The following is a 271,480-nucleotide window of genomic DNA, read 5'->3' on the forward strand; positions in this document are numbered from 1 at the left end:
GGTACAGTGTATGGGGTGGTACTTGTGGGAGGGGGTAGGGAGAATGCAGTAGATTAAAGTGAGGGTATATGTTAGATGGACTTCATATACTTATGTGAAATAGAACAAAGAAACCTCTTCAATTGGTTTAAGTGGAGAGGGGAGAGGGTCGAGGGGAAGAGACAGTGGGGAGGATCTAGCTAATGTACAATATAAGCCAATTTGGAATTTTCACAGTGAATCCCCCCTATGCAATGAATATATCCTAAAAATTAAATAAAAAAAGAAGAAATGAAGAATGTGAGGTCCAGTGTCCCCTCATGAAGAGGTCTAGGGTTACTAATGGTGAATTAGATCTGACGAACATAGCCAACTGTCAAAGGACTGGAAGTGACCAGAGGAGATGGTGTGTAGAAAAACAATAAATTATAAATAAAAATAAAAATCTTTCCCTTTACTACTAAGAATGATTTTTATCCTCATGATTGCTTTGTATTAATATTTTTGGCATTTAATTCCTTTTATTCTTACTTAAACTTTTACTTGTGCATGTCAGGTTTAAATCATACCCTTTAACTCTACCCTATTACCTAAATGACGTTCAGTGTTCCTTTTTTAATCTCCCCTTTTCCCTTCCTTCTCTCATTTTTAATTACATTTTTCTATATTATCAAAACAAAGTTCTTTTGCCCATGTTTTATATGATCCTTCTACCAATATTTCCATCATTATTTCATCTGAGCTCTGAGATTAAATTTGTGAAGTGCTCGCTGTTAATCCTTTTACAAATTTCCTCAGTTATCTGTTGGCTGCAAGAAATTCATGCTCTAGTAGATTGTTCAGAAAGGCTTATCTAACACAGTATTCTCACTTCTTGTATGTTCAGTGTTATTTGCCTGAAGTCTTGGTGTTTAAAAGATACCTTGATGGTTTATAATACCCTTTTTCACATTCACCTTCCTCAAAATGTTATTTGAAAGTTTTACTTTACCATTGTCTTACTTTGTATCTTTTTTCTTGAGAAATCTGTTTTTTGACTAGTAGTCTTGAAAACTTTCTTTAATTTTAGAATCTAATAGTTTTATTAGAAGGCTATGTATCAAGGTAGATTATTCCAGGTCAGTTTTTCTTGTGTCTGATGAACGCTTTCTGTGTGGATTGAGATTTATTTCTGCAGAGTTTTTCAAGATTACAATTGTAATTATTAGTTCTTTTCTGGGGCATCAATTAAAAATATGTTGGACCCTCTTTGCCTGTCTTCAATTTCAATCTCTTTCTGAACTTTTTTGCTTCTTGCTTTATTTCATTTTTATTCTCTTGGTTGTTTTCCTATACTTCTTCAAGACCCTTGGTTAAATTTTAATCCAAATGAATCTACTCTCTTTGGACACTTTGTAATTTAATCTGTTTTTCTGATGTAATTTTACATTTTCTATATCTTTCCTTCACTGTCAGCTCCCATTTTGTTTCTTCCTGTTTTGTGCATTTTTCTTCTTAATTATACTTCTGATTCAATCTAATTTTCCATATACTGTATACTTAGTTGAAGATACTTTAGTTGGAATGTGTTGGTTCAGTTTTCTTTAGCTCCTTGTTCTCTTTTGGATGAGCAAAGATTTTCATCAGAAGGTAATTGTGTTGATGATGTTAGGGTGAGAGAAGGGTCAGCACTGATTCATTTCTTTGTAATTTTTCCTTATATCATCTTTTACTTGTTCATGCTCCTCTTGAAGCAGTGTTTCACCTGTTCTGCATAGGTGGTGCTGTGATCTATCTTCAGTGTTTTGGCCTTTAATTTTGCATTTTCTAGGCAGAACTTTACTTTTTCTTTGTCTAAGTTCTCTGCTTCCTGGAACTGCTTTTCCCAGACTCTCCTAAGTCTCCCTGAGCTCTTTCCATACTCACAGGTTGTAGCAGCCAGAGAGCTGTGGGACATCTCTGTTTACGGTTGATGTGAAGGGTGCAGTGTTTTTCTGCCTACTAGTAATACTGATGGCATGGGTCTGCTCTCTGTTAATGTATCATTTTATTTAGGAAGATGAGAGGAAAAGAATCAGACAGCCACTGTTGATCTCCAAACCTGGAAGTTCCTTTCTTAATTTTTAAGTAATTTTGCAGGGTTGTGAAATCCACATTTCCTGAAAAATATACATGGTAGGGTTCTTGTTAGGGTTCTCTTTTTGAGTTGAAGACAATTATCTTCCCACTATATGATAGAGATATGGAGAAAAAGAGATAGAATGTGTTTTAGTCAGCTTTATGTTACTGTAACAAATACCTGAGATAATCATTTTATAGAGAAAAGGTTTATTTTTGGCTCACAGTCTCAGAGATTTTAATTCATGGCAGTTTGGCTGTGTTGGTTTGGATCTGTAGTGACACATCACAGCAGGAGCACATGGTAAAACAAAGCCATTCATCTCACTCATGACTGGAAGTAAAAAAAGGAAGAGACTAAGGTCCCATGATCCCATGACTCCATTCAAGAGCATAGCTGCACCAACCTAAAGACCTTCCACGGGACCTGTCTTTTTCAAAAAGTTTCCCTTACCTCCCAATAGTGACACCCTGGGGTCACTCCCAATGGGCCTTGAGAGACATTTCAGATCCAAAGTAGAACAATGAGAGAGAGAGAGAGAGAGAGAGAGAGAGAGAGGGAGAGGAGAGAGAGAGGAGAGAGAAGGAAAGGGAAAGGAGAGGGGTTAGGAGACAGGAACTCTGATTTCTTGTCTTATAAAGGTATTACTAATCATTAATTCCATCATGAAGGCCCCACCTTCATGACCTCATATAAACCTAATATTATCTCCTTAAAGTCATACCTCCTCCATCTATTATATTTGAGGTTTGGACTTCAATATAGGAAGTGATGACACAATTCAGTTCATAACACCTCTGAAGATAGTGCCTTCCTGGAATATGGAATTCAGGATTCTTACAGAGAAAGTAGAATGTGGTATCAATGGATGAAAAAGACTACTATTCTTGAAAACAAAAATAACTACACTTTTGATAATGCTAGGTAATTATCATGTGATCAAATGAAAACTAATTCACAAAAAATTGAGTCGGAGAGCACAATAGGTACCAGCCAAAAGAAGTGACAAGGAGAGCATATTAATGACATGTTCTAGAACATGGATAAGACCACAAAAACTATGACAAAAAAAGTGGAAGATTGAAACTCACATGCTAACATTATAGTTAATCTTGAAAAAAAATTCCAAGGGAAAAGAAAATAGTGATACATATCTTAATGATATCATTAATATATGGGGTCTTCATTTTCCAGAATGCCATACCTTCCCAAGGACTATTCGTAAATGGAAGTCACATTGTAAATTTCCCTACAGCCTATCTGTGGGTGGGATAACTTCTGCCTCTTACCAACTGTATTCTGTTATACAAATCATAACTTTCTGAGCTTCAGTTTCCTTGTCTATAAAACTTGGGGGCAGACCTTCACCCAAAAATATTAGTCCTTCCTATTCCTTCCACTCTCTCAAGGACACTACCCTCACTGTATTTTGTCTTTCAATCTCTCTATACATTTTCCCCTCCAATAAAAGGTGGAATGGAGGATGGTCAGTGGAACTGTCAAGTCTGAAGTTGTTCCATTTCAAAGCCATCAAGAAGAAAGCATTCTTCTTTAGTCAGGAAACAGTCAACCTTTGTGTTCAACTCAATCCTTGAACTAACTGGATGAGGTGCACCTTCATGATGGAGACAAGTTGCTTTAATCAGACTATTGATTTAAATATTGATCTCGTCCAAAAACCTTCTGACAGAAACATTCAGAGTAATGTTGTTAGGAGTTAACTTGGTATTTAGGTAGTTGGGGTAGGGGCCAGTCACTTCGACCTACCAGAAACTTTCCAAGTCCCACCTTCCCTCAAAAGCTGCATAAATACCCCGACCTGGTAGCCGGCTGTGGCTTGAACTGCTTTCCTTCAGCCCCTCCCACACGGGAGCCTCTGCTCTTTCTCCTCTTTGCTTTCCTTTCCTAATAATTCTGTGACTTTGCATCTCATCCTTGGGACCGAGCTTGTCATTGTTTGCCGACCTTCAGACAAGAACCTGGGTAATCCCCTGCTCTGCATCATTATTATGGGCACCAATTTTCTGGGCACCTAATCCAGTGAACACATAAATCAAGTCATAGACCATAAGGAGGGAGTCTTTATCTATTAGTGAAATTTGTTGTAGTGGGAAAGAGACAATAGAACAGCCTAAAACAGATCAGTTTAAAAAATTCTGGTTGGCAGCATGACTCAAGTGGTAGGATGCTTGCCTTCCAAGCACAAGGACCCTATCACATTAAAAAAAAAAATTCTGAATTTCAAAATGTGATTCTGGTTCAGAATATAAAATGACCTTAATCTTAAAATTTGACACATCAATGATATAGTGCGGTCCTGTCCTCAGCCCCTCACCTTGAGATCCAAGCACTATAGCTTACCAACAAGTAGACCTAATGAAAATATAATTCATTTTAGACAGAAAATAAATCAGACTAGTAAATGACATCTATTAAATTATTTTATCAACATAACAATATTACAGAATACTATTCTCTTCCTAAAACATACAAAGAAAGACGTTCAGAGTCCTGAAGAAGAAAGGCAGCATGTTATCTGGTCAAGCATCCAGCACAGGGCTTACCAATTAGTAGGCATTTCATGAATTTTAAAGGAATGATCCATCAGACTTCTTTTGTTTCAGTAAAATCAAATGTGATTATCTGCAGAAAACTGGAAGTAGAGATTGAGAGGTGATTGAAGGTCCTAAATGAAGATAGATGGCTTTTTTTGTTTCTTTTTAGTTTTTTTTTTTTTTTTTGTAGCACCAGAGAAAAGAATAATCAGAAAGGAGAATGCTAGGGAAACTGATGAATCCTAAAATATTTTAGGGAAGACCATAAGATAGGTGGTTTTGCTTGCCGATGTTAGTTAATACTAACCAAAAGGGGGAAGCCCATTGGGGGACAGAACACAGAATGCAAAGATGAATTTGTTTACTGTCCTGCTCATCTTATGAAAAGAAGAAACTAGGGGGGAAAAGGAAAATATCTTGGAAAACTATTTTGATAATATTAACTTGTTAATGTACAGGAATGTTTCATTTGCCATAAAATAATTAGCATATTTGGATTTTTTAAACAATGGTAAATAGGAGCAAACAGCCCTTCTGAAATATTGCTTTTCATCTAGGCACACTGACTAGAAAGCTATGCACTGTCAATAGGACATTATTGTAAATGAACTTTTAAAAAGAACATTTCATCCAACCTCTACACAATATACATTCTTCTCAGCAGCCCATGGAACCTTCTCCAAAATAGATCATATCCTAGGGCACAAAGCAAGCCTCAGCAAATATAAGAAAATAGAAATAATACCATGCATACTATCTGACCACAATGCAGTAAAAGTAGAACTCAACAACAAAAGTAAAGACAAAAAACATGCAAACAGCTGGAAACTAAATAACTCATTACTTAATGAAGAATGGATCATCGATGCAATAAAAGAGGAAATTAAAAAGTTCCTAGAAGTCAATGAAAATGAAAACACAACCTACTGGAATCTATGGGACACAGCTAAGGCAGTCTTGAGAGGAAAGTTTATAGCCATGAGTGCATATATTAAAAAGATTGAAAGATCCCAAATCAATGACCTAATGATACATCTCAAACTCCTAGAAAAACAAGAACAAGCAAATCCCAAAACAAATAGAAGGAGAGAAATAATAAAAATAAGAGCTGAAATCAACGAAATAGAAACCAAAAAAACCATACAAAGAATTAATGAAACAAAAAGTTGGTTCTTTGAAAAAATAAACAAGATCGATAGACCCCTGGCAAACCTGACTAAAATGAGGAGAGAAAAAACCCAAATTAGTAGAATCAGGAATGCAAAAGGGGAGATAACAACAAACACCATGGAAGTCCAGGAAATCATCAGAGACTACTTTGAGAACCTATATTCAAATAAATTTGAAAATCTAAAAGAAATGGACAGATTTCTAGATACATATGATCATCCAAAACTGAACCAAGAGGAAATTAATCACCTGAATAGACCTATAACACAAAATGAAATTGAAGCAGCAATCAAGAGTCTCCCCAAAAAGAAAAGTCCAGGACCTGATGGATTCTCTGCTGAATTCTATCAGACCTTTAAAGAAGAACTGATACCAACCCTCCTTAAACTGTTCCATGAAATAGAAAGGGAAGGAAAACTGCCAAACACATTTTATGAAGCCACTATTACACTTATCCCAAAACCAGGCAAAGACACCTCCAAAAAGGAGAACTATAGGCCAATCTCCTTAATGAACATTGATGCAAAAATCCTCAACAAAATAATGGCAAACCGAATTCAGCAACACATCAAAAAGATTATTCACCACGACCAGGTAGGCTTCATCCCAGGGATGCAGGGGTGGTTCAACATACGAAAATCAATAAACGTAATAAACCACATTAACAGAAGCAAAGACAAAAACCACTTGATCATCTCAATAGATGCAGAAAAAGCCTTTGATAAGATCCAACATCATTTCATGATAAAAGCTCGAAGAAAACTAGGAATAGAAGGAAAGTTCCTCAACATTATAAAAGCTATATATGACAAACCTACAGCCAGTATTATACTTAACGGAGAAAAATTAAAACCATTCCCTCTAAAATCAGGAACCAGACAAGGATGCCCACTATCTCCACTCTTATTCAACATAGTACTGGGATTCCTAGCCAGAGCAATTAGGCAAGAAGAAGGAATAAAAGGAATACAAATAGGTAAAGAAACTGTCAAAATATCCCTATTTGCAGACGACATGATCCTATACCTTAAAGACCCAAAAAACTCTACTCAGAAGCTTCTAGACATCATCAATAGCTATAGCAAGGTAGCAGGATATAAAATCAACATAGAAAAATCATTAGCATTTCTATACACTAACAATGAGCAAACAGAAAAAGAATGTATGAAAACAATTCCATTTACAATAGCCTCAAAAAAAAAATCAAATACCTAGGTGTAAGCCTAACAAAAGATGTGAAAGACCTCTACAAGGAAAACTATACACTTCTGAAGAAAGAGATTGAGGAAGACTATAGAAAGTGGAGAGATCTCCCATGCTCATGGATTGGTAGAATCAACATAGTAAAAATGTCGATACTCCCCAAAGTAATCTACATGTTTAATGCAATTCCCATCAAAATTCCAATGACATTCATTAAAGAGATTGAAAAATCTACTGTGAAATTTATATGGAAACACAAGAGGCCACGAATAGCCAAGGCAATACTCAGTCAAAAGAACAATGCAGGAGGTATCACAATACCTGACTTCAAACTATATTACAAAGCAATAACAATAAAAACAGCATGGTACTGGCACAAAAACAGACATGAAGACCAGTGGAACAGAATAGAGGACCCAGATATGAAGCCACACAACTATAATCAACTTATCTTTGACAAAGGAGCTAAAAATATACAATGGAGAAATAGCAGCCTCTTCAACAAAAACTGTTGGGAAAACTGGTTAGCAGTCTGCAAAAAACTGAAACTAGATCCATGTATATCACCCTATACCAAGATTAACTCAAAATGGATCAAGGATCTTAATATCAGACCCCAAACTCTTAAGTTGATACAAGAAAGAGTAGGAAATACTCTGGAGTTAGTAGGTATAGGTAAGAACTTTCTCAATGAAACCCCAGCAGCACAGCAACTAAGAGATAGCATAGATAAATGGGACCTCATAAAACTAAAAAGCTTCTGTTCATCAAAAGAAATGGTCTCTAAACTGAAGAGAACACCCACAGAGTGGGAGAAAATATTTGCCAGCTACACATCAGACAAAGGACTGATAACCAGAATATATAGGGAACTTAAAAAACTAAATTCTCCCAAAACTAATGAACCAATAAAGAAATGGGCAAGTGAACTAAACAGAACTTTCTCAAAAGAAGAAATTCAAATGGCCAAAAAACACATGAAAAAATGCTCACCATCTCTAGCAATAAAGGAAATGCAAATTAAAACCACACTAAGATTCCACCTCACCCCTGTTAGAATAGCCATCATCAGCAACACCACCAATAACAGATGTTGGCGAGGATGCGGGGAAAAAGGAACCCTCTTAAACTGTTGGTGGGAATGTAGACTAGTACAACCACTCTGGAAAAAAATTTGGAGGCTACTTAAAAAGCTAGACATCGATCTACCATTTGATCCAGTAATACCACTCTTGGGGATATACCCAAAAGACTGTTACTCCAGAGGCACCTGCACACCCATGTTTATTGCAGCACTATTCACAATAGCCAAGTTATGGAAACAGCCAAGATGCCCCACCACTGATGAATGGATTAAGAAAATGTGGTATCTATACACAATGGAATTCTATGCAGCCATGAAGAAGAACGAAATGTTATCATTCGCTGGTAAATGGATGGAATTGGAGAACATCATTCTGAGTGAGGTTAGCCTGGCCCAAAAGACCAAAAATCATATGTTCTCCCTCATATGTGGACATTAGATCAAGGGTAAACACAACAAGGGGATTGGACTATGAGCACATGATAAAAGCGAGAGCACACAAGGGAGGGGTGAGGATAGGTAAGACACCTAAAAAACTAGCTAGCATTTGTTGCCCTCAACGCAGAGAAACTAAAGCAGATACCTTAAAAGCAACTGAGGCCAATAGGAAAAGGGGAACAGGTACTAGAAAAAAGGTTAGTTCAAGAGGAATTAACCTAGAAGGTAACACCCACGCACAGGAAATCAATGTGAGTCAATGCTCTGTATAGCTATCCTTATCTCAACCAGCAAAAACCCTTGTTCCTTCCTATTATTGCTTATACTCTCTCTACAACAAAATTAGAAATAAGGGCAAAATAGTTTCTGCTGGGTATTGAGGGGGGAGAGGGAGGGGTCAGAGTGGGTGGTAAGGGAGGGGGTGGGGGCAGGGGGGAGAAATGAACCAAGCCTTGTATGCACATATGAATAATAAAAGAAAAAGGAAAAAAAATAGGACATTATTGTAAATGAACTTTTAAAAAGAAGAAATTACACAGACTAAATTCCAATTGGAGTTAAAATTGTTGTGGGGAAAAAATTGCTGAATTCTGATCTATTTGAGCCACTTTTTTATTTGCATTAGTATTTGACCTCTTTATCATGTTTATACATTCCTGTTTCTATTAAGCTTTTACCAAAAATTACTTAAGAGTGTTTTTATGATTTTGGCAGTTTGACAGTTATGGTCAAAGCAAAAGTGCTAAGCTATTCCCAGATGTGTTACTAATTTCTTGAAGAATATAAACCCAGTCATCTGATGCCAACTCAAGGAAAAAAGAGTCATCTTTCTAAATCAAGTCAGCAATTCAAAAACTGATTTAATATCTATATTTTTATAATTATCCTGACTGATGTTTTAAGTGTGAGTAGGAAGTAATTCTGCACATACCAGTACACTCACTAACACACTTCTTAGCTTTGGTTTTTTGGTGGTATTCACAAGTGCCCAATGAATTACCTTGGTTTCCTCTAAACTCTGTTAATGAAGGAAGCTGCCCCATTCATGGTTACTACCCCATCCCTTGCTGAAGGAGAGGGATTTTGGCCATTCCTATGTGACTCTTCTCAACTACAATGCAAGGACAGAATCCTTATCCAAGGGCTGACTCATAGCCTTTAAGGTTGATCTCTGTTCAACCATGATGAGCTGAGTCAACTTCACATTCTTGCTCCACATTCTAAACTGGGTAATTCTAAGAACTGTCTGTAGTGGGAGAGGAAGTGAAAGAATACAATGCGTTTTAAAGCAACAGGTGGCACACATGAGCCAACACTGAGAGGAAACCAAAATCCCAGGATGAGGTCAAGAAAATTAATCAGAGGCTAAGTGGTCAGTTGATAGTGGAATGGTGACATCTGAGACATCAAAAGAAACAGCTGAAGTGTTACTTACATTACATTTAGGTGAAAATTCATTCGATTGATAGCTGACATAAAAAAATCCAAACCTTCAGTGTGTTATAATCTCTTATTGAGTTCTCTCTCTCTCCTTCTCCTACTTTTTCAACCCCACCTTGCTTCTATTCTTACTTTCTCTTGTTAATAATTGTTAATAATAATATGACCATTATATAACAAATCCCCTTTACTTGGCTACTTGAGTGAACCTCCTCTTTATAACCAAATTAGCCTGATCTACACTGCCAAAGTGGTGGTGCTTGGGGAACTGAGATTTCTGGTGTTTAGATACTCATATTTGTTTTCCTGATGCTAAAAACTTCAGTTTTTCTTAGCTTCTTCATTTTCCTCATTCCAGTAATACCACTCCTGAGTATATACCCAAGGGATATAAGCCAGGGTACAACAGATCCACTTCGTACCCATGTTTATTATAGCATTGTTCACAATAACTAAGGTTTAGAAATAGCCCAGATGCTCTAAACTGATGAATGAATTTAGAAAATAAGGTATATATACACAATAGAGAATCATTCAGTCATAAAAAAGAATGAAATTATGTTGTTTGTAGATAAATGGATGGAACTGGAGATCAGCATGTAAAGCAAACTGAGCCAGGCTCAGAAGGACAAAGGTCACATATTTCCCTCATATGTGTAAACTAAACCTATACTATAAATATATACATAAATATATATACACAAATACACATATCTATACATTATATATACATAGAGAGAATAAGAACATGATTGTATTAGTGGATCTGTCTGAAGGGACAATGGGGAGGTGGGAGAAGGAAAGAATGTTAGAGAGTGAAAAATACTGAAACATTGTGTCTGTGTGTAAAGATAATACAATGCAGTACACCATAAACTATTGAATAATAGAAGAACAGTATAATAGAGAAAAAGTAAACAATAGGGGAGTTAATCTGATTAAAGTATAATATATACATGTCTGAAATACCAAGGCAAAACCATCTTGATCAATATACACTTAAAAAAATGAAGATCAGGAAGGTAAGACAGGTCCTGTTCAGGTACCAGTGAGAGAAGTAGGGCATAAGGAGAGTGTGAAAGGAGGTGAATATTGTTGATGTACTTTGTACATGTTTATGAAAATAGAACAATGAAACTTGTTGAAACTGTTATAAGAAGGGGGGAGGGAGGATGAGGGAGAACAATGGAGGTGGACATGTGTAAATGTCACAATGTATCCTCTCTGTACAGCTATTATATACTAGTAAAAAAGAAACAAATACTGTTAAATCACTGTTAATGTTAAAAATACACCTTTAGTGGAAGCATCTCTTTTAATGTTTATTTTCCCTTTAAATAAACTAAGATGTTGGGGGCCAGGGTAATTTGACCCTTAACTGACAGCTTTAGTTAGCAAACTCTAGATGACCCCACAGTCATTTTTATCCAGGTTAGAGTGTATGCCCTTCCCTTGGTGGCACAGAAGAAGTCCTGTGATTGGTGCAAATAGAGGTCATTTACATGAAAATCTGGTATGGTTTGCTTGAGGCACTATTTTGTGATTGGTGCAAACACAGCTCTTCATTGGCATGAAGGTCTGGCCCAGTGGTGTAAAGATTCTTACTCCCTTTCTGACTATATAAGCAGTCTGTTAAGCTCACTTTTTGGAACAGTCAGGACATACCTTCCTGGACTGTGGTCTGGTATTGCAACATTAAGCCCAATAAAAGGCTTTTCTCCAGTGGTCTTTCCTTGCCTACTTTCGATCTTTATCATTAGTAGAGTGGGCTGAGCTGGTAACACAAAGAGGACCTTGGAAGCAGTAGCAGTGGCAAAGACAGCAGCAATGCCAGAGTGGGCAGCAGCAACAGTGGCTGTCTTGATGAGAAAGAAGCAGAAGAATTTCAGAGAGTAGCTGGGGCAAAAATGACAGACAACAGAATCAACAAAGACAATGAGAACTATGAAGACCTAAAGATGAGATACTGTGGGCTCTGGTAACTGGAAGAATTCCAGAGAGGTGTCAAACCTTGAGGGCAAAGGGTCTCAGACACCCTGAGCCTGAGAGCTGTAACACTAGTCACTGGCAAAGGCTGGGGATTGGACACCCCAGAGCAGAGAGATGTAACCCTCATTACAGTAGGGTGGTGGGTCCCAGCACCTTAGGGCTGTATAAGACCTGTAACTCGAGAAGGTGCTGGCTGCTGTTGCTTGCTGGCACTGCCCACTGCTGCTGGAAGCCAGGGATTATAATAGCTACCAGGTGTTGGAACCACTGGTGGTTAAAGCCCAGAGTGCTAGGCCTCTGACCCAAGTGCCTATAGCCCTGTTTCTGGTTTCTAAAGTAAGGAACACTAGATCCAAATAGCTCTCAGGGTTTGAAGCTGAAAGCCCCTGGGTCTGCCAGTCCAGCCTCTAGGCTTTGAGCCTGGGATTGCTTGTGGTAGAAGAGCTTCTCCTTCTCTACCCAAAATTCCTATCTGGTTAGAGCATAAGGATCCCAGGCAGCTGACTGGTAACATTTTGACTTTGTAGAATCACTTTTAGCACATTGACTCCAAGGAATCAAAAGGAGTTCACATGTACTGGACCTAAGGAAATGAGAATTGGACTACAATGGTTCAAGCACCTGTACTTCACCATTGAAAATGTTCCTGGAGAAATTAATAACCGGTATTAATGAGATGCAGGGTGTGCTGGAGAATGGGCTCTAATCACGGACACCTGGACTGAGCAGAGGTGATATGTGACTTCTAGGTATAAAACCCAAATTGAGTCCAGAGATTCCTGAGTGAGGTTGCCCTCACACACTCAGCTGGAAATCTGTCAGTGCTACAATTGCTTAGGCCCAAATCCTGAAATTTGCCCCCTTTTATTTTTTCTAACTTTAAGCTTTGAAAAAACTTAGAAGAACTGTAAGAATAGTGTAATATATGTATATATATATGCATATATATCAATGCTATGTAATAATGTTATTGTTGAGTCAGTGCAAACATTTTAATCATGACACTTTATACTAAATACCACAGATGTCTTATGAACAAATATGTTCTCTTACATACCACAGGGCAATGAGAAATGCAGAAAATTTAATATTTATTCAAAACTATTATCAGTCCATATTCAAATTTTCTCTACTTTCCCAATTCTGTTTCCTTTCTCCCATTCCCAATTCAGTTGCCAATCCAGGATCAGGAAATGCATTTAGTTACTATTTATCTCAATTTTCTTGGTGTTTTTGTAACATTGATACTTTTTCTAAAGATGACAGTTGGCTATTTTATGGTTTTCTATCAAGTTTGTCTGATTATTAGCTCATAATAGGTTCAGTATGAATTTTGCAGGAATACTGCAAGTATATTGGGTTCTTTTAAGTAACTCACATCAGAACATACATCTTAGTTTGTCCTGTTAATAGTAATATTAATTATAGCAACTTGCTCTACTGCAAAGTACCTCTTTCCTTATATAATTATAAGAAATCTACTGAGAAGATTTCAAGATTATACAAATATTTTATTTCCGTTGGTGAATCCATTGGTGATCCATTCCTGAATCAATTATTACTAGAATTGGTTGTAAAATAATGATTTTCTAACTCTATCAACATTTCCCTCTCAACAAATCCCCAAATTCATCCCGATAATTATAAAATAAAATAAGACTAATCTAATGAATGTAATCTGAGTACTTTGAAAGAAAACAACTAAAAAATATACTTTGTAGATTCTAGCAAAGTGACAATGACATGAAAAATGGTATCACTTGGGGCATAGCTCAATGTTAAAGCCCTTGCCTACCCTGCTCAAGACTCTTGGTTCAATCATTCCTAGTGAAACACACACACACACACACACACACACACACACACACACTCCTTTCCTCTATTCTTTCTTTCCTTCCTTTTTTTCTGTCTTCTTTATAAAATACTTTTTAGTATCATTATAGAGTTCTTTCCATCTAGTAAACTGAACTTTGACTGTACAATGGAAACATTCGAGGTGCTTTAAAAATACTGTTTGTTTTTTTTCAGTATTTTTACTAAAATTTTCTGGATTTCACTTCCAGAGATTTTAAGTAATTGTTCTGAAGTGGGGCTGGGCATTGGATTTTTAAAAAAAAATTTTTTTACTGGTACTAGAGCTTCAACTCAGAGCCTCAGGATTGCAAGGCAGGAGCTCTGCCACTTAAGTCATGCCCCCAGTCCTTAGGTCTTGGATTTTTTTTTTAACTTCCTAGATCATTTATAATACCATGCAGGTGAGAAACAGTGGGAATCAATGATGGATTTAATTTTTTCCAAATGCACATCTCGTCATGTTATACCCACAGCTTAAACATTTCCAGAGCCCCCCAGATACCTCAGCATTGGCACCTAGCGCCTCAGCATGACTATTTTGAACTATTCCAGCTTAGCTCCATCTCAGTTCTTCTTCTGTGTGACATCTACTTTTATCCCCAGGAATCCACCATGAATGGCGTTACCTCCAGACCTTGCACATAGTTTCCGCTACTTAATCCCTCTTCTTCCCATTTTTTCCTGGGCAGTTCCTAATTATCATTTGGTTGCTATCATAGACATGACTTCCCTCAATGTATCTTCTCTTCCTAATCTTGCAATTCTGGATTAGGAGGCCCTGTATGTTCTTGCTTGGACACCCTTCATCATTGTTCTTATAACAACGTGTAGGAATCTTGTGCTTACCCTTTTTTGTTTGGTTGATGGTACTGGGGTTTAAACTCAAGACGTTACACTTGCTAGACAGGCTCCCTATGACCGTTTTTTGCTTTAGTTATTTTTCAAGTAGTCTTGCATTTCTGCCCAGGGCTGGTTTTGTACTGTGATGCTCCTACATCACTAGTGTAATCCTAGCTTTCTAAATTGCTAGGATTACAGACATTTGTCACCACACCCAGCTTGTTGGTAGAGAAAGGATCTCAATAACTTTTTTTCCCAGGCAGGTGGGATGGCCTCAAAGCACAATGCTCCCCATGTCTGCATCATGAGTGGCTTGGGACTACAAGCCTGAGCCGCCACACCCAGCCTCCTGAGTTTATTTTACCTACTGGAGTATAAACTTTATGAAAGCAGAAGCTGGCCTGTCTTGTTGCTTTATATGACCAGGGCTTAACACCATGTTTGGCCATAGTAACTGCTCAATCAACCATATGGGGAAATAAATTAATATACAAATAAATGTAAATTACATTCTTTTGAGAGAATCTATTTTCCATTAGCAAGTGCTAAAATCCTCAGTGATAATCTGATAAAAGAAGCGGTGGAGGAGGGCTGACTTGTGGCCACAGTGCAAATGCTTGAATCATCATTCAAGCTTGAATTCATGCATTCACTGTTCATGTGATGATCTCATCCATTGACACTGCAGTGTGTACAATGTTCACAGTCACGTTCTCCATATTTTCATCATAAATGTAAATACATTACCAGAGGCACAATATCTTTTCCTTGCTTGCAGAGCTCATATACTTCTTTTGGCTTTTTCCTTCCCCCTTTTAACTTCAGTACTGGAAGGAAACGTAAAGATCCTGTCGTTTAATCCTTTAATGTTAAGACCAATATGCTGAAACCAGAGAAGTTAAATAACTTCCCTAAGGTTGTACAGTTGATTCTTGCCACAGATCGTATCATATCTCTTAATTTAAAGTTTGACTCACTTCCCTAAATTTAGTAATGCTGAATTTAACCATCCAGCTCTAATGTGCACCATTATGGCTGCCATATTTTTCAACTAGGTAGAGGAGCTCTTTCTCCTGAGCTATTCCTCTTCTCACCTGCAGTGGACAGGAACACAATAATTAGCCCTCCTGTCATCTGATTCGAATATGCATGGCTCCCTAATTCAAGAGTGCATTTTAAAGCTTGTAGTTAAAGAAACTCACATTTCTTCAGACAGTGGCAAGAGTTAATTTTGAAAATTACAAAACCAAAATGTGTTGAGTAAATTGAGATCCATTTTCTCTGACAGCATTTGGCCTAGGCAATGATTGCAAGTGCCCCATCTGCATTTTGTAAGATGACTTCTCTATGAGTGCACTTGCAACTTGATTTAGGAGTCTATTTCCGATATTAATTTGACAATTGCTGCTCCTGCTGCAGAGCAATAGCAGGCCTTGCTCTTCAGGGCATTTAATCAGAGGCATGGTATTCGGGAGCCCTATGTTCTGGGAGAAATATTTATTGTGGCAGTGTTGTCCCTTGGGACTACAGCTTTCAATCTTTGAAATGCAGTTTGTTTCAGAACTTTGATTTTTACAGGTTTTGAATTCCTTTTTATTGCCTTTCCCCCCTTTTATTTCTTTGCTTTCCTACACAGAATTTCTTAGAGTAAACAAAGGTGAAGTGGCAGTATTTTTCACAGGAATCTGGACTGTTTTGACTTTTTTCTTGTAGGTAGAGGATTGGCCCAGAAAAAGAAAATAAATATGAAACAAAAATGAATGAAATAGATTGTTAAAAATATATTTTATGACTAATCATAACTCTTTCTGTTATCTGTTTTATCACTAAAATAATCTTTTAATAAATATTTATTTGATGCCTACAATGTGCCATTCATGGCACTATGTGCTTAATATTATATTATTGCATTATAATGATTGTATGTATTTATATTGTATGTAAGTTTAAAAACAATAAACATTAACAGAATACATTTTTGTCTACAAACCGTCTTTCCTGTGTTTTCACGCAGCCCAACTGAATCAATTTCCAAGGGTGACAATAGCAATGTCCTGCAAAACCAGTGGCTTAAGGATAGAAATTTATTGTCTTATAGTTCTGGAGGTGGAAGTCTGGCATCAAGGCATTGGCAGGGCTGTACTCTCTGTAAGGCGTGTCTTTTTTATGGCTTTCCCTGTGTGTGATTCATAGCTGAACATTCTTTTTTTATAAGGACACTAGTCAAATTGGATTAGGGGCCCACCTTACTACAATGTGAGTTCATTAACCTAATTGTGTCTTCAATTACCTTGTTTCCAATGGTCACATTCTGAGATACGGAGGTTAGGACTTCAATATTTGCATTTTGAGGACACGTTTCCAGCCTAAGACCAACTCTGATGTCATCTCCTCCAAAGGGATCTTTGCTCCATTTACCATGCTGCATCAACTGTATTTAAGCAATCTTAACTGAACTCACATAGAATTTCATTGATAAAATTTTTACTTATATAATTCATGTATATGGATAAGGCCGATACTAATAACTACTCGTATTACCTGTGTGAAGCCCTCCACATATTAAGTCATATAAAAATATTATAAAATGAATGAACTAACAAATAAATGTTTACATAACCTTTTATGGTTAGCATATATTTTCCACATATATGATTTCATTTAGCCTCAAAGTAATTATTTGAAGTATGTATGTTGGAATTATTTCCAGGTATGACTGAAAACTGAGTTCCAAAGAGAATAATCATCCAGAATAATATAACATTGTGGAGACTGTACAAAAAAATCCAGGTCTCCTGACTCTGAAGTTAAAGCTCCTATCCCACTGTATTTTAATCTTCTCAGAGAAATTTTAATCTTCATTTTACCCCTTTTTCCCTCCAGTTAGTGAAGCACTATAACTTTCACTATTCTCCCTTCACTTTCTCTCTCTCCTGTCTCTCTCTTCATCTCTTTCTTTTTCACTCCAGGTGTGTGTGCATGTATTTAACATGTGATGTATGTATGTGAGTGTCTTCTCTTAGTACTAAGCCATTCAGTGAGTCCACATTGAATTAAAATCTACTAGAATAAAATAAATAAATAAAAAATAAATAAAATCTACTAGAATCATCTAGAAAAAGATTTTAATGCTAAATGAACAAAATATCTGATTCTAGAGATCCATGCATCTTAATATTCTAAAAGGTTCACCTCATAAACAGTACTTGTTGTGCTTAGAACATCATTTTTATTGTTATTATAAACAGATGATGCAGATGGTAAGCAGACTAGCTCTTATTAGGGAAGACTTCTCTATTGTCATTAGCTCTAACTAATCCTTAAGCAGAAAATGTTTTTTTCAAAGTGATAACACCCCCTCACACTAGCACACACAATCATAATTATTTTAATGACTAACCTTGAAACATTGATAGAGCATTGCTCCCTGGGATAGATTTAGACATAAGACCTTCCTAGAAGCAATGAAAATGATTATAGTCTCTCAGCCTTGATGTAAAATGCCATGATGAGAATAAATTTGTTTAATTCTGTTTACAATTACAATATTCCAGCTCCTTTGTGAAGTCCTACCTGATCATCCTGAGGTTTTAGGGAAGTTGCCTTTCTCTGTGTACTAAAATTGATGCTAACTCATGTGCATAATGTTTTTACAATTTACATAGAGTTTTCACCATATTTTCCATTTGACTCTTAAAACTATTCTGTGAGATAAACAGTATTACTATCTTCATTTTGAGACATGACTCCACCTTCCAAAAATTATACCACTGAAAATGAGGGAAGAAAGACTTGAACCTGGTATTTTGATTCCCAATTCTAACCCCCTTTGTCTTTATTACCTGATATGTGCTTCTTTGCTTCCTTATTATCTTACTTTTTGCACATCTTAGCTTCCCAAACTGTATTAGAATTTACTGTGGTGTTTGCACTATGGTGTACAGAGAAAAGTCTGGGGTTTAAATGTTAGCTTGGCTACTTCTTTACTGGGTGAGCCCAGGCAAGTTTTTAAATCTGTCTAAGCCTCAGTTTCTTCATTTAAAAATGGTGACAATAATAGTGCCCATAGCTTAGGGCTTTCAGGAAAATTGCATGAAATAAATCTACATAAAGATCTTAGCAGAAATACTAGCATCATTCACCTGGCATTCTTATGTTATACAATTTGCAAAAAAATTGGAGCAAATACTTAATTTTACTTTAGTTTTCTCATCATTTTTAAAAAGGGGAAATGTTAAATGTCTTGCAGGATATCATGAGGTTTAAATAAAATAATATTTGTGAAAGTGCTTTACACAGTATTTGGCATATGTGAGGAATTCAATAATTCATTCCAACAACATATAATTCATATGTTCATATAATTCATATAATTCAATATAATTCATATAATTCATATAATTCAATATAATTCATATAATTCATATAATTCAATAATTCATTTCCAACAACCTTCCTTCTGTCTTTCTTCAAGGAGGCAATCAATAAGTGCTTACTGGATTCTCAGTGACTCCTTTCATGCAATGATTTTATGACTGTATTTTAGTGGTTCTATATGTGGACGCAAGTATTCAGTATCAAGGTGCCTTTGACAAACTGTTCTAAAGCTCAAGTAGAAAAGAATGCAGTGTTCTCTCAGAGAGGCAACATAAAGGAGTTTGGTTGCCTAGTTCAGAGTAAGTTCCAGGAAGCTCCAGTAAGCGGCTCCCTAGTGAACACCCTGCTGATGACAAGACCTACGTGGGCCTGACAATTAAGGACACAGGATTTCAAATGTGAAAGCAAAGAAGGCCCCAAAGTGATTTGCTTTTGGGCAGGCCCAGCAGCATTTGCATGAATAGATTAAAACTGAGAGTATTTTAAAGCACCAGTTGTCAATATTAAACTGTCAGTTTTGTATTTGGTGGTTCACAAATGCCTACTGAGAAAATTACAGTGGCCTTTTTTCAAATAAGGAAGAATAGTGAAGTTAATAATTGCAATTTTCTCTCTGTTTTGCATTCTACATATAGCTATAAATTATATACATATGTATATATGTATACATATATAACTATATATACTTTTTATACATATTTAATTTAGCTACCACTACTTGTTTAGACTAGAATTTAACATATGATGATCTATAATGTATTATAAAATGATAGTTCTTTTAGGCTATCAACATTTCATGAATTCTGTGTTCAAATATTTGAAAAATTCAAGGAATGCTGTTATGAAAATATAATTTTGTTACCTTGAACATTGTGTAGGATATCAAAAAAGCTCACACTATGTTGCCTATAGTTTAACAAGGAAGCTCTTTTGTTTGAAGATAGAATTAATCTAGTTACTGTTACATGAGCAAAGGTGAGCACAGGAGAATCTTTGCTTTTCTGGCATCGAGAGCAACAATTGCAGAGCAAAAGCATCAGTATATGTTTGTATATTACATTGTACATACGTACAATGTATGGAATGTACATTAAAAGGAAATGCTCTTGTTCAAAAATGCTTGAATAGTTTATGTGGCTTAAAGATACAATCTCAAATTCTAATTCTCTCATTAATTTTCTACTTTTACTGAATTGTGTCTCTCTTTCTGACTTAGTGCCATCTACTTCCAGGCTCCCTCACTGATAGATAGCTTATAGATGAATATCATTTCCCCCATGCTATTTTACAAGGGAGCATACTTCATTATGATGTTGTGTAGTTTTTGCAAAGCTCTGTGTTGGGCAATGTAAGGCTATAGGCATTAAGGAGGTATCATTCCTGTTCTTAGGGAGTTAACTTAGTGGGAGAGATACACAGGTAGTCAATTATATTATGAAGCTGAAAGAAAAGGTGCTGTGATTGACATATAAAAAAGGCTGTGGTTGCAGAGTGAAAGGAGTAATTATTCTAACTGAGAAGATCAGGAACAAGGAAGAACAGAAACTAATGTTTATTGAGGGCTTAAAGTGTGCCAAAGTGTGCTGGAGTGTTGCTCTAGGTTCTGGGAGGAGGTTGCCTTTACACTGGGGTGTTTAAACTCTGGGACCATGCTGGGACAGCATGAGTTAAAGACACAAGAAGACAGTGAGGAGCTATTCCTCTTGGGGCCCAAAGAGATAAAGACTAGAACAAGACTGAACTTGAGACAATTTGATGGGAAATGGGATCAGTAAAGGAAAACTGGTTTAAATTCCAATACAGAGGTGGAGGGAGAATTCTAAGTGAAGAGGAAGAATATTAGTAAGAACAGGCTCCTTCCTTAGTGCAGAGGAAACAAAGGGACAGGAATTAGAGGAAAGGGGGGTCTGTATTTGCATTGGTGGGGATCAATTGTGAGACAAGAAAAGAGCAAGGATCTGGGTGGGACTGGAGGGTTGGAATAAGGACACAGATGGGGTGTCTGCTCTATGAGAAGAGTTCAAAGTAAGCAAGACCTGCAGCTCTGTGCTTGACTAGGCTAGTGGTTGGCATGTCCCTACAGGATGATGGAGCCAGTGTAAATTTGTTAGCCTTATCCCTCAGCTAAACTGTAAAAACTGAGAGCACAGACTGTCTTCATCCTGCAAGATTCTCCGTAGAGCATCTTATTAGACTGGACATGTAGCAGATTTTCACAAAATCATAATTGATTCATGGCAAGCCAGGAGGTAGATTTCAGCAGTCAAGTGGATAGTTATGGATTTCACAGTGCTGCAGACATTTAACCTGAAAATTAGTCACACAACTACGAAGAAGGTGAGAACCACTGAAGACTTTTCCATCAGTAATTATTCCTAATCATAATTTTCCAGAAAGAAAACTGTGTCAATTGATTAACTTCTACTATAATTTATTAGCTGCTTAGTATACTTTGTCTTGACTAATGAAAATGTGTAGAGATGCATTTTTATGGAAACAAAGTATTGGCAGCTTGATAGCCTTGAGATAAATAAAGACTTTTGCATTATCAGCCAGGGGGATTCCTATCTCTCCTGGTGCAGCTTCGCAGTATATACTTTAAAATTTTTCTTCTTCTTTCCCTTATTAGTATCTGTTACTGAACTAAACTCAGTGTTGCTAAATATCACTATAAAATATTTTACAAACATTTATGGGGCTGATCCAGCAGATCTAAATTATCATTAATTTACTCACTATATGGAAAGACAAATTTTGTTTCTGTGTAAAATAACTTAGGAGAAGTTATGATATAGATATTAAAAATGTTTTCCTAATTTATAGGAAAGACAAATTTATAGCAAGTATGCCTCACCCTGTGCCCCTCTGTGTCTGCAATACATATCTATAAATTATAATGCCACCCTTTTCTGCAAGCCTGTGACTTCAGAATCCTTCCCAACACAACACTATAGATAGCAAGAAGGTGAGGTTGGGTTGCTCACCATGGTCTGTAACCTCCCCCATCCCAAGGGCAGGCACCTGAATTTTTGGAAAAATGATAGATAGATATATTAGATGAATTAATGGGTGCATGAGTGAAATTTAATTTTTTTTCCTGGCATTAGTACAGAAATGGTGACAGAGCCAGCATGAGTGTCACCATGTACCATGAACACCAACTCATAGACCCCTAGAGCCTGGTGAGAACTCACTGAGTGTCTCCTATCAACTTTCCCATTTCCAAACCTGAAAGCATGGTGCAAAGAGGGCATCCAACTCTAAAGCAGGCTCTGAAGCTTGGGAGTCATTCTGCCACATTCCACATCTTACTAACTTCTTTCTCTGTGTGGCCTTTAGCATTTCTTTGCCATTTCCTTCATAAAATAGAGATAATGATTCTATCTGCTTTGTAGAATTTTATGAAGCTTGAGTAAGATAAGGAAAATTAAATTGCTTAGTATAATGCCTAGAGTTTGGTAAGCAATCAAAAAAAGTTAACTTCTCTCCTCCTTTTCATTTATATTAGCTGAACCAGTGATGATATTATAGGCAAATGTAGTAATGTAGTAAAGACATCATTGTTTATCATATTTCATCATGCTTTGTTTTCCACATTTTCAATGAGTTGAAAGTTTTTCTGAGTCATCTTTATTTTATGTTTATGGAAACAAAGAGAATATAAAGAGGTTTTTGCTTTCTGGCTGCCATGAGGTGAGCAGCTTTTCTCTGCCATGCCCTTCTCCAAGGTGTTTCTGCCTTGCAGTGACCTAAAAGCAGGGAAATGAGCTGACATGGATCAAAACCTTTGAAACCAGTGCAGAGATGGAGACAAAGGAAGAGTGGGAGAAGAGAAACTAAAAAAGAGAAGAATGTGAAAGAGTTGTGAAATCTGCCACTCCAAGCTCCACTATATCTGAGAAGTTCATCCATTAGCTATTTGGTAATGGATTTACCATAGTCTACCTTGACACACTCAGAATGTGTACACAATCACAAGAGCAAAATTTATCTACGGAGTGCTCGGGATAAACCTAAGACCCAAGTTAGGCAAGTATTCTTCTACCATTGAGCTACATTCCCAACCTTGTTTTTGGCATCCCTAAGGGGTCTTTCCATTTGGTGGTTCAGAGTTCACTTTGGAAATGAGAATAGTCCAAAGTACTCTGCTCTGATGGGATTGTAGGTAGAAGCCATTATTGTGGAGCAATAAAATACTTTTATTCAAAATACTTAAATAGAATGGAGTGATAAGAAGGGAAAAGGAAAGGAGAATATCCACATGTCCATGGCAGGTTTCTTTATGAAATCAAAGCTGTTCATCCATAGAGGCGTGAGGTTTGACTGTTAGCTCTCTTGCACTTCACTTTGATTGCTTGACTGAAGCTTCCCCAGCATCCCCATTACAGGTTTGATCAGAGAGTTCTAGGATAATCCAGAACAGTCATTTTTAAATAAAAGGAAAAGGGTTTCATTCTTGCAGTGTATCCCTTCCAAAGATGTAAATCTTCCGTGGTGTGATCAAGCTCTGTGAAGCAGCCTCAAATTCATTCCATAGATGGAAAATACTCCTTAAATGCATCACAAAATAAAAGTGCCACTCACCAACTGAACACCAGTTGGTTGTCACAACATCTTGTGGTGGTAGGTCCACTGCCCAGGAAAACCCCTCCGTGAGATTGGCAAATGACTTCACCATCTGGCTTTCCTATTAAGCAGCCTGGATCCATATACCTCCTGGCAAATATGTCTGTTATGTGGGGATAAAGGACCAAGCCACTTCTTGACAAGACCCTGCTGAGAGAATGAGGGCACAGGTTCCTGAGAGGACTCAATGTCCAACTCTAATAAGGCACTGGGGAACCAGAGGCTCTCTGAGGAACACTGACTCAGGCAATCGCTCAAGGAAATATAGACTGACATAAATGCTCCCGATGCTGTACTTGCAGAATGATGCTAATGCCTCTGTGGAGGGCCGAGTGACTTGTGGCATAACACCATCAGAAGGAGGAGAAACACAGACAAAATAATGATGCTAGCAACAGGAAAATCAAGCATCACTGCCAGAGAAACTTGCTATCTACAGGTCATGCTGTGCATCCTTGAAGCAAATCATTATCAGTTTTGTGGCTGTATAAATGTACCTTCAATGTGAGAACTCAGTTTTATGATACTTTGAATAAAAATAAAAAGCAGCAGTTAAAAAAAAAGAGAAATTATAGGAAATAGATTCTACTAAATAAGAATATTTTCTGTGTGGAAAACATAAAATCCCAGAATACCATGTACTTTTCTTTGATTAATCATATTGTATCATAATATATAGCCTGCTTTGTAGAAAATATATTCTTAAAAGTTGTCTTTAAATAGTACAGGATGTTGTAATTTGAGTAGACTGCACTATTCTTTCAAAAAATAACTCAAATTTACATTACACATTTAAACCTTCAGTTCAGTCATTATTTGGGGACAGGGAGGGAAAGGGAAAGTTTTAGTTGGCTTTATGTTGTTGCCAGGAAACACACAAAGGCATCAGAAACAGATGAAACAAACAACTCCACATTGCTGGGAAGGTGGCCTTAAAGGGCAGGCACTTAATTGGTAGAAGAACGTTTACAACTGTGTCAACTAAAGACCCTAGATGAGAAAATGGAGCTGGAAAACACAGCATGTTAATGTAAACGAGGTTAGTAAAGAGATTTTGAGAAGTTGCTTTTCTAATGCATTTAAATGAGAATCAGAAGGGGTGTCAATGTCAATTGTTATAAACATAGGGAAACTTAAGACATTTTTAATCAAATCACGTAAGCAGAGTAAAAGGAGGGATACTGTGGGTTTTTAATATAAACCATGGAATCAAGTAAGTGGGTGGCTTGGTGCTTTCATTTCCTACCTTGGCTTGAACATTTTGCCTCCGAATTGGATCCCTTGAAAGGTTTGTACATTCGTTTTGAAATTCTATTGCTAAGTTGGATTTCTTTTCAAAGGTACCTGTTGAGGGGGAAAGAAACACATAGCGTTGAAGTGCGCTGAGCAGAGGCGAAACTATTATGAGTCACCAGAGTGTCGCACTTAACTTAAACACGAGATCACAGCATGGGCCAAAAAGCCCTGGCAGGACAGAAGGTGAAACTGGGGATGGAGACTACGGCACAGACCTGCTTGAAAATGAGCTCAGCGTAGGCGACTTTGTGAAAATACAGAGGGCCTTTGAGGTAAGTGGAAAGCTTGTTGACCAGAGAGTGTAAGCTGTCATAAAGGACACTCAGGATAAAGTAGAGATTTCTCTTAAAAAATATTCAGCTGTTAGTCTTTAATGGCTAAAGCAAGGAGCAGAAAAGAGTCAGGCCTGGATTCAACACCACAGATCTATTAACTTTATCCTTCAGTTCTTTGGAACAAATAATATTTAGTTTAATATTGCTGCACATGTAGATAGCATTACCATCAAGGAAGGACAATTTATTCTTGGATAAAATTTTTCTTAGAGTTCAACATATTTGGAGGAAAGCAAAAAATTATGGTTGTGAATAAGAAAAGCCAATTGTTATAGTTAGAATATGAAAGTCCCCCACATGCTCATGTTTTGAATGCTTGGTCCCCAGCTGGTAATGCTATTTTGGGAAGTTCTGGAAACTTTAGAAGGTAGGGCTAGTTGGAGGACGTAGGTCACTGGAGGTAGGTTCTTGGGTGTATCTTGTACCTGGTCCCTTTACCCATCTCTTTCTTTGCTTCCTGTGCACTATGAGGTGAACAGCTCTCATCTGCCACATGCTTCTGCCGCCATGTCATTCTTCCCAAGTGTGTGGAGGACTGACACTCAAACCATAAGCCAAAACAGATGTTTCCTTCTCTAATACCAACAAGGAAAGTCACTAATATACCAAGTGCCTAAAGGAACCCCCAGTAACAACTGTCCTTGCATCTGATATGGACACAGAGCTAGGTAAATTCAAATATAACCATATGGTTAATGAAAATTCTCTCCTACCTCACCCTGAGTGTCATAGCTCCTTTTCAAAGCTGATTTTCATACTTTGTTGCCCCAAGACAAAGTGCGGGATCTACCTCCCTCATTTTTTGTAAATCCTGGAGCAGTGTCAATGAAAACAAAATTGAAAGTTTTCATTTAATTCTACATAGAAAATAAACCATTGGAATTTAACTACAAATGAACAATTTCTTTCTTTTTACCTTAGTTAACTTGGAATTCTGCAACTATGCATAATGAACAGTGTATGTCAAAGTGATTTTTTAGTTTCAAATGTGTATGAAAAGAAGTGTTCTTCCATTCTGTAGAATTTGGATAGACATGAGCTTCCATCCTTTCTGTTTCATTATGTTCGCTAAAATATTATCTCAGGACTTCAAAAGGTCCCCCAGGGGTTGCTTGAAATATCCATAATAATATGAAGCAGACATGCAATATTTTTATTGCAACCTTGAAATTAATAAAACATGAACTCTAACTAATGGCCTATAATTGGTGCACACATTTTAACTTGTAACTATCCAAAAAAGAGGTTGTTAATCACTGAAACCCTGCTAAACACTGTTTTGTATAACAATTTAGATTCTACCTGTATTGATAAATTGACATTCCAGTAATTTCAGTTATTTTCTATAATAGAATCTGTCATATTTAGTAGTAAAGACATGTTCTTATAAGTTTCTCATTTTAATCTTCATGTATTTGCTATTCATTTAACTCTATTTGTCTGAAAGATTTCAGCGCCACTCATGCCCAGGGCCACAAAGGAATATGGCATATTTTGATAGACATGGCAAACATTTTGACAGCATGAGGACAATCAGAAAAACATAACAGCAGATTATGACAGATTTGACTCTAGAATGAACAGAAATGTGGCAGTTTGGTTCTGAAAACAAAGAATTTGAATGCTAGGATCTATTAAGAAAGTTAACATTATAAAGTTGATGTGTTAGTGACACTACTACGAAGGTTGTCTTTCAAACTACAAATTAGTCTTGAGTGAGCTCAAATGAAGCAGAAAAATTCAATCTCAATGGTTTTTGTTGTTGTCATTTGTTTGTTTTATATTAAACCTTTCAAAATTGGACCACTTATTTTGAAATAACCTGCTGGAAAAGCAGGTACTGATGGACCAAAATGGAGAAGGGAAAGCAATTCAGAGTTTATATATACAAGAGAATATATGTGATAGTTTTCTTTCCAAATGAAGTTTGCAGGAAGACTTTCAACAAAAAATGAAGTCCATCCATTCTTAACACACTCAACAGGCACAGAATAGAACAATACAATGACAAATGTGGAGCCAAAGTTAGACCCTGACCAACATGATTTCCAAACACAGCATGACTATGTAGAGAAGATGATGTGCTGAATGACTCAAGGGGAATCCAGTGCATCTGTCATGTGCTCCAAGTCCACAAGCCACAGGAGAAGATGGTTGTAGAGGGAAAACATGCTCCGGGTGATTGACCTTTAACACAGAGCTCCAAAGGCTGTGGTGTGTGGGCCAGTCACTAAAGGCATGTTTTTGGAAATGCCAAGATTCTGCAACAAGATTTCTTTATCTTTTATTTTGTTTTGTTTTATACAGATTTTTATTTGGGATTGAAGAGTTGTCAGATATTACCCAAAATCCATCTCCTTAAATAGCACAGGCAATGCCTAAGTGAAAAATAGGAGGTTTGATCTTTGAATTGGCAGTGAATGTTTATGAATATTTCCAAGTAAAATATCCAATACCATATAAATCTTAGTGGTAACATTTGGGAATAAAGCAGTAATTATGCCCATTAAACAACGGCATAAAGAAATCGTAATCACTTAGTGATTAAGCACTAGGAGTCAGATTTTCCAGATTTGAAAACCACCTTTGCCACTTACAATGTGACTTGGTGCAAATCAACATCTTTGGGCCTCAGTTTCCTTCATTTCTACCATGGGGAATAATAGAGCTTTTGTAAGAATTTAGTAAGGTATTATTTGTAACACACTTGGAGGAGTGTTCAATTAACATTGGGTATTATATATTTAGTCAGTAGAGGTTGAATCACATGATCTCTAACATTGTCTTGATACTAATTTGTATATTTCCTAAAGGATATCAGACTTCCATTGACATGTGTTATTGTTTTCCTACATTCTTTTCAGTTGCTGTAGGAAATGGTAGCAACAAGAGTTGCAAAGGCAAATATTCACATAGAAGAGGATTTTTTTCCATCTCTTATTTCACATTTTATTAGCAGATAAAATATTTTAATTGATGTCTTGATTCTCTTGTTTGGAATAAAGAATTTAAGTGGGTAGAATACCATACAAGTTACTTGTGGATTTCATTTTCTTCCAAGTGATGGTGTCAAAGGCCATATATCAGCGTGAGGGGAGTGAAACTGGTATTATTCATAGAATTGTAAAATAGTTCTCACTCAGACTTTCCTGTAGAACTTGCAATGCTTAAAGAAATGACTTGGTCTCTGGATATTCATATTATTTTGATGTCAGCCATATTTTACATTTTCTTAGATGCTTTTAGAGCCGGCGATTGCGTGAGAAAGAGTGGCTGTGGTTGCTGATTTTATAGGAATGGTGAGAAGAAAAAAAATTATGGTCTAAGGGAAATGAGATTTTTGGCAATCCCTATTGGAGCATGATATATATTAAGCTTCTCTGCAAGTCTGGTTATGTAGGTATCTGAGCATTTCCTTCCTTATATTCTCTGCTGTTGATCTCTGTGTGGCCTTTGAGGTTGGATGGTTTGTTGCCTGTTTAATATGGGATCACAGTTTGCACTATACTTCTGGCTCTCTGGATTGGGTCCTGAACTGCCTCTCTCAGCAACTGTGCCTGTTTCATTTCTTGGCATATTCTATTCTGGTCCATGTTGTGGGTTCAGAACTTGGCGCTGGCCCGACCTTATCTACCATTTGCCTAAGCCCTGCTAAATATTTATTTTTATATCACTAGAAATGAAAACTCCTAAGCCACATGTAACATGTGAGGTTATTTATGCCCAAAGTAGAAAGGGTAAAAATAGTCCACTGTGAGAAAGGGCATGGAAAATTCCTAGTAGAAAGTGCCCATAGACTTCTCGTGAGAATTCTGGCATCACTTCACTTGGGATGAATGGACTCTAGACAGAATGCCCTTGTGCTGCTTTCATCTCAAAAACTGGAAAAGTTCCGGAGGCAATTCTGCAAGCCCTAAAATTGTACCTGAGGAGTAATGAAATAATTACAGAATTTATGGTGCCCTCATCTTGGTTTATTTTCATACAATTCCCAAGATGCCTGTGGACAGATTTTTTTTGACAGGACCCATGAACTATGCTTTTATAATTTATCAGGGCAAGGCTGGGGATTGACACCCTGCCAGACAGAGTAGGCTTTAAGGGGATACAGGAAGTCAGATTTGGCTCTTTCCTGCCTTTCCATTATTTGAGTTTCTTTCTAAACAATTAATGAAGAACCCAGTATTTTCTGAACTTCCTGATTGCCCATTGCAACTTCACTATTAAGGTGTCCAATGAACAGGCCCTGCTGACATGTCTCATGTTCTATAGCTATCTTTGTCTTTGCTTTTTTCCTTTCCCCCAGCTCCATTATTTTTAACAAATAAGTAAAATTACTTATCATTCTTTTGTTCCCTTACTTCCGAACATTTAGATTTTGCTTGTTTCTGATAAAATATGAGAAAATCCATGAAGATTATTTATTTATTTACTTTTTACAGTGTCTTTTTATTTTATTTTATTTTTTTCATTTTTCTTTTATTATTCATATGTGCATACAAGGCTTGGTTCATTTCTCCCCACTGCCCCCACCCCCTCCCTTACCACCCACTCCGCCCCCTCCCTCTCCTCCCCACCCCCTCAATACCCAGCAGAAACTATTTTGCCCTTATTTCTAATTTTGTTGTAGAGAGAGTATAAGCAATAATAGGAAGGAACAAGGGGTTTTGCTGGTTGAGGTAAGGATAGCTATACAGGGCATTGACTCACATTGATTTCCTGTGCGTGGGTGTTACCTTCTAGGTTAATTCTTTTTGATCTAACCTTTTCTCTAGTTCCTGGTCCCCTTTTCCTATTGGCCTCAGTTGCTTTAAGGTATCTGCTTTGGTTTCTCTGCATTAAGGGCAACAAATGCTAGCTAGTTTTTTAGGTGTCTTACCTATCCTCACCCCTCCCTTGTGTGCTCTCGCTTTTATCATGTGCTCATAGTCCAATCCCCTTGTTGTGTTTGCCCTTGATCTAATGTCCACATATTAGGGAGAACATACGATTTTTGGCTAACCTCACTCAGAATGATGTTCTCCAATTCCATCCATTTACCAGCGAATGATAACATTTCGTTCTTCTTCATGGCTGCATAAAATTCCATTGTGTATAGATACCACATTTTCTTAATCCATTCGTCAGTGCTGGGGCACATGAAGATTATTTAAATATTTTTTTTACATAAGACTGATTAAAACATAAAATATTATGTTATCCAATAAGGTTCCAAATTAGAAAATCTTTGGTCTTTCTAGTTTGTGCAAAAATTGTGTAAAATATAGTTCAGTATCACTTAATGATGGGACATATTCCAACAAATGTGTTGTTTGTTAGTGATTATATCCTTGTGTGAATATCATCAAGTGTGCTTGTACAGGCTAAGATGGTTGTGAAATTACTAAGTGATATAATTTTATGAGACCACCATCATATATGTGGCACATTGTTAATCAAAATGTCACTATGCAGTGCATGGATGTTGCTATAGCTTTAATATGAATAATGTCCTTCAAAGGTCTGTGAGTTAAACTCTTGATTTCCAGAGAGCAGTAGTGACTGATGCTGTGGGCCTTTAAGAGTTGTGACCTAAAGAGATCTCCTTATGTCAGCAAGGGTATGCCCACAAAGGGGATGGTGTGAATCCACCAGTCTCCCTTGTTCTTGGCTTAAGATGTGGACAGTTTGCTCTGCTACTCACTTCCACCATGATATGCCTCCATCATCAGAGGCCCATACCAATGGGGCCACTCAATGTTGGACTGGAATCTCTAGAACTGTGAGTCACAAAAATCTGTTTTTACTTCATAAGTAACAGGTCTCAAGTATTTCATTATAGGGATGCAAAGTTGACTCAGACAACTATAAATACCAGCTTAAACACAATAGACGTTTGTTTCTTGCTCACATAAAATAGAGAGCAGATATTTCTAATTAGTGAGTAGCTCCAAGTAGGGATTGAGGACTCCAGTCTTTTGTCTTCTGCCTTCCAAACTTGCCATGCATCAGGCTGAAAGACCAAGGAGGAACATGGTGAGATTTTTGAGGGCCAAGCTCACATCTCACTGGCTAGAACTCAAGGGATGTATAGACATGTGTGTGCTCAGAAAACAAGTCTTATGCATGGTCCCCATAGAGTTTAGTGGCATGAAAATTTTTATCTCTCTTAATGAGCTGGCATACTTCATTTTGTGGTTTTAGGAGAGCCATGTGCCTAGTATGCTTTGTGTTTTGCCTAAGTTCCATGCTAGCTTTAATCTTCCATTGATAAAATTAACTTAGATTTTCTGGAACAATTATCTACTCTTTTCATTATTTAACTCTCGCTTTTATCTATGCCCTATCAGTTCTACCACCTATGTATCTTCTGTTCTAACTGAACTAAAACTCTTTCTATCAGTGGAAGCATAAATGATGAATAAAAATTTAATACCTTTCAAGTGTGGGAATATCTTATAAAGTATTTCTGAAAGCATGATGTTATTTGATCCTCTCAGTGTAGACAGAACAGATATTTTTTATTTCCTGGTTGCTCATCAGGAGATAGACTCAAAAATATTTAATTAAATTCCCTCATGGGGTAGAGCCAGTACTCAGAAATAGATTATCAACTTTTCAGCCATGGCATGATGTGACTCCAAGTGTCCACAAGAAAACCTTCCTTTGGGATGTTACTCTACAGAATGAGAATCAAATATGATAAAGACTTCATTAACAAAACAAGCATGATAAGTTAAGAGTAATTCATATTCAGCAAATAATCAAGAACTCCTATAATAAAACTGATGTAGAGAGAGGATTAAAGAATAAAAAGACAAGAATAGCTCGTTGCTTTTTTAAAATTATTTTTTTCCTTTCCAAAGACATCTCAATGGAGACCTGTGAGAAAGTAAACAGGTTAAACTTACTTTGTAACTCTCTAATGTAGTACAAAGTACATTCAGTATCCTCAGTCAATTCATCACCTCCTGAGCAAAGGCAGCAGCTGAGAGCTTTCTTCACCCCAGCTCCCTTAGTGGAATCAAATACCTATTTTGATGGCAGCAGAAAAATCAGTGCAGCTCTGCAGGTCCTCATCCTCAGCATTAAGGTAATAGAGAAAGGACAAACTCAATAGCTCTGCAGCCGGCCCAACTTGAAATCTCAGAGAAATTCTTTAGTGATTTTGTTTGACTTATTAAAATTCATGGGAGATGACATCAAACAGTGATGATTGCCAATACTCAAGGAAATGAAGTTGTGTGCCAATAACATGAAAAATTGTGCTGAATTTTGTGACAAGTTCTAACAGATTCATGCCATTTCCAATTTTTCTGTGTACTTTTGTAACAGATGCTTAAGACAATTAGTTTGGATGAGAGGAGGTAATGAGAAGTACTTTTGGTAAGCAAATGCTTTAACCTTGAGCTTTAGCCAGTACTGGAGCAGAGAAGGCAATGAAGAAGCTTGTTATAAAGGAGGGAGACAGAAGCCAAAGATGTCCATTGCTATTCATTTCTAATGCAACTTAGCCAGACCCATAGACCACCAGTATAGCTACTTTTTCAAGTTTCCTGAGAGTTAAACAACTAAAATGAAGAAAATGGGCAATGAAACACCTGTGATTCATACCATTTTGACTTCACATTTGTCATGTCCTACCAAGTATAGAATACCAGTAATGACACAAGACACCAGTAGAAGTAGAAAGCTTCCAAATGGTCCCATGTGATTTCTGACTGACCCAAGGCTCTGAGTCACATTTGCTCAGACTCAATACCTGGGGTATTTTCTCCTTTCATCATGTATCACCACCATTTTATGGGTATGACTAATGAAATCCTGATTCTCCAGGCCCTGACAGGCTCTGCTGAGAACTACTGGGGCCACTTTTTTTCTTTTTTTTTTTTTTATACTCCTATACCTTCCATGTGTTCATTCTCTCAACAAACCTGAGATCAGTTTGTCATTCTAGTCTTGTTGCATGCTAGTTTATAACTACAAGTTATATGTGGCTATATAAATTAAATAAAATAAAAACTTAATGAAAAAATTCAGCTCCTCATTTTTCAAGTATTCAGTAACCACGTGTGGCTAGTGGTTGCTGTATTGGACTGTAGAGAATATATAACATTATCATCATTTTTGAATGTTCTATTAGGCAATGCTGCTTCTGATCCTTCTTTCTCATACCTTGTTCTGTTTCCTCACTTCTTGCTACATTTATGCAAGTAAGGGCCACTCTTGGCCCTTTAATCCCCCATGGAAATGCACCAGACCATTCATGCCTTAGTGTTTATAGGACAAAATGATTCTTGACCCTAGAGACAGCAGAAAGTATTTTCTTTTATTCTAATCTAAGAACTACTTTTCCACATTCCTGTCCTAGGACTGTGAAGAATGGGAATATCCATTCCTTTTAGGGAAAATCCTTCATTATTAGTCCATACCCCTTCCAACTCCCAATAGGCAATGCCCAGAGGTATTCAGTCTGGATTTATGGTTCCAAGAATTCATTCACAAAGTCATCTGACACTGGAGCATTACCCTAAAGTGTGATCATATTTCATTTATTTGAACAAATTCTGTTTGAGGGCTTACATAATGCTGGTATCTCAGTTTGGAATATTCCTCTCCCATGTACCAGTTACTCCTACCCATAATTCATGTTTAAATACCTCTGAATCAGGAATATTTTCTCTCACCACTCAGACTAGATTAGTAGCTTGGCACAGTTCTGTTTTCTCATAACAATCTGTGTGTTCCTTTTATTGCTCTTATCACAGATACTATGATTAAGTACAATGTCATTATTTGTTTAAAGTTAAGCAGAAGGGTAAAATAAGCAATGAGAGGTAAATCAGTGTGAGAGAATTTTTTTTATTTTTATTATTTTATTATTCATATGTGCATACAAAGCTTGGGTCATTTCTCCCCCCTGCCCCCACCCCCTCCCTTACCACCCACTCTGCCCCCTCCCTCTCCCCTCAACCCCCTCAATACCCAGCAGAAACTATTTTGTCCTTATTTCTAATTTTGTTGTAGAGAGAGTATAAGCAATAATAGGAAGGAACAAGGGGTTTTGCTGGTTGAGGTAAGGATAGCTATACAGGGAGTTGATTCACATTAATTTCCTATGCGTGTGTGTTACCTTCTAGGTTAATTCTTTTTGGTCTACCCTTTTCTCTAGTTCCTGGTCTCCTTTTCCTATTGGCTTCAGTTGCTTTTAAGGTATCTGCTTTAGTTTCTCTGCATTAAGGGCAACAAATGCTAACTAATTTTTTAGGTGACTTACCTATCCTCACCCCTCCCTTGTGTGCTCTTGCTTTTATCATGTGCTCAAAGTCCAATCCCATTGTTGTGTTTGCCCTTGATCTAATGTCCACATATGAGGGAGAACATACGATTTTTGGTCTTTTGGGCCAGGCTAACCTCACTCAGAATGATGTTCTCCAATTCCATCCATTTACCAGCGAATGATAACTTTTCGTTCTTCTTCATGGCTGCATAAAATTCCATTGTGTATAGATACCACATTTTCTTAATCCATTCGTCAGTGGTGGGGCATCTTGGCTGTTTCCATAACTTGGCTATTGTGAATAGTGCCGCAATAAACATGGGTGTGCAGGTGCCTCTGGAGTAACCTGTGTCACAGTCTTTTGGGTATATCCCCAAGAGTGGTATTGCTGGATCAAATGGTAGATCAATGTTTAGCTTTTTAAGTAGCCTCCAAATTTTTTTCCAGAGTGGTTGTACTAGTTTATATTCCCACAAACAGTGTAAGAGGGTTCCTTTTTCCCCGCATCTTCGCCAACACCTGTTGTTGGTGGTGTTGCTGATGATGGCTATTTTAACAGGGGTGAGGTGGAATCTTAGTGTGGTTTTAATTTGCATTTCCTTTATTGCTAGAGATGGTGAGCATTTTTTCATGTGTTTTTGGGCCATTTAAATTTCTTCTTTTGAGAAAGTTCTGTTTAGTTCACTTGCCCATTTCTTTATGGTTCATTAGTTTTGGGAGAATTTAGTTTTTTAAGTTCCCTATATATTCTGGTTATCAGTCCTTTGTCTGATGTGTAGCTGGCAAATATTTTCTCCCACTCTGTGGGTGAGAATCTTTTTTTTTAAAACCAGCTTAACGTTTTATTAAGTCAAGTTAACAAACACATATGAAAAACCTGGGTTGGGGGAGAGAGAGAGAGAGAGAAAGAGAGAGAGAGAGAAGAAAGAAGAAAAGTGTTGAAAATGGAGACAATATATTCTTCCAATGCACATCATTAAAAAAATCATATATAAAGATTTAAATTTAAAATAAGACTATTGCACAAAAATGTGACTATGCAATTTTAGTATCTTTAAAAAATTTTACAAAATTTGAAGACAGTTTATGTAATTAAACATTCCTAATATTATTTTTTTTGAGAAAAAGTATTCATTCATGTATTTATTTATTTGTTTGTTCATTTATTCACATGTGCATATATTGTTTGGGTCATTCTCCACCCTGCCCCCCTATCTCCCCTTCCCCCACCCAGTTCTAGGCAGGTCCTGTTCTGCCCTTATCACTGATTTTGTTGAAGAAAAGATGCATAATAAGGAAGACAAACCATTTTTGCTAGTTGAGTTAAGGATAGCTATACAGAGAGATTCCTACTATTGCTTTCGTGTACCCATGTGTTATGACCCATATTGATTCAACTCTAACTGATCTTTACATTAGTTCCTGATCCCCTGTTCATGACAACCTGTCATTTTAAGGTTTCTGTATTAGTTCCTCTGGAGTGGGGACATCAAACATTTTCATGTTTTGGGTTTCTACCTATTCCTTTATCTCCCTTATGTGCTCTCCCCTTGTCTTGTGATCCAAGTCCAACCACATTGCTGCATTTGCCCTTAATCTAATGTTTGCATATGAGGGCAAACATAGGATTTTTGGTCTTCTGAGCCTGGCTGACCTCGCTCAGAATGATGTTCTCCAGTTCCATCCATTTACCTGCAAATGATAATATTTCAATTTTCTTCATGGCTGAGTAAAATTCCATTGTGTACAAGTATGACATTTCTTGATCCATTCATCAGTATTGGGGCATCTTGGTTGTTTCCATAACTTGGCTATTGTGAATAGTGCTGCAATAAACATGGGTTTGCAGTTGCCTCTGGAGTAACCTGTGCTGCATTCCTTTGGGTATATCTCCAGGAGTAGGATTGCTGGATCATATGGCAGGTCTATGTTTAGATTTTTAAGAAGTCTCCATATTTTTTTCCAGAGTGGTTGTACCAGCTTGCATTCCCACCAGCAGTGGATTAGGGTTCCTTTTTTCCCACATCCTTGCCAACACATGCTGTTAGTGGTGTTTTTGATGATGGCTATTCTAACAAGGGTGAGGTGGAATCTTAGTGTGGTTTTGATTTGCATTTCCTTTATGGCCAGAGATGGTGAACATTTTTTCATGTGTCTTTTTGGCCATTTGAATTTCTTCTTTTGAGAAAGTTCTGTTTAGTTCAGTTGACCATTTCTTAATTGGTTCATTGATTTTAGGAGAGTTTAGTTTCTTAAGTTCCCTATATGTTCTGGTTATCAGTCCCTTGTCTGATGTATAACTGGCAAATATTTTCTCCCAGTGTGAGCGAATCTTAACCTGGATGTTGAATGGGGAGATAACGGGTATAGATGAGATGCGTGATCTGGAGGAAAGGATAAATGAAATGTCTAAGACTGTACCCTAAGGAAATCTTTAAAGGTCATAGGAAAAAAACCAGTGCTGTTATAATAAATAAAGAAGTGGGTTATTTTCTAGAAGTAGAAGGAGAAGTGACAAAAAAGAGTGGCTATCGTATAAAATTTCATCATTTTTTATGTTTCCTATTTAAACATCTTTTATTATTAAAATATTAGAAGCAATACATTATTGCCATTATGAGAAACTCAAATTAAAATGAAATTCCCTCTTACCATGGCAAACTCTTGTCCACTACATTTCTCCTCATGCGTGTTCTTAATATTGCATCATTTCGATATTATATGTACATGTGCATATCACATGTACTCTATTTTATAAACGATCTATTTACATATAATCTATTTTATGCATCAAAGGAAGTGTGCCACACAAGTCACTGCTAATCAAATGAAAAGACAGTGAATATGATTAGGAATCCAATTTGAAACTCTAATAAAGAAAAAAGAAACCCTTCTTTCAATCAGCATATTGGCTAAGATTAAAAGGATCAATAATATTTACTGTTGGCAAAGAATCTGGAAGATTGGCACTATGGCTAAGATTTTAAGTTGGCATAGCTTTTTTGGAAGACAATTTACCAATAGATATCAAATGTAAAATGTATCATGTGTATATGTTTTGAACCTGCAATTTCATTTTTTATGATTTGCCTTAAATAAATTCTGTATGTACAGAGAAAAGTACATGCACAAGGATATTGTTGTACTACTATTTATAAAATGGATTATTTATAACAATGCAAACATTTAATGGATGAATGGATAAATAAATTATGGTATACTTATACAATTCAGTTATTAGAAAGAATAAGGAAGACTTATATAAGGTTGCAACATTTACTGTTCAGTGAAAACAAGAAAATTGCAGAATAGCATATAATCATACACTAAAATAAAAAATGTGTATTTTTTTTGTATGTGTAGGTCTCAACTATGGAAAAATACAACTGTATTTTTAGTTGGATAAGTTGTAGTAAATGGTCTTGTTGACACTTTATACCATAATTCAATGAAAAGATAAATGTTACTAAAATCTCAATGCATCTTAATAACAGAAATCTGAGGTTATAATTTCTAAATGCACATCTAACTTAAAACAGTACTGAACTTCAAAACAACACTTTTTTTTTCTTTTATTATTCATATATGCATACAAGGCTTGGTTCATTTCTCCCCCCTGCCCCCACCCCCTCCCTTACCACCCACTCCACCCCCTCCCGCTCCCCCCCTCAATACCCAGCAGAAACTATTTTGCCCTTATCTCTAATTTTGTTGTAGAGAGAGTACAAGCAATAATAGGAAGGAACAAGGGGTTTTGCTGGTTGAGATAAGGATAGCTATACAGGGCATTGACTCACATTGATTTCCTGTGCGTGGGTGTTATAGACACTTTGTCCTTCTACTAAGTGCTGTTTCTTCATCAGTTTTCTTTCTTTGATTTCCAGCATTAAAAGAGAGACCATAGAATGCTTTTTAGTGCCTTCATTTTATAGGTGAGGAAACAAAAATCCAAAGAAACAGATTTGTGCTTGTTCATTTGAGGTTTTGGCAGAGCAGAACATTGCTAAACATAGTCTAATAACCACTTTTTTCTCTTTTAGTGAATAACTCTGAACTTATTTTTATTCAAACATATCTAATTTTCCATATTTACTTTATACATTATTATTCTGTACTCTTGGCCATTCTTCCCTACTCTGATCTCTTCCCCAAACTTTTTGTTATCTATAAAATAAACACCTTCTCTACAATACAGAAGAGAATATTTACAATTTATTTAATCATTTACTCACTCATACAATAGACATTGTTGAATGTCCACCTTGTGACAATTGAAGAACACTCATGGAGGGTTATATTGAAAGTAAACTCATAATGACTTTGTAATTACTCAGTGCTTTGAGAGGAAGAGAACAGTATGGAGGGATGTGTTTGTCACTTTTTGTTACTATGACAAAAAACCTGAGAAAAGAGGAGGAAGGATATATTTAGGTTCACTGTTTCAGAGGTTTCAGCCGATGGTCAGTTGCATCCATATTTTTTTGGGCCTGTGGTGAGGCAGAACACCATGGCAGAAGGGCATTGGGCATTGGGGAGAGCTGCTCATCCCATGGCAGCCAGAAGCAGAGTTTATAAAAGGAGCCAGGATGAAATACACCACTGACCTTCCTTCAATTAGTCCCCACCTCCTAGTATCTACCATCTCCCAAAAATGCCATCAAATTATGAATCCATTGATTGATTAACCCACAGATAAAGTTGGGCTCCTGTGATCCAATCTCTTCCCCGAGCCATAGAAGGAAGAGTTTAGAGAGTCAGGTTAAAGAGACTGACATTAATTTTGAAGGCTGTGTGGAGCCATTGACATGTTTTGATTTTGAAAATGACATGACAAAAATAGTGTTTTGGAAATGATCTTTAAATGTGTGTTTTTTGAGAATGATTTGGAGGTAGTAGTGAGTGAAATTGGGAGCAGGAATAGATGGGGAAGAGAGGGCAACTAGACATCTTCGTGCAGTGAGTCTCATTGCAGAAGAGATGGGTGAGAGATTAAAAATGATGTTCAGTAGCTACAATGCACAGAACCTGTTGATTAATTGGGTTTATTGGGTAAGGTGCTAACACATTCAGACTTAGGGAATACAGGAGTAATTGGTAATTGTGCCCTCTAAGTTAAAACAATAAAACAAATAGAAGATATGAAAGTAGAAAAACAAATATAGCAAACTCATCTTTCATCTAGATTCAACAATTAATTTTTTTTATGTATTTTATCTTTCTCTTCATATATATTATATACAAGGTTTTGTATCAATTATTTAAAAGTGAATTTAAGGCATCATAATAGTTTGGCCCTAATTAGCTCAACATATACCTTCTAGGAACAAGAACATTCTTTCACAAAACTATAATGCCATTATTGCACTGAGAAAGTTTAACTTCATATACTACCCAATAGAAAGGTCCATATTAAAGTACCCCTGTTTCTCAGTAATATCTTCTCTAGTTTGTTTGTAAACCGCATATCCAGTCCAAGAACTGGACTGGACATTTGCTTTAGTTGACATGTCTCTCTAAGTTCCTTTAATCTTTAGGAATTTTTCTTTTTTCTCTCATATTTCATTACATGGACATTTTGATGAGTTCATGGCAATTCTTTAGAGTATCCCACAATCTGGATTTCCATATTGCTTCTTCACTATTGGATTCAGGCTCACAAATTTTTGGCAAGGGTACAGCATAGAAGATGTTACATGTGCCTCGTCCATGACAAGCAGGAGTTACATCATGGCATTTGACACAGTATTGGTGATACTATGCATTGGATCCCTTGATTGAACTGGGCCCATTAGAGTTATCCATTGTAAAGGTATCCATTGGGTGACACTCTGATATCATATTAGGAGTGTTCTTCAACAAAATTTTACCCATTAGCTTGACTATTGATTGATGATCTTTGCAGAAAACAGTGTCTATATCAATGATTGGAAAACGGTGCTTTTTAAATTTGCTTTGATTCTTATTATTTTCAATTTGGCATTCACCTGTAGGAGAGTCCTCTTCTGTTGGCTCACAGTTGCAATTTTAGCTATGCAGGAGGTGGAGATTAGGAGGATTATTGTTTTAAGCCAGTCCTGGCAAAAAGTTAGTAAGACACCATCTCAATCAATGAGCCAGATGTGGTGGTATAACCCTGCAATCTCAGCTATGAGGGAAGCTGTAGGGAGGAGGATCACAGTCTGAGGTCAGTCCTAGGAAAAATCATGAGACCCTTCCTGAAAAATAACTACAGAAAAAAAAAAAAGGCTAGGGTTATGGGTCAAGTGATCAAGTGCCTGTCTGGTAAATGTAAGGTCCTGAATTCAAAGTCTAGTAGAGCAGAGACATCTTTCTCTCTCTCTTTTATTTCTCCATCTCCTTTTCTTTTCTCTCCATTTTGAGTGTTGCCACAAATTCACGGATTCATTTATTCTATGCAATATGTTATTAGTAGGCTGGAAGAATGGTTCACATGGAAGAGCACCTGCCTAGTAACCATGAGACCCTGAGTTCAAAATCCAGAGCCACCAGAAAATATATGTTATTTGCTATTGCCATCATTACTCTTCCTGATATTAAAATCGCTCCAAATTCAGCTAGTGTGAGGCCCTTCAAGTCAGTTCATGCATCTTTTTAAAATCTTTCTACCAATCTTTTATCATTTCTTTATTTTCTGGCAAAAGGTGATGTCACTGCCCTGAATCAGTCACTTCTCTAGGGTCTCCAGTTACTGGAGCAAAATAGGATCTACTGAGAATGTAGTTCAGTGGCATAGCACTCACTGAACATGGTTAATGCCCTGGGTTCTATCCCCAGGGCAAGGATAGAAAGAGAGAGAGAAAGAAAGAGAGAGAGAAAGGAAGAAAGGATGAAGGAAGGAAGAAAGGAAGGAAGGAGAAAAAAAATAGGGCAACAGTGTATTCATTGCTATCATTGTTTCTAAGCCCTTTCTTTTGACAGAGCTAGGATATATTTATACTTAACTGTGTATCAATTTTGTGAAAAAATGAAACTATATTAATCTCCAACTGAATTTCAGTACACAGTGTTTTTTCTGCATTCTATACTCACATCATTTTTATTTCCACTCTTTCATATTAACTTTTTTTCCAATAGCATCAATGTTTACTCATATGCTCTGTTCAATAACACATTAAACCTACATCAGTATTACCCTAAAGAAAAAAGTCAAATTCAATATTTATTAACAGGTTTTGTCCTTACATTATACATTAAGAGTACAAGGGTCAGAGAACTGGGCTTATCGATTACTAAAATTAATTTCTTTTAGTGTTTGTGTTGTTGACTTGTTACATCATTAGGTTGGTATATATTAAATTTTAAAATTAAAAAAATCCTTATTTTGATTTTATTTTGTACTACATAAATTATTTTTGTAATTTAAAATTCAAAGCTATATAAATAAGAATGCTTAGAGAAAAATTTTATTTTCTTCCCTATGCTTTTCTCCTCATCCTCCTATTCTGCACTGGTAACCATTTTTATTAACTACTAAATTATTTTTCCCATAGTTTAATTTTTTTAATTACATAGCACATGGGTTTCTATATGTATATAAATCTTTTCAACTTCTCTTCTTTCTCACATAAAAGATTGCATACAAGCTATCCTTATCTCAACCAGCAAAAACCCTCGTTCCTTCCTATTATGGCTTATACTCTCTCTACAACAAAATTAGAAATAAGGGCAAAATAGTTTCTGCTGGGTATTGAGGGGGTGGGAGGGAGAGGGAGGGGGCGGAGTGGGTGGTAAGGGAGGGGGTGGGGGCAGGGGGGAGAAATGACCCAAGCCTTGTATGCACATATGAATAATAAAATAAAAAAAAATAAAAATTAAAAAACAAAGATTGCATACATTTTTTTCTGTATTACTTTTTCATCTTATTTACTTAACAGTATACTTCCATATCAGTTCACGGAGATCATCTTCATTTGTTTAACAGATAATCATGGTTTAATCACGCTTCCTTGTTAATTGTACCATGTTCAACTACTGTCCTATGAATGGACCTGTAGACCATCTTCCTTTCAATTTTTAATTTTGAAAATACTCAAATCGAAAGAAAATTTGAAGAGAGATTATTTTCAAGAGAAGGTAAATTGATATTTAGATATGTAGATTTGAGTCACCCATATAGGACGTCCAAGATTGGATATCTAGTAGATAATTGGATTTAGAGGTTTAGAAGTTTAGCACTCAGAAGAAAAGTTTAGCTAAAAAAATCCATTTGGGCCTTATCTGCAATTAGATCATTGTTTAAGCCATAAATCAGATAGGGTATGTGAAGTGAGAAAAGGTATTGGGAGAAAGGTAAAGTATACGAACCTCTAAGGGATGCCTGGGAAAAGTGGTATCCACAAAGGAGTCTGAGATGGAGTCATCAGAAAAATCAGAAGGGGAGGGGAATTAAAGGAAAATGATGGAGGGGTGAACTCAGCTATGATTCATTGCAAGAACTTTTGTAAATGTCATGCATATACCCCCAGTACAACAATAATAAAAAGTATAAAATAAAATTAAATAGAAAAACAAAAATCAAAAGAAAACCAGATGCATATTTGGAATGTAAACCAAGAAAAGCAGGTGTTTTTAGAAACAGAGAAGTTGACAAAGGCAAATTCTGCAGAAGCATTTATTAAGAACAGAGACCTCATGGGTGGGAACTTTCCAAACTTGACATTGGCTCATATCCCTGTGCCACAATTCTGGAAACTAAAAGCTCTTCTCAAATTTCTGCAAATTGAAAGTTACCTCTGCCATCCTCCATTGCAGTTGTTACCTTTCTTCTCTATCTGATTAACACATGCTGAGACTCAGCCTTTTACATGTTTTTCCAGGACTTTCCCTTTAGAAAGCATTCATAAGTTTAGCAGATGTAATTGAAGATTTGGGGGAAGTAAGTGTGGGACAGGTAGGATGATAATATGAGAAAGGTTTACATCTCCAAAGATCATAGACACTTACATTATTGGAAGTCACTTCAGCAATATTGTCTACAGGTTTTTCTCAATTACTGTTTATTCATATGCCACCCTTTCAATGTTGTCATCTCCCATTCTCTCCAACTCCCCTTCTGTGACTAGTCTTCTCTCTCTCCCTCTGTCTGATCAAGGAAGAAAGCCATTTCAATACAACACATATCAAACTCTTTTTTCCTTCAGAGAAGCTTGACACTCCCCACTTTCCCACTTTCCTTTTCTTTTCTTTTTTTTTGGTGGTACTGGGTTCAAATGTAGGGCTAGGCAGGTGCTCTACTGCTTGAGCCATGCCTCCAGCGCTTCTTTATTTTTCTTAATTGATGTTTCTTGCACATATCTCAGAGTTTTATTTTCCCACAAACTCAAGTTCTTTCCCCAAACAAGATATTCTGGCACCAAAAACATTAACTTGGTACATTCTTTCCCTTATCAGGTAAGAACTGGAAAGACCCACTGAAAGATTTAGCCACAAGAATTTTAGTCTTTACTAAAACACAGCTTCAAAGAAGGGGGAAAAAAAGAGAAGCCTGGATTACAACAGGCTGATAAAGTTGGAGGCAAGGAAATTGAGATACTATACGAACATTATTTCGTCAAGTGGAATGTTTGAAATGAGAAAGATGAAACAGTAATGAAAAGCAGATGGGAATGTCAAGAGAATATTTTTAATGATTCCAGTTCTTTGATCATGTTTAATGCTTATGAAAAGGTATCCACAGAGAACAAGAGAATGATGGAAGAGATTCTTTTTTTTTCTTTGCTTTGTGGTACTGGAGTTTGAACTCGGAGCCTCATGTTTACTAGGCAGGCACTCTACCACTTGAGCCACTTCACCAGCCCTTTTGTGTATTGGATTTTTTGAGATAGGGTCTCAAAAACAATTTTGCCTGGTGCTTACTTCAAACCATTATCCTCCTGATCTCTGCTTTCTGGGTAGCTAGGATTACAAGCATGATCCATGATGTCTGGCTGGAAGAGACTCTTTAAGGTGATAGGAGAAGGGCATATCCAGAATACAAGAGAAGAAGATGGCTGCAGATGCAGGGCACGCTATATGAGAAGTTCAAAAACAGAGGGAGCTCCCATCTGACTGATTCTTCCTCCTCATTCCTCTCTCCTACTTGTCTTCCTTCTTTACATTCTCTTTCTTCTCCTTTATTCCTATGAACTAGGAGTCAGACTTCTCTATTGGGAATGGAGAAGGAAATTATAAAGTAGGAATTTAGAGAATTCCTAAAATTTCAGCTAGGAAACATGGAAGGATTCTTAGTATTATAGAGAGAACTTTGAGGGTAAAGATCATGTATTTTATTACAATGAATCATTCACCTTTAGGGTGAACTTTATTCATCATTATTCAGCAGCCTGGGTGTAGGACAAAAGAAGATGCTTTTCCAGGGCATCTGCTGGGTGGCAGATCACAGAGAACAATGGCCAGAGATTGGTTAAAGAGTTGGGAAGGTAGCAAGAGCAGCAAAAAGCTGAAAATTTCTTAGAAAGTTTTTTCTTAGAATCTAGATTAGAATTTCTCTGACGTTTTAGTCGTTTCACTCTTACTATATTTATTCAAAGTTCATAAATAAAATTTAGGTGTATCCTTTTAAGTTTTAGGGTTCTAAATTTTTAACAGTGTACACGTTCTAACCTCATATTTTTCAGGTTTGTTGATGACTGTATTACCTAGAAAGGCTCATTTGTTGAAATCAGTACATATATAGGGTAAAGTTGTGAGGAATTGGAAATTCATAATTCTAGGCCTGTTTCTGCCAAGTGAATAAGTAAATTATGTAATCTCATCTCTGTGGTCTTCTTTTTTTAATAACTCACTGGGCCTCAGTTTCTTTCTTTTAAATAAAGAGTTTGGTGTAGAGTCTCTAATCTTTCTCCAACTCCAGCATGCCAGTAACTCATGGATGCATGAATATCTTTACCACAATCTCATGGTTTTCCACAAAAGAATAGCAATAATATTTTTAAATTTAATTTTTATTAGCATAAATTAATTGCACAAAAGGATTTTGTGATATTTACAACTTGCTTTCAATGTACTTTGATCAAATTCATCCTATCTATACTGCTCTATCTTAAACCCCCTCTCTCCTCCAACCCCTTTTTAATAGTTTTTGGTGGGTTTCATTATACAGTTTTCGAATATATATGTATATACATATGTATATATATGCATATAATGACTTGTATAATATTCACCCCCATCACACCCATTCCTTTCTCCCTCCCCTTACCCACAGGTCCCCACTCCAAACAGTTACCCTTTTATAATCATGAGTGTTATTATTTTTTTAAGACTAGCTTTCACATATGAGTGGAAACATGTCATATTTGTCTTTCTGAGCTTCATTTATCTCATTTAATATTATCACCAGTTCCATTCATTTTCCTGAAAATGACATAATTTCATTCTTCTTTACATCTGAATAACACTCAATTGCATATATGTACCACATTTTCTTTATCCGTTCATTGGTTATTGGGCACTTAGGCTGATTCCACAGCTTGGCTATTGTGAATAGTGCTTCTATAAACGTGAATGTGCATGTTGATTTACATTCCTTCAGCTACATGCCCAAGAGTGGTATAGCAGGATTATATGACAGTTCTATTTTTAGTTTCTTGAGGAACCTCCATACTGATTTCCATAGTGGCAGCAATAGTTTTTAAAGTGTATGTTTATGCTGCTATTGTGAGATTCCCAAATACAGATCCATGAAACTTGGGAAGAGCTTCACCATTCCACTGGTCAGTCTCTTACCCTGTTTCCAGCTTAGGCAAAAAGAGATGATAGAGCTGAACATTATCTGAGGTAATCAGATACAAGATTTGAAAAGCTCTGTAAACTTAAAAAAAAATTAGATTTCTGAGGCACTGTGATCATCTTTATTTAAAATAGCAACATAGATTTATTGATTTTGCTTTCCCCTACAGTTACTATATACTTCTAGTTCACCAACTGGGTAGGAAACCAAATTGTTAAGTTTTTGATTTGCAAGAATTTCATTCTAAGTCTTAAATTCAGTACAGGGACTTCAGGCTGTATCTTTGTTAGCGACAACACTAATTCCATTTGAATTTGTAAGCACTTGAATCATTGCTATCACAGTATAAATGAAAATTAAAACCAACTATATCCATTGAAGCGGGGAAGAAGCAGTGCTATGAATCTTAGACAGTGGGCCAGTCTTTCCTGTTGTGTTGCTCACTCTCTCATGAATGTTCATTGGTTGGTGAAAATTGCAGGGCATGATATAAACTGATACATCTGTTTTGAAATACTGTATCTAATCTTCTACTCCAGAAGATGTTCACAGGGTTTGACAGTGAATCCTAATACATATTCATAACCAGTACAGTTTATAACCAAGAGAAATTGAGGCAAGCACAGCAGAATGAAGCATGAGAAAGCAGCATGTTAATTTTAAATTTAGTTATAGAGATAGTGGAAAGGGATGCATTTTGATAGTGAATACACATTGAACTGTCATGGAACATTACCCAAAAATCATGTCTAATATCCAAAAAAGAAATATTAATTTTGGTGAAGTAGTTGATAAAAGTAGCAGGTTCTGGGAGAAATAAGATTGTGAGATGCTATTATAAATTATTTTTCATGTAGAGAAAAAAAGAAGCATTGTATAATTCCAATGGTCTGAATTAAAAGCAAAAAACTTACAAAGTAAGGAAAGATTTTTGGTCCTTATAAGATTTCTGTTCATACAATGTTTCAGCATGCTTAAATGTTGCATTTATTTTAAAACTTGGAAAAACAATAGTGTGATGTTTGTGGCTCATTATTACTTTTGGTTACCTAGGACCATATGTCTTTCACCGTGTGTGGCACATCTAAGCTGTCCACTGAAGTGAAAGTATTTGAAGAGCTTTGGCCTTGTCTGTCTTCTTCAAAGTTAATGCTGAATGTTAGAATAGTATTTGACATGGAATGGACATTTAACAAATATTTGTTGAATGAATAAATGTATCCCATCACATCCCATTGTATGCTTCATGTACTTATTATATATTCTAGTGAATAGACCAGTGGGTGAATGGATCATCATTTGACATTTCCAGATAATGGAAGAAAATACTAATGGGTGAGGATAGTGAACTTTAGGTCAATAACACCCTAACCTACCACCAGGCTTTGCCAGAAGAAAAAATATCCAGATTTCTTATTGAATTGGATTTTGTTCTATCCATAGTTCTAAAATTGAACTTACATTTTTGTCTTGTGTGCACATCTTATTTGCAGAGTGAAATAAAAGAAGGAAGATTTTTTCCACATTTTATTACTAAATATTACTATAAGAAAGGGTTAGGAAAAATATATAAACAACATTTCCAACATTTGGGAGATTTTGATCCTCTTTGGGGATGTATTGCTGTTTTTTTGTTTTTGGGGTTTTTTTTGCTAGAAAGTGTGTAAATGTTGAAGCAGTAGTGTTTTAGCAGTAGTTGATGAGTTTTAAGAATAATACTTTGCTTTGGTGAGTTTCTTTGGTATAGACAACCTTATACTTTGTTGATGAGAATGTAAATTTGCACAACCATTTTGAGGAGGATTTGGCAAGACATATCAAAAACTTTAAGAATATGCAAATTCTTTGTCTCAGAAATTCAGCTTTTAGGGAATTTTTCTCAGGAATGTATTATACAACCAAGCAAAGATGTATACATAGGGATATTTGTTTCAGGGTGGTTTATATAAAACAGTAATTCATTGGGAATAGTTGAAATTTTTAACAATCAAGTTTATAAGTAATTGTACATGTTCAACATGGAATACTATTAAGACCAATACATACTGTAAAAAGCTTTGCTTTAGGGTGTAATACAAGTGGAAAAAGCAGAAAGAAAGATGTGTATCGCAACACTGTTTGGTAAATGATACATAGTCATTTCAATTTCTGCCTAGAAAAACTCTGAAAAGGTGATCAGTATCAAGGATTTTAATTTTTAGCTTAATCTGTGTTTTTTCTAGTAAGCTTGGACTATTTGTGCAAAAATAAAAATTTTAAAACATATTGTTGGCAAGCGCATGTGTTACTAATTCAAAGTACCTGATATTTTCTTAATGACCATAAAAGCTGTCAAGTTTCCCCAAAAGCATTTATCTTTGGAGTTTTGCACTTGGTTTTAGAGCTCAGTTTTCATAAATTAAAATCTAAATCTAACAACATTCAGAGGTTGGAGAGAATTTTACAAAATTTTTTTAAAACATAGGCAGCTTATCAGAACTGACTGTAGCTGCAGAAAATGCTTTTTAGGCAAAAGAAAATGGTTTTCAGAATATTCATTAAAATAGATTCAGGAAGACAGATTTTCCAGAGATCTAAAATTGTGTCTAACCAGACATGGTGGCATATACCTGTAATCCCAGCACTTAGGCAGTAGAAGCAGAAGGATTTCAAGTTCAAGGCCAGCCTGGGCTACCTAGGGAGTTCTAGTTCAGTCTAAGTTACGTAGTGAGAACCTTCTCTAAAAATCAAGTGCTGGGATGTGCAAGGCCCTGGGTTCGATCCCCAGCTCTGTATGGGGGCTAGAAGGGGAGAAAGTTGTGCCTAGTGAAACAATCAGCCAGCCATTCTGAGTATATCAGTTTTCTGATTCCCATAAGAACAATTGGAGACAATAATTGGTAATTTTCTTACCCAATAGTTAAGTAGATATAGCAAAATAAATTTATAAATATTATCTTGCAAAAAACTGAATGAGAATATGATTTATAATTGTTCATATACTTTTCACTAGTATTAGAAGAGTTGTTCTAGCAGAGGCCAAAGTACTAATTTTTTTAAGTCAAGAAGACCAGACAGAATAATTAATAGGAGTGAAAGGCTATGTCTTTAAGTACACAATTAGGTAGTGTTTATGTGAAAAGCTTACATTCAAGTTGGAACAAATTTTATGTTGGGAGGAAGGTTTTATTAAAGCTATAATAATTAAGCTTTCATTGAGTAGAATGAGAATTATTTTGTATTCTATATTTTATAATAAAATCAAATTTCCTTAATTCCTAATATTTCCCTATCTACACTAAATATATGCTTGTAAATTTAGCTTGATATGGACATATCTTCAATAAGAATAACTAATGTTTAATAGAGTTGCTTAATGTAAAGATGGCCTTTTATTTAGATTATTTTATAGGAGCCTCACACAAGCACTGAGAGAGGTTATAACTGGCCCAAAGACACACAAATAACATGTGGCAAATTCAGTCATAAAATCCAGATGCTAATTAAATTAGTACTAATTTAAATGTATGTATATATGTGCATATATATGTATTATGTGTGGTATCTCCAAAGAGGACTGACTCAAAGATAAATTATTTTGCCAAACTGTACTGAATCTAATACAAACTCAGTCTGTAACAATTAAATCATGGTACATGCAAGTTCATTTTTAGGTTCAAGTGTTCTCTTAGGTTCTTTTCCATGGTGTTTTCTCCTGCCAAGAAGTCTGGGATGGGAAACTCTGTCTCACCTAAAATCTCACAGTAGCACCACAAGTAACTCATGCAAAACCAACACACACACACACACACACGATTTTCTGTTTGTATTTTTGATGACAGGCTGACAGGAGACTGTGTATAGTTATCTCATTTTCAGCTCAAAACTAGTTTCTGCCCCACAATGGCAAGGGTAACAGAAACAGAGAACTTCAGATTATCCTGTTGGTGGGGAATCCTGTACATATTTTGATCCCTTGAGAAGTCTATTATAACTACCCATTTAGCAATGAGCAGCTCTTTGTAGAGAAGATCAATTTACCAAAGTTAATATTTATTTACACCTTAAAGCTTTACACACACGCACACTTAGTTAAACTCTCAGAGAGTAGTCATTAATGGCATGATGACTCAATTTATAGTCTTTAATTTTCTTTAAACCCTTTAGCAGGGAATCAACATTTATTGCGTATAAATGTGGCAAACACACATTAAATTTTCTCATGTGCTATACATACAGGAAATTACCAATTAATCTTGGTTGCAGTCCTAAGAGCTAGATATCACTATAACTATATTTCATTATAGGTTTAGCACTCAACTACACTACCACACAATCTGTCTCCCACAGAGTGTGTTGTGTATAGTAAGATGGAATGATTGAATTAATTCTAGTCCCAGAGGGTAAGTGGGAACCACTGATAAAATGAGAATCAACTATGTAGTAAAAATTAATGCATCTCTGCTTTTAAGCTTATGCAAAGGATCAAGTACTTTAATTGCATATTTAACTAATTTATTCAAGCTGATATAAAATAAAATGTATAAACATAGACTACATATTGATTGAGGCATATCCATAATGCTATTTGAAATAAGGTAGGATTTTTTTAGTAAGAGTGGACCCTTAAGTTTTAAACAAAATTGTGGCAAACACATGGTTTTATTAACAAACTTAAAACCAAAAAAGGTAACAAGTAAACAACCAGTGATGAAATTGTCAGGGATATCACACATATAAACGAACTTATAAAATCATTTTCATAAATTGGGAGTACTTCTCAGTCTCTTCTCTCAGATCATCTTGGCATTATCAATATGCATAAAACAATAGTTCTTTATATTACTTTGGGGAAGAAATTTGTTTATTGTACTATAATCACAATTTTGCAGTTTTGAATATAAAAAAGGCATTGCTTTTGTACTTGTCAGAACAATTTCTTATTCTTAGAAATGAAAGTGAATAACTCACTTACAGAAATAAAATATATTTAGATTCTGCTTTAAAATGGCATTGTATTAATGAGATGATACTATAGGTATGAGATTGATGTCATGTAATGGTTTGGAGTAAAGATCTACATTGACTTTGTTTTTGAAAGCAGTTTGCAGGTTGCGCCCAGATGGAATGCTATTAGGTCCAGATTTCTTTCTCTATAATAAAAATCTGAGTCACTAGAAAGCATCCATCTATAAAAACTTTCTAGAATAAAAAATAATTTTGTAAAGGTAAGACTGATAAGCTTCTGACAGGAAAGACTTAATATGAATTATTTCTCAGAAAGTTAATTAATTAAAAGCCTGGATTAACCTCTATTAAACATCTGATTACAAAATTCTAGCACACATGATACCCAGTTAATCTTCATAATAACTTCATGGTTTTGGTGGTTCTGGGGTTTGAACTCAGGGCTTCATGCTTGTGAGGCAGGCACCCTATCTCTTGAGCCAGGCACTTAGTCCTTTTTGCTCTGCTGATTTTGGAGTTAGGGTCTCAATTTTTGCCCAGGCTAATCCTCCTATTTTACCCTCCCTGTGTCACTGGGATGACAGGCATATGCCTCCATGCTCAACTTTTTTTCTGTTGACAGACTGGCCTGGAATGGTGATTCTCCCTATTTCAGCTCTCAAGTAGTTAGGAGCCACTAGAGCCTGACTCTTCATAATAATTTTATTGTGACAAACACTGTTAAACCTCCTCTAAGGAGGGAGAAGTAAAAGCTCAGCAGGGAAGAAGTTGCTGGTGGTTCTCACACCAGCAACCAGAATTAAATCTACATTCATTTGGTTTGGTCTACAAACTGTTACCTCCTGACTCAGGGCTCTGACATAGGAAAGGTTGATATCTCATTACAAATCTCGCTGAACTAAACAGTCTGTCAATATTAAGCTAAATAAAGTCACTCTTCATTATCCGTGGAGTCTGTATTTGTGAATTTGCCTACATCCCTAAATTAATTTGTGTCCTCCAAATCTTCACTTATAGCACTTTCACATTCCTTTACAGATATGTGACAAGTAGTGAAAATGTGAGTTTCCCGATATGCACATTTTAAGTTGAGGTCAAGCAAGGTGATTCGGAGCCTTGTTGTTCTAGCGCTCACACTGCCATTAAGTGTCCTGGTCCCCATCTCTTTAGTGCCATACTTTTACATTTCTGTACTTTTTGTTGGTGATTTTGCTGTTTAAGTTGGTCCCAAGTGTACTGGTGAGGTTCTGTGTGGAGTTCCAAAGCTCACAGGTGGTTTAGTGGGAAAATATGTGTGATGCCTTCTTTAGGTACAAGTTCTAATTGTGTTCCCCATGAGTTTAATTGTGATGAATTAGCAGTGATATTAAATGAGGTGTCTTTCAACAGAAATACACATAAGTCACAATTATGCATTTAGCAATTTATGAAAATGGGGAGAGCAGAAGTTTATAGAAAGCTGACTCTGTGTTTCTCTTAGAAGCAGTGGTTCAGTATCAGCTAGTTTAATGTCTGCAGACACTTCACAGAACAGTACAATGAAGAACAAGAACGAATTGCATATGGTTTCACCAGTATTTTAACGGTGTATTTCCAGAAATGAACTTCTTGCCCTTGAATTTGAGTTTCATTATGTTGTAATTTTACTGGATGTGCAAAACGTTTTTCAGGGATTCACCTATTTTCTATAAATCTTGGTATTAGCTTCCTATTGCTGCACCCTTCTGACCTCTGCTTCCATCAATGCTTCTCAGACTCTTCTGCCTCCTTCTTCCAGTCATAAGGATGTTTGTAATTGAGGATGCAGCTTCTCACCCTGTGAATTATTTGATCTCCAGTCAAAATTCACTTTAGAATAGTACCATTATAAAGCAAAAGACTTTTTTATTTTTGCATCTTAGAACTGTAAATTAAATCCAACATTGGGGTAACACATTGTGCCTGTGATTTCTTTATTCCTATTTCTAGTCCTCAGAGCCAAGGAAAACCATTTGTATGTCCAGAGAAGAGTTCATACAAAAGATGACAGAGATTGTTGGATGGGGCACAAAAGAAGAATATGGGGACCTCTTTGACAAAGTGGATGTGGCCCAAGATGGCTTCATTAATTGGGACAAGCTAAGTTCATTTATACTGTTATCACTTTATGAGAAGGATGAACGAGCAAAGGCAACTGTGGTTCCCCAGTGGAAGGAACTTGAATTCCTTCCAGGAAAACACAAGGACACCATTCAAAAAGTAGTTTTCTTAAAAAGTTCAAGTCGTTATCTGACTGTCAGTAAAGAAGGTTTATTAGGATTCTGGGGAGAGAATTTAAAGCTGCAAGAAACACTTCCTATCACTTCAGATGCTACCAAGCTCAAACACTTGTGGGTGACGAGTCTGGTTTCTCTGGAAAATGTAAACAAGGTACAAAGTCTTTAAAAGTAAATTTATTGCTTGGAAAAGGGGAAAAATGGTGGGCCAAGGGTCTTGATTAATATTGAGTATAATACCAGCAGTGACAGAGAGTTCCATTGTGCTTTTGGGTGCCTCTCCTTTGATCTGGAGGGAATCGAAGTAGAACCAAAGGAACACTCAATTTCCTAAGCTGTTCACTATGTGCATTAAAGTGATACCACTGATAATGACTCAGACTCTTGGCTCTCTTCCAAATGGCCATGCTGCATCATTAGCTGATAAGATCATTACTCCTTCATAGTTTACAACAGGATCATGGGTCCTTGTACAGAGCAGAGAGGCTATTATCGTGCATGGTACAGCCTACTGCAGTTAACAAGAGGAGCTTATTTGACTGTACTGGTCAGTTTCTTAATTCTAATAGATGGGGCCTACATAGTCCAGATATCTTCATCTACCTATACTTGTGACAAAATAAGATATTGCAAGGAAAAAGAAACTTTGTAGTAGATTAGAGTATCCACATTTTTTTTGCTACAATTTAAAATGCACACATAAGCAGAGAGAACCTGATCTACCCTGGATCCTTGTAACCATGTTTGATTCACAGCCAATCTTATTTCTTCCAAACCTACTGTATTAAGATAAAAAGCATCAAATCATTCCATTTGTAAATATTTCTGCATTTCTAAAAGATATATTGTTAGCACAACCAAAATTTCAGCATCACACTATTAATAACAATATTTCCCTAATGTCATCAAGTATCTATTCAGGTGTATATTACCATGATTGTATTATAATTTTTAAATTTTTGTCTAAATCAGTATCTTACTAAGAGGCTGGCTGTGGATCATACTTGTAATCTCAGACACTCCAGAGGCAATAAGAAGATCATGGTGTGAGGCTGGGCTGAGAAAAAGCAAGAGATTGTGGGCATGGCTCAAGTAGTGGAGCACTTGCCTAGGAAGCACCAAAAAAAAAAAAAAAAAAGAAAAGAATTTCAAAGAAAGATCTGAGTAAGATCGACATGCTGTGAATGATGGATATGTATCTTTTTTTTCTTTCATGGCACTGGGGATTGATCTTATGGTCTTGTGCTTGCTAAACAGATACTCTACCACTGAGCTACACCCCAGTTCTGATATCCTTTTTTCTGTCTGTACATTTTTCTTCATCTCTTTTTCTTTCTTGCATTTTTGGCTATTGCAGTTGGTATTTTTGCAGATACTGGATGTTTGTCTATGAGAGTTTTCCATATCTGGATCTTGAAGTGTGGTCATAGGGCTCTTTGTCATGCCCACCTGTTGCTTACATTTCCAATGAGTTGGTAGTAAAGCTAAGACCTTTCTCAGTTTCAGGTTTGTTTGCTTGTTTGGAATGGGAAGTTATGTGTTCTTTATTCAGTGTGTACAAAATGCTTCATTCTTTCCTGCCTTAGGCTGGCACTAGTTATTAACCATTATTTCTTGATCCACTCATTTATTTGAGGTTGACAGATGATGATAACCTAATCTCATCAGTTTCTCTTCCTTTACAGTCTGAAATGACACTATAAAAAGAAATTTCCCTCCTTAATTATTTAGTTATCATGAAATACAAATATATAACAAAAGCAGGATAAATACCCAATTCTTCACTTTTATTTACCAGTTTTCAAAATAACTAGCTGGCTTCCTAGTATCTTCTAAAGATGAACAATTAATACTACTATTATTACTATTTTCAGTAAAATTAAAAATTTGTGGGTTTAAAAGTTTATATGTTTTCAATCCACTGAGTTATTTATTACCCTATGCCAAAGATCATACCATCTTTAGAAAGTAGGAATTAACACAAGTCTGCTTCAGAGTGCTATTATAACTATAGCAGTCTGTGAAAGCTTCCTTGATTCCTGACATAAGAGGAAGCTCCAAGATTGTGTATTTCCTATGTCAAACTAGAATCAGCTCTTCTCCAAAGAGTCAGGTTCTTTTTAGTGGGAGAAATAGTGTGCTGTACTGCCGTAAAGTACATTGATCATCATTAACTTCCTATTAGCACGCTCTGATCTAATGTCTCAAGATCATCATGATGAACATATTTTTTCCCACTCTGAGGGTGAGAGACTGAGCAAGAGGTTGTGTAATTTTTCCTGGTCACGTAGCAGGTAAATAGTATGGTCAAGAGTTATAAACTGAGGCAACTGCTCTTCAGAGCCTCGCTTCAGCCTTTATTGCCTCTGTAGTGACTGCTGACGTTTTATCTGGTTGTCCGTTGTTAAGGGTCTGTTGCTAATGCTTAAACGCATCAAAATATAGTTTAAAACACTAAAAGATAGCTCTAGTCCACTTTACATTTTTATATTTGTGTGCAACATTCTGTGATTATCCTGAACTGTCTTCTTTTCCTGTTGAATTTCAGCCCATTTTTTCTATCCATTATTGAAAGTTGAGTGCTGTTCTTGAAATGTCTGTTTTTCTCTTCAATTCTTTCAGTTTTTGCTCTTTGCATTTTGGGGCTCTATTAGAGAAATGCAAATTCTATCTTGTTGGTAAATATATTAAATCTACATGACTCAAATACTGGCAATGCTTCAGACATTTTTTCCTTTACTTTTTTGAACATATTTGCAATAGCTGAGCTAAAGTCTTTGTCCACTGAATCCAGTGTGTGGGCTTCTACAGGGACAGTTTCTACTGATTGATTTTTGTGTTGTTAAATAATTTACTCTTTTACAAATAGCCTTTTATGATTATAGGATCTAGAATGAGACATGTACACAATTTTTATTAATTGATTTTTGTGAAATTCTCTGCATGCTTCATAAAACATGGTTACTAAAATTTCTGGTATGATTGTGTAATGGTATACCTCTCTGTGCCTTTGTCTTTCCTGTATAATTACTTCTGCAACCTCCTATGGATGGAGGACACTCATGGGTGTGTGGAGTAGAAAAGGAAGAAAGGATATGTATAAATTCCTTTTATGGTAATAGTTCTTTTTTGCTAGAGTACAAAGTTAGAATAAAGAACATTTGTGCCACTGTGCTATACTTCTGTAATAATTTTAAGGACCCTCACAGAATAATCTCTGATTTGGTGATTATATTTGCATGTCTACTTTGCATATTGAATTTACTAAATCCACATTAAATACCTTCTGATTTTCTATTTTGCTACTTTAGATAGCAGTGGCTTTTACAAGTAAAGAGATTTGTTTCTATGATCTGCTGTCCAAAGAATTTCCTTGTCAATACAAACTCCAAGGCCTGAAAGGAACACCAATTTGCATGGATTATTGGTATGATCCTCTTGACACCAACGAATCAATCCTTTCTTTTGGGGATATAACTGGAAAGGTAAGTGAAAGAAGGATAAGATTGAACATTATGAAATTAATTAGAAACTGTAGTTCAAAGTAGAAATTGAATTGCCCTGAGTATGACCTATATTATAGATTATAAGGTCATACATATTGGACATGAAAGGTATTGATTAGATTATAATTCTTTATCTTGCTTATAAAAACAAATCTTCATTGTGTTTTTCTAATCTGTGTATAGTTGCAATTTCCTATTTAGAAAAAAATCTTGCCATCTTTACTCCATAAAATGCTTAATCTATTAGATCTCAGTAATAATAAATATTAAATGTCTAAATTTATCTCCCATAATTATTTAAACTTAATTGTTCTGATTTTCATTCATAAGGTTTTGGGATGCTTAATACCAGTCAACTAAAGAGTGCTAATTTCCTGTATCATGTAACAAAGGGATAGATGCATTAGAGAGGGTAACTATGAAACCTGGACATTGGATACAGTGATTTCTGCCTTACTATCAAATTCTACCTAACATGTGACAAATTATTACTTATTGAATGACACTACAATATGCCAGAGACCTCAGAAGCAGCTTTATTAGAACAATTTTTTTTTCATAATTGTGAAAGTTTTTCATTCTTACTGGTCTTAGTGAGAAGCATCTTAAAAGTAAGTGACAGGCTGTCCTTGGTAATTGCTTTACCAACCTTCTAGTTCTTTTTTTTTTTTTTTAAACATAATTGCTTGTATCCTTTAAGTAATGGTGAGGACATTTCTTATTACTTCACTATACATTCCTTATTAATCATAAAGGACATAGAATCTTCTTATGACAATTATCCAGCCTATGTTTGTTTGTCCTTCAATGACTCTCAAGGTTCAAGCAATTGTTTTCACATCAGCCTTGATTTCCCTGTTTGAACGACCTGCTAGTGCATGTGAAGATGAAGAAGCCACCATGACCATTAGCTGGGCAGAACTCTTCTCTGGATGTCACAAATGTTGCCATATATTACAACACAAACTTCATCATGGAGATTGGGTCAGGCAAGGTACTGAATTTTGACAGTAATGAAAGAAAACAGTCACTATCACCTTCTACATTTATATTCTTTGATGGAAATGTTTCACACAAAATGTTTAAGTCTAGAAACCAGTAATTGGTTCTCTAGAGGTTTTGGCCTGGACTCTGTGATACTCACAAATCTGGCAGAGATTATTTCTTTTCTTTTCTTATAAAATTTATGCTTAATTCAATTAATTCAGGTGAACTGTGCACTTAAGAGATTTCAAGAGAAGGAAGAAAATTGTTATAGAGTCCATTAGCTTCAACCCAAGTCTGATTCTAACTAAAGTCATTCAGTCACATTCAGGGATGCTTAACAGAACTTAACAAGTTCCCTCAAAATGTATCCTTTGTTTTCTTTGTATTTTTATGGAAAATATCTGCTTCACAATATAATTGTCTTAATTTTCCTCCCTCCTTTCCTCCCTCCCTCTCTTCCTCCGTCCCTCGGTCCCTCCCTCTCTCCCTCCCTCGCTTCCTTCCTTCCTTCCTTCCTTCCCTTCTTTTTGATATAATGACCAAGTTCCTTTAGTTTAGAGTACTTAAGCAGCAGTTACCTGTGTGATAGGATTATTTTATAAAAAAGTATCTATAGAATACCAGAACATTCTTAAAAATCTAGTTATTAATAAATTAATAAGTTTCATGATATATTTTAATTTACAAAATTTGTATCTGATGGTTCCAGATCCAAATATGCAATATCTGCACTGATGTCTTGGTTTATATATCAAGGATTATTGTAATTTTGTCACTTCTGAATTGCTTCTTTAAGGCATACCCACTGAAAAGAATGGAAACCATAACTTTAATGAGTTTTAGTGGGATTAATGTTACTGGTTTATTTCTTTTTATTTATTTTTTAGTACTGGGAATTGAATTCTGGGCCTTACACTTGCTAGGCAAAAGCTCTACCACTTGAGCCAGAGCCTCAGTATGGTTTTGCTATTTACTTTGTTTTTTAGATAGGATTTTGTGCTTTTGCCTGGGCCAGCCTTGGACTGTGAATCCTACTACCATTGCTTCCTGAGTAGCTGGGAGGACAGGTGCGATGACCACACCCAGATTGTTTTTGAGATACTATGTTGCTAAGTTTTGCCCTGCCTTGACTTGAGCTGTGATGCCTCCCAAGTAGCTTGAATTAGAAGCATGTGACACCATGCCTAGTTCCTGTTACTGTTCTGTTTTTATTACATTTTATTTCATTTAAAAAATTTTTTTATTATTCATATGTGCATACAATGCTTGGGTCATTTCTCCCCCCTGCCCCCACCCCCTCCCTTACCACCCACTCCACCCCCTCCCTCTCCCCCCCACTCCCTCCCTCTCCCCCCCACCCCCTCGATACCTGGCAGAAACTATTTTGCCCTTATCTCTAATATTGTTGAAGAGAGAGTATAAGCAATAATAGGAAGGGACAAGGGTTTTTGCTAGTTGAGATAAAGACAGCTATACAGGGAGTTGACTCACATTACTTTCCTATGCATGTGTGTTACCTTCTAGGTTAATTCTTTTAAAACCCTATTTGGGAATGGGACCTGCCTGAAACTGAGGAGGGGAGGGAGGAAGGGTGGGGGAGGGGGCAGGGTGGAGAAATGACCCAAACAATGTATGCAAATAATAAAAAATAGAAAAAAAACATGACATATGCATAATGGTTACTAAAAAAAAAAAACAAAACAAAACCCTATTTGGGTTTCATGAAGTTGAAATTAATTCTCTTCTAGTGTGTGCTCACAAAAATCATATCCTACATGAAGAAGTGTAAATTTCTTACTTTTTCTTCAGTGTAATACATACCATCTCTTTGATGCCTTCCATCCATTCTTTAATTTTGTCATAATATTAATTGAGGTAAAAACAAGATGCTGTTTCTTCATTATCTGCTAAGTATGACAGGCATAAAACTATGTATTAAATTTTTGTTACACTGAAATAAACATTAGAACACTAAAAATAAACTGAACGAAGCAATTTCAGCTGCTTCCAAACAGCATTATCTTTTGATACATAAGCCAAAGCCTAGACTGTACTCACAAAGTAATAGTTCTTGAAATCTACTTGTAGTAAGTTCTCTGAAGCTGAGTGTATTGTTTGAATACCATGATTTTAAGTTAATATAAACAGATAAAGAGAAGTAGCTTACAAGTGATATTTTTGGAAAGGTCGAGGGTATAAGTAAGATTATTCTTTCTGTAGATGAGTAATATCTAAATAACTTTATCATACTCAGGGAGAAAATGAAAAATTCTCACTCTAAACCTTGCTTCAATTTCATTAGTACCTCTGGTTCCCTCTTCAACTGACAAAGAATATGTGAAGTTAATGTAGTATCAGCAGTATAAAATCATGTTTATAATCTAAGATACCCAACTTCAGAGTATGGCTGCTAAATGACTGCAAATTAGGAATTGGTTTCTAAAAAATAAAAAATGTATACAATTATATATAGTACTAAAGATCTTTGTTATCTTATTCAGACTATATATTTCTTAGCTTTTTATGAGCATATATTAATTGTACAAAATAATGTGTTTAATTATGACATTTTCATACATGTATATGAGGTACCTGTATGAAATATACCACTGCACTGTTTATCTACACTTATCCCACTCCTGCTCCTTCTTATTCCATAAAAGTCCCACTTTTTTTTTCAGATACAGGAGAAAATGTGATATTTGTCTTTCTGAGTTTGGCTTATTTCTCAACATGATTTTCTCTAGTTCTATCCATTTTCCTTTAAATGACCTAATTTGTTCTTCTTTATGGTAGACTAACACTCCATTGTGTTTAACTTTTTCTCTTTCTTTCTTTCCTTCCTTCCTTTCTTTTCTTTCCTTCCTTCCTTTTTTTCTTTCTTTCCTTCCTTCCTTCTTTCTTTCTTTCATCTCTCTTTTTCTCTCTCTTTCTTTCTCCTTCCTCTGTCCCTCTCTTCTTCCCTCCTTCCCTCCCTAGTCTCCCATCCCTCTCCTCCCCTTCTCTTCCTTCCCTTCCCTTGTCTTACTTGTATTTTCTCTTCAGTGCTAGGAATCATTCCCAGGGTCTTGCATATGTTAGCCAAGCACTGTATATCACTGAGCCATGTCACCAGCTCTATACCACAGTTTCTTTATCAATTCATCCATTGATGGGCATGTACCTAGACTGATTCATGACTTGGCTATGGTGAATAGTACCACAATAAACATAGTTATGAAGGTATCTCTATTGTATGCTGCCTTTGATTCCTTTTTTAAGTATATTTTTAGGAGTGGTATAGCTGGATCATATAGTAGTTTTATTTCTAGTTTTTACTTTTTTTTTTGGTTACACTGTGGTTTGAACTTAGGATCTCTCTTTGATAGGCAAGCACTCTCCACTTGAACCACATCCCAGGCCATATTTCTAGGTTTTGAGGAACCTCCATACTGATTTCCATAGTGGCTGTACTAGTTTACATCCCTATCAACAATGTAGAAGAGTTCTTTTTTCTCTGCATCCTTTCTGACATTTGTTGTTTTTTTGGTGATAGCCATTCTGAATGTGGTGAGATGTAATCTCAGTATAGTTTTGAATTGATAGTTAAAGATGTTGAACTTTTTTTTCAAGTATATATTGGCTAATTGTATTTCTTCTTTTGAAAAGTGTTCAGTTCTTTGTTCATTAGATGAGTTGCTCTATTGAACTCTTTATATATTCTGATATTAATCTCTTATTGGATGCAAAGCTGACAAAGACTGTCTATCATTTTGTATGCTGTCTCTTTATTTACTCTTGTTTCCTTTTCTATGCAGAAGCTTTTAAATTTGATGCAGTCCCATTTGTCAATTCTTGTTATTATGTCATATGGCTCTAGCTGCATGGGATTTACTTTTGGGTCCTTTAGTTTATTCATCCTACTACTTTGATAAAGTAGTTTCTAAGAGTCTTCTAGTGTATTCTTTAGGGTCTTTTAAGAATAGGATAACATTATCTACAAATAGGGATAATGTATCTTCTTCCTTTCTTATTTGTATATCACTTATTTCTTTATCTTACTTTATTCCTCTGGCTAAGTATTCCAACACTGTATCTAGTGAGAGTAGTGAGAGTGGACAACTTTGACTTGTTCCTGATTTTAGAGAAAATATTTTGCTTTTCTGCATTCAGTATGGTAATTAGTCATAGGTTTGCCTTTATTATGGTTTTGCTTTGAAGCCTTTATTAAGTTGAGGTATGCCCCTTATATCTTTAGTCTGGACAGTGCTTTTATAATGAAGGGATATTGAATTTTTCAAAGGCTTTTTTCTTCAATCATTGAGATGATTATGTGACTTTTTCTTTAATTCTTTCATGTGCTGTATCACATTTACCAATTTGTATATGTTGAACCATCCTTGCATTTTTGGAATGAATCCAGGTTGATCATGGTATATGATTTTTTCAATGAGTTGAATTCAGTTTGCAAGTATTTTATTGAGAATTTTTGCATCTATATTCATCAAGGATATTGGCCTATAGTTTTCTTTTTTTGCTGTACATTTGTGGTTTTAGTATCAAAGTGATACTGGTTTCATAGTGTGAGTTTGGAAGCATCCCTTTCCATTCTGTTTTGTGGTTTGAAGACCATTGGTGTTAGTTCTTTAAAGGTCTAGTAAAATTCAGCAGTGAATCCTTCCTGTCCTGGGCTTTTTTTTACTGGGAGTCTTTTTATTACTCATTCAATCTTGTTGCCCATTATTTTCTGCTAAGGTTTCTTTTAGATTCTTGGTTTAATTTTGGTAGGTCACATTACCTAGAAATTTATTCACTTCTACATTTTTCCACTTTATTAGAATATAAGTTTCAAAATATTCCTAATGATCCTCTGTATTACAGTGGTACCTGTTGTCATAGCTTCTCTTTTCATCTCTTATTTGATTAATTGTGTCTTCTCTCTCCTTTTTTTGTTAATTTGGCTTAGGGTTTATCAAACTCATTTATCTTTTCAAAGAATTAAATCTTTGTTCCATTAATTCTTTGCATAATTTTTCCATTAATTAATTTCATCTCAGATCTTCAATATTTATTTCCTTCTATTCATTTTGGGGTTGGCTTGTTCTTATTTTCTAAGACTTTGTAGTACATTACTAGGTTAATATTTGAGAGCTTTCTGATTTTTCTATTTTTTTTTGGTGGGACTAACGTTTGAACTCAGGGCTTTATGCTTGCAAGGTAAAAAGGCCTACCACTTGAGCCATACCTCTAGTCTATTTTGCTATGGTTATTTTGGAGATGGGGTCTCATGAACTGCTGGTCTCAAACCATGATGCTCCCGATCTCAGCCGCTCAAGTAGCTAGGATTAGAGGTGTGAGCCATCAGCACCTGACTAGCTCTCAGATTTTAATGTAAGCATTTATGGATATATAGGTTCTGGTGTATTGCATTTTCATTTTCATTTGATTTTATGGATTTTTTAAGTTTCTCCCCTGATTTCTTTGATAATTCACTGATGTTAAAAAGTGTATTATCTAATTTCCATGTGTTTGTATATTTTCTGCATCTTCTCTTACTGTTGATGTCTAGTTATTTTTTATTATCTGATAAAATATAAGAAGTTTTTCAACTTTCTTGTATTTGTTAAGATTTGCTTTATATCCTAAAATAGATTTACTTCAGTGGAAGATTTATGGGCTTCTGAAAACAATCTATATTCTGAACTGTTGGGTGAAATAGTCCACAGATGTCTGTTAAATCCATTTGATCTGTTGTGTTACTTAACTCTAATGTTTCTTTGTTGATTTTTTTCTCCTCTGAATGACCAATTGTTGAGAGTGGGGTATTGAAGCTACCCACTATCATTGTATTGGCATCTATCTGAGCTTTTATCCAGTAGTGTTTGCCTTTTTTTTTTTTAAATGAAGTTGAGTACACTGAGTACAAAGAAGTTGAGTGCATTATTCAGTGCATATATATTTATAATTGTTATGTCTTCTGGGTGAATTAATCCCTTTATCAATATGAGCTGACCTTCTTAGTTGTTTCTGACTAATTTTGATGTCTCTTTTGTCAGATATGAATACAGTGACTCCTCCTTGGTTTTGGGATTTATTTGCTGGAAATATCTTTTGCCATCCTTTCACTTTCAGGCCATGTTTGTCTTTACTAGTAAAGAGTGTTTCCTGCAGGCAGCAAGGAGTTGGGTTTTGTTTTGTTTTTTTATGAGAGCTTGTTTGGAAGTTCTAGCAGGGGAACACAGCTACTCATATACCCTTGACTGAAGAACGGGCCTCCTCTATTGGGGATGGTTGTCCTCTTTGACCGAGTGTGCAGCTTCAGGAGGGATGCACATGGAGCTGTGAGGGAGGAAGGGGACACCCACCTAGCCAGCCAGATCAACTGAATCAACCCTGGCTATCAATAGGGTGTCAGATGTCACAGCCAGATTGCCCTCACATCCTTGTTTTGATTTTTTAAATCCAGTCCAATGGGTTGTATCTGTTAATTGGAGAATGAGACCATTAACATTCAGAATTATTATTGAAAGATATATGATAATTCCTGTCATTTTTTGTTGTTGTTTTGGTATGTTCTTTCCCAATTATCATTTACTTATCTACTCTTCTAGTGAGATTTATTCATTTCAACATTCTTATAGTTGTGTTTAATCTTCCTCTTCTCTATGTAGGATTTCCTTAAATACCTTCTGCAGTGCTGGTTTCATGGTCATGAATTCCTTTCATCTGTGTTTACCACAGAAGTTCTTTATTTATTCTTTGATTTTGAAGGGTAACTTTGTGGGGTACAGTAATCTTGGCTGGTAGTTGTTTGTTTTCAAAATTTGAATAATTTGAATACACCACCCCATGCCTTCTTGACTTTTAGAGTTTTCTCTGAGAAATCTTCTGTTATTCTGATGGATTTTCCTTTATATATAAGTTGGCAATTCTTTCTTATAGCTTTCAATATTCTTTCTTTGTTTTGTACACTTGGTGTTTTAACTATCATTTGGCATAGGGAGGTTTTTTCCTGCCATGTCTGTTTGAGGTTCTAAAAACTTCCTGTACTTGGATGTTCATCTCTTTCCCAAAATTGGGGGAATTTTCTAATATTATTTTATTGAATATTTTCTATACTTTTAACTTGTATTTCTTCTCCTTCTTCTTGGCCTATGACTAATAAATTGGGTCTTTTAATGCTGTCCCAGATATCTTATATGTTCTGTTTGTACTTATTTTTTATTAATGTCTAAAAGTTCCAATTTGTCTACATAGTCTTTATGCCCTGATAGTCTGTTCTCAATTGATCAAATCTACTAATGAAGCTTTCAATTGACTTTTTCATTTGACTTAATGTGACTTTCATTTCCAAAATTTCCATGAATTATGGATTTGTTTCAATCAATTGATAATCATCTATTGATACTTTAATGCAGTTTAAAACTATCTTAGGTAAGATGAATCATGTGTTCAATTCTGAAGTAATGTACTATCTGATAGAGAATTGAAGACTAACATGAAGGAATTTATTAGCACATTGTACATGGTACTTAAAGGAAAATAAAATGTTAAATAAGATCTTGACTCCTATAGTAATTCTTAAGTATGAAAAATCATGAAAGAAAACTTCAAGTGTGGGTGGTGGTACTTAATGAATTGACAGTTGGAAGGCATAAGAGAAAACATGATGAACATGAATAAATATAGACAAACAGACATAATTATGACAGAAGGGGTGGTAAGTATAGGTTGTGAAATCAATCTGTATGGCTAGGTTTTTTATCATGAGAAAATGCAAATGACAAAGAAAAGACAGAAATGAGCAACCTTCTAAAGCAATTATCTTAGAATTTCAGATTTGAAAATGCAGAATGAGCCACCATGGAATGTCTTGCGGAAATTTTATTTTCCTGGTGGCAGTTTTTTATCTATAGATCATAGATTCCATCTGGGCCTACTCAGTCTCTTCCCACCTAATATTCTCAACTTGAACCACTTCTAAAATGCTCTTTGTTCTGAGATATTTCTTTATTGCATGATTTTCAAAGTTGTCAATTTTGGTTTTGCTCCTCAATTCTGTATTGTTTTTTCCCTTTTTTGGTGGTACTGGTGTTTGAACTCAGGGCCTTGCACTTGACAGACAGGCAACTACCACTTCAGTCACACCCCCAACCCTCTCCTTAATTCTTTTTAAAATCTTACTTGCAGAAGCTTTTCAAACTGAACTAATCATAATAATTCCTATACCCACATTAGAATTTGAGTTCTGCCTGTTATTACTCACTCAACCTCAGAAAGAAATTTCATGTCTTACATGAAAATTAACATGCTTTTTGGTTAGTAATATACTTTTTATTCCCCTTAGTATTCACTATAACATAACATATTGTGCAGTACTTTATAAGATAATGCAATGTTTTGTGAGATATTCTGTGTAATTACTTATTTTAAACACTTTAATTATAATGTCTTAGTTTTTCTTGGTGTGTGTGCGTACTGCTTAGAATTCACTGCAACTTTTGGATATGTGGATCTATAGTTTTAATTAAACTTGGAAATTTTTTCTTCTGTTAGTTCTTCATAGTTTTATTCTGTTCTCTCTTTTCTTCTGGGACTCTACTTATCTGCCTTCCAGAACTCTTCCCCACAACTTACAGTTGCATTGTCCTTTGTAAACTCCAGTCTTCATCCCCTCAAATCAAGAGGTTACTAAACTCTGTGTTTCCTTCTCTCTTTACTCACATTTGAAGATTTCTTTCCAAAAAATGGTGGGTGACTGTTGGACTTACTCATTTCTTTTCTCTTTTTTCATAGCTCAAAGTTCTTCACCGTATATGCTCAAATGTCTGCAAATATTTTTTACTAATATTTGTTGAGTTTTCTGGGTGTTTATGATAGTAGATTAAATTTAATACTTATTATTATCTCATGGATAGAAGCAGAAATGCAACACAATGGTTTTTTTTAAATAGTGAGCATGTAATAAATATTTGTTAATCATTTAGCTTCTTGCCTTTGTTGACATCTTTTAATCACTTCACCTACTGAAAGTATAGGAGCTTCTCTGTGCATTCATCTAGAAACATTTGTGAAATAGCTATTATGTAGCAGGCACCAATCCTAAAGAACTTACTTTATGCTGACTAAAGATAATTTTAAAATAATTACTTCAAAGTTTATTTATTATCACAATCACTTTGAGGCACTCAAAACAGAGCAGCCAGTCAGTGACAGGAATGTCCATATGGACCACGCATTGTGTACTATAAATTCTGTGATAGTTATCATAGGGAATAATGGGCAACTTATTTGTGAAAAGATGCTGGAGTGAATGAATTTCCTGTTGAGTTTGGTACAAGGCAGAAAAGCATTGGTAGTTTATCAATTTGGTATGGTGAAATTGGGCTGTGTTTTAATTGGGAGATGTCAAAAGAGTGAACTGCCTGAAGAATTACATTACATTAATTTTCCTCTTTCTTTTTTTCTATTAAAAGTTTTTTATCTATGTATCTATTTAATAATGCTATTAATTTCTTTAATGGGGTTTTGTTTTGATCATGAAAAAAAACATTTTGTAATGTGGCTCTAAAATTCTCAGTTAAGCCAGATATAGTGGTTTCATCTATTATCTCAGTGCTTGGGAAACTGAGGCCAGATTGTAAGTTGGAGGGTAGCCTGGGTAGCTTAGCTATCCCTGTCTCAAAAAGCTAAAAATGATCTTAGATAAATTGTTGGGTGAATGCTATTTAAAAATATTTCAAAAGCAAAGAGAGATATCAAAGGAAATGATTTTAATATCTGTCAAAAAGTAATTATATATAGTTAAAAGAATGTGGTTGCAGTAAAAAAACAATCAAAATCATGTTTAGTTCAATAATATATGAATGGGTAGTGAGGAAAATGCAGTAGAGAAGATTACTTAAAAAGAGGAGAGTAAAATAGTGTAAGGAGGTAAGGTAGCCACATAAGATTTCTTTTTTCAAGTTTTAGATTTTAATATCAGGTGCCTCCAAATATGGGACCTACCAGTCTTAAGCAATGACTGAGGACCTATTATCAGATTTAGCAATGAAGATTATACATTTAAATAGTTATTTTAGTATGAGGAGAAGGGAGGGAAATGAGAATCAAGAGGGAGGAAAAAGGAAGAAGGAATCAAATATAGCACAGCGCTCCTCAGCGTGCAAGATACTCTGCCAGGAGTAAGAAACCAATTGCTGCTTTTATTTGGTTCTCTTTTACTCCAGAAACATGAATTGATATTCTTGGAATTCTTCAAGAAATATCTTTGGTGATTTTTTTGCCTTAGTGTAAGAAGGGAATATACTACTGAGGAAAGAAAGAAATTCTTGAGCAAGTATGGTAATAAAATTTTACTAAAGCTAAGGATGAAATATCTGTACAACTGAAATGTCAAAAGAAATGCTCAGTTTCAAACATAAGAGTGTTAGCATACTTCTTTAAGATGAGGTTCATACTTCTTGCTTAAAACTTTGAAGGAGAAAATGTTTTCATCCTGTCTAAGTGGTTCAGTGTCACATTTTAATGGGAAAATATTTATATTCTGAAATGCTTTCATAGTAGCTGTAGTGATTTGGGGCAATAGTGGTGAGACATAAATACCTTGAATCTTTGAAATTTTTCCTTTTGAATAATTGTCTTCTTGTATAGGCTATCATAGGAAACCAAGTATAGCTGTTAAAAAATAAGCATTAAAGTGCCAAGACAAAAACCACTGACCCTTTTATTATAAAGAAAGGTGTTTTCTCACCTTTGTTTGACCAGGGATGGAAGGAAATACAAAACAGTTCAAATTGATAACAAAATCACTAATTGCCACTGTAATTAATGAAGCTGGTGCCAGAGAATTTAAAACACAGACGCCAGCTTGTGTTTCCTCAGGGAACCTTCATAATTGATGGGAACTAAGTTTGGAAGAGAAGCCAGATTTAGTGTCTTGCTTGTGTGCTGCTCCACTTCCCCGCATCTAAATCAGTCCTCCAGGCAAAATGAGTCTGCATCACTGAGTAGCTAGACATGCTGCCTTTCCTGCCAGCTCCCTCTCTGTGTTTAAAGCAGTTGAAATCAGCCAGGAGCTGGTGGCCTGTCCTAAAGAAAGATGTCTTCCCACAGTTTCTCCTATAGCATTGTGTAAGTGTAAGCTATATTTGCAGCATGAACATGTGTCTGCTTACTTTGAGAATCATTAAATTGAATGCATCATCTTTTAAAAATATACATAGTAGCACTGGATTTTGATTTTTTTTTCCTTTTTCTTTTATTATTCATATGTGCATACAAGGCTTGGTTCATTTCTCCCCCCTGCCCCCACCCCCTCCCTTACCACCCAGTCCGCCCCCTCCCTCTCCCCTCCCCCTCAATACCCAGCAGAAACTATTTTGCCCTTCTTTCTAATTTTGTTGTAGAGAGAGTATAAGCAATAACAGGAAGGGACAAGGGTTTTTGCTGGTTGAGATAAGGATAGCTATACAGGGCATTGACTCACATTGATTTCCTGTGTGTGGGTTACCTTCTAGGTTAATTCTTTTTGATCTAACCTTTTCTCTAGTACCTGTTCCCCTTTTCCTATTGGCCTCAGTTGCTTTTAAGGTATCTGCTTTAGTTTCTCTGCGTTAAGGGCAACAAATGCTAGCTAGTTTTTTAGGTGTCTTACCTATCCTCACCCCTCCCTTGTGTGCTCTCGCTTTTATCATGTGCTCATTGGATTTTGATTTTTAAGAATGCATTTTGATTGTTAAAGATGAAGTAGATAAGGCAATTCTTTCTTGTATTTCCTCTTTAACATGGTGGTTGTTCAGGATACACAGATTCCCTATGATGGTCTCAGGGAATGGGATTCCAACTTCAAAGTAAGAAGTAAAACTGAAACTAAAACTACTTCAAACAAGAAAGATTGTTATTTCCAAATCACTTTCCTACATTAATTAGGATCATTTCAATAGCACACATAGGGACAAGGACCAATGGCAGATTCCCTTAATGACCCTTTTTATGACTATACAGTGATAGAGTGGAATGGTTGAAACTTAGTATCTTATGGACAAAAATACTAAAGTTGTCTTTTCTCCTCTCAAAATTTTGCATAAAAGTAATTTTAAAATATTTCCTCCTGTAATCTCTAAGCTCACTGAAAATGTGAAAAACAATTTATTTGTGTAGCTCATCCCATTCCTTAGCTTGGTATTTTAAAAACTTTTCTATGATGACCTATATTTATTTACCTCAATTCAAGAAGTGAGGGAAACATTTTCATTCATCAGATAATTTGACTTTAAGGAAATGACTTTCTCTCACCCTTTACTCAAGTATCCTTAGGTGCTCTGGTGTTCTACAATTTAATCAGAAACAAGTTATATCTTGCTTTGGATATAAAGTGTGAATTGTTGCGTCTCCAATATGAAACACTGCAGACCCATAAATGTCACCTGGTAACTCACAGATTCAAATTTTAAAGAAAGCTTTGAACACCAGGGAAGAATATGTTTCCTTATATGACATTATAGTTCTCAAACTAAAGATGGTAGCTAGATATAATGGTGAACACATGACAAAGTAATTTTCTGAGTAGAAATAGTTTGTTTTGATTGTACTGTAATTATATTATGGAATTTTCCTGGATTTAAAGATATAATTATGCTGTAATGGTTTATACTTTAGGTCTTATAACACTGGTTCCCTGAATGCCACATTATAATTTAACATTTTCTGTAAACAAAAGGAACATATTTAGTGAGACTGCTTCCTGAGTAGGAATACAAACCATTAGAGTTTCTACATTTGGTACTTCTAGTAAAGTTATAGTAGTGCAGCAGGTAAGCAGGGGCCCTTATGACTCTGACATTAATTACTCCCTAGTGAAACTTGAAGCACTCACCTTTGTAAGAGCTTCTGGGTCATTTGTTCTTTCATTCCTCTGTCCTTCCCTCCCTCCCTCCCTCCCTTCGTTCGTTCATTCCTTCCTTCCTTCCTTTTTTTCCTTCTTTCCTTCCTCTCTCCTTCCCTCCCTCCCTTTCTCTCTCTTTCCCACCTTCTCTCCCAAGGATGAAAGACTCTAGATGAGAGAAAAGGATGAAGAAAGAACAAGGAGGACAAGAATATGATCCCTGTGGGGATAAACATCAATAGAAAAGTGAAGAAATTAGGAAAGGAAAGATTCAAGGTAAAGGGGGCTTGGTCTGGGATTGAAGGTAAGCTGGGCAGAAATGTAGTTGGTAATAGAAAGAATTCCACATCTGGTCCTGGCATACACACAGCAGTATGGCTTGGTAGAAAAGGAAGATGCAATAGTATAGAAAAGGAGAGCTCCCAGCCAAATAAGACTGGGTTTACTCTCATTTCCAACTGTAATTAGTTGCATGCCCTTGGGCAAATTGGGTTTTGGAATGTCTCTCTCATCCTAAGCAAACCTCAGATTGGATAATTTACCAAGGAAGATTATTATAGAGTGAGAGCTCCAGGCATGCTGCCTGATACATGAGAGGGATTTAATAAATTGTCTTTATAATTATAAAAAGTAATTCAAAGGTCAAGAGGAAATTACATAATAGAGGATGAGCAAGAAACAATATCCATGCAAATTTTAAAGCAGACTGGAGAAGTAGACCCTTTGCTCTTTTGCAGTCCTTCTGTATTTCATGACTTCATAGTGAATTCTATGTCCCTGATACTCTATTTGGTTCCTTTTCTGAAAATGTCTTTTTGATCTCAGCCTCTCTTTTTTTCCTAGAAGAAATTGTGTTCTGGCATTAAGAAAGCCCCATTATCAAAGGCCAGTTAAACTTATTTACATTAAAGAAATTAGAAGCTAAAAAGAGTAATTTAAAGTGGGCATTGATGGACACAAATGGTATGTAGTATCAGCAATATGAACTTTAAGAATCATCAGAGCCAGTGGCTCACACCTATAAGCTTAACTACTAGGGAGGTAGAGATTGGGGAAATCACACAGTTTAAGGCTAGACTGGACAAAAAGTTAGTGAGATATCTCAATCAATAACTGGGGTGTTGGTACATATCTGTCATTCTAGCTAAGCAGGAAGCATAAATGGGAGAATCTCAGTCTAGGCTGGGATGCGTAAATGTGAAAGCCTATTTGGAAAATAGCTAAAGCAAAAGGGCTGGGGGCATGGCTCAAGTGGTACAGTATCTGCCAAGCAAGCTCAAGACCATGAGATCAAATCCCAGTAAGGCAAAATGAAGAAAGCAGGTAGAGAATTGTTTACCAATTCAAAATTACCTGATAATCAGAGATTCATCGCCTAATTTTTCAGATCTATTATGATTGGGCTTTATCAATAGTGGTGGGAGGTTCTCAAAATTCTGATGTTTTATATAAAATTGTGTTTATTTATATCTTCTTAGTATACAGCATTCATCAGATTGCCAAGGACGCTTTTGGTCTCCCAAATTTTAAAAACTATGAATGAGTCTTGTAGAATATAAACTGATGCTGTTACTCTATAGAATGATCTGTTCATGCCTGGTTACTTTAGTCTCAGGGAGTATACCTGAGAATATGGGAGACATGCCAATCTGCCTTTTAACATTGATGGCCAGGTGATTCATGTGCATGCTAAAAATTTGAGAATCTTCATTCTGGTTGTATTCTGAACTCATATTCTGTCTCCACCAAATACTAATGTATTGATCATTGACTTATAATATTGCATATTATGTGACATTACATCAAACTCAGAGTTAATCTGAGGGTTCCAGATCTAAGTTTACAATAATTATGTCCTGACTTTAGCCAGATCATTGAACTTGTGATTAAAGCTTTTTCTTCATCTGTAAGATAAAGAAGTAGGCTATCTCTTTCAGCTCTACATGCTAGACTTTACCATTTACTTCTCACACTGGTCTTTTGTCATGACCTCTCTCCTATCCACTGCAATGCTATCTTTTTGTCGATGTTCATTAAATGTCTTCAAATCCCTGAAACTCACACTAATTTCTTTCTTTTTTCTAACTTCTATTATACATTCTGTATCATTCAATGTAACACATTACAATATGCTAAAATATTTTCTAATTCTTTGATTTACATGTCTTTTCTTCCAAGTTTGGAGCCATTTGATTAAAGTCCAGGCTGCATCTGATTCTTCTTGTTATCCTTGTTACATAATGCATATCAATGTCTGTGAAGATTGGATAATGTTTTAAGAGAATATATCTATAGATGACACACTGAATAGTTTCAGTCTCATTAATTTGAGTATAAATTGGTCATGCTAAGCCACTTATTTTCTAGGGAGATAGATCTGAAATGTGTTAAATTAAGCCATTCACATGTCAATATTAAATCTCAAATGAAAAAATCCTAGCTGCTTTTAGAAACAATCCAATAGAACAGGTCAGAGGAAAAAGAATTCTCAGAATTCTCTTCCCTTAGAGCATCAGTAATATTGCATAACATAAGATGTGGAGGTAAAGGATATAATAATGTGCACTGAAAGCTGTTAAAAAATGGGAGGTGGGAGATAAAGGGATAAAGGAGAGTAATGGAAAGGGTTGAATGGACCAAAATAAAGTATACCCACAGTGGGTGTACATTGAGAAACCCCTTTGAACATTAACTTAAATATTAATAATGAAAACCAGGACTGTAAAATAGATACTGTGTGTATGTATGTGTGTGTGTGTGTACTAGTAGGAGTGGGGAAGGTGAATGGAGGAGCTTCAGGTGATGGTACATGGTAGATGGACTTCATATACCTATATGAAACAGAACTAAGAAACCTCTTATAATTGCTTTATGTGGTGGGGAGGGGGTTGAGGTGGAGAGATGATGGGGCAATGTAAACAATGTACGATATAAGTCTAATCAGAATTGTCACTATGAATTCCCCAATGTATGATGAATATATCCTAATTAAAATTTATGTAAAAAAGAATTTCCTTCCCTTTAGTAATTATTTGGACATTTATATATATATTTATATATGCATATTGTATATGTGTATATAAATACATATATACAAACTTATATACATGTGTATAAATGCACATGAATGTATGTATACATGTATAAAGCAAATTAAGTTCCTCAGAATAATAAAATTAGATGCTCTTTTTAATTATAATAAGTGATGCTTTTTATCTTTTACAAAATTACAAGCATTTTTGCACAAAAGTTCCTGTCTCCATCTATTCAAGCTGCTATAACAAAATACCACAAGGTGGTATAGGTTATAAAGAACAGAAATTTATTGTCATAGTTCTGAAGGCTGGAAAATTCAAGATGAAGGTGCCAGCAGACTTGGTGTCTGGTGAGGGCACCTTCCTGATTTATGTATGGTATCTTCTAGCTGTGTCTTCAAATAGTGGAAAGGGCAAATAGGCTCACTCATACTACTGTTATGAGGACATTAATGCCATTCATGAAGACTCTGCCTTTAAGACCTAATCACCTCCCAAAGAACCTGCTTCCTAATACTATCACTTTGAAGGTTATGATCTAACATATGAATTTGGAAGAAAACAGACCATAGCAGCGCCTGTTAAGATCTGTGAAGGGTCTAAGCTTTTATGCTGTTTTCAAGCTAGTTCTCAATAAGTTAGCTTGCCATTTACAGTACAATCAGCAACACAAATATTGCAGTGCTCAGTTAGAACGAGCAATAAAAAAAATCCTACGGTGACTGTGGACATATGACTTTTATATAGAGAAAAAATATTTTTATTATTCAGAGGAGAGCAAACAGTGTAAGTGTTGGCATATTTGTTTCAGTTCCTCTGGCAACAAGTCCACAAAAGCAAAAATGATGGGCCCAATTGAATGACTACACATAAGTGTATTGCCTTACAGGAGAGGAACCCCAAACTTAGGGAATTTGAGTCTGTACAGCGTATAGGATGCATGCCTCCTTCTGCTCTAGAGGAAGATTCTCTCATTTTTCTGGGCAGTAGGCACTTCTGCCATTTGCTGCAAACAGGAGACACTATCTCTACATTCTAGGGTTTTTTGCTATGCAGTCATCTTTGAAAAGATAATTTGGAACAAAGTCAGTGCTCAGTTTTGTAAGTGCAGAAATACTAATGATCCACTGAGAATTGCCTTCTTAGACTGTTGCAATAGAGTCTATATAATAAGTAGACAGAAACATTTCTAAGAGCCGTTCTATTAAAACAACTTTCCTCAAGCTATACAACGTGATCAAATCCTTCTTCATGTGAGCCAAGAATTTGATCTTGAGGTCAAGTCAGAAATCTTTTAACTTTGGGCACAATTTATTGTCTGAGCAAAATGTAGAAGAGAACTTCCATCTAACTGCGGAGAGGTGATCAAAGAGCAGCTGTGGTGGCTTTTTGCCTTTTGGAACTTGGGATTCTGACAGGACCTCGTGACAAAAGGCAACAGGATTATTATCCTTGCTTGGAAAGTGGGATTCTGTTCCCCAACATATGGCACTGTGTCTTGGGGAGCACGGGGATGAAACAACCATTCTCTAGAATGAATATCTAGCTGAGGTTGTAAATCTTGGCACAGTTGAGTCCTCACCATTCTACTTTCAAACACTCTAGACCAGTCAAATTTAAATAAACCATCTAGTTAGCATGAGCTTGACCTGTGGGGAGCAGCAGATGGTTGATAAGTTCTTCTTTGCCTGCCCTGGGCCCAAGAGGAAAAACAAAAGAATTTGGTCAGTTGCTCATTTTACGTCTCTGAAATTCCATATGATTATTGTGATTACTATTGTTTCTTGCCATGTGTTGCAGAAAAAAATTTTTTCAAGTATCCCTACAATGGGAGGAAAGTCTGAATGCAGAATTGACTGTTGCTATGTATTCCTTGTTAGGAGTTAGGAAAAGGCAAGTGAAGTATTTTCTAAGTGTAGTGATATATCATCATACTCTGAATTTAGTTTTTAACACTGCATATTTAAATAACTGCATTTTACTAATATGTTGTGGAAAAGCAACTAAAGATTATTTTCCTCTTTTTAATTTTTTTTCAGTTACTTACAATGCATCTTTGGATGCTATCATTTCAAGTACAACCAGCAGTACAAATACTGTGGTGCTGGCTTGGAGAGAGAAATCAACAAAGCATCTTAAAATGACATGGCTCAACATTGCCCAGGGCATTCATGCTTTTGATTACCACTCTCGGCTCAATTTAATTGGTATGTAAAATAAATCATGATAACTATGAGGGCCTCATAAATAGTCTAGGATGCCTATTTTGTATGCATGGAGCCTCTCCACCTTGCTGCTTTATTGCCAGAGAGACCAACTTGAGCAGCTCATATTTTATTGCCTGAGAATGTCTGCTAATGATACATTATGGGATGCAGTGTATATGAACTACATTGGGGTGAATATATGAGAAAGTGCCCCAATGATTTAATGAGTCTTTTTATTAGAATTGGTAGAGTTGTAATATGATATAGAGAAAAAAGACATTTTGCTCAGCATCTGCCATCTTTTTACCACAACCAAATGCTGCACCCAAATACACCATTTTATTGCTATTAATACCACACACACACACACACACACACACAAATACACACACACACACAAATACACACATGCACACACACAAGAACAATTTTAGAATGTTTTTCGATTACTGTTAAGAAAACATTAATGATTTTTGAAAATTTGCAGATTGTCATAGCTCTAGTTTGCTAAAGAAGAATAATTTTGATGCAAAAGGGTATAAGAATAAATTTGATGCAAATATCAATCATTCAATTCTTAGTTATTTAATTCTTAGTTATTCAATCCCTGTATATTGATCATTATTTTGTAGTTGCCATTGTGCTGTAAAAACAAAGGTGAATAAACTCAGCTCCAGAGTTGGTCCTAAACCAGGAAATAATAAGCAGTGTTACATTGCATTTCCAGACACCTGACAAAGGACTCCACATCTTGCTCCTGGAGTGTTCTCTGAATATAACCGATTCATGTTTAGAAATACCTTATTCTACCAATAAAGCAGGACAAAATTATACTTGCGATGTTTGTTTGCTTGCACATGAATGATTATTTCAATAGTGGTGAAAGTAATTTGTTTCTAATACATTGTATTGATTGGTGAACTGTCAGTATTATTTCAGTTCTTTCTTACTTGAGGAATAGCTTTACCACTATCTAAACTCCTAGGCTGTGCTTTCTGGAGACAGGAAGATGCATTCATGGAGCCTGGGCAGGCTATGGTTGGCTCCTATATGGAACAATTTTTTTCTTCCAGTTCATGCACACCTTTCCCCCAGGTGACCCCTTTGACCCCTTTGCCCCTTTGCTCCACTAGATAGAGCTTATGTCTGATTAGCCTAGTTTGGTGGGCAATGACAAGATTTTTCTTCCTTCAAGACAAGTTGTGCTATTGTTTATCGGAAGACACTTACAACCTACAGATAGGCAATAAACATATTTCAAAAAGGAAATGCTGCAGGTTATTAATGCTATTAAAACACACTTTTTCTTCTTAATTTTAATTAGCAACTGCTGGCATTAATAACAAAGTTTGCCTGTGGAATCCCTATGTTGTCTCTAAACCAGTTGGTGAACTTTGGGGTCACTCAGCCAGTGTGATAGCTGTCCAGTTCTTTGCTGAAAGAAAACAACTTTTCAGCTTCTCCAGAGATAAAGTAAGTAATGTTGTGTATCTAGTTTATTTAGCTCTATTTCCCCACTTCCTACAAAAATCTACCCATTCCTGAATTTCTTTTGAGAGTCAATTGTTCTCCAATATCTATTGGTAACTGCTGGAAATCTGTATTTGGAAAAAAAACATTTTTTTTTTTTTTTTTTGGCAGTACTGGGGTTTGAACTCCTGACCTAGTGCTTGCTAAGCAGGTGCTCTACCACTTGAACCACATCCATAGATTTTTTTTTTTTTTTTTTTGCTTTTTTTTGGATAGGGTCCTGCATTTTTGCCTCGGCCAGTCTCTGGCTGCCATCTTCCTATCTCAGTCTTCCACATAGCTGGAGTTACAGGCATGAGCCACTACACCTGACTTTGGAAAAAAGTATTGATTAGTGGTGACTTTGCAATAGTCCTGGGCAACTGGACAAGGTATTTCTTTCATTTTATCTTCAGTACTGAGGATTGAACTCAAGGCCTCGCACTTGCTAGGTAAGCACTTTACCATTGAGCCACTTCCCCAGTCCTTTTGTTTTGAGGAATTTTTTTCCTTCCAGATAGAACCTCAAGCTAATTTGGGTCATGTTGCCCTCAAACTGTGATCTTCCTAACTTTACCTCCTGAGATAACTGGCATACAACACCATTCTTGGCTTGATTTTGAGATGGGGATCTCAGTAACTGTTTGTGTACCACCATACTGATGCACAGATGACACACGCAGGAATTTCAGGTGGTCAGGGCTCTTGGGTCCACTCTGAGAATGAAAGCACAGGCAGACTCCAGCAGCAGAGGTCAGAAAGATTTGATTTGTAGAGAAGAGAAGAGAAAGACTGCATGGCGGGGAATGCAGGGGAAACTGGTGGTATGTGGGTCAGGGTGGAGACTGGGCTTTATAGCCTTTTTCTGTGTATTGCCTGAGGGTGGAGATGTTTTTCAAATTCAGACAGGCATTTCCTGGGAAGAAGTGTCTCCTTGACGTCCTGCAATCCATCCTTCAAGTCCCCCCTCTCACTGACCGCCCTAACTGCTGTTAGGAATAGGGACAACGAAGTCTATTCAGTAACTGCTTCTTGCTGACAGGGGATGATGAAGGGGCCGGCAGCACCAGGGATGACCGTGAGAGGGATTGTTGAGGGGACCACGATAGTAGGTCATTTTCATCTCCATCAGAGGCATTTGTAGTTTCATGGATTCTAGGCAAGAAGAAACAAACTTGACAAATAAGTTTAAAATGCAAGGCCCAAACACAAGCAAGGGAATAATGGCAACTATAGGCCCCAGAAAGGGTAGGAACCAAGTCCTGGAGGGAAGCCAGAATTTTATTTGGTCCCATACCTGTGTGGAAACCTGAGTTTCAAGAGATTGCTTCCAGAGCCATTTAGCCTGTTGGAGAATGTTCGCACGTTCCTCTACAATGCCTGAAGTGTTTATATATGTGTTAACAGGAAGTGTTGGTGATAGCACATACCCTTCTTTGTTTCATCAAAAGAAAATCTAGGGCCAGGTGGTTGTCCATGACAATATAGGCAAGGGATGACAAAGACCTTTGTATGTCTTTAATGGCAAACCATATCTGATCTGAGGTGTCCTCTACTACTTTGGTTAGATTTTTTGTAGTTACATGATTGGCAATCACCCCATAGCTGATTCCAGCTAGGGCTGTAATTAATGCTGTTATCCCTAAAACTATTAGAGCAACCTCCCTTTTATCTCTATGGGAAGTTGTTCCTATTGTAGTTAGCATTCCCCTTTCCTTCCAAACGGTTGCATGAGCACTCAGGATCAGGAAGGCATACTCAGAATCTATATAGATATTGACTTTCTGGTTTTTTGACAGTTTTAGGGCTTCTGTTAGGGCCACTAATTCTGCCAAATGAACAATTGTATTAGGAGGAAGAGGATCTGATTTGTGGATGCCAAATTCTGTTACAACTGCAAACCCTGCATGTCTGACTCCATTTTTGACAAAGGAACTGCCATCGGTGTATAATTCTAGATCAGGGCTTTTTAAGGACTGATCAGTTAAGTCAGGTCAGGCAGCATAGTTTTCCATAAATACCTCCTCACATGAGTGTTCAGGATTTCCCTCTGTCTCTGGTAGAAGGGATGCAGGATTTAGGCTCTGATAGGTTCATAAAGTTATTTCTGTCCCTCCCAGAAGCTGGGCATGGTATTAAGTAGATGACTATCAGATAGCCAAAGTTCTCCTTTTGAGTTTAAAATTTCCCCTAGGTCATGTGGGGTGTAAACCATTAGAGGGTGGTTTTGGATAAGTTTTTGAGTTCAGGCACTAGAAGGCTTACTGAGCCACTGCTCTAAGGCATCCTGGCCATCCCTTGGCTACCTGATCTAATTTTTTGCTTAAGTATCCCAATGGCTGGGGAGTGATGCCCCGGAGCTGAGTCTCCACCCCTAAGGCCAGTCCTCCCTTTTCATAGACATATAATTGAAATTTGTCTTGTACTGGGAGACCCAGGGCAGGAGTTGTCATAAGGGCCTTTTTTAACAGGTAGAATGCATTTTTCTGACTTGTCATCCCATTCAGTAAAGGGCTGGGGATTCTTCTGTGCTTCCTTAAGGATTTGATATAAGGGCCTGGCTAGGTCTGAATATTCCAGGATCCAAATTCTACAGTATCCTGAGACCCCCCAAAAGGCCCTCAATTGCTTTAGAACTTTAGGTAGAGGAAATATCAGGATTGGATGGATTCTATCTTCTCCTAGAGACCTCAATTCTTTCTCCAGGACAAGACTTAAATTTGTAATCCTAGACTGACACAATTGGGCTTTTTCTTTAGAGATTTTATGTCCTCTATCTGCTAAGAAGTTTAGTAAGGATTCAGTGGCTCGTGAAATGACAGGCTCAGTCGGTCCACAGAGCAGGAGGTCATCTACATACTGTAGCAGAGTAGCTTGTGGATATTGCCACTCTGCCAAGTCTTGGGTTAGAGTCAACACAAAGAGGTGGGGGCTGTCTCTAAATCCTTGGGGGAGGACAGTCAAGTGACCTGTCTAGACTTTCTTGTGGGGTCCTCAAAGGCAAAGATAGGTTGACTTTTAGGGTGTAAGGGAATGCAAAGGAAGGCATCTTTTAATTCCAGGACAGAGTAGTAAGCAGTACCTGGAGGTATTTGGGCTAAAAGCATGTAGGGATTTGGAACTATAAGGTGGAGAGGCACTACTGCTTCATTGATCAGATGGAGATCCTGGACTAGCGTCTGTTTGTTAGGTCCCTTCCTGACACTGAAAATAAGAGTATTATATGGGCTGGAGAATTCTATTAACAGTCCCTGTGTCTTTAAGTCTTTGATTATGGGAATTAGCCCCTCTTTAACTTCTGGCTTTAAACAATATTGATTTTGATGGGGAAACCAGGAGGGGTTCTTGAGATGAATTAGGACTGGGACAGCTGTTTGTGCCCATCCCACAGTGTGTCCATCCATCCACACCATGGGGTCTACTTGTTCCTCTGTCAGGGGCAAGCAAAAGTACAAACCTGGGGGTAAAAAGAGTTGTACCCCCAGTTTAGATAGAAGGGTTCACCTTAGCAGAGGAGTAGGGGTTTCTGGGACAATTAAAAAGGAGTGACAGAAATGGAAATCTCCCCAGGAGCAGGGTAAAGGCTGAGTGAAATAATGCTCTAAGGACTATCCTGATATGCCCCGAACAGTATTTTCTTAGAGGACCTGGGTCCAGGAGAGAAAGGAATAGCTGAGATGCTGGCTCCAGTATCAATAAGGAGGCTGACCTTGTGCTTTTTGATAGTGGGTATAACTCTGGGTTCCTCTGATTTTACAGTGGTTACAGGAGCCTAAATGGGAAGCCCTGGGACCCATCATTGGGTGGGAGGCTCTGGCCTCGATTCCCCTGGGAACCAAGGACAGTGTGCTTTCCAATGTTTTCCCCAGCAAATGGGGCAGGGTCCTGGAGGTAGCTTTTTCCAGGAGCACTCCCTCCTAAAATGGCCTGTCTGTCCATATTGAAAGCATGTCCTCAGGTTTGGGGAAGCCTCTCTGAGTGCTGCTATCAGAGCATCCTGCCATTTATCCTTTCTCTTTTCCTTTTCCACATTCTTCTTTTTTTTTTCTAAGTCCCTATCATAGTATACAGACATGGCTACACAGACCAATTGGTCTAGATCTCTGCTCCCTTTAGCCACCAGTTTTTGAAGCTTTTCACAGATATCTGGTGCTGTGTTAGAAATTTATCTTTTAGAGATTCTGCAAGGGATCCTGCACACAGAAAGTGACACCCAACTTAACCATGAAAAGGCAGGCAGCACCAAACCACAGGATAAGAAAAAGCAAGACAGTAGAGAGTAACATCAAGTTAGGTACACACAATCAAACCTTCAAACAACTAAGATAACTAAATGGCAGGAATCACCACATACCTATCAGTACTAACACTTAATGTCAATGGACTTAATTCACCCATCAAAAGACACCGTTTGACAAAATGGATTAAAAAAGAAGATCCAACAATTTGTTGCTTACAGGAGACTCATCTCACCGACAGAAATAAGCATATGCTTAGGATGAAAGGCTGGAAGAAGATTTACCAAGCTAATGGCCCCCGAAAACAAGCAGGAGTAGCAATACTTATCTCTGACAAAGTAGACTTCAAACCTACATTGATCAAACGAGACAAAGAAGGACATTCCATACTAATAAAAGGGGAAATAGACCAAAAGGAAATAATAATCATCAATCTGTACGCACCCAATGTCAACGCACCCAATTTCATCAAACATACCCTAAAAGACCTAAAAGCATATATAAACGCCAACACAGTGGTTGTGGGAGACTTTAACACTCCATTATCATCAATAGATAGGTCATCCAAACAAAAACTCAATAAAGAAATCCAAGATCTAAAATATGCAATAGATCAAGTGGACCTAGTAGATGTCTATAGAACATTTCATCCAACCTCTACACAATATACATTCTTCTCAGCAGCCCATGGAACCTTCTCCAAAATAGATCATATCCTAGGGCACAAAGCAAGCCTCAGCAAATATAAGAAAATAGAAATAATACCGTGCATACTATCTGACCACAATGCAGTAAAAGTAGAACTCAACAACAAAAGTAAAGACAAAAAACATGCAAACAGCTGGAAACTAAATAACTCATTACTTAATGAAGAATGGATCATCGATGCAATAAAAGAGGAAATTAAAAAGTTCCTAGAAGTCAATGAAAATGAAAACACAACCTACCGGAACCTATGGGACACAGCTAAGGCAGTCTTGAGAGGAAAGTTTATAGCCATGAGTGCATATATTAAAAAGATTGAAAGATCCCAAATCAATGACCTAATGATACATCTCAAACTCCTAGAAAAACAAGAACAAGCAAATCCCAAAACAAATAGAAGGAGAGAAATAATAAAAATAAGAGCTGAAATCAACGAAATAGAAACCAAAAAAACCATACAAAGAATTAATGAAACAAAAAGTTGGTTCTTTGAAAAAATAAACAAGATCGATAGACCCCTGGCAAACCTGACTAAAATGAGGAGAGAAAAAACCCAAATTAGTAGAATCAGGAATGCAAAAGGGGAGATAACAACAAACACCATGGAAATCCAGGAAATCATCAGAGACTACTTTGAGAACCTATATTCAAATAAATTTGAAAATCTAAAAGAAATGGACAGATTTCTAGATACATATGATCATCCAAAACTGAACCAAGAGGAAATTAATCACCTGAATAGACCTATAACACAAAATGAAATTGAAGCAGCAATCAAGAGTCTCCCCAAAAAGAAAAGTCCAGGACCTGATGGATTCTCTGCTGAATTCTATCAGACCTTTAAAGAAGAACTGATACCAACCCTCCTTAAACTGTTCCATGAAATAGAAAGGGAAGGAAAACTGCCAAACACATTTTATGAAGCCAGTATTACACTTATCCCAAAGCCAGGCAAAGACACCTCCAAAAAGGAGAACTATAGGCCAATCTCCTTAATGAACATTGATGCAAAAATCCTCAACAAAATAATGGCAAACCGAATTCAGCAACACATCAAAAAGATTATTCACCACGACCAGGTAGGCTTCATCCCAGGGATGCAGGGGTGGTTCAACATACGAAAATCAATAAACGTAATAAACCACATTAACAGAAGCAAAGACAAAAACCACTTGATCATCTCAATAGACGCAGAAAAAGCCTTTGATAAGATCCAACATCATTTCATGATAAAAGCTCTAAGAAAACTAGGAATAGAAGGAAAGTTCCTCAACATTATAAAAGCTATATATGACAAACCTACAGCCAGCATTATACTTAACGGAGAAAAATTAAAACCGTTCCCTCTAAAATCAGGAACCAGACAAGGATGCCCACTATCTCCACTCCTATTCAACATAGTACTGGAATTCCTAGCCAGAGCAATTAGGCAAGAAGAAGGAATAAAAGGAATACAAATAGGTAAAGAAACTGTCAAAATATCCCTATTTGCAGATGACATGATCCTATACCTTAAAGACCCAAAAAACTCTACTCAGAAGCTTCTAGACATCATCAATAGCTATAGCAAAGTAGCAGGATATAAAATCAACATAGAAAAATCATTAGCATTTCTATACACTAACAATGAGCAAACAGAAAAAGAATGTATGAAAACAATTCCATTTACAACAGCCTCAAAAAAAATCAAATACCTAGGTGTAAACCTAACAAAAGATGTGAAAGACCTCTACAAGGAAAACTATACACTTCTGAAGAAAGAGATTGAGGAAGACTATAGAAAGTGGAGAGATCTCCCATGCTCATGGATTGGTAGAATCAACATAGTAAAAATGTCGATACTCCCCAAAGTAATCTACATGTTTAATGCAATTTCCCATCAAAATTCCAATGACATTCATTAAAGAGATCGAAAAATCTACTGTGAAATTTATATGGAAACACAAGAGGCCACGAATAGCCAAGGCAATACTCAGTCAAAAGAATAATGCAGGAGGTATCACAATACCTGACTTCAAACTATATTACAAAGCAATAACAATAAAAACAGCATGGTACTGGCACAAAAACAGACATGAAGACCAGTGGAACAGAATAGAGGATCCAGATATGAAGCCACACAACTATGAGCAACTTATCTTTGACAAAGGAGCTAAAAATATACGATGGAGAAATAGCAGCCTCTTCAACAAAAACTGCTGGGAAAACTGGTTAGCAGTCTGCAAAAAACTGAAACTAGATCCATGTATATCACCCTATACCAAGATTAACTCAAAATGGATCAAGGATCTTAATATCAGACCCCAAACTCTTAAGTTGATACAAGAAAGAGTAGGAAATACTCTGGAGTTAGTAGGTATAGGTAAAAACTTTCTCAATGAAACCCCAGCAGCACAGCAACTAAGAGATAGCATAGATCAATGGGACCTCATAAAACTAAAAAGCTTCTGTTCATCAAAAGAAATGGTCTCTAAACTGAAGAGAACACCCACAGAGTGGGAGAAAATATTTGCCAATTATACATCAGACAAAGGACTGATAACCAGAATATACAGGGAACTTAAAAAACTAAATTCTCCCAAAACTAATGAACCAATAAAGAAATGGGCATGTGAACTAAACAGAACTTTCTCAAAAGAAGAAATTCAAATGGCCAGAAAACACATGAAAAAATGCTCACCATCTCTAGCAATAAAGGAAATGCAAATTAAAACCACGCTAAGATTCCACCTCACCCCTGTTAGAATAGCCATCATCAGCAACACCACCAACAACAGGTGTTGGCGAGGATGCGGGGAAAAAGGAACCCTTTTACACTGTTGGTGGGAATGTAGACTAGTACAACCACTCTGGAAAAAAATTTGGAGGCTACTTAAAAAGATGGACATCGATCTACCATTTGATCCAGCAATACCACTCTTGGGGATATACCCAAAAGACTGTTACTCCAGAGGCACCTGCACATCCATGTTTATTGCGGCACTATTCACAATAGCCAAGTTATGGAAACAGCCAAGATGTCCCAGCACTGACGAATGGATTAAGAAAATGTGGTATCTATACACAATGGAATTTTATGCAGCCATGAAGAAGAACGAAATGTTATCATTCGCTGGTAAATGGATGGAATTGGAGAACATCATTCTGAGTGAGGTTAGCCTGGCTCAAAAGACCAAAAATCGTATGTTCTCCCTCATATGTGGACATTAGATCAAGGGCAAACACAACAAGGGGATTGGACTATGAGCACATGATAAAAGCTTTAGCACACAAGGGAGGGGTGAGGATAGGTAAGACACCTAAAAAACTAGCTAGCATTTGTTGCCCTTAACGCAGAGAAACTAAAGCAGATACCTTAAAGCAACTGAGGCCAATAGGAAAAGGGGACCAGAAACTAGAGAAAAGGTTAGATCAAAAAGAATTAACCTAGAAGGTAACACCCACACACACGAAATCAATGTGAGTCAATGCCCTGTATAGCTATCCTTATCTCAACCAGCAAAACCCCTTGTTCCTTCCTATTATTGCTTATACTCTCTCTACAACAAAATTAGAGATAAGGGCAAAATAGTTTCTGCTGGGTATTGAGGGGGGGAGCGGGAGGGGGTGGAGTGGGTGGTAAGGGAGGGGGTGGGGGCAGGGGGGAGAAATGAACCAATCCTTGTATGCACATATGAATAATAAAAGAAAAATGAAAAAAAAAAAAAAAAAAAAAAAAAAAAAAAAAGAAATTTATCTTTTAGGACAATTTCCTCTTCCTGTGACTCTGGTATAATATTGGTATTCTCTTGTGAAGCATCTTTAAGTCTCTGTAGGAAAGCTACTGGAGTTTCTAAGGGTACTTGCTGTATAGCCATGACTTGGGAGTAATTAAGAGGTTTTACCTTAGCTCTCCTTAGAACCACAAGAATGCAGTGGATGAAATGGTTATGGCTCCATTCATCCTTGTCATTTTCAGGGTCCCACTTAGGGTCATACACAGGCACTGCCTGATCTCCTCTTGAATTGGGAATTGAGGTTCCCTTTTAGGTATCCACTGTCTTTGTCTTTCTTCTCCTTCCCCCTCCTCCTCCTCCTGTGAAGGCCCAGTCTGAGACAGGCCTGTAGGGCCACTTTTATCTAAGTGATAATTGTCTCCAGCTGTGACTGCCTGATCTAGTACCTGCTGTTTCTCCTGAGCAGTAAGGGTCTGAGATAGCAACAGCATTACATCTTTTCAGCTCAGTTCAAAGTTTTGGCTGACTTCTCTAAATGCCTGGATGTACTGATCTGGGTTTTCTGTGTAATTTCCTAAATCCTTTTTGATTTCTTTAAGTTCACTCATTCTAAAAGGAATGTGAGCCCTATCCCCTCCAGGAATTAACTGGAGTGGGTAGAGTACTGTAGGATGATGTCTGGTGTGGGAGGTAGCTGAGTGAAGGGAGAGAGAGGGAACTGATGGAGCATCAGATGGGTTCTTTGGTTCAAGGGATTTTGGGGTTTTTTGTAAAGGGTTACCATGGTCTGGGTATCTAGCCTGCATTTGCTAGGCCATTCTGGGTAGTCTCTTAGGAAAAAGAATAGTTGAACATATGGAACTTCTGTCCAATTTCCCTCTTTCTTTACAAAACATATCCAATTGAAAATAGTGTTATAATTAATGCTCCCTCCTTCTGGCCATCTTTCCTCATCTCCCAGAAGATACTGTGGCCAATTCTGGGTGCAGTAAAACTTGAGTTGCTTTGCTGAAGACTTTCTGGATCAAGATCTTTCCAATGTTTTAATAAGTAGGCAACGTAGGCCCCAAAGTGACCATGCAGAGAGGAGTGATCTGCCCAAGAGATTCTTTATTGCCAGGTGGGAAAGGGAGAGAGCCGAGAGAGAGAGAGAGAGAGAGAGAGAGAGAGAGAGGGGGGGGGGTGGCGCAGGGGCTTAAATACCCCTCAGTGAGACTCAGCATGATCTGATTGGTTAGGATCTTATGGTTCATGCTGATTGGAGGTTGGGGCAGAAGGAGAATTCAAGCTAGACTTGAGGCAGGACCATGACCCTGGGAAACAGAAGCTTAAGGGTGCAGTAAGAACCGAAACCTATTGGCGCCATTATTGCCAACAGGCAAGGGGGGATCCTTCCTAGATTCTTGAGGCTTGATTCCCTATCTAAAAAGGGAAACAAGGGAAAATTGGTCACCTTAACAGAGGTTTCTCCTTTTACCTAGGCATCCCCAGATGAGGAGAAACTCTATGTGGGAGAGGGATCCCTCTCTCCCTTGCTCTCTTGCTACTGCCACCTGTGGCTAAGGTCATGGAGGATTTTAGGTATTCTGGGTGTAGCCACCCCACCAAAATTATCCCTGACCAATTTCTTTTCTATTTTGACTTGTCTGTTTGCCCTGTGACCCAGGTACGGTACCTGGCTCTCCTCTACCACCTGTAGGCTTGTAATTTAAAAATAACTCTATCAAAGCAAACAAGAGGGCTTGCATGACTAGAGGGAGGACCCCTGCAGAGGCATGGATGCAGACTCCTGATGAAGTAGACTTCTGTCCCCCATATATCCTGTGAGGCGTATGTGCTTTTTACGAAAAGAGAGAGAGAGAGCATCTGAAGGCTTTTGCTGTGGTAAGGGGCTAAAATGGAGAAGACCCTGAGGTTTCTGCCATTTAACAGTTTTTTTTTTTTTCTTTTCCCTGAGGACAGGCTGCTGAACCCATTCAACCAGTTTAACCAGATGTTTGACAAAGACTATTAAGTCTAAGTTAGAGACTAGCACTTTCTGGTACCTGCAGGGATTTTCCCCAAACTCCCTGAAGAAGGAAGCCCACTGCTGTTTAGAGCAAAGGGGGGAGGGGGACCCTCATCCTGAACTGCTTGGGAAAGGGGAAGGATAGGCTGAGGATTGGGGGAAAAGAGAGTTTCCAGATTCAACGTATGAGGGATTATTGGTCACCACTGCTGTCCAGGTAGATCCTGCCCAAGGGCAGTACTGGAGCACTGGAAGCGAGGGGTGACCTCCACTCTTGGGCCACAGAAACTATGAAAGAAGCAGGAAAGATCTGATTGTCTGTTTGCCATGGACATGCTGGAGGGGTCTGAGACTTAGCTGCCTTTGGAGCCTCAGGGTGGGTCAGGAAATTGCATTTCCAGCCTTTGGATGACACCAGGGAGTGTCCTGGCCACAGCACCCTTGTAGCTTGAAGACAAACTTTCCTTTCCACTGGCTATTTTCAGAGCTCCTCCTAAGTGGGTCAGAGTTTGAAAGAGAGAGAGAGCTTAAGGAGAGGGAAAAAAGCCTCAGTGCACTGAAGTTTGGCTCCACCCATGTAGCATTGGCAGTCTGGTATCAGCCCCCAGCTGGACCCTGAGTTCTTTCAGGTTGCCTGCCTTACAACTGTAATGGGCTTGGAGTTTTTCCTCAGATTCCCTCGGGAGAAACACTCCTTAACAAGAGAGAGCGATAGAGAGAGAAAGTCAGCCTGAGAGGTCCACTGTAGCTAGGCTGTGGTGGGGGGCTCTCCTAGAGAACAGACTCCACTGGAGTGCCAGATGGTTACCGTCACCTTCCTAGGCAGTCTTTCCCAGTTTGGCACAACCTTTGGAGAACTCAGGTGAAGGCTGGTCCCTTCATGCATCACCAAATATGATGCACAGATGACACATACAGGAATGTCAGGTGCTCAGGGTTCTTGAGCCCACTCTGAGAATGAAAGCACAGGCAGACTCCAGAAATAAAGGTTGGAATGATATGATTTGTAGAGAAGAGAAGAGAAGGACTGCATGGCAGGGAATGCAGGGGGACCGGAAACCGGTGGTCCCATGGGTCAAGGTGGGGATTGGGTTTTATAGCCTTTTTTTTGTGTGTTGCCTGAGGGCAGGGATATCTTTCAAATGCAGACAGGCATTTCCTGGGAAGAAGTGTCTTCTTGACCTCCTGCAATCTGTCCTTCAATACCACAGCTATTTCATTAAAATTGTGATCAAACCACATGCACATGATTTCAATTCTTTTTATTGTGTACTCAATATGTCAAATCTTAAGAGTTTCCAAAGTTCTCACTAATTCAATAGGAAGCCATGGACATGGGGAAGAGAAAATGTTGTTTGGGGAAGGTGAATAGGCATCAATTATATATTATTGAAGAGAATCACTAAATTAGAAATTTAAGTTAATCTGAAGAATATTAAGTACAGTAAGAACATTTTAATTAAGTGTATCAGCCCATTTCTATTTGATAATATTGTGGAATATTTTTTGTTTGTATTTTGGGATGCTGGGAATCTAACCCAGAGCATTGCACATTCTAAACATGTACTCTGTCATCAAGCTACAAACCAAGCACTTGATAGGATATTTAAAATATGTGGAAAAAATATGGCACTAGCACCAGATAACCTATGTTAAATTCTGAGCACACTACTGTATCCACCTAGGCAAATTTCTTAATCTCTAAAAATGTTTCATTTTGTCTGTAAAACATCTATTTTTCAGAATTTCTGACTTTAAGATATTGTTAAAGATATGAGAGGTTTCAAGACACTTGGTTATAAGCAGAAAGGTGGCAGGCCAAGTGGAGTGGCTTAAGTCAGTAACCCTAGCTACTCAGGATTGCAGTTTGAGGCCAGTCTGGGCAAAAAACTTCATGAAATCACATCTCAACCAATAAAAAGCTGGGTGGTGTGGTTCATGCCTGCCATCCCACCTACACAGGGAAGCACAAATAGGAGGACTGGGGTCCAGGTTTACCTGGCATAAAGTGAGACCCTGTCTCAAAAATAACCAATACAAAAAGGGCTGGAGATGTGGCTCAAGTGGTAGAGTTCCTGCCTAGCAAGTATAATAGCCTGAATTCAAATGCCAGTATAACAAAAAAAGAAAGAAAGAAGGAAAGATAGCTAATAAGCTCATTTGGGGTTCAGCAGTTTTTAAGACTCAGTGAATCTGAATTTTTGTTTTATGCTAAAGTGATGTATATATATATATATACACACATATATGGAAAATATATAAATTTAATAGAAATTCATCTTCAACTACTTAGTCAACTCCAGTCTAAAATCTTTCCAAACTTACTAAGTTTTTTTTCTTACTATATTGCCTATAATGTAAATCTTTTTCTTTTCTCTTAAATTTACCAATCAACTGGCAATTCCTGTTGATTCTACCATCAAAATATAATGGTCTGTCTCACCTCTCTATCTCAGCTTCCATGCCTCTAATTAAAGATCTTGTCTTTTTTTCCCCCAAATACCGCAAAGGTTTTCTCTCATGTATCCCCACTTTTAGACTGCTCTGACTCCAAGCTGCTCTTAACTAATAATTCTACTAGTTTTCAAGAAAAATTCTTCAATCCTTCATCTCTGCTGTGCATCTATCAACTAAAATTCTTAAACTATCATACAAAGACTTCCTATTTACCACTTTCCATTGATGAATAAACAATAAGTTCATTAGTTTACAATTTGGCATCCTACTAAATAATAGCCTAATTGCACTTTGCTTTGGACTTCTGAGTGGTTTCTCTTAAAACCATAGTCTCTAGGGCAAGACCCTGCTGAGAGCCAGTAATCTGGTGATTGGGAAGAGGAACCACAGGGGAAGAAACAGGATTTTCAAGGCCTTGGAATGATTTCTCTGCTGGGCGCTAACATTCCAACTTGTGAGTTGAATTCAGCTTTTCTACTGCTGCTAACTGTTCTCTCCTGGGCTACTAATCCTGATTTGGCCACCAGAATCAAATCAGTTTGTAAGTTAATCCTTTGAGCTTCTGATTTTTCCTACAGCCTGCATCTACATTACAGAGCTGTGGTTGGGAAGGAAAACACGGGCTTTTTTTTTGTTTGGGGGACTGCACCTTATGCTTTTCTCTTCTGTATACTGCCCTCCCTCACTTTCCATCTACTCACCTAGGACCAAAGTATTTTTATTTCATTTAAATTGCACAAGTTAATTGTGCTACTTTTTGCATATAGTGCAAAAAAATAAATAGTTCTCTTTCTCATTTCCTCCTTAAATCAATATCTCTTCCAAGAAAGAACTATTATTATTAACATCTGATACGTATCTTCTCATATTGTTGTTATGTACTTAAAATATCGCAGTATGTTGTTACAAATTATTATCCAGGTATATGTGCAAAAATATAGGGTGGTATTTATTAGTTTTTCTGCAAGCAGTATCACATAAAATATATTTTTATTTTTCCCTAAACAAAATCTTTTAGATAACTTTCTATGTGAGTACATATAGACCTTTCTCTCTCTCTCCCTTCCTTTCCTTCCCTCCTTCCTTCTTTCTTTCTTTCACTACACTGTTATTTATTTGTTTTGGCAGTACTAGGGATTGAACTCAGGGCTTCATGCTCAAAGGCTGTAGCACTTGACCTGCCCTTCCTCCCCACTCCCAAATACTATGCTGTTGTTTAGTGTGCTGTTTCTCAGATAAGGTCTTGTGCTTTTGTTAGGCCTGGTCCTGGACTGTGATCTTATCTCTAACTCCCAAGCAGCTGGGATTATAGGCATGCACCATACCCAGGCTTGTTTACAGGGTATGTTATGGTGTGGGTGGCCATGATTCAATCATTTAATCACCTATTGATTAAAAAAGATATTATTTCTATTTTTTACCTTTATTAAGCATCAGATATACACACACATTTAAGACCTCACAAATTAATTTCTTTGTTATAAATTCCTATGAGTAATGCTTTTGCATGAACAGGCATGTACTTCTTAAAGAACTTTCACACAAATATTGCCTGTTTCATTGCAAAATGCTGTACCAATTGACTCACTCATCAATGATGTATAAAAGTGCTTATTTCTCCATACTACTGTAAATAATGGAAACCATTTGTGTGTTCTATTTTTGTAGATCTGATATTAGAATGAATTCTTTTAAAAATATTTACTGGTTATTTGCATTTCTTGATTTTTTTGTGCATAAATTAATCATGCTTTTTTTCTAATTTTTTAAATAGACATGACTGTCCTCTTACTGATGTGTAATAGCTTGAAAAATTTTTGGTTAACTTTTGTTCATTATATAAGTGACAAGATAACATTTCACATCTTTTAGCTAAACATTTAAAAACTTTATGTTATTATGCTCATCTAATAACATATCAAACAAAAAGAAATGTGAGAGAGAGAGAGAGAGAGAGAGAAGTTTGAGAGAATGTAATAGTTATGGTAACATTTAAGGATGAATAGCACAGGAGAAAATTTTAATTTCAGGTTAGTATTCTAAGTTTGATTTCATTCCTAGGGGAAAGTGATAACAAGTTTTCTTAAAAGAAGAGCTGTTATATGACTTTAAGGAAAAAAGTTAGCTCAGGTGTCCACTAGAAAAATACTGTAGCATATATCATATCAAACAAAATTGCCTTTAAATACTTACTGATTATGGTTTTGTGGATTACTGGAAGGATTAAGTTCTAAATAAGTAGACTTGCTAATACATAAAGGTGTATGAGAACAGTCAATATTCTCAGTTCCTATTATCTTATAATCTGCTATAGGGTATCCATTTTTGTGGATTACTCCTGGGGAGCTGGGCTACTGTACTGCTGTCCTCAAAATCCTCCAGCAATTTACACATCCTCTTTTTTGTCTTCTCATTTTGTATTTATCTACTACAGAATGTCAGGAGTTAGCAGTAAATGTCTAACGAAACCAAGACAATTGCTTTTCAAACAAATCATTTGAATCTGTTTTCTATTTCGTCTTCACTTTTATGTCACTGTTAGGAAAATGTGAAACTTTTTGCTTTCTAACAGTACACTTTGACTTAAACTTAGCATTGCCAGTATGTGAATAATGCGATTTGGTTTTTAAAATTGCTCTGAAAACAGGTTCTCAATCCATCCATACATCTATTCATGTACTTACCTTAGCTATCCATGAAATTACCCATTTATAAATGTATTATTGGGAACACAAAAACATTTATTAAGGTTTCATTATGTCTATATGAATAATAGTCTCTGGCAGAGAGCAGGGAATTCTTCAGTAAAGCTAACTGAAAACATGGTGAATTTCCTACATCTTAATTCAATCCTAACAATACACCAGTATACCTTCTTGAATTTATTTGAATTGTTGTTATTTTGTATACAACAATTTTAGATAATGAATTGAGCAATTTTACTACATTTTAGAAAGAATTGACAGAATTTCAGAGCCTGCAGGAACCTATCCTATGCACTGATTTCTGGTTCTCATGCATATAAATATTACAGTATTTGTTTATAATCCTGCATTAGTAAAAGGCTAAGAGTGTAATATGTCCTCATTATTAGAAAAGCTAAATTTTGCCTTACATTAAAATCTTAAGGTTAATTACTTATTCCTGCTGATGTGAAATGTAGTGAAATAGAGAGTTCCAAATTTGTTCCAGTAAGAACTTGGCTGAGCAAGTTTAAGTTGGGACAGACATCACCAGTTCTAGGGTATAATGACATAAGTAGATACAGCATAGTTCAGTGAAAATTTGTGGAAAATGTGAATAAAAAAGAGCCAGTTATTCAAATTTTAGGACTAGGAGTCTGTTTATTTTTCTATTAAGAATAAAGAAAGGACTGGATGTGTGGCTTAAGCAGTGGAGTGCCTGCTTTGTAAGTTCGAAGCCCTGAGTTCAAACCCTAGTCCCACCAAAAAAAGAAAGATAATAAATAAAACATTTCTAGAACATCTGAAATTGAAATTAATATTAAATATACTCCTTTCTAACCTGTGACCTAATTTTGTTTTAGACGTTAACTTGAATATTAAGGAACTTGACTCTAAGGCTCGGGATTCTTAAATAATAGCTAGATAGTTCAGTGGCATTTCTTCCAAAGACTTAATTGAAAAGACCAAATGAATATGAGTTCTTTTGTGTGATTAAAAGGATATAGATTGGTTAGGAAAGATGCAGGAAAAAAATGTTGAAAAATACTAATGCCTGAGTCCATCTTCAGAGATTCTGATTTAATTAACCTGGGTGAAGGATTCGAGAATAGGTGATTAAAAAACAGGCATTTTTAATGTCAAGTATAAGAACTATTGTCATAGGCTGGACACAGGGCTCAAACCTATAATTCTAGCTACCTGGAAGGCTGAGATTGGAAGGAGTGTGGTATAAGGCCAGCCCTGAACAAAAAGTTCACTAAACCCCATCTTAATCAATAAAAGCTGGGCACAGTGGCGTGCACCTGTCATCCCAGTTACCAGGGAAGCATAAATGGAAGGATCTTGGTCCAGACTGACTGAGACATAAAGAGAAACTTTAAAAAAATAACCAAAGCACAAAGGACTGGGGGCATGGTTCAAGTAGAACAGTGCCTGCCTAGTAAGCACAAGGCCCTGAGTTTAAACCACAGCAGTACCAAACCCCCCCCAAAAAACCAAAAACCAAAACCAAAAACTGACTGGCATAGAATATGATAATATAGGGGGAGGTCACAGGCTATCACATAATTTCTAGGATCATGCTTGAATATTGTTTCTTGAATTGGTGGAACTATGTCGATGCTGCTTGATTCTTAGAAGAGAAAAAAAATAGAGAATTAGAGAAGTTGGACTTTTTAATTGAGAGAGTTTAAGGCTTCCCAGAGGAAGAAAAATAAAAATTAATTTTAAGGAAAATCAATGATTATACACATTCCAATAAATAATATTTCTAATTTTAATTGCCCATAGCAAGAAGTAACCTGTAGTAGACTAGTGAGGTTATAGTTCATTTATTTAAAAATTTTCTTTTAATCTCTATGATTAAATGAAATGAAATATTTAACCCAATATAAATTACTTGAACAACACAATTTAAAATAATTCTGAGAAAATTAAAGTGCATTAATACTGTTGAGTTATTAATCTACACTTATCTATAGTATAGATGACCCAGGTCATCATTCTGACGTGAAGTTAGTTTCTATCTCTTAGAAGGGGGTCCATACTAAATAAGATAGGAATTTTAATAATGAGAACATTGCCATCAGTGGTATCATGAGTGAGAATCATCCAGATGTGAATAATCTTATGGCTGTAATATTTAAATCAACACATTGAAAAATATTTGTACATTTTAGTTCTTACAGACTTTATATATTTGAGAATAAACATTTCCTGAAAAGCTATCTAAACATTATCAATATAAAAATTAGCAATGATTGAGTGCCAGAATGAATTTTTAATACAATGCTCTTGAGCTAAACCACATTTTTCTTTATAAATATATATTCTTCATGTTTAGAGGAATTGGTAATTCTTTTTGTCTGGTAGGAATTGATTTGGTCACTTTAAATTTGTTATAAGGATTGGTAGATAAATGTTACTCTATAAATCAAGCATAATTATTTCTGTAAAATGTTTGAAAAAGCCCCATAATATTTCATCAAGAATTATACAATATTTGAAGTTGGGTGAATAACTATGTAGTAATGCTACATACTTAGACTTATCCTATCTAATATTTTCATCAATGAACTGAATAATGATTTAGTTATTAGATGAGCTATAACATTTAACAACTTCTAAAATATCCATTGAACATCCACAGTATCCAAGGGGGTTTGTGAATATCAAGAAGGATTTGTCAATTTAATTGAGTTAAGATTCAAAAATGACATTGTTACATTGAAACTGGATCATAACTAGAAACATTCTTAATCTTAGTTCAAATAATCTTATTTTTAAAGGTGGGATGGTAGCTATCTTGCTAGATTATTTGTTCATGGGAATAAGATGTAGAGTTTTGCTTAATCAGGTCTTCAAGACAGGTGAAAATCATGATGGAGTAGCTTGATGAACTAATGCAAAAAATACACTGCTTTAAAGATATCACAGCCCCTATAAATGGTAAGAACTCATTCAACTATTGACTAAAGTCTGAGCACCTTGCCCAAAACAGATCCTTGAGAACTGGAAAATGCTCAGAGATAGTGTCTTAAAACAGCGGTGCAACAGTTAATAGTATATTATTTAAAATTATGATAAGCAAAAGGACTAAAAATTTAAAAATTTAAAATGTTTACCTTGGGGAGAATAATAAATGAAAAGGAGAAAATACAAGCAATTCTTCTTTCAGCAGAAAGTTGCTGTATATTTGATTAAAATATGTAATATACACACAATAGTATTACTTCTTGTTATGGAGGAAACTACAATGTACGAAGAGTTAAAGAAACCCATCTTCAAGGACAGGGTCTGAGTGTACAGAGATATAGGTTGGGATAAAAGCCCTCTGATGCTATTTTATTCTATGCATTGGACACCACCTACTATAGTTTTTCAAAAGTACATAGATCTAGATGACTATTTGCCTTTGAACAAAACATGGAAAAAAACAAAGTGAGAGAGAATCAATAGGCTACCATGGTGGAGGGAGTAGGATTTGAAAAGTGATATTAAGATGGTTGAAGGAACTGGGATTATTTACCCAGGCTTAGGAGGTTTAGGAGGAGAGTTATACAGATGTGGTAAAAGAGGGTGAGAGAGAACCAGAAGGGAATGTCTTTGGCTGACCATATTAAACAGTTAATGTAGGAATTCCTATTGTGTAGAGTCCCAGATCCTTGATATATGTGTGAGACATGCATGTCTGTGTACCCAAAGAATTTGTACGTAAAATTGTGTGCATATATGAGTAGATGCACTTGGAGAGGGGGACAGAATTATCATTTTAAGCAGATTTTTTTTTTCCAAAGGAGCATGTCATTTGAAATAAGATCTATGAGGTTGCCTCTGTTTTGGGGTCAGAAGCACTCAATTGGAAACTTTCTTTCATAGACAATGTAGAAATAATGCTCACAGTGCAAAGGTAGACTACTTTGCTTAAAGGAGTCCTTTTGATTCTAATGTTTGAATATTAACAGAAGAGGAAAATAAAACAAATGTTAACACTGAAGAACATTCTTTGAACATTTACTGCATTGTGTTAAATGTTTGACACAGGCTCCAATTCTTATAGCATTGGATGAGGTGGGTACTGCATTAAAAACTCAGAGATTAAAAAAAAGAACAGAACACTTGCCGGAGATCACCCTACTAGCAAGGAATAGGGAGTATGACCCAGGTTTTCACTATCTTCATTCTAACTTCTTATTAGCCTCTGTTACTTCTGCTCCACTACTGATGGTCCAACACTTGCACCTGCAAGGCTGTTCTTTCTGTTTTCTTATCAGTATACTTAGTGTGACTCATCCTCACTGGAGTTAAGGGAGCTACGAAGGAACGAACGAACAGGGAAAACAATTATTTAATTTCTGTTGAATTTAAAGCAAGCTTTCTTGTGGGTAAAGATTCAGTGTTTGTCTTCTATAATCTATTGATAAATGCATGTTATTTACATATCTTGATTACACTGAGTAGTATCTTTAGTTTATTTGAACCTGATTTCACTTAATGACAGTTCTTTTACTTCACCAAAAACACATAAATATATAAATGCAGGGAGAGGGAGAGAGAGAGAGAGAGAGAGAGAGGGAGAGAGAGAGAGAGATTTGTATTAGTCTTTCATTGGTGGTTTAACAAATGTGTATAAATTCAGTAGCTTGAAACAACACCAATTTACAGTGTGTTATGTTCTGCAGGTTGTAATTCTGATACAGCTCTCTAGGACTAAACTCAAGGTGTTAGCAGGTCTATGTTACTTTCTGGAAGCTCTGGGGAGAATTCCCTTTCCTGCCTTTTCCAGCTTCTTGGGTCACAGCTCTTTCTCCAGCTTCATAGTCAGCGACACTAGGAAGAATTCTCACACTGCATCACTCCAATCTTTTCTGCCTCCATCTTCCACATTTAAAGACCCTTGTCATTTCAGTGGATTCACCCAAATAATTCAGGATCATCGTTGTATCTTAAATTTCTTAATATAATCATACTTACAAAACTATTTTTGCCTTGTAAGATAACATATTCACAGCTTCTGGGGAAGACACTGTGGGTATTTTCGAAGAATTATTTTAACTATCATAAGTTCTTGCTAAATGCTAAGTCCTGTTCTAGAGACTGAGTTAAACACAATGCTCCCCTTGAAGAGCTTACAATTTAGGATCTATTTAACAGACAACTGGCATGCAAAAAGACGTGTGCTATGACAGAAATATGAGCCATTTACAACATTGGGGAGGAAATGACTGTCTGCCAGGGGTCTACAGTGAGCTAGTAAAATGTTGGCTAAAAAATTAGAGCTATCTTTGACATATTTATTTGATTTTATCATTTCCCATCCAGGTTTTGAGGCTCTGGGATATTCAGTACCAGCTGTCCATCCAGAGGATAGCCTGTTCTTTCCCCAAAAGTCAGGACTTCAGATGCCTTTTCCACTTTGATGAAACCCATGGACGACTTTTCATCTCGTTAAGTAATCAGCTAGCATTATTGGCAATGAAAAATGAAGACAGTAAGAGGGTGAAAAGTCATGCAAAAGCCATCACTTGTGTTCTTTACAATTCACTCTTGAAGCAGGTAACATAGCTTTCTTTTCTTTCCCTGTCCTAACACACCCCCACGTCCAGAAGCTCATTTCTGTAGCTCAGTCTAACATAAACTGGAGATGAATCTACAAAAAGCAAATGTGGGGAGGAAATGATTTAACAGTCATGTGCTTCTCTGCAATAATGTGTGTCCAGGTGGATTAGAACAGGGATTTTATTCTCAGCCAGTGACAGCTGTAGCACTGATAGAGTTATAAGGAATTAGAACGTTCTAGCTAAGACAAACACAACGGGCAAGGTAAATGAACTTATCTTTGTTAACTGCTAGTTTGGGTCTTGAGCCAAATGCAGGTGAACCTGGTTGTAAAATTCTCTTTTATGAATGCCATCCTCCTGTATCCCTGTGGAAAGTTCTGAAATATGCATGAAATGTAATTAGCAGAGATCCATTTTGCCAGCATATTTTACACCAGTGGCTCACGGTGGCAGCTTCGTTAATGTATTCGTAATAAAATGATTCAGTTAAATGTGATGCCACTTGGTATGCAGCACGGGTGTTATTTGTCTCCCCACCACTTTAACGATGCTCTACAGCCTTTGCTTATGGGAGCGTTACCTGCATGTCAAAGAAGCTTGGCTTCCCTGGAGCAGAGATGCCACACAGACTGCAGCCCTTTTTAGAGGACAGGAAGGTCCAGCCAGGGAAGCTGGCAGCTCAGGGTGTAGGGTCTGGTGGAGGGAGTGAGCACGGTTAGTCAGCTGCAATGATCACCTCAGGCCTGATAGGAACAGCACAGCAGGAGCCGAACAGAAAGCAAGTCTCCAGCTTGCGGCCAATTAAACAATAACTGCAGCCCATGCTTTCTTTTCCTGTCGGTGGAAGCTTCTACATTCGCACAGAAATGAGTAGTTCAGATTTTGTGCAAGGGGTGGAAAGCTCTTTGTTAGTAATGAGTAGTGTGTCATGTCACTACTTCAAACACTCTGTTTTCCGGTTATTCTAGGAGATAAAACCTTTTACAAAACAATCCATTTTGAATTCCATCTGTGGGGAAACATTCCTCCGCAAATGTTTTATTGAACTTTATGAAGGCAACCGGTTAATTTGGCTCCCTGGTGGCCATGGAGAGATGTATTTGTTTCCAAGAGAACATTCTGTTAATTGAGATCTGCAGAGTTAAAATGATGGGTTTTGTGTGTATATGTTACAATTCCATGTTGCCTGGCCATAAGATGAATAGTATTCCATGAGGAATTCAGGAAATGAGACACAAAAACCATCTGGAATCTTCTACTCGGGACATGAGGATAAAACCACGGTAACACAAAGACAAGAAAGTTACAGGAGACAAAAGAAGATGCACATATGGTAGATAACGTGGGAACTCTCACTACAATCGAGGACACCGCTACTTGTTGCTGTTAGTAGCAGAAATAATTAAAAGCATATATATATATGTATATATATAACACAGAACTGTGTATCACACACATCCACCTTTTCTATTAGGTGCTAAGCTATAGAGAATATTCAATATTATATTTAGAAGAAAGTACTGCAGAGAAGTACAAAGAAAATAATAATAACCACAATCCCATTGGACAGTGATAACTTCTTATTTTAGAATAATTAGACAAAGCAAATAAAACAGTTTTGAACAAGTATCAGGTGCCAGGAATGAAGAATTAAGATTAATAAATGTTCATTTCTTTCCCCATGTAGCTCAGGGAGACTCAGCTCTTCAAGGGTAGGTCCAGGTCCAGCCCCCAGTGCTCTTTGGTTGGCTGATAGTCATTTCAAGACTGGGGAATGAGAGAAGGGAAGGCAGACACTTCACTAACTCACATGAAAACAACGGAATGCAGCAAAATGAAGTAGAAGTAAAAGGAAAGTACTCTTCATGAAAACTGATCAATTTTGCCTGGGGCTGGGACAGGCAACATTTCAGCAGAGCCCTGAAAGCCAGAGTGGGGATGCCAGAGAGGAGAAGGTATTAGTTTGACCCAGAAGCTATGACACAGGAAGACGCTTGAGCATTTACTTGGATAGGGTTTAGTTGAGGAGTTCTTAGGCAAAGGATGTGGGAGGTGAGGCAGTAAGGGAACTCAGAGCCTGACTGGGAAGTCATTCACTGAATGTACCACTGTGTGGTCTTAGACAATAAAACGCATTGGAGGTTAAATCAATTCTCACAGTGTGATCCCAGACCTCTGGGAGACTCATATCTTCTTGGGAAATCTGATAGGTCAGACCATTTTCATCACAGTGGAGTTTTCTAGAGATTACATAATGTGTGATGGCATCATTGCTCTGATGGCTAAAACAATGTCTTCTATCGTATTTTAACAGTTAATTGGGTTATATCTGCAATGTGATAAATATATAGCTATATGCACATATATTTATCTATATTATGTATTATATTTATATACACGCAAAAATTAGGCTATTCTGATTCTTCAATAATTGCTAAGAATGTAAAGATGTCCCCAAACCAAAAGTTTTGAGAATTGCTGGGTTAGAGAGATTGGGGTAAAATGCTGGGCAGACCACTTAATCTGCCTGAGCTTCACTTTCCTGCTTTGTGTCCCTCAAGGAGTTAGAGACAATAATGGCCACAAACGTGCCTTTCCAGTAGGTGCCTTGCTAGGGTTGGCCGCTGGCCTATTGGAAGCTGACCTCCTGGCCCTAAAAAGTTCCTCCGGCTCCCCACACATCTGGGGAAGTTTGCTGCCTTATGACACCCTTTTTCTAATTAATTTCTTAGGATTCCTGAATTTTTTTTTTTAACCATGTGATAACAGATGTTCTCAAGTCCTACTTCTCTCATAAATGTCTCTTGTCAGTCCATTGGCTCTTGCTCTTTGACTGTGGAGTTTGATGTCATCTTGAACAAATTCCCTTTGTCTGAATTTAATGAAAATCTTCCTCTTTGTTATTGTCATTTCAGCATGTTGCCCACAGTTCATTATTATTTCATTATATTTGAGCTTCAGTGGGGACCCAATATAATCTCTGCAAAAAAGCAGTTTGGCACATTTCTGTGACTTTTTTTTTTTTTTTTTATCTTCTTGCCTTTCGGTTCCCTACCTCTTAGTCTAAGAAAGTGGTGCTAAATCACACAAGGCCTTTTAAAAGGAACCACTTGCAAGGTCCCCTGGCAGACCTTGCCCTCACAGCCAGCAGCTGAACACGTTGGGACTGGATGAACAAGTCCTCAGAATGTACTTTTTTCAAAGAATTAACATACTTTAACGTCCTAGAGGCAGTTCTGATGAACCATCTCTGCAGTGACTTCTTAAATGAAGCTTTTCTTAAAAACCCATGAATGTTAGGAAACTTTTAAAAAATATACTTCTAGCTGCCATTATATGGTAAAATTTGTTTTATGATTTGTGATTCCCTGCCTCATGATGTAGGTTTGCTTGTTTTTGTAAAACATATTATTTCAGTTTGTTTTGCATCTTGAACACATTTATGTTAAGCTATTGAGATGCCATCAAATTTTGATATAATCATATTTACTATTTCTATTGGAGTATTTTTTGTAAAGCATTGCATGTAAACAAACACATGTTTATTATAAGAAATTAAAACCATGCAGTGGAGCTCAGATAAGGAACTAAATATTGCTGAAATTTCATCAAGTTCTAAAATCTTCCTGTGCATAAACTATTTCACATAAATATGGTTCTGTGATCTACCATTTTATTCAGTTATACAGTGGAGTATATTTTCTTACACCTAAAATACATCTACTTCATTATGGCATCTCATTGTATTATAATTTACTGATCAGTTTCGTTTGATGGATATTTTGCTTTTATGAATTTTTGTATATAAATTTAAGTACAAATCCATATATATATATATATCCATATATATATATATATATATATATATATATATATCTGAAGGGTAAATTCTTGGGATGAATTTCTAGGTTCAAGGATATGCATATCAGATATATTGTCTGACCCATGAACTGCCTACAAGAATTTTTCTATTTTATCCGACCTTTGAGAATAAATACACTGGCCACATGCATAGTTACCTGAATTGACTTGTCCAACAGTGTCTGTTCTAGTAGAACTCCTGAGACCCTTGGTAGGGTTCCCATAATCTAGCTTGAGATGTTTACAGATTTGAAAACTGAACCATCATACCTTATCCAGAGATGTGCTATATTTGAGGATCGATTCTCACTCTATCACAAGATACCTAATTTCAAATCCTCCATTTAAAATGGGACCATGTGTCCTGTCTTCTTTTATACATACCATTTTTTGGGGGAGGGGATTGAGGTATTTAAAAATACAAACAATTCATTCATTAGTTCCCTTGGTAATTGTAAAATCCTAGGAAAGAAATGAGAATAGAGTTGAGGGAAATTTATGTCCATCTTACAAGACAGTCCACCTATTTAGTGCTTGTATCTGGAACAAAATCAATGAGATTCTTTTTTAAACAGAACTGGGTGAAGACTAATGAAAATTTTTTCCTTTCCTACTTTATTGCTGGGCTCCAAGTGATACCTCTTCTGTTAGTACAGCTTTTCATCATTGGCCATATCAGTTTTGAAGCTGTGTACTCTCATCATTTGATGGACATATAGGAAGTATGCTAGTCTTACAGACTATACCAAAATACACACACACACACGCGCACATACATGAACATGCACATACATTCTTGTTTGCTTATTTAATGCAATTAGTTTGTGAGAAATGAAATGATATGTTTAGTTTACATGTTGCAAAATTCAAAAGGACAAAGAGATACATAGTGAAAATGTCCTGAGATAACAGTGAGCTGTATCTTACCTTCTTTTCTTGGAGGCATACAGTTTTATGAGTTGGACCAGCTATATAAGTGGACTTAAATATATTCTTTTGAATAGATATGTAACATTTAATAAATCTAAATATTTACTAATATATGTTAGTTAAATGTTTTTTACACAAACAATAGCCTGGTTCATTTTGAATCACTTCCCTCACCTGCTTAAGCCTTGTGGGCTTCGTTGTCAATCTGATGCCTTCGCGTCGCTGTTTACTGACTGGAATTCTTTTCACTCAGTATCTGCATGGCTCACTCCCTCATCTCACTCAAGTCTTTCCTCAAACGGTTGTTTAGGGAGGCTTTCATAGACTCTGATTTTGAAGCCATCTACGGTACTGTCTGTTTCCTTTTCTGCTATGTTTTTCTCCATAACTCTTGTCACCACCAAATATCATTTTTGTTATCTGGTTGCATTTCTCCCTCTCCCTTCCCCTAAAACATAAGGCATCTGTTATTTCACTGCCTTATCCCCAGAGCTTGGCATAATAAAGTGGTCAATAAGCCCAAGGGATGAATTTGAAAGACTAAATTACAATTTAAACTAAGATGGGGTAAAATGTGATAAATAAAATTTATATATGGAGAATAGCTGTCTTAAAATATTTGAAACCTTCATCTGTGGCAGTACTCTGAGGTATATCATTCCCCTCATCTCCCTACTTACTGAGATGCAACTTCCAGAGATTTCATACAAAATGTAAATAAAGGATGCAACCTGCTTTATATTATGTGACCATGAATAGCACTGACTAAAAAACATAAAATCATAAACAGCAATTAAATCAAATGTCTCCAGGCCCTGGTAATCAATCACATCTGTTGCTGTAATTTTTGATTCCAGCTCTTGTTTAGAGGAAGGATTTGGGATGCATATAAAAGACAAATTGCAAGCCTATTATTGTTGGAATTACAAGAAGACAATTAGGTGACATGGATACAGTCCCACATGTCTTGAGATTGTCTGATTAGCCATGACAGCTTCAGATGAGAGGGACAAAAGAACTCATCTATTCCTACACAGTTATTAACTCTGGTGCATAAAATGGAGCATGTTTTGTCAGAGGCACAATTTACTCATGAAGCCTTTGTCTCTGGAGTGTGGTGATTTAGGACAGTGCCACTTCTGCTCTGCAGACTGTCAGGGCCCCGTCCTTGTTGGCTGAGGTGTGTTCTGATAACAGCCAGCCAGGAATGAGCTACACAGTTTAAGGGATTTAGTATCATCAAAACGTAGCATATGTGTTGCCAATATTTATTCCTGGACTTTATTACTGATAAAATAGCCTAAAATAAAGCTCCATTGTTCTATAGTGGAACCAGTGCCATTGGCCAAATGACATTAAATGCATGCCTCTCTCACTGAACTTCAAAGTCTTTTCATTTTCATTGTTATTCTTATATTCCAATATTGTCATAGTAAGGGTAGATTCTAGTTGACAGTGGTTGTTTGTGACATAGTCATTTTCATCTGTTGCTTTCCTCCAGACAACGTCAAAAGGCAGAGTACCATGAAATGAAATCAGACTGGTTATATGCTGTTGTTACTATTGATTCAGATTTCATCAGAAATTGTTAAATGAGCAGAGAAAGGAAATGAAAATTGATGTATAAGTACATTGGGCCCAGCTAGTTGTATAAGGGGGAAATTGTAAAGCAACAAAAAGTGAACTTTATTAGTTCTTTGTTTTTTTTTTTTTTTGTGAGATTGGGGTTTTGAGTGAACTTCCCTAATTCTTGATCAAATATCTACATTAGATAAAAGTGTTGAAGTCAATAGATGTTTTGGGTGAGACCAGTCTTTGAATAAGTAAGCAAGTCTTTTCTTTGAACATGGCCTGTTCAAATTTTATTCTACTCTTTTTGTTTCTATTTGGGAATGTCCATCTTTTAGAACTGAAATGCCTAGCATATAATAGCTACTAAATAAATGCTTTTTGAAGAGAAATAATGAAACCTTTCATGACCTTTAGTCTTTTCTTAAAAGACCACTGTCAAAATTTTCATGTATGCTTAGAAAGTTGTCTTTTCATGGGTTTGTCTTTAATGAATAGATTCTAAATTCCTAAGCAATTATGTAAGGCATTCATAAGTCTGATAATAATTTGGAATTTCAATGTACATATAAAATCTGGTTTCTAAAATTATAATTGTCAATATTCAATGTAATTGTTAGAAAAAAGCAAGATACTATTTTCTTAAATTGATTTGAATATGAAAAGTGATAAAAAGCCTTACTAAGAGGTCAGACAAATAAAGCTTAGATACAATAATAGCACTAGATAAATTTTATGGGTTTTCTACAGCTATGCCACATATTATGGTATGTGGCATAAAATATTAGCTTTTGTAAACCTCATAGTGAGGTTATGAGCTAGTTACTATGAGTCTGTGTGGCTTATAGATGAAGAAATTGAAGACTAGAGAGGTTAATTAATGTTTCTGACCCTTAATGCTCAAGATCAGATAGTGTGTTGGTGAGGCAGCTGAGCTTAACTCACGTGTCCTGGCTGGAGCATCCTTAACTACTCTGTATAGTGCATAAACACAGAAAACTGGAAACACGGTCAGCTACATGGAATGATAATTAAAGTGTTAAGTCACATTATTTCAAAGATCCAGGTCATTCATCTTAAGAATTACAACATAGTTTAACAATGATAATTAAATATTTAAGGTACTTTTGATTCCCCTGAGAGAAAATATGTAGTATAAATATAGTTTATCATCATTTAAGAAATTCTTAAATGGGTTGTACTTTCTGGGAAAAAAGTTCTAACAGAGCTCCAATGCTTATGATTAGTTCTTTGCTGAGAGATACCTGTTGCTAAATGGTAGCTGCTTTCTTCAGTCTCTCATCTCCTTTCTACCTCTGGAACCTTGCTACATAAGGTGAGAATCTCTTACTTGAACTATTACAGCAGCCTCCAGATGGTCTTCCTGAAACCCCAGTTTGTTCTTTGCGTTACTGTTAGTGGTCTCTTCACAAACTAACCAATAAAAAACTATTGCTCTTCTCATTACAAACATTAGTACTGTTTTAAATCTCTCAGTTTATCCATAGACTGCACTGATCACCAAGGAAATCAATTTTGTACATTCTCAGGAACTGTTTACTAGTGATTTCTAAATCTTCAGCTCCAGCTTGACGCTTATTTCATACCCTACCTTATTTGTCCGTTTAAACACATTGGACTCCAGATTCATTGAACTTATTGTTTCTCATGCTTCAGATATTTTCTAAGTCTTGGTCATGTTTAATAAATCTCTTAATTACCTAATAGAACACTATTTAGCTGACTACAATCAGGGTAAATGATGGTCCTAATCTTGCTTTACAGAGTTTTCGTAAAGACCAAATGAGATAATCAATGTGATGGGAAGCCATTTAATAATACATGTTTTTATCTTCAATCCTGGCTCAGTTACAACCTTCTGTTTGTGACTTGTCCCTCTCTCCTCCACTTCCTAACCCCTATCATCCACCTCATGAGTGGATTTCTGGTTTTGCTTTCTGTGCTCTCACAGAACTCAAGGGTAACCTTTCTAAACCTGCAGCATTATTTGGCATTTCTGTGTTTCTTCTCAGTTTCTTCATTAGCCCAGTGGTTCTTTACTCAGGCTGAACATTTAAATCACCTCTGGAGCTCTTAAAAATATATTGCTTTGTCTAGTTAAATCAGAATTTGTCATCTGGCATACAGCAGTGCTTCTTAAAGTTCCTTGGGTGGTCTTAATGTGCAGGTCTATACTATAGAGTATTTGAAAGCAGGGATTCATTATCCATTTCCCACAGCCATCATGGAGACTAGCAAAGACTGCATTTCATAAATACCTATAGAAACATACATGCTCTCATGATGACCAGCTATCTAGTTCTTCTCAATATATACTTGATAAATTTCAACTCATTTGCTTATCAAAGCACAGCATTCAAATTTATCATATTCTTATTTAATTTACATTTATACAATGATCATTAATATGTAGCAGAAAAATGATTATTTGGTGTTCTCAAAAATCTAGACACAGCTTCAGACAATTTCCTATCAATACATTTATTTATGTGTTTATTCTTTTTCTTTCATTATTTACGTTTCTAATATCATACTAGCTGAGTGGTTTTAACCTATAAATATCTTAAAGAATACCTAAATATCTAGAGATGAAATTAGCAGTCTACTTGTCTATACAAAAGTTTTCATTTGCAGACTTCTATGTGTAATCCTATCTCTTCCAGTATGTTTTGTTGCCTTCCTTTCAAAGTAAGTAGGTTTATATTTAACCCGTGTTCTTTGTTTTTAATATTGATAATTATATGCAGCTATAAAAATATACATAGTACCTTGAACAAATAGAAAGCAAGCAAGGGACTAACTAATGGCATAAAAAGCAAGAGTGCTAGTGATTTGTGGAAATTAACTTTTTCCCAGAATGGTTGGTAGTGCTTCTTTTCTGAATCCTAAATGGAACTTGATGTATAATAAAATGTTTCTTTCATATAACAAATAGTGTCAGGGTCCTGTTACTAGTAAAACATGCTTTCTGATCTAAATGTGAAAGATGTGTGAGTTTATTTGTAGCAGGATTTGATTTCAGGATAGCCTCCAGACACTAAGCTGCATGGTGGGTAAGGGAGGCAGTTCTTATCTTCTCCAATAAAGAGGATCACGACTTCATTACTTTGGCTCTGGACTAGAAATTGAAATGTTACCAGCTTAACAAAAAGAAAGACAATACATTACAAAAATGCCTCTAACTGTTGAGGGGGCTCATTCGTGGAAATGCACAGGCTAGATATTTTTATTGAAAGGAAAATGGTTGGTCCTTGGACTGTATTTAATTTCTCGATGATGTTATTTTCTCCTAGGTAATCAGCTCTGATGTGGGGTCTACTGTTTCCTTCTGGATGATAGACACTGGGCAGAAAATCAAACAGTTTACTGGTTGCCATGGCAATGCGGAAATCAGCACTATGGCCCTGGATGCAAATGAAATGCGGCTTTTGACTGGCAGCACAGATGGGACTGTAAAGGTGCGAAAACAAGGCTGCTTTTCCTATCCAGATATGAGAAGGCTAAAATGCTGTGAGAGGAGACACAGCTGATACAGTCACTAATTTTTGTTTTTGTGGCTTTGCGAGACAAGATGGGAGCTAAATAACTTGAACCATCTAATAACAAAGCTGCTAGGAAAATAAACCTTGGTGCAAAAATGAATAAATGATGTTTCTGAATAAATTATTTAGGATGAACACAAAACTTGGCTTTCTTATTTCAGAAAGTCTTTTTCAGGGTACTGAAAAGGGGAGTACTTTGGGGAATAAGAGGTCTGGATAATTTTCATTGCTTCAACTGATGTCTTCTAGTTTTCTTTGTCTAAATTTATGAAATAAAGAACTAAAGAATTAGGGCAACTTAAATAAATTTTTAAAAATTGCATGGATGCAAATTTTTGGGAAATAAATACTTGAATGTATCTAATAATTTGCATTTTTGCTATGTGACAGTAAGATAGTGAAAAAGGATACTAGAAAGAACAATCATAATCTTGTTTATTATCTGCCCTAAACTAACATTGTCTTATTAATTCAGTTTTCTTATTTTGTATTTATTTCTTCTGGGAGGAAGGTGACATTTTACTTTGCAAAATGATCAAATTTTCATGTGAAGCAAGATATTTGCTATCTGAAATCATGCCCATAAAGTGATCCTTCTCTGTTCATCTCATCCCAGGGAATAATATGACAGTCTTTGATTGGAGTCGACTCAAACACAGTGGGGCAACAGACGGTAGTTCCTTGAATAAACTAAATAATTCTCAATTCTGTTGTAACTGGTGTCAGAAAGATACAAGAAACCTTCCACAGTACTACTATGGTGGAAAGCATGATTTAGTTAAGCTGCTCAGGAGAGTCATAGAAAGCAGCCTGAATATGTAGTTAGAATAGTCTAGGAGTTGGGACAAGCACTCAGGTGTGCATAGCAGGCTGGTAGTAGTGGCAGTAGGTGCTACAGTGAGTGTAAAGTGAGAATTGCTGGAAATAAGTAGATTTGGAAGGCTAAAGATACGAGGTGTGGACCAGAAACTTGGGTTTAAGTAAAAACAACTAATTCGTAAGAGGGCTGGTAAGATGTGTGAATTTGAGGTGAAATAAGAGAGTATCTGATAGTGATTTAGGCAAAAGGAACAAACCAACGTCTCATTTACCAGTCCTGGGTATGAAACTGGACTCAGCGAAACAAGTGGATTAGATTTTATTTACCTTTTTGGAAGCAATATTTACTTTTATTCATAATCAGAGTATTGTGCAGTAATACAAATATTTTTGAAAATAAATTCTTTACCTAGGGGATTTTATATCCAAGATAATTATTATCAACTTACAGGACCCCAAACTATTTTTATTTATTTATTTTTAAATTTTTATCTTATCATTTTTTCATTTACTTACTTGTGTATACATTATTTGGTCCAACTCACCACCCCCCCACACCTCCAGGCAGAACCTGTTCTGCCTTCTTTTTCTCCAATTTTGTTGAAGAAAAACATAAAAGATAAAAAGAAAAACATAGTGTTTTTGCTAATTTGAGATGAAGATAGCTATACAGGGAGATTCCTTGTGTTATTTTTATGCACATGTGTATTACAACCCAAACTGGTTCATCTCTATCAGACCTCTTCACTTTCTAGTCCCCTTCCCATAGCGGCCTTTGCCAGTTTAAGATTACTATATTCGCTCCTATACATATCAAGTACATTCAAGTTTTTGTCTTCCTTCTCTTTATCTCTCCTGTGCACGGTCTCCCCATAGTGTGTGACCTGTGTCCAATAATATTACTGCATTTGTTTTAGGTCTGCAATCTACATATGAGAGAGAACATGTGATTTTTGTCCTTCTGAGCCTGACTAACTTTGCTTAAGATGATGTTTTCCAGATCCATCCATTTACTTGTGAATGACAAAATTTCATTCTTCTTTGTGGCTGAATAAAATTCCATTGTATATAAATACCACATTTTCTTAATCCATTCATCAGTAGTGGGGCATCTTGGCTGCAACCATAGCTTAGTTATTGTGAACAGTGCTGCAGTAAACATGGGTGTGCAGGTGACTTTGTAATAACCTGAGTCACATTCCTTCAGGTATATCCCTAGGAGTGGGATTGCTGGATCATATGGCAGATCTATGTTTAGTTTTTTAAGAAGTCTCCAATTGTTTTCCAATGTGGTTGTACTAGCTTACATTCTCACCAGCATTGTGTGAGGGTTCCTTTTTCCCTGCATCCTCACCAACATTTGTTGTTTGTGGTGTTCTTGATGATAGCTATTTTAAGAGGAATGAGGTAGAAACTTAGTGTGGTTTTGATTTGCATTTCCTTTATGGCCAGGGATGGTGAGCATTTTTTCATGTTTTTTGGCTGTTTGGACTTCTTCCTTTGAAAAAGTTCTGTTTAGTTCAATTGCCCACTTCTTTATTGGATCATTGATTTTTGGGGAGTTTAGGTTTTTGAGCTCCCTGAATATTCTGGTTATCAGTCCCTTCTCTGTGGGTGGTCTCTTCAGTTTAGAGACCATTTCTTTTGTTGTGCAGAAGCTTTTTAATTTCATTTAGTCCATTTATCAATTCTTTCTCTTAGTTGTTAAGCTGCTTGAGTTCTACTGAGGAAGTCCTTGCCTATACTTGTTGCTTCCAGTGTATTCTCTGCTCTTTCCTCTGCTAACTTCAATGTTTCAGGTCTAGTATTAAGGTCCTTAATCTACTTTGAGTTGATACTAGTACAGGGTGACAGGCTTGGATCTAGTTCCAGCTTTCTGCAGGCAAATAACCACTTTTCCCAGCAACATTTGGTGAAAAGGCAGTCTTTTCTCCAGCATATGTTTTTGGTGCTATTGTCATAAATTAGGTGCATGTAGCTGTGTGGATTCATATCCAGGTCCTCCATTATTTTCCACTGTTCTTTATATCTGTTTTTGTACCAGTATCTTGCGGTTTTTACTGCTATGGCTCTGTAGTATATTTTGAAGTCTAGTATCGTGATACTTCCAGTGTTGCTCTTTTTGCTCAGTATTGTCTTGGCTGTTTGTGGTCTTTTGTGTTTCCAAATGAACTTTAGGGTAGATTTTTTAAATCTCTGTGATGAATGTCATTGGGATTTTAATGGGACTTGTGTTGAACATTGTAGATTGCTCTTGGTAAAAATGGGTATTTTTATATGTTGATTCTGCCATGAATTAGGTTTTATTTACTCTTATCTTTAAAAGTAACTGGTGTTAGAGTCTTGGTTAAGGCAGAACCTGTAGTTGCTGCTAAAGCATTCTAGCCAAAACCTTATTAGGACTTGGGATGGTCAGATTTTTGTAATATCTTTTTGTGGGAATTATTTTATGTGGCTTTGGTAAGAACCATGTTTAGAAGAAAATAAAGTAATATGGGTGGACAGTATGTGCACCCCTCAATTTTTCAAGACTTGACATCTTGGAGGTTAGTATGAATTTAGCACAATTACTATAGCATTTGAAGGTACATTTATCTTTATTACAATGACACAACAGAATTCTGAAAGCAGGCAACATCTGTTTAAGATGCATAAATAAGGACAGAGTTGCTCTGGTCACATTTTATGAAGAAAATAGAATGAATGACATTTTCCAACCTCAATTAAAATTTAGGATCTCAAACCAATATGTACATAATCAAAGACTTAAAATTATTGTCCTATTTATTATTATGGTTTTGAAAGATCTGTTTTTAAATTAAGTAATGTTTTAATGATTAATAAAAAATGAAATATAACCAAGATATATAGTGAAAGGAAAGTCTTTGTCTTATCCCTGTTCCCAGCTCCTCCTGAAACTGTCATTGTTTCTAGTTTCTTGTGTTTCTTCTAGCCTGTGAGTACTATTTGTGGCTTGATAGCAGCCCATTATAAATGGTATTCTGCATTTTGCATTTCTCTGACCTGAACATTGGTTTATATACATGTATAAAATAACAGTGCTAAGTAATTCTTATTGCATACTTATTATGAGTCAGGTACTCTTCTAAGCACTTTACACACACACCTAATGAAGTGAACATCATTATTGTCCAGATTTTACTAATGGGGAAACTAAAGCTCAAAAAAGTAAAGCAATTTATGCAAGGTACCACAGCCGATTGAATATCAGCAGAGTCTTAAAACATAGAGATGATTCTTTTTTAATTTTTTTAAAACTGTTTGGTGCTGGAGATGGAACCCTGTGCCTTGCACATGGTGAATATACAGTCTTCACTGAGCTATATTTCAGCCTGACATCCTTCTTAATGACTACTACACAGATATTCCATATTGTGATCATTTAGTTCCTTAGTGATGAATATTAGATTGATTCAAATTCTTACTTCTTATAAAAAAGTAATGCTTGAAAATATGCCATTTCATACATGAGTGTATCTTTAGGATGATTTTTTTGAAGTTTAAACTTCTGAATTAAAGGCAATATTCATTTTGGTGTGATACACATTGTAAACTTGCCCTTGGCATATGATTTAACAGTCTTCATACTAAAGCTTAGTTCTTAGTTTTAACTGTTATTGACCTAATAATGCAGTCTTAAAGTACATCAATTGGACTTATGTTCTTACTCTACTGTTTGAGTGGAAAGATGAGAAGCACCTGTGCTTAACGCAGGGCTGTGTCTAGTATCTCCTATCTGTAGAGGTTTTATCAGGAGAAGATGGTCAGTAGATTACATGACAACTGTGCTTCTAGCTTCATATTAGGTGCTTAATCTATGAATCATCCTTGAGGAGTAAGTTTCCTGTGCTCCAAATATGGGAAAAATTTGGAGAATAAATCAAGATTCAACAGACTCTAAAATGTGGATCTTCATAATTTTATATTGTCTCCTCCTTTAAAATTTGTAATAAGCACAAATTTATAACCTTTGAATCAACTACTGGAAGAACAGACTGATAGTTACAAGTATAGTCTGATATATATGATACACACACACACACACACGCTAAAATATGTATATAATGAAAAAGCATCAATTTCTCCTTCTATTACACTCAGTATAACACCTCTGGCCACCAAAACTTTTGTGGTGTTTTTAACCCCATATAACCAATTCTGCAGCTGATTTTCCAGCAAATATCAGATGGGTGTCCTCTAATCCAATTCCAACTCTGAAACTATCTACCTGGAAACAAAATCAGATTCTGCATGTCAAAGATTCAGCCTTACTTGACTGCCACTTCAACTGCCAGTCCCAAAAGCAAGGTTGTGACCTGTCCTATGTGCCTTAAATCAAGTTTCCCACAACCTCCAACTTGAGTTCAATTAATTTGCTAGAGCAGTTCACAGAACTTAGGGAAACCCTCTATTATATTTACCCATTTGTTATAAAGAGCATTACAAAGGATACAGATGAATAGCTAGATGGAAAAGATGACTCAGGCAAGGCAAGGCATGTGGGCAGGAGTATGGAGCTTCCATAACCTCTCAGGTGTGTACTCTCCAGACACATCCACACATTCAGCAATTTGGATGTTCACTGATCCCAGTCCTTTAGATTTTTATGGAGGTTTCAGCAGATAGGTGCGATCGACTCCATCACTGGTCTCTGGTGATCATCTAAATTTTAGTTTCCTCTCTCTCAAAGGTTGGGGGTCAGGGCTGAAGTTCTCAACTCTCCAAAGCCTTGTTTTTTCCTGTGACTTGCCCTGGAAGTTAGGTGGGATTCCTACTCAGCAGCCATTTCATTAGTATACAAAAGATACTCTTGTTTAAGGGTTTTAGGAACTGTTTGTTAAGGAAGGGTTATGGTGTCAAAAGAGTATTCAATATAAAGGCTAAATTCAAATGTTGACAGAATTTTCTTTAATTATTACATAAGGGAACTAATCCTAGTTCAGAATGTAAATACAAAAGTTTAAAACAATCATATTACACCACGTTGTTTTACTCATGGAAGACATTTTTATTTCCTGCTTCAAAGGTGGTTTTAATTTTTCTCTTACAGATATGGGACTTTAATGGACATTGTCACCACACACTAAATGTTGGGCAAGATGGAGCTGTCGATATTTCACAGATTCTGGTTCTTAAGAAGACAATACTGGTACTGGGCTGGGAAAGGTATGATATGCTTTGTGCAAAATTGTAGGAAGATAAAATGATAATGCTTTCATTTCAATCAAAATCAAAAGAAGCACACAGAAGTCTTGGTTGTCTCAGTATTAACCTGCTGTTGGCCTAGGTGAATGAAACTCCAGTTGAAATTAAATGAATGCCTTGTGAATAAAAAAATTGTAAGACCACACAGCTTGAGTAGCTTTGAAAAGTATTATGGGACTTTCACCTGGCTTTGAGCATTTGACTTTCTTTTAAAAGTCCAAATAAGGATGTAATAATACCATTACATGAGTTCCAAAGTTTTTCCAAATGTTAGAGACAATAAATTCTTAATGTGTAAATTACATCCCTCCAACTGTAAAGGAAACTCAGTCTTTCTGAGTTTTCATTTGCAGTGCAGGAGGAAAATGGTTTACTGACTTTTGCGCTCACCCTCCTTCATCTCACTGAAGAACAAGGCCTTTCACAGACCACTTACTCTTCTCCTGGAGAAGTTCTTCCATGTCATTACAAGAAAAATTACTTTTCTCTCCTTTTTCATCTAGAGAGAACAAAGGGATCATAAATATGTCCTTTTAATATGGTATTGTGTAAGCACTAGAAAAATTGAAGTGTGATATAACTTGAAAATATATTATCGATAAATTCAGTAGTTCACAAATATTGCTGTAATAGAGAATTTGCTCAATATTACTCATTTTAGAATTATGATCGTAATGATTTGAGACTATGATAAAGTCAGATTTTATACTTAAAGCATCAATCAAATACTTCTTCTAATGTAATGTGCATATACAGATTAGCAAATGCAGAGTCACACACTGGTTTGTTTTCAAGGGCAGTGGTGATAATAAAAATAGAAAGTAGAGGCCAGATAATCCTACTTGATATTATGAACTAATTCAGTCATTCTCAGTTTTGAAGTCCTTACACTCTGCACAGCCCTGGGAGCAATCTCACTTGATTATCAAGTAACAACTACTCCAACAATCTGTGGCTTACAGATCTCTATAACTTGGCCATGGGAATGAATAAATTTGTCTCTAATACCATGGCAGGATAGAGGTGTGCTATTCAGCTGACCCAATTCAAATACTGAGCATAAAAAACAGAATTAAAAAATTAGTCAATGTAAATAAAAACTTGGTGGTACCATTTTCTTAATTTTTTTTAGATAGCCATAATTAGGAATTAATATAAGATATAAACTTTATGATGGCTTATACGGGAAAATTTAAAATTAGATGTATTAAGTTACCAAAAAGTGTTTAAAGAAATACCTGATATTCTGATGTATGTTGGTGGGTAGTCACTTTCTATAATCTTGGTGAGGAAGTTTGGGAAGACTGTAGGATGAAAGTAAGAAAAATTACCATTCCTCCTCTTTTCCTGCTCCTTTTCATCTTCCTCAAAGTTGTCAAGACTCGGGTTCTTTAGTGGAATTGAACATTGACTTAGTACATTTTTGGTCATATTATTTCACTTTTATATTTATGGCCTTAAAAGTTACATTTTCTGAGTCAGAGGTGCTGCATGAAGGATCCAAGATAGGATTCTTCATGCCAGGAGGCTTTTAACAAAAGAGGCAAAGGGCAGATGATTATTTGGTTATAGCTAGGGAAATATGGACTATTAAGCCAGCTCCTTAATAGTTCAGTGATTAGAGAAAAAAAATAACTGGAAGATTGACAGTCAGTTTATTAAGCTTTCTGTAAATCCTACAGAGAGCCTATTCAGTTAAGCTGCAGCTTTAACTTCAGTATCTATCTAAATACAGAGATTGGTTTGATAATTTTGCTTAGGATGAAATAAATTTATATGTATTGAGTGAGGTACCTAAATACAGCATCTAATTTGTTTTATGTTTGGTGCTGTGAAGTATCATGCATTTAAGACACATTATCTAATTTAATCCTTACCTTTGTCTTAGAAGGCAGGCAATATTTTATAGATAGCTCAAGCCTCTGTCTTCAGCTCTTCTCTCTCTAAGCTCATTTATATTTTGGCTTGGTAGAAATATCTGACTGAAATATAAAATTCAGCATGTTCCAAACTGAATTCGTTATCAATCTCCTCTCCCATATCCTCTTTTCTGTTAGATTTGGAGTTTTGGTTAGTTGCCAGAGACCTGGACGTCCTTCTCCCTCAACCTCACTGCCTAGCCGTCAATAAATCTTATCTATTTTACATACTGAAAGTTTCTTAAACCTGTTCCCATGAGTACTTCAACTGCATTGTTCAGAGCATAATATCTACTTAGATGAAATCCACAGCCTTTAATTTTTCCTTTCTTCCAGCAGTGCCCTTTTTCACCCCTTAAATAGATTCTGTACACTTTAGCTATAATGATTTCTTTTACAATGAATTCTATGCTATTCCCTTGTTTAAAATCTTTCAGAACGTCTACAAAATAAATCTAAGCTCCCACAAGTCTGGACTTATTCTTGATTCTCTAGTTTAATGTTTATGTAATCTTGTGTCTATTCCACACTCTACCTACGTCAAGGTGTTCCCGTTCAGGCTATGCCATTTCCCATCCCTGTGCCTTTATGCTTTCCACTTATATAGAAATCCCTGTTCAAAAATTTGTATATAGTTAGCATTTATTCCTCTTTCAAGACTTATTAGATGTCTTCTCCAACAGCATATTCCTTTTAATTCCCAGGATGTATGGAAATGTGTTTCTCTTTTGTTTGTATGCTTTTTGTTCTTTATTTAACTAAGAAATAGATATACTTCAGTGATTATTAAATGCTCAAATATATTTGTTGAATGAGTTAATGTTTGCTGAATAGATCGGAAACTGAGGATTATAGAGATTACCCATGCTAAACTCCTTGCATAGAAATTAAAAATCTACCTTATCCTCAGAATAAACCAGAAGGCAAACTATTATCTTCCCTTTTTACAAGGGAGAAAAATGAGCTGTGAAGAGACTAGGTAGACTGGCTAAGAGTATAAAGTTAGTAGGCAGTGGAGTTAGAAGTTCATGCAATAGTAGGCTTATGGTCTTTCTTCCACTTCTGAGTGGACTAATTGCAAATGACATCATAAAATCATGGAAAAGTAACTACATGTAAAAGTAATCTTATTAAAACAATGATTGAGAAGGTGGTTTATATTAAAGAAAGTTAATGAACTGGTTCTATGCACATGAAGAAAAAAAAAGCATATTGCCAACCTAATACTTTTGATTTAGTTAATACCTTAGATTTTCCTTCCCATAAATATTTAGAAAACTGCACATAGATGGGACCCACTGAGTTGGTAACTATGGCACACCTACTGTCAAGGGCATCAAATTTTATTTAGAGACTCAGCACATAGGATGTGGGATATGGCAAAGACATTGTAAAATGGTCTTAAGCAAAATGAATCAGACAGCCCATTTTTGCTATCTAGGAGCATGGCATTTATATCCAGAGAATTTATCTGTCAGCAGAAAGAAGCCCAAATTCAGAACTGCTGGAAATATGTTTCTTATTATTTAAACAAAACATACTTAGAGACAAAGCTGTGAATTGACATAGGGTTAATTCAAAAATACCTTCTAGAATCCCTGGCCATTTTTATGTTGGTAAAATTGAGTGAATGGGTGATCAATTAATTTTGCATTTGTTCAAACAAATATAATATGGTTAGCATAAAATCAAATAAATATTAATAATGGTTTAATATTTTAATCTGCTCTAAAATTCTGTGATTCTATACTCATTAAAAATAGACTTAGCTTCTTCACTTTATTTCTCTCCTTTGTGTAAAGACGAAATCTCTGAGTTCTTTCCCCAGATTTATCAAGGTATAATTAACAAATAAAAATTTATGATGTACAGGTGATATTTTGATATTTTTACTTATCATGAAATGTCTAAATAGTGAAAGTAACATCACCTTATTATACCCAATTTTTGTGAGAAACTTTTGTTTATGAAGATTTTATCTCCTTAAAACTTAGACATACAGATTCTAAAAAATGAGAATATCATATAATTTGAAATAATTCTGAAAATATTATTGCTAATAGAATCTTTCATGGTGCTCTGTAAGAAAAAGGTACTCAATAAATAGTAGTTGATAATATTTGATTATCACAAATCCCACAGACCCCAAACCTCAGCCTTGCTATTTTACATATAGTTTTCATGTAAGGAGTCAGAAATTAAAACAGTTATTACAGGTTTAAGTTGATTTTTATAAGTATTTTTTAAGTGAAATGATACTAAGTATTTGAGACATCTCAGGAATAAAACCCATTACAAGATATTAAATTCTTAATAATTGTCTTACTAAGAAACTATAACCCCATATGACTCAATTAACTTATATTATTAGGATAAGAATCAGAATAGAAAGAGCCAAAGTTATGAGTTATTTTAAATTAGCCTTGTCAGAGCGAAGGAAAGAGTAGGTATATTTGAAATTCACAAATTATCCTTAAATCTGATTTTGTGATTTTTCTACTGTCCAAAATTTGACTCCATAAATTTTAGGAAGAAGAAAACAGAAAAACAAATAAAAATGAACTGATTTATGTGGAATTCATTTTCTGCCTTTGAGATACATTTTTTTTTAGCCTAAAACGCAATGAATCAAAGGATAGCAATTAACAAGACTTAGGATAATTGGACCAACAAGAAATGAACAATTAACCCCCAAGGGAACAATTAGTTGTTCCAGTTCTTGTATTCTCTTCCATGGCAATTTCTACATGATTGAGTTTTGGTCAAAAAGTTTTTTCAAGGCTGGTGCTATAGCTCAGTGGTAGAGTGCAAGTTTTGCATGTGAGAGACACTGGGTCCAGCAACACACACACATACACACACACACACACAAAGTTATTTCCCTAAATCATTTCATGAAAAATATTTTTTAAAAAAGGTTGGTTAGAATGTTTTGTTTCTATTGTTTTTTCAAATTTTGTTCTCATATAATAGGTTTTCATATCTAAAATCTGCATTAGGGAGGTGATGCTCTTCATAAGATGGCACAATGACTCAGTACAATACTTTGAGGATTTCAAATGTGAGGTGTTGGAATAGCACTAGTAAGTTTCTTCAATGCCAAAAAGAGCATGCTCCCCAGACTCTTAAAATGTCCTGAAATTAGCCCATTCTGAACTTTAATTTTACCCTTGACAAAAGTGCAAACTTTAGAAAAGTTGTGTTTGAAATGGAAAAAAGTGAGAAATACAGTGCAGATTCTTAAGGTGTTTTAAGGACAACTGTCATTTCAAATCAAATTTTAGTTTAGGTTTTAAGAGAAAGGTGGCAGATAATTAGTTTTTCAGCATTTTGACACACGAGGTCAGACATCAGAAGGGCCAGTTTTTGCACCATCTTATGAAAAGTCTTTTGTGCCTTTGGGTGGTATTTCCTGAATATATTTAGTATATCTACTTAATATGAGTATCTTGGCAAAATGACGCTTGACATTGAATTTTGGCTGAGAGATAATAGATGTAGGATTGACCTCTTTCCTCTCATTCCAGTTCCACACTGTTGGTCCTCAATGGGTAATTTCTTTAGCCAAACTTACTAATAGGTCCAGAAAACTAAGAATTAAGACTATTTATATGTGTATATATATGTATATATAATTATTCTAAGATTAAACTGTTATTTCAGAATTTTAAATTATAATTTGTAGATCTTACTTAAACCTTAATAACATTATTAATATAATAGTAATATTTAAATTGTTGATTTTTTATTAGAGGAATAATTCTTATGCTGATTTAGCAAATATTTATTAAATGCTATTAAATACAAAGTATTATTGTAGGCACTGATGATGCAGAAGGGAAATTGCTGCTTTCCTAGAGCCCACTTTATGGTAAGCGAGAGAGAAAATAAACACAAATAAACACAGAACGTTATTTCATCCATGATATGAGTTACGAAGAAAAACAAAGCAGAGTGAGGGATGGGAGACTCAAGGGAGAGGCTTGATGTAGGGTGTCAGGGATGGCTTGCCTGAGGAAATAACGTTTAAATAATTTTCCTTCATTAGTTTGACAAATGTTTATTTTCAACTCAATATGTAGAACACTATGTGTCAATATGTAGACACATATGTGTGTACTGTGTGTTGTAGAATAAACCAAGACCCCTGGTTTCTAAAAATTTATAATCTAGCCAAGGAGCTGAAACAATGTAACATTACATGTTATAAGTGGAATGTGAAATGAAGCAAGAGGTCAAAACGGCTTTAGTTCCCAGTTATTATGGATGCCTAACAGAATAAGAAGGACATGAGAGAATGCTGTGTATGTGGAGAGATAGATGTGGGGCCATATGTGAAGTGAAATCCACAGAGGGGACAGAGGGCATACAATCAGTGAAAACACTCTGTCTACAAATGTAAGGGATTGCTATAGAACAATGAGAACATGGTTGTATTGGACAAGAAGGTGTCCAACACAGCTCCTGAGCACCTCCGACAATTCAGCCCCTACATGAAAGAAATTTACTTGAATCTTTGTATTCTATCTTTAAAATTTAGAAAAAGTTTGCATTTTATCACATTGTGTCGTCTATTTTGTTTTAATAGTAAATTATTTCCCCAGCACTCTGCAAAAGATTGACACTTAAGAAGATATACCATATTTACCCAATGGCTTCCAGCACCCCTGCCAAAGATTTAGTTGGACATTCACCTATAACTTTGAAATAATTGTAAAAAAGAAGTAGTGAGAAATAATTGTAAAGGAAGTAGATTCAAGCTTTATGTTACTAGATCTTGAAAAATAGACCTATGTGTTTGATTTTTGTCATGCAGGAAATGGAAAACTAGCGAACGTTCTTAAATAGGGCGCTACCCTCATGCTGTTTTACGACCTCCACAACTTTTCCCATCTTTTGTGGCCCAATTTGAATATCAGTCCTTCACTAAGCCTCTGTGATTTCTGCTTTAGTCTTCCATGAGATTGATCAGTACTTCTGTATAGCACTTGCCACATTTTTTCTTACACTTTAGTCATTTTATGCTCCTAGCTTTATACCTGTTTTATGACAAATAGGGACTTCAACATAGAAGTGAGACATCCCAGAATGGCATGAGAATATAGCAGCAGGATAAAGAATGTACCAGAGGAAAGTCTACTAGAGACAGTAGGATTGGTTACAAGACTGTTATAATTGTCCAACCATCAGGTAGTGAGCAATGAACTAGGAATCTGTACTGGTTGTTCAAAATAAAATGAATATGTACCACATAGTAGAGCTAAAATCTAAGCATTTGATTTGACTGGGGGAAAGAACAACATTCAAGAGGCTGTGATGCTGGTCTGTGAACCAAATTTGGGGATTCAAGATGGAGGGGCTGGTGTGGAGGGAAGATAGCAGATTTTGACTTTTGATGTATTAAGATATGTTGTTGGCTGGAAGCATTATGTGGAATGGTCAACTGACAAATGGAAACAATTCAACACTGCCAAAGTTTGTGAATAAGATCAACTTATGAGCTATTTTTGTAGATCTAAGATTAGAATTCATGGCAGTATATTGAATCTCTGATTAAGCCAGTTCTGGAATGGATAGAAAAAAGGGAAGTAATGACAATAAGGAATGCCATATTAAAAGGATATGAGAAAGAAGGGAAGAAGAAATAGGTTAGAAAATGAAAGATAAGGGAGGCAAGAAGTCCTGGAAACAAAAGTGTTACAAAGAGAGGGAGAAAGGCATCTCCAGCTGAGGCTGAGGAGTAACACTGGCAGGACAACTAGGAGACCTTTGGACTGATGGGAAGAGAAGAATGATTTCAGGGAAGTGGAAAGAGAATGAGAGTGAAGACACCAAACTTACGGTTACAAATGTTCATTTCAGGAGTGGGAGATGACTATAGAAGAAAAGAGAGGCTTGCCATAGAAGGGTAGCCATAGCTCAAATTATCAAAAAGAAGCAGTGTGGTATTAATGCTCCCACAATGTAAACTGTTCACTCCTCTTTTCCCCTATGAGTCATAAGGCACTTCATTCTCTACCCATCCTGGTCTCTCCTCAAATTTGTCAGTAGTGCCCCAAGATGCCGACTTCTTTCAAACTATTCTTTCTGTTCAAAATGTATCTGTCCTATGTCCCATTTCTTTGGAGAGGCATTTTACAGGTGTGTTCCACAAATAGTGGCTCTTCAAGGTGCAGAGGACTCCGGGAAAATAGACTCTGTGGACATATAATTCTGGGAAATACCACAGGAAATGTTAGCATGTTATTTGTCCTGAGAAGCACTGAAAAAAGAAATCTTGCTCATTTTGTTTAAACTACCAAACAGTATTTGTTCATAGACTTATCTTACTTTTTATTATTGTCATAAAACTCTTAATAGTTTCATGGTGTCCATATGGGGAAACTTTCTATTAGAGTCTTGGAGATGGGTAATTTATCTAGTAAACACATACGTGTTTGGTATTAATGGTTGTGATAGGATAATTAACCTCCTGAAGTTAAATATTTATAATTTAGCAGAGAATTCAAAATAAAATTCAGTAGGAAGCTCAGTATTATAGATGACAATTTGGGCAGCATAGTCTTTTAGACTTCTCAAATCACACCACTCAAGTGGATAATGGCTACTTGCTATCTGTTTCAATTTTAGATTCACAGCTAAATTCTATGTCCTTTATACTAGAGCTATTACTGTGTTTCGACCCCAGAACTTCAATCAATTTTTCATCCAGTCTGAAGAATGGAAAGGAGGAGTACAGCACCATGATGACATCTTATGTGCTGCATTTTTGCCTCCGCAAATGCTTGCTACAGGTAAATTGAGTCTTCACTTTACAATTGAATGGAGGCAGTTTCAGTTTGCTTTGGCTCACTTTTAAAAAAAAGATTTTCTTCAATTGCAAAATGAATAGATTTCCTGAAGAAACAGGCCTTATACTTAAAGCTCCTTTTGGTCCTTATTTCTAGGGCAATATGTAGGTAATTAGAACCATCAGCTCCCCTGAGGTTTCTCTGGTTTAAAATCCTGGTTCTACCACTTGCTACAGCATGCTATTGTGTGAATTATTTAAACTTTGAATAATACCTTTCTCTGCCTGATAATAATATGTCTATATTTTAGTTTAAAAGCACAGATTACTTATGTAAATTTTCTTGGCACATATAAGCTCATCGATATACATTTACTTTTATTTTTATCATGTAGTTTCCAAGAGCAGCATATGGGTATAAATCATACCTTGGTGGCACTCAGATGTTTCATAATGGGAACATATCAGTCCTTTGGTATAATCTGTCTCAGATAATTTTGGGTAAAGATTGTCCTTACAAAATGCCTGCAAATCCAAGCTCTAAGAATGATCCCATGGGATTCTTTGATGTGACCTGTTGAAGGGTACAAAAATGTTGTATTACAAAATTAGAAATAAGGGCAAAATAGTTTCTGCTGGGTATTGAGGTGGGGGAGAGGAAGGAGGAGGAGTGGGTGGTAAGGGAGGGGGTGGGGGCAGGGGGGAGAAATGAACCAAGCCTTGTATGCACATATGAATAATAAAAGAAAAATGAAAAAAAAATGTTGTATTATTCGACCAAAGAAAGAAATTTATAAAAACAGATTGCACCATGAAATTTTGAAGTCCTATTTTGAAAGCCTAAGTTATTTTTATAGAACCAAAATATGTCATCAATTAAGAGAAACAGAAAGTTATAGGATAAGAGCTAGAGTATCAATGAAGTGTTACTATATGAAGTCAACTGATCTATCTAATTTAAGCTTCCATGATTTCTTTAGGATTACCTGATTACTTTCTGGTGAAGCCAACTCTATAGCTGACTTTTCTTTATATCTACTGGAAGTCCATCCTTTGAGGAAGGATCACATTCTGAAATTTGATCGAGATAGTGAACTATAAAGTTATGTGGTCATAATTGAGAGTGTCACAGAGTACTGTTATATTGATGGATAGATAATCTCTTCATTCATTTTCTTCATTCATCAGTCCTATGTAATAAAAGTCTGGCCAAGCCCATTGCAATAAAGTACAATGGATGTGCCATGGACAGCTGAAATCCATTTTTCTTAGCCAATTTCTGATTATACACAGTGATTTTCCAGAACAATAAAGAATTTAGTATTCATTTCTTTTTTCTCTGCCCCAGATCCCAAAAAAGTCACCATATGTAGATCATACCCAAACTCAGCTCTTCTCTTGAACTGCTCACTTTACATTCACACTCTGCTCAGTAGGAGCTGATCTCGTTGAGTCACAGAGCACAGCCAGATATCTGGGCACTGTTGTGCTGCTCATCCACAGGACAGACTTGGTCAGACTTACCCTCTGGTAAGCCTCTGGGCTTTTCTCTGTACTTTCTGTAGGGAGAATTTTAGCATGGGGAAAGTAATATTTAATAATGAACATAGGAGGGAAAGAATGAAAAGAGTATACACTCAGGATGCAAGGAACAGAAATCCAGGAGGACTTGATTTGCTTGTCCTTACTCAATAAAGGAGTATAATAATAATTCATACTTTTTCAGTACTTACAATATTCTCAGCACCATTCTAAATACTTTTCATTTTTTCATAAGTCCTATGAGATAAATACAATTATTAAGCAGGTTTATAGATGGGGAAATTGTGGCATCAAGCAGAGTTAAACAATATGTACAAGTTTCCACAGTTAATAAGTAGCAGAACTTGGATGCAAACTCAAGTTGTTTATCTATGGAGCCTTTATTCTGAATGTTTTATAACTCTAAAGTAAAAGGAGATAACAGTAATTTCTACACATCTTCTGCAAGGATGATACTGTGAAGACTGTAAGTCTAAAGTTAATACAATTACTAGTTATTCATGTCTTCAAAAATATAGAGACACTGCCTACTGTGTGCCAGATTTTGTTTAAGGCACATTGATAAGGGCGTCCTTTAATTGCTGCTGTATGTATTTTCTATCTGATCTTTTGACCATTTATATTCTTTATCTTGGTTCATGTAGGGAGCTATGATGGAGAAATTATTCTGTGGAATAATAGTACAGAAAATGCTCATAATGTCCTTCACCCTGGTTACCAGAGGCTGCTAAACTCAACATTAGGTGAGTGCAAGTTTGAAACTAAAATGATGTGAGTCAGACCCCAGTAGGCCTGGCTTTTTATGCATGTACCCAATGCAGCTTACTCCTAAATTATAGATGATCAGCTGTAAGCACAAAGGATTAGTGATATTGTTGTTATGTCAGTGACTAAAAAGAATCTTGAGATTTATTTGGCTTAGCAAATTCTCCATGCATGCTGTTTCTTCTCTTTATGTTATACCAGCATTTCTGTATTACTGACAGCAGAGAACAGGTCTCTCATTTTTATCTAGTTTAGTTTTCTCCAATAAACCTTGCCAAATTGCCTTTGAGTGAACTTTGGGTACCCCTTGGCAGGAAGAAGGAAACTATGTTCACTTGATTGGCTGTTCAGACTCAGTCTAAGGCTTTGTATTAAATATTATGCCACCTGGAAATCTTAAATTATTCCTTTAGAAACCTGTAAGGAGCATTAGACTGGACTATATTGTATTTTATGAGAGTTTAGCAGAACACATGAATATTTTATACTTAAGCAAATGTCTTGAAAATTGCCTCTCACATTTTATTTTAGTTAGATACTAAAGGGTTTTCCTTAGACTAATTTATATGGGTAATGAATATTTCATTCCCATGGTCAAGTCAGATTCTATTGTCTGAATTGGATAAACTCATAGAGAATGGATTCAACATTTGGAAAGCACTGGCCATCAGATACATTGTGTGTGTGTGTGTGTGTGTGTGTGTGTGTGTGAGAAAGAGAGAGAGAAAGAAAGAGAGAGAGGAAGAGAGAGAGACAGAAGATGAGGAAGTGATTTATTGAGACTAAGAAAACCAATTTAAGAGTTAAAGGAATTACTCAGCTGCAGATACTGTTTTATGTACAAAGAGCTAATGGTTAGGGCTCATCTTAACCTTCCATGGAGAGGTTGTGAGTCTGCCCTTTTCTCTACATTGGCTTTCAAGAGAGTGCCATATATTCATAGCAACCAAATTGTGGCTACCGTTAAGTGCCTATAGAAATAAAAGAGAGAGAAATAAACAATATCAAATTTCAAAAACACTTAAGGGGCATTCTTATAGATTTCTTACTTAGATATTTTGAAGATATCCCTGTAGATATTTTTCATAATACTGGTGATTGCTCATAGATTCACAGATGAATATCCTCATTTTTCATTAGATGGTATCAATAGATAATTGATGTACTGTTAGTAATATCCTCTCCAGAGTAACCCACTAACAAGTAGCATTGCTAAAAAATGTTCATTTAAATATAAATAAATATGCTTTACATTTCATGTTCATTACAATATTTGCAGAAGTAGTATTAATGATTAATAAGCTGCAAATGCCATGGTATTAAAAACCCATTTGTCTTGAGCATATCAGGATCTCTGTGATGTGAGCAGTAAATATAATATGATGTCCCCATTAATTCATATCAAGGGAGAGCACAGTAAGTGTGCATGGAATATGCAAGGCAAAAATTAAGTCAAATGGTGTTGCAGATTGGGGTTGAGGAAAAGAATAGCAGGAGGTTTGGTGTTTGTGACTGACAACATCTACTGTGAGACCTGGAGTCAGCAGAGACAGTGATGGAAGTAGCCCTATTATTTTTCATTTGTATTGGTTTGAGCAGCAGCTAATTCTCTTCATTAAGACACCTGTCTGTCTTTATCACAGATACAAAACCTCAAAAGCTCAGTCCTGAGAAGAGCTCCTCTACCCACACCATGGTAGACCAGGCTGCCTTTGAGATTGACACTGAGGGTAATAATGCTGTTATGAGGCTTTGTTTTCTTGAAGCAAGAAAAAACATTGCAGCAACAGGTAAAAAATATATTTGCCTGACTGTATTTGTGAAAGGGAATAATAAAGTTCAATCTATTTCTGTTTAGGTCTTACAGCATTTGACTCTGTGAGCTCTCCAAATCAGTCCTGAATCACGGGAGACCATGCACCTCGGCACAGGAGGTTGGGGTGGAGGAAGTTGGGGCAGGAGCAGGAGCTAGACAGGATCTGACTGACAATTTATCTGGTGCTATATACATCAAGAGCAGAGTGAGAAACACTCTGACAAATATTTGATAAAGACAACTGAAATCAGTGTTCCAGTCATGGCATATAAGTGTATTAGTAGAGTGGGGGACAACTAAGCCAAAGCTTAGGTTCCCATACAGCAAAGAAAGGAATCTGAGACTGACTGTACGGGCACCTGGTATCAAGATAGGTCAAGGTGTTTTGAGATTGGTAGCAATGGCAAAATTTGAAGTAAGTGTTGATCCCAGCAGAGGGTTGCTTGTCCTTTGTCTTAAACACTGTTTTGTGATGCTTTGAATATCACTGCCAGTTATATATGCTTTTCAGAATGCATCTGAATCCTGTTTTAATCACTTGTGATACATATGCTAACATTGGCACTACCATTTGAGTTACTGTGGTGATATTCTGTTATATAACTGAAATAACCATTTGCCTAATTTTCCTAATTTCATGAAGCTTGAATCTTTCCAAAATAAAGTCTGTTTTTAAGGATAATGTAAATATGCTTTGAATATTTATCTAAAGTAGGTATTGTATTTTAAGAAGTGTTTTTCTAGACATATGTGTTATGGTTGAAAAAAGAACCATCTTTTGTAATTCAGTTTCTCATATGTAATTTGCAAAGGGAAAATCTGTAGGATATTCATATAAAATTTTCTGTCATCAGTAAAAGTATGCCTCTGTTATCTTTCAAAACATGGGGCATTTAAAATAGACATATAACAGATTACAAAACTTTCTATTTTCTAGCACTCACTTATATTCACAATATGAATCATTATCCTAAAATTACCTTCATTTCTTCAATACTAATTCTTCTCAATGTCATCAGTATTCCCGAATTGGTTCCAGCGAAGCAGCTGCCTTCCATTATTAGTTTAAGTAGATATGATGGTTAATCGCCAGTACGCTTGTGAAACAAATTGGAAGTTATCTACAGATTTATCAAATTATAGGAACTTTGCCACAGAAGAATAATTTAGGTAAAGCGCTTCTATAAAGAATATAAAAATGAAAAGTGAAAAGGGTTCCATAAGGGCATACAATAAAGTCCTTATAAAAAATTTTAAAAATGCAGAAATGATACCTGTTGAAACCGTTCCAGGAATCAGGGGAGGGGGTATGAGAGAGAGCAGTGGAGGGGGTGAATCCAAGTATGACATATTTGATAAATTGAAAGAACCTTAGTAAATGCCACAACAATAAAAAAGCAAAAATTTAAAAACAAGCCCGTAAAGAGAATACTAACTATGCTGCTAAACAGAGAAATTAAATTAGACTTGATTTCAAGTTAGGCTCTGACCACATAGGTGCATCTCAGTTTGTGGGTGAGGACTTTCACTTCTTTGTGTATATGTCCAATAGGCAGTTAGGGAAGATAAATTTTATGTAATCAGGATATTATCATATTGATGGAATTAATATTTTGTAAGTTATTTAATGAAACAAATTAATTCTACCTAATTTCAAGACCCAAATAACATCATAGTAGTGTATGAAGGAAAAGAAACTGAATTTAATGGAACGTGTTACATATTAATGCTCAACACAGACCAGTGAGGTTATTATAGGATCTTCTCCGTTTTCTAATTTACAGATTCAAAGTGCTTCTGAAAATACATTTCGGTGCTACTCACCTCTCCAGTAACACATTCTTTCTGCAGGGCAAGCCACTGGAATTTGTTGTTATAGTTTCCTAATTAGATTTTCCTTTATGTAACAGGAGGAGCTAACCTAGTATCATGTGGAGGGTCTGGTTATGTAAGGTTCTGGGACACATTTAAGAAACACCTTCTGGCTGAATTTTTAGCTCATAGTGGAGCTGGATCTATTATTATGTCTACTGATAAGTTGAATCGATACCTTACCACAGGAGATAGTGATGGATGGTTGAAAATATGGAACATAGAGGTAAATTGAAAAAATTCTTATATCATCTTCATTATTTTAGATTGCCTCTTGTTGCAAATGACAAATATCTGATAAAACTGTATCTGCTTGTATGAATCAGGTTTTATTTCCTGATTAGAGGAATGTCTCTTCCTCTGTCTAGGACCATTTACAAGTATTGAGCAGAGGCTTGTTTTGAATAGAATTGATGGAGAAAACCAGATTTTGTTAAGTAGAAAACTTGTTAAAATATAGTCAAATCATTCATTCAATTTAGGAATGCAAGTTTGTTAGTAAGGTACTGCAGTGTTGTTTGAATGCAAATAACTAAGGTATGCCTTATTTGAAATTAGATTGAAAATGTATTTGCATATTGGCCCTTCATCTAACATTATCATCATTCTGAATTAGTTGGGCAATGCTTTTTTTTTAACACAATTATCTACTCACTTTTCAAATAATGTAAATTATATTATATTATGTGACTATCTATACATGGCAAAGCTCATCTTTATCCAATAACTGATATTACTGTTCATTTTTTTTTCTTTCCATCCTTTCTCCCTGCTCTTCCTTCTTTCCATTTCCCAAGTCAGTCAAGGCAGTGAGAAACCTTTTGTTTTTAAATGTTAGTGCCATCTTTCTAACCTCTGTTATCGTTAACTCTCTTACATTTGAGTCATAGATTATTATTCCCAAATCTACAGGTTTTTTTAAATTTTTATTTTATTCATATGCGCATACAATGTTTGGGTCATTTCTTCCCTCTTCCCCCCGCTCCCTCCCTTTCCCCCCTTACCCCTCGCTACCAGGCAGAAACTATTTTGCCCTTATCTCTAATTTTGTTGAAGATAGAGTATAAGCAATAATAGGAAGGAACAAGGGTTTTTGCTAGTTGAGATAAGGATAGCTATACAGGGAGTTGACTCGCATTGCTTTCCTGTACATGTGTGTTACCTTCTAAGTTAATTCTTCTCGAACTACCTTTTCTCTAGTTCCTGGTCCCCTTCTCCTATTGCCTCAGTTGCTTCCAATTATCTGCTTTAGTTTCTCTGCATTAGGAACAACAAATGCTATCTACTTTTTTGGGTGTCTTATCTATCCTCATACCTTTGTGTGCTCTTGCTTTATCATGTGATCAACACCCTTGTTGTGTTTGCCCTTTATCTAATATCTGCATATGAGGGAGAACATATGATTTTTGGTCTTTTGGGCCTGGCTAACCTCACTCAGAATGATGTTCTCCAATTCCATCCATTTACCTGCAAATGATAACATTTTGTTCTTCTTCCTGGCTGCATAAAATTCCATTGTGTATAAATACCACATTTTCTTAATCCATTCATCAGTGGTGGGGCATCTTGGCTGTTTCCATAACTTGGCTACTGTGAATAGTGCCACAATAAACATGGGTGTGCAGGTGCCCCTGGAGTAACCTGTGTCACATTCTTTTGGGTATATCCCCAAGAGTGGTATTGCTGGATCATATGGTAGATCAATGTTTAGATGTTTAAGTAGCCTCCAAATTTTTTTCCACAGTGGTTGTACTAGTTTACATTCCCATCAGCAGTGTAAGAGGGTTCCTTTTTCCCTGCATCCTCACCAACACATGTTGTTAGTGGTCTTGCTAATGATGGCTATTCTAACAAGGGTGAGGTGGAATCTTAGTGTGGTTTTAATTTACATTTCCTTTATTGCTAGAGATGGTGAGCATTTTTCATGTGTTTTTTGGCCATGTGAATTTGTTCTTTTGAGAAAGTTCTGTTTAGTTCACTTGCCCATTTCTTTATTGGTTCATTAATTTTGGGAGAATTTAGTTTTTTGAGTTCCCTATATATTCTGGTTATCAGCCTTTTGACTGATGTGTAGCTGGCAAATATTTTCTCCCACTCTATGGGTGGTCTATTCAGTTTAGAGACCATTGTTGCACAGAAGCTTTTTAGTTTTATGAAGTCCTATTTATCTATGGTATCTCTTAGTTGCTGAACTGCTGGGGTTCCACTAAGAAAGTTCTTGCCTGTACCTATTAATTCCAGAGTATTTCCTACTCTTTCCTGTACCAACTTTAGAGTTTGGGGTCTGATATTAAGATCCTTGATCCATTTTGAGTTAATATTGGTATAGGGTGATAAATATGGATCTAGTTTCAGTTTTTTGCAGACTGCTAACCAGTTTTCACAGCAGTTTTTGTTGAAGAGTCTGTCTTTTCTCCAGTGTATATTTTTAGTGCCTTTGTCAAAGACAAGTTGGTTATAGTTGTGTGGCTTCATATCTGGGTCCTCTATTCTGTTCCACTGGTCTTCATGTCTGTTTTTGTGCCAGTACCATACTGTTTTTATTGTTATTGCTTTGTAATATACTTTGAAGTCAAGTATCGTGACACCTCCAGTGTTATTCTTTTTACTCAGTATTGCCTTGGATATTCGTGACCTTTTGTGTTTCCATATAAATTTAATGGTAGATTTTTCAATCTCTTTAATGAATGTCATTGGATTTTGATGGGAATTGCATTAAACATGTAGATTACTTTTGGGAGTATAGACATTTTTACTATGTTGATTCTACCAATCCATGAGCATAGGAGATCTCTCCACTTTCTATAGTCTTCCTCAATCTCTTTCTTCAGAAGTTTATAGTTTTCCTTGTAGAGGTTGTTCACATCCTTTGTTAAGTTTACCCCTAGGTATTTGGTTTTTTTTTGAGGCTATTGAAAATGGAATTGTTTTCATATATTCTTTCTCAGTTTCATTACTAGTGTATAGAAATGCTAATGATTTTTCTACGTTGTTTTTATATCCTGCTACCTGGCTATCGCTATTGATGGTGTCTAGGAGCTTTTGAGTAGAGTTTTTTGAGTCTTCAAGGTATAGGATCATTTCGACAGTTTCTTTACCTATTTGTATTCTTTTTATTCCTTCTCCTTGCCTAATTGGTCTGGCTAGGAATTCCAGTACTATGTTGAATAGGAATGGAGATAGTGGGCATCCTTGTCTTGTTCCTGATTTTAGAGGGAATGGTTTCAGTTTTTCTCATTAAGTATAATGCTGGCTGTAGGTTCGTCATATATAGCTTTTATAATGTTGAGGAACTTTCCTTCTATTCCTAGTTTTCTTAGAGCTTTTATCATGAAATGGTCTTGGATCTTATCAAAGGCTTTTTCTGCATCTATTGAGATGATCAGGTGGTTTTTGTCTTTGCTTCTGTTAATATGGTTTATTACGTTTATTGATTTTCGTATGTTGAACCACCCCTGCATCCCTGGGATGAAGCCTACTTGGTGGTGGTGAATGATTTTTTGATGTGCTGTTGAATTCGGTTTACCATTATTTTATTGAGGATTTTTGCATCAATGTTCATTAAGGAGATTGGCCTATAGTTCTCCTTTTTTGGAGGTGTCTTTGCCTGGTTTTGGGATATGTGTAACACTGGCTTCATAAAATGTGTTAGGCAGTTTTCCTTCCCTTTCTATTTTGTGGAACAGTTTAAGGAGGGTTGGTATCAGTTCTTCTTTAAAAGTCAGATAGAATTCAGCAGAGAATCCACCAAGTCCTGGACTTTTCTTTTTAGGGAGACTCTTGATTGCTGCTTCAATTTCATTTTGTGTTATAGATCTATTCAGGTGATTAATATCCTCTTGGTTCAGTTTTGGATGATCATATTTATCTAGAAATCTGTGCATTTCTTTAAAATTTTCAAATTTATTTGTATATAGGTTCTCAAAGTAGTCTTTGATGATTTCCTGGATTTCCATGGTGTTTGTTGTTTTCTCCCCTTTTGCATTCCTGATTCTACTAATTTGGGTTTTTTCTCTCCTCATTTTAGTCAGGTTTGCCAAGGGTCTGTTGATCCTGTTTATTTTTTCAAAGAACCAACTTTCTGTTTCATTAATTCTTTGTATGGTTTTTTTTTGGTTTCTATTTCGTTGATTTCAGCTCTTATTTTTATTATTTCTCTCCTATTTGTTTTGGGATTTGCTTGTTCTTGTTTTTCTAGGAGTTTGAGATGTATCATTAGGTCATTTATTTGAGATCTTTCAGTCTGTTTAATATATGCACTCATGGCTATAAACTTTCCTCTCAGGACTTTGCTGTGTCCCATAAGTTCTGGTAGGTTATATTTTCATTTTCATTGTCTTCCAGGAAGTTTTTAATTTCCTCTTTTATTTCATCAATCACCCATTTTTCATTAAGCAATAAGTTATTCAGTTTCCTGCTGTTTGCATGCTTTTTGTCTTTGTTTTTGTTGTTGAGTTCTAGTTTTATTGCATTGTGATCAGGTAGAATGCATGGTATAATTTCTGTTTTCTTATATTTGCTGAGCCTTGCTTTGTGCCCTAAGATATGATCTATTTTGGAGAAGGTTCCGTGGGCTGCTGAGAAGAATGTATATTGTGTAGAAGTTGGATGAAATGTTCTGTAGACATCAACTAGGTCCATTTGATCTATGGTATATTTTAGATCTAGGATTTCTTTATTGATTTTTTGTTTGGATGACCTGTCTATTGATGACAATGGGGTGTTAAAGTCTCCCACAACCACTGTGTTGGAGTTAATAAATGCTTTTAGATCCTTTAGGGCATGTTTGATGAAATTGGGCATATTGACATTGGGTTCATATAGGTTAATAATTGTTATTTCCTTTTGGTTTATTTCCCCTTTTGTTAGTATGTAGTGTCCTTCTTTATCTCATTTGATCAATGAGGGTTTGAAGTCTACTTTGTCAGAGATAAGTATTGGTACTCCTACCTGTTTTCAGGGGCCATTGGCTTGGTAAATCTTCTTTCAGCCTTTCATCCTAAGCCTATGCTTATTTCTATTGGTGAGATGGGTCGCCTGTAAGCAACAAATTGTTAGCTCTTCCTTTTTAATCCAGTTCATCAAATGGTGCCTTTTGATGGGGGAATTAAGTTAATTAACATTAAGTGTTAGTACTGATATGTATGTGGTGATTCCTGTCATTTAATTGTCTTAGTTTTTTGAAGGTTTGATTGTGTGTATCTAAATAGAAGTTACTCTCTACTTTCTTGCTTTTTCTTTTCCTGTAGTTTGGTGCTGCTTGCCCTTTCATGGTTATGTTGGGTTTCACTTTCTGTGTGCAGAATCCCTTGAAGAATCTTTTGTAGTGGTGGCTTTGTGGTCACATATTGTTTTAGTTTCTTCTTATCATGGAAGACTTTTATTGCTCCATCTATTTTGAATGATAGTTTTGCTGGGTAGAGTATCCTAGTGTTGAAGTGATTTTCATTCACTGCCTGGAAGATCTCACCCCAAGCTCTTCTTCCTTATAATGTTTCTGTTGAGTAGTCTGCTGTGATTTTGATAGGTTTACCTTTGTATGGTATTTGGTTTTTCTCTCTTACAGACTTCAATATTCTTTCTCAAGTCTCTGTACTTGTTGTTTTAATGATGATGTTCTATTTTGTTCTGGACTGTTTGGTGTTCTGGAGGCCTCTTGCATCTGTATGGCCATAGTTTTCTCTAGATTTGGGAAATTTTCTGTAATTATTTTGTTGAATATATAATGTATTCCCTTTGCTTGCACTTCTTCTCCTTTTTCAATGCCCATGATTCTTGGTTTTGGTCTTTTGATGGAGTCCGTGAGTTCTTGTATTTTCTTTTCATAGGTCTTGAGTTGTTTAACTAATAGTTCTTTGGTTTTTCCTTTAACAACCATTACATCTTTGAGTTCTGAGATTCTGTCTTCTGCTTGTTCTATTCTGCTGGATTGGCCTTCCATTTTGTTTTGCATTTCTGTTTCGTTCTTTTTTCTGAGGTTTTCCATATCCTGGGTGGTTTCCTCTTTAATGTTGTCTATTTTCCTGCTGAGTTCATTTATCTCTTTATTTATCACGTTCTTTGTTTCACTTTGGTGTTCATAGAGTGCTTCTATGGTTTCTTTTATTTCTTCTTGTGCTTTTTCAAATTCTCTATTTTTGTTGTTTTGGAATTTCTTGAGTGTGTCCTGTACATTTTGGTTGACCATATCCAGTATCATCTCTATAAAGTTCTCATTGATTACCTGTAGCATTTCTTTTTTTAGATTATTCTTGTGGGCTTTATTGGGTTCTTTGGTATAGTTTATCTTCATTTTGTTGGAGTCTGGATCTGTTTTCTTCATTTCCCTCTAGTTCCTGTACTAATTTTTTGCTGTGGGGCAACTGGTTTCCCTGTTTTTTCTGTCTTCCCATCATTGCCCTTGGTATTGCTACTGTCCCTGTACTGTGTGCAATTAAGTATTTTCTAGCTTGTAATAATAACAGTGGTGATATTTAGAATGGAAGGGTGAGAGGAGAGGGAAAGCAAAGATGGTAAAGAAAAAGAGAAAAACAGATAAACAAACAAGTAAAAAAACAAAGCAAACAAACAAACAAAAAGTGTCAAAGATATAAACAGGGAGAAATAGTATCCTAATGCACAGTAAGACAAGCAGGCATTAGAGAGACAGACAGAGGATCAAAAAAAATCTCTAAGATTAAATGCAATAAAGTTTCAGTCCCTCAGCCTCCAATCCTGGAGATGGTGTCTCAGAAGTAGTTCTGTTTGTTGTCTCATCAAAGGGGAAAAAAGCCAAAAAAAACAAAAACAAGCAAAACACCACAAAGTGTCCCAAGTTCAAATGTAATACAGTTTCAGTAAATTTTTCAGCATTCAGGTGTAGTTCGGTTGTTGTCTCATCAAAGGAAGAGAAAAAAAAAAAGAATCTGGAGACAGCTTTTTGAATGTCTATCTGAGGCTGTGACTCACCTGCCCACTACTGTCAGCCAGCTGTTGCTGGAGACTTTATTGATTGCAGATCTCAGGAATGAGCTCAACACTCACCTAGCTCCTCAGGTTTTGTTTACTTAGAGTTCTCCTGGGTGCAACCACCACTGTTACCAGCTTTCCCCTTTCCAAGGGGAGGGTGGCGCTATACCTGCCTTCTCTGGCTGGAGTGTTTATTTACAGTTCACGTGGGAAGTGACCCTTCCCCCTTCTCCTGTGGAGTTTTCCTCCCACCACCATTTTTACAAGCTTTCCTGCTCCAAGGTTGCTGGGTGGATGCCACGACTCCTGCCTTCTCCAGTCAGCTTGTTTATTTACAGTTTCATGAGGGAGTGCCCCTCCCCACTTCCTCACTCAGGGCGCCCTGCCCTCTTTGCTACATAACTTTTTTTGTTGTTGTTTATTATTCAGTTTGGTTTTTTTCCTCTTTTTCCCTGAGTGGGGGTTGGTCTGTCCAGGGGGCTATGCTGATCTGGCCCAGGACTGTCTGTTGGAGTACCGCATGCCGCTTAGCTCACCTGGTGGTCTGCGTCTTCCCAAGCAGTCTGGGAGCTGGTGTCTGGCGGCATAGGAGCCCTCCTGGTTTCTCCATTTACCATGGAGTGGGGGCACTATGCGCTGGCTGGGGGTGTGGAGGAGTCAGAGTTTTGCTGCTTTTTGGTGGTTTTTCCTGTAAGGTGTATCTCCAGTGTCTCTCCAAGATTTTACTTTAGGAAGCATGTTTCTGCTTCCTCCTTCTAGTCGCCATCTTGGAATCTCTCTTTACAGCTTTTCATTTCCATTTCAGGCTTAAAAAAACATATTATATCATTATAATCATTTTTATAATTGGGTTTTAAAGTTCTGACATTTCTTTCCACTTAGGAGTACTGCCTAAACTCCAGTAAGAACAAAATCACAGAGACTCCAAGTCTGTTAAGATCATTCCAACCTCATGAGGACCAGATAAGATCCTTGGAGATGTGCGAGCCAGGTGGTCGGTTACTGATTGTCTCCTGTTCTGCTGACTGCAGCATTTGTGTGACTGGGCTCTGTAATGCTCCTATTTTGATCTTTGGTCAGGTATAAATATTGCTTCTTTATATTACTCTAGCAGTTACTTGACATTTTATATGAACTTGGGCTGATTTCCATTGGAATCTCACTAGTTTATTGTTCACTAGTCATGGGAAAACATTTCTGAAGCTGGAGCTCAGGCTTCTTTTGTTTACAATTAACCAGGACAGTTGCATCAAGTAGAGAACACCAAAGACATAGAAAGATGGTGGCTGTGTGCAGCTCAAAATATTTTAAGATTTTTGAGGAAAATTTTTCTTCAAAAATAGATGAATTCCTTCAATTTCAAAATTTAGTTAAAATGCAATGTAGAGAAACAAACCAGTGATTGTGACTGTCAGGTAATAATAAAGGTAATAATCAAATGTAGGGACGTGAAGGCAGGGCTGAGAAAGGAATAAATTATAGGTACTGGAAAATAACAACAGTGAAATTCTTATCATGATGTGTAAGAAGATACATCCTTTTACAGCAAAATAGAAAGTTACAGAGGGCAAGTAGAAATACATAGGTAAGAAGGAGAAGAGGCCTGATTAGTATATGTAATAGGATCAGAATAATCATTACTGAACAAATTTGACCTGTACAATTATTGAGTCTTGCTGTACATTTTAACATAGCATTTGGTTTTATTCATTCGATTAATACAGGCTTAGTAGTTATGGAAAATATGAGAAGAAGCAGTAATATATTTTAATTTCCTATATTAAGGCATTTTTTCAACTACATATAATCTGATTAAAGTATCTAAAATTTAGTGTAAAGTGATTTAATATATTTCACAAAAGATATTTTAAATCAGCTTTGAGTCACTTTTATAACATAGGCATTGATTTTTGGCTAGTTTCCACATAAATTTCTTTTGGCAGTACTGGAGCTTGAACACAGGGCCTTGCACTTGCTAGGAAGATACTCTACCATTTGAACCATGCCTCCCACCTTTCACTTTAGGTATTTGTTCAGTAAGGTCTTGCATTTATGCCTTGGTCAGCCTGGTCTGTGATTCTCCTGTTTACACTTCCTGCATAGCAGGGCTGACAATCACACACCACCAGCCTACCTATTGGATAAGATGGGGTCTTTCAAACTTTTTGCCCAATTGGCTTTGAACCAGGATCCTCCTGATCTCTGTCTCCCAAGTAGCTGGGGTTATAGGCATGAGCCACTACTTCCAACTTCAAGCTAAATTTAAGTATTATGATATGCCTATTTCTGGAGTTGGTAAAACGGGGGTGGAAATAGTTTATCTATAAGGACATTTATTCCAGGGGACTGTCAGATGATTGTGGGATATGAATAAATTAGATGACATCTGCAACTCTTCAGTGCCCCTCCTTCAGCTTGAAGTTCTGTTGTACTGGGTAGTTTGTGCCTTGGTGACCCTCCTCATCTGGTTGATTTGATTACCAGGATTTTGGTTGTGGCTATTCACCCACTATTTAAAATATGACTTAAATGTGAAGAGATTTCATGAAAGATCCAGATTTTTTGCTTCTCTTGAAAAGGAACATATATTATTCCCCACTGTATTTATCCATCATCTGTTAGTAAAATGGCATCTGACACTATATAATTTGCAAAGAAAAGTAGCTTATTTAGCTCACAGGTTTGAAGGTTGAAAATCCAAACAGTGTAGCACATGCTCTGGTGAGGACCCCTTGGCTCCATTCTCCATGGAAGATGGTGTCATTGTGGCTGGAGCCGTGTAAGAGGGTGACATCACACAGTAGGATAGGACAGAAAGCTGGGAAGGGCCAGGCTTGCTCTTGCAACAACTAACTCAGGGGCCCATAAAAACTACCTTAATCTCTTCTGAAGGGAGTTCCCCCAATAACCTAAACACCTCTCACTAGCTCCTACCTCCTGAAGGTTTCCCATCATCTCTCAATGTTACCACACTGAGACCAACCAACACCGGATGACACAATCATATTACAGCCAAGCCATAGCAATACCTCTTATATAACACAGTCTCTTTGTGATTCAGTGTCATCCCTCCTTCTCCTTAATATATACAAACACAGAAACTAAATTTCAGTTGCTATTTATTATCTTATATGAGATTAAATTTATTTATTGACACTTTCTGCTAGGCCCGTAAAAACATTTTACTTTGTAAACCTTTAGGATAAGGTTGATCTGTCAAATATCCTTGAGAGACCTAATGATTCCTTCATATTATATAGCATGTTATGTAGAACATTCCTGAGGGCATATGTGAATTGATATAAGACAAGAAAATCAATCTTTTATTTTTAAAATTTAAAATAAATTGTCAATAGTGAGCTTTGGCTAGATGTATACATATAAGACATGTAGACAGGATGTGGTATTACACGTCTGCAATCTGAGCTACTTAGGAGGTGGATTTTGGGAGGAGAGTGGTGCAAGCTTGCCTGAACAAAAGTTAGGAAAGTCCCATGTTGACCAACCAGCTAGGTGTGGTTATATGTAGCAGTAATGCTTGCTATGTGGGAGGTATAGGTAGGAGGATTGATGTTGGAAGCCACACCTGGGCAAAAATGCCAGACCCTATCAGCACAAAACAAAACAAAATAAACAAACAAAAAATAAAAACTAACAAGGGCTGGGGGTTGTGACTCAAGTGATAGAGTGCTTGCCTAGTGTGCATGAGCCCCTGAGTTCAACCTCCCCTACCACCACCAGACAAACAAACAAACAAACAAACAAAAGAATTGCAGGCAAAATTTATGAAAGCTATTATATACTACATATTTTTCTCCTGGAAAAATCCGGTAATGCAACTGATTTTTTGAGGTTTCTTTTAAGAGGTAGGATATAAAAAGAATGTTGTAAGAAAAAAATGTCAGTTCTTTAATAAAAGTTCTTGTTTTTAGCTCTTACTGTATAGGATTTTCAAGTAGAAATAGCAGTAATTTTTTGTGGTCCATTGTTATGACTTCAGAGAATTTTTGTTTCCTATTACACTTCCCATTTTCTACCTTTATTAAAATTAGATAGCTTTTAACTCCCCTACAAGACGGTAAGCTCCTTAAGTCCGGAATCCTGCCTTAGTCATTTGTGTGTGGATAACCCTAGGAGTTCAATTAGTGATCTAGGCCATGGTAAATACACAGAAACATTAGATGGAAATAAATTTCATAAGATATAAAAGATCTGGTTTTGTTTTTTTTTAGGCAAAGCATTGGAATATTGAAAACTGTCTTTCTCTTCCTAAAAGAGATACTAATTTAGTAGAAAGTGAGATTCAAGAGGAAAACATAAAAGTAAAACCTGTATTTTCTAAAGAGGAGTTATGCTTACACCCAGCTGGACATTCTGTATGTAATAAGAACAATGGAGATGACTCAACATGCAAGTAAGCAATCCTAAATATTACCCAGATGTCAGTGGGAGTTCAGATAAGACATAGATAAAGATGACCCAAACTTTCTTCTGGATTCTGTGGCTATACAGTGATATCTTAATTTTTTCCCTCAAAATTTGGGAATTTGTGTGTGTGTGTGTGTGTGTGTGTGTGTGTATGTGATGTTCTCAGGGTTTTCATTTCTTGCCTCCATTGAATTTTTTATTACTTTTTTCTTTTCTTTCTTTTGAGACAGGGTCTTGTAGCCCAGGCTAGCCTTGACCTCTCAATCCTTGTGCCTTAACCTTCTGAGTGCTGGGTTTATAGGTATGCAAGCCCATGATTGAGTTCTTGATTTCTATTCAGTGTCATCTTGACTTTTATTTCTACTACCTCATCAAGCTAGATGTGGAAATTATTCCTTTCTTCAAATCTCAATCAGCTATCTATCTATCTATCTATTTATCTATCAATCATCTATCTATATATCCATCATCATCATTACTTCAGAATATTTGTCAGACTTTACTCCTGGATCTGGTAAAATACACATGGTTTATATATAAGAAATTGAAAGAATTTAACTTTCTTGAATGTCAGACATAGTTCTCCTTCAAGTTTCTCACCTTTCTGTGTTGCTCAGATGTTTCTCTTTTTCCTTCACACCCCTTTGCTGATCCCATTCTTCCAGTCCACTTACTCTCCAATGGCAGCAATTTTCATTATTCTTGTTTTTGTTTCCTATAGTCTTGCTAATCAATGCCCTAATAATTTTACCTACTGTGCTAGTAACTATCTTGTTTTCAAGGGATGTTATTTATTTTATTTTCTCCTACACAATCAAGACCCCTGTGTGCATTTATGTTTCTAGAAATTTGTACAGAAAGCATAGCAGTCTTCCATAACCCTCACAACATTCCCAATGTCCTGCATTAATACCAGGCACTGGTTACAACTGATGTATAAATATTAATATTTTACTGTGAACCAAACTCCATACTTTACCTTAGGGCTCATTCTTTAAGTTGTACAGTTCTATGGGTTTTGACAAAATCATAATGTTTATCCACTATCACAGTATCATAAAAGTACAGTTTTTTTGCTCTAAAAATGGTTTTTGATCCACTGACTCATTCCTCCCCACTTACCACTGAATCTAGGAAATCATTGGTATTTACCATCTTTTTAGTAGTAGCTATTTGAGAATTCACAAATTTGTGTTCAAATAGTGAAAAGTCCTTTTAGATTAGCTTTTTTCACTTAGTAAAAACTTTTAAATTCCCTCAAAATCCTTCCATGATTTTATAGTTCATTTTTTTCTTCCTTGTTACTGAGTTGCTTTTATTTATTTTAAACATCTTTATTAGCATATATTAGTCATAAAGGGGGTTTTCATTGTGACATTTCCATATATGCTTATAATGTACATTGGTTAGGTTTACCCTCTACATTATTTTTCTTCCTCCTTCCTTCCTACTTCTTAAAACAATTTCAACAGGTTTCATTGTTCTCAGTATATGAAGTACATCAACCACATTCCCTGTCTGTTAACTCTCCCCTCCTCAATATTACTCACCCCTAAACAAGGACCAGTTTTATATTCCTGTCCTTTGTTATAATTAAAGTGTATATTAATTATTTCTTGGTGTTTCACCATGGTATTTCAAACATGAATATATGGTACTTTAATCAGATTGACACCTTCTATTGCTCTCTCTTTCTCTATCTTCCCTATCCCACTATTATTCAACAGCTTTCAGTTCATTTCATTATGCCTTCTTCATACGGGGATGCAATGTATTTTGATATTATTTACTCCCTATCATTCTCTTTTCTTCTCCTGTCTTACCAGTACCCACAAACACTCAAACAGTCCCATAATCACAAATGTGTATATGTGTGTACATATATATCATATATCTATATACATGATATATATATGCTGTATATATGTGTATATATATGCACATGATATGTATATGATGTATATATATATGTATATATACACACACACATGTTTATCTTTTAGATCTAGTTTTCATATACAAGTGAAAACATGTGATCTTTGTCCTTGCCTGGCTTACTTACTTAACATAATGATTTCTAATTTCATCCATTTATCTGCAAATGACATTTCACTTTTCTTTATGGCTAAAAAATACTCTGTTGTGCATATATCCCACATTTCTTAATCCATTCATCAGTTGTAGGGCATCTGGACAGTTTTCAAAGCTGGGCTATTGTGAATAGTGCTGCAATAAGCATGGGTGTACAAGTGAGTCTGTTGTTCCTGACTTACATTCCTTGGATACATGCCTGAGTAGTATTGCTAGATTGTATGGTAGGTTATTGAAGAACCTCTATACTGCTTTCCATAATGGCTGCACTAATTTACATTCTCCTCAACACAGTATAGGGATCCTTTCCTTTACATCCTCATCAGCATTTGTTGTTTGGGTTTTCAATGAGAGCCATTCTGGAGAGTGAAGTAAAATCTTAATGTCATTTTTATTGGTATTTCATTTATGGTCAGAGCTGTAGAGAATTTCTTCACATATTTATTGGCCATTTTTACTTCTTTTGTGAACTTTCTTTTGGCTTATTTGCTCATTTAAGCAATGGGTTGAAAATTTTTTGGGAGATTAGTGTTTTGAGCTCCCTGTATATTCTGGTTATTAATCCCTTGTCAGATGTTTAGCTGGGACAGATTTTCTTCCATTCTGTAGGTTGCCTCTTCAGTCCAGTGACCATTTGTTTTGCTGTGCAGAAGCTGCTTAGTTTGATGTAGTTCTATTTATCAATTCTTTCTCCTATTTGCTGAGCTGTTAAATTTCTGCTCAGGAAGACATTGCCTATGACTATGTGTTCCAGTGTTTTCCCTACTTTCTTTTGTAGTAATTTAATACTTTCAGGCTATATGGCTAGATATTTTATCTGCTTTGAATTGGTATTAGTACACAGTATAGAGACGTGAATCTAGTTTTAGTCTTCTACAGATGCATACCTAGCTTTTGCAGCAAGATTTGTTGAAAAGGTTGTCTTTTCTCCAATGTATGTTTTGTCAAAAAATCAAATGGCCTTAGCTGCATGGTTTTATTGTTTGGGTCTCCTATTTTGTCCCATTGGTCTTCATGTCTGTTTTTGAGCCAGTACCATGCTGATTTTATTACTATGGCTCTAAAGTATAGTTTGAAGTCAAGTACTGTGATACCTTTAGCATTGCTCTTTTTGCTCAGAATTGCTTTGGCTATTAGAGGTCCATATGAAGTTTAGGATTGATTTTTTTGTCTCAGGGAAGAACATTATTGGAGTTTTGATGGGATTGTATTGAGCTTATAGATTGCATTTGTTAATAAATCCATTTTCATAATATCGATTCTGCCAATCCATGAAAATGGGATGCCCTTCCATCTTCTCATATGTTCATTGATTTCTTTGTTCCGTGATTTACACATTTTGCTATATAGGTCTTTTACTTTCTTTGTTAAATTCATTCCTAGACATTTTAAAGTTTTTTGAAGCTATTGTGAATGGTATTGTTTACCTGATTTTTTTTATTACACTGGTCATTGTATATATAAATGCTAGTGATTTTTGAGCATTGATTTTGTATCTGGATACTTTGCTGAATGTGTTTATGAGCTCTAAAAGTTTTTTGGTGGAGTTTTTAGGGTATTTATGTATAAAATTATATCATCTGCAAATAGGGATAACTTGATTTCTTCCTTCCCTATGCCAATCCCTTTCATTTCTTTCTCCTTTCTTATTGCTGTGGTTAGGAATTCCAATACTATATTGAGTAAGAGTAGGGGGAGTGAACATCTTTATTTTGTTCCTGACTTTAGAGAAGATAATTTCAGTTTTTTCCCCAGTTTAGTGAAATGTTGGCTATAGGCTTGTCACATACAGCCTTTGTAATGTTGAAGTATATTCTTTCTATTCCTGGTTTCTACAGAGATTTTATTATGAAAAGATGTTGAATTTTGTCAAAGGCTTTTTTCTGCATCTATTGAAATGATCATGCAGTTTTTGGTCTTTGGTTCTGTTTTTGTGTTGTATTACATTTACTGATTTGTGTATGTTAAACAATCCTTGCATGCCTGTAATGAAAACTACTTGATCATGGTATAATGGTTTAATATCTGTTTATGTGTTGTTGGATTCTATTAGCAAGTATTTTATTGAGAATATTTGCATCTATGCTCATCAGGGATATTGGCCTATATCTTTTTTTTTTAATTGATGCATCTCTATGTGCTCTTGCTATTAGAGTAATACTGGCCTATAGAATGCTTTGGTAGCATTCTTTCTTTTTGTACTTTACAGAATAATTGAAAGAGCATTGGTATTAGTTCTTCTTTAAAAGTCTGATAGAATTCAAAAGTGAATTCATCCTGACCTAGGCTCTTCTCTGTTGGGAGGTTCTTCTTAACTGTCTTAAAATCACTAATTATTATACAACTGTTCAAGTTGTTTATGTCCTCTTAGTTCAATTTTGGTACATGATATGTGTGAATAAATTTGTTAACTTCTTCTTGATTCTCCAGTTTGCTGGAGTGTAGGTTTTCAAAATATTCCCATATGATCTTCAGAATTTTATTGGTGTCTTTTATAAATATCCCCAATTCATCTTTGATATTATTCATTTGGGTTTCCTAATTTCTTATTTTTTAAAAATATTATCATTTTAATATTTATCACATGTGTATACATTGTTTGGGCCACCTTCCCCACCTCCATCACCCTCCCTTTTCTGGTCAGAACTGTTTCCCTCCTCTTGTTCTCCACTTTTGTTGAATGGAAAACATGAGATATTAAGAAAGATATAGCATTTTTGTAGTTTGAGATAAAGATAGCTATACAGAGAGATTCCTAGTGTTGCTTCCATGCACATATGTATTACAATGCATATGGGTTCATCTTTACCAGACCTCTTCCATACTTCCTCGTCACCTTCCCATAGTGGCCTCTGTCAGTTTAAAATTACTATATTTGCTCCTCTACAGTGAGCACATCAACCACATTTAAGATTTAGGTTTCCTTCCCTTTCCCTATTCTTACTGTGCATGGTCTCTCCTTAGTGTGTGACCAATGTCCAAAAATTTTACTGCATTTGTTTTAGGTCTATAATCCACATATGAAGGAGAACATGCAATTTTTGGCCTTCTGAGCCTAACTAACTTCACTTAAGATGATATTCTCCAGTTCTATCCATTTACTTGCAAATGAGAAAATTTTCTTATTTGTGGCCAAGTAAAATTCCATTGTATATAAATACCACATTCTCTTAATCCATTCATAGGTAATGGTGCATCTTGGCTGTTTCCATAACTTGGCTATTGTGAATAGTGGTACAATAAATATGGGTGTGCAAGTGCCTTTGTAGTAATCTGAGTTGCATTCCTTCAGGTATAGCCCTCGGAGTTGTATTGCTGGATCATGTGGCAGAATCTAGGTTTAGCTTTTTAAGGAGCCTCCATGTTGTTTTCCAAAGTGGTTGTACTAGCTTATATTCCCACCAGCATTGTGTGAGGGTTCTTTTTTCCACGTATCCTCACCAATATTTATTGTTGGTGGTGTTCTTGATGATAGCTATTCTAATAGGAGTGAGGTGGAATATAAGTGTGGTTTTGATGTATTTCCTTTATGGCCAGGGATGGTGAGCAGTTTTTCATATGCTTTTTGGTCATTTGGACTTCTTTCTTTGAAACAGTTCGTTTAGTTCAGTCACTCATTTTTTTATTGGTTCATTGATTTTCAGGGAGTTTAGTTTTTTGAGCTCCATGTATATTCTGGTTATCAGTCCCTTGTCTGATGTATATCTAGAAAATATTTTCTCCCATTCTGTGTGTGATTTCTTCAATTTAGAGACCATTTCATTTGTTGTGCAGCTATTTAAAAAATTTTTTTATTCATTTATTCACATGTGCATGCATTGTTTGATCCATTTCTACCCCCTGCCCTCCACCAATCCCCGCCCCCCCTCGCTTCTAGGAAGAACCTGTTCTACCTTTACCAAATTTTGTTGAAGAGAAGACATAAGCAGTAATAAGAAAGACAAAGTGATTTTGCTAGTTGAGATAAGGATAGCTATACAGAGAGATTCCTAGCATTGCTTCCAGGCACATGTGTGTTACAACCCAAGTTGATTTCATCTCTACCTGACCTTTTCACTAGTTCCTGATCCCCTTCCCATATTGACCTCTGTTGCTTTAAGGTTTCTGTATTAGTTCCTCTGCAGTGGGGACATCAAACACTTTCATGTTTTGGGTTTCTTACCTATCCCCATAGCTCCCATATGTGCTCTCCCCTTAGCACGTGACCCAAGTCCAACAACATTGCTGTATTTGTCCTAGATCTAAAGTCCACATATGAGGGAGAACATATGATTTTTGGTTTTCTGAGCCTGGCTAACATTGCTCAGAATGGTGTTCTCCAGTTCTACCCATTTAGTTGAGAATAATAAGATATCATTCTTCTTCATGGCTGAGTAAAATTCCATTGTGCATAAATACCACATTTTCGTAAACCATTTGCCAGTAGTGAGGCATCTTGGCTGTTTTCATAACTTGGCTATTGTGAATAGTGCTGCAATAAACATGGGTGTGCAAGTACCTCTGGAGTAACCTGACTTTCATTCCTTTGGGTATATCCCTAGGAGTGGGATTGCTGGATGATATGGCAGATCTGTGTTTAGTTTTTTAAGAAGCTTCTATATTGTTTTCCAGAATGGTTGCACCAGCTTGCATTACTAGCAGCAATGTACAAGGGTTCCTTTTTCCCCACATCCTCACCAACACCTGTTGTTGTTGGTGTTTTTGATGAGAGCTATTCTAACAAGGATGAGGAGGAATCTTAGTGTGGTTTTGATTTGCATTACCTTTATGGAAAGAGATGGTGAGCATTTTTTCATGTTTTTTGGCCATTTGAATTTGTTCTTTTGAGAAAGTTCTGTTTAGTTCAGTTGCCAATTTCTTAATTGGTTCATTGATTTTGAGAGAGTTTAGTTTTTTGAGTTGCCTATATATTCTGGTTATCAGTCCTTTGTCTGATGTATAGCTGGCAAATATTTTCTCCCACACTGTGGGTGGTCCCTTCAGTTTAGAGACCATTTCTTTTGCTGTGCAGAAGCTTTTTAATTTTATGTAGTCCCTTTTATCCATCCTTTCTCTTAGTTGCTGAGCTGCTGGGGTTCTATCGAGGAAGTCCTTTTCTATACCTATTACTACCAGAGTATTCCCTGCTCTTTACTGTGCTAACTCCAGAGTTTTGGGTCAATATTAAGGTTCTTGATCCATTTTGAGTTGATACTAGTACATGGTTATAAACATGGGTCTAATTTCAATTTCTTGAGGATGGGTAACCACTTTTCCCAGCAACATTTGTTGAAGAGGCTGTCATTTCTCCATCATATATTTTTGGCACCTTTGTCAAAAATGTGGTGGGTATAGTTGTGTGGATTCATATCTGGGTCCTCTGTTCTGTTCTACTAGTCTTCATGTCTGTTTTTTGTGCCAGTACCATGCTGTTTTTATTGCTATTGCTTTGTAATGTAGTTTGAAGTCAGGTATTGTAATACCTCCAGCTTTGCTCTTTTTGCTGAGTATTGCCTTGGCTATTCTTGGTCTATTGTGTTTCCAAATGAACTTTAGGGTAGATTTTTTAATCTCTGTGATGAAAGTCATTGGGATTTTGATGGGAATTGCATTAAACATGTAGATTGCTTTTGGTAGTATAGACATTTTTACTATGATGATTCTGCCAATCCATGAGCACAGGAGATCTTTCCACTTTCTATAGTGTTACTTGTACTCTTTCTTCAGGGGTTTATAGTTCTCCTTGTAGTGGTCATTCACATCTTTTGTTAAGTTTACTCCTAGGTATTTGATTTTTTTTTGAGGCTATTGTAAATGGAATTGTTTCCATATATTCTTTCTGAATTTGTTTGTTGTTGGTGTCTAGAAACGCTAATGATTTTTGTAAGTTGAGTTTGTATCCTGCCACCTTGCTGTAGCTGTTTATGGTGTCTAGGAGTTTTTGGGTAGTTTTTTGGGTCTTTAAGATATAGGATCATATCATCTGTAAATAGGGATATTTTGACAGTTTCTTTACCTATTTGTATTCCTTTTATTTCTTCTTCTTGACTAATTGCTCTGGTTAGAAACTCCAGTACTATGTTGAATAGGAGTGGGATAGTGGGCACCCTTGTCTTGTTCCTGATTTTAGGGGGAATGGTTTTAGTTTTTCTCCATTAAATATAATGTCAGCTATAGGCTTGTCATATATAGCCTTTACAATTTTGAGGTACATTCCTTCTATTCCTAGTTCTCTTAGAGCTTTCATCATAAAGTGGTGTTGGATCTTATCAGAGGCTTTTTCTGCATCTATTGAGATGATCAAGTGGTTTTGTTTTTGCTTCCATTAATGTGCTGTATTATATTTATAGATTTTCATATATTGAACCACCCCTGCATCCCTGAGATGAAGCCAACTTGGTCATGGTGAATGATCTTTCTGTTACGTTGTTGGATTCAGTTTGCCATTATTTTATTGAGGATTTTTGCATCAATGTTCATTAAGGAGATTGGACCATAGTTCTCTGTTTTGGATGTGTCTTTGTCTGGTTTTGAGATAAGTTTAATACTGGTTTCATAAAATGAGTTAGGCAGTGTTCCTTCCCTTTTTGTTTCATGGAAAAGTTTAAGGAGAGTTGGTATTAGTTCTTCTTTAAAGGTCTGATAGACTTCAGCAGAGAATCAATCAGGTCCTGGATTTTTCTTTTTTGGGAGACTCTTTATTGCTGCTTCAATTTCATTTTGTGTTATAGATCTATTCAGGCTATTGATGTCCTCTTGGTTCAATTTTGGATGGTCATAGGTACTAGAAATTTGTCTATTTCTTCAAGATTTTCAAATTTATTAGAATATAGGTTCTCAAAGTAGTCTCTGATGATATCCTGGATTTCTGTGATTTTTGTTGTTATTTCCCATTTTGCATTTCTGATTTTACTGATTTGGGATTTTTCTCTCCTCATTTTAGACAGGTTTGCCAGGGGTTTGTCAATCTTGTCTATTTTTTTAAAGAACCAGCTTTTTGTTTCATTGATTCTTTGTATGTTTTTTGTTTGTTTGTTTGTATTTCATTAATTTTGGCCCTTATTTTTATTATTTCTTTCCTTCTGCTTCTTTTAGGATTTGCCTGTTCTCATTTTTCTAGGAGTTTGAGATGTAGCTTTAAGTCATTGATTTGAGATCTTTCTGTCCTTTTAATATATGCACTTATGACTATGAACTTTCCTCTTAGGACTGCCTTTGCACTGTCTCATATGTTCTGGTAGGTCATATTTTCATTTTCATTAACTTCCAGGAACCTTTTAATTTCCTCTTTTATTTCACCAAAGACCCATTGATCATTGAGCAGTATGTTGTTCAGCTTCCAATTATTTGCATTTTTTTTGCTGTTGTTTTTGTTGTTGATTTCTAGTTTTAATGCATGTGATCAGATAGAATGCATGGGATTATTTCTATTTTCCTATATTTGCTGAGGCTTGCTTTGTGCCCTAAGATATGATCAATTTTGGAGAAGTTTCCATGGACTGCTGAGAAGAATGTATATGGTGCAGAAGTTGGATGAAATATTCTGTAGACATCATCTAGGTCCATTTGATCTATGGTATGATTTAGCTCTGGAACTCTTAATTGATTTTTTGTTTGTATGACCTATCTACTGGCGATAGGGTGGTATTAAAGTCTCCCACTACCACTGTGTTGGAGTCTATATATGCTTTTAGGTCCTACAGTGTGTGTTTGATGAAGTTGGGTGCACTGATATTGGGTACATATAGGTTGATAATTGTTGTTTCCTTTTGGTGTATTTCACCTTTTATTAGTATGGAGTATCCTTTATCTCACTTGATCAACGTAAGTTTGAAGTCTACTTTGTCTGAGATAAGTATTGCTACTCCTGCCTGTTTTGGGGGGCCATTGGCTTGTTCAAACTTCTAGCCTTTCACCCTAACCCAGTGCTTGTTTCTGTCAATGAGGTGGGTCTCCTGTAGGCAGCAGATTGTTGGATCTTCCTTTTTAATCTAGTTTAGCAAGCAGTGTCTTTGGATGAGGGAAGTAAGTCCATTAACATTCAGTATTGATAGGTATGTGGTATGTTTTGGATGACCATGTCTAGTAACATCTCCATGAAATTCTCAGTGATTACCTGCAGGATTTCTTCTTTAAGGTTGTTCTTGTGGGCAGCATTGGGTTCCTTGTCATCATTTATCTTTGTTTTGTTGGAGTCTGGAACTCGATATCTGTTTTCTTCATTTCTCTCTGAATCCTGTATTAAATTATTTTGAGGGGGAAAATGGTTTCCATCCCCTTTTCATCTTCCCATCACTCCACTTGGTACTGTGCAACCATGTTCTTCATAGGCTATTGGTGGTTTCAGTCACCTGTTTTCTTTCCCTTGGTTAAATTTTGTTTTGTGGGTATATTGGATTTTTTTAGCTTAGTGTAAGTATGCTATTTCTGTCCCTGGTCTGGGTGTAAATTAACTAGTATTAACTAACTCACAATAGTAAAACTAACAAAACAAAACAAAAATCCATATTGAGAGATGAACAAACAAACAATCAAGAAACAAAACAAAGAAAGAAAGACACAAACAAACACACAATAAAATTCCAGGTTCAGGAACAATAGAATTTCAGTCTCAGTAGTTCTGGTGTTGCTCCTTCAACATCCAGCCCTGGTATTGGTATTTAAGCAGAAGCTATTCTAGTCTCACCAGGTGTTTCGGGAGTCTCATCAGTTTTTCTTCTGTCTTTTAGCTGCAGCTGCTTAGTCAGCTCCTCCCTCCGTGAGGTGTGGTGTGTCCTCAGGTTTCAGAGATCAGCTCTGTAGCCCAACAAACTTTCTGCTTTGTAGTTGAGTTTTCACTGTGTTGGTTTACTCAGGGCTTGTTTCTTTGCCTTGCCACCTTTCTCCTGGGCAAAGTCAATGATCTGTCAGCCAGCCCCCTACTGTCAGTGTGTTGTGATGGTTTGCTGATTATTTTTCAATTTTTCAGTGTCATTTGACTTTGAATGTTGCTCACTGGCCCAGGAGATGAGCTTTGTGGACTGCTACCTGCTCTATTTCAGGCAGCAGCTTATCACCTGCCCACTGTCTGCCCTTCTGCCTTTTCAGCTATTTGTTTACTGAAAGTTTGCGTGGAGATTAGCTCCTTGCCTCCCTCCTGCTCTGGTACACTTACAGCACCCCATCCCTCTGCTGTGTGTTAGTTTTCAGTTCCTTCTTTACTCAGGTTTTTTGTGGGGTGGGGGGTCAGTCTGCCCAGGGGGCTATGCTTGTTTATCCCAGGGGTGGCTGGGGGAATGCCACATGAGACTTGATGTTCACCTGTTGGTCTGCCAAATGTCTCCCAAGCAGGTTTGAAGCTGGAGTCTGGCAGCGTGGAAGCCCTCCTGTTTTTTCAGTGTAACATAGCATAGAGAAGCTTTGTATGGGTGAGGGGTTCAGGGTGTTGAAGTTTTGATTCTTTTTGGTGCTTTATTTCTGCCAAGTGTGGCTCCAGCATCTCATCAAGATTTTGATTTACAGAGCTCATGCTGTCTGCTTCTGCACCCTTGTTGCCATCTTGGATCCCCCTCATATATAACCTTTATAATGTTGAGGTACATTTCTTCTATTTCTAGTTTTCTTACAGCTTTTATCATGAAATTGTGTTGAATCTTATCAAAGACTTTTTCTGCATCTATTGAGATGATCAAGTGGTTTTTGTCTTGCTTCTATTAATGTGCTGCATTACATTTATTGATTTGTATATGTTGAACCATCCCTGAATCCCTGGGATGAAGCCAACTTGGTTATGGTGAATGATCTTTCTGATATGTTGTTGGATTCAGTTTGCCATTATTTTATTGAAGATTTTTGCATTGATGTTCTTTAAGGAGATTGGTTTGTAGTTCTCCCTTTTGGATGTGCCCTTGTCTGGTTTTGGGATTAGTGTAAAACTAGCTTCATAGAGTGAATTAGGCAGTGTTCCTTCCCTTTCTATTTCATGGAAAAGTTTAAGGAGTGTTGGTACTAGTTCTTCTTAAAAGTCTGGTAGAATTCAGCAGACAATCCATCAGGTCCTGGACTTTTCCTTTTTGGGAGACTCTTTATTGCTGCTTCAATTTCATTACATGTTATATATTTGTTTACATGGTTAATATCCTCTTGGTTCAGTTTTGAATGGTCATAAGTATCTAGAAATTTGTCCATTACTTCAAGATTTTCCAATTATTTGAATGTAGGTTCTCAAAGTAATCTCTAATGATTTCCTGAATTTCCTTGGTGTTTGTGTTATCTTCCCTTTTTTTGTTTTTGACTTGACTAATTTGGGTCTTTTCCCTCTTCATTTTAATCAGATTTCCCAGGGGCTTGTCAATCTTGTTTAGTTTTTCAAAGAACCAGGTTTTTTTTTAGCTTCATTCTTTGTATTTTTTTTTTGTCTCTATTTCATTAATTTCAGTCCTTATGTTTTATTATTTCTCTCCAGCTTGTTTTGGGTTTTGCTTGTTCTCATTTTTCTAGGAGTTTGAAATGCAGCTTTAGGTCACGTATTTGAGATCTTTTTATCCTTTTAATGTATGCATTCATGGCTATGAACTTTCCTCTTCAGACTGCTTTTTGCTGTGTCCCGTAACTTCTCATGGGTGGTGTTTTCATTTTCATTAACTTCCAGGATACTTTTGATTTCCTTTCTTATTTCTTCTGTGACCCACTGATCATTGAGCAATGTGTTATTTAGCCTCCAATTATTTGCATATTTTCTACTGTTGTTTTTGTTGTTGAGTCTAGTTTTATTGCATTGTTATAAGATAGAATGCAGAGGGTTATTTCCATGTTCTTAGGCTTTGATTTGTGCCCTAAGATATGATAAATTTTGGAGAAAGTTCCATGGGCTTTTGAGAAGAATGTATATTGTGCTGCTGTCAGATGAAATATTCTATAGACACCAATTAGGTCCATTTGATCTATGGTGTCATTTAGTTCTAGGATTACTTTGTTGATTTGTTTGTCTGGATGACCTATCTATTGGTGATAGAGGAATACTGAAGTCTCTCAGTACCACTGTGTTGGAATCTATATGTGTATGTTTGATGAAATTGGGTGCCCTGACATTGGGTGCATATAGGATGATAACTGTTATTTCCTTTAGCCGTATTGCCCCTTTTGTTAATATGAAGTGTGTTTCTTTGTCTCATTTGGCCAATGTAAGTTTGAAGTCTACTTTGTCTGATATAAGTATTGCCACTCCTGTATATTTTCAGAGGCCATTGACTTAGTAAATATTCTTTCAGCCTTTCCCTCTAAGCCAGTGTTTATTTCTGTCAATAAGATGGGTTTCTTGTAAACAACAGATTGTCAGATCTTCTTTTTTAATCCAAACAGTGTCTTTTGATGGAGGTGTTGAGTCCATTGACATTAATATTGATAGGTGTGTGGTTATTCCTGCCATTTAGTTACTTTTGTCATTTGAGGATTTGATTGTGTATAGCCAAATCAGTGCTACTCTCTGATTACTTGTCTTTTCTTCTCCCGTGGTTTGATTCTTCCCTTCCTCTCATGGTTTTGTTTGCTTTCTTCTTCTGTGTGCAGAATTCCTTATAGAATCTTCTGTAGTGGTGGCTTGGTGGTCATATATTGTTTTAGTTTCTGCTTATTGTGGAAGATTTTTATTTCTCTGTCAATTTTGAATGATACTTTTGCTGGATAGAATATCCTAGGGCTGAAATTATTTTCATTCAATGCCTGAAATACCTCACTCCATGCCTTTCTTGCTTTTAAGGTTTCAGTTGAGAAATCTGCTGCTATCTTGATGGGTTTACCTTTATATATTATTTGTTTATTCTCTCTTATAGCTTCCATATTCTTTTTCTGTTCTCTGTGTTTGTTGTTTTAATGATAGCGTGCCATGGGGAAGTTCTGTTTTTGTCAAGTCTGTTTGGTGTCCTGAATAGGCAAAACTTTCTCGAGATTTGGGAAATATTCTGTTATTATTTTATTGAATATATTTTGTATCCCTTTGGCTTGCACCTCTTCTCCTTATTCAATTCCCATGATTCTCAGGTTTGGTCTTTTGAAGGAGTCACTGAGTTCTTGCATATTCTTTTCAGTTCTCTTGAGTTGTTTGACTAAGATTTCTTCTGTTTTTTTTTTTTCTTTAATTTCTATTTTGTCTTTGAGCTCTGAGATTCTATCTTCCACAAGTTCTAGTCTGCTGGAATGGCCCTCCACTGTGTTTTCTGTTTTACTAAAGGGACTTTTTATTTCCAGGATTTTTGTTTGATTCTTTTTTCTGAGGTTTTCCATATCTTTGTTCAATTCCACTTTTATATTTTGTGTTGTTATCTTTAATTAATAAATCTCTCTTTTTATTGTGTCCTTTATTTCACTTTGGTGTTTGTTGAAGTCCTCTCTGGGTTTATTTATTTGTTTCTGTGTCTTCTCGTGTCCTTTACTTTTTGTGTCTTGAAATTTCTTGAGTACATCTTGTACATTCTGGTTAACCATGTCTAGCATCTTCCTCATGAATTTTTCAGTGATTTCTTCTTGAGGTTTTTTTTTTGTGGTGATCACTGAACTCCTTAGTGACATTTATCATTGTTTTTTTGGGGTCAGAAACTGAGTATTCATTTTCTTCATTTCACACTGAATCCTGTTTTGAATTATTTTTTTGAGGAGAATGGTTTCCATCCCTTATTCTTTTTCCCATTATTCTACTTGCTACTGTGCAACTATGTTCTTGATAGGCTAGTGGTGGATTTGATTGCCTGTTTTCTTTCTCTTAATTTTTGTGTTGTGACTGACTTGGTTGTTATCTAGGTTGATGTGCTCTTTCTGTCCCTGGCCTGGAGGTGTAATTTAACAATAAGAAATTCACAGGTTCAATTGCAGACCAGTTGTTTACATATTAAATAGAAAACCCTGTGGTGATACTATCTATAAACAGTGGGAGTTGGGAGGGTAATGGTTTTTAGGCTAGGTATGGAAATTTGGATAATTGGTAAAGGTGGCACTAAAAAGAGGGGGTGAGAAAGGGGGTGGACTGGTGGGGGAAGAGGTATGTTTGCTGCTGGATTTTGTGTCCCTTGTGCGTGTTTGGGTTGTACTTGAGAGTGCTTGTGTCAGTGACTGCACAGGACTGGGGTTGTTTACAGTTGGTACAGTAGGCTAGTCAGTGGATGTTGAGTGTGTAGGAATGAGGGGTAATGTGTTGACAGGTTGGAGAAGGATAAGAGGGGGAGGTGAAGACATGGGGAGAGAGTGGATGAGAAGCAGCAGAAAGAATAGTTGAGAGGGAGAACAATGGACTGCACCATGGGGAACATGAAGGAATAAGAAAAATAGTGATGGTGAAGTTAAGAATACAGAAAAAAACCCCACCAGGTATAGGAACAACAAAAAGTTCAGTCTTTTGGTAAAAGTTCTGGAGTTTTTCCTTAGGCATCCAATCTTGGTATTGGCATACAAGTGGGAGCGCTGATGTGGTCTGACCAGGTAACTGGCTTGAGAGTAGGACTAGTTAGTTGCAATTGGGTGGTGAGTTAAGTCTGCCAGTTCATGCAGGGTGGTCAGAGCTGTTGTTGTTTTCACCAGGTGGGAACTTTGTTGCTCTTCAGCTGCAACTCTGTTTGGTCAGCTTCATCCCAGCAAGGTGGGACAATTCAGTTTTGAATACTCCCCTTTTCCCATGAGATCAGCTCTAGGATCTACCACTTGCCCCACTTTGGGAGGTTGGCTTGTCGTCCCAACCCTGCTCTCTGTCTTTGTACCTCCCCTGACCTCTGCTCTGTGCTATTGGGTCATCTGGAGGCTGGGTTGTCACCCCATCCCCACTCTCAGCCTTTGTTGCTTTTCCCACATTCATTCATTGGGAGTTTGACTCCTTGCCCCAACCTTGTTCTTTGGTGCAGGTTCAGCATTCCACCCCCACCTCTGCTGTAGGTGTTAGATTACAGTTTTATATTTATGCTTCTCAGTTTTGTTGTGGAAGGGGTTCAATCTTCTTATGGGCTGCACTAGATTATGTTCCTGGTAGGTGGGTTGGCGAGTTGCATGTGGTGCATGATGCTCACCTGTTTGTTTTGCAGATTCACATAAGCAGCTTTGGAACTGGTTGGCAGGGAGAAATGGCAGAGTAGGGAGGTTTTCCATGGGTTGGGGTCCAGGGAGTCACAAAGTCTGATTCTGATTAATGCTCTGTCTTCTGCTTATAGGGAGGAAAAAACAAAAAAAGATAAGTGGCCAGAGGGTTTTTTTTCCCAGGGCTGGGCATGCCTTGCTGGCTGTGCTGCACAGGATTTTCATGGCTGTTAGGTGCAATTAAGGCTGATTTAAGGGTCTTTGAATTTTATGTGCACCTAATGTGGTGGCAGTTATTATTTTGGCTAGAAGCAATCGGAATTACCCAAGTATAGCTCTGATGTCTCAAAGTGTTTTCTGGAGTCACAGAGCTTAGGATTTCTGATCCCCTACCTTAACTGCCATCTTGGATCCTCCGTGGGTTTTCTCCTTGTTTATTTTGATCAGTTTGGCTAAAGGCTTGTCTATCTTGTTTATTTTTTCAAAGAACCAGCTTTCTGTTCTTTGATTCATTGTGGTTTTTTCTTTTTTTTCTTTTTTTTTTGGTCTCCAATTCATTGATTTCTGCTCTAATTTTTATAATTTGTTTCCATCTATTACTTTGAGAATTGGCTTGTTCTTTCTTTCCTAAGGATTTGCAATGCTTCTTCATATTGTTTATTTGAGATCTCTCTCATTTTCTGATATGGGTGCTCATGGCTATAAACTTCCCTTTTACTGTCTTTTGTGGGTCCCACAGGTTCTGGTAAATTGTATTCTGATTTTCATTTGAACCTAGGAATTTCTTTCCTAATTTGTTCAATGACTCATTGATCATTCAAAAGTATATTATTCAATCTTCATGAGTTTGAATGGTTTTGTGGTTTCCCTTGCCATTGATTTCTAATTTAATTCCATTATGGTCTGTTAGGATACAGGGAATTACTTAATTTTTTTGTATTTGTTGAGACATGCTTTATAACCTATTATGTGCAGCTGAGAAAAATATTCCATGGGCAGCTGAGAAAAATGTGTAATATGCTGCCATAGGATGGAATACTCTATACATGTCTGTTAAGTACATTTCTTTTATGGTATTGTTTGATAGTAGGATATCTTTGTTAATTTTTTTGTCTGGATGTTCTATCTATTGATGAGAATGGTTTGGTCTCTGACTGTTATTGTATCTGAACTTATCTGTTCCTTTATTCTCAGAAATGTTTGCTTTATGAAGTTGGAGTTACCAATTATCAGTCCATATATATTTAGAATTGTTATATCTTCTTGGTGGATTGTTTCCTTTTTAGTATGTAGTAACCTTCATTTTCTCTTCTGATTTTTTGCTTAAAATCTGCTTTGGGTGATACGAGAAGAGCTATGCTTACTTGCTTTTGATTTCTGTATGGCTGGCATATCTTTTTCTAATCTTTCACTTTCAGTTTGTTTTTGCTTGTGGTTGTGAGGTGAGTTTCTTATACACAACAGATTGTTGGATTTTATTTTTGATTCAGTCAATCTGTGTCTTTTGATTGGAGTTAATTGCAGTTACACTTAAGGTTATGACTGAGAGTATTTATTGAATCTATCATTTCTACTTTTTGTCCCCATGATGAGCCTAGTGTTGCTTGTTCTTAACTTTTGCCATTGTTAATCTTTGGGTTTTACTGATTTACTGAGTTGAACATGCTTGTTACTCTCCTAGTTTTCATGGGTTTATCAGTTTCCCATTTGAATTTTATTCTTTTCTGCCTCTCATGTTTGTGACTATTTTTCTTCCTCTTCTAGGTGAAATGTTTCCTTAGGTATCTTCTGCAGTGCAGGTTTGGTGACATGAATTCTTTTAGCTTCTTCTCATTCTAGAAGATTTATTTCTCTATGAAAGTTGAAGGATAGCTTTATAGGATACAGTATTATTTTATGGCAGTTATTATCTCTCAGAGTTTGAATTATATTGCTCCATACTTTCCTGGCTCTTAGAGTTATGTTTTTATCTTTGTATGTAAGCTGGCAATTTTCTCTTGGAACTTTTGTATCCTTTTTGTTCCCTAATCTTGACATTTCATTTATATGAAATGGAATTGTTCTTTTCTGGTCATGTCTATCTGGAATTTGAAATGCCTCCTAATTTTGGGTGTCTCTGTTGTTACATAGAGTTGGGAAATTTCCTCTCTGATTTTGTTCAATAGGTTTCCTGTACCTTTAGTTTGTATTTTAGCTCCTTCTTCCACTCCATCAATTCTTACCTTTGGTCTTTTGATTGTGCCCCAGAATTCTTATATCTTGTAATCATAGGTACTCACTTTTTCCTTTGTGATTGTTTGAGTACAGTATCTTTTCAATATTGTCTTTCCTCTGCTTTATCTTGTCTGCTGATAATACTATCCACAATGTTTTAATTTGATTTATTAAAAATTTTGTTTCTTACATTTCTACTTTGTTTTTTTTCATAATTTCTGTTTACCTGATGAACTTCTCTCATCAATGTTGCTGACATTCTAGTTCATCTTGAATTATTTTTAAATTTCACCTATCTGTTTATTTGAATCCTCTTTGAGTCACTGATCATTTTTAATAGTAGGCTTCTGAATTCTCTGACATTTCAGTCAATTCATTATCTTTGGATTTATTTGTTGAGTTGTTATAAGGTTTTGGAGGAGTGGCAGTACTTTAGTTTTTTATATTTAAGTGTCTATGCCATTATGTATACTTCAGTTGGGCTAAATTTCTCTTTTTACTTCCTTGCATATGTGGGAGAACCTACAGCAGTAGCAAGGTCAACATTTCAATGATAAGCCAAATATTTGAAAAAATAAGAAACAATTGGAACCCTTTTCTGTCTCCACAATAAGGTTATATGGGAAAAAACACTCCTCTGTTTCCTAAGGGGGTGATCTAGGAGCTTAACACTAGTTGAACATCCAAGGATCAGAGAATGAGTAACAAAAGGGATGGAGTTGGGGAAAGGAAGGAAGTAAGAAAATAGGGAAAGGGGGAAGTAAGCATATGAAATCATATGAGAGAGTATTGTATAGTTATAATACTTTTTTTTAAAAAAATAGAGAATTGTTTGGGAAAAAAAGAAAAAAACAAGCAAAAGAAAACAAATTTGAAAAACAGTGTATTTCTCAGTAATACTGGCTGGGCTTTGTAAAAGTGTCCTTCAATCTTTGAACCAAAGAGATCCATTAGTATATTCTACTGGTGGTTAGTGCCAGGATCCTCTGGGTAGCAACTTGCCTTCTCTAGCTTCATCCCACCATTGTTGTTATGGGAACAGCTTCAGAAGGTTTGAGGCCTGCAGGCTGGTTTTCTCAGAGAAGAGATTTTTGCCACAGTTGTAAACTTGTAACTTCCAGGCAGGTGGGATTGCTTTGGCATCTGTAGAAGAGGGGCAGGCAGAATGGGACTTCCTGATGTATGGTCAAAAGATCTGAATGGATGGGGCTTCCCTGCCTGAGTGGGATTTTCTTGGGGAAACCATGTGGGTGGCCCATTCCAGGGCCAATTCTCTTAACAAAAGTACTTTGTTGTGGGTCGTTTGGAGATCATATAGCCTCTGTAAATAGAAGAATAGGACTTCCTGTTGTATTGCTGAGAAATATTGAGTGGGTGGGACTACTCTCAGCAAGTGGGACTGCACCTTAGTGGTGGCAGCTTGGAACACTTGGGTGACACATTCCACCTAAGGTTCATTCTGCCCTCTGCTCCCAAGTTCACAGCATGGACCCTTCAGTTGCATGGAGCCTACAGCTCTCACCCTGCACTCACCAAGTTCAGTGACTATGAAGAATCTAAATTCCCACTTAGTCTCAGTTGGACCCTGACTCACCATGTTCCCGCCCCATGCAGATTTAAGGCTTGAGTGAAGTATGGACTTTTTCTTTTCAAGTCTTTCACCAAACAGTACATAATGTTCTTTTCTTTATTGTTGTGCTGGGTGGGGGTACATTGTAGCATTTACACAGATTCTTATAATGTATCAAATATATCATACTTGAATTCTCCCTCCACTCTTCTCTTTTATCCTCCCCCCATTCCTGAAATAGTTTCAACAGATATTATTTTTGCATTTACATATATGTGCACACAGTTTTTTGCAATGTATTCACCCTCCTATACACTTTTCTGGCCACCTCCCCTTCTCCTACTGGTACCAACCTCCACCCCCCCCCCCACAGGACCTGTTCTGCCCTCCTATTCTCTGATTTTGTAGAAGCAAAAAGAAAAAAGAGAAAAAAATAACATTTTTGCTTGTTTGACATAAAGATAGCTACATAGGGAGTTTCCTTGTGAAATCTCCAGGTATGTATGTATTATAACTCCAGCTGGTTCATCTCCTCTAATTTTCTCCATACTACCTTAGTCCCTTTCTTATGGTGGTTTCAGCCAGTTTAAGATTTCTATATTGGTTTTTATATAAAGAGTATATTAACCATATTCATCTTCTTAACTTCCTTCTTTTACCCTACTGCTCTTGTATGTGACCTCCTCTTAGTGTGACAGGGTTTCATAATATTGCTGTATTTAAATTAGGTCTATATTCCACATATGAGAGAGAACATGTGGCTTTTGGCCTCTGAGTCTGGCTAAGTGTGGACTTTTTCAACAACTGGTAATTCAGGCTTGCCACCAAGAACCTTTGCCTTACCTTATGCTCATAGCATCTTTAGTCCTCTCCACCTTCACCTGAGTGGATTGGATAAGGTTTGGGACCCTATGTGTTTTTCTCTGGAGCATATGATTCTCCTTGCTTTTCTGTAGTTCCTGCCACCTCTTTTTTTTTAATATAAAACTGATTTATTTATAATCTCAGGATACAGATAAAAAATTATATAACATAAAAAAACATTTTTTAGCTTATAATAATTGGATAGGGGGTTTTGTAGTGACATATTCATATATGCATGCAACGTATCCTGGTTTTGTTCAATCCCTCTATCTTTCTCCTCTTCCCCTATTTCTTAAAATGACTTTGTTAGGTTTCAATGTTCATACATGTATAGAAAAATATAATCCCAAAGTTTTCCTCCCTTTCTCACTTCAAGGGTATTCTTTTTATTTTTCCCATTTTTGGTGGTACTGGGCTGTGAACTCAGGGCTTTATGCATGCTAGGCAAGCACTCTACTGCTAGAGTCATACCTCCAGCCCCCCTTTCTATCTTCACAATATAGTCTCTCCTTAGTTTTCTGACTTTTCTTATTCACAGAGTCAAAACAGTGGATGCTTCAAATCCATCCTCTTATCGCCCTCTCCAGTTCATTCCTTTTTATTATTGAATAATATTCCATTGTGGAATGTGCTACAATTTGTTTATCCATTCTCCATTGAAGGATATCTTGATTGTTTCCACATTTTGGCAATTATGAAAAATCAGTTCCCAGTATTTGTATATTGTATTGTACTGTGCATTTCTGGACTTTATTTCTATTACATGGATTTTAATTATCTGTTCATTTGCCAATAGCACACTGTCCTAATTACTATTGCTTTACAGTAAGTCTTGAAGTCGGGTAGTGTTTGTTATTACTCCTACTTTGTTCTTCATCAATATTCTGTTGGCTATTCTGGATCTTCTGCCTTTTCATATAAACTTGAGTTTGTTTATATTTGCATAGTAACTTGTTAGAATTAATTGGAGTTATGTTGAATCTATAGGATAGGTTAGGAAAAACTGAAAATAAACATATGTCCATTTATTTGATTTCTTTTCTTAGAGTTTTATATTTTTCCTAACATCAATACACATATATATTTTGTTGAGATTATACCTAAATGTTTCAATTTTGGTAACAGCAAAATTATGTGCTTTAAATGTCATATCCCATTGTTCATTATTAGTATATAAAAAAGGAACTGATTTTTGCATAATATGCCTGTATCTTGAAGCCTTGTTATAGCTAATAATAAATAATAGCTTATTAGTTTCAAAAGGCTTTTTTTTGTGTATGTGTCTCTCTTTCTGTATGTGTGCTTTTGTTGTTGATTCTTTGTCATTTCCTACATAGATAATTATGCCATTTTCAAGAAAAGACAGTTTTTATTTATTTTTCTCAAATTTATACATCTTTAATTTACTTTTCTTGTTTTATTGTATTAACTAGGACTTCCAACATGATATTGAATCAGCAGCGTGAAAGGGACCACATCCTTTCTTTGTTCTTGATTTCAGGATGAAAGCATGTAGTTTCTCATCATTAAATATGCTAGCTATTTGTCTTTTATAGATGTTCTTTATCAATTTGAGGAAGTTTCCTTATTCCTCAGTTTTCTGAGAATTATCATGAATGATGTTGGATTTTGTCAAATGTTTTTTCTGCACCTGTTAATATAATCACATGATTTTTCTTCTTTAGTCTGTTGATATAATGAATTATATCAATTGATTTTCAAATGATGAACAAGCCTTGCATACCTGAATAAAGCTCACTTAGCTATGGTATCATTACTAGAGTTGAATTGCTAATACTGTGTTACAGATTTTTGTAATTATGTGCATGGGAATTTGTTCTATAGTTTTCCTTTATTGAACTCTCTCTGATTTTGGTATGAGGTTTATCCTGGTTTCATAAAATGAGCTACAAAATGTTCCTGTGCTTCTGTTTTCTGGAACAGATTGTAGAGTTGGTGCCATTTGTTCCTTAATATTTTGTAGAATCTACCAGTGAAACTATGTGGGTCTGAAGTTTTCTGTTTTGGTTGGTTATTAATCATTAATTCCATAAAGAACTGCTAAATGCTAATAAAAAGGAGCACTCCTCTCATGGTCATGTATAATTACAAAGCAGAATTCTTATAGAAATAGACATTTGAACCTACTACTTAAAGAATTAAAGTATTTTGGTACTTTTTAAAATTCATTACTTATTCCAGCTAAGGAAGGAACATGTTTCAATTGAATGTTGCTGTAACCTTTCATGTTCAACAAGTAGAACACCATAGCAAGGCCTGTGTTTTCATCTCTCTGTTACTTACTGGTCACAGTAGCTCATTTGTTGAGTACATGAAAGGAGAGTGATGGAGAAGGAAATGTTGATATTGCTGTTCTCTAGGCTTAGCACATGGGCAAAGCTTACTCTTTTTTCCCCTGTATGAGTATAATTGAGAGTTCTTTGATGGCCCCACACAGGGACCTCTGCACTGTAAGATTCCAAATTAATGCATTTGTTGGAGTCTCTTGTGGCTCACGGCTATGGTAATGTACATAATGGTATTTTTAAATTATGTCCCTTACTCACTGTGGAGCTTCTTCTCTCACACAACTCCTGGGATGACTTCTGCTTGGCCCACGGAAAACTCAAACATCCCTCTATACCAATTGCTCTGCTATCTCCCCTTTTCTGTGCAATTGAGTAACTCTGGCCACAACTTTTTGCCTGCCTGTCTTTTAAAGTATTACTATTGATTCACTGTGTCCCACTGATGGCTGTCCCAGTGGATAACCATGGCAACATGAACCAAGGCTAGAAATGAAGGCGAGGAAAGCTTCCGTCCCCTTTCATGGGAGTGAGCCTCAATGCACACTGTCTCTGACACAATCCTCTTGAAGAACATTCCTGTCTTTGTGTCCTACAGTGGTGGTTACCTAAATGTCACGTGATCAGTCTTGGAACTACCTCCTCTGCAAAGTGGGCCTGCATAAGGAATCTAGCACTTCCCTTTGGAACTTGCAAATACATTTTTACCTCCTAATTAATAATTTTACTTTAGACTTTTAAGACCTCTGCTGACAGGGAGATAGAAGGAAAAACATTCTAATTGAAACGTCATGTTGCATTGAATCATATTTGGGTAGTTTTTCCATTTCCTTTAATTATGGCTTATTGAAATGTCAAGTGTCATTTACTTTCAGGAAGAAGGATCTTTTCAATTTAGAAAGATAGCATAGCCAATCCTGTACCAGCATAGGATGCTGAGAATGGAGAGACTTCACCTATGATAAAATGCTCCCACCTGCCCCTTACCCAGTTTTGCAGATAAGGAAATAGAATTATCTCTTGTCCCACTCATAGAAGAGTAAAGGCAAGTGTTACACATTCCTGTTGAAGAATATTTCAACCAACACACACATTTCTCATTCTTTTTGACAAATTCAGTTACTATTTAATATTTGTCATCCTTCCCTTAGATTAAAAAATTAGTACAATCTGAACATTGTACTTCTTTTTCAATTTGTTTTATTTCATTTTCTATGTATTGTTCCTTGGCAACTTCTTTTATGAAAAACAGTGCCAATATGTTTTTAAATTCAAAGATTTTGCAAGTGGCCTACAACTTGAGACATTCCTCCTGATCTTTTTATTTAGTTTTTTTTTTTTTAAGATAGGGTCTCACTTTTTGCTCAGTCCATCTTGTAACATGACCTTCTGCACAGCTGGGATTAAAAGTGTGAACTTCCATGCTTAGCTTATTTGTTGAGATGGGGGGTCTCATTAACTTTTTTCCCTGTCTGGCTTCAAACCATGATCTTCCTTGATCTTCACCTCTCAAGTAGCTGGGATTATAGGCATTAGGCATTGTGCTGAGCCAGAAATTTCTCTTAAAGCTGGAGCTTTACTTTATCAGCTTTAGTTAATCATACACCTGTGTAGTCTTCTCACACTGGTTATACCTCCAAGCTGTGTGGGATTTCTAGCAGAGAGCCACAACATTTTCTTTGTTGTACAGTATTTTTTTTTCAAATGACAAAATAACATATCAAAACATCTTTCGCTCTTTAAAATTTCTGCTTTTACATAATTCAGATAACTGGATTGAAACAATTTTGTCTGCAGTCATGAGAGAGCAGAGAATAATGAACCAGAGAGAGAGAATTATTGAACCAGTTAAAAGAAAAATGTGTTCTTAGAATTGATTTGTCAGGTGCATTCCTTGGCTCTCACAGAAACGTGACCAGGAATCTCATGTGAAAAACATACCAGCACAATAAATTTTTCAACTACAAAATGTCCTTTGAGCTTTCCACAAAATACTGAAGATCTTTCTGGAATGTTTTTGGAATAATTTTCCCTTTACCTAATCAGAGTTGTAAATTCAAGGAGCTGATTACTCCAGTTCTTGTCCATGTGCAAAAATGTGAAAGAAAAATAAATGATGAAGGGGATGGATGTACACTACATATAAACATGTGAAGACAGCATAATGGAATCCACCAAAACATGTTTGAACAGGAGGGGAATGGAAATACAATGGAGGGTGAACTTGATCAAAGTACATTGTCTGCATGTATGGAATTGTCACAACGAAGTCCTTTCATATTATTAATGTATGATTAAAATAAAATAATTTAAAAAGCAGTTTGTGTGAAAACATAGAGAAACTAAAGAAGTAAAGACATATTTTTGTAGGTGTGTATTAATGCAGCTGGAGTATGTTAAGAAAGATAGGAAAGCCAAAAATAAAAGGATATAGAAAATGGAACAAGCAAGGAACGTGAAGGAAAAAGTTAAATGATTTAAGCTATAGTCTCATCTGAGTGCTTAAGATTCTGTTTCCAGGAAAAACATGTTGGTGTATATTATCTTCTACCTTATATATAAATATTTGGTTTCCATATCACTTAAAGTATTTATGTGTATGTGAAGTAGGTAGGTGCTAAAGAGTTACTTACAATTTCAGTCCTGGAGAGATGAAGATGCATCCAGAGTTTAAAAGACTAATAGGAAGTCTATCCGCTAAATTGACACAGAAAATGGATTTTCCCTTCATTAGATTCTGAAAAATTCATATTACCATTAGAAAATTGAAAAAACGAGGAAATGAATAAAGAGATAAAATAGAAAACAAAACCCACAGTGGATATGCATTTTTCTTCATTTTTAGCAATATTTGCTTTCTTTACTTACACCAAATTATTCTAATTGAGAAAATTATACATGAGATGAATATTTCAGACGGCATATCCTTCAAGTATTTTTTGTAAAAACAATGCATTTTTACTGTGAGAAAACTTTGGAAGTGCAAATGAACAAGAAGATTAAATCTCCTTAGCTAAGCCTCCTCTAACTTTTTTAGACAAATTGCTCAGCAGACTGAAGCAAACAAAGGAGGTGAAAGGTGTATAAAATCAAAATTATAAATCACTAGAGAAATAAGTCAATGAAGACATTAGAAGATGGAAGGACATCCTATGCTAATTGATCAGCAGAATTAATAGTATGAAATGACTATACTACCAAAAGCAATCTATATGTTCAATGGAATCCCTATCAAAATTCCAATAACATTCTTCATCAAGATAGAAAAGTCAATCCTAAAGTTCCTATGGAAGCACAAAAGACCTTGAAAGGACAAAGCAATCCTGAGCCAAAAGAGCAATGGTGGAGGTATCATAATTCCTGAAAAACTAAAAATAGAGATACAATATAATCCAGTGATAACACTCCTGGATATATACCTGAAGGAATATGTGCCAGGATAAAATAGAATCACTTGCACACACTTGCAGATCTACTCACAAGAGCCAAGCTTTGGAAATAGTCCAGATGCCCCACAACTAATGAATGAATAAAGAAAATGTGGTATATATACTCAAAGTAGTAGTATTCAGCCATAAAGAAGAATGAGATTATGTCGCTTTCAGGTAAATGGATAGAACCAGAGAACATCATGTTAAGTGAAATAAGCCAGTCTCCAAAGGTCATAGGGTACATGTTCTTCCTCATATGTGGAAGCTAGGCCTATAAAATAAAAGTATGCATAAATACATATATGATCATATATATATATATATATATATATATCATCTATCTATCTAGGGAGAGAGTGAGAAAGGGAGAAGGAGAGGGAGAAGGGGAGAGAGAACTGATTGTATTAGTGGGTCTGTCTGAGGGGACTATGGGAGGCAAAAAAAGGGAAAGAGAATGCTAGAGAGTGAAAAGTATTGAAACATTGCATCTGTGTATGAAGGTAATATAACACAATACACTGCATGCTGTTGAATAATAGGGGAGCAGGGCAATAGAGAAAAAGTAAGTAATGAGGGATTAATCTGATTGAAGCATGATGCATACATGTCTAACATGCCAAGGTGAAACCCCCTTGAAGTATCAATATACACTTTAAAATAAAAAGTACAGAAGGTAAAACAGGTCCTTTTGGGGGGCAAAAAAAGTAGGAGAAAAGGATGCACATGTTTAAATGTCACAGTGTATCCCCCTATACAATAATTATATGCTAATAAAAATGTTAAAAGCAAAAGAATAAACAAGTGTAAATATAAAAATGGAGACAAACCTTTCCATCACACCATCACAATGTGTTAGGCCAAAATTTTCAAAAACATTTTGAAAAAAAATTAGTGAAAATATTTTTGAATTATATTCATGTTGCTATTTTGCACAGTATTGAGAGTTAAGATTTCATATCATTAGTAAACGGAATAAGATGCAAAATCCCTTAAGATCTTTTTATCTTTAATTATCTATCTCCCTAGGTCTAAAATAATATTAGTACATGGGATTTTCCATAAATAAATAAAAGTACAAATAACAATGGGGTTTAGTGTGCAATTAATCACATTTAAAAAGTTGCTTAATTATTAGAACAAAGGAAAAGATCAGAAATAAAACAGAAAATTTCCAATTAATTTCATACAAGGCAGAAAACACACTTCAAATTTATTTTCCTTAAACATGTGTAATTGTACTGCTATGAATTCCATATCATTGTGGGGCAGGGTATTTAAAGTTAGATGTATGCTATTAATTACTGAATTACTCTGCCAGTAGATTTCATGTAAAAATTAAATTAAAAAGTGGATAAATATCTTTAAGAAAAAAATACACAAAAAATCCTATCTAAAATTAGGGCTTATATGATATAAAACTCTTGGAGGGCTACAGTAGGCTTTTGCCAAGAAACTGTAGCAATAATTATCCTATGCTCAGGTATGACAAATAAAAACATATGAAAGTCTACTTAACTGTTGAAATTTATGTGTTAAAAATACTAGTGCAACAAATTATCACTCTGCCATCTCTCCAGCTGTTTCTTGTGATAATTCTGATAGTCTCCCAGACTTCTTGAGCTTCTGATAGCAGAATGTTGGAATTCCCTGCTTCAAGTAAAAAATAATGTCTTATTCTTGTTTAAAATACTAGTAGTCAATATTTATTGATCACCAACTATGTTACAGGCACTATTCTAGGGTCTTCATGCATTTAACTCATGTAATTCTCACTATTATCCTAGAAGAAAGTTATTATTATTACCCCCATTTTACATCTGGGGAACTGAGGCAAGGAGAAGTGAATTGACTCACCCAAGACCACCCAAGCAGGAAGAGGTGAAACAGGCACCCCAACAAAGGCATTCTGACTCCAGGGTCAGTACTTTGCCACTACCATTTGTGGCCTGTCCAATAAGAACCATATGAAAACACTGAAAACTTTTTGATCTCCAAGTCACGCAATATTTTGTGAAATACCTGCTGTGTGTGTGTCACTACTCTAGGCCCTTTTACTTTCCTTTTATGCCCAGTAGGACACTAGAGTACTATCATAGTCATCATATCTCCCCTCTTTAGCCATAGCTGAGAGAAAGGAGATCAGTGAGCATCTTTCCTCCTCATAGAATTGGTGCCAGGGCTGCTGGAGGCCATAGTAGTCGCCCTTCCACACCCTGTACCACCACTTAAGGGACTTGTGCAAAAGAATTTAAAACTATTCAAAGTTTCATTTCATTCTTCTGCTTCCTTATCTTTAGCTGTACATTTTGTCTTAGGACTCTTCTCTTCCCAGTTCCTGGTACGTTTTCATGGTAGCACTCTCCAAAATGACGGATGTGTATGGAAAGGAAGCAATAGGTTGTTGACTATTGAACATAAAGTTGATTCTACAATTTAGTTAGTTTTAACAATCTAAGTATGTATCATAGGCAACCATCTATAAATGGCACAATTTGTTACAGCTCCTAGAAGATTGTTTTACCGTGCCTACTTCTCTCTACTTGTATATAAAACATTTTGTTTTACAAAAGATATACTTAATTTAAATACTGCCATATGAGGTGGCAAAAAGCAAATGACTTAAAAGCAGGAAAGAGTTCATATGCTTTGGGAAAAATCAAAGTCATTAGTAAAAAGAGGTCTTTCAGCCTTTTGCACCTCAGTTTATATCAACAACAATTTTTGGTGCGAAAGTTTTTTTCCAGGGATGAGGAGAAATACCAGGACCTGTACATGCCAGGCAAATGCTCTACCACTGAGCTGTATCCCTAGCCCTAAAACTAGCCACAAGGCCTACCTACATCATAGCCCACCTTTCCAGTGTTCACCATCAACTTTGTATTGTTAGATTCACTTACTACTCAAAATGATCATTCTTCTTTTCAAAGTCCAGACACAATAATTAAATAATACGGTCTTAATTATAGAAGATGGCATATTGTGAGGGAGGCCAATCCAGCCATGATTGGGAAAAAAACTGCCCACCTACCCTTTGGATGGCAAAGCTCTCCTTCCTTAAAGTGTTTGTAATTCTAAATAACTTATGTACATTACTGCCTACTCAAGAAAATGTGCTTATTTCTTTTCCCATCACCTCAGAAGAGTGGGCTACCCTTGGAAACTTGTTTCCAGAGAAATAGTAACATTGCAATGAATACGGTAAGCTGTTATTACTGTGACCTTGACAGACACATTCTTGACAGAGAAGGTGAACATCAACAGTGGTAAGTCAGGTTGTTAGCATGTATCCTTGATAGGATGTGATGAGAATAGCACTTCACCTTTGATGTCTTCCTCCAGCAACCATAACCCTGATCTAGACATAAGAAAAATATCAGACAAACCTAAATTGAGGAGCCCTTTCCTGAAAGTCTGACAAGTATTCCTTAATACTGTATTCCTCAAAACATGATAATCAAGAAAAGTGTGAGAAACAATCATAGGCCAGAGAAGACTGAAAATTCGGATGCCTAAACAAAATGTTGACATTACAGGAAAAGGACATTAGGAAAACATTAATAAAACCTTAATAAAATTTGAAGTTTGTTTAATCATAATTTACTTATATTTATTTCTTAAATAAGTTTGGTTAGTATAAACATGTCACTACTTAACAGAGGAATAGAAATGCTTTTGTAAAAATAAGGTGTATACTTTTAACCATAAAATGTCAGTTCACCCTTGCAGTTAACATTTTATTAAATTGCCAATTTTTTTTCTAGTGTCAGACCATCAGAAGACTTAAATTTAGGTATGAAATATAAGGGAAGAAACATCTATAAGAAAAAAACACAGAAACTTTACTATGGAGAAATTATACAAAAATCAACCAGTAAGTATTGTTTTGTAGGCATGTACAAATAAGAGAAAGAATTACTCTGTATGCCAGTAATATTTGTATTCCTTAATAAACATAATATAAGGTTCTAAGACCTCAATTCAATAAAGGAGGGACGTGAGGCTTGGAGTTATTAAGTGACTTATCCAAGGCTGCATAGTATCTAAGTGACACAACTGTAAGGTCTAAGCCAGAAAACGTGGATGAAGTGCTGATTGTAATTCCCAAAACAGAGACAGCACCAGAATGTTAATACTTTCTCTTAAGTGTCTCAGAAGTGAAGATGATGACAACATGGGTTGAACTGGAGATCTTTATATTAATTAAATATGTGAGGCACAGAAAGACATGCAGTACTTGAGCTCACTGATGTGGAATCTGAAAAAGTTGATTTCATAGGAAGTGACATAGAATGGTGGTTATCAGAGGTTGGGGGTGTGGAGGAAGGTGTGTAAGAAAAGGCTGATCAAATGGGTACTGCATTGAAGCTAGACAGAATCAAGAAGTTCTAGTGGGCTATTGGATAGTAAGGTGACTATAGGTAACAATAATATGCTACATACTTCAAAAGCAAGAAGAAAGGATTTAGAATATTTTTACCTTAAAGAAATGGTAACTATATGTGTTCGATTTACACATTATACAATGTATATATGTATCAAAAAATCATACAGTATCCCAATAGTATGTATAATTTTTATGATTTTGTGTACCCATGAAAATAATTTTAATTTAAATAAAAATTAGAATAAAATAGAGAATTTTTGATTAATAAAACTATTTTTGTTCTTAGGAATCCCATAGCTATGTATAACAATGTATTGATCTAGTTATTAGCTGACTAAATTATTAGTAAAGTAATTGAAAGCCCAGCTTGGTGATTTGCACCTGTAGTCCTAGTACTTGGGTTGTTGAGGTGGGAAGATCACTTGAGCCCAGGAGACAAGGCTGGGTAACATAAGAAAAAACTTATGTTAAAAAATGGTAAACAGAAAGAAATCATGGCCATTAGAAACACAGATGAGAGTCATTTTTGAAGCTACATAGTTTAATGGAAATATTTTTCTTGCTACAAATCTTTTTCAACTCATGTTCAATAGGATGTTGTGCTTTCATAGAGCAGATACATTGTGGCATTTCCGATGTAACTGCTGTCGGAAGGTAATTAATAATTTGTTAACATTCAATGCACGTAAGTAGTTACATGAGTATTGTTATATAAAGCACTTTGGCTAGTGCCTGGCTATTACAGAAACTAAACATGATTTTGTTAACGTTGCTGCTGCTATCATTGTTATACACTGGAGCATCCGTGACCTTGGGAGTTAAACATACTCAAGTCTACGGCCTGACATTTACCAGCTATGTAAACTCAGGCAACTTAGTGAAGTATCCAAAGGTTCAGTTTCTTTGTCTAGATCAAGGGTGCAACAAAACCTTGCAAACTGTGAAGACTTCTGTGACTTGACATGGCGTATTGTTTCTCAAAGACTGGTCACTACCCTAGCACATCAGCATTATGGAACATATTTAAATGTAAAGTTTGGTGCCTTCATCCTCTTTTCCTACCATGCTAAATCAGGAATCAGGAGTGGTATGGAGCAGTTTTACTAAGCTCTCCAGGGAGTGCTGAGGCCTGCTAGACTTTGAGAACCACCGACACAGCACACAACTTTTTCTATAGCAAGTGCTGCATATGAACCTTTTCTTAAGTCCTGAGCCACCACAGTGACAAAGGCACAGTTCTTCCTTTCACAGGACTGACAATCAAACACCATAAAATCATATTCTGAATTAAGCTTTTGTTGATTTCTATGCCATTATCCACTTGTCACATGAAGCAAATGTTTTTTGTCCCACTTTTTTCAAGACTTTGCTTTGAAGGGCATGATTAAAATAGATTCCCAGCATTTCATTGTATGCATAATACACATAACACAGCTCTGGTTTACATTATATTGGAATGACAAAGTACCTGCAAATTCAAGATTTTAGGTGTTTTGTTAAATTTCATTTCACAAAGGATACAATTTTCTTGTAGATAAAAGAGAAACTGGAGCTTTTCCAAAACTGCAGAATATTCATTTTCAAGAGAAAATAGGAAAAAAATACAAAATGCAAAATAAATGAAAGGGAAGATTTGAGTTCATCTGGGTTTCTTTGAATAGAAAGGACCCTGGATTTGTACAGCTGTGTTTGGAGGATTTGTTGATCACTGCATCTGTACCAGCAGAGTAACAGGAAGGTTAAATCTAAAAAAGTAACTAGGAAATGTGCAAATTCCTTTTAAAGAATTAATGTTATTGTCCTTTTCCCCCCTGTCCTTTCCTAAAACTTGCTATTGCTAAGGCACATTTAGGTCGTTAAGCATTGGAGCCCTGAAAGAGCTGCCTGAAGTGAATAAGCCTGCTTTTCTTCTAGACCCTGAGAGATACTTTAGGGAAGAATCAGAGGAGGAGGATCCCCAAGTTCCAGAGCTTCCTTTACTTTCTGAAAGTAAGTCCTCCGCCATTGTACACCTTCACCATCTCTCTCTATGCAACTCCGTTAAAAATAAAGTAAGAAGGGATGGAAATAACACACTTGCTTTCTAGGTTGCAGTGAAACAAAGTGTGCTTTGATTTACAGCTCAGCTGCTGATCCATGCTCTCAGAGAGGAGAGCCAACAGGCTGGATTACATGAAAGGGATATTTTTGTTTTGTCACTGTTCTGAAATCAGAATGCCACAAATGTGCATCATGAAGCATCTATGGATGAGAAAACTCTCACCCCCACACCCCCCAAAAATCTTAATTTTCAAAACCAATACTAGAGAAAGAGCCATCATCAGATTGCTTGGAAGTCTCTGGCAATCTGGTGTTGTTCTTTTCATGCCTCTATAAATAGAGGCCACTTAAAGTGTATTGTCTCAGAGGCAGCCAGCTGCGGTGCTAGGCTAATAAGAGAAGACCAGAAAACTTAACTTAGAAAATCTAAGTAAATGATCTCTGAAGATTTGGAAACAAGAAGAAAAAAAGGATGCTCTGTTTTTCAGACTATTCTAGTCTTCTGAATTTCTAAGAATTTGAAGAATATTTGCTGTACATATATCTTCTCCACAAAGGAGCAGAGCCTGTGGGAACACAGGTAGCACACCTGATTCTTGGGGAAGCACACAGAAAGCATATGGACCCTGCAAGGGAGCTCATTTAAAATAATTAATGAAAATGCAAGTTTTCAACTTGTAACATGCAAAAGATCAGAGCTGCCCTGCACACATCTGAGATCTGTGGTTTCCAAATTTTTCAAATGCTTTGACATAGAGTTCAGTATCATCCTTCAGCAACAATAACCCCTTCAGTAGGAAGATGTTTCCTTATGTCTACACTTGGAGAAATTTCAACTTCTCCTCTTTGATTGTTCCCTTATGGAAAGGAAGAACAGCTGGCCATCATGTCTTTATTTGAAATTCCACTTATGAGCAAGGAACAGCTGTCATTTCCCATCACCATAGTTTTCAGTCTACTTATCAGTTTCCTTTATCTTTTCTTAGAATTCTTCTTTGTTAAATAAATAATCATTTTCTTGCTGTGATCTATTTATGGGTTCTTCTTATTTCTCTTAAAAGCATGAAGCCATATACTTCAGGACTCTAAATAACCTTTAGTGCATTTAAAATCTATCATTCAATCATTATTCACAAGGATGATCCACCTTTAAGAATGCATATGAGAAGTATTTATCTTGTTCTTGTGAGCTACAGACAGGGGGGATCTGGGGACCAGTCAGGAGAAAGAGATCCAGGGAACCAGCTCAAGGCTATATGGACAGTCCAGATACAGGAGAGGCTTACAGGAGGAAATGAAGATGGAGCAAGAAGTCAGAATTGAGGTAATATATAAGTAGATGATGGGGAGTGTTCAAAAGCTACAGTGCAAGCAGAGAGGGGGAGAGGGGAGAGAGAGAGAGAGAGAGAGAGAGAGAGAGAGAGAGAGAGAGAGGAGAGAGAGAGTAAGAGAGAGAGAGATAACACCTAGAAGCACATACCATTCTTCAGCAGTGAGTCTCTGCTCACTTGAGGAGTCTTTCGTTTTCTGCAGCAGGAGGTGCAGAAAGGATGTATGTGTGATCAGGGGTAAAGGTGATGGCTGGGTGGAAACATCTAAAATATTTAAAAGACTTCACAAAGGATTTTAACCTAGATTTCTTCATGTTATATTTCCCTGATGTTTTAAAAAACATGCTTTTTTGTTTCATTTTTCTTTCTTTAGCTTTGCTTCTTTTTCCTCCATTAAAAAATATTTCTAGTCACCTGCATTCTCTGCAAGTGAATATAGTTCTGCCTTCTAAAATTTTCACAAACTTGTAAGATGCAAACTATTGATGATAACAGAATATATGACATGTGATACCATGGGAGAGATTTTGCAAAGGCACCAAGAGGAAGTCAGATTGCTTCTGTCTGGGGCCTCAGAAAGAATTCAGTTTAAGAATTCAGCTCTATCTGAGCTGGGATTTAAAGTATGAGTAGGAGTTCAGAGGATGAGGAAGGAGACCAGGAAGTCAAAATCAAAGAAATTCAGTAAGAAGAGACACATCAGGAATGAAAAGGGACAGAAGTAATAATGATTACAAGTTTGTTCAATGGGCAATGTCGGATGTTGAGTTATTAACTGAGTTTGACACAAGTGGATGTAAAATGGAATGGGTTTAGAATGTGTTGAGTTCAAGGCACTGGTGTGCCTTTTAAAAATCAAGGGCTAGAGGATGGGAGCAAGATTATAGCCTACCTTGCATAATATCAGAGAGTTTATGTTGAGATAATATTTGCTCATGTATCCTTTAGCATTTTAAGATATTGAATGTCTTCTCATTATGTACTTAGTGCATCCTAAGGTAGATATTGAATGTGCTTATATCTATGTTGGATGTTGGCAACACAGAGATGACACATCGAGACACAGCCTTCAAAGATCTTAAAATGCCTAGTTGGGGAAAATAGATAAGTAAACAAATAATTATGATCTATAGCAAGGGCTAGAGTATAGATTAGCCCTGGGTATTAAGAAAATTCATAGAAATTCAGAGATGGCTTTTCAAAGAAACAAGAGTATGACTAAGCTATATATTAAAAGCTAAACTGTTACTGTCCAGGTAAGAAAACAGGGGTATAATATTTCTGGTGAAGGAATAGCATATGCAAATATAAGGGTATGGGTAACATGGCATGCTAAGGGAGCTACATGTCATTCCAAATGGTGTAGATCTGGAAAGGAGATGAAGAGAATCAGGGCAGATAAGTGGAGGCATCAGATCATTGAGTGCCCAGTGTACTACAGTAAGGTCATTGTCATTTATTTTATCATAAATGAGAAGCTGTTGAAAAGTTTTAATCAATTATTCTGAATTACTTCATTGTATCTCTTCTATGACCTCTTTGCTTTTTATATCTTTATATTTTTCTTTTAATGATTGCCCTAGAGATAAAACACTGTTTACTGTGTTCTTTATTCATTTTTGTGGTTTCAGGCTTCCATCTGAGAAGCAATCATTTCCTTTAGCCTGAACAGTTTCCGTCAGTATTTCTTATAATATAGGTCTACTGACCAATAATTTCCCCAGCCTTTATGTGTCTGAAAAATGTATTTATTTCTTTTTGACTTTGAAAGGATATTTTCACTGGGTTTAAAACTCTAGATGGCAGTTTTTTTTTCCTACTCTTTAAAGATAACATGTTTCTTTGCTTCCACAGTTCCTATTTAAAATCCTACTCTTAGTATGATTGATTCTTCTTATTCTGGCTGCTTTTAAGATCTTTTTCTTTATCCTTGGTTTTCAGAGGTTGTACTGTGATGGATCTAAATACAGTTGTCTGCAAATTTATACTGCTTAGGTTTTGTTGAAATTCTTGAATGCATCATTCTTCAATTGTGAACACTTCTCAGCCATTTCAAATATTATTTCTTTCCCATTCCTGTTCTCTCCCATTATTTTAGGATTGTGATCACATCTACAGTAGACCATTTAATTATATCACAAATGTTTCTATGCTCCTATCTTCTTTCTATTTTGTTTTCTTGTCTGGGCTTCAGATTGAATATCTTATATTGACTTTTGTTTGAGTTTACTTATCCTGTCTTTTTCCAGTCTGCATTTAAATCCACTTAGCCAGTACTCAACTTCAGATTTCATATAAGTGTGAAATTATACAAATACACACACATATTTCTAGTGTGCTATTTAAATCTCCTTTATATAGATTCCATTTCTTCAGGGAAATTACCTAGGTTTTATTCATTTCTCTTCCTTTTCTCTTCTTCCCTCTTTTCTTTTCTTTTCCTTTTTTATTCTTTGAAATGGGATCTCACTGCATTGGCTAGGGTGGCTTCGAACCTCCTGGACTTAACCTATCCTTGTGCCTCAGACTTCCACATAGCTGAGGCCACAGGTGTGCATTACTGCACCTCACTTTTTTTCTTTAACATGTTTATAATAGTAATTTTAAATTCCTGGTCTGCTAACACCAATATCTGGATGATCTTTGGGTCTGTTTCTAATGTCTATTTTGCTCTCTTAGCTATTGGGTGCATCTTTCTACTTCTTTGCAAGCCTTACAAAATTTTAAAATGTATGACAGAAATCATAAAGGATATATAGATATTGAAATTAATGTTATTTTCTTCCAGAAACAGTGCACTGTTTCCTTAGTGGCTGCATGATCACCTTAATCAAAATAAGAATTGAGGAAGGTCAGTGCTGAGTTATAGCTTTATCTAGACCTAGATAATTTTTGATTGCAAATGTCTGTTTTAGTCTTCACTCTGTTGGTATATTGTCTCCTAAGTCCTTCCAGCCTGCATCAAACAGACTTTGCATATCCAGTCTAATCCACAGTCTCCCAGCACCAGCACCCGGAGAATGTTCTATAGGCAGAATTGGCCAAAGTTATGGGGTTTCACTAGATTCCAATACATCACATCAACCCAAAAAATTGTCAAAACTTTTTGGATTTTACTTTCCCATAGAAGAGTCTCTGCATGTAGTGCAAGTCTGTTTCTTAGCAATACTCAAATATGATAGATCCTCAGAGGAAAGAATATTTGGCAATTTCAGCTGCGTAAGATTCTTAGAAATGGCTCTATCATGTTTAGAATTTGTGGATATGTGGTCATTTTTGCTTACAAATATAATTTGTAATCTACTTGTCTTCTTTCTTTTCTATTGGTACAGTGAGAATGATGACTTGTTACTGCATATCATATCCTACATAGAAAAAAAAATCTATTGAAATGTTTGAAACAGGAGAGAACATGATTTTTTGGGAACTGTGTAGTGGATGCATTATAATGGGGAAAGGCTGAAGGCAGCATATTGATGTGGGAACTTGTGTGCAGTCAGCTGTGTGCCTTTGACTCTTCACTTTGCCTTGTAGCAATAATTTACATTTGGATGCAAGATACCAGGGCTACTATAGGTAGAAATGTGCTAGAAAAAGACCATGATGGTGCCATCCACAAGGAGGTGCTGTATCTCAGAACTCACTGCAAAGCCATCAGAGGGGCACAGGGGAGGCTATTTACAGACAGGAGTAACACAGGTGGCTCTCTGCTTGCATTGGGGGATATTATGGAAAGTTATTCATGGGGTGGTGGGAGAAAGGAGGCAGTGCTGGCTGTGGGTTCTGGAGAAGTCATACATGCAGGAGTCTGAGCTGGAGAAGCCACTGAAGGAGCTTATTGTTATCAGAATCTCAAACTGGAAAAACTGAACTTTTAGAGTCTGGGAGAGGAACACAGTGGACATGAAGAGAAATTCATTTCTTCTCCAGTGTCCCTTCATTGCTCTCTAATGAAATCATCATACCAGGTGGCAAAAGAGAAATACTTAATAGTGCTCTAATCCATTATCACAGAACAAGCATTGGAGAGAGGATTTGGTGATGATGGTGATATGTTGGAACTGGCATAGTCTCATCTTTTATGACTTCATGCTTTTTCTCCATTCCTGGTCCTTTTACCTCATTATCTAACCTTTGGAATCATAGTAAATCCTATTAAATTACAAGATGATAATGTTTTTCTTTTGGGAGGATTGCTATTGAAAAGAGGATAAAATATGAAACAATAAATGTATAAAGGCCAAATTTCAAGAGTAAAACTGGCTTTGAATTGAAATTCTACTACTTGCTAGCTGAGTGGCCTTAATCAGGTCAATTAAATAATTTGTTTCTCTATTTTTTTGACTGAAGGTGGGCTTAATATTAGTTGCCATCTTCATAATGTTGCTGTAAGCAATAAATGAACTAACCCATATGAAGCCCTAAGCACAGTACCTAACATCTAGTAAAAGTTTGATACATTTTATTTATTAATAACATCTTATGCTACCATTCCACTAAATAGCTCTATGATACAGGAATTATTACTACCCCAGTTTTCTATATGAAAGACTTGTGACATGAGGTGTATAAATTACTTACATAGGTTCTAAAAGGTAGAAATTAGAAGAAAATGCTGGAAGATGGATTCACTATTAATATTTCCATATGTAACCCCCTCAGTTCAAATTGTATTTCCTAGGGAGCCTATTATTGTACTTATTTCTAAAACCAGTCATTTTATGATATTATCTATTTTGATCACTTAATTGTTCATATCTTTTTCAGGGGGTGCTGCAGAATTTAAAATTATTATTACAAAAGAGCACTTAAAAATCTCAATTACCAATATATTCCCCCTCCATGCTATCGTTTCAGAATCTACCTTAAGTCTCCACACTGTGTTTTACCCACATTCCTAAACTCTCCATACCATGTGCAGAGGGTTATTTGGCAATAGTGCAATGAGAGGCATTTTGCCAGACTTAGTTTCAATGTTCTAAACTATTGCTTTGGAACTTGGGACACTTTTCAAATACTTCATAATCCCCAGGTGACTTTTTAGTCTCACCTACTGGGTTTTTAATGCTCTTTTGTATTCTCTTTCTTTCCTTTTCAACTTGAAACATCTTTTGCTCTCTCTCTTCAGCTTCCAAGTTGTTCCCAGTGGGTCCCCAAACAGCTTGAAACCCCTCTTTGATATGTCTTATTCAAAAACCTAGAAAGTTCTTAGAACTGGCTCTGGGTCAGGTTTTGCAGATAAATTGCCCAGAACCCATTCACATTGTATTTGTAAAATATTTCAAACTTTCAGTGCAGAGGAAATGCTGTATTAGGGATACCTCAGAAAAATTGTCTTCTTGTTATTGTTATTTTTGCTATAACAATAACAATTTGTCTGCTAAAGACAAATTATATGACACAGTTAAAGAGGTGGTTTTATTTAGAGTACTGCAATACAAGAACACTCACTGAAGAGGAACACCTCAGAGAAAAAGAAGGAGGCCTGAGCTTTTTATAGAGGCAAGGAAATGAAAGTCACTTGTGAGTGCTTTAGGAATAATGAGGAAGGATAGTAAGGGTCTCATCTCAGATGATGTGAGAACAGAGTGGTTCTTTGAAGTTAAAAAGAAATGGGGGGGAGGGGAGGAAGAAGGGAGAGGTTTAAACCATCTCTTCTTTCCAGGAGCACAGGACTCAGATAAAGGTGAGCAGTCTCCTGTTTTGTTCAGGATGAATGAATATTAATCACTGCTGAACAGCCCAGAGGTGATCAGAAATTTCTTGGGTGGGGCAAAGCAGGATCTCAGAAGTAGTCTCAAGGATTCTCATTGGCATTGCTTCTACAAAACCAATTGAACCATACATTGTGAGGTGGAAGTTTTGGACTGTCAAAAATCCTGGAATAAAGGGCAAATTGCAAGGCAAGCTAGAGTCTGGCCAGGGATTTGAACTGTCAGGTTTTAGTTCTTATTGATGTCATCAGGTGTGGTGATTACAGTATAGAAAAATTGGAAAAGTTAGTGTGGTAGATTGTAGCTAGATATGGAAAGAAACTAGAAGAACTGAAAATTTGGTAATGGGTTGATAATTTGTGCAAGCTAACTGACTCCCATTCAAAACTAGTATCTCTCCAAGGAAGGAAGGGAGTGAATTAAATTTCTATCAGACAAGATAGAGTTTGCATTCAGGAACCTATTGTTATTCAGCTTTCTGGTGCTGTGACAAATTCCTGAAGAAATCAACTTATAGAAAAAAAGAGTGATTTTGGATTATGGTTTCAGTCCATAGTTTGACATTGTTGCTTTGGTACTGTGGTGAGGCAAAACATCATGGTGGAGAGCATGTGGCAAAGGAAACTGCTTAGCCTATGGATGCTGGGAAGCAAAGAGAGGAAAAGGAAAGGGTGGTGTCCCAATATCCCCTTCAAGGGCACATCCCCAGTGATGTAATTTCCTTCCACTAAGCCCAACCTCTTAAAGGTCCCACCACCTTGCAATAGTGCTACAAGCTGGTGACAAAACCTTTAACACATGGACCTTTAGGGAACACTTCCAAACCATAGCACCTACACTTTACAAATAGGGGCAAAATAGTTTAAAAAGTATTTTAAACTCAACTGGAATCTGACAATCTGAGCTTAGGTTTAGGAGATAAAATCTTGGCATCAAAACATGATAGTCAGGTAGATATCACCTGGGAGCATGTTAGAAAGGCTGTATTTCAGACTCACATGCATCTATTTAGTCAGAATCTGCATTTTAATAAGTTCCTCAAATGATTTGTATGTGTATTAGTATTTGATAGATAAGAACTTTTGTATAGTAATTAGAATGTGATGGAGAATGTGAATTAGAGAGAATCAGTTTTCTCACAGACTGATGACAGTGGTCATTGCATGCTCTGTTTACTTAGCCTCCATGTCCCTTGTTGCTAGATTATCTTCATGAGTTTTGTCATTATAGCTCATAAGCTAGTAACCAATTAGTGGGCAAAGGAAGGATCTGAGTCCTGTGCTCCTGGAAGGACTAGAAGGCAGCAGATAAACCAATTCTGTCACGTCTAAATCATTGGATCATTTTATTTTAGTCAAAATGTTTTGAATAACTTTATGACCAACACATCTTTCATTTTCATCACATTTAAAACAGTTTTTGGTCACCACTCTAACAAACCTTGTCAGGCAGCCAACCATAAAATGAAATGATGAGTATATAAGTGTCGTATTTTTCCCAGGTAGAAAAAAAATGAATGTAAATGGTTACTGATAACACTAGCTATTGATTTTTAAGAGCTGGGGTTGGTTAAATGGATAGATATATGAATCTATAACATGAAGAAGCATCCTTTTATCATTATTATGGAGTCTTCAGATTTCCAGAATGAAAGAATTCCAAAGTGTGAGAAGTGATAGCACTGATTTACTTGTGCATTTATTCAATAAGTGTATATATTTTTTATCCACTTTCCATGAATGAGACACAAAGCTGGGTGCTGGGCTAGAAGATGTAAAAGGGCAGAGAAGGTTTTTGCTCTTGTTAAATTTATCATCTGGGAGAAAGATAGACAATAAATAATTGTTGTGGTTTGAATATGATGTATCCTTCACAGGCTTACCTACTAAATGCTTTGTCCACAACAAGTGGTGCTGTTTTGGGAGGTGATGGAAACTTCAGGAGGTGGGGGCCTAGCTGGAGGTAGTAGGTCACTTGGGAAATGCCTCTGAAGGTCATATTGGTCCTCTCTGCTTCCTGTTTGCCATGAGGTGAATAGCCTTTGCCATATGCTCCTGTCCCTATGATGTTTTACCTCACTATGGGCCTAGAATCAATGGAGCCAAGGATTATGGACTTAAACCTCTAAAACCATTAGCCCAAATAATTAATTCTTCCCTTTAAGTTGTTCTTGGATATTTGTCACAGTGACTAAAAATTGGCTAACAAAATAAGTAAATAAGTAGAAGAAGAAAAGTTTGAGTAGTGATATTGATATAAGAGCTATGCAGAAAACAAATCAAGTTGATGTAAGAGGGCATGATAAAGAAGAGCACTGACATAGGTCTCTAATATGGAAGCTGAATTGTGAAAGGTAAGATTCCACAATGACTTTGGGGAAGACTCTTTCAAACTTAGGGAACAGAGGTATAAAGCCACTGAGGTAGGGAAAAAATTGATGTGTTCCAGGGATACTATTACCCAACAACTCAGAATTGTTGGAGTGTAGTGAGGAGAGGAGACTGATAGAAGTTGAAATTGGCAGACTTGGGGCAGGGGTCATGTCATAGGGCACCATGGTGCCTGGACAGGGAGTTTTACTTATTGTAAGTCTGAAGGGAAGTCTTTAAGGGTTTTCAGAGGAATGTGACTCAATGAATCCATCAACAGTGATTGTTCTAACCCTTATGAAATTGCCAAATATTCTAAATCATGTGTCCTGTAAGGCAAGAAGTTGGAGGTTCCTAAACTAGTGCCTATGTGGGTACTTGAGGATTACTTAGGATAAGCTGTGAATTTAAATAAACACAGATTTCTTTACCAAGATTATCCAATAAATTTCATTCACTACTCACAGGAACCTTGAAAAATTAGTCTGTCTGTCCTATGAGAACACATTACCTTTGCAACTACTCTAGCTGAACAACAGACTTCATGGTAAATGTGCCGGTCAGGGTTGAACCAGGGAAGTAGATCCAGCAGGAATTTATTGAGATGTATCTAACTGGCTTAGGTAATTGTGGGGCTGCTGAGCAAGTACAAAATGCATGGATTGAGTCAGCAGTGGAGGATGGACAAACTGGGCACAGGCACAACTATTGTCCAGAATTGGACATTCCTTCTGCTCTTAGGGAAGCTTCAGCTCTGCTTTCAAGACCTTCCAACTGATTATTCTGGTTCACCCAGACTATTCCCCTTAACTAAAGTACATTGATTAGGGACATTAATTATATTTGTGCAATCTCTTCAGAGTAATATCTAGGTTGTTTGGTTGACTTTAGCCTAATTAATTTAAAACAGTAGGTGAGGCACAGAGGCTCAAGCCTGTAATCCTAGCTCCTTGAGAGGCAGAGATCAGGAGGACCATAGTTCAGTGCTAGCTCAGGCAAAAAGTTCATGAGACCCCATACAGCCAATAAAAATCTCAGAGCAAAAAGAATTAACCTAGAAGGTAACACACATGCACAGGAAATTAATGTGAGTCAACTCCCTGTATAGCTATCCTTATCTCAACCAGCAAAAACCTTGTTCCTTCCTATTATTGCTTATACTCTCTCTTCAACAAAATTAGAAATAAGGGCAAAATAGTTCCTGCTGGGTATTGAGAGGGTGGAGGGGAGAGGGAGGGGGCAGAGTGGGTGGTAAGGGAGGGGGTGGGGGCAGGGGGGAGAAATGACCCAAGCCTTGTATGCACATATGAATAATAAAATAAAATAAAAAAAAAAGAAAAAAAAAATCTCAGTGCATGGCATGTGCCTGTCATCCCAGCTGCATAGGGAAGCATAAACAGAGGACTGTGATCCAGGCTGGTCCAGGGAATTAACAAGACCCCATTTGAAAGAAATAACTAAATAAATAAAGCAAAATTTTAAAATTTAATTTTAAAAAAGCTCACACAAAGTTTAGCTTAAAACATTAAGAAAGTAATCACAGCAAGGTTAAAGACATTTGGCAATCTTAAGCAAGTTCAATAAGTGGTTAATGGTTTCTTACATGTATAATCATCCATTACAGACATGTTCACATCATATGAAAACATCATGCCATTAACCTTAGCAGATGCTGATACTATGAGTAGTTTGAGGAACTGATCCCCAGTATCCATTTAGAAGGTGTTAGGCTAATGGCATCATTTTTTGCTATATAAAAGAGATTACAAATGAAGTCAATGAAATTTAAGTTTTATGTTCTCATTTATGAAGCCCCTTTTGAGTGTTAGGAGTTTTTGTGAGCTTGAGAATGTTCCTGCTTGCAAACTGTCTTAAAATCATTTCTGGTAAGCATTTCAGGCTCCTTTCCTAAAGGAGATCTCAGAAAGATCTAGTAATTTGTGGGATTTTCTTTTTCTTATAGACAGTTTTGATGATTAATTTAGTGTTTATAATTTCATATTCTTTTTTTTAAAGACAGATCCCAAAATTGTAAGCTTCAGGCCTAGGAACCAGGAATCCATCTTGCGTATTAACTTTTTAATGTCTGGTTTTTTTTAATCAAAAATTTTAAAAGGAATTATCCAAGTGAGATGGTCTTAAAATACTACAAGGGCCTATCTGTTAGTTATTGGCTTAATTGTCCTAAAATCTAATTGATTCTGTTGAAAATTTGTCTAGCTGAGAGACACACGTCAGTAAACAGCTAGAGTTTCTTTCATAAGAAACATTCTTATTTCCACAGTGCATCTCAGGAAGTCTAAGGAATTTCCAATTCCTATGATTCTGAAATGCTAATCTGTAGACCTGTGGGGGAGATCAACAGCTAAAGAACTGAAATCTACATTAGCTCATACTGCTGGTGTTAGGCAAATGGAAAGTGGTGTCTTTGATTTGTTGCCCTGCTGGTTCCAGTTTTATTCGTTTTTGTCTTATTTCTACAAAATATAACATTCACGTAGTTCAAATATTAGAACATTTAAAACATTTAGTGACACATTCCCCTTCTTCCATGATAATAAGCAGTCCAATTTCCATTGTCATTAATTTCTGGCAACTGCTATTATGAGTCTGTGTACTCTTCTAGCATTTCTGCACACATTTATGATTTTAGATTATTGGGGCTTGAGCTAAGGGCCTTTGTTCTACCACTTGAGCCATGCTCCCATCCAGTCCCTGATTTTAGATTTTGACCCCTGTTTTCTTTTGCCTTTTATTTCCTTCCTTCCTTCCTTCCTTCCTTCCTTCCTTCCTTCCTTCCTTCCTTCCTTCCTTCCTTCCTTCCTTCCTTCCTTCCTTCCTTCCTTCCTTTTTGTCTTTTCTGGTATTACTTTTCTTGTAGTTTTGTTAAATTCCTAAATTATGTAATTTTTGAGATGTGTTGAGTTTTTCTTTTGATCCAATTAAGTGATTTTAAAAAAATAGGAAATTGAGCACATTTTAAATTTATTGAAAGATATTTAAACATTTTAGGTTTGCATTTCTCAGACTCTTATGCTACTTATTGTTTATATATTTTAAGGTTTTCACTGTATCTGTAATTTTTCTGTTGTCTTTATCTGGAAAAATGTGCGTACATTTGTTCTTGGGGCTACCTTGATAATCATGGGTTCATATAATTTCTCTAGTTCTTCCTTTCTCAAGTATAGTGACGATTAGATACATTGAGTAATGTTAGAGTGGACACGATACCTTATTCCCTGCCCTATCTTCTTCCCTACAACTGTATTCATCGAGATCCTTCTTTTTGTTTACTTTTATTTGTTGAATTTGCTTTTATTGTTATTACCCGTCAGTTTAAATGATAGTCTTTGTCTCTAGTTATGAACAAGGCTTCTTTCTCTCTTATTCCCCCCAAGTTTTAATTGCATTAGTTCTACATTGTCAGGCATGTGGTATTTATCTTCTATTTTGTCATGCTAAACTCCACATTGTTTTATTCTCACTTTTATGTTTCAATATATTTAGTACCCACCATAAAATTGCTTTCTTCAAATTTTCCTCAGTCATTTCAAAGTTTATCTTTTAGTAATTTCCTCAAAAAAGGTCTTCTGATGGCCTGAACAATGTATACACATATAAGTAAATGTAAAAATAAAAGAAAAGAAGAAAGGAAAAAAAGGTCTCTTGACAAAAATAGTCCCTGAATTCCTTGGGTATTTAAATTATTTTTTAATTTTTACATTTGAAGAGCAGCTTGGTGTATATTATGTCTTTAGCTCACACTTCTTTCCATGGTTATCTTGTAGGTGTTGCTTTGCTGTCTTCTGGCACTGATCACTACTATGGAGATATCTAATGTATGATAGTTTTCTTTTAGCGACTGGATCATTTTGCCTAGCTGCCAAATGATTCTCTCTTTAAAGTCCAGTAACTTTACCAGGTTTGGTTTTGAGTGTTCAGAATCTACTATTCTGGTACATAGTGTGTCTTGTTGTTATATAAATCAGGTTGTCTTTTATTTGAGGACAATTTTATTAAACGATGGCCTTTAAATATTTGTTACACTTTGGTATTCTTTTTTAAAGATTCAGTTAGATTATATGTTTGTTGGATCGTTCTTTGACTGTCTTTGATATCTATACTTCTCTGATTCATTCATTTTCATGAAAATGTTTTACTTATTTCCGTTTCTGTGTTACCTTACAGCTTATTCTCCCTTGTGCTTCCCCCATCCTGCTCACAATTCATTACTTTCTTTGTCTTTGTCTCTTCCCTGAGTTCTTTTGCTTCTGCTGTATGATCTTCCTTCATAAATTCAATTGTTCTTTAAGTTTTTAAATTTAATTTTAGTTGAAATGCTAGTACCAATATTAATCTTTGTAATGACTATGTTTTTCTGGTGGTGGTCCATGTTTTGATTAGTTTTGTAGTCTTTTCGTTCAATTTGATTTGCTTTTGTTTTTGCTTATAATACTAGGTCCTGGGTGAGCAGTTGGGATGTAGAATCAGGGTGACCTTCAATTTTTTACATGTGGATAGACTGCAGTTAGCAAAAACTGACTCTTGTGTATGATATCATGTATCTCTGCATCATCTGTTTCTTTGAACCAAACCAGGTCAGGGAGACTTCTGTTCTTAACCATGTTTACTTCCTTTAGCATCCATAGATGAAAATGAAGGATAAAGCACTTGTACTTAGGGAGCCCCTCACTTTAAATGAGTGCCTTTTTATAGAACTTTTTGAGATACTGCTACTGCCCTGAATGTCCCTATTATGTTATTTTTTCTTTTGTAATTTTTGCCCAGTCTCAGTTCTTTGGCTGCCCTTCTCTGTATTTTTGTAAGCTGTAGATTACATCACTCTTTGAGTTTTTCTGAAAATTGAATTTGTTTGCAGAATTATTTTACAGGTTTTTCTTGTATAAGTTTTAGGAAACAAGAGTGAAGATATTGACATATATCCACATTTGAGCTTAAAGTAGTTTTTATTTTGTTTAAATCCTAATATATAAAGATGTCACTATATTATGAAGTTCTTCAATGTTTATTTCTTTTTTTTCATATTCTTTGTCTTGGCAACTGAAGTGCTCCTCAGTTCAGTTCCAACTTCATTCCAGTATATTTTTACATTTTATGTTTCTGTCCAATTTTACTACTATCAAGGTGCCTCAATAACTCCTGCTTCTCTCTACTTCTACCACTGCATTTCTCCTAACTGATGTCTCTGCTCCTTTTGTCAATTCTTTTTCACCTCCATGTCTATAATTATTAATTAAAACCTTGTTTGGATTCAAGACATAAATCAAATATTACTGAATTCTGAAAGTTTTCCCTCTAATTTTTATGTATTGTTATAATTTCTTTATATGTTCATGCATAATTTACATTGCCTATATTCTCTTAGAACTGTATTCTACTGTATATGATGTTTTCGTTACTAGAATACTACTTCTACTTTCTACCAGTTGAAAAAAGCCCATGACTTAGTCATATTTGTGCATCATTTATAAGTGAGCAGAGAACATTGTGCATAATAATATACATTCAATAAAAATTTGTTGAAATGATAATATTATGTAAAAGGTCAAAATTAGTTTTTTGAATATATAGCACAATTTCCTCCCATTTTTCATTGATGTGCAATGTAATCATTCTTAGGAATAAATTGGCTCTTTTTTCCCCCTGAAGCCACAGATCCCTGTAGATCAAAGTATTTTAAAAGAATGTGATTGCAGATGTATGCATTTAGTCATGCAGAAAGTCAAACTGTGTTTTGATTATTTAATTCTCTTATTTTAATACAGAATAATTTCTTCCTGTCTTTGTACAAGTCCTTGATAGCTGTTAAATAGATTAAAAAACAAAAATAGAAAACACAAGCTTCTTTAGTTCTTTATCCTTAAATGGCAGATCTCTGTTATGACACAAATGATTTAATAGAGAAAGCATTGTTAAATACTAGCTTTAACATTCAAATCAAAATCAAATGAATAGTAGAAGCTTGGAAAAATTCCCCCAATACATTCTTGGTTTTATAAACATAGTTTTTAAGAAAAATAAAACTCGAGAATTTTTTGCCCACAAATTTCATTTGAGTCTTTTACCAAATATAATTTACATGTCATTTTCTTCATCATTTTGTAGCTTTGAATGCTGTATTTGTTGAGAAAAACCTGTTCCCCAAAGAAATTCTGGATCGTGAAAGAAAAACCAAGCAATTATGTCAGGAAACAAATTGTGAAGTGAAGATAAAAAGAAATAAGAAGCAATTATAATTGAAAGAAAAGTAAGCATTTCTTTGTTATGCAAAGTACATACATAAAATGCAGAAAAAAATCAAGAATTCTGCCCTTTCTTTTACTTTATGTTTGAGCTTCTGGAAGTTTATATTCAGATGATGTTTTTGTGCTGCTTTCATTCATCATCTTTCACTTTTTCTGTACTCTTCGCACAAGAATGATTGGACCAAAGAAGGAGGAATATCAATTGGAATTATCTATTCTCATGTTTTCATATAAAAATTTGCAATTCCTGAGTAAAGTATTCTACCCAATTGCCCTTTTAGTTGCTTCTATGGACAAATAGTTCTGATTACCTTTTATTGCAAAATCTGCATTAAATATCTATGAGAAGAAGTGACAGTAACTATTCAGAAATTTTAATAAGAAAACTATTCCCACTTCTTTATATTTTCTGTTTTTTAAAATGATTCTGATAATAGCAGCATTTCCTAATATATTTCATTTTAATTTTATAAGTTTATAGTGTACAGTGCGATACATTGCTACATGAGTAAAGTGTGTAATGATCCAATCAGGATTGTTAACATTTATATCTCTTTAAATGTTTTAAAAGAATGTTTGATTAACATGTAGTAATTATACATGCTTATGAGGTACAGTGTGATTGATATTTCAATACATATTAGTACAGCGTGTGCTAATCAAGTTAGGATAATCAACATTTCCTAGTAATTATTGATTCATTCTTTCTTCCATTCCTTTCCTCCCTCCCTCCCTCCTTTCTTTGTTTCTTTCTTTCATTTATCTGTTAAGGATATAGATGGGGTACACAAATGTGGTGAATGATAACAGTTGAGGAAACTGAAAGAGGTAGAAGCATGGAGATACTATTTCATTGTACTACCTGCAACTTTTATGTAAATTTGAAAATATTTCAATGCAAATAATTTTTATTATAAAATCTTTCCATAGGAAAAAGGATTCATTGGCAGATACAAGCAGAAACTAAGTCTTTCCCAGGGATATTACAGAAAATTCTTACACTGGGTGGGAGGTTTGATTGGATAATCCATCATTTGAAACTCAGTGCAAATGATTTATGAATTACAGGTTGGGGAGTGAAATCTGAGCCATATTCCTAGATATTTTAAGCAATATTAAGATGTTCAAAAGATGTAATAAAATTACCAATTACTTCATGAAGTCTCTTTTCTCCATCCATCCATCCATCCATCCATCATTCATTTATCATCCCGTTATGGCGGGCATACACAAAGAACTGTTTTAGACATCAGGTATTCACATATAAATAGGACACCTTATCTTGCCTTTAGCTTTCTTGAGTGGAACCACATGAAATGTAGAGGTTTACTGTGAAAAGACTGAATCAGTTCATTACTTTTTCTGGTATAATTTGGAAATTCTTTTACTAGTCATATTTTACTCTTTACCTCTGAAGATAACTGTATTTGAAGTGGTTAGTCTTAAATAGCCTGGTTCATATAGACAAATCTTTCTATAGCCTACTATATGTGCAAAGCTCTATGTTGTGTACAGCTCTAATTCCATCTTCAATTAACTTCAGGGCCTCTTTTGTGAAAAGAATTAAGAGAATCTGTCTCACAAGTATATTTAGTGAATTTGAATAGAGTCTTTAAAGCTACGAAAATCTCTTGTAATGTTATACTTGTAATAATTTGGAATAAACATACACAAAAAAGAGAAAGAAGCATATTAAGTTATTATGTCTCACTCTTCTTTCATACCTTACAGCATCTAATTGTGGTAGGCAGGTAGAAGAGTCCCAGCTGTCAAATGCTATTAGAACTGGAGACATTATAAACTGTTTCTGAAATTAACATTTAGATGCACTTATTTAAGATCCATTTTTCTACAATGAAAGGAATTTTCACATTAAAATAGGATGTGTCATAATTTTCAATAGTGTTTGTAGTGTGTAGATATAGTTTAGCCTTTTCTCTTTTCAGAACATTTTCCTCTTATCACTGAAAATATATGGAGCAAACTGACAGAGATAAATTGGCTGAGATACATCTACGATCAACTGGAAAAATTAACTTTTAAATTCTTTCTTGCTGTGTGTATTTGCTTTTTATGTATTTAAAGTTTGGAATTATTACATTTTTACTTTAAAAACACTAAAATGCTAAGAAAAGTGATGGGGTTATAACTGAGACTCCTTGATATTGATATTATATATATATATATATATATTAGGTTTATTCTTTACAATAGGGATGATATGGGGCTGAAATTTATACAAAGACACTCTAGTTCTTGCTATGAATTTTTTTTTCTGATTCTCTGGGGGCAAACAGAGTTGTGGAAGGAAAAGGTTTGTGAAAATATTTAAAATGTTTGCAGTAATAGTTTATGGACAATTGTGATATGTTTGTTGTCTATTAAAAGCACTTAAACCAAGGAGGAGAAATTCATAGTTATTGCTTTTTACTCCCTACAGATAGAAAAATGCACATATTGCTTGAACAGCTCTAATATAGGGTCCTTATAGAACAATTTCATTAAATGACTTAACAAGACAGAGTGGCTGTCTATGCCATTGGAAAGAAAGTAATGGCCTATTCCTGGATAAATCACATTACAATCTGAGTAATGTACAGACATAATAATTTGGTAGCCAAGAGTGCTGGTGATGGATGGTAGCTGGTGTCACTACATGGGTAGAAAAGCACTGATTGACTGATAATCTTGAACATTCAGATCTGTTATTTATGTATCATAGATAGAACAAGTAGGAAGATAGTTTTTGTGTTGTACAACTCTGTTTTTGGAAAATTATCTTTAATAGAGATGTTAAAGCCAAAAAAGACTTTGTTAACATTACAGAAAGTAATACTAGAACAAAACCCAAGATTTAGACAACATTTGGAGATGCCTATACAGTCAATTAAAGATATGGGTTAATTAGAAGTTTATGACCTCTAATAGTCTTCAGGCATTTCAGGTCTGTCATGTAATAGTTCTATAAGAACACTAAAAAGTGTTAATTGGGTCCTTGAGATAATTAAAAGGTGAATTCCTTTAAAAGTATATACTCTCACTTCATTTCTTTCTCCTGAGTTTAGCAGAAGTAATATTTAGTTTGGTGGTCAACAGTGATGTACTTGTTTAATTGAAAATTGGTCCAACATTCCATTTCTCTTAGAGATCACTGATGTAAAATATAGCGTGTTTAATATCTAACTGCTATTGAGGCGATTGATTTGGACTACAAAAGTGAGATAAAAAGTCATTCAAATATGCATCCATTTTTTAAATTAATGGCTGTTTGTAAAGAAAACCATGTATAATTTTAAAAACATAGAAATGACACCAGTGTTACCTATGAATAATAGCATTATCTCAATATGATTTGGTAAATCAATGATCTTAATCTGGGCTTTTTGCTAAACATAAAGAATATATTTTTCAACATCCATTCCTTTTCCTAAAAATTTAAGTGGGCCTCATATCCACAGTAATCTCTCTGACTGTTATATAATTTGATGAATTGTTGAGAACTCTGTAAATGCAGCAGTAATTTGTCTCTGCATTGTGGACTTGATTTAGCTTTAGTCTTTTTCTCACAGGCATTCTGAAATATTTATGGTGGGCCACATTGGTAATCTGATGAGAGAGTCCTATGAGAGACAAAAAGAACTAATTACCAGCGAATTTACAACCACTGGCACATTCTTCCAAATTCTGTTTCTACTTTTAAAGGAAGCAAAATAACATGAGATAATAACATGAGTTTAATGAGTCTTAAAAATCTTATCGTTTTCTTTCTCAGTTCTTTCTCATTTCATCATCAATCATTAACTTGTTAGTCCTTACATACAAATATAGTGAACACCTGCTCTGGTTCTAGAGGAATTAATCAAGCAATGTTCAAGATAAATAGAGCTGTCCTTTACAGATAAGGTGTTCCACATATAAGTGTTTCCCAGTAAGCACATCATAGTTATAATATTCCAGTAAATAATCAGCAGCTAATTTTGGGTAAGTACCTTAAAATTAAATAGCTTGTGAATGAAGTAATATGTATGCAATAAGATTGACTGTGTGAGGAATGGCATTTCAATCCACTTTGGTAAAGGAATCATTTGAATATATTCAATAGACACATTGACTTAATTTCACATAAAAGACTTGACATAAATTATAAGATCAAATTCTTATGGAACTATTCATCAGGTTGTTTAGTTCACAGTACCTTGTGCATTCTGCTGAGATATGATCCAAACTCAATGAGGTGAGTGAACTTTTAAAACGAATTATTTGTCTGAGGTATAGTTTATTAGTGTCTAGAAATTTTCTGGAAGAAATTGATGTTCAAAATGTAAAATTTAATTATGAAAATTATTAACAAGAGGGTAGCACTAATGACAAATATTTTATTACAAGGGAAAATTACATCCTTCATAATACTGCTTATTATTGTAGAATTAATAAAGTGTATGAAGATGTACCTATCGAATCACCACTTGATTTAAAAGTACTAATAATATTTTGACCACTTACATAGCTACAAATAGATACTTTGATCAGAAATATTCTAAGAAATTGACTCTATTAGGACATGATGATATGCAGGCATTTATTGGCATGTAAATCTCTCTTATTCATTAAATTTTGCTATTGTACTCTTATAACCTAACATGTTGATTTACTCTTTGACAAAAAATTTGCTTAATAATTTATATCTATATTTATAATTTACCAACACCTTATTTTCTCATAATTGCTTTGGATTGCACTTTGAGATGATTGTCCTTTGTAAAATGTATGTTTAAAAAGAACTTAACTATGTGTATTGAAGAAGAATCTGAAATAGCTAAATAATACTGCCATAGGTTGTTTTCAGAGAACATTTGATTATTAATAATGTTTATATGTAGTAGTGGTTCTTAGTTTCTCTTAGCCCATTTATGGGTCATGCTGGCCTTAATGGTCTGCAAAACTCTAGAAATATATTTCTAAATTTAATTAGGCTGACATTACTCTCTTCTTAAGGCTTTCAATTATGTCCCCATTGAAGGGTTACTTCCTACTAACCTACTAATGGTTACTCAAATGTATTATTTGCAAAGTAAAATTAGTGTTACTAACAATCACAAGGCCTCAGACTTAGTATTCTGTCAGGCATGTGGTCATATTGCAAAACTTATTTTGCTCAAGGCATAATTGAATGGTTGAAATTTTTATTAATTTTACTAGAAGACACTTTTCTAAGTGTCAGTTTTGTGAAATGGTTATGGTTTTCAATTGCTGCTATTCTCTCCTATTTGTTAATTTTTTTTGTTAAATTATCTCTTGATTTTTCAAATTGTTTTCTTTTTGTTATTATTGTACCATTTATATTTGATATTTTTTTTTCAAATTTTGTCACCTTCTTTTGAAAAATTTTAGGTGGGTTTCAGGATATTTTACCCTACGGAGCTAAGATTCCATAGTGTGAGAAAAACTGCTGTAAAGTTAGCCAGCTTATTCAGTTGATTCATAATGCATTAACTTCCTAATATTATAGAAACAAACACACTATACTGGAGTGTTTTTGCTTTTGTTCCATTTCTCTCTTGATCTATAACCTTTTTAAGAGTAGTGTGTATAGAAGTTTCCCTTTATATCAGAGTTACAGGTGTCCCACTTAAAACCATGGAAAAAAATAGGGAAAGGTATCATATAGCTATTTAGAGTTATTTATTTCTCTTGATAATATTCTAAAATCATCATTTCTCCTTTAATTTTTAAGTAGCTATAAATATATTTATGCTAGTTTTTGCAGAAACATTAAAAATACCAGTAGCGTATGGATTCTTTTTCCTCTGAGATGATGCCTACTCAAAAACCTAGCATTGTGTAGTTTTCCTACACAATGAAAGATTTCCTACACAATGAAAGAAAGATAGAAAGTTTTACTAGGAAGAAAGTCTTGTTGACTCGATTTTGAAAACTAATGAATTTTAAATTAAACAACAAACAGAAGTCAAAATGGATAAGATCTTGTTGTGCAGTTTCCTGTTGGTTTCTTCTGGAAGTCAAGCCTCAAGAACCTTGACTCAAACAAATGCCAAATTTGCAGTGGACCTTTATCAAGCTGTTTCCTTATCTCATAAAAGCAACATTATATTTTCTCCGCTTGGAGCAACTATGCTTCTTGGAATGGTACACCTGGGAGCAAGAGGAAAAGCACAACAGCAGATAAGACAAACATTAAAGCTCCAGGAAACCTCCACTGGTGAGTCTGATGCATAATTATTTAAAGCAGATAAGAAGTGGTCAATTTATTTTTAAAATATGAGGGAAAGGCTCAGAGTCATGAACGTGAATAAGTGGAAAACATCATATAATATACAAAATCATAATAAAATAATAAAATGGAGAATTATAAATGGAATTTTCATTCATCTGTAATTATTTCCTGATGAAAATAATCTATTTAAAAATTAACAACTATATAAGCAGAGCATGAAGGAACAATTCTATAATCCCAGCACTCAGGAGGCTGAGGCAGGAGGATCTCAAGTTTGAAATCAGACTCAGGTGCATTGTCTCAAAAAATAAACAAATAAACAAAAGTAACTAATACCTATACAGATAGAAATTTCTGTATATGTCCAAGTATTTTCTTTTGATGAATTTGATTGATTGAAATTATGTTGTATGTGCATGTTGTGTGTATACACATATAATATACATACACATTTGTACATTGTCATGTATATGTTGTAATCATTTTCCCATATCATTGTAACTGATTCAAAATACAGTTCTAAATTATTGTATTTTATCTTCTGTTATGAAAATGTATTACTTATTCAGCCCTTCTTCAGTAGGTTTTTTTTTTCCCAACATTCTCACCTATGAGACCAAGAAAAGCACTAATTTATGCATCTTAAGAGTTTTTAAATAATTTTTAAGGAAAGTTTGAAGATAGAAGCATTCAAATAATCCATTAGAGAGGACTTTTTGCTTGTGGGTGCCTATGTGAGATACTGTAGTGTCATCTAATATCCCATTTGAACAGCTCTCTGATCATTGCGTGCTGTCAATAGCCACAGTACTTTGAATTTTAAACTTTTCCATCACTATCAGATAACCTGCCCTTAATATCAGAGGAGACATCTGAATTTTTGATTTGGGAATTTACTTGCTATAACTATAACTAATTTGAGTATATTTGCCTTAGCATAGAGTAACTATGCTTAGGAATTTGTTTTTCTGAAATACTATTTGCAAAGTTTAAATTGCTCCATTTTAAATACAGGCAATTTTGTACAGAAAGAATTTGGTGATAAGTTAATTGTGATAATTTGCCTGTGTAAATAATATATAATGAAGCTACTGTATTCCAAATTTAGTCTTTATTAATTTTAGCAAATCCCACTGCACCACTCCCAGAAACATTTAAATGACATGATACTGCTTTGAAAATTAATAGGCTATTTATGAATATATGTAAAGTTGATACTACGATAAGCTAGAAAAACTGAGACTCTGAAATTCCTTTCAATGAATTCATCTTAGAGAGAAACACAGAAGACTTAAGACTGGTGTATTCTGGACATAATAATCAGAGTACTTAAAATGATGCACCATCAAGCATATGTGTAGTGTGTCAGCCACTGTTTTGTGTAAATAATGATTATCTGGATAATCTTAGATATGTATTAACTAATTTAATATCTATGATTACTCTGTAAGATAAATGTATATAGATGAGAAAACCAATCCAAGAAAAATAGTTAAGTACTTTGTTCAGGAATAATTCTAAAAATATTTCCATGAGACTCAGACAATAAAAACAATAAGGGAAGTATTATATTTCTTTGGAAGAGATACATGGATAATTAATACTTTAATACACTTAATGAAATCTACCACAATACTTCTATATTATGCCTTGTTAAGGGACAGAGAGAGAGATACAGATGGAGAAAAAGAAAAACAGTCAAAAAGAGAAAGAATGTAAAAAATAAAATTTGGAAAATAAAAAAGGAGGAAATGAGGAAATAAAAGGAAAAGCAGAGTTAAAAGTGGAATAGATGTGAGTATGGCTCAAGTGGAAGTGGTAGAACTTTAGCCTAGCAAGTGCAAAGCCATGAGTTTAAACCTCAGGACTGCCAAAAGAAAAGAAAGAAGAAAAGAAAAGAAAAACCCACTCCCAAACAAAAAATGTAGACTAGCGTGATGAATGAGTGAATGGAAAGGAGGTGGAGAAGTAGCCAACACAGTCTGGGGAAAGAGAAGAAGGGCCTGGTAGAGCCATATTAGAACCTGAGATAAAAGGAAAATTATGAATACTGTACTGTCTTTATTTTAAATTTTCTTTATGAACCATAACTTTTGCATTAATTTTGAGTTTTTCAAACTGTTGCATTGCAACACTGCATGTCTTGATTATTGAAATTATTCAATATCTCCTTAAATTTTATAACTGAGATGAGTGTCTCACCTTTGTCCTGGCCCTGCCTTTAGTCTACTGTTAATTTTCAAAAGATTGTTTCTGTTAAATCAGTCTTGAGTTTGCTTTTCCTACTACCAACGTATGGTCCTTGTGTAACTGTTGCATGACTATTCCATGTTAACACCTGGCTTATTCTTTTTGATCCACAGGGGGCACAATTGCTGGCCTCCTAACATTACTGGGGCTCTCTGTCCTTGGTTCTTCATTCCTCAGGTGTCAAAGCACCTGCTCAGAAATTACCTTCTCCATTTTGCTGGACATCTGATAACACTCCATTTTGCTTTGCCTTGGATAATGCTGCTAACTAATCAAAGGCTAAATTGAAGGTGTTTCTTTATTCTAAGTGGGCTACAAAAGAGAACCTGGGATGAAGGTGTTGCTCAATGGTAGAGCACACCGCTAGCATATGTGAGACCCTGGGTTCAGTCACAAACACTGGATAAAAGAGAACTCAGCATGAGTTCTAATCTCAGTTTTCAACTAAATGACCTTGAGATTTGTCACAAGTCATGTTACCTCTCAGTTTTCCATCTTTCTGGGTCTCAGATTTTTTAACTCTAAAAAGAGGGGTTTGGGTTAGTTGATTTATATGGACATTTCAGCTGAAATAATCTATAATTCTATGACTACTATCATTTCATCTTCAGATCTGTCACATACACACATAATTGGCCTTTGTACTCTTAACAACAGGAAGAGAAAAAGTATTGGGAATTTTAGGCCTTTTCTAGAGAGTTGGTACAGTCAAACCAAGAGACCCACTCCTTCCCATTATCTGTAGGTTCTTCATGGTTCTATTTTAAGAAATGAAATAAACATGTTCTCATTGCTTATTAAGAGCTATGCATATGGATTCTTTTCGATCTGTGCTAAATGAGGTCATTAACCTCTAAATTTATAAGGTAGGTAACTTTATATTCTCCTCCAGACTTGTACAACTTGGGGACATTTTTTCATTGACTTCTAAGTCCAATGATTTATCAAAGGGTAGCTGTTTGTCACACAGTCTTTGACTTTAAGTATATAACATAAATCTATTTGCTCTGACAAATGAGTTAGAACTACCTTTTTCTCTTCCTCTCTCTTTTATCTTCCATTCCTTTAAAATTGATGCAAATTCCTGAAAGTTAGTTTCAAACTTTGTGTCTTCATTTCCGACCTAAATTAATTCTTTTGGAGAAACTTTCGTGTCTTTACTCGGGGAGTCTCTGTAACCCTCAGCTAATGATATATTTCTTTCAAGCCTCAAATAGCAATCATTGCACAAGCAGGTAAAAAGAGTTACTTTCTTCTTTTCTTGTGTTAATTATTCCAGAATTATAAATAATTATGGAAACTTCTAAGATCTAATCATATAGAAGTAAATTTTTATATTTAAATCTGTTATGTCTTTGACTATGTCACAATGAATGGAGAGTTCTGAAGTTTGAAATATAGTGCAATATACCTGGCATAGTGTCCTGTTAGGATGCACAGGTGTACCTGTACAAAAACATCAGACCAGTGAGATAAGTGGGGCCTGAAATGTGTAGCCTCTATTCAGCAGAAAAGGTGTAGGACCATGGAGGTGCAGCTCCCCTCCCCTCAGTGACAGCACTGCACTTATTTGTACAAAGATGCACTTTGGGATACTAGCTTTGTGATAAAAAATATGTGTACACACACACACACACACACACACACATATATACACACGCCCCTTATTTTATTATAAAAATAGTAGCAAGTTGCTTTCAGCAATTTTTTAAAAACTCTTTATCAATGGATATCTTTTAATTGTGAACTATTTATGTTTTCTTCAATACAGAGTAATTGAGCATAATCAACTTTTATATTAGAAAATTGGTACTTTCATGATTTAACTGAAAATACAATGAAGAACTTGTTATTTGAAAAAAGATTGTGACTTAGTGATTGAGTTCCAGGATTGAGCCGGATGTGAATGACGAATGCTTATACCACTTGGCAAGCCATTGAGAAAAGAGTCTCACAAGCAGATACAGCTCTCTGACAGTACTGTGGTCAGAACACCCACTTAGAAATAACAGGTCAATGGTGACTTTTTAAATTTGATTATGACTCACGTGGCTAGTGGTTATAGTTAAATGGTAAAGATTTTTATTTTCCTGTAGATAGTCAAAGTAGTAGACTCATGAATCTGTAGAAACAGGCAATTCTGATTCTCATGCATCTCTAGAAATAATTATAGGGGTTAGCTTGTAAATTTAAAAACCTGGATAGATGCAGTTGCAACTATCTTTTGGCTTTCTGAAGCCAAAAGAAAAGAAATATTGGTTGTTTATCACTTGTCATCCCCCATCAACATGAATGGCATTCCCCTGTAATAGTGTCACTTATTCATATTATGTAGAGATTCTCAACTTAAATTTTCAACCACTAAAACTGAACTAAATGTGACTATCCAGAGGGGCTTTCCTTCACTCTGTATAAATACATATTCTTGTTTGGGGCAAATTTTTAATTTACATGGACATTCTTTTTCATATATAAAAGTTAATTTTGCCACAAAATACATATTCTACAGCAGATAAACACTTGAAATATTTATGCTAACTTAGGATCATTAGTTATACGCAAGGCTGCAGAAATGGTGATATGAATCTATGCAGATTCAAAGCTAGACAGCTGTTGTTTTATGCTGTTCAACATGTCAGTATGCATTATAATTATTTTTCAGGAGGAGAATTTTCCTTGCTGAAATCATTTTTCTCTGCCATCTCAGAGAAAAAACAAGAATTTACATTTAATCTTGCCAGTGCCCTCTACCTTCAAGAAGGATTCACTGTGAAGGAACAGTATCTCCATGGCAACGAGGAGTTTTTTCAGAGTGCTACAAAACTGGTGGATTTTCAGGATGCAAAGGCTTGTGCAGAGACAATAAGTACCTGGGTGGAAAACAAAACACATGGTAAAGTTTCCCACTTTCATAAAAATCATTATTTTCCATTGTATTCATGGCTTCTAATATCCTAAAGTAAAGAATGAATGAATATTTTCCTATTCTACTGTGGATCAAATCTCCTATTTCATTTTGCTGCTATTTAAATTAATACTAAATTGTAAAACCCAGAGAAACTGGAAGCAGCTTTGAAAAGTATACTGATTCTTTCGTTGTTTTTTGAGAGACACCTATTTATAAAATTCTTCATGGAATACTTTTAATATTAGTTTTGGCCAAGTGTTGACTTTTTTTCAGGTATGAATATCTTTGGCAAGGTGGAACTTTTATCTGTCAATACCAAATGTCTTCTTTCCCACATACACTGTAATTTATTAACACATTTTCACTGAATGCATTAATGTTTAGCAATCAATGTTAATAATCCTATAATAAACATGGTAGTCTAATCTTTAATTTAAATACAAGCTAGGAAAAATTCCAAAGTGATGAAAGAGATGCAATAAGCTTAAAGTCAGATAGTCTTGAGTTCAAGTTTTAGTAAGTTATAAGCTAGATACTCTTTAAAATGGGGACACTATTAAAACATTTCAGGATTATTGGAATTTTTAATAATAATGTATGTAAAGTAGCAAGCATACACCAGATCCTTAATTAGTAGTAATTTTATTTCATTTTTCATTATGTTACAGAAATTTGTTATCATGTAAGATGTTACAATATGCTTTATGAGCATACTATAATGTTGAAAATATGAGCCAGGAGTGGTGAGCAGTGTTAATGGTGACATAAAAGTAGGAAATCGATAGACAGCTCCCTGAAACCCATGGTGTTTATTTTTCATAATTTGGAAATACTGTACAGAGAAATGTGAGGCTGCTTGTTTAGAAGAGGGAAATTATGCTAGCATACACCATTCTTGTCCCTTTTCAATCAATGGTCAATGGAGGCCATCACAAGACTGGCAAGTTTGGGTGGGGTGTACCACTAACCTATGAAATATTATTGAGCTGCTGGAGAGCCTTGGAATTTCATCTGAGGAATACTGATAAAGGAAGAAGCATTTTTTGTTCTTTCTGTCTGAAAGACAAAGATGTAAATAATGTCACTGAGAGGCTCTATTACTAAGCATGTCCAAGTTTACCTAAAACAGCTTCATATTTCCCATTTCCTAGTGCAGTCCCATTTGCATGTGTTTCCTGGTAAAATATAGCTTTCCCCTTTACTCTCAAAATTGCTAAGGTTAGCTGATAACCAAAAATAGCTCTGTGCGAGACATTTTTGCTTTAATCTATTTAAAACCATTTCACTGAAGCACAATTGCATGTTTCTTTCTGTCTGTTCCTCCACCACTTTGTAGGAAAAATTAAAAACATGTTTTCAGAGGATGACTTTGGTCCTTTGACCCGGCTTGTCCTGGTGAATGCTATTTATTTCAAGGGGGACTGGAAACAAAAATTCAGAAAAGAGTACACACAGCTGATGAATTTTACTAACAAAGATGGTTCAATAGTTGAAATTCCAATGATGAAGGCTCTGCTGAGAACAAAATATGGTAATATGAGAAAATATACATTTGAAAGCATGGCTTCGATAACTGCCAAAGATACTCAGTATTTTATTTTCTCTATTCCAGGTTATTTTTCTGAATCCTCCATGAGCTACCAGGTTTTGGAATTGCCTTATAAGGGTGATGACTTTAGTTTAATCATCATACTTCCTGCAGAAGATGTGAACATTGAAGAAGTAGAAAAACTAATTACTGCCCATCAAGTTCTGAAGTGGATCTCTGAGATGCAAGAAGAAGAAGTGGAAATAAGCCTCCCTAGGTTGGTAACATTGTTTTATTATACTGGTTCTTGAATTATGAATAGAATCCTATGACCAATTTTAGGCAGTCAATACAACATGGAAATTATAAAGGATTATTTTAAAAAGCAATGGTAATAATCACTAGTATCATGCTTCTAAGACACAGGAAAAACTACAGAGTAAAAAGTATGCTCAAAAAACCAAGTTCTCATTCTATGTTAACTTTCAAAAAGAAATGGATGTTTAACAGATTACATTCTAAATTTCTCTCCAAGCTCATTAAGGTCACCATGGCTGTGATACTCTGCCCCTGGCCTCTGGCTTTTACTTCCTTTTCTACTTAGCCAGAATCCAGTCATTAATCATTTCACTCACAATCTCAGCAACATTTGTGATGTATTTGTCTCTTTGTCTTTGTCCTTTTAAAAGTTACTCCTAGTCTGCTGATTTTGTTGGTACAAAATCCCAGCAAGCAGACATTTCCAACCTGACTAAGGCCAGACCCCTTGATTATCTATGAGAACTTTCTTTACTAATAACCACACCACATCAGATAATTTCCTCTGTTCCTCATCTATGACTCTGCTATCTCTCTTACTCTTGGCATGTGCCTCAGCTTTCTATTTATTGAGGCTAATAAAACTTAAGGATAATCAAACTTTTTTGTCTCCTTATTTACATAAATCACCTCAAAATTTACATAAATCCTTGCTACTCATCTTTTTCCCTATTTTCTTGATATTACAGAGAAAGAGGTGTCATATATCTTTGTCACTCTAACTGTAGGGTTTTCATCCAAATATTATTATGTTATTAGCATGTAATAGTTGTACAAGGAGAATACATTGTGACATTTACATATGTGCTTACAATGTATTTTAATTAGATTCACTCCCTCCATTATTTTCTCTCATCCCTTTTCCTCCCTTTTCCCATTGTTCTAAGAACAATTTCATTAGTTTCATTTTTCTGTTTTCATTCATGAATATAAAATACATCCATTATATTAGCTCTCCTTCACCTTTTCCTTTTGCCTTCCCCTCTTCCACTGATACTTACCCTTGGATATGACCTATTTTACCTTCCTGTCCTCCATTTTTTTAAATGTATATTGATAGTTCAAGGAGATTTTGCCTTGGTATTTCCGACATGTATATGTAGGACTTTAATCAGATTAACTCCCTATTGCTTACTCTCTCTATGGCCCTGTTCCCCTATTATTCAACAGTTTACTACATTCTGTTATATTATCTTCATAAATAGATACAATGTTTCAATATTTTTCACTCTAACATTCTCTTTCCCTTTCCTGCCTCCTGTATTCCCCTCAGGTTACAGGAGTGTGTATAAGATCCTATTGTATTTATGTGTACATGTATCTTATAGGTCTAACTTCCACATATAAGGGAGAACATGTGACCTATGACTTTTTGAGCCTGGCTTACTTCACTTAGCATGATTTTCTCCAGTTCTGTCCATTTTCTGCAAACAACATAATTTCATTCCTATTTACAGCTCAATAATACTCTATGTGCATATATACCACGTGTTTATATACCGTGAGTTTTCTTAATCCATTGATCAGTTGTGGGGCATCTGTACTGTTTCTATAGCTTGGCTATTGTGAATAGATCTGCAATAAATATGGATGTGCAAGTGCCTCTCTTATCCTGGAGCACATTCTTTTAGGTATCTGCTCAGGACCAGTATGGGTGGATTGTATGGTAGTTGTATTTTTAGTGTTTTGAGGAACCTCCATATTGCTTCCATAGCAGTTGCACTAGCTCACATCCCCCACTTCCTCATCAGCATTTGTTGTTTTTAGTGTTATTGATAACAGCTGTTCTGACTGGGGTGAGGTGAAACCTCAATATCATTTTGATTTGCATTTCCTTTGTGGCCAAGGATGTGAGCTTTTCTTCATGTATTTATTAGCCATTTGTACTTCTTCTTTTTAGAATTGTCTGTTCAGTTCATTTGCTCATTTATTCAGTGGTTTGTTGGTTCTTTGCAGGGTTAGTTTTTTGAGCTCCCTATATGTTCTGGTTATTATTCTCTCTCTTTCTTTTATTCATTTATTCTCATGTGCATACACTGTTTGGGTCATTTCTCCACCCTATCCCCCTCTCCCACCCTCTCCCCCTGCTTATTATTCTCTTGTCAGATGTATAACTAGCAAAGATTTTCTCACCTTTTGTAGGCTGTCTCTTCAGTCTAGTGAATGTTTCCTTTGCTATGTAAAAGCCTTTCAGTTTCAGGAAGTCCTGTTGGTCATGCCTTCCTCTTAATTGCTGAGTTAATGGAATTCTATTCATAAAGTTATTACCTATGCCTATGTGATCCAGTGTATTCCCTATTTTTTTCCCTGAATAATTTCACTGTTTCAGGTCTTATATTAAGGTCCGCTTTGAATTGATACAAGTACCAGATGAGAGACTGGGATGTAGTTTCAGTTTACTGCACCATTTCTTGAAGAGGCTATCTTTTCTCCATTGGTTTTTGTTGAAAACTGAATGGCTGTAGCTGTATGGGTTTATGTATGGGTCGTCTATTCTATTCCATTTCATGTCTGGTTTTGTGTCAATACCATGCTGTTTTTATTACTATGGCTCTGTAGTATAGCTTGAAATCAGGTATTGTGATACCTCCAGTGTTGTTCTTATTGCTCAGGATTGTTTTGGCATTTTCACAATATTGATTCTGCTTATCCATGAGCATGGGATGTCCTTTCATCTTCTAATGTCTTCATTGATTTCTTTCTTTAGTGATTTATAACTTTCATTGTACAGGTCTTTCATCTCCTTCATTAAATTTACTTAGGTATTTTAATTTCATTAATCATCTTGAAATATCTTTCATCCTTTTATTTCCCATGACATTGTTCTGCCTTTCTCTCCTTTCTCTCTTTCGTTCCCTGACTTACTTTCTTTCTGTTCTTGAATAAAAATGTTATACAAGTTTTATCTTCAGAATTTTCAGTCTTATTCTCTCTAAGAAATATTACCTTCCTCTATTGCTCATATCTCTGAAGTCTGAATTATTAAACCCAATGCTAATTCAGTCCCAACCATCTGCATATCTTTTTTCTATCTATTCTTTCAAAGAATATTTTAGCTCCTATTATATGCCAAATAGTGGTGATATAATGACTTGTGTGATAGACATAATAGTTTATATAATAATTGAAATAATAATTTTTAAAATCAAATGCTTTATATTCAAATTTACTAATTTATTTATTTTTTGCTTTGGGAAGATCACTGCTATACAATGAAAAAAGTACTGAGTTTGAAAACTGTGTGAGCTACCTGTGTGGTCTTAGCAGATTCACTTAAACTTTCTGAGCTATAATTCTTATTAATTTAAAATATGAGTAATGATACTTGTAACCAAGCTATCCCCAACTTCTTTGGCCTAAATAAAACAAAATACCTCAATAATAATGCATGATCCTCAAACTTGACTGAAAACAGGAAGGATAGACTTTTGTTTGTTTTTTGCTTTTTGAAATTTCACACTGATGATTTTGTTTTTTACTATTTATTTATTTATTTATTATTGTGCTGGGTAGGGGTACATTGTGGCATTTAAAAGATTCTTACAATATATCAAATATATTATACTTGAACTCACCCCCTCCACCATTCTCCTTTATCTCCTCTTCCCTTCATTGACAGGAAATACAGGCTTTTTCCAGAATTTTCATCTCCAGTATTTTAAGGAGCATTTGAGAGAATGTTTCACAGTTCATAAATCCATTCCAGCTACTGTGTTCTAGAATCTTCTCCACTTTGGCCTTATTATCATCTTCTTCAAACGATGACCATACCTGCCATATAAATGCTCTCATTTATATGAGAGAAGTATAGACTCAGTCTTCTCTTTTAATTTTTTCAAGCCCAACTGTGAGGATTGAATGGTGTCTCCTCAGACTCATGTGGTAAAGTCCTAATATCCAGTACTTTGAATGTGACCTTATTTGGAAATAGGGTCTTTATAAAGTAAATTTGAGTTAAAGCAAGGTAACCTTATTAAAAAGGGAAATTTGGACAGAGATATACATAAAAGGAAGATAACCTGATGAGGCAAGGAAAAGATGGTCATCTATAAGCCAAGAAGACATCATAAAACAAATCTTCCTCATAGCTCTCCACAGGAACAAATACTGTTGATACTTTGACTTTGGACTTCTAGCCTTCACAGCTGTGAGATAATTTCTATTACTTAAACTACCTAGTTTGTGGTACTTTATTATGTCAGCCATAGCAAACTAATATAAATTAGAAAAACTTGAGTGTTGAACCAACTTCACTGAAAGTTTGATGACAGTAAAAAGGGATTATAAGGCAGAAAGTAATTTAAAGCTGGGTGCCAGCCATGACTGTTCTAGAGTGTAGAGTAGTTCTCATATCAAGGAATCTTCTACTGTGTGTTGCTATCCTAATCCGTTGCCATAGTGCCACAGCCTATCCTTACTCAAAAGTCCTGTCTTTATCATGTTCTTCCTACTTTAACATCTGGGTTCCACCAACTTTTCCAATCTTTGAGAAAAAGAAGTTAACCCAGGTTTCCTTCCATTGCCTCTAAGGCCAACTTCACAGTTGAGACAGGATTCTACAGAAGTACATTTCAATACTCAGTGAAACAAAATTTTCATATTGTATGGAAGAGTTACACCCTCATCATCTCTCCATTCCACTGGTTCTGTTTGCATAATGAAAAAGCCCAAATTTATTTATTTTTGAAACAGGGTCTCTTTATGTGGTCCAAGTTGGTCTTAAACTTGCAATCTTCCTGCCTCTAGCACTGGAGTGCTGGGTTTACAGGCTTATACCACCATTCCTGGTGACAAATTTATATTTCATTATTTAGTGCTGTTGTTCTTTTATTTCTCAATAAATGCATAATGGTCTTTAAACTGACAAGTGAAGATTTTGGTAAAATTGGAACAGGTTAAATAGCTGCATTAGTTTCCAAGAGCTACTATAAAAAAAATTTAACACAACAAAGTAGATGATTTAAAACAATAGAAATTTGTCCTCTCATGGTTCTGGCCTAAAAGTCCAAAATCAAGGTTTCCTCAGTGCCCTGCAGTCTCTGCAACTGCAGGTAGACTCATCCTTGCCTCTTCATACCTACTGGCAGCGATCAGTAATCCTTGATGTTTCTCAGATGACAGATGTACCACTCCTGTCTTTGGCTCTGTTGTCCCATGGCCATCTGTCTTCATGTGGCATTCTCAGATCTTGCAAAGACACTAGTCAGATGGGAGTAAGCAACCATTCTACTTTAGTATGACCTCAATCTAATTATTTCTGTAATAACCTTATTCCCAAGTAAAATCATATTTAGAAGGTGCTGGGGTTTAGGGCTATGACACATGAATTTGAGTACAGAGTGGAGATGAAATTCAGCCACTAAACCAGCTATATTAAACTCTATGTTGTAAAACAAAACATCCTTTTTCTAGCAAAATTTCATAAACACCAAAGAAAAATAGTTACTGTGAGAATGCTTATTTCCAACCTACAGTTGGAAGGAACATGTGACTATTTAGATTATATTTACTATTTGCAAAACACTTATCCTTTCCCTCTTTGATGTACAACTAATTTTAAATCAAGGTCAGTAAGATAGAGTACAATCTAAAAATACTAGGGTGCTGGCTGGTGTTTATTATATATAATATCTTAAATATCTAATTTTAGGTATTACCTTGCAGTTGGATATTAGCTAAAATAATCATAGTACTTTGTCTAAATATAATATGAGATTCTATAAATATCTTAGGAGCTAAAGTTTCTTAGGTTTAAGAGTCTATCATATGCTTACACTTGCAATGTATGATTCCTCTGCATGTAAAACTTTCTGGGAATATGCTTCAATATATGGGCGAAAGTGAGCATTTAGAGCCAGGCATGTGGTACATGCCTGTAATGATAGCACTCAGGAGGCTGAGGCAGGAGGATCATAAGTACAAAAGCCAGCTTGGCTGCAGAGTGCAGTCCAATAAGCCTGGGCTATAGAGTGAGACCCTGTCTCAAGATTTAAAAAGTAAGCATTTAATACATGTAAATAAGGTAAATAAACCTTCATCTCTATAGCACTTTTAACTTTGTAAAGGATTTAGCATTTATATTTTGATAAATGCTATGCTTCTATAGATTTGATTTGGTTGGTTACAGATCTGAGCAATTCAGGAATTATTCAAGACATTGCATATAAAATGTGATTTCAAATAACAGCATAGCAACCCAGATGGAGACTCATCTGAGACTTTTTTCATTAAACAAGCACTCTGGTATAAAGTAGAGGGAATGGACAATATTAATCCATAGTAGGGCCTAGAGACCAGGAGTGGTTCCATCTTTAAGCAGAAACTTGGGTTGTTATCTTTCATTTTCTGCAGCTTTTACCCGTGTGAGACCTACTTAGCACAATGGCTATATCTGGAAGTAAATTGCTATCATTTGAGCCATTAGATAATGTTTTCCTATGGTAAAAATTTTATTTTATGATTGTCTAATTGCTACTTCTCTAACCAGTATCTTTGTTGCTCATTCTTTTATTTTTGGCTGCCGTTCTTTTGACAGTTTTAGTGGTGGGTCAAAGAAAAAGGTAGACGAAACACAACTGTGATAAATATTAAGACACACACTTTGGAAGAAGGACACTTTGGATGGTGGTTTGGAATTACATTTTGACTGGAAAGCAGTGGGAGTTAGGACATTAGCTTTAACCTCAAATGGACATGAGTTTAAATCATAGCTCTATCACCTATTTTGACCTTAATCCTGGAAACCATCATTCTTACGACTACTTTCTAATGTGTTAACAGTAATGATAATGCTCTTCCTATGTTTTTTGTGAAGATTTAAAACTTCATATTACATGCCTAGCCCATGGAATTACTACTTCATACCTGTCTATTCATGGCTGTAATATTTATGGAAAATTAGAAAATGGCCTTGGTTATACATTTATTAAATAGTTGAATGGATTTCTATTGTTGTAGGTTCCATTGGAATGTATCATGAGCAGATATATAAAATGACTAGTTAAATGACTTTTCAGTGATAATTAAGCATTATTAGAAATTGTAATAAGTCTTGCAATATTCTTGCCATTATCATAAAATTGTTGGATTATTATATTAAAAATAGCCAATTTGAGGTATATTAGAATATATAGTTTCTACTTTTTGGAAGTATGTACTCCATTCAGATTAAATAGTATGATAAAATATAGAAAAAACCCCCCCTCAAAACCAGCATGTTGCATTTTTTATCTTTCTTAGTAAGTTACAAGAAATAAGTTGAAAATTTTTGGCACAAAATAAGCTATTTTCATTAGAAGTAGATTATAATATGCATGTTTCCCATATTCCCAGTTAGGGAAAGTTAGGGTCCTGAGTGAGTTAACACATTCCAAAAATAGATATTATTTTATCAGGAAATAAATTAGGCACAGGAAAGTTCTGCGACTACAAAAGAACTATAATTAGGAAGCTTGTTCAGTATTTGCCAATTAAAACAGTGATACAATTAGACTGATTACCCAAGCTAATTTCTAGCCCCAGATGACGGTTTACCTGTTAGAAGAGCAAGGATCCTGGAACAGTAGTGAATGTATCCATTGCTGGAGCATAGGTGCAAATGTTGGTGAAAAGGCAGACAAAGCTCCTTAGTCAGGAGTTCCTACAGGAGAAGGAAGCAGATATAGTGCCCTGTGCATGGATGCTACATTTGGTTTTTCCTTTATAAATAATATTTACAGTCTGGTTTTAAAATGGAAACTGATGTTATAAATATCTATGAAATGAGAAAGTACTTGCTCATTTCCCTTTTATTTAATGTGAGAATGAAATTCACTGATTATTGTTGTGTTGAGATCATAGAAGATCCTTATCTGAGAGAATCTTTGAGATTTTCTGGCTAAGTTCCCTCTTTACAAGTGAGGAATACAGAGGTGAGCTAGGTATTATAGTTCTAACTTAAGGCCCTACATTGGAAGCACTGGCCTGCTTTTTAATTTTTTTAAAAGAAAAACCCTTCCTATAATTTTTTTCTTTCTTTCCTTTAAAGGGAACATAGTTCCCTTTCAATTTTTTGCAATCTTTACAGGTTCCACTGGGAAGATATTAGGAGTGTTCATAAACTGTGAGTGGGATGGATGATAGGTTGTACATGCCTCTTTGTACCTCAGTAGCCAACATTTTCTCCGAGGACTCTCAGCTCCTATTTCCTGCTCATAGTATCATGGATGTCTGCCAAGAGCTGTCTTTGATAGTGTGAAGAGCTTGAATACATTGAGTTGCTAGAGAAAACTTCACACTTACATAGAGCTGTTTTGTTGGGTAAATGTTACTTCAAAAAATAGAGTTCATTATTCTCACCAGCCATTTATCTAGGAAGGAAGTTATTAGCAACCTTGAATTGATCTGTGGAGCCAGAGAAAAAATGATATGAAATGTAAGAAAATGCAATTGAGATAATGAAAATAAAAGATCCCATAATATAATCTCTTACAAATCATCCATTTTATCCAAAAAGCATTTTGCTAGCACGTATGCAGTGTTTCAAGACTTTTGTTCTTCATCTTTTTGAACAGATTTAAAATTGAACAAAAATTAGACTTCAAAGAAGCTTTTTTTTCTTTGAATATAACTGAGATATTTAGCGGCGGCTGTGACCTTTCTGGAATAACAGGTAATATGATAAATATTTTTATATTGTCATGTTTATTTGTTTTCTTTGTACTACATTGCCTGATTGATCTTAAAACCAAAAAAAATGTTCAGTTCCAGCAAACACATACATAGTGAATAAATGACATAACCATGTAGAGCTGTCTGCAAGTAAGCACTCTATTTTACATTGAAGAAATTTTCCTTAATGAAAGTCAAAAAGCATTTAATAATGTTAGATAAGCATCGTAACCATACTTGTAACAAAACTGTGTATGTAAAATAATATTATACTGGCAAGTCTTTCCTCTAAATAAGGCTAATAAAATTGTGATAAACTGATTTGTAAACATTAATTCAGTACTATTAGAGCCCATGTAGGCATGCACAAGCTGCTAGGTGATGAACATAATGAAGAAGTTGTAATGACACAACTGGCAGATTTAGCAACAGAGTCTTTTCGGCTGAAAACAAATTGGAGGTGGAACCTTTGTGCTAATTTGCACCTGGGGAGTTGTGCCTGGTTAAGATGTTCATTTTCACAACACCGAGACAGTCTTTTAATTCTTCTGGTCTTGGCTATAGTCACTAGTCCAAAAACAGCTAAAAAGAAAAAAAAAAAGGTTGAGGATGGTCAGTTTGTCACAAGTTACTTACCTTTTTAAAAATTCTGTCTTCTGAGTTACAAAAAGGTCCCTACTGATATAAGCTTATAAGTTTGGTTTGTGTATCACCCCAGGAAATATGTGGAAACCATGTGTATTCCTATGAAACTATCTTGACTTTAGAGAGGTATTCATTAATTTATTCACTCAATTATGTGAGTAAATAGATAGAATGAATGAAGTTTCCTGGTAGAGGAAGTGAATGAGGCTCATAGGTTTCATTAATGTTCATTTTCACCTTCCTACTTGCTGTGCCTACTTGTTTTCACAGTGACAGATCTGACTTCTTGATAATTTTATCAGCACCAGGAATGAAACAGTAAACATTAAATACTGCAACAGGATGCTAAGTATGCCTTGGAACACAGTTACTTCACAATCTATAATAAACCAAGCCATTTTCAAGCACTTCCTTTTGAACTTCTTTCTGGCTTTAGGAAGCGCACTCAATATACTTTAGACTTTCAAATAGCCACTTGTTCTACCAGCTATTTATGACTTCCATAAATCTCCTTTTAGAGACTGATTCAAGAAAATACCTCCAAAATACTTCTTAAAAGAGAATGCAAGAGAATGACCCAAGCAGAGAAGAGTAAATGTCTGTATTTTCTGTTTTCCCTCCTGGGTTACCTATTTGAGGTGTTCTAACTAACACTGTAGCTAGTAGTGAGGAGCATAATGAATTTCCCTTATTGTCCTTACTTGTCGTTGTGCAATTGACATTCACTAAAAGCCTCTGATTTATTTGTGAATCCTGTCTTATTCCAGGCAATTTGGGAGAAGTTGTTTGGTTGCCTGCAGTTGAGAGGGCATTCTCCTTCATTTCAGTTAATTTCCATTCGGAATACCCCATTTTCTCTATTTTACAGGTCTCTTTCACAAGGAATATTTGTATCCACTGATTTGCTTGGGTAGTACTTATTGCAAGTCGCCTGTGTGCCAGTCACAGAGCATGTTTTCTAGAGCATGTGTCCACTGACTCTCTGAGGAACATTGTCATTTTGCATCTTATCTTGCAAAGTCAACTTGCCATGATTTTTTTTCTATACTTTACACCTCTCTCTCTCTCTCTCTCTCACCTCATATCCTCACCAGAATAAAACATGTCATAAGACTGTATCTTACCCTGAAATTTTTTTCAGGTTTTAAAGCATAGCTCTGAAGTGATTTTGTAAGACATGATAGAAAAGCTCTTTAGATTTTCATAGCCTCACCAGTTTTGAAGTAAATTTTGTTTTAAATTCAGATCAAAATTGAATACTGAATTTAAAAGGAAAGTTGGCTTTGAGGTTGAATGCATAGGGTCGAATTAATTTGAATCTGGAGAGCCTCTTTCATTCTGTCTGTACATCATGGGTAAGAGGGAGAAGCTCTTTGTCCATTCATATATTTTACTTAGTAGGATACTTCATTTGAGGCTTATAACCTTCTTACTTTGCCTTTTATGTTAGGGAAAAGTTGTCCTTCTCATCTTTTTCTATATTTATGTCAGGTTTATCACAGCTAAACCTAAAACACCTTTATCGCCAGCAAACTGATTAAATAAGAAAGATTTCATTTGTTTAATTCTTTTTTTGTTAATTTGAAAATGTAATTCTTTCAGTACCTGATACATACTAATCTTGGTCTTAAACTTTAAATACTCCTTCATGTTTTCCGACAGATTCATCTGAAGTGTATGTTTCCCAAGTTATGCAAAAAATTTTCTTTGAGATGAATGAAGATGGCAGTGAAGCCGCGGCATCAACTGGTAGGACAAATGATTTCTTGAAAAGCTGGGAAAGATAGGGATAAGGAAGAAGGATGCTTGTTGTTTTGCTGTATTCTAATATCCTGTCTCTCTTCTGCATAGCACACTGCAAGAAGGAAACAAGACAGCACTTGCATAAGCAGATTTCTTCAATCATAACATAATGCAAAAGAGAAGGGAGGGATGTGGTCAGATGTGCAGCACCATTTCCTGCGATTCTCTCATTTGCAAATTGGAATACTTGCCAATTAGTAGATAGGACATGTAAAGAAAAATTTGGCACTCAAATATGACATCAGTATTGTTTAGGAATGCTCAGTCTTAAGTGCTTTCGTTCTTCCACGAAGCCAAGTTAGTCCTCACTTTTCTCATTGATTCCTGATATACTAGTGGTTCTTAAAAGTGGGTGCATATCAAAATCTTATGTCCAAACTACAGTTTAAAATAATTGAGTCAGCATCTCTGACACTAGTTGAGAACCCCAAGTTCAAGCTCCAGTACTACCCCACCCCACACCCCAAAAAAAGATTTGAGGTCACAGGAGATGGACTATATCCATCCTTGGGGAAGTCAGAAGGATGCAAATTTGGATGAGGCTCATGTAGGCAAATTTTCTAGCTGCCTTTATATAGAATTGAAAGAATCCTTTTAGGTCATTGAGTCTCTCATTGTATTGCTGAAGAAAAATATTCACCAATGTGAAGTGGCTTGTCTGAATCATACTATTAATTGACAGCTGAGTTTGAGCTGAAATCAGGTTCCCTGACTTCAGGTTCAGTACTCTTTCTGCTATTGCCCACTGCCTGTCTTTGTAAGTATAGAACTCTCTGTAGGATTGCTACATCCTTATGGGAAGGCACATGGTCCAGCAGTTATCCTGAGATATTATATCTTGCAATATCCTGAGTGTCTTGACTTTAAAGGATCTGCTCAGGGATTACTCAATCACGAAAAGTCCAAGTATTCACTGCAAATGTGAATAAGAGTAAAATCAACTTTACTTTTCTGATTTATCACAATACTTCAGACATGAGCCTGTGTCCACTGGTAATTTGGGCAGTATAGTGCTGATATTCTACATAGAAGACTACTGTTTATGCCATGTTACTAAGGCTGGATTTTATTGTTTTTCAATTCTGATTATACCTGATGATTTCATTTTTACATGGGTCTGAAAAATATTGTAGAAAACTATTGCCTCATTGGTAAAGAAAATATCTGAGGTAAATGTAGAAATGCTTAATACAGAGAAAAAACTATCCATTTAAATTTTTTCACTCAAAATATTGACAGATACCACATTGGAGCAACATCATATAAACTATCATAATAAATAATTTTGAGGCAGCAAATCTCTGTTTTTAATTTTGTAATAAAAATCTCATACAAATTTACTACGTAAATCCTAGAAACTGAGCTCATAAAATAATATCAGAAAAGTAAGTACAAAATAAATAATTTTAAACTCAGATGTCATTATCATAAGCCTGAAGCTTAGAAATGAAGTGCAAACATATTTAGATAGGAATTAAAAGTTAAAACAGCATAAGAATAAATCATACGATGTAAATAAAAGTGAGTAGAGAATTATTATTTAGAATATGATGTTTTTCAACTGCTCCCACTAAATTGAATCCAGTGTCTGGCTTTTTTCTCCACTGAACATAAATGTGAAATTGGAATTATTCCATGAATGATCTAATACTTAATTTTCTCCACTTTGATTTTTAAACTTATTGCAAATTTCTCTGTATTTAGAAAATGTTAACTCTTTACCCAAAATGACATTTTTTTAATCTATGAAAAGTATTGTGGTTATGTTTTCTTTACTGATTTTTAATATGAATATATAAATAACTATTGTCTCTATTTCACAGGTGTACAGATCCCTGTGATCATGAGTCTAACTCAAACTCAATTTATAGTGAATCATCCATTTCTGTTTATTGTGATGAACAACCCAACAGGTATATTTTTTGAAAATTATTTAGAGGTACCGCATAAGTTAGTCTGCCAATTGCCATGTACACATCTGAAAATATTTGTTCTTTCAATAGATATTTGTTAAGTATATGTATATGTTACATGTTAAGTATATGTTATACAGCAGATGACAAGGACCTGAAATAGGGCAATAGTAATAATAGCTTCCACCACAGCTAGTACATGTGCTATCCATTTTATATTCCAATCACTAAAGCCAGCACCATTCCGATAGGGTTGATTTTTGGCCAATGAAGATGTAGAAGTTCCGAGAAAAATTATGGTCATACAACTAGAAAGTGATGCTACAATGTGGATGGAAATTGAATAAGTGACTGGTATAGGCTCTGGGGGATAGGGAGGCACCAAACAATTTCAAACTTCTGATCATGACAATTGGTGAAAGATGATACAGATAGGTATAAAAGAGAATATGGAAGTAGGGGATTAGATTGGCATTTGGTACAGTGTCAACACATAGAAATCCAAATTGTGTGGTAGATATCTCAGAATTTGCTTTTGTGAAAAATAGAGGCCAGGCATGTGAATAGAATTGGTAAATCTTTTGACTTTTTACTAAGGACTCATGATGTTCATGTGTAAGAGCTATGCTACAGGAGAGTAAAAATTACATCTTATTTAGGCCAGTATTTGACAAAATGCCTTGCAGAATAAATAAGTGTCCCTAGAGGTTGAGACTGTGGAGTAGGGTGTCAGACTTGGGCTCAAATTCCAGCTCAGTTAACCAGTACAAAAAGTGGCTTATTCTTTTTGATCCACACTTGCCCTAATTGTACTTGAACATAATATCAGTACTCATCTCATAGAATTAAATAAAAGAATCTGTGAAGACTGTAACACTGTGTCTGGCATATACCATGTGCCATTATAAATAAAGCAATAAACATAAATGAGTGAATAACTGAAAAAACAAAAGAAGGAAAGTTGAAAATGTTCTCTCTGTAAATTGGTTCATGTGGAAAAGAGGCATATTTAATCCCATAATCTGAATCTGTTAGATTAACTAGAAATATTGACACTGGCTTACTAAGGGATATTACAATCTTTTTTTCTGAATCCAAGGAACTAATGCTGACCATTTTTTAAAGTTATATTATGGAAATAGTGGACCAGTTTTAGAGTTGCTAAAATAACATTAATACATCAGTTCCAATAGTGGATGTGTCAGTCTATAGTCTCAGTATGTCATTTGATCTATACTTCTTTAACCTTTGAATAACTCATTTCTTACAATTAGTATAGAGAGTAGAAAGAAATGAATCTGCATTCATTTCTTACAATTAGTATAGAGAGCAGAAAGAAATGAATCTGCATTTGCACGTCAATGTGCAAGTAAACAATGACATTTGGGATAATTATGTTTGACTCTATTTCCTTAATTTATGACTTGTTATATTCTAAGGCCATGTAATAGCTTTCAGTAAAATAGCAACAAAAATTCAAAACCCAGCATAGTCTGCTTATTTATTTATCTTTGATAATGTTTAGTTATCAGCCCTTGATGACAATCTCCACTGTTTTATGATCATTACTGTAATGACACTTTCTAAACTAGAGTTACTGCTTTCAAAGTATTTTTTTTAATGAATGGCCACTCATTTATTAGGAGCTGTAAATTGTGATATAAAATGTAGTATGGGTTATTAACTTAGAACAGCATACATTTAGTGATTTGTCTATTTTTTGCTCACAAATGAACTCAAGAAAGCATTAAGATAAACAGGGATAGCATTTTCAGCATCATCAGCGTAGACTGTTAAATGTCTTCATGCTCTACATAAAATATGCTCAGTTGGCAATTTCTGAAGTATGAGAATAAGTGAGCTTAGGTTTAGTGCAATCAATTTTTATCTAGATTTAAATTTTTTTTTTGGCTTTTTCTATCAAGTGAGTAGTATATTTAGCTAAAGCTCTAAGTCAAGCTTCCAGGAAAATGAAGACCTTTTTTTTTTTTTCTGGAGTAAGAGTGTAGGTCAGCTTTATAGATTTTAAAAAGAAAATTGTGAAAGCTGCTACCTGGAATGTGCCATTTCTGAGAAAGCAATGAATCATGATTTTGAAACTGAAAGTATTCTACACATAATAAAAAAAAAGTTTGCATTTAGAACCTTTTAGGTCTTGGGTTGAAGGAAAAAGCAGACTGTAGGATATTCACTAAGAAATCTTTTATTTTATCCTTTAGTTTTGGTTATGCTATGTATTTTAATATTAGGAGGCAAAAGATCCCATCTGATGGAGATATTGTATCAATATTTTGATTAAATGTGGGGGACAGCTATATAAGAAAGGAGACAAGGAGACAAAAATGGAAAGAATAAATACACTGATGTTTGTCAAGGGACATTTCGTTAATCTGCCCAATTTAGTAATGACTATGTCGGTGACTGTCTGAAGACTCAGTTCAAAATGTTGTTCTTCTTGGTGAAAGAAACTGATCAAGGAGTCTGGGACAAATGTTCTTTATGTAAAATTATGCACTTCTGAATGTTTAAACTTTTGAATTATGTGTTTCAATTATAAGTTTAGTGTCTATAAAAGTTATTTTAAAGAATTCCCAGCAGCCAGGTGCTGGTGGCTCATGCCCAAATAGTTTGCAAGACCCAATTTGAAAAATCCAACATAAAAAATGGGCTGGTGGAGTGGCATAAGCAGTAATTCCCAACAAATATTTCTGAGAAACATTTTAGTTCATGGCATTATGAAGATACAAGAGTCCCTGTTGCTTCCTATTGTGACTAAATGTTACTCATTGTAGGAAAGGTATTTGTGTATCCCTGTGTATCTGAAAATTAGAAACATTTAGGTTTTTTCTTTTTCTAGTAATAATTTTGAGGTTTTGAGGTAAAGTATTATTGATTCTAATTATTTATAAGAACAAAAATTAAATAAAATTTGTTGGAAGTTATGTCTATGTCTATCTAATTGCTCTCAGTGTGTCTGTCTTTGAACTGAATAGTAGAGGTAATTAAAAATGGGATCCCTCCAATATCATTTCAATTTTTCTTAACTTTAAAAATATGCAAAATTTGTCACTTTTTTTATGGGATTGGGGATTGAACTTGGGCTTTGTTTGTGAGCCACATCTCCAGTCCAAAATTTATCACTTTTAAAATTTACTTTTACCACATCTGAGTGTAAGGAACTTAGGGCAACATTTGAGATTGACCCCAAACCACTTTTCTTTCCCAGTTATAAAGAAAGGTGACTGGATGTAACACATCTTTCACTTGCAAACACAGCTGGAAACAGGTGTTTGCATTATCTTACTGAGGACTTGAAAGTACTAGGAATATGAAAATATTGTCTTTAGCAGTGAAGTACACTTTAATTCAGAGCTGAAGAAGGAGATCTGGGAAGCTGCACTTTTAACCCTGAGGCTTATAAAAAGATAACTGCCAATGCCATAGATTTTAGACTCCACTGTGCTCATCATCATCTCATTATGCTGTGTTTGCCTGGCTGGCTCTCTATATTTAGAATACCTCACTTTAATTTTGCTTTTCTATATGAAAAATTACACTAATGCATTTACTGTGACAAGCTGTTGTAGGTGTTAAATTACTTCATGAATTATCAGAAAATAATTAATGATGATTTTGTTGTGTATTTTAGGCAAAAGAGATGGTTTTGTTATTGGACATTGTCTATAGAGAAAAAATACCAAATGATTGTTAAAATATGAGGAAAAAATTGTCATTTTCTCCAGAAATTTCTAAAGTATGTTTTTTTTTCCTTTCCCTAGAATCCATTTTGTTTATGGGAAGGGTGGCAAGTCCTGACAGCCCGAAAATGAAGAGAAGAGATTTAGATTCACTGTGAATGAAAAGGAAAGTCTGTGAACACAAGACAATTCCTGGAAAGTTGTTGATTGGTGAAATACCATCATTCTGAAAATATTTTCTGCTTAAAACTGTACCTGTAGAAGTCTATATTAATATAGGCTGTAGTAATGAGTAAGTAAAATTAGATATGTGTTTGTTTCTGTTCTTTCTACATATCTTCTAAAGCTTATATTAATCAAAAGCAGTGAGCTTACATAAAATATAACTATTAAGATATTGAAAGAATTCTAAGATAAGTTAGATATCAAATTTGTGTGTTAGAAATCAAACACCTAATATTCTTAGAAAACCATCAGACTCTCCCACATGGCAACACTATCCAGATCATGAGGAAATAAAGTCATGGTTTATGCCTTTCTGGGGTATGGATTAAGACACAGAGATCCAGTGCCTGTGACAGTAGACAAGCTTTGAGTATTTTGCTAATCGTAACTTTTTCTTCTTCCATGTGTTACATTTAATGTCAGCCTTGTTTCAATACCTTTTGGATCCTATCAATTTTTTTCTTTAAATTCATTTATTCATATGTGCATACATTGTTTGGGCCATTTCTCCCCCTCCACTCCTTCCCTTTTCCCCTCACCCCACTCTCTTCCAGGCAGAACCTGTTCTGCCCTTTTCTCCAATTTTGTTGAAGAGAAGACATAAGCATGATAAGAAAGACAAAGCATTTTTGCTAGTTGAGATAAGGATAGCTATACAGAGAGATTCCTAACTGCTTCCATGTGCAAGTGTATTACAACCTGAATTGATTGGTTTTTTTCTTTTGATTTACTTTTTAAACCCATACAGAAAGTAGAAATGCTGAAAAAGTTTATAAAGCTTTTCTAGTTTCATAGAAGAAAGTGGCAGCCAAATTAGTGTGATTCAGGAGGATGACATTCCATAATTTAAAAATACCTACCTAAGGAAGTGTGAGGCAAGATTATAGGCTATGAGGATTAAATGCACAACACCACATCTGAATATGCTGAAATATTACATCTAAACACCACAAATCACACTATGTTCCAATGTTACTTCATGTAATGTGTTTTACAGTTTTTTCCCATTTTCATTCTAATGATATAAAATGTATTTTTGTTTGTGATGGCAATTTTTGGAAGGGAGCTTAATGATGATAGCTATCTTTTGTCAAGCTCTAATTATATGTCAGGCACTGAAGTAAGCCCTCTACACTACATTAAATACACCCAAAATCATATGAAATAATATTACTTCTCTTCTTGATAAAAAGTGTGAGGCTCAAAGGAGTTGTATAAAATTGTTAAGAGCACAAAGCAATTATACAGTGGGTAGATTTGAAGTAAAGACTATCTAGAAGTCTGTGGCCCTTTGTAAGGGAGAGAAAAAACATCCTATGCTTTTCATAATTCTTAGTTGGGGTCTCTGTAACAAAACACAGATTAATTAAAAAAAACAGAAGTATATTAATAGATATTTCACGTATACATGGGAGATACCAGGGGAAAATGAATAAACCTCGGAGGTGGTTCAAAGATCCTGCTTACCCAGCATCTTTGACAAAAAAAAAAAAAAATTGCATTTTGGGTGAAATGACAAGACAAGAAAAAAGAAAAGGCTCTGAGTTTGTAAGAGGTGGCAAATTGTAGGAAGGGAAATATGTGGTAGAAAAAGGTTAGTAACATTTGCTGTACACTAACATCTCCATCTCCAGTCTGAAAAGTGTCTAAAGTTGTCTTCAGTGATCAATTTGCTCTACCTGTTGATGAGGGGAAAATACAGTTTTTCTTGTGTCTGCCTCTTCTGAATTGCCTTTAGCTCAAAATAATCCTTTTGCCAAAGTGGCATATTTTGGTGTGACATTCTGCTACCTTTCTCCTTCTTCTTAAGTCTAGTCTTCCAAGTATAGACATCCATCTATAGAAAAACCTATGCAATACTCAAGACATTATGAAGATGACTTTAGAATTAATTGTGACCATTGGAAACAATGTCCATTCCTAAACTGCCAATTTGAGCTCACTAAGACATATACCTTACATTAGTGGCATAAACTTTTAGTACTTCTTTGCCATGAAACTTGCTTTTAAAATATACATTATTGTTTTAGGAAGAGGAGTATAGTGAGTTCAGTTAAGAGGAAAGAAGTTTTATTACACAATGGTTCATACCTTGTTTCCTTTGTATTATCTGAATTCTAATCTGAGAGGTGAGTGTATCAGTCATGAGTACATATGACTAAGAAAATAAGCATACCGTTCTAATTGCTCTCTTTTCTGCCATCTTGATGCTACTGCTTAAGGTGACCCAAAAACCACATTTAAAAGATGACAAATCTGTCACACAGACTGTCTGCAACCTTGGGTAAAACTAACCAAGAATACATGTATTACATTGTGATGTGAACAGTTAAATTTTCACTGGCATTGAGGGATTATTTGTGACAAGACAGTGTTAATTTAATAGCTGTAATAAATGCTGCTAAAACACAAAGTGTTTGAAGACAGAGAGCAAAAACACCACCAACAGTATCAACACAGATATAACAGGCTGGACAGAAGGAGAGGTTGTTAAGCTATGGAAATATTTAGTAGAATTGTTGCCTATGATAATTTGGAAAGTAAACCATGAGAATATTGGCCCAATATCCATCCAGAGATTAGGGTTCACATCTCCCTAGAACTGAACCATTTTTTACTAGTGTAATATAAGCAGAAAAGATATGTGACACTCTGACTGTGTTGGTTAGGAACCAAGTTATTCTACTTCTCTTTCTTTTTTGTCTACTTTGTTAGATGGGTGTCAACATTAAGGGCTACCATGGAAGCCTTGTATGGCAGAGAGCATAGACTCTATCAGATGCATCCTTTGAATGATTGCATAGATCACATCTGTTCTGTATTCTGCACTACTACTGGGTGCTGGACTCTACTGAGGTCAGGAAATGCATTGCATAGTACTACCCCACTGGAAATAAGTAGCTAGTACTCATCTAAATAATACAATTATGTTCTTTATATTTTCTTTACATGTATTAGTATGTAGCACATGTTTTTTCTTCTTAATGTTTGATACTTGGTAAAATTATGTTCTGGATTTCTTTTTTTATCTAATTCTCTGAAAGAGGTTCAAGATGACATTCTTGTGCCCTTGCCCACACAAATTGCTCAGATTCATAATAATAATGTTCCTTAACTAAAAGAGAAGAAAGGACATAGAACACAGAAAACTCACAAATGGGGTGCTTTGCTGGTTGCCACACACAGCTCTCTTAGTTGAAACTTTTCCTATAACAAGAAAGCAACTTTTGCTTCAGAGTTATTCTGTGTGCGTGTGTATGCACATTTATGTGTATGTGTGCAGCACAAATGTTTTACTCAGACATTTTTTGACTAATAAAAAATTATGCCCACTTACAAGGGATGATTTTTAAAAGTATGTTCTGAAATTACAAAAGAAAAGCTAATATGAGCAAGTTTGCAACAGACATCTGTAGACACTAAAGCAGATTTTCCTTTGGATTGTATACACAGATTAGATTTGAAGTATTTAGCTTGTCATGATTCATATCAGATTATTCATATACTTATATATGTGAAAATATTCACAGCAGTTTCTTGCAGTAATTTTCCTATGTTGTAATTGACAATAATTTATATTTAGAGAGATATGACTATTTCTGAGTAATATGTGGTATCTTATATAATCCTCACATTGCTTTCACACCCTTTATAAAATGAGGAAACTGATTTTCTGGAAGGATTAGGTTATTGGCTCAAGGGCCACATACAATGAACGGTAGAATTGGTATTTGAACTCTGAATCTGTGACTCTCACCTCTTAATCACAGAGCCTGTAGTTGTCACATTCTGATGTGCATCAGAATCACTGGAAGGGCTTATTGAAGCTCAGATGACTGGGCCCCAATTCTTATACTTCTGATACAGAAGATTTTAGTTCAGTCCTCAGCAGTTGTATTTCTAAGAAGTTTATAGGAGATGTTGATTCTGCTGGTCTGGGAGGACCACTGAAATAAGTAGACTGCTTCACTTCTGCAATTCTCACCTGTACTGAGAATGACCTAATAATCAATAAGATAGAAAAGAAGCCACTGCCTTCAGTGAAGAAAGAAGCCAATGAGAAACTATTATATTAAAAATCCAAGTGAAGGGCTGGCAGAGTGGTTCAAGTGGTAGAGTGCCTACCTATCAAGTATGAGGCCCTGAGTTCAAACCCCAGTACCACCAAAAAAAAAAAAATCTAAATGAAAAAGCTAAATAAATTAAAGGATAGTGACTCCTCACTGCACAAATAATAAAATCATGATTGTTTAGCCAATAGTCATGCCTTCCATGGTTTCCTCCTGCACTTATCCTCACTCATCTGTGCTTTATTATCCATCACAGCCCCAATCTCCCATGTCAGATGACTATTTAAGCTAACCCCTCTACCTGGGAATACTTTTCTTTCCTATCCTGAAAAATCTATCTGTCAAAGTTCTATAGACAGTGGGCTGCCTCTGCTTCAAGATCAAGTTTAAATATTTCCTATCCTAAAAAGCCATCCAAGGTGCTCTCAGTTTCTATTTCTTCCCATCAACATTCTCCTCCCATGTCATAATAGTTCTGTATGTGAGCTGCTCATAATCAGGATGAGCCCAGGATGAATTCTGCCTTTTCTGAACTGCACCATGAGGTCTTATTCACCTTGCTGTTAACCATAGGACCTAGCACTTGGCTGCATCCTGACAGTTGTTCAATGGAAGGTCACCAAATTGAAGTTGCAAAAAATAAAGTCAGTCACATTAGGAAAACTTTTAAGGTTTATTGTAAGGCAAAAATTGTAGATTGTGATTCCAGGGACTTCAAATCATATTGTAAGAAGCTTGCTTTTTAGTGGCTACTTGGCATAAAGGTGGAAGTATTTTGACCTTTTTCCTGATGGGCTGTTACACATTAATGTTCTTTTCAAGGAAAAAGGAGCCATTTAAGCTGATTTGTCTGTAGCGGATTTGGTTTCATTTCACTGAATCATGCTGATAAGGGCATAAAATTTATGGTTCCTGTTTGTGATTAAAGATAACATTACAGGAAGTCAGAATGACTTAAGTCAATTGACTAGTGGTATGTGTTAACTGTGCCTCCATTTTTTTTTCTTAAGAATGTAAAGAGCTTTGGGTTACCAGTTCAGGTGCATGTTTGCTTGTTAGACTGTTATGAGAGACCTAAAGTTGTAGATAATTACATAAGAAAGTATGCATTTCAACTGTAACAGTGATTCTAAAAATGTCACCCCCAAAAAGTGACTCAAAAAATGGCACAAACTTTCTTCTTAATCAGGTAAAATAAGTCTGAAGATTGTTGGTCCAGGGCTGGTGTAGTGGTTCCATAGTTTCAGAGACATGTCTTTCAATAGTACTATCTCAATAACTTTTATCCTGTGGTCTGAAGTAGTTTTCAGAAAGTCAGTCATCAAATCAAATTCTAAGAAGCAAGATGAGAACAAAATGAGTGAAAGTTGTATAGTTTTCTTTTAGGAGATTGCAAAAAGTCCCACACTTACTTTCCTATTACAACTCAGTGGAAAGGCTTAGTCATATTATCATTCCTGGTGTCAGAGGCTACACATGAAATGGAGAACTGAAATTGGAATATAAAAGGAAAAGGTTAAGTCTTGAGAGAACTTCTGGAAATGTTGACCAAAATGACTTTTTCTGCTTACTGTTAGAGTAATATAAATAGTTCCTTTAGATTTATACTTACATTTTCTCCCTTTGTCTCCACATTGACATTACTCCTTGGAAGAAAACAATGGAAATATAAATTTTCAACAGGGAAACTATAAATACGTAATCCCCCACGCCACTCCAGTGCCCTCTGCAATGTATCACTGCAATCCAGGCAGCCCCTTCTGAAGGTTCCTACATTTACTCTTTCCTTGGAGGGCTGTGTGTGCCTGTAATGGAAAAAAGAGTGAGAAGATAACTTTAAATAGTATGGTAAATATGGTAGATACTGGATTGGCATGGAACCAAACACCTAAGAAAATGTAGAATATATTAAATCAGTACTATTTCAGTGCTTTTTAAAAAGATTATGAGAGGAAATTTTACTTGATCAAGTTATCTAGAGATGATTAAAGATATTTTATAAGTTAGGGTATATGAACTTTCTCTAATATTATCCTGGCAAACATTCTCCTTCTTAGTGCTTTTAGAATTCTGCAATTTAATTTTGACTATATTTTCTTATACCAGGAGATAAGGTTAAAAAATAGGAACTCTGAATAATTATAGAATAGTTCAATTTCATATGTGGGCATTCAAAAGGAAAAAAATGATGTGAACAATCCTAAGATATTTAAGACAGACAGTTACAAATTTATTAATTTTATCTACATGATGATGAAGACTTAAACTGGTCTACCATGTAACCAATATATAGCTTTTTTCAATTTCAATTTCATCAAAGTATTTTACATATTAGAAATTTTTAGATCTTCAGTATAAACATGCCCAAAATATATAAATTTGGCCAGTTCAGTGAAATAGCACAACACAAAAATAATTTTTGGTAAAAATATGTAGTTTTTTACTTTTTGATTGTTAGGCTAATGTGATTAAATATATGGTACAGCAGCACTTGTGAAAGTTTGGTCTGTGAATTTCTGGAGGGTGTCTGAGATTCTATGAGGTCAAACTGTTCCTATAACAATGCTAAGAAGTTTTTTGCCCATTTAACACTAAGTCTTTCACAAGTGACTAGTGAAGTTTCCACAAGCTACACCATATTATAACAGATTGAATGCAGAGACAGATATGAAACTATGTTCAATTATAAGGGAGATACAAAAATAAAAAGAAATGCTGCTTTTCTCTGTGTCTGAATTTTTTTTAGTAGGACTGCAGTTTGAACTCAAGGCTTCTGATTTTTTTTAATTTGGAAAACATAGGGTTTTAAAAAGTTATTTATGTTAGCATGTTATAGGTTCACTCTTGCTACTTTAAAATGAATCAATAGTAAGGGAGAGGGCAGGGGGAGAGGGGGAGAAATGACCCAAACATTGTATGCACATATAAATAAAAGAAAAAAATAAATAAATAAAATGAATCAACATCAATACACTTTAAATTAGTTTTATTTTCTAAGATGACAAATACTTAACTCTTTGGAATGTTCAATGATATTTAAGTATAGAAACCTATCTTGAGACCAAAGAGTCCACAAAACTTTGATGTATGTTTATGGAAGCCACATTGGCATGAGATAACTAAACATTACCTCAAAAATCTAATGACTAGCAAAGGAACTAATGCAGAAACTTTAAAGCGACAAAGGCCAACAGGAGAAGGGGACCAGGAACTAGAGAAAAGGTTAGTTTGAGAAGAATTAATTTAGAATGTAACACACATGTACAGGAAAGCAATGCGAGTAAACTCCCTGTATAGCTATCATTATCTCAACTAGCAAAAACCCTTGTTCTTTCCTATTATTGCTTATACTCTCGCTTCAACAAAATTAGAGATAAGGGCAAAATAGTTTCTGCTGGGTAGCGAAGGGGTAGGGGGAGTGAGGAAGGGGGAGGGGGGAAGAGGGGAGAAATGACCCAAACATTGTATGCACATATGAATAAAAGAAATAAAAAAACAATCTAATGACTAAAGGAAAGGAGACATGGACTATGAGTCTGGGAAATCAGGAGTATGTGCCACTATGAAACAGGCACATCATAGACTTGAAGACATTTGAGCAACATGGATAACTATTTCAAGTACCATAGCACCAAAGCCTTTATCTCTTACACCTGCAAAGAAAGTAGAATAACTATAAAATCTTTTACATGGCTACAGGACTATGGGAGGGAACAGAATATAGCCATAAGGAGGGTCACTGAGAATCAATGCACATTTTTTAACATAACTTTCCCTTGAAGGTGCACCAGTTCATAGAAATTGTTTTTAGAGAATATGTGATAAGACAAGAGCAAGACTCATTTCATTTTCCTAGTGTTTACAGAGGACAAATAAAAAAAAATTCAGGCAATGTTTATTCAATGCTTACTGCAGCCTTTTGGCTACAGAAACTCACCCATGCTTATACAGGAAAGAGACATTTGAGAATACAGTGTTATTTGACTGCCAAGAGAGAAAGTACAATCAAGGTTCAGGAGAGACCAAAACCTGGAGGTAACCAACATTAAGTCCTCACAAGGTTATTAAACATTGTCTTTCTTTTTAGAATGCTGTGGTTTCATTTTTGCTTCTCTTTGGGGATCCTAATAAAGCTAATTTTTCTCTGAAGATGGGCTTTGCTTTTGCTGCTCCATGTGAATGGTTTAATATGACCCATGTAAGTTCCCATGATATCAGTCCAAGCCACCAGCAGAGGCTAGAGAGTATCATCAAATTCTAACTCCAAATGCTTAGAATAATTTGACTGGCCCAGTTTGGAAATATGTGCAGCCCTGATCAAGACAGTTATTGTCTAGAGGTTTGGGGGCACTGATGCTCATAAAGGAATATGTTAATTTTCAGAGATGGGACTTATGAGCTGGACAACACTGTCTTTCATTGAAAATGAGACACACCCAAAATTTCTACCTATTCCCCAGGCAACTTAGTTATTCTACTCAAGTCTCAGTCAAACTTAATTTCAGCACATAAGCACACCACAGCTTTAACAATTAGGGAAAATACCCTCTTTACGTATCATTGTAGGTAACTGTCTTGCTAGAAGTCCCCTGAACAATTCTTTTTAACAAGTTTGGGATTTCCTAAGCACTTGCTTCATTGTAATAAAATTTCTTTCTTTGGTCATCAGACTCTTACCTAATCGAAACCTATAAATAAGTGGAAGCTGATGCAGCATGAGAAATTAACTATGGATGAACATGTATGTGCAATTGAAGCACATAGGTGGATAAGCACCTCAGTTGTGAAGAAATGTGTTTTGAATTCTCTTGTTAGAAGGTTTGATCACATTAGCACTGTATCCAGTTGCACCCATACAATGAAAGCATAAATGTCATCCCTCCCTGTCAGCCTGAGTCAAGGGGACATGCACAATCTGGTCTGACATGCAACAATGGACCTTTCCCAGAACACACAAAGGATGAAAATGTTTTCTTGAAAATGTGGTCTACCCCCCTTGAAAACTATTAAGGGAATGCTGAGAAAAATGTAACACCTGTCATTTTTTATCAGGCACTATGTCTCTTTCCTCAACTCCCTGTTATCCCCCTAATACTTGGGAGGGATTAGAAATGACATTAAATCATGCTTGGTTTTACCGGAGCTTGGAGATATGTATCTCTATGTAAATAGCCAGTCTTTAAAAGGGAAAAGTAATTTGTATAGTTTTACTCTTAGGATTATAAAGTTAGATTTTAATCAGACTTATTTATTGACTGGGTCAATATAACATATGCTGTAGTGATCATTCTTTTTACAAACAATTCATTTGAAATTCCCATCAATCCCTTATGAATCTCCAATAATATATGCTTTTCATACCTGTGCCCACAAATATTATTCACATATCCTAGGGACATTATGTGACCAATCTCCATGTTATTATATAGCACAGCAAAAAATTGGTGAACTCAAAAGGATGCTTTTCAAATATTGGATTTGGGATGCAGTAATAGGAAACAGGACCAGAACCCAACTCCCAAATCTTCACCTGGCTGCCAGTGCTGCCCTGGATTCTCTCTCACACTTAGAGCTAAGCAAGGGCCTTTGGTCCCATGATGTAAGCATCTTCTGGCCCTCCTTTGCTGTGTCTTGTCAGCAAAGAGCTAAAAGTTTGCAAAGTCAAGTGATTATATCCATCTAGAGCTTGGTACTCTATCCTTTAGACCATGCTTTGGATGTCTGAAACTTTAGAATTCCCTTTTCAAATAACCCCAAGCCATTTCCAAAGTTTGTTTAGGGAATTTACTGATGTATGTCCTCTTTAGGAAATATTGCACTGCTAGAAAGCTCACTGCAGGACTTCAAAAAGGGGGCACCCTCTTTCTTGGGACCCCTTCCAACTCTGGGAGTACTACTCTTTGCTACTTTTCTATCTCAACAAACTCTCCCACTTTACACACCCACATGAACTGGGTTTACAGAGACACAGAAGGAGTTTGTACTTGCAGATGGGGATAGGCATAGCATTAGCCCCCTGGCACAGTGAGATAGAGGTAGAGTGGAAGAGAAAGGAGCAGGTTTCTCCCTGCCAGAAACCAAGACCTGGATCTTACGCTGCCATGCTTTGTTGAGGAAATTCACTGAATGCTAAAATTCTAATATTATTCTGGCCTTACAAGTTATTACAAAGTTTATTATTGTAGGAGAATAGACATTATTTACTTTCAATTTTGGGTGTGATTTATAATTTTTAAGTACTCACGAGTGCGGAATGTGGTCCATCGTTGGTATTCTTGCGCAAGGATCTACAAATGTTAGAAGTCTTCAAGTACAGATTCTTAGGAGTTTCCAGAAAAATGAAAGTGCTTTATTAATGTACACCTGTTTGCCCCAACTCTAAGGTATTTCTTTTATATGCTAGGTTGGACAGGAAGAGACAAAAACAAAATTCTCTAGCTTATGATAGGACAGCTTAAACTGGAATAAAATCAGACAGAAGAGCGTATTTATGCCTTTCCCAAGCTTAGACCTACATTTCTTCCTGTTTTATTCAATCTCCAAAAGCAAGGGAAAATAAATCTAAGGAAATGTCTATTAAAGAAGAGTAAAGGACAAATGATTCATTTTAAGACTTAGGGAACAGCAGACAAAAACACTTATTCTAGGATTCTTTTCTCTCAGACCTACCTTGACTCATGGTAGACATTTTCTCCATGTACAGTTGGCTAGGATTTCTTAGTGAAGAGGCATAGAATAATATCATTGAGGTATTATTTGCATTTCTGGAGAATATATTAGGGTTAACAACAATAGATTGAGTTCTTCCTCTGAGTCATTTTGCTGCTATGACTAAATCGAGAAGAAAAATCACTTTGAAGAGTTGTTATTGATGGGTACCCCTATACTTGGCAGACCAACCATACAATTGCAGCTAAAATTATTTTGCATAGAGCAAGCCAAGAAATGTTCTCAAGCAATGGCCTTTACATAATGATGCTTCAATGAGATCAGTGTCTTCCCAGTGTGCCCTAACATGCACAAACACAGCCTGAGATGATGCAACAGGGACAGCCCGGATTGCTGTTGCACAGCATCTAAGTAGCAACATGAGTACTAAAGATTTGGTATTTTTGCAATCCTTCATTGGACAAATTAGTCCCATAGTATCATTCTTCTTTGTTTTTTTATTGGGTCTTTAATATCTCACCAGTCATGCAATTTTATGACACATAATATTAAAGCACAGGTCAGATGTCAATACCATTAGAAATTCAATATTGCTCACTGCTGATCTTCTAATGAACTGTCACATTTTCTGGCAGGTCAAAATGTGGAAACCAGGTTAAGCATTAGCCATGTGCTCTGCTTTCAAGCTTGATATTCTATCTAGCTAGGCAGCAATACTAGTGCTTATAAAGCTTAACATTTCCTAGGCTCATCCTCTGTGAAAGCAGGTTAGGTAGCTCCTTATGTGACCTGATTTTAGAAGCTGTAAATCTTTTTTGATCCCTGTTTTTAAACATCAACTTGTGCACCAAGCATTGTACTAAAATCTGTGCTAGAACTAGAAAGCCATAGTGTTTGACTTCCAAGTCAGTAGTGTCATGAAAGTAGCAGACATAGCTGGCTTGCATGGTGTGAATTCTTGTAGCAGAGGTGCTCCTTGTCATTACGTAAGTAGGTCTTCATGCTGACTGTGTTAAAAATGCAATCATGAGAAACAAAACTCATGGGTCTATTAACATCAATAGTATTGGTTAAGCTAAGCTGTAGTTTTAAACAAGTCCCAAATACAACAGCTTTATAAGATTTGTGATTTCTGCCTGGAAGCGGTGTGGGGGGAGGGGGATTACACGGTGGTGGGTGGGATGTGGAGGGGAAAGGGTAGGAGGACGAATATGGTGCAAATAATGTATACACATGTAAATAAATGCAAAAATGATACTTGTTAAAACTGTTCCAGGAATCAGGGGAGAGGGGATGAATGAGAGCAGTAGAGGGGATGAATTCAAGTATGATATATTTGATACATTGTAAGAACCTTTGTAAATACTCCAGTGTACACTCACACAGCACAATAATAAAAATAAATAAATAAAAGGTAGACTGCATGAGAGAAAAAAAAGATTTGTGATTTCCTAGAAAATGTCTTCAGCTGCATGATTAAAGCTGAGCAAAGGAAAAAGAAGAAATGTCAAGAGCCAGCAATTTTCTCTTAAAACCAGTGAAGCAGAAATTGCTCTTATCACTTCCACTTATGTTCCCTTGATGATAACTAAGTCATATCCCAGAGACAACTGCAAAGGAGTCTGGAAAATGTAGTCTCTAATGGGACGGCCACATACCCAGTTTGAACTGTATTATTATGGAAGAAGGGAAGTTAGATTTTGTTGAACCACTTGCAGTCTCCACCACAGAATCATTCAAATCTTCAGGATTTTCTTCATAATCCAGACAACAAAGTAGCTATTGTTCTAGTAAAATCTTGAAATTATGGGACATAGCATAGGGATAATTTTTCGTGGAGCAAGGGTAACTAGTCACTCTGCAGGACAGCAGTACCTAATTGCGAGTTGCGTGCAGAGATAAGACTATAGTTACCTACGATACAAGTAGTAGTCAAATGCAGAGATGGAAGCACTATGAGTGATCTAGATGCACAGGGGAGAGCTTATACCAAGTTGGTGGAATGATAGGCAGAAGATCATTTCAGAACTGTCTACAGGCACATCAGTAATTGTAATGCTCAAATATTCAGTTTTTGCAATATCTGCCTCTTTACCTGAAAAAGTTTATATAGGTATGGGCATTCATTTTGGGTACTTCTACATATAAAATATCTGGCATCATTATCAGAAAAGTCATTTTAGTTTATTTAAAAAAATTTTTTTAACTATTCATTTATTCACATGTGCATACATTGTGAGGGTCATTTCTCTACCCTGTCCCCCTCCTCCACTCTCTCTCTGCCTCCCACTTCCAGGCAGAACTTGTTCTGCCCTTATCTCTAATTTTGTTGCAGAAAAGACATAAGCATAATAAGGAGGACACAGCATTTTTGCTAGTTGAGTTAAGGATAACTATACAGAAAGATTCCTAGCATTGCTTTCATGTACAAATGTGTTACAACCCATGTTGATTCATCTCTAACTGATCTTTACACTGGTTCTTGATCTCCTTCTCATGTTAACCTCTGTCACTTTAAGGTTTCTGTATTAGTTCCTCTGGAGTGGGGACATCAAACGCTTTCATGTTTTAGGTTTTCTACCTATTCCTATATCTCCCGTTTGTGCTCTCCCCTTGTCATGTGATCCAAGACCAACCACATTGCTGCATTTGCCCTAGATCTAAAGTCCGCATATGAGGGAGAACATAAGATTTTTGGTCTTCTGAGCCTGACTAACCTCACTTAGAATGATGTTCTCCAGTTCCATCCATTTTCCTGCAAATGATAAGATTTCATTCTTCTTCATGGCTGAGTAAAATTCCATTGTATATAAATACCACATTTTCTTAAAGCATTTGCCAGTAGTGGGGCATCTTGGCTGTTTTCATAACTTGGCTATTGTGAAAAGTGCTGCAATAAACATGGGTGTGCAGGTGCCTCTGGAGTAACCTGACTTGCATTCCTTTATGTATATCCCTAGGAGTGGGATTGCTGGATCATATGGCAGATCTATGTTTAGTTTTTTAAGAAGCTTCCATATTGTTTTCCAGATTGGTTGCACTAGTTTGCATTCCCACCAGCAGTGAATGAAGTTTCCTTTTTCCCCTACATCCTCACCAACACCTGTTGTTGGTGAGGTGTTGCTAATGATGGCTATTCTAACAGGGGTGAGGTGGAATCTTAGTGTGGTTTTGATTTGCATTTCCTTGATGGCTAGAGATGGTGAGTATTTTTTATGTTTTTTGGCCATTTGAATTTCTTCTTTTGAGAAAGTTCTGTTTAGTTCAGAGGCCCATTTTTTAATTGGTTCATTAATTTTAGGAGACTTTAGTTTCTTAAGTTCCCTGTATATTCTGGTTATCAGTCTCTTGTCTGATGTATAGCTGGCAAATATTTTCTTCCACTCTGGTGGGTAGTCTCTTTAGTTTAGAGACCATTTCTTTTGTTGTGCAGAAGCTTTTTAATTTTATGAAGTCCCATTTGTCCATCCTTTCTCTTAGTTGCTGGGCTGCTGGTGTTCTATTGAGGAAGTCCTTGCCTATAACTATTAGTTCCAGAGTGTTTCCTGCTCCTTCCTGTACTAACTTTAGAGTTTCAGGATCAAGGATTAATGTCCTTGATCCATTTTGAGTTGATACTAGTACAAGGTGATAGACATGGATCTAGTTTCAGTTTCTTGCAGACAGATAACCACTAGAAAAGTCATTTTACATCAGTGTATTTGCTTTTGAAATATTTCATACACTTTTTTCTTACTGGCTTCTTTATTTGAACTTTGATAGAGAATTTTAAAATATGTAGTGAGAGTCATAGTCTATATATGTAGCTATTTATTTCAGGTTTTAGAAATGTTTGATGCTTCCAGGATCCTATGGTTATGTGATGATCTGGCGCCACCCAGCAACCAAATGAACATTGACTGAGGGTGTAGAAAATAAGACCGCTTTTTTTAGTGATTCTTAGGTCTGTAAACAGGCCATTCAGAACTACTAGGAGAAAACTGGCATTTTGAGTTAGATTGTTATTTTTCAAATGCAAAATCCTACACACAAAATTTAAATTTTTCCACCTTACACAATTTTCATTTCTTCCCTGCTTATAGGAACAGAGTTAGGATTAGGCTCTTTGTTTGCCCAACCTTGGGGTCCTTCATACTCTTTTTACCTTTATTTCAAGAGGTCATAGCAGAGAACCTACAGTTTGCAACAGAGTTTAAATTGTAAAATGCTCTCCTACCTGTGCCTGTGGTGCTCACATTAGAGAATATGCTCAGGGGAAGCATTTTACTTACAGGTCTAAATTTAGATTTCCCTACCATTTTCCTTTGTTCCACTCATTTTTCAATCTTGTGATTGCCTTGTCGAATGTTTCTAATTATAAAAACCTGTAAGAATGGTGTTTCAAACCTTCCCATCATTTGTTGTGAAAACTATAGTAAGGTTTTGTCTAAATTGCCATTAAGTTTCTTACATTGCTTTATAGACATTTTCCTCTTCTACACCATTTACCTAGATAGTTCCGCTTATAAAAACATGCTATTAAAGGCTAATTACCTCTGAATACACATCATTTAGGTTGAAAATCAATATGATGCAAAAGAAGCTGTGATAAGTTCCCCAGTTGGGAAGAAGTTTTTGGTTGCTTAAGTTGAAGAGAGTGCCTACTAAGTCTTTGTCAGAAGTCAAGTAGTAGGCTTTTAGATGATTAGCCACATCAATTCACAGGAATATTTTCTTCAATTACCAGTTTCAGGTTGGGATTTTCTATTTAGCTTAAAAGTCAAATTCCTTGTAAAATTAATCTGCACTGCTTTTTCTTCACCTTTACCTCTCAATTCAATTCAGTGTAATCAGGTTTCCATCCACTTCTTGAAAACTGTTGCAGTTGGATGCACTGTTTTCTTCACCAAATGCAATGAGTATCTTTCAGCCTTTACTTTCTCTACAGCACTTAGCTTGCTAAAACATTGTCCTCTCCTTGAATACCCATTTCCCTTTGGTTTTTATGATACACTCTTTTTGGTTGCTATTTCATTTTCTTATCCATTTCTCTGTGTCTCCATTGGAATTTCCTCTTCCTCTCATTGCCCTGTTGATGTCAGAGTTCAAGAGTTCTGTGTCTTTGGCTTTCTAGCTGTTCTCATTGGGGTATTTCAACCATTCCAGTGACTTCAGCCATTGCAGTTATCTCCATCATGATGTCTTTCCTGACTCCATTCCCATGTGTTTGATTGTCCACGTTTCCAACAGTATCTCCCAGACATCTTAAAAGATGCCACAATGAATCCAATACCTTTCTTCTCAAATGTGTCTTTCCTCCTTCACATTGTTTAGAAGAAAAACATCTATACAGTGTCCTAACAAGAATCCTTGAAGATTTTAGGAGTCTTCCTATGGCAACTTCTCACCTGCAACAAATGTCTAAGAAGTGACCAGCTTTTGTCAGCTGTGGACACCAAATATATCTCTAGTTCATTACTTTCACTCTGTTCCTACTCTGTCTGTATGAATTAAGGCACTATCATGTTTTACTTTAGTGACCTCTTTCTTTCTCCTTTCAAGTGTTCCTGCAATGCTACAAGAGTGAAAAAAGTGTAAATTTGATCATATTATTTCCAAAATAAGAGACTTTCAATTAAGTATTGACAGAAGGATGTTGAAATTTGCTACTCAAATTGTAATTTGTTGATTTCTACTTTCAGGCTTTCAGGAATGTTAAATTCTTCTGTGAATTTGGCTATATTTTTCAAATAAAGATAGTTTTATTTAACTTTTAAACTCTGTTGTTAGAAACATTTAGTGTTTAGAAATATTATTTACCTTTTATGAAACAATGGTATTACTATAAATGGGTTGTTTCATCAAAGGTAAGTAATATTTCTCTCTGATAATAACTCATGTTTTGTAGCCCACATTGTTGTATATTAATATAATCATATAAGGTCCCCTGAAAATGAGGTTTCTGTAATATATCTTTTATCATCATTTTGCTTTCAACTTCTCCATGCTGCATTTAAAATGAATTCCTGCAGAGAGTATACTACTATTCTACACTTTTAAAAAAATCTCCTCTGACAATAATATTTTTCCTTTGAAATGTTTAGTCAATTTACATTTAATTATTGATATGGTTTGCTTGATTTTTGACATATTTTATTTTTTAGATGTTCCCTCTGAATTTTGTTCCCTTGATCTTAATTTCTTGCTTTCTTTTAAATTAATGTAGAATTTTTAGTGTTATATTTTATTTATGTTACTGAATTTTTACTCTACCTTTTCATTTTATTTTTTAAGCTCAGTTTCATTTTATTTTTTAAGTTTCATTTTATTTTTTAAGTATACTTGAACTGTGCAGGTCCATTTATATGTGGACTTCTTTCTTCCTGCCTTCCTTCCTCCCTCCCTCTTTCTTTTCTTTCCTCCCTCCCTACTTCCTTCTCTCCCTCCTTCCTTCTTTCCTTCCCTTTTTTTGAGATATGTGACAATTTGGAAAAAACTTTGATAGATGAAGCATATAGCTTAGAAATTTAGAAAAGTCAAGAAAAACTTAGATGTGACATGAATTCATAAAACATACATAGATAAGTTTATTTTATCATTTGCTACATAAAATATACACAAATCTATTATAAAAGTTAAAATCGACCAAAACTTAGGCATACACAGACTATACATGGTGCCATTTGTAGTCAAAAGAAATGTCAATAAATGTAAAGGTGCTTTATATAACATAACTTTATATAAGATGCTTTTCATAACTGCGTAAAATTAGTTGCAATACATATTATACTAATGTAATAGTTTTGTAGGCACTTTTTGTTGCTGTTGTAGTGAGCTCAAGTGACCTGAGTACCTACTTAAACAATATATAATATTAATTATCTTTGAGTGAGCAGTTAGTCTCTCCAGGAAATTATGTATCAAAGTAAAGATGATCTCTTAAGATTCTTGCATATTTTTCAATGTTTGAAGTATATATAATATGAAAAACATATGTTAAGTGACTGTTCATGTTATTAGTAAAACTTTCAGTCAAAAGCAATTAAGTTTTGTGTGGAGGAGGGTCCAAGATGGCGGCTAGAGGTAGGAAGCAGAAAGCGACCCTCCTATAGTGAAATCTTGGAGAGACGCTGGAGACACACTTTGCAGGCATAATCACGGAGAAAAGGCATAACTTTGACCCCTCCACATCTCCAGCCGGTGCAGAGAATCTCCACTTCACGTTAAACGGAGAAACGAGGAGGGCCCCCAGGGCCGCCACTGGCCGGCGCCCATACAGCTTGGGAAGACGCGGACCAGGTGAGCTTCGCGGTACCGCGGTAGCCCCACAGACAAGCCTGGGCCAGAGCAGCATAGCCCCCTGGACAGACTGACCTCCACCCAGGAAAAAAAAAAGAAACTGAGTAATAAGCAATAAGAACAGTTAAGATACACTGGAAAGAGGGTGGGGCGCCCTGAGTGCTGAAGATCGGGGGAAGGGAATCCTTCCCGGGACTGTAAATAAACAAGCCAGGTGGCTGGAGAGGCTCTGGCGGGAGCAGGGCGCACGCCCAGCAACCAGGAGCGGGGAAGCTTGTGAGAGGAGGGAAGACCCACTTCCCACGTGAACTGTAAACAAACATGGTGGCCGGCAGGAGCAGCAGCACCGCCCAGTAAGCAGGAGCAGGAAAGCTTCTGAAAGTGGCAGTGGGAGGAAAACTTCAGAGGAGGGGGGGAAGACCCACCTCCCACATGAACTGTAAATAAACATGCAGGCCTGACAATGCGGGGCAGTGTCACCTTTCCCAGTGCTTGGAAAGGGGAAAGCCTGTAGCAGAGGCTCCGGCACAGGAGAACTCTGAGCAAACAAAGCCTGTGGGACCAGGTGAGTGCTAGCTGACCCCAGAGATCTGCATAAATAACGCCGCCAGCTACAGGCTGAGAGCAGCAGGCAGGCAAGCCACAGTTGCAGATACCACACTCAGAACTGTCTCCAGATGCTTTTTTTTCTTTTTCTCCCTACCTTTGATGAGAGAACAACCGAATTACACCTGCAAGCCGAAAAACTTACTGAAACTGTATTGCATTTGAACTGGGGACACTTGGTGGGGCTTTTTTTTTTTTTGTGTGTGTGTGTGTGTGTGTGTATATGTGTGTGTGTGTAGTTTTGTTCTACTTTATGCATCCCCTTTGATGAGACAACTACAGAACAACATCTGAGGCACCAACTCCAGGACTGGAGATTGAGATGGACATCCAAATTATTAAGATTGAAACTGCATTGCATATAAACGTGGAAGTTTTTTGGGGTTTTATTTTTTAATTTTCTATTTTCCATTTTATTTTAATTCATTTTTATATATAGATATTACTTTCATTTACTTATTTTTTATTTTTTTTATCTTTGATTTTCAATCCTCTCTCTGTCTCTCTATTGTCTGTTCAGCTTACTGTCGATTAGTACACTAACACTCCCTGTTTATACCTTTGAAACTCTCTTGTCTGATACCTTGTTCTGCTTTCTCCCTCTTGTCTGTATATTTGTTTTCCCCTTTTCTTTAACTTCTTGCTTTCCATCTCAGCTCACTCTTCCATTCTCAATATTACCATTGTTATTACTACAAGCTAGAAAATACTTAATTACACACAGTACAGGGACAGTAACAACACCAAGGACAATGACGGGAAGACAGAAAAAACAGGGAAACCAGTTTCCCCACAGCAAAAAATTAGTACAGGAACCAGAGGGGAATGAAGAGAACAGAAACTCAGATCCAGACTCCAACAAAATGAAGATAAACTATGCCAAAGGACCCAATGAAGCCCACAAGAATAATTTAAAAGAAGACATACTACAAGTACTCAATGAGAATTTTATAGAGATGATACTGGATAGGGTCAACCAAAATGTACAGGAGACACTCAAGAAATTCCAAGACAATAAAAATAGAGAATTTGAAAAAGCAAAAGAAGAAATAAAGGAAACCATAGAAGCACTGTATAAACACCAAAGTGAAAGAGAGAACACAATGAATAAATGGATAAATGAACTCAGGACAAAAATAGACAACAATAAAGAAGAAAACAGCCAGGATATGGAAAACCTCAGAAAAAAGAACGAAACAGAACTGCAAAACAAAACGGAAGGCCAATCCAGCAGAATAGGACAAACAGAAGACAGAATCTCAGAACTTGAAGATGAAATGGTAATTAAAGGAAAAACCGAAGAACTATTAATTAAACAACTGAAGACCTGTGAAAAGAAAATGCAAGAACTCACTGACTCCATCAAAAGACCAAACTTGAGAATCATGGGCATCGAAGAAAGAGAAGAGGTGCAAGCGAAGGGAATGCGTAATATATTCAACAAAATAATAACGGAAAATTTCCCAAATCTAGAGAAAGATATTCCCATACAAATGCAAGAGGCCTCCAGGACACCAAACAGACCAGATCAAAATAGAACTACTCCACGACATATCATCATTAAAACAACAAGTTCAGAAACTAAGGAAAGAATATTGAAGGCTGTAAGAGAGAAAAAACAAGTAACATACAAAGGTAAACCCATCAAAATCACAGCAGACTTCTCAACAGAAACATTAAAAGCAAGAAGAGCGTGGGGTGAGATCTTCTGGGCACTGAATGAAAATAACTTCAACCCCAGGATACTCTACCCAGCAAAGCTATCATTCAAAATAGATGGAGCAATAAAAGTCTTCCATGATAAGCAGAAACTAAAACAATATGTGACCACAAAGCCACCATTACAAAAGATTCTGCAAGGGATCCTGCACACAGAAAGTGACACCCAACTTAACCATGAAAAGGCAGGCAGCACCAAACCAGAGGAAAAGACAAAGCAAGACAGTAGAGAGTAACATCAAGTTAGGTACACACAATCAAACCTTCAAACAACTAAGATAACTAAATGGCAGGAATCACCACATACCTATCAGTACTAACACTTAATGTTAATGGACTTAATTCACCCATCAAAAGACACCGTTTGACAAAATGGATTAAAAAAGAAGATCCAACAATTTGTTGCTTACAGGAGACTCATCTCACCGACAGAAATAAGCATATGCTTAGGATGAAAGGCTGGAAGAAGATTTACCAAGCCAATGGCCCCCAAAAACAAGCAGGAGTAGCAATACTTATCTCTGACAAAGTAGACTTCAAACCTACATTGATCAAACGAGATAAAGAAGGACATTCCATACTAATAAAAGGGGAAATAGACCAAAAGGAAATAATAATCATCAATCTGTACGCACCCAATGTCAACACACCCAATTTCATCAAACATACCCTGAAAGACCTAAAAGCATATATAAACGCCAACACAGTGGTTGTGGGAGACTTTAACACTCCATTAGCATCAATAGATAGGTCATCCAAACAAAAACTCAATAAAGAAATCCAAGATCTAAAATATGCAATAGATCAAGTGGACCTAGTAGATGTCTACAGAACATTTCATCCAACCTCTACACAATATACATTCTTCTCTGCAGCCCATGGAACCTTCTACAAAGTAGATCATATCCTAGGGCACAAAGCAAGCCTCAGCAAATATAAGAAAATAGAAATAATACCATGCATACTATCTGACCACAATGCAGTAAAAGTAGAACTCAACAACAAAAGTAAAGACAAAAAACATGCAAACAGCTGGAAAATAAATAACTCATTACTTAATGAAGAATGGATCATCGATGCAATAAAAGAGGACATTAAAAAGTTCCTAGAAGTCAATGAAAATGAAAACACAACTTACCGGAACCTATGGGACACAGCTAAGGCAGTCTTGAGAGGAAAGTTTATAGCCATGAGTGCATATATTAAAAAGATTGAAAGATCCCAAATCAATGACCTAATGATACATCTCAAACTCCTAGAAAAACAAGAACAAGCAAATCCCAAAACAAATAGAAGGAGAGAAATAATAAAAATAAGAGCTGAAATCAACGAAATAGAAACCAAAAAAACCATACAAAGAATTAATGAAACAAAAAGTTGGTTCTTTGAAAAAATAAACAAGATCGATAGACCCCTGGCAAACCTGACTAAAATGAGGAGAGAAAAAACCCAAATTAGTAGAATTAGGAATGCAAAAGGGGAGATAACAACAAACACCATGGAAGTCCAGGAAATCATCAGAGACTACTTTGAGAACCTATATTCAAATAAATTTGAAAATCTAAAAGAAATGGACAGATTTCTAGATACATATGATCATCCAAAACTGAACCAAGAGGAAATTAATCACCTGAATAGACCTATAACACAAAATGAAATTGAAGCAGCAATCAAGAGTCTCCCCAAAAAGAAAAGTCCAGGAACTGATGGATTCTCTGCTGAATTCTATCAGGCCTTTAAAGAAGAACTGATACCAACCCTCCTTAAACTGTTCCATGAAATAGAAAGGGAAGGAAAACTGCCAAACACATTTTATGAAGCCAGTATTACACTTATCCCAAAACCAGGCAAAGACACCTCCAAAAAGGAGAACTATAGGCCAATCTCCTTAATGAACATTGATGCAAAAATCCTCAACAAAATAATGGCAAACCGAATTCAGCAACACATCAAAAAGATTATTCACTACGACCAGGTAGGCTTCATCCCAGGGATGCAGGGGTGGTTCAACATACGAAAATCAATCAACGTAATAAACCACATTAACAGAAGCAAAGACAAAAACCACTTGATCATCTCAATAGATGCAGAAAAAGCCTTTGATAAGCTTCAACATCATTTCATGATAAAAGCTCTAAGAAAACTAGGAATAGAAGGAAAGTTCCTCAACATTATAAAAGCTATATATGACAAACCTACAGCCAGCATTATACTTAACGGAGAAAAATTAAAACCATTCCCTCTAAAATCAGGAACCAGACAAGGATGCCAACTATCTCCACTCCTATTCAACATAGTACTGGAATTCCTAGCCAGAGCAATTAGGCAAGAAGAAGGAATAAAAGGAATACAAATAGGTAAAGAAACTGTCAAAATATCCCTATTTGCAGATGACATGATCCTATACCTTAAAGACCCAAAAAACTCTACTCAGAAGCTTCTAGACATCATCAATAGCTATAGCAAGGTAGCAGGATATAAAATCAACATAGAAAAATCATTAGCATTTCTATACACTAACAATGAGCAAACGGAAAAAGAATGTATGAAAACAATTCCATTTACAATAGCCTCAAACAAAATCAAATACCTAGGTGTAAACCTAACAAAAGATGTGAAAGACCTCTACAAGGAAAACTATACACTTCTGAAGAAAGAGATTGAGGAAGACTATAGAAAGTGGAGAGATCTCCCATGCTCATGGATTGGTAGAATCAACATAGTAAAAATGTCGATACTCCCCAAAGTAATCTACATGTTTAATGCAATTCCCATCAAAATTCCAATGACATTCATTAAAGAGATTGAAAAATCTACTGTTAAATTTATATGGAAACACAAGAGGCCACGAATAGCCAAGGCAGTACTCAGTCAAAAGAACAATGCAGGAGGTATCACAATACCTGACTTCAAAGTATATTACAAAGCAATAACAATAAAAACGCATGGTACTGGCACAAAAACAGACATGAAGACCAGTGGAACAGAATAGAGGATCCAGATATGAAGCCACACACTATAAGCAACTTATCTTTGACAAAGGAGCTAAAAATATACGATGGAGAAATAGCAGCCTCTTCAACAAAAACTGCTGGGAAAACTGGTTAGCAGCCTGCAAAAAACTGAAACTAGATCCATGTATATCACCCTATACCAAGATTAACTCAAAATGGATCAAGGATCATAATATCAGACCCCAAACTCTTAAGTCGATACAAGAAAGAGTAGGAAATACTCTGGAGTTAGTAGGTATAGGTAAGAACTTTCTCAATGAAACCCCAGCAGCACAGCAACTAAGAGATAGCATAGATAAATGGGACCTCATAAAACTAAAAAGCTTCTGTTCATCAAAAGAAATGGTCTCTAAACTGAAGAGAACACCCACAGAGTGGGAGAAAATATTTGCCAACTATACATCAGACAAAGGACTGATAACCAGAATATACAGGGAACTTAAAAAACTAAATTCTCCCAAAACTAATGAACCAATAAAGAAATGGGCATGTGAACTAAACAGAACTTTCTCAAAAGAAGAAATTCAAATGGCCAGAAAACACATGAAAAAATGCTCACCATCTCTAGCAATAAAGGAAATGCAAATTAAAACCACACTAAGATTCCACCTCACCCCTGTTAGAATAGCCATCATCAGCAACACCACCAACAACAGGTGTTGGCGAGGATGCGGGGAAAATGGAACCCTCTTACACTGTTGGTAGGAATGTAGACTAGTACAACCAGTCTGGGAAAAAATTTGGAGGCTACTTAAAAAGCTGGACATCGATCTACCATTTGATCCAGCAATACCACTCTTGGGGATATACCCAAAAGACTGTTACTCCAGAGGCACCTGCACATCCATGTTTATTGCGGCACTATTCACAATAGCCAAGTTATGGAAACAGCCAAGATGCCCCAGCACTGACGAATGGATTAAGAAAATGTGGTATCTATACACAATGGAATTTTATGCACCCATGAAGAAGAACGAAATGTTATCATTCACTGGTAAATGGATGGAATTGGAGAACATCATTCTGAGTGAGGTTAGCCTGGCTCAAAAAACCAAAAATCGTATGTTCTCCCTCATATGTGGACATTAGATCAAAGGCAAACACAACAAGGGGATTGGACTTTGAGCACATGATAAAAGCGAGAGCACACAAGGGAGGGGTGAGGATAGGTAAGACACCTAAAAAACTAGCTAGCATTTGTTGCCCTTAACACAGAGAAACTAAAGCAGATACCTTAAAAGCAACTGAGGCCAATAGGAAAAGGGGAACAGGTACTAGAGAAAAGGTTAGATCAAAAAGAATTAACCTAGAAGGTAACACCCACGCACAGGAAATCAATGTGAGTCAATGCCCTGTATAGCTATCCTTATCTCAACCAGCAAAATCCCTTGTTCTTTCCTATTATTGCTTATACTCTCTCTACAACAAAATTAGAGATAAGGGCAAAATAGTTTCTGCTGGGTATTGAGGGGGGGGAGCGGGAGGGGGTGGAGTGGGTGGTAAGGGAGGGGGTGGGGGCAGTGGGGAGAAATCAACCAAGCCTTGTATGCACATATGAATAATAAAAGAAAAATGAAAAAAAAAAGTTTTATGTGGAGAGGGAGTCAAAAGTTATATGCAAATTTTTGACTTGGGGGTGAAGGTTCATTCCTTTAATACCCTGTGTTGTTCAAGGATCAACTACAGTTGCTTAGAGACTGACTCATATGCATATATACATTGTAAAAGTGCATTTAATGTATTACATTATAATATTCTAATATTAACTATTGAATTAATTATTTACATAAACTCCTCATTAAAAATGTTTTTGCTTTAAATAGTCAAATGTACTCCAAAGAAATTGGATATTGTATATTTGCCTCTTTATTTGCTATTTTTGCCACTCTTTAATTCTTTCTGTGGATATGTATTTCCAAAGTGGCATCATTTCTCTCCAGATTGAAGAACTTTTTTAAAGCATTTCTTACAGTGTAGATCTGATGGCAACAAATTCTCTCAGCTTTCATGTATTATTTATTTATTTATCTAAAAAATTATTTATTTCACTTTTGAAGGCTATTTGTGCTGGTTATAACATTCTAGGTTGGCATAATTTTTTATTTCTTGTCTTTTATTACTTAAAAACATTAATCTTCTGTGTTTGACTTGCATTTCTTTTAATGAAATTGCCCCTGATATGTGCTGTACTTTATACCTATGCTTCTTTTAGGTTTTCTCTTTATCTTAATGTTTCAGTAGTTTAGCAATAATATACTTGTGTGTATTTTATATGATTATAGTCCACATGAGATTCACTGAACCTCATGGATTTTTAGATTTGTGTATTTTTAAGGATATAAAGAAAAATTGAAGATTTTTTCCAGGTTGTTCTTTTATCCTCTCCTTACCTCATTCTCTCTCTCCTATCATTATAGTACTCCAGTTGCATATATATTTGAGTGATGGAACTGTACAAGTTAACTAATGTTCTGTTTGTTTTATTTATGTATTTATATATTTGTTTATTTTGGCTCTATTCTTTTTTGCTTCATGCTATTTATTTATTTATTTATTTATTTATTGGTGATGGTAATGGGGTTATAACTCAGATGCTGTACTTCATAAGATATACCTCCAGCCCCTTTTGCTGTGATTATTTTTGAGATAGGGTCTTGGTTTTTGCCCAGGCAAGCCTGAACTATGATCTTCCTATTTTAGGCTTCTCTTCAGAGCTGGGATGACAGGCATGCACCACCATGCCCAGCTACTTACTGTTGAGTTGGGGTCTCAAAACATTTTGGCCAGGCTGGCGTCAAGTTGCAAACTCCTGATATCAGCTTTCTAAGTAGCTAAAATTAGAGGCACGAGCCACTGGCACCTGGCTGCTCATGCTTTGTTTTTACTAAATTTCTTTAACCTGTCTTCAAGGTCACTAGTCATTTAATAATTTGCTATTTTTCTCATATGTTCCATCAACATTTATGTACTGTGTCTGACAGATACAAAATGTTTTATGTTTTTTGTAATATTTATCATTGCTTGCTGATCTATTCTTCTCATCTTTTCCTATTTAAAATAAAAGTTTTGCATTCTTTTCTGATTATTACAGTACCTGGATCACCATAACTTGCTTCTGATGCCTTTCTTTTAAGTCCAATTCTTTCCCCTTCACAGATCTTTTAATTTATTACTGCATCTTGGAAATTATGTACAGACAAAAGAGATAATATGTTTTCCTTCCATGAACTTTCAGATTCCTTCTCTCATCTGTTGGCTAAAGTAAAGTAAGGCTAAAGTCACTCAGATTTCACCAAGGGTTCATTTGGTCTGGTTGTCCACTGAAACTCACTTCTGGTTAGCCTAATCCCCAATATCTACTCATTGTAGATATTGTTGTTATCTCATTGTTCTTATCAGGATTTGTTTTGGGATTCCATACAATGTTTGGAGTCCTCAATTGCAATTACAGAAAGCTGTAGTTTTCTGTAAGAGATGGGAAGACTAAATGCTTTCTGCTTATCAGTAAATTTGGGATGGGATAATGTGGATTAGTGTGGTGTAGTAATTATTACTGTGTTTGGTAATTTTTCAAGCCCCAATTTATCCCACCGATCTTTACCATTGCCAATAGCTGAGTTGGCTTGATCTCTACCTAGGTCAGCATCCCTGTGCTTGCCTGTGATCTGCTAGTCACACTGCTACCCATGAAGAGCTTCTCTAGCTGGGAATCAGTTCCTCAAGCTTTTATTGTGTCCGCAGTGCTTTGATAATCCTACACAAAGATATTGTCTATTTTTTTGGTTGGTTTTCTTACATTAGCTAAGGTTTTCTTTGTCCTAATTAGAAGAAGAAAGTGCCTACTGAACTTTTAAACTTTTATGATTTCCTTCAAATGTAACTTTGTAGAAGTCTTCATTGAATTTTCATTTGAAACTAATACTTCTGTTGTGACCACTATGTACAATTATATAATACCAGCAGTGGTACTTTAGAGTAACTAGTGATTCATCCTTCTATAAGATTATAAGATATTTGGATGCAAGGGCCACACTTTATTTGTGCATTTAATGTCAATGAGCAGTGTAAATTCTGATATGTAATTAAAAATATTGACCTTACCATTTGTTTTTGTGCCTCCCTGACCTTTCTTATTCTGGAATTTTGTCCTCATTACATGAAATTCTTTTTTTCTTTTTTTTTTTTGGTCAAACTTTCCTCTTTCAGAAAACTTAACATATTGTATGATAGTATTAGTTATGTCTCTACCTCTAGCACCCGAGCACAAACTATGAAACATTAGAGAAGGGAAGCAGCTTAGAGTGACTAAAAGTGTAAGGAAATATAGGCCCCAAAAGTGACCACGTGGAGAGGAGTGATCTGGCCAAGAGATTCTTTATTGCCGGGTGGGAGAGGGAGAGAGCAGAGAGAGCCAAGAGAGAGAGGGAGAGAGGGGCAGGGGCTTAAATACCCCTCAGTGAGACTCAGCATGATCTGATTGGTTAGGATCTTATGGTTCATGCTGATTGGAGGTTGGGGCAGAAGGAAGATTCAAGCTAGATTTGGGGCTGGACTGTGACCCTGGGAGGCAGGACCGTGACCCAGGAAAACAGAAGCTTAAGGGTGCAGTAAGAACTGAAACCTATCAGTGCCATTATTGCCAACAGAAAGACCACGTATTTCCATTTTAGATGAACAGGGTTTGTACCTAACAGCTCTGAAAACTTTAGTGAATTTCTTAATTTTCCTGAAAATACATAAATACCATGGCCGACACTTAGCTGGCACCCTATAATGGTATTAATTATTATCATTGTGTAATATTAACAAGAAGTGTTTGTTGTTATAAAGAATCCACAAATGCTTAGTGAATGAGTGAGTACGTGAATGAGTGAATTAATTATAGCTGTGATGATTCAGTTGAACTCAGCATCTTTAACTATTCCTGGATCACCTCTCCAGGTGGCACTTTTCCTTGTGTCTGAGACTTGCCCATTCACATCAGTTCAACAAAGGCTCTTCATTAATTGTTCCTATACAAAGTTTGAATGAAGACATGTTGGCCTGTGTTAATACCTGTTGTTTAAGAACAATTTATTTCTGGTGTCTGACATCTATTCAAATTTTACTAAAACACTGAAAATTTCAGGTTTCTATTATGTGCCCTCATAATTCTTTAGATAAAAATAAATAAATACCAATTGTGATACTAAATTCTTAGTAAATCTTCATGTAGTAGATTTATATGCATTGCATGACAAAATTCACTAGGCAGAGAAAATATTTTCTAGCTAAATGAACATACATATCACAATTTATAACATGCAATTCTAAAATGCATAAAAAACCAGACCGAATATTTTTCTGAAGGACAGAATTTTTTATTTTCTGTAGTAAAAGCATATTATTGATTATGTTATCTAGCTTTTCAGAGAATCCTGTTTCTTTTTGTTTCTTGTAGACTGACAATAGTATATCTGACACTTCAAGATAAAATAAATTTATATTTCAGTTGTAGTCATCATCCCTTTTTCCTGTTTTAAAATATTGAAAAGAAAAAAAAAAGATATCCTGACATATATACACTTTTCTGAAACATAAACAAAAGAATTTGAGAGTCCACAGATCAATTTTCCATTGTAGAGAGTCATTACCTAGTATCTTGCTTGACTGAACAGTTCTAAGACTAAGCAATAATTAGAGCTCATTCATTTGTTTTCTCCTGAAGCATTTTCATGAAGGAGCAAAGTTCTAGGGCAGAATGGCACTCTACCAGCCACGTGCATTTTTCTCTTGGGTGTCAGAAAGCTATCAGCCTTAATGTGTTTTTCCAATGTACAAGCCCTTTTGCTTAATTTTCCTTGTCTGCAATTTGTGATTTGCTGAACTTAAGCTCATTTTACAAGCAAATACACGTAATCTTAATTTTTTTCAGTGAGTTTATTTAGTATTTTGAAGATCACATAAGACTTTTCTTCCCCCTCCAAATGCTGCTGATTCAGCAGAACATTTTTCCTTTTGAAAAGCAAAGCTATTTGAAGTGAAAGTTCTCCTAAAGATGATTTGTTTTTTTCTTGGTCTTATAAGTTTTTTCATCATCTACATTTCTCTCAGCATAAAAGGCTCCCTCCTGCCTTTCCTTTTTATTTATTGGCTACTGTACTAACAATAGTTTTCCTGGAGGCAGAGAAATTTCTTACCCTCTGACATCTTGCTGGTCATCACAACTCTCTACCTTGACATGTTACATTTGGGAATGAAATAGTAATATATGATACGAGGCAATGTTTCAAGAAAGATAAAATAAGGAGATAATACACATTTGATATTCTTCTCACATCATGAGGAGGAAAAGTATATATTTAAGTGTGTGTGGATATGTTGAAACGGATGGAAGTAATTTATTTATTTTTAAATAAATAAAAGTCACAAACCAAATGTGTATGAAGTGACTGGATACTTTTGCTAATCCAGGGTGCTGCTTCCTCATTCAAATGAAATGTAGCAACTTAATTGGTGGCTGTAGATTAAAGCCCCCTCCCTCACCAAAGGCAAAGAAATTAGAATCTGGGAAGAAAAGTAAGATGCAGCAGAAGGCTTTTGTATAGACCTGCCAGATACCTACTCCTAAGGATCAATGTCTCATCAGGTGAATTATCATATTCTATATGTTTACAAATGAGATGCTCAGGGATTTAGTGATTAGAAAGGGAAAAGAAAAGGTAAGCAATGTCATGCTTGTTAGGTCGGACAAGAGCAGTGGGCAATTATCCGTGGTCTTCAACAACAATCATATCTGACATAGTGGTGATATTTTATTTAATACAAGCACTGTGAAACAGAAAAAAATGTTAACCATTTTCTTTACTCTTCCCTCCTGAGGCAGGTTAGAATTTGGAAAAGTATGGAACTGAGGCCCCTCCCTTTATCACCTGAAGAGCTCCATTTCAATTACAACATGTTAGAAAGAATGGAAACTTCCTCCCTCATGGGTGGGGCACCTGAGAAGTAAATAGATATATACAGGAGTTCACCAAGCTCCTCCCCCTGCCTCAAAGGTCAAAGGAGCCAGGTAATGACACATCCTCACCTGGCCCAGGAACCACCCATGCTCCTCCCCTCATTGATTACTAGGAGAATCACCAGGTTCTTCCCTTCCCATAGGTTAGCATAGATTTTTAAAGCACCTGTAGAAGAGAACCACACTCTCTCTGCCTCCAGATTCCACCTGGGCCCCACCATGCTCCCTTTGTAGTTCTCTTCCCTAACTTTTAATAAACTCCATTTACACCCATACATTCTGTTATGGATTCTTCCAAGTGGGACACAAAGAATTTGGAAGTCTTCTGATCACTCCACCATGCTATTAACACTACCTCCCTGCCTTCCTTCTTTCTTTCTTTCTTTGCAAAAGGGAACACAACTCTTTGCTTTTCACAAGATTTAAATTAAATAAAATGCCCTGAAATAATTTTGCTACATCTCCCACTTCAATATCCTTTGCTCTTTGGAAGAAAAGGGCAAGAAAAATCACTAATGGAAATTTTCCAATTAAAATGTTCATAGACAAAACTTTAAAGACTTTAGTGAATCATCATCAGTGTGTTTATTTTGAAAAAGACTGTGATTTGAACACTTTCATTTCACAAGCAATGAATATAACATGCTAAGACATTCATGCTTAGTTTCAACAAAACAAAACAAAATAAAATGAGGTACTACTTCCTAAAATTAGGTCAAATGTTCAATTATGGATATAAACATAAAAGCTTCTGGTTTGCAAACTCCAATTTTGCCCACTTTTTTTAAATACTATGTGAATTCATTTGGATATTATATCATAAAATATAATATTTCTTTGCTATACAAATAAAATGTATTTCAGTTGCAGCCAAATTAAGATTTCCATGAAACTTAATGTCATATTTATTCAATATTGGTGCATAGACATCTGCTTCAGAATTAATTGAATTGGAGCTGCTTAAAATGTATGTGACAAAGATACTTCCCACCCCCCCAATCTGTGGAGAACTAAAATAATATTCTATACTCTCTGCATTGCATATTGTGACAATGTCAGATTGCTGAGAAAGTTTCTAAGTCTCTTACTCTCAACATCTGTATTTTATTATTAATTTTTTTTTCTGGTCAAGAGATGCTCACTTCCTCATGTTAGGGAGATATTTTTTGTTTTATCTGCAATGTGATTTATGGAGCTTCCAGGTGACTTTTTAAAATTGTTCAGGGTAAGTTGTGATACTCACTCTTTGTTTTTTTCCCTTTGGCAGTACAGGGGTCTGAACACCAGGCTTTTTGCTTGCAAGGTAGGTGATCTTCAGCATGAGCCACACCTCCAGCTCAATATTTGTACTTCCAAACTGGTAGAAATAGTTCACAAGCTCACACTGGTTCTCAAAGCACAGTTTGAATAGCACCAAATTAGCAGGTTTGTGAAAGTCTTTAGTCAGAATCTCATAAGACGGGTCATGGGAATGACATTTTTTAACAACATCCTTCCAGGTGATATTTATGTACCCTAAACGTTAGGAACCATTGCCTTTAGATAAATCTAAATTTTGTCTTTGCCATCAATGACAAACCCATGCAACTTAATGGAAATATGTAGTAGAACAAAAGGATTTATAAGAAAAAATGTGTTCCACAGGCAAACACATAGTCTTTTCCCCCATGGTCACTTTAACTCTAACAGTCACTGTGGAGACATGGTATTCATCTTGCATGAACTGATGTCTCTTATTCCTTCCACCCATTAGACACATTTGGTCATCTTTTGCTTTGTTTTCAAAGCAGTGCACCTGGTGAATCATCTGCATTGTTTTACTTTTTTTCCCCCCTGCTAATTTTATTAGCTCTGCTCTGAATCAAACTTATTTCTGTTGTGTTTTGATTCATACTTTCTCTCTCAGTGATTTTAACTATTGTGATCATTTCTATGATAAACTAACAGTTCCAGTTATTTTAATCCATGGTTCTTTCTGTTTCCCCACTCTGCCTATAAGAGTACCATCCTTAAAACATTTTCTTCCTCTCATTTCTATCTGTGCCAATGCTAATAACCTGCCTCATGCACTGAAAGTGGCCTCACAAGCTACACCATGTTTCATCAGTTATACTTGCATGTAGGTGTTGTTCCCCAGAACATTGTATCATAGCAGTTTTGATTCTCTCAATCACCCAGACTTACAACCAGGAAGAATTCACATTCAACAACAGAATACAGGTGGGAGCAGCTGTCACAAGAACAGGGAAGTCCATCCTATTCAGTAAGCTCCACTGCCAGGGTATAGTGTAGGTACAGAAATAAAGACAGATTTGAGGGCAAATAAGCCCAAGACCCACATAGCTTAAATATACTCAGGAATAGTAATTTTTCATGAATCATATTGGGTCCTATAAAGGAGAACTTTTGCTAGGGCAGCAATTGAGAATCAAACTCATGCCATTCAACTGTGTTCTTTCTCAGGTGATCCTTAAGTAAGAGACAAAGAACACAAGACAAAACATAGCAGTATTTTATATTAACTGAGATTCGGCCCCAAACTTTAAAGTAGAACTCCACTGAGGTGGGAGTTCTCACATATTCCTAATAAGCCAAACCCTCAAATAAAGGGGACTGTTTGAAGGGGGAAACCAGTGGTAAAGAGGAGGAGAAAAGGAGAGAGTGACAAGGAGTCAATAGGACTGAAGTACATTATATGCCTTTATGAACAAAGTTGCCCAGCACATTCCATGAGCGTACATCATTATAAAAATCACCAACACAGTGCTAATTATGTTTGTAAACTTATCTTCTTAACTCTGTATTTACTGAAATACAAATAATAAAATATATTGTCTTTTGAAAAACATGAGATTTACTAACATAATAATGAAGCCCATGAAAAACTGTAAAAAACAAATAAGGGAGAGAGAGGGAGACAAAAGAGTAATAGAAGTAGTCAATATGACTAAAATATATTATATGCCTGCAAGTAAGGAAGCATCACAGTGAAACCCCTTTGTAAAGTTATATGCTAAAAATGAAAAAAAAGGATTCCAGTTCAAATGAGAAGCAATTTTGAATTAAAGGACTGTGGTGCAACTCTTCCAAAGTGACTGATATTTGGGACAGAGATCAGGGTGAATCCAAAAGTTGGAAGACAGAATGATGTAAGACTTTCTGTGGTACAGTGATGACAGCTCCCACAAGTTGAATATCATGCAGAATATACCCCCCCCACCACTGAAATGCTATCCAGTCTTCAGAAGCTATAGATAAGCTTTGGAATCCACAAAAAAAATCAACAAAAGAGATGCAAACTGAAACAAATATATTTGCTGCAATCATTTCTGTAAATTACAAAGATAAAATGCTGACTACAGCCTGTAACTTTTCAATATTTAACCAGAGCACTTATAATAAATATGCATCCTGAAACAAGATAGAAGCTTACACTAGGTCCAGGGATACTCTGAAATGTCTCAGGTTTTATATTCTGGAGCATTTTTGTGGGTGGCTTGTGGGGTTGTGATATATTTTCTTAAGTGTTGTGGCACAAGTACTTTCACATTTCTATGAAGCATTTTTGAAATTGCTTAACTATAAACAACTTAAGAAAAGTTAAACAACAAGAACAACAAAAAGCAGGGCACATGATTTTCAATACCATTGCATTATCTTCTCCAAATTTTTAACTTATGATGTATGACACAAAGTCAAAGTGGCCCAAAGCAAATGAAAATGGAGAGAGGGAGGGAGGGGGAGAGAGAGAGAGATCCCAGAATCTCTAGACTTCATAATCACAAGGGAAAGGAAAGATGAGAAGGATGACAGGCATTTTAAGGGGGAAGACCCTGGCACTCTGCTCTGTACAGGAAGAGAAGGAAGGTGGAACCACACAGAGCAGTGTGTCTACATTTTAGTCCTTTTCAAACATGATCTGAGTCAGTCTTTGACACTCTAGAGAATGGGAAAGTGCTTCAGAGGATGTCAGGGCAAATGGGCACAAAGAATAATGAGTTGTGGTATCTGCCTTGAAGAAGTTCAAGCACATATGTGGAAGGGGAAAACCAATGTGTACTTGTTCCTTCCCACTGAGGCAGTGTCCAACATGGCTGTGCTAAGTGTTTTAAAGAATGTCATGTGTAGGTTAATTGATTTTGTCATAAAATCAATAAACTAAGAAAATAAAAAACAACTTTAATGCTCTATGTTTACTACTTCTTGATGCACTTCATGAAAGTACATTGACATGCCATAATCAGTCCAACTATTAATGTGGAATTGGATACTTATTTGTTAAGTATGTTTTTGTAAACATTACTTTGAAAAAAAGGTGTCCAGCACATAGCATGTGTGTTTATCATTTAAAAAAGCACTGTGTACAGTCCTCACTGCTAATCATTGTATAACCTATTTTCTTAACTCTTTATTAACTGAAATGCCAATACATGAGCCTTACTAATGTTAAAGGATATTGTCTTTCTCATACTTTCACTGTGCAGCTGTTTAAAAAACTGGAGTAAAGAGACAGCTTCCCAGTTTCTTTCTGATCATAGCAACATCCTGGGTATCTATTATAGAACACCTGTCTCAGGCCTCTTAGAGATAGTGATTATTAAGTACAGTGTTGGACCAGAAAATTGGTGTTTTGACAAGCATACCAAGAGAATATGGTGATCAGGAAACACACCCATAAGATATCTTTCAATTAAAACATTCTATGATTCTATTGTAATTACGTGATCTCAAGGAAAATATTTTAAAATTTTTATTTGCATATATTAATTTCACAAAATAATGGGTTTCATTGTGACATTTCATGTATGCATATAATGTATTTTGATCACATTTACCTTCCATTACCTTCTTTTGTTCCCCCTACCCGATCTGCTTCCTCTTTCCAAATAATCCCCCTTTCATGTCTACTTTCATGTCTTTTTCTAAAATCTAGATTCTGCCTATGAGAGAAAACATTCAATATTTGTTTTTTTTGTTTGTTTGTTTAACATGATGATTTCTAGTTCCATCCAGTTTCCTGCAAATGATCTGATTTTGTTCTTCTTAATGGCTGGATAACACTCCATTATGTATACATATCACAATTTCTTTTTCCATTGTTCTGTTGATGGGCACCTGGCTGATTCTGTAACTTGGCTGCTGTGGATCGTGTTACAATAAACCTGGCTATAAGAGATCTCTATTGTGTGCTGACTGATTGTTTCTGGTATGTACCCAGGAGTGGTATAGCTGCATATGATAGTTCTAGTCTTGGTTTTTTAAGGAACCTCCATATTGCTTTCTGTAGTGTCTGGACTATTTACATTCCCACTCACAGTGTATCAGGGAAGGACATATCTTTAGTGGCAGAGAACATAGAGGATTCAACACTGATTTAAGTAGTCAATGGTAAGGGTTTTGATTGACTTTAGTTTGCATGCCAAGTTTTCAGGGGTGGTATTTTGAATAGTGATTTGACAGTTAAAGTGATTTTCAAAATGTTATAAATTTATGAAGTATTTTTAGTTTTTGCTTTTTTGTGAACCTCATCACAGTCAGATAAACAGCAAGGAAAATATCAGAGCAAAAATTTAGTTCACTTGTAAGTCCCCTTATTTTATTATTTTTCCACCATAAACTTGGCTTTCTCTCACATGGCATAAGTAACTGCTCCGTTTCTGAGAGGGTATGGCGGAGGGCTGGCGTGGGGTGTGTATGGTCCCTAGGGAGTATGAAAGAAAATTCTAGGCATTTCTCAGAGAACAAATTAGAGGTATAATTTTAACGTGCCTCTATTTCCTTCTATGGCTCAAGTCTGAGAACTAACTGACTCAAAATTACTTGATTACCATACTGGGGCAGGGGACCCCATCTTCTTTGTCTTTTATCAGGTTGGAGCTTCCACATGATCCTTGGACCACTAAAGGTGCTGGTAAAACTTGTACATTTTAAGCTTCACCCTAACCAACTAAATCTGAACTTCCAGGATCAGGCCCTTGATATTTATGCACCTTTGTCAGAAATACTGCCAAAGAAAGATTAACCCAACTCTGTTGAAGGAAAAATCTTTTTATGAGGAACTCATTCCCCAAGTATATGTCAAATTTCTGACAGCTTTCTGTAGCACCTGTTAGAATGGGTCAATGTTAAGGAAGGCTTGCTTCCTTTTGTCTCAGTGGAGCTGGGATATCAGATGCTTACCTTAGTTTCTGACAGAGTTTGAGAAATGAAAGGGCAGAATAGCATTGTTTTTTATTTATTTACTTTTTTTTCCAAGTCAATTATTACTTTCTCCTTAATCTCTTTAACTTGCATATTTTTTTTTGAAAATAAGCAATTTTATTTGTTGACAGGATTATTAAATCCTAACTTGTATCTATGGGCAAGAGGCTTGTACTTGATGTAATCAGAAAGAAAAATAACATCTAAGCCAAGAATCAGCTATGTCCAATGAGAATAAATCACTTTTAAAGTCTGCAAACAGAAACAGTGCTTGAAGAGAGAAAGCTGAGAAACATTTTAAAATGTTAAGTTATAGGACAACTCCACCCAATGGATTTCTGTTGAATTTCACCTGTATGGAAAAAACCACTATTTTGTGTATACCTAATACCATCTGAACTTAAACTAACTGATCACAGTCATGTGAAAAAAATAATTAGCAATATGAACACAGAAAAAATTAGAAGGAAATATATCTAGATATAAACATCTTGATATGTGTGGAGAACATGGAGTGAATATATTTTTGAACATATTTTCCACATTTCATACTCACCTATCTCTTAGTGAAAAAAGCCAATAAACATCACTTTTCAAGAACCATTTACAAAGCACTGGAGGGCAGTTTTGGAGCTATCTGCATGATGAAAAAGTTTTAACTCCTATATCTTGTTTGCAGTTGGTTGTGACTTATAACCCAATAGTTCAATAAAACCAGAAGTGAAATAATTGCATTTTACTTCCACCTTTTCCATTAACGTGGCTTGCTATTATGGGCAAATAATTTAATATATCTACTTCAGTTTTGTCTTTAGTGAAATACAGATTGCTACATTAGTTTTTATTTTAACTTTAGAATCAATAATTAATTGAGTCAATGGCTGGGAAGAATCACAGGTACATGAAGAAAATAATCATTAGTATTATGCAAGAAAATATAATTGCTTTATTTCTTGAAACAGTTTAGAAATACTAGCAACTTAACAGTTTTTGAAAAAATAAACACAAATTGCAATATCAAAAATAAACAAATGTGAGTAAATGTAAAAATAATAAAAGAAAAAGAAAAAATAACAAAAAAGGTGATGATTGATAAAATAAGTAAAATAAGTGGCAGTTGTGATTTATTTAATTGAGCATAAGAAATAGTTGGATATTCTTCCTGAAATACTTAAGGTAAGCCTTAAGCTGTGGTGTAAAAAAAATCCAAATATAGTGCCTTAAGATTGACATTAATTTTTTCCTTTTACGTAAGGAACTGTCTGGGGAACTCATCTGGATATGTGGATGTCACTCTCACATCGCAATTTAAGAATTTAGTCATAATAGTTATACTTTCTTGGAAGAGAGGCTTGGAAATATAGTCTGCACTATGAGTTAAAAAAAAGGAGTAAGGGGATTTTGTTTTGTTTTATGATGGCTAGCATTCTTTAAGATATACTTGTAGCTTTGTCTCAGAAGAAAGTTAGTGAATTGGATGGAAACTGTATCTTTCAATTTCTCTTTATCTGATCTTATCCCATGACTTTAAATTTCCTCTGTAAGCTGATGATCACCAAATTTATATTTCTAGCTTTGATCCTGACATTGAGCTCCAGATTGTTAAAGTGAACCATCACTCACATGCTCATTTTCATGTCAAACATCTCAAATTTAACATGCTAGCTCAGTTAATTGCACCATTATCCACCCAAAATCTGGGAGACGGTTTTATTTCCTCCACTTCAAACAAAGGCAATTGCTAATATTTCCTTTATGTCTTTCTTGCTTGTATCTAAAGAACATGGTGTTAGATGGGAATCTGTCATTCTACCTGCAGACTATATTTCCATCTACTAAGATTTGCCTAATGGGACATAGCCTGGATCCCTAATGCAGCTTCTAAGTCATGAACATAAAAGAAATGGACCGACTACTGGAAATCTCATACAGTGCAGGTGGGGATGCTTTTGCTTTGGAATCCAGTTTGAATTCCGTATTTGGAAATTTCTTATACACTTAAATGTAAATGTACCATTTGACCCAGTAATTCTACTACTGGATATTTATTCAAAAGAAATGAAAATGCTTACTTAAAGGAAATGAAAACATTTGTTCAAACAAGGATTGGCACATAAATATTTATAGTAGCTTTATTCATCATAGATAAACCAAGTCATAATCAATTATTCATTAAAAGGTAGGTGCAAAAACAGTTTGTGGCATATCTGTCCAATGGAACAATCTTTAGTAACAAAAGGGAACAGACTGTCAATACATACATAGATATGGGTAAATCTCAAAAAAAGTCTGGTGAATGAAAGAAGAGTTACTCAGGAGCACAAACTGTGTGGGTCTTCTGATGATGAATTCCAAGACAGGGCAGTTATCCTATGTAATGTTACTTTCTGTCCATATCCCGAGTTTAAAGATAACAGACTAATATGGTGGAACAATTTTCAAGGCAGTCAGCAATTAGGTTGTGGTGTGATTGTGGCTTTTAATCAGGTTTATAGTGAAAATTATGAGCAAAAAGAAAAGCAGAAAAATTTGAAAAACTTGTAGTTAGGCCAGTAAAGCCTGTGTGAAGCTGGGGTAAGGAAGGTGTGGTTGTTGAAGACATGATGGCCATGAAAAAGAAGCAAAGTGTCATGCACCTGTGGCTCAATGCCTGTAATCCTATCTACTATCTACTAAGGGGGCAGAGACTAGGGGATCATGGTTTAAAGCTAACCCCAGACAAATAGTTTGTGAGGCTTTATCTTGAAAATCCCCAACACAAAACAGGGCTGGCAGAGTGGCTCAAGTGGTAGAGTGCCTGCCTACCAAGAGTGAAGCCCAGAGTTCAAACCTCAGTACCATCAAAAAAAAGAAAAAAATACAACAGCAAAGTACTTTGCATTGGGGTGATTGAAATGTTGCCTTTTGAGAAACTGACCTGGCCACACTGATCACAAGCCCAAAGGTGTAAAGGTTTTAACTCTTTTTGAAAGGCTGCTTTGTGAAGAGATGTGGGGCACCCTGCCTGCACAGGGCTGCCTGGAGAAGTGTTTCCCTGTGGTGAGCTATCCAGGTACTCAGAGTATTACAGCCATGGTCCAAGAGGGCCCAGCTTCAGCTGACCGCAGACTTTGCCCTCATGCACGTGATGCTGATTTTGGACATATGCTTAATGCAAGAGTTGCATGGTCATGGAGGCTTCCACCCATGTTTCAGAGGCCTGGGAGGCGAGGCAATGCGTAGCAGGGTCAAGAGCCCTGAAGGCAGTCTCTGATATGGCAATGTGTGAAGCTGAAGATGCAATGGAGACTCCAGTAAGTTAGAGATACCAGAACGTGGAACACCTGCCAAGTAAAGCCATAGTCAACAAGTGGAGTAAGCCCAAGAGAGACGCCATGTAGACTGCAACTGGCAAGGCCATAAAGACATGGCTGCTTGAGCCCTGTGGAGCTCACATCATGCCACCAGGTACAACCAAGTACATGAGATGCCAGATATGGAGCTAAAGGATTTAATGTTTGCCCTATTGGTTTTCAGTTTTGCTTTAGTCCATCATTCCTTGCTATTCTTCTATTCCTCCCTTTTGGGATGGGAATGTTTACTCTGTGCCATTGAGGCAGGCTAGCAACAGGAAAAACAACCCACCATGGGACTCTCTTTTCTTAAGCAAATATAGCCCCAAGCACCACCCTGAGTCATCTCCAGAGCAATAAATCTCCTCTAAGTTACAAATACTTTGGCAGTCATGAATATGTTTGCAAGATAGTGTCCAAAGGGGTATGTCTTAGCCAGTTTGCTTGGTAAAAGAGAGTTCTGCCTCCAGTTTGACTTCTCAGGCAAAGTCCTCTACTGAAGACCTTATGATTATTGGTTGCATCTCATACATATAATTAAGACCTAAAAATTAGCAAAAGCAAATGTGGAAACTACCCCATGTTATGTGATAAGGCTGTACTAATTAAACCTCCCAGATACCCTAGCCCTTCCCTAGGGACTACCTAGATTTTTCCTGCCTTAAAAGCTATAAATTGGTCTTTAAACAAAGAGATCAATATTTCCATGCCACATGGAAGGAGCCTACTGTTTTGTCTCTTGTGGTGCATCCTCTTTGTTTTTCTTTCCTTTCCTTTCAATAAGTTTCATTACTGTTTTGCAATTTGTGTCTGTCCAGTTCTCTGTTCATGTGATACAGGAACTTGGTATATTTTGGACTAGTGTCTTTTTAAACCACTCAGCCTGGTGACGCCATTGCATATCAAAAGTATGTAATTTTCTTTTTTGGTTTTACAGAGTCTCAAATCTAAGATTTTTCTTTGAATTTCAGACTTTGAACTTGGACTTTTGAACATTGTTGAAATTGTTAAAGTCTGTGCATACTCCTAGAGATGGACCGAATGCATTTTGCATTATGAGATGGAGATGGGCCTTTTGGGGGGTCATAAGTAGAATGTTATGTTTTAATGAGATGTTTGGAGACCATATCCCAACTGGAAAAGCACTGGGCATGGTGGCACACATCAGTCATCCCAGTAATGGTGGGAGTGTAAAATAGGAAGATCACAGTCCAGGCCAGCCTGAGCAAAAAATGAGATGCTAACTCCAAAATAACCAGGGCAAAAAGGGCTGGAGTTACAGCTAGCAAGAGTGAAGCCTGAATTCAAACTTTAATACCGCCAAAAAATAATAATAAAAAAAACCCAAACCTAAAACTTGAATGTGGTTGATGTGTTCACTGTAGAGGAGTGAATATAGTAATCTTAAACTGGCAGAGGCCACTATAAGAAGGTGACCAGGAAGTAGTGAAGAGGTCTGGTAGAGATGAACCAATGTGGGTTGCAATACACTTGTGCATGGAAACAATGCTAGGAATCTCTCTGTGTAGCTATCTTTATCTCAAACTAACAAAATGCTGTCTTTCTTATTGTCTCTTATGTTTCCTTTTCAAAAAACTTGGAGAAGAGGGCAGAACAGGTTCTGCCTGGAAGCGAGGGGAGAGGGTGGGGAGTGGAAGGTTGGGGGAAGGGGGTGGGGGCTGGGAGATTAGGGCCCAAACAATGTATACAGATATGAATAAATATAAAAACAATTAACAAATTTTTTTTAAATCTCAAAAAGTTCAATCATTTTGAAAAGAAGTAATTCCCAAAACAGAAATAGAAATGTCTAATAGAAAAAGTTCAACTTAATTGCCTCAACTGTAAATTTTAAGGTATGTTTTAATAACAATTACTAAAACAAAAATAAGAGTGTGTCTTTACTGTATATTTCCCCTTCTTTCTTTTTCAAATCTTTTGTACTTGAATGGTAGATTGATAGTGAATCTTCTTAGACCACTAAATGAAAAGCAAGTGTCCAGGAAGACCATAGAAAGAGACGAGGATCCTTTCACTCTCAAGATGTAATTTCATTTTGGATTGTTTACACTTAAGAGAGAAGTCAATGTTTATCTCATTTAACCCACTGCTGTGCTGGATCTTGTTATAGTAGTCATCCTGTATCTTAATACAATAATTAAGTCCTTAATGCCATCAGTTTGTGATTATCTTGCCTGGACTATTACATTAGCTTTCTCTCTGGCCTCTTTGTGCCTGTTGGCCCCTCATATTCAGTTTCCTTTGGTCACCAATGTAACCTCATAAACATATAAATTATTTATCACTCCTCTGCTTAAAACTTGCTCATGACTTCCCATATTAATTAAAATAGGATCTAAACCCTTATGTTGACCTTTATCACCTATCTCCCTGCCTTTCCTCCATATGGTCACATCTCTTAACTCTTTTTCATCATGTTTAAACCACACCAGAACCTTGATGATCCTCTTCCAAAAAAATCTCAGATTTTCCCATGGCAGATTCCCAATCAGCCATGTGCTCATTGTAATCATAACTTCCTCTGAGAGATTTTTCTTTAATTGTCACACCTAAAATATCATCCCATCCCAGGAAAATGTCTATCTGTTTGACCTGTTTAATTCTCTTCATAAAATGAACCAAAAATTAGTATAAAAGTGCATCACAATTTTCTTTCCAATGAAGTATAAATTCAATAAAAATAAAATTTGTTGATTTTGTTCAGTAGGGAACACACTAAAACAATACCTGCTGTATAGAAAGTACTCAATATATGTGTTAAGTGAATGAATGCTTCCTAATTCAGTGTAATTTTCATCATACTTTTATCCTATCAACCAGTCCCATGAATCCTAGAGGAAATATCCTTTTTTATTCCTCAGACTTTCATCAAATTAATTCCAAGTCTACTAATGAAGCTGTATACATAAATATTGGCTTCTTTACTTTCTGTCTTTTTTGGGGAGTAGGGTGGTACTGGGGATTGAAATCGGGGCCCTGTAGTGCTGTACCATTTGAGCCATTCATCCATTCTGCTTTGTTTTAGTTATTTTTCAGATAGGGTCTTGAAATTTTTTGCCCAGGGTGGCCTTGAACTGCAATGCTCCTATCTCCATCTCTTAAGTAGCTGGAATTACAGGTGTAAATCATGGCTCCTGGGTTCCTTTCATTTTCCTTGAGCCTTGCTATCTCTACCCTGGCCTAGACTACTGATATCTCTTAATAATAGTCTGTTAATTGATCTCCTCCTTTGCCAAAGTCGTATGATTTCTTTCCTCCTCTTTTCTTCCCTTCTTCTGCATGACTTCTAAGTCCTTTTTATGTTTTAGTAGTGGTAGAAAGTTATAGATTCTTCGAATGTTCTGTATTTAGATGTTTGCAATGCTGGAGATTGAACCCAATGCCTCCCATGTGCGAGGCATGTACTCTACCACTGGGCTACATGCAGCCTAAATGTATCTACTCTTACACATTGCAATGAAGTTTGCATGTTTTTCTCTACCTAGAATACAAAGTTTGGGGCTCCTACTCAACCATCTGTGCCAAAATTAGACAGAGCATCACTTATACTAAAGAAGTTTTTCTTGAGCGTCAAGTATTGAGTCAATGGCCTTCCTCTAGTTATGTTCTTAGTTTTAGCTGTCATTATTCTGAATTATTGTCTGTATTTCCATCTAGACCATATTTTCCTCAAGTACAGAATAAATTATCTTGTTCATGGTTATAAATATTACCTGTAAGAATACTCAGAACACAGTAAGCCATCAATATGCGTTTGGTGAATATGTTCATGAGCATAACCTTCACCAAAGCTAGCTATATTAAATGCATTATAGTCTTCTGAATTAAATGAAGAAAGGTGCATAAGTCATAGTAACTTATAGTAAGCATAAGAATGGTAACTCTAGTGAGTTTTACACTGGAGAGAGTTGTGAAAAACTCCTTTGCAATGTTTTAGGAGTAATTTCTGTGAAGGTAAAGGTGCTATAAAATGGTTTACAAAACTTAATGAAAAATCAGCCCATGGAGATCAGAACTGTAGGGGAATAAAGGTGATGAATGAAAATTACTGTCAGACATCTTACGTCAAACAAACCTTGTAACTCTTGTTTTGTGCTTCCCAGCTTGAGTGCATCAGAGAAAAAAGCAAATTTTCCAAATGAAGTACAGGTAGCAGTGTATAAATCTTAAGAAGACAATAGGATACACTTTTTAAAACTTGAAAGAACAGAAATGAATGACTTTTTCCTCTGAAATACCTTTTTTTTTTTTAAAGATTTGGTTTCCCCTAAAGCTACATCAATTATAAATAATTGTTGGCTAGCAAAATAGGCACAGCTAAACTTAAAGTTAATAAACTAAGAAGTTAAACTGATTAAAAAATAAGCAAGAGATATTAGCTTTTAAAGGAGATGACTTCAAAAGCATGCCAAAATGATTTTCCTATTTAAGCCTGGATACGAATGTTAATTTAAAACTATGAGAGTCATAGATTAAGGCTCTTCTGTTGATAAGAGAATTTTCTAGGAATCTCTGTTTGTATTGCCTTATACAGAAAGTTACTTTAGTTTTACTTCATGATCCTTCCTGCAGTCATTCTACTTAAGGTCCTTTGTCCATAAACAAACTGACCATGCTAGTAAAGTGATGAAAAAGAATTTATTTTTTTAACATTTTTATTAGTATATAATAATCGTACAGGAGGTTTTGCTTTGATTTTTCTATATGTGTGTACAATGTATTCCAGTTCGGTTCATCTCCTCCATTATTCTCCCTCTTCCTCATCCCCCTTCCTAAAATGACTTTGACAGGTTTCAGTATTCCATATACATACATGTGTTACGTGCTGGTGTGAAATGTTGTGGGCCCGTATCAAGGGTCCTTGACTTCCTAGGCCAGAAACCTGGCTTGTGAGGCAGCTGGTTGACTTGTGAGTCAAAGCTGGTATATGAAGTAGGATTTATTAGAGAGAAAGGAAAGGCTACAGCTAGAGCAGTGCAGTGGAGTCTGGAAACCAGTGGCTAGCTGCTCAGGTGAAGGCTGGGGCTTTTATAGATGCTTTAACTCTGGATTTGGACAAGGGGTAGGTGGGCTTTTTTCATGGTCCATGGATTCATGGGCTTTCTTAGATGAACTGGTTTGTTTGCCCCTTATTGAGGGAGGAAAACAATCTTGAGAACATTTTGCTCATCAGCCCTGTGGCAGATCTATGAGACCCTGTATCTCCTCTTCAGGGTGCAGGAATGCAGGTTAATAACTACTTCTCAGGATGCAGGCATCATGGTGTCTCCATGGGGGGATGGGATACCCACTCATCTGCTTTTTAGATCTTAAACCCAACATATGGATAGAAAATACAATAGCCATATTCACTTTCTTTTAGCCTCTTCATTTACCCTTCCACCCCAATATTACTCTCCCCTTATTATAACCTGTTTTAGATCTCTGATGCTCATTGTTTAAGTGTCTGTTCATTGTTCATTTGGGGTTTTGCCTTGGTATTTTATCTGCAAATATATTGTACTTTAATTGGTTTAACTCCTTCTATTACTCTTACTTATTCTTTCCCCCTACTCTATGTTGTTCAACAGTTTTCACTGTATTTCATTGTGTCTTGCTGCTTTCTACATAGATGTAATGTATTTCAATGTTATTCACTCTCTAATGAAAGGGAATCAAGGATACAGGAATGTATCACATAGGATGTAACTAGTTCATAGAGAAAAAAAAAATTCTAGCTCTCTCTCTCTCATCTTTGCTTTTCTCCCTTCCTCCCTGCCCTCCTTTGTTTTTTTTTTTTTCCTTTTATCCTTCTATTTTTCTTTTTGTTGTCCACCTGTAAGAACATTCTGCTCTAATAGTCTCTCAGTCTTAACTCCACATTCTCAGAAGAAAGAATCTGACTCCAGTTTGGACTGGACCAATAAATCAGTATGAGGGTGGGCTGGATAATCAGTAAACCACGACTGCCAAAACTCACAGGTTGTTGTCAGCCAACAGCAGGATATGAGATTATTGGTGTCTGTTATCAGAGGAGGGATAAGGGACTTCCCACAGGTTCTGAGTTTCCACACAAAATCACAGGTACTTGAGATCCATAAATATGAAAAGCATTTCAAGGTGTCTCACAATGAGGAGTTTTACAAGGTAGAAGTTTTAGCAAAGACTTATTTTAGTTTAACAGGATAAAGTACGGAGAAGGTCGGAGAGGGTAGGGTGAAAGAAAGAGAAACATTTCCTACTCCCCATGCAATAAATGGCAGCAAAGACTTGAAATTGTGGCCTACTCTGAGGTCTTATACTTTCCTGGGATGGGGGAATCCATGTCACCAGATATCTAGCAACTCTAACCATTAGATAATGGTTCTGAATGCCCAAGATGGGTGTTATTTATTACTGTAAAATATGGAGATGTTATCTAAGTCCACCCAAAACACAGGGACAATAGGTGGGCTTTAGGACTTTACTTTGCCAGAAGAGTTTTTCCTTCTACCCCTTCAAGAAGCCTTATGCTTGTTAACATCTCAGCAGAAGGTAACCCCTGTAAATCTTCCTGTTTCTGTAACTTAACATCTGAAAGGAGATAGGAGGGGCTAACTGCTCTAGCTTCTCAGTTTTCAACTTCCTTGTTCCAATATCTGGTCTAACTCTTTAAAATTCATTAAAATAATATAATTTCCCTGTCTCTTCATCTATCTACCTGGCCTCAGTGACCACTACAGTTGTCTATCAAACCATGAGTGGAACTAAGAAATACTAACTTTATATTAAATTTGAAACTACAATGAAAAATAAAATAGAGCTGTTTATGTTCAAATGAAGTGTTCTCTTTTTGCAGTTGACTTTTTATAGACCTCATCATGTGAATTCCATCTTCACTTTCTCTAGATCCATTTATGTGGACAATTGAAAGAGCTTTATTTATAAGAGTATTTGTTTTGGCAGCATAAAGTTCAGGGGACAGTGCCAGTTCTTTTCTTCTTTTTCACTTTCTGTTTTTAAGTACTCAGTGACTTGTATGTTTGTCTGCAGTAAAAGTATGAGTGATAATGAGAAGAGTTGAGAATCTCAGTAATAAATTCAGTCAGATTGTCAACCTCATTTTTGAGGACTTTGCAGTGAACACTGCTGAATAAGAAGGCTGGGTACAGGTTTCATATAAGTCTATTTTAGGAATGCTAGATGAATGTCTTTCTCAAAAATATCTCCATAATTTCATGAGGGCTCCTATGACAATTTGAAAACATATTTTTGCTTTGGTTATCATCTCTATACTGATAATATCTGAATATATATGGCCATTCCCCATAATTCTCCCAATAATTAGAACTATATTTTGTTTTTATTACTCCCTAATGCTATCATAAAAGTAAAAATTTCAAAGCTGAATTCATTCTTCCCCCACCTCCTTGGCCACACTCTCTGTGGACTTGTTTATTTTCTTGCTGTTCCTGGGTTGATTATCAGTTCTTTCTGCTCAGTTAACCATGTTAGGGTGAACAAAAAGAAGCCATGTTAGTATGAGACCCTCTCCCCCTTGAAGGTGACTCATTGAAAATTCTCTACCTGGCTCTAAGGAAAAATAGACATTCCTTAAGTCATGAACCACCTGTAAGCCATTGTCTTGGGAAAGTCAAAGGGTCATTGAGGATTATCCCATCCAGTGACCTTCCTGGGACTTCTCCACCCATCTCCTTTATCTACCCCAGGTCTGTAAGCAGCTCTCTTACTAGACTTCCCCTCTGCAGGGTCACTTCTCTACAATAAACTCTGTGCTGGTGTATGAGCGTTTTCTTGTCTATCCATTCTGCACTTTCTTTCATTCTAACAAACCATGCTATGAAATCTAGAGATAATTAGCTCTATTCCCTGTTTATGCCAGCCTCTTGTCTTTGATCTCTGTCTTTGGAGTTTACACAATCTAAATTTGTTTTACTTGGCCTCTGCATTGATATATTCTGGATTCATCATTTCTGTTGTGGACTAGTATAAACATATTTTATGCTTGTTTCTTTGTCTCTATCTTTTTTTTGTCTCCATCTATTGTCACCAGAATTACCTCTGACTTTTATTTTTAGTTTTTGATGGGACTGGGGTTTGAACCCAGGGTTTTGTGCTTGCTAGGCAGGCACTCTACTACTTGAGTTACAGAATTACCTTTGAAATATGCTTCTATAAGCACACTGAGCACACTGAGATGTTTTTTTTTTTTTTTGCTTTAAAAATTATCCTGTGGATTCCTTTGTAACATCTGATGTGCCTTCTAACATGACCCTAGCATGACTTTTCATTCTTATCTCTATGGCATATATATTATCTTTGAACTATCCAGAAATTCTGGCCATGCCACAAACATGTAATGCTTCGATATTTTTAATATAGTACTTGATGTGTTGCATATCAATTGTTTGCAAGCTTTCTTTTGAGTTCTTCAAGAACAGCAACGGTCTTTGTTCACCTTTGTATCCATCTACAGCAGCACCTGTAATAGAACCAGTTTTGACTAAGAGCTGATTAAATGAAGCTATGCCCATTTGACAAACTTGTACTTTTATATTTCAAATTGGAAGGCAGTGTACACAATAGGAATTGAAAATTTATCATATGGCCTGATGATTCTCTTTCACTTGTGAAACATCAATAATAATTTCCTTGTACTATGGAAGTTTATTTGCTGAAGACTTTTGTGTCACAGGTGACAGCCAGCAATTACAATACTGAAGAAAATTATAAAGGGGCAATGTTGCCTGCTAACTTTAAGGTTTTTTTCTATCTTAAGTTAGTCACTCAAATGGTATTAAAATATATTTATATAACACTAATTTAGGTTTTTGAGAAGTCTTATTTATAGTTTTATGTTGCCTCTAAAGTTCAGTTATCCTTGACAAGTTTTAAAACCTTATACATATGTAATAGGATGCTATATTTAGTATCTGCCAAGGAATAAAGAAAGTAGATACTCCATGTAAAAGTAATATCATATGGCAGGGCTTATAAACAAGGAGATGGTATTAAACTGGATTTTAAACCTCAAAGTGACCACCAGTTTCTGCCTATAAAGTATGTAAGAAGCCAAGGGGTGGATCAAGTTGAGAGACTACTTTTGGAAAGATGCTGGTGTGCTTTGTCCCATCTTCCTCCAAAGGGAGAATGCTTAGTACTACCAAGCATTTTACCAAGTATTTTAGTAGCTAAAAACATGATGTTCTATAAATATAGAATGTACCAAGTATTTTAGTAGTTAAAAACATGATGTTCTATAAATATAGAATGTACATGTATCAGAGTTTATTTCATTTCTTAAGGAATAAACTATCTGAATAGTAAAGCTGACTCAAAGAAAATATGATAAGCTGACTATGTATAGGTGTTGAGAAAAGTAATGATCTAAGATTTCTAGGTTACATAAAATAGGTTATTATTATATAGTGCAAAAAAAATGCCCATTTTGGAATAATTTTATTCAAAGGACAGACATTTGCATATCTAAATACAAATAATATGAAAGGTACAGGTTAAAAAAACTATAAATAAGTATATACTTTATGGAATCAGAGTTCTTATCAAGAAGAATGACAATCTACAAAAAGAAATATTTTTTAAAGAATAAGGTGACCTCTGGGTTATCACAGTGTTCTAGTATAGCAAGGAAAAGATATGCAGGTTTCTCAGCCTCATTTCTAAGTTTTGACAGTTTGTTGACGGTCCCTGACCCTTGTTGACACCTAGTACGTGCATCCATGAGTATCTGCAGTTGTGGGCACAGGGAGCTGTTTTTTGACTCCCATCTGAGCAGTCAGAAGTGTGTTAGTCTGGCTGGTTGCTGCTGTACTAGCCAGAGAGGGCGTGACGGTAATGACTGACCTTCATTCCGATAGCCTAGAAAGGCAAAGAATGCAAGAGGATTTTTCTATAGGTTAGACATGCAAGACTGTGAGAGAAAGTGGGTCACTATAAATCCTATCTAGAACTATTGATATCCCAATGCAGAGAAGCAAGAACAGTCACTTGGTGGCCACGGGCTCCACAAAGCAAAGGCCTTAGGAGGTTTATCTCCTGTACCTTGGGGAATGCAGGGAAGAAGTTTTCAATAGATTGTAGGGGTTTCTCTGGAGGATGAGTTCCTTTAAACAACTGTCCAGCTCAATACCAGTAAAACCATGTTTTTATTTTTTTTCTTAGTCCTTGCCCCTTCCTGCAACTGTAATGTAAGCAATTAATAAGACTGAAGACAGATGGGTGATTAGGAAAAGAAACACAAACCTTTGTCAACATGTGGTTCATTTCAGGTTTCCCTGAATTCTGTAGACACCACTATAGCAAGGGGAAAACTCAATGCTAAATCACATACAGAATTTTGACCATTATGTGGGAGAACATTTTTATTACACCTCCAAGAACCTTCATCACCTGTGATTGACCAGAAAAGTCCTAGAGCCTGCCATAATTTTCCTACAAGTAACACTCTATCAAGTACAAAATAAAAGTTGCTTAATGAGTTGAATTTCTTCAATAGATGTGTGCGTGTGTGTGTGTGTGTGTGTGTGTGTGTGTGAGAGAGAGAGAGAGAGAGAGAGAGAGAGAAAGATGAGGGGGAGAGAGAGAGAGAGAGAAACAGAGACAAACAGAGACAGAGAGATAATGTGTCTTTTTAAGCATGACCTTGCAGCTATTTTTTTATTCAGTAAGTCTTTGCTCTTAATTACTGTATTGTGGGTAATTTATGTCTCTTTAAATTGAATATATCCAGTACAGAAAGCTTGTGTTCAAATCTTATCTTCACAGTGACACAATGAAGCATGATTTTGCAAAACTCTCAGGAATAATATTCTCCTGATATAGATGTGGTAAACCATTTTCAGAATTGCTGGTATGTCAGTTAAATGCATTCTGCTTCAGTGGAGGGAAGATCATCTCCCTAGCGGTGTCATTGTTTTTACATGTTTCATTTCATTTTGTCACTAATCACAGTTCTGAAAGATAAGCACTTTACACTTTTTATTTTGCTATGCATTTGATATGAGCTTATACTTTGGCTTTGTTTTATTTTTCATAAAGTAGATAAGTTTTTCTAAACATAAGTAAGATAATGTTCCTTTAATGCTTTTTAAATGTGCCAGAATATTTAATACAGTATTTTTGTGAATTTAAATTTATTATTGTGTCAGTAAAAGTATTATAAGAATTCTTTTTCAAAGTCAAAACAGAACTTTACAGATATGATAAGAGGTTTTATATAAAACATTGCTGTTCATTGGGACAGAATTGAATTTTGTTGTTTCTTTTTTCTGGAGTGTTTCTTGCCATGATTATACTATGTTTTTCTCTTACCTTACATTCAGAGACTTCCTTGGCCATCTAATCTGAACTAGAACCCTTAATTATTTTCTTTACTGTTATTTATTTTTCCTATAACACCAGGAATATTTTCATATTTGCTTATTTCCCTTTCTACCCTCATTAAAATATAATTTGGCAACAGGATGGACTTTATTTTATACCTTGAAGTATTTTGGGGGTCTAAAACAATGGACTTCAATAAATACTTGCTGAATACATGAATGAATGCATGAATGCTAAAGTTGCCTTTTCTGGTAATCTGAAAGACACAGGTTCTGAAAAACACAATCTTCACAAGAAACTTAGCGGCATTAGATGGTCACTTGAAAGTCTTCATTCTATTAAATTTTCTTTTTCTTTTTGTGGTACTGGGATTTGAACTCAGGGTCTATGCCTTGAGTCACTCCACCAGCCCATTTATTGTGATATTTTTTTTTCCAAGATAGGGTCTCACGAACTTGCC

General features: G+C 35.9%; 2 protein-coding genes across 7 annotated transcripts; both read left to right on the plus strand.

Moving 5' to 3' along the window:
• Positions 1 to 24,555: 24,555 nt before the first annotated feature.
• On the plus strand, positions 24,556 to 191,691 carry Wdr49 (WD repeat domain 49). Of its 6 annotated transcripts, none has more exons than XM_074073848.1 (20): positions 24,556 to 24,692; positions 24,994 to 25,221; positions 53,211 to 53,651; positions 56,809 to 56,982; positions 57,823 to 57,997; positions 75,930 to 76,097; positions 77,422 to 77,570; positions 98,737 to 98,970; positions 108,650 to 108,814; positions 114,789 to 114,904; positions 123,526 to 123,656; positions 125,839 to 125,937; positions 127,603 to 127,749; positions 129,686 to 129,873; positions 137,478 to 137,675; positions 140,828 to 141,009; positions 171,274 to 171,383; positions 173,739 to 173,885; positions 189,477 to 189,618; positions 191,563 to 191,691. In XM_074073848.1, exons 2-19 carry the CDS (start codon positions 25,057 to 25,059, stop codon positions 189,605 to 189,607), a joined length of 3,120 nt encoding a protein of 1,039 aa, XP_073929949.1. In that variant the 5' UTR covers positions 24,556 to 24,692; positions 24,994 to 25,056; the 3' UTR covers positions 189,608 to 189,618; positions 191,563 to 191,691. The 6 variants fall into 6 exon arrangements, 4 of the variants coding, with proteins under 4 accessions (XP_073929949.1, XP_073929950.1, XP_073929951.1 ...); XM_074073849.1 differs by having other exon boundaries at positions 173,811 to 173,885; XM_074073850.1 differs by lacking the exon at positions 53,211 to 53,651.
• Positions 191,692 to 193,713: 2,022 nt separating this feature from the next.
• Serpini2 (serpin family I member 2) lies at positions 193,714 to 226,655 on the plus strand. The gene is made up of 9 exons (XM_074073852.1): positions 193,714 to 193,850; positions 195,582 to 195,836; positions 200,764 to 200,994; positions 202,346 to 202,540; positions 202,622 to 202,814; positions 211,408 to 211,505; positions 213,812 to 213,898; positions 215,776 to 215,865; positions 219,645 to 226,655. The coding sequence occupies exons 2-9, from the start codon at positions 195,590 to 195,592 to the stop codon at positions 219,719 to 219,721; spliced, it is 1,218 nt and encodes a 405-aa protein (XP_073929953.1). The 5' UTR covers positions 193,714 to 193,850; positions 195,582 to 195,589; the 3' UTR covers positions 219,722 to 226,655.
• Positions 226,656 to 271,480: the final 44,825 nt, after the last annotated feature.

This window comes from Castor canadensis, chromosome 5 (assembly GCF_047511655.1).
Source record: "Castor canadensis chromosome 5, mCasCan1.hap1v2, whole genome shotgun sequence".
Lineage (NCBI taxonomy): Eukaryota > Metazoa > Chordata > Mammalia > Rodentia > Castoridae > Castor > Castor canadensis.

Excerpts from the sequence above, each read along its gene's own strand:
- Wdr49 (XM_074073848.1), top strand. The coding sequence starts at position 25,057 with ATGAGTCACCAGAGTGTCGCACTTAACTTAAACACGAGATCACAGCAT. Across the intron at positions 137,676-140,827 it reads CTATTTTGATCTTTGGTCAG|GCAAAGCATTGGAATATTGA; the intron begins GTATAAATATTG and ends GTTTTTTTTTAG. Across the intron at positions 171,384-173,738 it reads AATTATACAAAAATCAACCA|GCACATTTAGGTCGTTAAGC; the intron begins GTAAGTATTGTT and ends GCTATTGCTAAG.
- Serpini2 (XM_074073852.1), top strand. The coding sequence starts at position 195,590 with ATGGATAAGATCTTGTTGTGCAGTTTCCTGTTGGTTTCTTCTGGAAGT. Across the intron at positions 211,506-213,811 it reads TGACCTTTCTGGAATAACAG|ATTCATCTGAAGTGTATGTT; the intron begins GTAATATGATAA and ends GTTTTCCGACAG. Across the intron at positions 215,866-219,644 it reads TGTGATGAACAACCCAACAG|AATCCATTTTGTTTATGGGA; the intron begins GTATATTTTTTG and ends TCCTTTCCCTAG.